Raw genomic sequence first — 288358 nt, 5'->3', positions numbered from 1 at the left:
GGAGCTGGCTCTCTAAATATCCACTTATTCGTTAGGCCTTTTCTATTGCTTACTACACTAAGAAACAGGATTTCAGCCATGAACTGGAAAACAATTTTCACAGGATTATCATGTAACTCTTTGTAGAGCTATTTCATAATTCATAAAGGGGGGGGGTGAGAGACCTCATTTACCTTTCCTTTTTTTATACTTTTCTGCCATCTTTATATAATGATACCACTAGATAATGAAGCTTGTATGAAGACTGGGGCAATATAGCAGCATTTTCTAACAGCTACTTATATTACAGTCATGAGAGGAAAATACATCAGTAGCTACAGCTACTAGAGTTCACCTTGATTGCTACATAACCACCATAAAAGGTCTTCTTGCAACAGTCAATACTCAAATATTTTAAGTATTCCAACAATCTGACGTATATGACATATTTTATTTTATATTGTAAATATTTGAGGATCTTGTGGGGAGGATAGAATCTTGCATAATCTTTTAAAAATGCTACCTGTGGTAATAATGCAGTGGTTTGTAAAGTGTTGTGTTAAACAAAATAGACTACATGCTTTTGAATTATTCTCTGAAATAACAAAATTTAGAGAGAGAGAGAAATGAAGACATAACCTTTTACAGTGGGTCCACAGGCACCTTAGTTTCTGGTTTTGTCACACTGTGTTGGAGGTGACTGAATGACATATAACAATAAAAAAAGTACATGCCTTTGATTCCAACAGAGGCTGTGCTTGATGTCTCAAAAAAGACAAAGTACGACATACCAGATCACACAGAGGGAGGAAACATGTCCCCCAATACACTGTATCAGTTTTAGGCATTTTGATATTTCAGACAAGACTAAGATGCACCCTCCTGCACAGTCAATATAGATATACCCACTCTTGGCAATACATCCTCTGTACTCTTGCTTGGCATTGCAGCTTGTTTTAAGCTAAAGAATCACTCTACTGCCAAGCTTACATTAGATCTTATCTCTAAAAAGCTGCCATTTCCAGTAGGCCATGACAAAGAGCTGATTCCTGAGATGCAACCTGCACTCTGCGTTCTGCCCCACAACTATTCCAGTCATGATACTACCTTCACATTCATGGATCTTCTCAGCAGAAATTCATTCCAAGGGTGCACTGGAAACTTGGAACAGTTTACAACAAAACCTCTTTTCTATACAAAGTGCTGCTGTAGGCAGCAGCAATAATTGGATTCCTGTTGCCCTGAGCCTGGGAAGGAACGTGAGTCAGAGAACATCTGGATTCTCTGATTCTTTCAGCTTTTTTAGTCTCAATTGCTGCCCACTTTCCCATCTGGTGCTATGATTTCCTCCCTTCTTCAGCTTCAGTGACATCCCAACTAATCTAGTGTTTGTCTTCCTCCACCAAGGGAAAATCCTCATTTGAGATCCTTTTAAGAATCTCAGCAATTTATCTTCATCTTATTTCTCCTTTTCCACTTTCCATTTTGTCAGTGCAGGGTGTTCATCTGATTCTTTTCTTCTTTGGCTCTACACCTCTTGCTACATTAAATACTGTAGCTCTGTTAGGTACATATAGCATCTTTATGCAAAATGAGACCACTGATACTGTGCCCAGTAATAGATTAATAAATGTTTCCTAAGATTCTATGTACAAATCATCCTAGTCTTATTAATATTTATGATATAGCAACATCCTTTTTACATGGCATTCCGGCTTGGCTGCTTATGCTCTCAGACACAAATTTCTGCATAGAAACCAGCGGTATGTAACCAGTGAGCCTTCCCCCCCCACCACCTGCGTATGTCCAGAATCAAAGTACTGTATGGTGGTACCTCGCTAGACAACGACCCCACTAAACAACGAATCTGCATAATGGTGACTATAGTGATTCACAAAACAGTTATTCCAATGGGCTATTTTCACTTGACGTCGATGTGGTCCGTGTTTCGTGAACCGTTTGTTAACAACACGACGATTTTTACAGCTGATCGGCACTCCGCAAAATCGCTGCCCTATGGGCGATGTTCGCAAAACAATGAGGGATTTTCCCCACTGGAATGCATTAAACAGGTTTCAATGTATTCCAATGGGGAAATGGTTTTCACATGATGCTGATTTAGCTAAACAGGGATTTTCACGGAATAAATTATTGTCGTGATGCGGGGCACCACTGTATAACTAACTTCCTGAATCTTACATTTTAAAGGATTACTTGCCCAAATTAGCAAAGCTGTCACTAGGGCAGGGAAACCGGGTGTTGACTAAAGGAGCTAAAATGTGTTGCTAGATAGGCAGGACCCCATTCACCTTGAGTGGGCATGCCACCTCAAGACTTTCCTGTTGGGGCAGATGGAAACATAAAGAAGATTGGCTCAGCAGGGAACCATTTTGACTCTCACACGCTCAGATCCAGATGTTACTTCCCATTCCTTCATACTTTCCACACATATACCAAGTTCATATGACCCAATCTTAACTAAATGGACATCAATGTTGTTGGTTGCAGCTCTGTAACTGAAAGGCACAGCTACTTGTGCAAGAAGGAGAGCCAGTTCCACCAATTCCCTTCTTGCCACTTCTCCTGCTTTTCAGAGAATGCTTCTTATTCTCATAATTGCATTTTAAGGGCCTGAAACGACTGCAGCAGGAAGTACAAAGGAGAAAGTCCCCAGGAATGAGAAGAACTAGGCTTATATTTCTCTAGATCCAAATAATTACACTGTACCTCAATTCCTTGTGGACACCTATGTGACAACATCAACATGCTATGGATACATTGTCTAAGCATCTGATCATATTTTTAAAGGTAAAAACACAGTGCTTTATCTCTTTCATACAAGCTACTTTGCAAGAACAGCCACCATTGTGGCACAGATAAATATTATGACAAAATAGAGAATGCAGGATTACTTCTCACAATTTTAAGCATCCATATGGATCAAACTTTCCCACTTTGGTGTAGATGATGGTGGGGGTAAATAGTAAAAACACTCCTTAAATACCTCGCTTATCTTAAAAGCCCAATAGGGTCATTGCAAGTCAGTTTATATTTAGATCTCATACCAAGATCATGTTGCAAATATCTGCCTGCTACTAGAGCACACCAAAGAATTTCAGAATATCAGCCTACCCTTTATAGACTATAGCAAAGCCTTTTACTGTGTGGATCATGAGAAACTATAGGTTGTTCTGAAAGAAATGGGTGTCCTGATGTCCTAATGGGTGTCACTTGATTATCTTGATACATAATTTGTATCGTGGACAAGAAGCTACTGTTAGAAAAGAATACAGAGATACAGAATGGTTTCCTATGGGCAAAGATGTCAAACATGGATGCATTTTATCCTCATATCTGTCAAACTGTATGCAGAACATATCATACTGAAAACCAGACTAGGTTCAGATGAAGGAATAGTGAAAATTGGTAGAAGAAACGCCAATAATTTAAGATATGCAGACGATACCATCCTACTGACAGAAAGCAGCAATGACTTGAATCAATGGTTAGAGAAAGTGAAAGAAGAAAGTGCCAAAGCAGGACTGAAGTTGAATGTTAAGAAGACAAAAATCATGATTACCAAAGAACTACATAACTTTATTGTTGACAATGAAGAAATTGAAACAGAGATTTTGTACATCTTGCTTCAATCATCAATCCAAAGGGAAACTGCAGCCAAGAAGTCAGAAGATGACTGACGCTATGAGCGGCAGTAATAGAGGAACTAGTAAAGTTCATCAAACGTAAGGCTGTGTCACTGCAGACTAAGACCAAGATCATCCACACTTTTGTATTTCCAATCACCATGTATAAGTGTGAAAGCTGACAGAGAAAAAAATTGATTCTTTTGAAATATGGTGCTGGAGGAGAGCTTTGTGAATACCCTGGATTGCCAGAAAGGCAAACAAGTCAGTCCTAGATCAAATCCAGCCCTAACTACCTCTGGAGGCAAAAAGGTTGAAAAATGAGGCTGTCCTAGTTTGGGTACATCATGAGAAGGCAGGATTCTCTGGAAAAAATACAATAAATGCTGGGAAAGGTCAAAGGCAGCAGAAAAAGAGGAAGAACTCAAACAAAAGGAAACCACAACCTTGCATTTACAAGTGCTGAGCAGGGCAGTTCAGGACAGGATAGTTTGGAGATCACTCATTCATAGGGCCACCATACGTCGGAGGTGACTTGACAGCACATAGCAACAAGTCAGTTCTGACTTAACAGCATAAGTATAATATGGATCCATCTAGACATCAAGGAACATGTTTTCCATCTAACAGGATTTCTTCAGAGATGCATGCCGCAGCAATTGTACTTCAAATGAGCCCTGTGTTAACTTTCCAATAACCAGTAAAAAGAAAAGCATGTTAAATTCAAAATACACAGTTGAGGAAAATCCCATACTATGACAAACAGACATACATAAGTATTTGGAAAACACCTTTGCAAAAAACTGAAACAAAACAAAAACACCATGATGTATAGTCTACTTTGAGCCTACATAGGGGGAGGGCATGACCACCAGATAAGTAGCTACTCCATAACTAAGTTGTATTTAATTATGCTTCTTTTGCCATCTATAATCTAAGAAGCCAGCACCAACACATGTTTCTATTCATTTCCTTCATCAGCTGTTTTTGGTACCCCCCCCCAATTTTTCTTCCATTCTTTTCCCCCCATTTTTTTTACCAGACCTTTTGGTAAGGGCCTGTTGTAGAGCTCCTAGTAAACATTTGGACACCGTATTCATAATAATGTTAATAATAATAAGTGTATTATTTAATTGTAACAGAGTTTTGTTCTGTGGTGCTTGAAATACAGCAGAGCTAAAATGAAGTCAATTTTTGGATTATGTAACAAGCTGAAATAAACACTATATGTTCTTTCTAAATAATATGATTTTCAGAAAATAGGATTTAAACCACAGGAAGCTTGGTTTTAGGATTTTCCAGGCCAGAAGCAACTGTAATTAACTTGTTATCTCTTCAGCAAAATAAGTGCTTCATAGTAACCAATATAAACATGACCGATTTATTAAAAAGAAAACATGTACTCAAGATTTCTGAGATCACATGCATTCTCCAAGCCTCTCCATCACTTATGACTCAGGAGAGATCATGTTCATCAATTCTATCTCCGGCTGGATCTTAAAAGTGGGTGTTGTGTGTGCTTTACAGTTATAATATATTGATATTTTAAATATATCATGCTACATGGTAATAACTACCTCAACAGTGAATCAGCTTTAAAAAGCCTCATCACACTGTTATATGAATGCTAACAAAATAAACAGAGACATTTTGAACAGCAGAGGTTGTGTTTATCCACATGTGCCATTTTTCTTCATATTTCCTGCATGGCCAGCAGCCCTCACAAAGGGCTTCTCTGCTCTTTGGTGTTCAGCAGTTGGACTTGTTCGGTCTTGGCAGATTTAGACCTAAAACCACCAATGTCATTTAGGATCGTATCCAAAGTTAAGTGGAAGACTGAACATTAAACTTAAATGACTCAAAATATATGATAAAACTATAGCATTATGCTGTGATCTAAAAGAAGGTATATGAGTAGTTTTAGCAAGAGATTTTCTTTCCTATTCCATTTAATGGTCATTTTGATATGGCACCTAGAATTATTTAAAATTCTGAAGAAGCTACCTTCTGCTTCTTGTTCAGTATCGATGAACAGATGATTTCATGCTTTCTATACTTAATATTTTTCTTATTTGGAGCCAAAGCACCTCACATTTTTTATTTATTTTGATATAACAGACAATAAAATGGTCATTGCTTCAGATTAATGGCCATTCTTATTTTGTAAAGTCTTGAGTTGAATTTATGAATAATAATTTGTTATAAACCTCAGCCCTTGATACTTTCAGAACTGGACAAAACTACATTATGTTTCTTCAGTATATATTTCTGGATCAAGACAAAGATGTTTAAATCTTATATAAAGACTGCATATTAAAACTATTTTGAAATACATGGATTAGTAAAACAAACCTATTGTTCTTGACTTTTGATACATATTTCCTAGATATTGTCAAAGAATACTACAAAATACAGGGATTACTACAATATACAAACACAACATAAGAAAAAAAGTCTCTTTTTAAGCTCTAGAATGTTTCAAGGAGTTTTGCACAGGTGTAGAAATACCCATGTGTGATTCACAGAAACCACAAAGAAGAACTATGAGATCCTGTCAAATTTTGGACAGCATACTTCATTGGTGAATCACATCTGGGAAGCTTGTTTCTTGCAAAAAATCAGGCAAAACAGTGGCATATTTTTCTTTACATTTCTAGTTCTGTAAGTGAAATGTTACAAGCAAGAAAGATCTTGGAATCGCCATACAGCACAATCTGAATATGAGTGTGATGTAGCTACAAAAAAGGCAAATACTATTTTCGGATGCATTAAAAGAAGTGTCCTTTCCAAATTCCATGAGATACTAGTTCTCCTCTATTTGGCATTGGCTAGGCCTCATCTCGAGTACTGTGTCCACTTCTAGACAACATACTTGTAAGCCGCCCAGAGACCTTTGGGTAGTGCGGGCGGCATATAAATAAATAAATAAATAAATAAATAAATAAATAAATAAATAAATAAATAAATAAATAAATAAATAAATAAATAATACTTTAAGAAGGATGCTGACAAATTGGAACAAGTTCAGAGGACAGCAACAAGGACAATTAGGGAGCTGGAAATCTAACCCTATGAGGAAAGACTGAAAGGCTGTCATACAGAGCATGGCAGGATCTGTTCTTGATCATCTCAGAGTGCAGGACACACAACAATGGGCTCAAGTTACAGGAAGCCAGATTTCGGTTGAATATCAGGAAAAACTTCCTAACTGTTAGGGCAGTATGGCAATGGAACCAATTACCTCGAGAAGTGATGAATAGTCTAACACTGGGGGCATTCAAGAGAAATTTAGACAACCACTTGGCAGATACCAACCACTTCTTTTGCAATCCTGCATTAAGCATGGAATTGGACCTGATGGCCTTATAGGCCCCTTCTAATTTTATTATTCTATGATTCTATTCTATGATTTTATGATAGAGATTGACTTAAAATGAATAAATGAATAAAAAAAGCTTAGAATCCAGGTCAGCTGGTAAACTAAATGAAAACCTAGTGGCATGTCTAAAATCTTCCTAAAGCAAACCAGGTAATATTTTCCTGATACTTGGACTGATTGTTGACATTATTCACAGCCTAATAGCCTATTCCTTTCCTAACGAAAAGTTGTCAGCTTGTCCATTATCTACATCCTCACCTGGTCATGGGGCCAGTCATATAGTCTCACTCTTATATCTGAGGACATGGATTTGATCCATGAAAGTTCACATTAAAATATAGCAGTTGGTCTTTAAGGTGCTACAATGTTTTTGTCTCTTGGGGTTTTTTTTCATTATTTTTCTTTTGTTTTGTTTGTCTTCATAGTTCCTCCTCTATGAACTCCTCTTACAAAGGGCAGTCCTTCAATGGAAGACATGTCCTCCTTTTGGGTGATGCATCACCTCCTTTCTGGTGATATATAAATGGTAGTAAAGTTTAGTTGTGATGGTATTTGCATATATTTGTTTAAATTAACATATGCAAATTTGATTGAAAATGTAATCATTTTTCTGAAGAATATCCTTCTTTTTGATGTTTTTGGATGTTCCTTACTCTCCCTGTCTTCCTGTTTGGTTATTTCTGTTTAGTGATGGGGCAGTGGCCACCCTAATTCCCCTTGCTTCCTTTTTAGTAGTTTTATAGCATTATGTTGTTACTAGAGCTGAAAGTATACATTTGTTTTGTTTTAAAACTTCAATTTCTTTGCTTAATTATTCTTTAAGCCGATTAATTTCAGTCAAGCTATTTGTTGTATCAATCAAGTCATTTATTGTTACTATTTAAGAAAGGGACGTGGTGGCGCTGTGGGCTAAACCGCAGAAGCCTGTGCTGCAGGGTCAGAAGACCAAGCAGTCGTAAGATCGAATCCAAGCGACGGAGTGAGCTCCCGTCGCCTGTCCCAGCTCCCGCCAACCTAGCGGTTCGAAAGCATGCAAATGCGAGTAGATAAATAGGTACCATCTTGGTGGGAAGGTAAACAGCGTTCCGTGTCTAAATCACACTGGCCATGTGACCACGGAAAGATTGTCTTCAGACAAACGCTGGCTCTATGGGTTGAAGAGCAGGATGAGCGCCGCCCCCTAGAGTCGGACACGACTGGACAAAAATTGTCAAGGGGAACCTTTACCTTTTAAGATAGCATAGGCACTCTACACACCATACTTCTGTTCCTTGTGAAGTCTTCTTGGACTGTAAACCAAAGTTCTTTTAACATGAAAAATGTTCTAGGGTGGCAAGACTGTGTCCTCTGAGTTCTTCATGGAGGTCTACAGAAGAGAAGTTTTGGAAAAGCCTCCCTGTTTGGCTTTTCCAAAATCAGTGAACTGTTGGCTCCTGCTAGAAACACAATACAACAGTGGGATGGGGAATCCCTTCTTTCATCTTGATGTTTCATGACCATGGAGAAATTGAAATGGAAGGAAATTTTTTCCTTTCCTGCTTTTAATAAATAGGAATTTAAACTGAACTTTGGGAAAAAAATTATTATTAAAATGTGTTTTTAAAAAAAGCTCTGATTTTTCTGTTTAAAATTAACATTAATTTAAAATGAATTATAGCTCAAAGATACAATAATGGAATAGGGATTACAAATTCTAATTCTATATTGTGAGAAGTTGGCCAAAGTCCTGTTGATTCAATTACACCAGTGTAAGAACAATGACAACACTGGCAGCAGGAGATTGCCATTTTTCAGCTCTAACCAATATTATTCCTGGACCTTTTTTCTTCTCTCAGCATAATACAGTACTGGAAGTTCTTGGGAGCCATATTCAGTTCTCCAGGATTGCTTTCAATAATACAGTATTGAATGTTTCAGTAATATTTTTCCCTTGGAGTAGTAACACTAATCGATCCTCTGCAAGTGTGTGAAAGCAGAATCAAGTCTTCCTCTCTCACTCTGAAAAATGTGTACTTTCAGACACTGGGTATGTTTAATGAACAAAGGATTAGTGAAGGTAAAGTCAATGCAGGCAAGAAGACTGTAGAAATATTTATTGTAAAAATGTGTGTCAAAGTAATAAACAAGAAGCACTTTCTGGGAGAAAAATAACTGCAAACTTAAATTAAACTGACTAGTGATTTAAATCATGAATTGATTTTCGATTCAACTTCAGAGAAATCCACTCTGCTTCCTAATACAAAAGCACTGCACAAAGACAGAAAACCCTCCTCTCTTCTCACAGGTTTTCTGCATATATTGCAGGATAGGGATGTGTGTCAACCATGACAACTAGCTGGTTATCAATGCCATGGGGGGGGGGGATATCCAATGTTCAAAACATAGTTTGAAACCAGTTACATGGTAAACGAAGAAAAGGGAAACAGGAAAAAGTGAACCCATGAACTCCTGCAGGTCATTACATCCGCACTAGGCCTACTTGAACTGAAACATAATTGGAAGAACACAGTCTTTGGATATCATATTTAAGAGAGAAAATGATATGTGCATTAAAACCAAAGCATTGTATGATTTCTAGTTAATGTCTAATCGCTTATGTCAATTTTATACATAGATAAAATCTTTCAAGTAATAAAATCAATCACTCTTTGTATACATACAAAGAAAATACTTCATGATGTGCCTAATAGCAAGCATCTGCAAAGACACTGTATCACACAATGTAAATATGAAGTGGAAGTACAGAGCTGAGAGTCTTAGAAACGTAGTTTCCCTTTGTGCTATGAAAATTTGGGAGAAAAGATCCATTTCAGTTGCATAAAAAATAAGAATTTCTACTTATGCTTAGTATAAAATATTTATTTTAATAACTACTGGAAACAATGTCCATCTATTCCTGTTTGTTTTTAAACATTCACACGCAACATGATACTATTCTATGCCTCTTGTTCGTGAAGGTGGAACTATAGGCAGGTCAGAATTTTCCAACAGCACTGTTCAGTGAACCTATTAGTGATCTAATTAGGTTATCAACTTTGCTGCCAGAATCTTAATACCATTATGTGCAATAATTTACTCAATTTCAGATGAACTTTATAATCATATCAGGACAAGCACACAATGTTTCTATCAGCAGAAAACACGGTTTTGTTTTACTTACAGTGGGACAGCAGAAAGGATATTTATAGCACAAGTTTATGCATGTTTACTCAAAGGTAAGTCCCAGTTCCATGTGGCTTTCTTTAAGTGTGTAGACAACTGCAGCCTTAGCTGATTTTAATCTTTTTAAAATGTTTCACTGTTTCAAATACAGCCTCAGATTATAAAGACATTGGTGAGGAAACATCTTGATTAAAATACCTCTTCCCTACTGTGATCTGGAAAGATGTGCAGTAACTGTATCTATCTGTCCAGAAAGGTTTGTCCCTAGGGACTGAGTTAATGAGATCTTGGAAGTGCATTCAGTCTAGTAGATGCAAAAATCATCCAATATTGTTCAGGTAGAACAATTTTACTGACATGCGATTCCATTCAGTATCTCAAGCTTTATTACTTTTCAATGCAGAACTAGGAATACAGCCAACTTTATATTGCTGAAATTGTTGTTCCTTTGCCTAGAAAGCACTTAAACATCCCTGTATTTCTGGCATTAAATGAAAGCACCAACAATTACTGAGAAATCTTACGATTAGTTTGCTTCCTAACAACCTAAAAGTCAGCAAACTATGGAACTGAATAGTTTCTGTGAGCACAGTCCAGGCATTTTCTTAAAATCTGGTATGTTTTACATTTAAAAAGTAAACTCTGACTGTCATTAGGATGTGAGGGATATGGTCAGTTCACCTGGGTTTGTGGCAAAGTAGTCATGAGACTCCCTCACTATGTATCAACTTCACCTTGCTATATAAAGTTTCTACATAAAAAGGAATGTCCAAAGCTGCTCCTTTACTTCTGTAGATATTCTTCTGCTTCTCACGTGCATGTGCTTGGCACGTTTATTCACAAAAATCGAGAATGATTTTTACAATGTACTGGTATTTTCAGTGGCAACTAACCCGACAGTGCTCATGACCCCACCAAAAAGCACATATACCTCTCAAAGCTATATAAAACAGTTCCGAGTAAATCTTGTGCATTGCATGGTTATTATATATACACAACTGACAGCTGAAGTATTTAGTTTCTACTTTGTTTCCATCTGGCAGTTTAACAGTAATATTCTCCAACATGTTGCCTGACCAGGCCACTCAACCATAAAAGTGATTGTATGGTTGTCCACAGCATGAAGAAGTTACTTTGAGGACTGTAATTCCCAGAATCCCTCCCAACCAGGGGAATTCTGGGAATCATAGTCCAAAAAGAAAGAAAGAAAGAAAGAAAGAAAGAAAGAAAGAAAGAAAGAAAGAAAGAAAGAAACACAAAACAACTTTTCTGTGCTTTCCAGTTTTCTCACTGAAAGTGGAAGTTAACAGATTTTCATAATATCCCTATAAATGGATTCTCCTAGCTGCGCTACTCCTTCACCACAAGGTAAAAGGCAACATAAATATGTATACTTGGCTCATTTGTCATAAGCAGCTGTCTTCAGGCTTCACTGATTCAGTGGAAATTTGAAATATCTATCATCTGGCCACAATGGAAAACTAAATGAATGAGTCTTGGAGTTGCCAGCAGAAGCCTTAGGGTCTGTATGCTTCCCTTCCTCTCTCTTGCTCTTTCATACAGCAGACTGAAATTTTCCAATGCCATTTTTTAAATTAGCCACCATTTTAATGAGTAGACCTGGTCTAGATGGGCGGGGTATGAATTTAATAAATAAATAAATAAATAAAATTAACTTTGGACACTACAGTTAATAAAAAATAAGCCGGGATACCATGGGAATCTGTGGTGAGTTTAATGTTGCCTTTGGCTCTGCCTCTGGCAAACGAAAAAGAAGAAGCAGAGGGCATGTGATCTCAAGGTTCTGCAGGTTAGTTCACATAGTAGAAAACCATGGTTTCGTGTTATATCTGAAGCGGAGACAACTGTGCAAAATCCAGCAGTTTACATGAACAGGTACAAAATTGTAAACATGCCTTTATCTAGTGTGGACCTTATAAAATAGAACTCCTAAACTGTCTTGAATATCAGCATACTAAATACAAAATATATCAGCCCTAAAGCAAACTCTGATTAAATCAGATTGAATCTGATTTAATTAGGCCCCCGTTCTCATATAAAAACCCTCTTCTCCACATGAAGCAAATCCAGGATTCAAGTTGTATCAATATCCGAACCCCAAACTATGCTGCAGCAGCACAAAGGTTTCTATGGATATAGCTGAATGTGGAGGAGGATTTTTCCTATCTTTCCAACCTACACAGTAAGCTTTCACATATTTCTGCTGAGTGTGACAAAAATTTGGAGGCCCAAACTACTCTTTTGCTCACTGTTCTAACAACACATCATAAGGCTTGGGGGGTGGGGGGAAACACAACTGCCTTCACATTCTCTTCAGTATCTATGAAGGGCTCTCTGCCTGGTTGGCTTCTATACCCACTTCTGATTGGCTGCTGGATACATGACAGGTTGTGTCTTCCTGCCCACCACAGTCTTCTTTCCACAGACAGCAAGGTCTGACATGGACAGTTCTCTTCTTTGGCTCCCCATTCTTTGCTCAAGTCTCTATTTTACCCAGGGCCTCCATCAGAAGCTGATGTCCGAAACATTCAGGACTATGGATCTACAACTGAAAACAGGGTTGTGACTAATCTAAGGCTGGCAATGTGTGTGGACATCACTCTGTCATACAAATAAGTAGTAGCTAGTAAATGGTTGTTGTGGGTTTTTCAGGCTTCTTGGCCGTGTTCTGAAAGTGGTTCTTCCTAACGTTTCGCCAGTCTCTGTGGCCGGCATCTTCAGAGGACAGCAAACTGTGCTCTGGGTAGGTTTGAGAGTGGGTGGAGTGTTTATGGCTGTGAGAAGGCTAGTTTGTGAGATAGGCTATTGTCCTGATCAGGAGATGGTTGATTAGTGTGTTTTGTTGTGGCTGTATTGTTTTGATAAGGAGGGGAGATTATCTGTCCCTGTGGTTGATGGGTGTCATTAGCTGGTTTTTTGTGTGCAGTAATCCCTTGACCCTGTGGCTGGGTGGAGTTCCTTGACCTTTTGCACTCTGTGTTTTTGAGAGCTGGGAGCCAGGTTTTGTTGAGTTTCAGACATTCCTCCTTCCGGCTGAAGTTTTGTTGATGCTTGTGGATGTAGCTAGCTAGTAAACATTTGCTTTTAAAAGTGGCCATACTGTAACCGCTAATTATTTAGTTCTGTCACTTATCACTCCATGGTTTATAAGGTACTGTATTCCTTATTTCAGAAACTTCCACGGGATAGTCATGTTCATGTACAGTCTATTATAGCAAAAACAATAAAGAATCTGGTGACATCTAAAAGACTAACAAGTTTATGGCACATGGGCTTTTTGGAGTCCTATCTCACTTCCTTAGATGCATCTGTAGGCATGGGCTACTGTCCACAAAGGCTTATATGCCAAATATAACTTGTTGGTCCTTGAAGTGCGACAAGACTTTCTGCTGTCCTTATTTCAAGAGCTTAAATCCTTATGGAACAGGAATCCTTTATTTAAGAATGAAGTAACAGCTGAATCACTTTGTTTAAACATTTTAAATTCTATTTTTAAAATTCAGACTTGGCAATCCTATCTGTAAACATGTCACTGCAGTCAAAAAAGCCAATGCAATAAGTTGCTGCTGCTTTGGATCGCTTCTAAAGACAGTAGTACACATGTTCACTAAAAATCATTTCCCTTAATAAAAGCAGTTAAGTGTTCTACAAATGACAGCACTTTAGAGATATCCAAAATTGAGCAACTCATCTTGGCAGTAATTTCTGCTACAAATGGAACTAGAAATTTCTCTAAATATTATCATTGTTTGGCCAATTTAATGTTATTGTGACAAATCTGGAAAAGAAAAAAATAAATGTAGCATGGATGGGAGAGTTCAGCAAACTCATCTTGGGTATACTGAACTGAAATGAAAATAGCTGGAATAGCTTGGAAGACAGGAACAGACTTAAGCATTGGGCTGAAAACAACTGAAAGAATTGGAACAGAGATAAGTGCAAAATTCTATACCTGGGGGAAAAAACACCAAATGCACAGTTACAAGATGGCAGATACTTGACTCAGTAATTCAAGTGAGAAGGATTTTAGAACTGTAGATCAAAAGCTGAGTATGAGCCAACAGTGTGATGTAGCTGGAAAAAAAAAGGCAAATATGATTTTAGGATACATTAACAAAAGTATAGTCTCCAGATCCTATGAGGTATTAGTCCCCCTCTATTAAACACTGGTTAGGCCTCATCTAAAGGTCTGTGTCCAGTTCTAGACCCCACACTTTAAGAAGGATGCCAACAAACTGGAGCAAGTTCAGAGGAGGGCAACAAGGATGATAAGGGGATTGGAAACAAAGTCCCAAGGACAAATTGGAAGAATTGGGCAGAGAAAAAGGGACTGAGAAAAAAAGACTGAGGGGTAGGGCTGGATTAAGACCTTTAGATGCTCTAAACACTAAAAAGATTATAGTGCCCCCTACGATTATAACACATACCATGTTCCATGGCTTTTAAAAGGCCATATAATGTGCACATTATATGCATGAAAATACAGTAATTTAATTGTACAGTAGGACCTCCATATCCCCTGGAAATTGGTTGCAAGCCCCTCTGTGGACACTGAAAACCATGAATAATAGCAATCTCTCTCTCTCTTTCTGTGTATGTGTGTGTGTGTGTGTAAACTGATAGATAGATAGATAGATAGATAGATAGATAGATAGATAGATAGATAGATAGATAGATAGATAGATAGATAGATAGATAGATAGATAGATAGATAGATAGATAGATAGATAGATAGATAGATAGATAGTAAAAGGGAAAAAAACAGAAAAGGTTTTCACATGCATTATCAGAACTTGCCACTAGAAGCAACAGCGACTATGCAATGCATTCATCACTAACAAGTATTCATGGCATGGTCACTGGCTCCCTCTAGTGGCCGTTTCTCATAATACATGTGAGAACAGTTTTTTTCTGGATTTTTTCTTTTAATACAGTACTGTATTTTCAGATTGTGGATAAATGAAACTGTGGTTCCTACTATATAGCATGTACAAAAAAGAACCATGTATTATATCCAGAACCATGTGTACAATCAAATTACCGGTTTCCAGCCAAATCTTGTATTTTCACATTTTCATTAATGTAGACTGATTTTATCAGAATCTGTAAACTGAAAAGCTGAAACAAGAGCTTAAAACCCCCTTGGAGGTGTTATTAAAAGTGGCAATTATTTCTTTGGCTTACACGTATAGTGCAGAGGCCATAGGTCTAAAAGAACAGCAGCTTTTTATTGTTATCCCACACAACTTCCCAAAATGCAGAAGTAAACATTAAAAAAACCACCAAGCCATGATGATGATTGATCATTCCCCTCAAAACATGGGTTTTCTCGCTAGATGAGTCTTCATACTTTTTAGTTTTTACTGGTTCGTACTCAATTGTTTTAAGTATTGAGGTAGTTTTCTAGGGACTCTTGAGGGAGGGAGGGAGGGAGGGAGGAAGCCAAAGGATTTGGATAGATAGAAGTGGTTTGTTAGGAGGGTGCACTATTTGCACCATGGTAAATTCAGCACTGGGGAAAAAAACTCTGTGGTGCTCCCTTCCTTTGTTGAGGCCCTAAACACACATTTCCTTTGCTTAATGATTACCGTAATCTGGGGCTGCTGAGGGGAGCTATGATAGGATTTTTTGAATACTTAAAAGATAGTCATACGGAGGAGGGACAGGATCTGTTCTTGATCATCCCAGAGTGTATGACACATAATAATGGGCTCAAGCTATAGGAAGCCAGATTTAGGCTGAATATAAAGAAAAACCTCTTAACTGTTAGAGCAGTACAACAACGGAACCAATTATCTCAGGAGGTGGTGAGCACTCCAACACTGGAGGTATTCAAGAGAAAATTGGGTGACCATCTGCCAGATCTGCTTTGATTTGCATTCCTGCATTCACCTGGGGTTAGCCTTGATGGACTTATAGACCCCTTCTAACTCAATTATTCTATGATTCTATGAGACGAAGAAATAGTGGCCTTAGATGTGGTCAACATACTGAAGAGTTATATAACCACATTGCAAGAACTTATGCAATCCTCTAACAAAACTCTATATCCAGAACCTTGAGGTAAATCAGAACAGTCAGATTAAACAGTTACAGTAAATTATACTACAGAAACTCTACAGAGAGCACTGTACTTTTTCCATAGGTAGCTAGTATAGGGGGAAAATAATGTGCCAACTGAACACAAGAGAGTGGAAAGATAAAAACAGAATAATAGTATGGGAGCAATCCTTTGGACAGGGAGTACGTGGCTATAGATCTGAGTCATAATGACCATAGATTATGTATTTCTGGATAGCTTGCAGTATTTCAATTATAAGCAGATGTCTGTGGAATAAATCTTTTTTTTTCACATGCAATGTATTAATCAGTGCACCCTAAAATAAACTGCAAAGATAACATCTTGCTGAGCTTTTTGTATTCCACCATTTTTTTCACTTCTGCATCATTCTTTGTCAGTGTGAATCAGGAATAAAAACAAAAGAAGATTTCAAGGGACTACTTTTAAAACATTGGCGCTGTAGCTCCACTCTGACATCATCCATTTGCACAGCTTCCATGGTCTTAATGTTTGAGTTAGACACAAATCAGCATCGACAATCTCCTTGCTGCTTACCAGGCAGAGGAGTGGTTGTTGGAGAACAAACTGAAAGGTCAAAGATCACGTTGTACCAGATGTAGTTACTGCTCTCAAAACTTCTCTAGTAATGAAAAAAAAAACTAATACTAAAATATGAAGTATGAAGATTTGCTGAAATAAATCTTCAGCAGTGTCTATGCTTAAAGATCACAATTGAGTTAAAGAAAATACAGATGTTGTCATTCTGCCATAATGTTTCTTCTTACACTTTTTTAAACTAATCAATTACAGTTATAGTTCAAAAGCTAGTAAAAGGCAGTTACCATTAGTTACATTATTAAAAAACAACTAATTTCCATTTCTCAAAAATATCTCTTATTGTTACATTTGATTAGTGTTAGAACAGGACAAATGAATGCTACAAGCCACTTGTCCTTTATACCAAAGGCATCCCTTTCCCATCTACTGTATCTTGTTAGCACCTCAGCACTGACAACAGAGCCCAAGCATGAGCCAACCAAGTTATATTCCTCCTTCACAATGTAATGAGTCCACATTCTCATCAATTTAATGAAAACACTGACAATGTACCACAGAAGGAGCAAAATTAAGTCACAGGTAATGTATTAATTTATTTGGGGGTGGGGAAATGGATTAATTATACTAACCAGACATCTTTAACTAGTTCTGTCGAAGCTCTTTGTAATCCTAACTTACAAAAATCAAAACCAATATGATTAACATTATAATCTATACTAGAGAATGGAATAAGAAAGAAGAAAACAATTCATGTTCCTGAGAGGGACCCCAATTTCCAAGTCATGTTTATGGAAGCACACCTTAGATGTGTAGACATAGGTGGGTACAAATCACTTCTCCTATGTTCAGGGTAATATACTCAGGCAAGTTATTCTGGACTCCCTATGCCTAGTTAAATAGAACTCATTACAAAGACCTGGGGAGATTAAACAAATTAAAACAGATACTTCCTTCATTGGTCATTTCCTGAGCCTGTAAAGTAAATAACTATCATACTTTAAACTTGACTGGCTAATGGTTGTTTTGGGTTTTTCAGGCTTCTTGGCCGTGTTCTGAAGGTGGTTTTTCCTAATGTTTCGCCAGTCTCTGTGGCCGGCATCTTCAGAGGATAGCAAACTGTCCTCTGAAGATGCCGGCCACAGAGACTGGTGAAACGTTAGGAAAAACCACCTTCAGAACATGGCCAAGAAGCCCGAAAAACCCACAACAACCATTAGATCCCGGCCGTGAAAGCCTTCGCGAATACATTGACTGGCTAAATTTACATTCTACTTACGTGAAAGCCACCATTTGTCCTGGCCATTTGCATCATCTTGCAAATGAAAGAGCAAATTATGTTAGCTGTAAAGCCACTATTACAGAATGGTTTGAAAGTAAAGTTAATTTAGGACAAATACTGGTTGATTTATATGTTTCTCTTTTACATTAGACACTGGTGAATGCCCATGGAAAAAATAATAATTTTGAAGCCAAAATAAAGTTCACCTTTGGAAATCACAACATGATTTGGGGAAAAGCCTTTTCTCATTCGTCTGACATTTGTTAGAATTCATTATATTCATGAATAAATATGCTTATTTGCTTACTATATGCTGTTATTGAGAACATTCAGCTAATAAGCTCAGGGAAATTGGTTATATAGCTGTTATTATTAAAAAAGCAATCAGTTTTCAGTGTAGAATAACGCTTTAATCTTGATTTCAACTGTCTGATTATGCTGATTTATTATAAGACTGGAGCTAATTAAAGGAAAATATTTAATTCCATAGAGCCCTGTATTTGCACACTATCATTTATACAGAATGTCAAAGTTAGAAAGGTCACTAGAGTATATATTTTTGTTGGTATTTGTATTGCTTGATTGCAATTGGTCAAGCATTTCAGCAGTACACCAGACTTTTTCCTCAAATGATTCTGAAAAACTCAAGAGGAAAAAAATCCTACCCAAAATGATACTGAACCAAGAAAGGAATGAGCAATGGCAAACAGGTTTGAGCCACTGCATTATCTCACACATAACATATTTCATTCCTGTACCGCTTCCTTCTTGCAGGAGCTGGAAACAAGCTGTGCTGAACTATTCTGGTACACAAACTGGTCTTCTTGGGATGTGAACATAGGCATAAAGGATTCTGTCCCCAGGCAATGGTTGGACTAAATGGCTACACCAAAACTCACAGTTCTGGCTCTTTGATGCATCAGTAAAGACTAGATGTGTTTTTTAAAACTTCTGCTCAGGATTGTCCAAGTAAAAGATATCGCCAAACTACACTGTAAACTACAAATTTCAATGAAAGAGTTCTTTCACGGGATTAATCTACTAAACCAAAACAACCCTCTTTATGATAAGGCAGCTATGCATTCAGGTTCCAATACAAAACACTGTAAAGGACAACTTACCGCTGACTCCAGACTAATGCCTGTTATCCCAAGTGTACAGTAAGTCAGGAAGTCTGTTTAGGTCCTTTGACATAATGTTGGTATGTCAGCTAATTGCAAAATGCAAACAGCTGGATCATATTTTAAAATCTGATTTGGAAAATATAGCAAACCAGCTGCACTTGGTAAATTTAGTCTGCAAATACTGTCTTTTAAAAATATTTTCCACCCATAATTTACAGCTTCTGTGGTCTCCTGGCAAGCTCTTTAAAAGAAAGAGAGAAGAGAGAGAGAGAGAGAGAGAGAGAGAGTCCAGTGCTGAGTAGTTAGTTTGGCCTCGGACCAGAAGAGGCTAACCTTTTGTGCCAACTATGGCTCTGCTCTGTAAAATAAGTCAGAAGTTTTGAAACACAGCAGTGTAGAAACAGACTTGATTTGTTTTATACCCCCCAAATAATCATGTCAGCAAGTAAGTTGCTTCTTCTTCCCTTGAACCACCCATAAATTAAGCAATGATAACTGTCCTGCAGTCTTCCCTGGATGCATTCAAGATGTACTTTATTCCATGCTACTTTGTAGGGGAGGGTTGGGGAAACTGCCTTCCAAAAGTTGAACTACTACTACTTCTATGCTACTTCACCATTATCCAAATTGGCTAGGACTGATGGCAAGTATTGTTGAACATCAGAAGGGCCATAGGTTCCCTACTCCAATGCAGAAGAAAGCAACATGCTTGCTATGGTAAGCTGTGAGAACTAAGAGTATCTATACAACAGGGGGGGATTTTTAATCTACTTTTGAGTTTTTCAAGTTAAGTCCCTGCTAGTTTTCTTAGGTGAACACTCTAGCCATCCAGAAAAGTACAAGGAATTACAGTATTGTGTTTCAAAAGTCAGCACTGCTAAAGGTAGAGAAAGTTATGAATGTGTTTTCACATAGCTCCAACAGTGGGAGATACCACTGATCTGACAAGGTGCCAATTGGCAGTTTGAACTGGGATCACTCCTTCCTTTCACCTCTTATTCTTTCTTTTCCCCAAAAAAATGATTTAGCGCTAATGTGTCGCAGCACTGACTTTGGAAAAGATTAAAAACGACCATTGCCAAACCCATGATCTTCTCTTTCCAGTAGATCAGGCAATCACACAGGGCAGAAAGTGGAGAAAAGTGATGCCAGCAAATTGCAGCAAACTTAAAACACCCCTGCCACCTAGGGAAAAAAGAAGAGATGATTGCCACTGAAGAGGGACAATAGCACACCAGGACTCCTTGCGCTGAGCTTTCTGTGATGCCGTTATTGTTTAGTCATGCAGTAACCAGTTTTTCATTCAGTGTCACCTATGCTAAATCAATGCAAACTGTGGGATATATGGGCAATGTAGTAATCCCCTAGATTAGGACAAACCACTAGTTCTGTAAAAGCAACTGTGTAAATGCAGCTTTATATTTCACAGTTTCGTTTCACGGTTTGATGAGAAATATCAATCACTGCAGGTACTGCAAATGTGGGACTGGTTAAACATAGCAGCATTTCAGCTTCAAGCAACCACCATGTTGTTGTTTACAGATGTAAATTGGGCCTCAATGTACATGTTCCTATTATATAAAAAGAAACAAAGATGTAGTAAAGATCATGGGCTAGATCCAAACTTAGATATGCCAAGAGTAGATCCACTGAAACCAGTAATATTTAACTTGGTCTCAATACTATAAAGTCCGGATTCAATGCAACACTCTAGCTATCATGTGGCAAGCTGTATCAGATAATATATTTTAAAAAGGATGTACATAAATATTGGAATATTTGCTAGATTGGAGGCTTTATGAGGGATCTTTGTTTTTATATGTTATCTTAATTTATGTTGTATAGTTATATTGTTATCTTGGAAGCTACTCAGAGTAGTGGCTTGTCTACTAGATGGGTAGGATATAAGTTTAAATAAATAAATACTGATCACAGTATTGTGTCAGATAGTAAAACTATGAATCATCAGTAGTCCATTCTTAATTTTCTTTGAAGAGATCAAAGTAGAAATTTAAATTGATTCAGCGTAATTCTTGGTTTGTGTTAGACAACAAGGAACCATAGTTTGTTCTACCCATGCTTAGTGAATAAAAAATGACAATAAGATAAAAAATGCCAAATGTGTCCTGCTAATGAAGAACTTCATCTGAAACTGTTCTCTGCACCCACCACCTGAGGTAGGGAAGGATTGACCAGCCTTTTCAGTGGTTGTGTCATGTTTACAGAATGCCAACTTTAAAGAAGCTCATTTTGATACTCTTTATTGCCACTTGGGTGTCAAACAAAGGGATCTTTATTTTGTAAACAATTTTGAACCTTTTAAACTATTTTTTAAAAATAAATTCTGACCAGGCATTAGTTCAGTATCTCATGTTTTGTTCCTGTGATATACTGAGTTTAACTGGATTACTATTTTTTATTTTAGGGTTATGTTTGATTATCCATTATAAGCCACCTTGAAAGTACGGTATTAAGTACAGTGGTGCCTCGCTTAACAAGCGCACCGTTTAACGACAAATCCGCATAGCGATGTCGCTTTTGCGATCGCAAAAGTGATTGCATTGCGACGTTTAGATAGGCAAAAACTCGCATTGCGATGATTGGTAAGCGTTTCGCTTACCGATCTTCGCATTGCGATGTTTTTACAACAGCTGATCGGCGGTTCCAAAATGGCCACCGAGTGCCCAAAATGGCCACCACAAGTGTTTTCACGCCCTGCCCTCGCTTACCGAGGGCGCGAAAATGGCGGCGCTATGGAGGAACTTCACTGAACGGTGAGTGTGGGCCCCATAGGAACGCATTAAACTTAGTTTAATGCGTTCCTATGGGTTTTTTCGATCCGTTTAGCGATGTTTTTGCATAGCGATGATTAATCCGGAACGGATTAACGTTGCTATGCGGGGCACCACTGTAATAATGAAAATTGGGAAATAAATCACAGAAATGATTATGCACACAGATGCACAAATAAAGTTACCACAACGAAGAAGATGCATTAAAAAACCCAGCTTCCTTAAGAAACCACTTTCAAGCATACGTCAACCTCTAGAGCATAGGTTCCCAAAGTGGTCTATATGGACCCCCAGGGGTCGATTTTGACTTGCAGGTGGTCCACATCAGAAAGGAAAAAAATGAGGGTTCATGAGATGTAAATGGGGGTCTATGTGAGCAGATTCCATTAGGCAGATCATAATAAATATTTAGGCGATCCATAATTACACCAAACACAGATTCTGTGTACATAATATTTCGTAATTAGGTACTATGTACTATCTGTATTGTGGTGTGCTACATTCATATGTAAGTTTGTAAAATTATTGGTAAATTTTTATGGTAAATGCCGGTGTGTTGTAAATGGGATCAATGACATTTTCTCATTTCTCATTACTGAGCTATATGGGCACACACATCGCGCGTGTACGTACTTGTTTAGACTTGTATCAGAGCTTTGCAGGGACTTCTTTGATTCATAATTGATAAATAGGGGTGTCAGAGACGTTCAGTTGCTTTCTGAGTTTTGAGAAGAAAAGTGGCTTAAAAATACATTCAAAAATAGAGAATGGGTAAAAGTGAAGTGAATCAAAATCAAGTTCTTTAGGAGTGCTTAAGAAAACTAAAACCTTGACAGCATCTTAAAAATCAGAGACATCACCTTGCCAACAAAAGTCCAAATAGTGAAAGCTATGGTTTTTCCTGTAGTGATGTATGGAAGTGAGAGCTGGACCATAAAGAAAGCTGGCCGCCGAAGAATTGATGCCTTTGAATTGTGGTGCTGGAGGAGGCTCTTGAGAGTCCCCTGGACTGCAAGGAGATCAAACCTATCAATTCTAAAGGAAATCAAACACTGGAAGGACAGATCCTGAAGCTGAGGCTCCAATACTTTGGCCATCTCATGAGAAGAGAAGACTCCTTGGAAAAGACCTTGATGTTGGGAAAGTGTGAAGGCAAGAGAAGGGGATGACAGAGGATGAGATGGTTGGACAGTGTCACCGAAGCAACCAGCATGAATTTGACACAACTCCTGCAGGCAGTGGAAGATAGGAGGGCCTGGCATGCTCTGGTCCATGGGGTCATGAAGAGTCGGACACGACTAAACAACAAAACAACGAAACGAAGAAAAGTAAGTACAAAATTGTATAGATATTTTGTTGTCGTTATGATTGCATAGGGGGCCTTTGGAAAACAAATAATTTGGCAAGTGGTCTATGGGGCAAGAAAGTTTGGGAACCTATGCTCTAGAGAATTAAAATAAATTGCAGAAAGTATTTGATTTTCTATATAGCTGGCAATGTAAGAGAAATAATGGAAGTAATAATGGACAGGACAACAGAGATATTCACAAGTTTGATCATTGTTCTTTATTTCATAACTAGCAGGCAACTATTTGTATAAGGTGTAATTTAAGTTTAATGTCTAGATGATACTCGAATTGTAGGCTTACGGGTGCTGGGTCATTAAAATGATCACCAGCGCAGTCTTCATACCTATTCTCCAGCAGGATTAACAGGAACATTTTTTAACAAAAACCAGTGGGGGAAAAATTGAATCTTAAAAATGTATGGCTCTACCATAGTCCCTCTCTAAATCTGATCTTAACGAGTACTGAAGGTATTTTAATAAATATTTAATTTCTACAATTGAGTACGAACCAGTAAAAACTATTTCTAGCAAAATATATTATTTTTAAAACTTTGTTTTTCTGAACAGATGCAAAATAGCATTTCAGTTTTCATATGCAAGATGCTCTGGAAGACACTGATTAAGGAAAAATTTAACATCACAGACAAAGAAATTATAATGTAAAGAGGAGATCTGACTAGTACTCTCTGATTAACTTTTTAAAATAATACCTTGGTTTTTCCAGATTTTGCTTTGCCAAGTACTTCCATATGTTCCCTACACTTAATTACTTGTTTTCTTATTGAAATCGAGATTGTGTGCGCGCGTGTGCGTGCGCATACACACACACACACACACAGAGAGAGAGAGAGAGAGAGAGAGAGAGAGAGTGCACATCTGTGTGTATAGTGAGCTAAACAGAACTCACGTTACAGTTAGCACTGGCAATGGGAATACAATAATAATTCCAGTGTTACCTACCAGTCATAAAATAGATTTAAGCAATTAAGTGAGATTTCTGTTGTTATTTCCAAAACATATAAACTGAAACATAGTAAACTACATTCCCAAAAATGAAACACAACGAAGTTATATAATACAGTTAGGTAGGGCAATTTTGTACTAATACTGTCTGGGAATAAAAAAAATTATTTTCCTCTGATGGAACCAATGAAATTATTCTAACAGGTGAATGGAAAACTTGGGATTACAATGATATTAAGGTAGCAGATTCCAAAACAATATCTGCTTCATATTAGTTTTAGATCACTTAGAATTTAAGTGAATCACTTCATCTTTCATGTTTTTTCAAGTAGAGGCTACTGAAAATGGTGAGAGAAGAGAATGTAAATGTACCTGATGCAGAAATTACACCACCTGTATTATAACTCGATTTAAGAAACTGAGAACCATACATGGGTTTAGATGCTCTAGCATTTCCTTTCTAGTTTAAACTCCTGATTTCTTCTTCAATTATTTCTGGGGTTTCATTACATCTGTACTACCATGTTCAGGGCTGACCTCCTCCTATCTGCAATAGAGTTCAAAAACCATCTTCAAACTCTGGTTTCTAATCACTGAGAAAGATAGGAACACTAAAGTTACATCTTATTTCCCAACTATGGTTAGCAAATCAACAGTATTATGGCTACAACAATCTTACACGACTCTCTGATTTTCAGGGTCCTCCCATAACAGCTCACTACCCTGTTTCCCCAAAATAAGACCTAACCTGAAAGCTCTAGTATGATTTTTCAGGATACTCATAAGCCCTGCCCCAAAGAAACCGCACCCTCCACCATTGTGCAGCAACCAGAAGATGATGACAGGATTGTATTTGAATCAATGTAGATTGCTGTACATGAAAAAAAAATAAGACATCCCCTGAAAATAAGCCCTAAGGTGTTTTTGGGAGCAAAAATTAATATAAGACCCTGTCTTATTTTCAGTGTCTTATAAACGTAAAAATACGGTAATATAAAAGGGTTATATTCATTGCTTCATATTCTTGGGGTCCAGAGACACCAACAAATACAAAGCAACGAATATAACCCTTTTATATTACCATATTTTTATGTTTATAAGACACCCCCTGTTTATAAGACCCCCTTTTCTATCCCCAAAATTAAGAAAATTTAGCTTTGAGGATTCAGCCTAAGGGCTCAGAACAGTCTGACATTTTGGTCCCTATTGAATCTGAGCCTACAGGCTCCACCTCCAGTGAAGTATGTTCCAATTGGTTTGTTCAGCATCAGCTGACATCAGTTCCATAAGGCTTGTGATTGGAGAAAGCTAAGTCTCCTTACTGTAGGAAGCCAAGCCTCCTGATTGGAGGCAGCAGCTAAGCCTCGTGATTGAAGGAAGCCTGTTTACAGTGGCAAGGTACAGCTGTTTTGTTCTCTGCATATTCTCAGCTTATTTCCATATAAGGCGTCCCTCAATTTTTAGTGTAATGGTTTTAGGAAAAAGCAGCATCTTATACACAGAAAAATATGGTAGTCCCCTCATCTATCCCTATCTGCTTATACCCCCACGGGTCAGCTGTTCCTCAGGGGCATAAGCAGAGAGGGGTTTTCCCTTTGGGTGCCTTGGGAAAGCCTGCCTGAACGGAATCCCACCCCGTTTTAAAAATGGGGGGACTGCTTTGCTCAGGCTTCCCCTGTTTTTCTATGCCCCTGCGGCATACACAGGGGAAGCCTGAGCAAATGAATTCTCCCTGATGTCTTTGCAAAGATCACTTTGTGAGATCATTTTGATCCTGCTTTGATCCCACTTCCCCCATCTTTTTATGCCTGCTCGGGAATAGGAAGAAGAGGGAAGGGGGACCCAAGCAATCCACCACCACCACTATCTTTGCAAAGACAGTGGAGGTGGGGGATCACTTAGCTAAGGCTCTGTTTCTGCAGAAGCTGCCATGGAGCAGGAGGAGGCAGCTGGGAAGGTAAGTGTCAGTGGGAATGGGGTGGGGGCAGGCAGTTGCTGGGGCTTTCTAAAAAAACCCATGGGCTATCTAAAAAAAAAAAACACCAATAAACCGATGAACTGATTCATGGTTCATTGGGCCACTGGGGGCAATTTGTGGGTCGTCAAATTATAACTTTTGAAATTTGATGACCCACAAAGAAAAAGGCCCATTTTGGCATTTTGTCCCCATCTCTACTCGTGGGCTTTTAAATTGAACAATTTCATATAAATGCACCAGGATGTTTTATTTATTAAGTGGAATCATTAGATACCATATGTGTGCCTACTATAGACTTGATCTTGGCTTCAGTGTGGGTGTTAAATGAAGTGTCAGTTACCCACATTTGTACCATGTAGCAGATACAATGATGACTACAGTTTATTTTCCAGGATTTCAGATCTAATCTCCTTTACAGTTGTGCATAAATCACAGTGATTATAAATGCAGAAGTAAGGACTGATGTGTGGATTTTTAAGAACTGTCAAGAATATTATGGATGCCAAATACTGCCAAGGAATAAATCAGTCAAATGATTAAATTCATCTTGCAGTTCAAGAATCAAATGATCTTTTCTCAGCCAAGTAATCCTCCAACAGACTTATTAGAAAAAGGACATGCCATCATTTCAAAGATTGCCAGGTGACTAAATTTAATCTAACTCTACTTTTTCAAAAGTTATAATTGCATAATTTTCTTTTCCAAATAGGGCTGTTACTATTCGTATTTGGTTACTTAACAGTGGACAATTTTAAGTCATCCGAGATGAAATTATACTAATGTGTACAATGAACAGTCTTTAGCCTGGTTCTTTACCCATGCGGCAATTTCATCCACTGTACCAGTCTACAACTTCATATTCCCTCACACCCTTACATCATTCCAAGCTCCTCCAGTTCCAAAATAGCCTCTCCTACAACAGGAATGGGAGAACTTCAGTTGGGATCTAATCATAGGGTTAAGAAAAATACATGAATCTCCAGGCTTGCCATCTCTTCTGTTAATTTCCATGCTCAATTCAAGATGCTGGTCATCACCTATAACGCTCTAAATGATTGAGGACCTCAATACGTGTCAGAATGTCTCTCCTAAAGAGCAGCTACCTGTCTCACCCGCTCTTCAAAGTCCAGGATGCTAAAAATAGTACCACCAAAGGAGGTTCAAAAGAGTGAACATCAGGAACTGGGTTGCAGCCCCACAACTCTGGAATAAGCTTCCAACAGACGTTTGCCAGGCACCTTCCCTCTCAGTTTTTAAGATGTTAGTTCAAACATAATTGTTTAAAGCTGCATTTTATTAGTGGTAGCTACCTGTGATGTCTAATGTCATTCTGAATTATTATTTACCTGCAGATGAGTTTGGGTGCTTCAAGGCTTTTGATCACTGACTGAATTTATTGATTTATGATATCTGTGTCTATCTATTGTGCTATGTTTGTTTGTTTGTTTGTTTGTTTAATAGACTTCTACCCTGCCCATCTAGACCAAAGGTCTACTTTGGGCGGCAGAGTATTCTATTGCTGTATTCTAATGTTGTATTCTATTGCTGTATGCCTATACTAGAAACTGCTCACTTCTGGACAGTACATAAGGCTATCGGGCAGTATATAAGTTGAATATATATATGGGGAAATGTATATTTCCTGCTCTTACAACAATATCATTCTAGCAACTATACTCCTTTGTGATGCATATCTCTGCAAACAGACATACAAAGGAAGCAGTGGTCATATTACAACAATCATGCATCTACTTTTAATGTGCTTTCACAATCATTCCATGTCTATGTATTCAAATACTTCAAGATTTGCTCTGCTTATAAAACAAGTCAATTCAAATTATTTTTTTACTGATCACATGATGCAGAGGCTAATACAAATCAGTCCAGCCGTTTTTTGCTCCCAAAGTGTTTTTTTTCTCTGCCACTGGGGGGCTTCAAACCAAGACAATTCAAATGGGCTTAATTTTGATGTTCTCATAAAGACAGGGGACATGTCTACATGTCTGTAGATGGTGTTTCTGTGACACAGGGAGTTGGGGGTCCTGTGTGAGCATACTATGATTTCAAACATAATGCAGGCTACAAATCAAAATGCAGGGAAACCAAATCACTCCAATTCAGTTTTCCAGTATAGTTATACCCTCAGACATCTTTTGCCACTTCAGAAAACACATTTTCAAGATATGGAATAAATCTCTCCTCTCATGAAGCTATTTGATCTCTGTGTAATTCCAAGATCAGCAATGCTTTCAAACTCCTATTTTTTTAGCAACAGCAAAACCAAGAGGGTATTGTCCTCCATAAATTAGGCTACTAACATACAGAACACTTGGGGAAATGGCAATCTGTGTGTGGCAGTATTATTCTTAGATTGAATATGCCCAATTCATGGACTGCAATAAGTAACTGGCTCTGCCTCTCAAGTCATCGTTCTGCATCTGGCTCTCCACTCCTTTTCAAGCTGCTCTTCAACTCCTTTCAATCAGATTGAAAACTCCAACTCACAAAAGAAATAAGGCAAATGGGTTTTTCCATCAACGTTCTCTTAGCGATGTGGCATGTCGGTGCTAAAGCAGCACTCAAACAAAGAACCTGGGACATAGAACTTCAAAAGCATGTGAGCCAGTTAGGCAAATACAGTGTTGTTGCCTTTACAATATCTTCATATTTGACTAGAACAATGACAACAGAGACTAGAAGAGCCTTCACATTAGCGAGACTTAATGTTTTACCCTCTAAGCTCAGGGAGGGAAGATTTCAACATATACCTATCTCGGATTGCCTGTGTCCATGTAATGATGGCCAAGTGAAAACTGTACGCCATGTTTTACTGTACTGTCTTTTCTATAGAGATCTACACATCAACCTCCTGAGCCCAATCATTCTCAGATATCCAGGGAGACCTGATGAATTTTACATCAACCTACTTCTTTCCAGTCAAGACTCCCTTATTACACGCTCTGCAGCAAAATTTTGTGCAGCAGCAATGGCACAGCACTCCCTTATAGTCCCCAAGTTTACAGGTTGACTGGTTTTAGCATGAGGGTGGTTTACTGTCAAGCGTAGAGAAATGTTGTGGTGCCAAAGGAAAGGAGGAAATGTTTACAAATGTTTACAAATATGTAGGAAGGACTCCCAATAACCCAAAGACCCTGTCCAAACCAGTTTGCCCTAGACGACCCAATGGTTCAAAGGATAGCTATAAAAATGCTGTATTTGATTCTCCTCATATATTACAACTAGTACAAAATTAATTATCTTTTGTACACTTTTTAATTGCATTTTGTATATTTTAGCCATATAATATGTCCTATTCTATACAACTATTACATGTACAGGAGCACTTATCAGGATGGCATCTACAACTTTACAAGAAATAACATTTGTGCTGAGTGGAATGGTAACTACCCATATATATACTGTACAATTTAATTTTCAGCAACTATTTATCTGCTCGCATTTTTAAAAACCGTAAGTCAGGATGTACAATAGGTACAACAAAAAGATGGCTAAATCTGCCAAAGACCAAATGTTACACATATATTTGGCCTCTTCATCCTGAAATGTGACATTTAGTGACATCAGGCATACTAGAAAATACACTGAGCATTTTCTTACTGTGCCAGCGATTTCACAAATTGTCATGTAAGTTCCTTATCCTCCCTTTACAATAACTGTTTTCCTCAGTTGCTAAAGGATACATTAAAATACAACAAATAACATAGTTCTTTCAGAGGTGAAGGGAATCCTAATGAAAAACTCAATCTGACAAGTCAGAAATAATAATATGATATGCTACATTACAGTTGCTGTAATGGAAAACATTTTACTGTCTACTGCTTTTGCTCAGTTTGTAAGACAGATCAAAATGGATACACTGTAAAAATCAGCATTTACTCCTACTGTGCATCTTTTCCTTAACTATGACCCACTCTTCCATTACAACAAATGGTTTTCATGAGGTGCTTTACCACATCAGTTTCACAAAGTGAATACTTTGTTCCCATGCAAAAGACAAAGTCCCATGGAATCTGAGACATTAACAACCTTTATAGCTTGAGTCTTCATAAACAGCCTACTTTATCAGCTGGAAGAAATGGAAAGAGAGAGATTGTTGCAATTCCAGGAGCACAAAGGGCTAGTTTTCTAAAACCGTCCCCTGTGGATGTCAGTTTAACAGATATCTAGTTTAAACTGGAACTTCTATTCTTATACCCTTGGGTTTAATTATGATTTCTCACCGTACCGTGATGTCTAATTTGCAGTAGATACGAATGTACTCTTCCCAATGGTGACTACAAATACTGGAGTTACCTGCCAGAGAATTTTCATGAGCAAGATCCATAATACCAAAAGTAACCATGACTCTAGAACTGGCCAAGATCTGATTGCGCGAAGCACTTTAGAATTTAATACCATGAAGAGGTTGCTAGTGAAGCTACTGTGCAGCCCAACCATGCTGTTGGGGGGAAAAACAATGATATGGGCATTTCTGCTGTAGAAATAAGGCCCATGTAGTTCTGACATGATGCTATAGTGAGATGTGCTTCAGAGACACTTTCCTACTTTTGCATAGATCAGCCAGTGCCATGTCATCCTTTGTTTATAATTTGTTTAAGAAGCAAATTGACAAATCTGAGTTTAATCTGCACACTAATCTACATTACATGATCTCCTGCACAGAAAACCAACATATTGGCCTTCAATCACAAGTCATAAAGCTGAAGGAATATGGGTTTGTGCCAGAGACAGACTCATAATGTCAGCACAACTAAAGTCTGAACACTTACGCCAGATGTAAAACTAGGGTGTGAAAAAGTAATAATGAAATACAGTAATTCAAAAATAGTAATGTAGGTTCACTGGAGCAGGACTATGGGATAGGCATTCATGGTCTCATAGTGCATCTGAGAGGTAAAATCTATGTTATGCACAGCCATATGCATCTTTCATCAACAATTAATTTAATGCAGTAAAAAGGTAAAGGTAAAGGTTCCCCTTGACAATTTTTGTCCAGTCGTGTTCGACTCTAGGGGGCGGTGCTCATCCCCATTTCCAAGCCATAGAGCCAGTGTTTGTCCGAAGACAATCTTCCGTGGTCACATGGCCAGTGCGACTTAGACACGGAACGCAGTTACCTTTCCACCAAGGAGGTCCACTGCCTACAAATTAAAATACAAGATCTGCTGGATCAGACCAAAGACCCATCTAGTTCATCCTTCTATTCTCACTGCATGGAATTCTGTTGCGACCAAACATCTATGAAATGGCCTACATATCAGATGTGAGCATGATGGGGCCCTCATGCTTGTATTCCCCAGCAACTGATATTGAGAGGTATAGTGCCATCATCATCTTGACTGATAGTGCCTGACAGTCAAGTCTTCCATGGCATACTTAAGTTTAAATCTTGTCATAAAGTATCAGCTAGAAGGAACATCTACATAGTTCATAAGTGTCCTCTACATACAAAAACAAAGATATATCAGCCATGACTTTCTTCGGGTCATTATCCCAAAGAGTTTTTTTAAAATTACATTTACTGAAAATGTGAAATGTTCCTTATTTGTTCATTTAGTATTTAACAGGCAGGCCTCTAAGCCCTGTAGCAATGAAATTTACCAAGAAGGCTGCCTCATGTCATACTGGTTTCCTTCAACGGAAATGATCCATAGGCTCTTTTCCAGCTCTGCAATCCTAAGGTAAGTACTACTATGCTATTATTCTTACTATTATTTTTATTAACAAATAAGTTCAAATACAGATGATTTTCATCAAATTTTAAAGAACTGCTAAAGAAGGAAAACATGAACCGCTTTTCACTTAGTTCGTCTCACACACACACACATGCCAAATACAGTGACATCAAGAGGCATTCTACAAATTGCTACACAGTTGAAACCAGTTACCGGAAAGTCACAGCTTGCATGAATTCATCTAGAAGGTCATCATAAGCTTGGCCTCTGACTCGCTTATGTCTAAGCCCAATATACAAAGGATCTTTTAGCAACTCCTGTTTAAAAAGAAAGAAAGAAAGCAGAAGACAGAGTTAGGTCAACATGTTGAATAAGTTACCATTTTACTCACTTGAATCCAAATGCTAACTGTGTACATTTATTTATTTATTTATTTATTTATTTATTTGATTTATATCCCGCTCATCTGGTAAATCTATACCACTCTGAGCGGCTAACAAGAACATATATACAATTATAATAAAATAAATTAAAAATCAATTAACAGAAAATGACAAAAATCATAGATAATTGCAAATAATAAATAGATAAAGGAGAGAAAAATAAATTAAGTTAGATTAGGTGCTGGCAGGAGGGAAGGCCTTGACATACAGCCATGTTTTCAGTTGAGTTTTGAATGTACCCAGCGTAGGGGCCGCGCGAATCTCAGGAGGGAGATTGTTCCAAAGGCGAATTTATCTGTTCTGGAGATTTGTGCTAGTTTAAGCTGAAAAGCAGGGAAACAGCAGCGAAGAAGGCGGATCACCACGATACCATACTTTACAGCCACACTGAAAGGAATCCTCAACTTTGGATCTTGGATCTCTAAGTGAAAATTGACAGTGTGTACATCAAACTACAGTTCCGACTATCCTTGTGGGAAGGCTTGGCAAGTCAACTAGAATAAAAGTAATATATGTATGTGGTGTAGATAGGCCTGGAGAATAAGAAGAAATGATGATAATTTTAAGCATAAAAAGGATGTGATATACATAAATATATTTACTGGTTTATAAAGATAAAAGCAGTGAAAAAGTTTTGTACAGATCCCTTTCTATTATTCCTAATTGAACATGTAGAATATGAATATACAAAGACATAAAGTTAAATCTCATAGAACAAAAACCATTTTTAATCCTAGTGTAGAAGAAATAAATCAAGATGCAATTACAGAGTAAATATTACATTCTTTTTTTAACGTAAGTGTTGGCTTTGAATTTCAGATGTCAAATCATAGCTTATAATTTAAAAATCCAAATACACACAGTACTCATTGCCAAAACAATTTTAAAAGCACAACTCTACCCACATAAAAATGTAATGAGCTTTCTGTTTCAGAATGCTCAAAGAAAAGCATGCAGCATACATACAAGGCTTGTCTCTTCTTCCTGAGTAAGCCTGAACTTTCACTACTGCTGAGATCTCAGTCTAGGAATAGGAGTTCCAACGGGGATCTCTGGGCTTATCAATATAGGATTCCCCTGTGGAATATCATCTGGGGAAGTAGCCTTTGGTTGTGTTTCAAGTGTCCTTATTTCTGTCAGAATCATACTCTTATTCCTCTTGAGAGGAAATGTCATTGGGGGTAAGGTCTGACACTTTTGATGATTTCTTGATAGCCTGTATTATTTACCCTCCTGAGCCCCCGGCTTGGGTCCCAAAGTTCCTAGCATAAGCCAGAGGATACTTCTGCTCATAGGCATGATTGTACATTTTCTACATAATTTATGGATTCTGATTCATATATGAACCACTACTCAGAGTTCTCAAGGTCTAACTCCCTTTTTGTAAAAATGGGAAGTACATTATATGAAAATAGTTTTTTCACATTATGATTGTTTATCGAACAAGGAAAATACAGTTGTTCACACTATGGTTGCTCTATCAAACAACAATCTTGGTCTGGACAATTATACAGTGATGCATAAGCTTCATAATGTCATTTTTCATTAACTTAGCTAAACTACTGTCAAGCAGTATTAAAATAAATATTGCAAAACACTTCACAACCACACTATACATACTGACATTTTTTAGAAAATTAGCCTACAAAACTGGTCACATTATAAGCTCATAAAATTGAGACTTGCCATGAATAAACCAACATTTAAGTATGCAGATTAACTGCAGATACTACCTTCTGCTATCATATTATTGAAGAATCTAAGACAGAAGATCTTTTTAAATATCAACCTAACCGGACAGTCACTGAACACATAGGTCTTGTTCACACATAATGCCAAAAACGGTTTTGCATTAGAAAGAGCATTAAATATGGTTTAGACCTCCACACTTCTCCTTCCCTATTCCTTTCCCTCATGCACATAGAAAGAAACTTCTGCTCTCAGTTTGCAGCAAACCACAGTTTGCTTTTTTTTTCATCCAACGATATTATGGTTTGGACACACCACAATATGCCCATAAATCTGAACACTGTTTGCAGATCTGATTGGTGAGGAAGCTATGGTCCCTGCACAAACTAAACAGAGCAAATTATGGTTGTAAACTGGAAGTTTCATATTTCACCTTCCTGAATGTTGCCAACACCAATGGCAGAAGTCAGGATGATCTAGAGGATGTCATCTTGTGCCCCCTGTCATTCACACTTATTGAAAAACAGCCCTGACAATTGCTTTGTGTTTGGGTGAGAAGTGGTTAACTGGCCAAAAAAAAAAAAAAAAAAAAGCCCCTGGGATTTTCACTTCTGTGGTGTCACTTTGTGAATGGAAGTTTAAATATATATACACTATACAGTACATAAATTCCAACAGAAACCTCACTCATGTAGAATCGCCCAGTGCTAGAGAAGCCCAGAAAATGAGCACGTTATCTGTATTATGGTTGCTGGGAGAGGACTGAAGCTGGGGTGTGGCTGTAGTTCCTCTGTGTCAAAATATTTTCAATGGCTGTTCAGACTTAATGAAATGGGAAAGTAAAGATGTGAATTAAGTGCAATATATACAGTGAAGAAACATAAACGCTCTTTAATCTCTCAAGGAAACGAATGTTTCCATGCCCACTCTGCAGAATCCAGACTAGAAAGCTAACTTCCAATTTCCAAACCTTCTCCTTGAGATAGGCAAGCTGAAGGAAAAAAAATGTGTATCAAACCAAAAGCTCTACAAACATGCTTTGCACATGTTTTCCAAAATATGTCCCCTTGCCTTTTGAAATTAAATAAACAAAGAGCTGGAAGTTAGTAAAGATAGTAGTAAAGACTTTGCAAACCAGTCAGAATCATCCATACAATGTGAAAGACAGTGAAGAAAGAAAAGGACAAAGATTAACTCTGGAAATGTGGTGCTGGAGGAGATATCACAGTTTTAACAAAAGCATAATTCGAAAACCGTTTGCTCAAACTTCCAGAACAATAGCAGACTGCTACACCTGTGCAAAATCTGGCACTGATCTGAAATCCAGTTTTAAATTTGTTGGGTTTTTTTTTGTTTCAGCTGCCCTCCTTTTTTAGAATTGCCATGTTGATTGGCACTGCTGAACAATAATATAGCTGCACCACCATGTTGCTATAACAGATCCACAAATCTGTTCTCTTGACTTGCATTTCAGTCTAATCTTTTGGATAAATGGAAGACCACTTTCAAATCTGGGAGCCAAACAGGATAGAAAGATAGGAAGATAGAAATGCATTAACTCTGACACACTAAATGAGAAAAGTCTCCCCAAAATGACTTCATGGTGGGAAGGTGAGTTTTTGTTTGAGGAGGAATGTGTGCATCTGCAAGACTGATTTTGTGGAATTGCACAAAACGTAATGATAAATGTTCAATTTTTCTTGTATGGATTTTTTTAAAAGTGGAAGCATCAAATGGGTTGCTTAGATTTTCATAGCAATCAATTTGTTATTTTGTGCCTGTTATATGTGCATGGTTAGGAAAATATGTTAGGGAATTTTTGCCAAGTGAACAAACTGCACACACAAAAATCAAAAGTATTTCATGCCTCACTGAAAGTGAGATCTCTGCCTAGGACCCGAGAATTCTTTAAAAAGCTGTCTTGCTATGTTAAGGCAGTTGTCTCAACCCTAAACAAAACACTGGTGAGATTTTTTTTTTCTCATTCCTAGCAAGCTAAATCGAGAAGCCCTTCCACAGACTAGACTCTATCCCTACTCAACTCATGCAATTATATACACAGTCCAACTCAGGTTCAGTTTTTAAAACCATGGTTAGTTAGACTCATATATGTATATCAGAAAGCTGCTCATAGCCATTCACTGGAGCTCTGCACCAATAGATCACGCAGTACATAAACCTATCCCCCCAAACACTTATTGTTGTGTCTTATTTTTTTAAGGTATCAAGATTACTGTTTTATTTTATGAAACATTGAAGCCACTAGAGTCAGCACTATTACCAAAAAGTGACAGATAAAGATGAGGAAAACCTCCATACATGTGCATTCTTCTTCAGTTACACATTCAAAAAGAACGTAACATAACATTAAATACTACACATATTCCTAAACAGTATCATATTTTCTTCTGCTTAGTGTTTTTTTTACAAACCCATCATTCTTCAAAAAAACAACAACAATGAGAATATTACTTATACATTTGTTGCAGGATTTATTATGGCTAACATAACATTTTATAACAGAAGATACCACAATATTAAGCAAATCCCTCTCTTGTGTGCTCATGTGTAAACATGCACATCACGAACTTTAGCTGCTAATAATCCCTATTTGAAATTTAAAGGAAGATAAAATAAATCGCTGGTAAAATCAGTGCTAGGTAAATGAGAAATAAACATGCTTGTTACAGTTATTAATACTTGGGCTGATGTGCTGAGGCCGAAGCCATTTTTAAAACACAATCCTCATTTCAGAATACAAAAATTGTTCCAAAACCACATTCTAAAAACAGTCTTTATAATAGTAGGATAAAACCAGCTGGAGCTGGCAAGCTGCTAAACTTGCTTTCTGTGAATATCATGAAAAATTATCCATTTCTTTGTTCTCAAATAGCACAGTGGTCAACTTTCCAGACACAGGCACACAGGCCTTTCCTCTTCTGCATCATGCTGAGAATTCACTACAAGATTACTATTACTGTATTTTGAAACATATTATCTGGTGGAAGTAGGGTCAGTCCTCCCTTCAGCCCTAACACAATTATTAGCCAACATCACAAGAACCGGAGGAATAGAATTCCTTGTCTCAACTTTCCTACTTAAAAGTATGTAGCACAGAAACATGTTTACTTCTGTATAGCTTTAGGTGGCTCATGCTTCATATTTTTTCCCACCACCTAATTTTTGTACGCCACACTTGCCTTCTGATTTCCAAGAAAATACTAAATCTTGCACTGACTGGGTTCTAGTATGTTATTTAGCGCTGTGTCTTGATAAAATATCAAGTCAAAGAAAGTGTAGGGAATACCTATAATTATTTACATTATTTTATGTTTTCCTAACGATTATTTCTCCTTCTAATTCATACTGTTTAAATACAAGCCATCATTTTCTCAGCTACATCTAAGCATGTTGCATACTTCTTTGGGATTTAAATTTTTGTACATTACCACATGGCTACACAGAAACTGATGGCCTAGAACAAGGGTCTCCACACTATAGCCTGCCTTGCCCTTTTATCCGGCTCAGCAAACGTCGGAGGCTCAAGTCCGCAGGCTCAGGTCTGTTCCCTTCAGCCCATATGTGCATGCCTGAGTGCATCCGTGCATGGTGGTCAGGTGGGCGTACACACATACGTGTTCCTTTCACCCCTCAAAAATGTGGAAAATATATGATGCAGCCCTCATGCTGAAAAGTTTGGAGACCCCTGGCCTAGAAGAAGTCAAACAGCCTCATCCTTAGGGGAATTCTATGAAATTGTATTTCCCTAGTGAAGAGTTAGCTCTGTTGCATATTTCTACATATCTGTGTCATAAAGATTTTGAATATAAAGAGTTCTCTCATAACTGCCGAAAAAGCTAATAGACAATGGCCAAAATCCCGTTGCTTAGCATAGCAAATCATACTACTGTACATTCATGCATGTTAAGGAAGGTCTATTTGAATCAATGGAACATATGGAGGAGTTGACTCACTAAATTACAATTGATTCTATAGTCCTAGTCTAGTGCAATTTACTTCTCTAAGAAACAGGATTTTGTCAATTTTGCTGCAATTCTGAAAGCTGCTAGAATAAGCTCAATTAAATCATCCTACTCCCTTAAATTTCATTATTTCTACTTCTTTTACATACTTAGACCGGCTCTTGAAGAACAGAATTACTACTAATTAGGCAAACTGCTTGCCTTACACACTTAAACCAGTGGGAAAATTGCTATGAGCCCAAGGGCTTACAATTAGTTCTGAGACTTGGTTAATCTTATCAGAATCTTCAATTGTGCATTTTCTCTGCTCTAGAAAATTGTCTAGCATATAATTTTTAAAAAGTATAAACACTCTTATCTCATCATCCTTTACTAGCAGATACACCAAGAGGGCATAAGCAGTGCATTCTGTCCCAGTTCACAGCCTTGAAGTTCATGGTGATATCAACCCAGGATATCTGGTACAGGAGTAGGTTTTTAAATTCTGAATCTTCCGTGGCTTACCCCTTATAAATCTGCTTGCCAACTAGCTAAAGTTGAGTCTAGCCAGAATGAGACTCAGATTTCAGGTTAGCTGAAACAAAGACTCCATCTATTGCTCTTGCCTAAAGTAGAGTAATTGAAAATGTATGGTGTGCTTTGAACTGAAACAAGCAGGCAGTTTGGCCAATGAATCTTGACAGTAAAAACCAGAGCCAAGAACTGTCAAAATATTCTTTCTCTTCTGAATCAAAGGGTGCTTGCTCACTCGCCCTCTCTTTCCTTTTCCATAGTCTTGGGGAAAGGATGGCTAGAAATATTCAACTACCAATCAATTTGAAATCATTGTCTCTGTAAAGCAAAGGAGAAAATAATCCCTGGGAATTCTGGCAGAATTATAATGAAACTTGATGGATTTATAAAGACACAGAACTTTAATATGTAATCCTAATACAATAATATCAGAAAGATCCTCCTTAACATTTTATTCATGATTCCCATGTATGCATTTTTATTTCAGTATAGTATTTTCAATCAGTAAGAACTATCTAAGACCTCCCCCCCCTGAAATTTTGCCCTTCAGTGGCAGACACAGTCACTTAATAAACTGCAGGCCTACCTAGATCCCATTTCCTTCCTACTTGTGTTCATCAGCAGCAATAATGAAAACTGAGATGGCAATGTTAAATAGAGGATCTAGCCCAGAGATGGTTTATTACAGAGTATGGGATGCCTCAACCTGCAATTCTAGAATGAGATACTCCTCTACTCCAACCACAAAACACCTGTAATCACGCCCTAGATTTCAAGCATTCCTGCATGGCAGGAAAGTCTCTGCACCAATGTTCCTGCCATCCAGAACAGGTGTTCAATAAGTCTCTTACCCAGTGGTGGCCATGGTAACCACACTGTAGAATGGACTTACATAGTCCACTTACATTCCTGCAAGTTCTCCATCTTCTAGTTCCCTCCTGCTAACAACAATAAGGATGCCTGGGCTGACAAAAACACTCCCAGATGTTCCTGTCACTGAGCTCTTTACTGTTCATCCAATTTGATTCTAATGGGAAAATAATGGGATGCTGCTTATTAATAAATATATATAAGGAGTCCAGCCAATATTTCTCAATATCATTAATCGTTAATATATCTGAACAGAAGCATATTTCAAATGTTGCATGTCCATATCTATATACCAAACTCTACTCTATGAAATTTGACCAAACTCTAGGAGGTAGTGGAAGACAGGAGGGCCTGGCGTGCTCTGGTCCATGGGGTCATGAAGAACTGGATACGACTTAACGACTAAATAAAAACAACAACACTATATAAAATTCACCTCTGTCATCTTAAACAGCAATTGCTGAAGTATTGCTGTAAAGAACGAAAACAACTTGCTTACTTATATACTATTTTTTCTTTCTTAGAAACCTTTTGATGAACATTTCATTTTGCCCTAAGCTGCCATTTGGCCAACACAAATAACTTTCTGAATGCTACAAGGGTCATGAATTGACAGACACCAGTAAATTGCTTGGAACAAGTAAGATCAGGGTCAAAGTCAGATGAGATGGATAAAGATGGAGCTACTAGGTGGAGTATTAGAGGAGGAACAAGACTTTATCCACCAATTTATTGTTCTACAATGGGCAGCATCTGCACTGCCTCCCTTCATTTTACCAAAGTATGCTTTCAGAGAAATATAGAAGGACTATCCTTCAAACACATTACATGTCACAAGATGTAAAGCAGTCAAAACACTGTGATAAAAGGATTGGCTGAAATGGGGAAAAGTGCAATAAGGGTAGGTTACGCAGCCTTTTAAAGAGTTTTTTATATACTTCATTTATTTGCTAAAGAGTATGCTGGAAATAACTAACCCAAAGAGAAAAGACATTAAAGCCATGTTTCATAAATGTCCAGAAAAGCATTGAGGAAATGTACTCATTTAATCACTGAAGTGTTGACAACTTTCTGCTTTCCGATTCTAAGAAACTTGACCTAAAACATTCAGTGCATAGGAGTCTCATTGATTTTAGTGGTCCGAATTCTAAATGACTTCTGTAATCAATAGGTTTGTGTGTATTTTAGGATGGAGAACTTACAGTACAGCCCAGACTTCTGCCAGGTACAAATACTTTGATAAATACTTGGTCTTGGCTATAGTAGCAGCAATTTACAACATTAACTGTATATTGCCTATATAGTACTGCCAAAGTAACTGAAGCAACATGAGTACCCTTGCTGTTTCTGTAAAACACCTGAGAACACAAGTTCCCTTTTAATCTTCTCATGAAATCTGCCAACATGTTTTGGTGTTGGGTTGACGTAAAGCTCTGTCCAACATCCACTTCCAAGGTGCAGCTCAAAACACACACAGGTTCCAAAACCTTATACTGTACATTGATCTGCACATAACCAACACTTATACATTTATAAGTTCAGTATCTAAAGGGTTTTTGCTTACCTATGGTTGCTTTATGACTCAGCTTACCAAAATCTATACATTCTACTGAATAAGTGTTCATTGTGTGCAGTTCAATGACCCTGTTCATGCACAGTCTTCTTGCAAATATGAAAACAATGAAACATACATGTGTTGGATTGCCCAGAGGCTAACGTTGAGGTCCCTGTACAAGCTATACTTTATGCGGGGCAGGCTGTGGTACGAGCCACTAGGTACAATTCAGCTTACATTAAAAAAAGATGGAGATGAGCAGAGAGAAAAAATGACATCTTCAGGTTTCCTAGACTGTCCTTTATCTATTCTTGACCTACACACTAACATCATTCAACTTAAAATATTCTTAGGACTGATGTCACTCCCATCCCTCTTACATTTCCTTCTTAAATCTCTTGTGCCTTTGTTTCTTGATGGGGCAGCCATCTCCAACTTACTTAATAAGAACCTAGATTCCCATTACTACTTTGGATCCTTTTTAAAGAGAAAAGGCAGAGATACAGAGAGAGCGAAATAAATATTTTCTATCTCATTAATGTTCTCAATTTCTTGGACCAAGAAGTGTGAATATAATTTCTTTCCAGAGTTCTGGGGCTCTTTAGTCTAGAGAAAAGGCACCTGAAGGGGGACATGATAGACACATATAAAATTACACAGTGGATGGATGAAGTGGATAGAGGGAAGCTCTTTTTCCTCTCACACAATACTAGAACCAGGGGACATCCACTCCAATTGAGTGTTGGGAGAGTGAAAACAGAAAAAGAAAAAAAATTACCCAGCGTGTTGTTAGTCTGTGGAACTTCTTGCCACAGGATGTGGTGATGATATTTGGTCTAGATGCCTTTAAAAGGGAATTGGCCAGATTTCTGGAGGAAATGTTCATTACAAGTTATAAGCCATGATGGGGATGTATAATCTCCAAGCTTAAAAGGAAGGTACCTCAAAATGTCAGATGCAGGGGAGGGGTATCAGGAGACAGCTATCTAGTTGTTTCATGTGCTCCCAGAGGCATCTGATGAGGCCACTGTGAGATACAGAGAGCTGCATTAGATGGGCCCTTGTCTAAAGCATGGATTGTGTGAATTCAGAGATGACTGCTCCAGGTAAGCAACAGAGTCTTCTTCATGATCCTTGTAATTCCATTCATGTGGGTGACTGACTAAGGATATTTATAAGAGAAGGAAAGACATCAAGAAAGAACAGACGTGTTCTGCCAAATGAAGCATCTACCATACCATGAGCATGCAATCTGTAATGGACAACAAATGTAGAGGTTGTGACCATGTAGCTGCATAGAAAAAATATCGCACAGAGGAAGGCCATCAATGATTCCATGATCCCTATGCAGTGACTGTCAAGATGAAGGCACAGAAAAACCAACAAGATAGTCACTACCGCCCTTTTAAAACACTGCAAAACAACTGCAGTTTTGCTTTCGTTAGCCATACAGTGGTGCCTCGACTTACGAACGCCCCTACCTACGACCATTTCGAGTGACGACCAACTCCGGCCGCAAAATTTTGCTTCTACTTGCGACCAAAGTTTCCACTTACAAGCAGAAAAAGGCAGGAAAAAAGGCAGAAAATTCAAATTTGTAACTGTAGGTGGCGATGAAGCTGCTTCTTTATAGCTCTTTCACCCCAGCAGTTAGAGAGTGTGCAGCGGCGGCAGAGGCTTTGGACTGATTCCTTCTGCTTATGAGAGCGTGTGCGTGTGTTTGCAGGGAGGCTTCGGGCTGCCTTGTAAGGTAAGGTGCTGTTTTCTGCTTTTTAAAAAAACTGTTCTGGGTGTTTTTGCAACATGGTTTTGAGCTGGGGGGGTTATGTTTCTGGGGGGAAGAGTTCCTTGCTTTGGGATTTTTTCCCCATTTCTGATGGGGCCTGGGGAGTTTGTGTGCTTTTTAGGTTTTTCCCCCCATTTCCGATCTTGCACTATCGGCTTGATTGCTTTTTGCTTTCTCTTGTTTGCATTTGCAATGGGTCTTGCATGGTTGATTGAGATTTGCCTTCTCTTGTTTGAATTTGCAATGGGTGTTGCACAGTTGATTGCTTTTCTCCCCCCCCCCCTTTGGCTGGAAGGGATTATAGTAATTGCATTTCCAACCAGTCTTGCAGTGATTTTTTTGGTGTTTTTTTCTTCTGCTGGAACGGATTAATTGCATTTCAATGCATTCCTATAGGAAATGGTGCTTCGACTTACAACCATTTTGAGTTACAACCATCTTCTGGAACTAAGTTGAGGCACCACTATACATAGCAAATCATCCCTATAGAGCAGTGTGATTCACATGCACTACAAATACTCTCTGAACAACTAGTCGTCTAAAGGCAACTCCAGTGGTGTAGAAGGAGCTAGAAATAAAATAGGAAGGATTGTATTTTGGCTCAAATGAAATGGTGACAGCACCTTAGGGAGAAAGGAGGTATTAGGTCAGATACATCCACTCAAATGATGCACAGCTCACTGGGCATATGCAACTGCAATTAGAAAGGCCATCTGATTACAAGTGGAAAGTCTGTAGTTGCTAATGGCTTGTATAGTATATGTATACATTCTGATAGTACCACAGAAAGAAACAAAAGGGGCAGAGGTGAGTACAAAGTATTCAATCCATTTGAAAAAACTGTGATGGAAGAGTAAGGATATAAAAACCCACACTCCTGCCATATAACTGATTTGCTGAAATTGCAGTTAAATAGACTTTGAACAAGGAACGTGAAAGCCCTCTTTTCTTCAGGTATAGAGGGAAACACAGTGATAACAGCATTGGTGCCTCAAGGTGTAGAGAACCAGTTCAGGCTTCAAAGGCACTCCATTTTCATGTGCACAAGGTAACTGTGAAGTTTTCATGGGGCATCTAGAGCCTTCTAAATCACTGTGGGAAGGCTGACCAAGGAAAAATTCTCCACCCTATCAAGTGAAGAGTATCTAGCTACAGATGCCAAACCTCTTCTTTTTTTCTGGACAGAAAGTCAAGGTGCATTTGAAGTTTGATGACTCCATTGCAAGACAGAAGCAATAGAGTGGTGATTCCTGGTTTGATGAGAATTGCATTGGCATTGTCCTCACAAATGTTCACCCTCAGTTTTGCAATCAGAGGAGGAGGAGGAAAGGGGGATGTGGAAGATCCCCCCATTCAGTTCCAGGGAAAGATATCTTCTAGAGCAGTGGTTGCCAACCTTGGGCTCCCAGATGGTCTTGGTCTACAGCTTCCAGAAATACTGGCCAGCACAGCTGGAAGTTTTAGGTCTAGAACATCTGGGGATCCAAGGTTGGGAACCACTGTACTAAAGATTGTCAGTCTGCACCTTGACTCTACTGCAATACGGAGGACACTTTTTATGGCTGACAGAAGAAGACAGATCTTTGGGAAACCAGCCCTAGCACTCAAACAAGACATGGAAAACCTTTGCTAAGACCTCCCATTCATGAGTTACTAGAAAGATGTGCCTCTGGAGGCACCATGCCCCTAATCGACAGATTAGACGAACAAGCATGAGTGAATGTATGACATCTTCTTTCACTAGTACAGTACATGATGATCATGTTGTCCATTGCTATTTGAACTATTCTGACACACAACAGTATGTCTAATGCATGAGGACCCCTAAAAATTGTCAAAAATTTGAAAACACTGATATATAAGTAATATTTTATCACAGTTTAGCATGAACTCAAAGTCAATTTCTCAAAGAGTTATCCATTTGAATGCTGGGGAAGTGAGCAGAATTCCCCCACCAGTGTTGTGAAGCATGGCTCTAATAACAATAGTTGTACAGGAGAAGTTGAAGAAAGCTGATAAGGAATGACTTGATTCTTTTTCTTTGATATCAGTGGAAAACATATTCCCTTAATGCTGTGGCATTGGAATTTGACACCTGTCTGATTTATTACAGTTTATGCTACAACTTCAATGTTAGTAGAAGTCTCTTCTGTATTTAGATACTTGCCTAACTATTCTAGTGTTAAATAAATTTCAAGAGAAGGCTTTCGAGGCAATCTGTGTGGGGTCCTACTCTGAAAAAAAATCAGAAGATAAAACATCAGTCCTGAGTTCCACACAAAAAGCTTCCTATGGGGAATGTGAGACCCACCCAGCCTGATGAGGTATGTCAGATAACCCTGAGAGTTATAACTGAGAACCAGCTTGGAAGAAACTTAAGCATCAAAGACACTCAAGATTCTCTTCTTACTGGGACTAAAGATCCCCAACAGATGACAGTTGGTTATCTGTAATAACACCACTATTATTCCTACCAGGCAGAAAACAGGCCAAAACTCAAATACTGTAGAAGCATGGATGAGTTCTCGTTTGAGACACCATGCTACCTCTGTTACAGAGCCAAACCTAAGGAGGTCTATATTTTTCTACTAAATATTACACCCGCTGATCTATTTTTGCATGTCCAAACACACACATGTTATTTTGAGTAGGCAAATAGATAGAGAAATGTTGATATCCTGCCAGGCCCACAGCCCTCTTCCACTTCAGGGTAGGAATGATAGTGACAGCTTTCACACTATGCCTGTTTTCCTGTTTTCATCAGATACATTAACCTTTATTACTATGCTTGTCTTCCCATTATATGCTAGCAGATTTCACAAAGTGATTCTAAGAGAACTTAAGTGATCCATAAAACAACCAGAATCCTCATGTTGCTTCAATTACAGCAAGATGAAGAAAAATATCAGAAACATATTCTTGGATACATTCCACCTGAGGTAACAATAAAGTAAATGGTGAGTTACTTAAAATGAAAATAAATATAAATAAAATAATTTTAAATTGGCCAATATATAAGAGCAGTCTAGGAAGCGCATTTGGACTTCATATTAAGATAGCACTGAGTTAAGAAGTCTCTCTGCCTTTCTACTGCTTAATTTTGCACTTATTTAGCTGATCTGGCATTAAAATAAAACCATCTGCAAAAGTCACGGGCAACTTTGTGCAATACCATGTCTGAGCCTCAACTCGCACCAGTTAAACACATCCCTCCCTTCCAGGGAATGCTACTGTTAGATACTCAGGAGCATAAGAAGCTGAATGCTGAGGACAGGCAAAGAAAGCGAACCTTAGCTCTAAACCAGGGGTGGGCAAAGTGCAACCTTCAGGGGATGCTGGATTGTAAAATTTAATAAGACTCCTGAGCTAGTGTAAACAACGGTAGGGAAATTTTCTGCTTGTAGCACAGTATCATCTGTGGGGGTGCACTTGACCCACCCCTCTCCAAAAAATACTTTATTACACATTGGGAAGCTGAAAACATAGCCTGAGTTCTAAACTAGACAACAAAGTTTGGATTTAGAGTTGAATGTGCCTAAAATCTGATGCTTGGGAAACCCAGCAAAGGCTACTTTAAATAAAAGTAAAAGGTATTTATTATAGGAAATAGATATAGCTGGGATGATATGGCAGCCATATTCCTGGGAAAGAAAGAGTTGACGACTGAGAGTGGAAAGAAATTAAATCAATCTAACACTATCAGTTTATAGGCAAGGAAAAGAGATTAGACAAGACAAAGAAGGAAATGTTTCAGGAGATGCTAATTTAATTGCCCCTCTACAAGAAAACAATACATACTACAGCGGTGCTCGACTTACAAACATTCCGACTTACGACCAATTCGAGTTACAACCAGCTCTGGCCACAAAATTTTGCTTCGACTTGCAAACGGAGCTTTGAGTTACGATCAGAAAAAAGGTGGGGGAAATTTAAATTACTAATTGTTGGTCAGGGAAGAGGCTGCTTCTTTGTAGCTCTTTCGTCCCAATGTGTGCATTTGCAGAGAGGCTCCAGACTGCCTGGTGCTGCTTCTGCTTCTGCGTGAGTACATACAGGGTTTAGCAGCGAGGATTTGGGCTGGGGGGTTAAGTTTCTGTGCTGTGATTGTGTGTGTGTGTGTGTGTGTGTGTGTGTGTGTGTGTGTGTGTGTGTGTGTGTGTGTGTGTGTGTGTGTGTGTGTGTGTGTGTGTGTGTTTTATTCTGCCCCAGCGCATTCCAATGGGGCTTGCTGTGTTGTTTTGTTTTTTGGTGATTTTTTTTCAGCCCCAGGACATTCCAATGGGGCTTGCTTTGGTGGTGGGTTTTTTGTGTGTGTTTTTCCAGCCCCAGCGCATTCCAATATGGCTTGCAGTGGGGGGGGTTGGTGATTCCTTCCCCGACCAGAACGGATTAATTGGGTTTCAAAACATTCCTACGGGAAATGGTGCTTCGACTTATGACCAATTCGAGTTACAGCCATCTTCTGGAATGGATTAAGTTCGTAAGTGGAGGCACCACTGTATATGCGTGCTTCCACATATTATTCCAGCATTTACACCACAGTTATACCACCCATCCCTATTGTCTCCTATAACATACCCTCTTCATGCACACCAACCCCCTAGATTATGGCTAAAACTGAGGAACGGTTTTCTGTAATCATCTCAAACTCTAGATATTAAGCCAGAAGAGTCTAGGCTAAATCTATGGAGAGCAAAAACACACCATGCCGAATGGATGGATGCTGAAGGGTGTCACTCACCAGAACAAGCTCGTGGCTGGACTAGTGAGTTCTTTCAAATAGTTTGAAGAAAAGCAAGAAATTCAAAGAAAAATTAGAAAACTGGGATTATTTGGATGCAGGACAAATTTTCTGTGAATGTGGAGAAATTCAACCAATACAGCAGTTACAAACATGCAATTTATTCCCCACTACATGTATAAAAGAAGATCTAGCAAATGGCTAAGAGAATGCTATTGAAGTACCATGCTTCTGGTCAAAAAACATCTTAACATTTAAATTTGTTTTTAATTTTACCTATACGTCCATAATTTTAAATTATGTAACTCTGATATGAATAAAGGAAAAAAGAATGTTCCTATAATTGCCACTTGTAGTTTACCTGTGGTTTTTTTTACTTCTAGTTTTTTCCCCAAACAGTCCAAGAACTCTCCACAACTATAAAAGTGTCAATTGTCTCTCCTCACAAAAATGACAACTGACCTTCCGATCCTCCTATACCTTAGTGCTGCTTCAGAGAGCAGTGCGGTATCCATCAAAAATTATTTCATTAAGGCAGAGGCATCCTGTGAGAACTACATAATTCAGTACCTTGGGAGAGGCTTATAATTTTGATATCTGGAAAAAACATATCTTACATCCCATGATTTATGCATGTTCTCCTCCTTGAAAGTATATAGCTCTTTGCTTTAAAACTGAGGAAATGGTACTGAGTCAAATCTTCCATCCTGGAGTTTATAATAATTTCAGTTATTTTCCCTTTTCCATTAGATTACTATTTACATGCTTCAGCAATAGTACCATCTAAGTTATATTAGGTTTACAGGAGTTAAAAAGCTGAAAGCTGTAGATGTATACAATATATTTTGATGCCTTTAAAAAAGAAAGAAAGAAAAGAAACAGAGCTTGGTCAAAGACGCATAAAGAACTGGCTGTTCAAGTAAAGTTAAAATGGAATTGGCATATTCTTGTGTTGTTTAATGTAGATTTACCACTAAGATTTAACTGCATTACAGTTGTGATGTGAATGTCTGAGTGTTGTTATACAGAAACCACAATTTTGCATTAAATAAGAGATTAATAAACATTAGGAAGAATTTGTAAAATCTGTCAGTTTATTGAAAATAATCTATTGCCAAATCACCAAGGAAAGCCAGCAGAAGATCTTCCATGTTACAACAGATTGCTTAAGTACAATGTAATCAGTACCACTGGAAGTCATGAAACTCTCATCAATTTCTGTTAATTTTTCTGAGTTGCCGTAATTATAGATATCTGCAGAAGAATAGACATAGTCTACATATTTGGATATTGTTTATTATATTATTTATGATATTATTTATTTTGAAGCTGAAAAATAAGGTGCTAGAAGGAGCTATACAATTTCAGATTTTAAACTGCTATGGAAGATTTCTGTCTGATAGGCTTCTGTACACACATAGCATGTTTCATGTCCAGTGGATAAAAAACACACCACATACCCTGTTTTCCTGAAAATAACACTTAACCTGAAAATAAGCATAGTATGATTTTTCAGGAGGCTCGTAATATAAGTCCTACCACTAAAATAAGCCCTAGTTAAGTGAAACTCTGCCCTCCACCATTGTGCAGCATTGTGCAGCAACCAGAAGATGACAGGACTATAAAATAAAACATCCCCTGAAAATAAACCCTAAGGTGTTTTTTGGAGCAAAAATTAATGTAAGACCCTATTTTTCAGGGAAACACGGTACTTTGTTCTAGAAAGATCCAAGAACAACAGGCTTGAAATCTGCCATGAATGAGAAGCAGGGATCAGTACCTAATTACATAAATCAGCAAGAGTATCACCCATCAAACTACAGATACCTACAAATGACAACTTGACTTCCAGGTCACCTACATAAGCCTCGATGAAACCCTTAAACCTAGCAGTCCCAAGTCTTCATGGTACACATGGCTAAGTCACAAAACATTCCCTCCACACAACAGATCAGAAAGTTAAAGTATAATCTCAGCACCCCTCATGTTGCCTATTGTACTTTATTTCCTGACATCTAAACTGACTATTATATATTTTGGGGAGTGAAATATATAACATAGTATATATTATAAAGTTTCAATTAAGTAGTATGTTTTTAATTTACTGTGCATTTTAAATATTTTTGTAAGCCACCTTGGATTCCTTCAGGGGAAACAAAGGTGGGATGGATATAAGAAAGCCAGATAGATAGCTTAGATGTCATGGTATAAAGTACAGGTACAATAGACATCATGAGGGGTGGCTGGATGATACCTATTCTAAAACTACCTCTTCAGAGAGGCTTTTGGGGAGTGAGCAAGCAATTACATGTATTTCATTTGAAGTGAATAATATTTTTGATGAGAAATTGCAATGTGGCTACATGAACTAAGATACACTTTGCAAATGCTGAAAAAATACTGAAAAATAATATTTGGAAAATACTGGAATTGAAACAATTTTGTTGCCTATGGATATGAGCAGTTTAATTTGAAATGTAATGAATGACATTATTTCATTTTCATGCATGTTAGTATTTGCCTTTTGATAAAAGGGTTCTGTTTTGTCTCCTATGTTATTTACGTAACATTTACATGCAACTGCTGGGAGAAATTGTCCAGAGTTTTGGGATGATGTGTCACCAGTATGCCAATGACGCCTAATTCTATCTCCCCTCTTATAGCAGCTCCACCGGCTGCCAACCAGTTTCTGGGCAGAATTCAAAGTGCTGGTTTTAGCCTATAACACACTAAATGGCCTGGGTCCAAGCTGTCTCAAAAACTATGTCCCCCACTATGATCTGGCTCAGGTGTTAAGATAATCAGGTGAGACCTTTCTCTCAGTCCTGTCACCTTCACAGGTGCACCTGAAGGGGACACAGGAGAGAGCCTTCTCTATTTTTGCTTCCAGACCTGGGAATCACCTCTTACAGGAGGTCAAACTAGCTCCGTCTTTGCTGTCCTTCCGAAAGCAGGCAAAGAACTTTCTCTTCAGGCAAACTTTCTCTCAGTGATTACCTACATGAATGATTGGCCACACGGCTGGCTACATGAATGACCTTTAGATTGATTGTGATGCATTACTGATCTGACTGGGCCTTTAGTACTACTTACGTTTACCATCTCTCAGGGTGGTGTCTGTTAGAACTTTTTCAGTATTGCATACTTAATTGTTTTAGCTTTAATACTGTCTTTTAATTATGTAAGCTGCTTCTTTATACTCACTATTCTTAGCTTTGAATATATAGTCGTGCCCCGCTTTACAATTACCCCGTTTAATGATGAATCCGCTTGACGGTGAGGTTTTTGCGATCGCAAAACGATGGTTTGAAAGGGTTTTTCCGCTTTGCGATGATAGGTTCCCTGCTTCAGAAACTGATTTTTGCTTTACGCCGATCAAAAACAGCTGAGCATCGGGTTTCAAATTGGCCACCGGCTGAAGAAAATGGTCCCCCGCTGTGCTTAGGGACAGATTCCTCGCTGCACAGGCATGGAAAATGGCTGCCCCTATGGAGGATCTTCGCTGGACAGTGAGTTTTCAGCCCATTGGAACGCATTGAACAGGTTTCAATGCATTTCAATGGGCTTTTTTATTTCGCTTTACGACGTTTCACTCTACAGCAATTTTGCTGGAACGAATTAACATCGTCAAGCGAGGCACCACTGTAATCTTTTAATGTGTAAACCACCATTGTATAATCACTGTTTTATTATTATTACTATTATTTATTTGGTTTATATACCGCCCATCTGGCAGCCAAGGCCACTTTGAGTGGTTTATAGCAGATAAAACAGGTTTAAATATTGTATTTCACGGATGTAAGCCTTTTTAAGGGGAAAGGCAGGATAAAAATATTTTAAATAAATAAATAACGCAAATACCACTGTTTCAAATATATTTAAAATGGGAGTGGCTATATCATTTTAATTAAATTTTTTACAGATACATGTGGTTTTATACTGTGTTATGATTCCAAATTACAATATTTAAATCTATTCTGAACAGTATGTGGGCACTGTAATTTCTCTATAAATAAAACCATAAGATATTAACATTGACAACTAAAGGGGGAACAGTGAGTGTCTTAAAGAAAATACTAGATCTTGTCTGTATCTGGTTCTCTGCTTTGGAGGCCAGGTAACAAGCTTGTGCTCCCTATCCTCAGAAAACCACAGGGCACTTGCATGGATTTGGTCCAATGACACCTCATACTACAGCAGTCTTCTGCTATTTATCATTTCAGTGCCTTAGACAATTGCTTCCAATCAAACATTTAAACAATTAAATATTATGTTTCTAGCTCATCAGCAGACCAGTCATCTTGCTCTACATATAAATGCCTGGCAAGTGGCATGCTAATCCTGAGGCACACCAATACTACCTCAGTCATGCATATGGCCACAAATATCGGCATCAAGGTGCAAATCCTATAATGAAAAAGAAAAAAAAAGTAGAGACCCTGCATCAGCTTGGCAATATTTAACTGTGCTACATTTGTCTCACTTAGACTTTTTAATACATAAAGCAGACAATAAGCTCTTGTAGATGCTTTATATATTTATATTCTCTTGAATAAATAATTGCATAAACAGCATGCCAGAAGGAAAATAAATACAAAAGAATGGGCTAGGGGGGTATGCAGGAAGCATTCAAAGTCTAAATTTTCCTGCTGGACAGATGTGTAATAAAACACCTTCCAGCTGACATGTGGACTGCTCTTTCCATGTGCTATTGTACTCAGTGCATTCACAACTGGATTACACCCATCATATTTCATAACCTTTGAAAAGTACTTCTTTTTTGCCAGAAAGGTTTGCTGTTAGCTTTACTAACACTATGATTGAACCTAATGGGAAAATAATTCCTGGCAGACAGGGTTGTGAAATCTGTACTTCATTGCCATGTTCTGAAACATAGAAGCTCAATTTAAATAATTAATTAAATAAATACATCTTATGAAGAAAACAATAGCAACCTAGAACAGGTGTATTTATTTGTTAACAAGCCCAAAGTATTATGGTCTTTCTTTTTTACTTACAGGAAAGCAGCTTTTGAAGAAGGGGCTTTTGAAGAGGAAAAGCAAGGGACAAGGGTCATCATCACATACAGTCCAACAACAACCTGGTTACTAATGGGATGGGCTGAGAGGCTAAGGGGTCCAGTGGCGTTAACTGGGAAACTATCAAGGGTATGATAACACAGGGAAATACATCACAATTTGGACTGCTTGTGGAGGTGTCCAGTACAAGCTATTTCCTGGCAATCACACAATACATGGGGAAATGCACTCCAGCCGACACCCAACCCATGTCCAAGCTGGACCTTTTTGGTCTGGCGATGGGTCTTCTGGGTTATGAAGCTGGTATGGAGCAATTCCCCAGAATACAGAAGGGTTGCTCTGAGGGAGATGGCTCCCATGAAAGTGACCCTTTCCACTGCAATCAGCAGTGCACCTTTACAGGCATCTCAGATCTGGCTAAATGATACAGGCTAGTGACTGCCTAGATTCTCTCTCTAGAACTAGAAGTGGGAAACCCTTGTAATCAATATACTGTCCTAAACTTAAGACTCCAGAAGCTGGACCATAGTTTGCAATTTCCAAGCTCAGGATCAGCAACAGAGTGACATATTCACCTCTATCAGCCTGACAATTCATGAAGCCAGTGTGTTAATACAAGCAGCACACCCAAGCAAAGTTCTTGGGAAAACAGAGAGTTTCCAGAGACCTGTATCTTTAAAGCCACATGTAGCCACCCACATACTGGTGGATGACATTGCCCATTAACCCTCACAACTGGCCTTGCTGGCTACGGCTAAAGGAAGCTGCAATCCAACAACATCAGGAGGGACATAATATGCTCACTCCTGCTAAAAAAGATTTCAAACAGGGTTTGAATCTCCAAAGGATTTCTGGTGGCCTTTATCCTAGCCTCTTCAGGGCATCTTTGATGTTGGGATGCCAAGCTTGCTTTTCTGCATTTGTCTTTCTTTTCTGTAAGCATCCTTCAGTCTCGAGAGACTATGGTAATGTGCTCTGAATAGAGGTCTTGGAACAGCATCTAGTGTGGCTGAGAAGGCCATTTTGACAAATACAGTGGTGCCCCGCATAGCGATGTTAATCCGTTCCAGGATTAACGTCGCTATCCGGAAACATCACTAAACGAAACGTAAAACCCCATAGGAATGCATTAAACCCTGTTTAATGCGTTCCTATGGGGCAAAAACTCACCATTCAGCGAGGATCCTCCATAGGGGCGGCCATTTTCGCCGCCTCGGTAAGCGAGGAATCCGTCCAGGAAACAGCCATTTTGGAACCACTAATCAGCTGGCTTTTCCCCCCAGCTGGCCGGCGGGTGCTTGGAAGGAGCCTCGGGAGGAAGAGGAGGAGGTGAAGGGGGAGTCGAGGAGCCAGGCGCCCGGCTGCAGCAGGGCTCTTTCCCTTCCCCCTCTGCCGCCCCGGGAGGATCAAGCCGGCCGGCGGCCGGCCTTTGGAGGAAGAGGAGGAGGTGAAGGGGAGTCCGGGAGCCAGGCGCCTGGCTGCGCCAGGGCTCGTTCGCTTCCCCCTTCCCCCTCTGCCGCCCCGGGAAGATCAAGCCGGCCAGCGGCCGGCCTTTGGAGGAAGAGGAGGAGGTGAAGAGGGAGTCAGGGGGCCAGGCGCCCAGCCATTTCCCTTCGCCCGCCGCCTCCCCGGGAGGAGCGAGCCAGCCAAAGCGCCGCTCGCCGCCGGCCCTGGGGTGAACGCCCGCCGCCGCCTCCTCAGAGGAAGAGGAGGAGGTGAAGGGGGAGTCGGGGGGCCAGGTGCCCGGCCCTCTCCCTTCACCCGCCGCCCCGGGAGGAGCCAGCCAGCCAAAGCGCCGCTCGCCGCCAGCCCTGGCCTGAGCGCCCACTGCCGCCTCCTCGGAGGAAGAGGAGGAGGTGAAGGGGGAGTCGGGGGGCCAGGCACTCGGCCGCGCCAGGGCCAATTCCCTTCCCCCTTCCCCCCCGCCGCCCCAGGAAGATCAAGCCAGCCGCCGGCCGGCCTTTGGAGGAAGAGGAGGAGGTGAAGGGGGAGTCGGGGGCCCAGGCGCCCAGCCCTTTCCCTTCGCCCGCCGCCTCCGCAGCCCCGGGAGGAGCGAGCCGGCCAAAGCGCTGCTCGCTGACAGCCCTGGGCTGAGCACCCACCTCCTCCTCCTCGGATGAAGAGGAGGAGGTGGAGCGGGAGAAGGGGAGCCAGGCGCCCGGCCCTTTCCCTTCGCCCGCCACCTCCGCGGCGCGGATCCCGGCGGCGGGGGCAGGATGGGAGGGATCCGGATGCCTTTCAGGCATCCCAGGCTTGGATCCCCCCACGCCCGGACCCCCACCACCACCCTGCCGCCGCTGCTTGAAGCCGCCCCGTGCCGCCTAACCCAGCCATGGTCAGACTCCCGGGAGTCTGACCATGGCTGGGGTAGCCGGGCACGGTGCGGATCCCGGCGGTGGGGGCAGGGTGGGAGGGATCCAGATGGCTTCCAGGCAAAGCACTGGAAGCCTTCTGGACCCCCACCCACCCTGCCGCCGCCACTTGAAGCCCTGCGCCGCCTAACCCAACCATGGTTGGACTCCCAGATCCACCCTACCCTGCCCCCACCGCCGCTGAGAGCTTTCCGAGCTCTCAAAGGGCTTTCTCCAATGTCGGAGGGGGGCCCTTTGAGAGCTCAGAAGGCAAATGTCGGCGGTGGCTTCGGGGTCCTTCCGAGGCCGCCGCCCACCAGTGACATTTTCCCGGTCAGCTCTGGGAAAATGCCCCCTCCGAAGGGGAATGCCTGCGGTGGCCTCGGAAGGACCCTTCGGAAGGGTCCTTCCAAGGCCACCGCCGGCATTTTCCCCCAGCTGAGCGGCGGAAGCGGTCCTTTGGAGGCTCCCGCCGCTCAGCTGTGGGAAAATGGGGCCTATGGGGAAAAATCGCAAAGCAATTTTTCCCCATAGGCAACATCGCAATGCGATCGCAAAAGCAATGGCAAAAAAGCCATCGCTATGCGGATTCGTCGTTAAACGGGGCACTCGTTATACGAGGCACCACTGTACCTTCCACACTGAAGTCAAATACAATTTGTCCCCTGTCCAGCTCCCTGATTTTGCTGGTTTTGGGACTGCATCTTTGCCTCGGTCTGCTGAACAAGGGTCTCTTCAAATTGGGAGAGGCCATGTTGCACCACCTGCCTTCAGGCTGAATGCTCAGATGTCAATGTTTCCCGTCTGTTGAGGTCCCTTCCTAAGGACTTCAGATCTCGCTTGCAGATAGCCTTCTATTGCAGCTGTGGTCTCCCTCTGGGGTACTTCCCTGCACTAATTCTCCATAGAGGAGATCTTTTGGAATCCGACCGTCAGCCATTCTCATGACATGCACAAGCCAATGTAGACGTCACTGTTTCAGTAATGTATACATGCTAAAAATTCCAGCTCATTTTAGGACTACTCTACAGTATTTGGAACTTTGTCCTGCCAGGTGATACCAAAAATGCGTTGGGGACAATGCATATGGAACGTGTTCAGCTTCCTCCCCTGCCATACACAAAGGCTCCAGGACTCACTGCAGTACAGGAGTGTATTCAGGACACAAGCTATATAGACCTGGATCTTCGTATACTGTATGTTGTAAGCTTCTTGTTTAGTTTAGCCATACTCTCTTTGTGAGTCCAGAGAACATGGTAGCTCTTTTGCCAATGCATTTATCCAGCTCAACATCTAGAGACAGAGTGTCAGAGATCGTTGAGCCTCGGTACACAAAGTCATGAACAAGCCACAATTCTTCTGTGGAGATGGTAATAGAGGGAGGTGAGTCCATGCCCTGGCTCATAACTTGTGTTTTCTTCAGGCTGATTGTTAATCCAAAATCTTGGCAGGCCTTGCTAAAATGATTCATAAGTTATTGGAGGTCTTTGGTAGAATAGGCGACAACAGCTGCATCATCAGTAAAGAGGATGTCACGCATGCATTTCAGCTGGACTTTGGTATTTGCTCTCAATCTGGAGAGATTAAAGGTATTTCCATCTGATTTAGTCCGGAGATAGACATCTTCTGTTGCAGTTCCAAAAGTGTGCTTCAGCATGACAGCAAAAAAAGATCCCAAACAGAGTTGACATGAGGACACAGCCCTGTTTCACTCCACTTCGAATGTCAAAGGGATCTGATGTTGAGCCATCAAAAACTACAGTGCCTTTCATTTCCTCATGAAAGGACCTGATGATGTTAAGGAGTCGAGGTGGACATCCAGTCTTGAGAAGTATTTTAAAACACTGGTTCTCAACCTTGGCTTACTCAGGAGTTGTGGACTGCAACTCCCAGAAGCCTTCACCACCAACTGTGCTGGCTGGGGTTTCTGGGAGTTGCAGTTCAAAAACATCCGAGTAACAAAGGTTGGGAACGTAGGTTTTAAAAGACCATCCCTGCTAACCAAATTAAAGGCCTTTGTAAGATCTATGAAGGCCACAAAGAGTGGCTGTCGTTGTTCCCTACATTTCTCCTGCAACTGTCTGAGGGAAAATACCATGTCAATGGTGGATCTATTAGCTCGAAATCCACACTGTGATTCTGGATAGACTCTGTCTGCAAGCACCTGGAGCCTCTTCAGCACAACACGGGCAAGCAGTTTCCCTACAATGCTGAGAAGAGAGATGCCATGGTAGTTATTTCAGTCACCCCGTTGCCTTTGTTCTTATACAATGTGACAATGTTTGCATCCTTCATGTCCTGTGCTACTCCACCTTCCTTCCAACAAAGATGAAAGATTTCATACAGCTCAGTGGTGGTGATCTCTTTATAGCACTTTCAGCACTTCAACAGGGATGTTTTCTTTCTCAGGTGCCTTGCTGGAGGCGAGGGAATCCAAGGTAAAAGTAAAGGTAAAGGTTCCCCTTGACAATTTTTGTCCAGTCGTGTTCGACTCTAGGGGGCGGTACTCATCCCCGTTTCCAAGCCATAGAGCCAGCGTTTTTGTCCATAGACAATCTTCCGTGGTCACATGGCCAGTGCGACTTAGACACAGAACGCTGTTACCTTCCCACCAAGGTGGTCCCTATTAATCTACTTGTATTTGCATGCTTTCGAACCACTAGGTTGGCGGGAGCTGGGACAAGTGACGGGCGCTCACTTCGTCACATGGATTTAATCTTACGACGGCTTGGTCTTCTGACCATGCAGCACAGGCTTCTGCGGTTTAGCCCGCAGAGCCACCACATCCCTTGAGGGAATCCAAGGCCACTTTTATTTCCACTAAAGTTGGTTTGCTGTCCAATTCTTCCAAGATAGGGAGGCACTCAATGTTATTTAATGCCTCTTCGGTTACTACATTCTCTCTAGAATATAGCTCAGAGTAGTGCTGCACCCTGCGTTCCATCTGCTGTGCTCGGTCCTGGATGATCACGCCTGTAGCAGACTTCTGTATTGGACCTAAAGCCTGCTTGATACCGTCATACATGCCCTTGATGTTACGTGTGCCTGCTGCTATCTGTATCTGAGAGCAGAGCTGAAGCCAATAATCGTTAGAACATCTCCTGGCAGTCTGTTGGACTTTGCTACGAGAACCTGCAAGTTGTACTCATTAGGTCAGGCTTTGTATGCTGCTAGAGCTCTCGTTTTTTCCTCGATGGCTGGCATCAACTCCTCCAAATGGGCTTCAAACCAGTCTGCCGTCTTTTTGGTCTTCTTGCCAAATATGGACAAGGCGGTGTTATAAACAGCATTCTTGAAATGTTCCCATTCTTCAGGTGCCTTTGCAACAGCTGGGCCTGGAAGAGTTTCCTCAAGCACTTGAGCAAATTCCTCCACTTTTCTCTGATCGCGAGTCTTGCTGATGTCAACATGTGGTCTTCCTTCCTTTTTCATGCAATACAATTTCTTTATTTGCGGTTTTACTCTGCTACACACCAGGGAGTGATCGGTACCGCAATCAGCACCCTGATAACTGTGTGTGATCATAATACTAGGAAGGCTAGAGCGTCTAATGAGGATCAAATCCAGCTGATACCAATGCTTCGATCTTGGATGTCTCCAAGAGACTTTAAGTCAAAGCTTCGTATTAAAGAACATGTTGCTGACACAAAGACCATAATAACAGCAAAACCCCAGCAAGCGTTGGCCATTTTCATTCATCCTCCCAATGCCAAAACAGCCTAGACAAGTGGCCAAGAATTGTGATCAGCACCAACTCCAGCGTTAAAGTCTCCGAGAATGAACAGTGGCTCTCTCTCCGGGATTTTTCTGATAGTAGCTGCCAGATCATCATGGAATTTGTCTTTCACTTTTGTTGTAGACAACAGTGTTGGTGCATATGCACTAATGAGGGTGACCGGTTCTGCTGATGAGTGGAGCTGCAGAGACAGGATTCTTTCACTCCCCACAGAAGGTGGAACAATGGATCTCAGCAAAGTATTTCTAACCGCAAAGCTAATACCATACACCCCCTTGTCTTTCTTTGCCCCACAGATTCCTCTAGAGGAAAAGAATAGGGCCAGGCACTGTCTCCTGTCTGCTCTTGCCCTGTTCTATATCATAGCTGTGTTCAGCTGTATTAAAATTACTGAGAAGGAGGATCAGATCACATTTTAAAGCACCAGCTTATTTCTTCCCCTTACAATGTAATTCTTGAAGGCAAAGCAAAGCCCGTTTATGCACAAGTATTTCTGATCACAAATCTTAAGCTGCTTCTCTACCAAAATACTCCTGATTGGGTGTTTGAAATCCAAACTCAAATGTTCAGAAAGAAGGGCTGGCTTGGCTTTCACTGTCCCATAACTCGCAACCACATAGAAGCTGAGAATTAAGGCAGATAAATGATGCCCCATGTACAATTTACCATCTGAAACACTTAATGGTATGTCCAAACCTGTGCAGAAGCTGTTCTGTCTCTTCTAACTGAATAAAGCCAAGGGAATAATGCAGACTTGTCCATGCTTGGGAAGATCAAATAAAAAGCAACCTGAACTGTGTAAAGGGACTGTGAAGTCACAGCCTTAGAGATTGCTATCCCTTGCCTAGAAACTGAAACAGCTCCATCTGGCTCCAAAAATCCCATCTGGCAGTTGGAACGATCACAGCGTTCCAGTTTCAATGAAAAGCGGTATTTTTAAAAATCAAAATAGTTTCCATCAGGAAATTCCCAAATAGCCTTAATAAGTTTACTTTCTACCAAGACTATCTGCTTCAGCTTACAGCATGCCAACATACTGTATCGATCTGTTCTTTTTTTAAAATTTGGATATCAAGATTCCCTCCGTCCTCAGGGATGATAAATCCACTCTGTAATTTTATCCTGTTTCTGAATTTCTGGAACAAGGACAATAAACAGTCAGAGGCATTTACCAAGGCATGTTATATACTTTTCATTACAACATTATTTTCATTACAACATAGTTTTAAACCATCCAAAATATTTTCATCATATCCCCTTTTCATTACATTTTTCCTATGCAACTAAGTGTATTCAAATAACCTTATGTAAATCATTTACACAACTTATTATTTCTAATAAAATACATTCTCTATCCCCCTCATCACCTATATTTCAGAGGACCTCCCATGTGCTCATGCATTCCTAATCATGGCACACAACGATGTTTCACATTCACTTGATTTCACAGAGACATAGAAGCATGTACTGTATATGCACATATGCACACCCTATTCCCTCTAGCCAAACAGAAACACGTAGTTTCAGAGAAAGGCCAGATAGGAAGGTGTTTGCACAGGCATGCACATCTTTGTTTTAAGAACTAATGTGTGATATCCAACCCAGTGCTTCCTTAGCTGTAACTTTAAAACCACAACTTCAATGCAGCCTGCAACTTTCCTTACTTACATCTAAGAAAAATGGCTGGCAAAATCCACCTTGCCATGAATTTTTGGGATTTTAAGTTCTTTACACTGGTACCATACTGACACAGTGAAAGGTCATGATCAAGAAAAGCTAGCAGACTATATTTTTAGTGGTCTATAAAGGTATCTCCTACTCCTGCATTTCTACTATGTGCAAATGTTAATGTTGGAGTCTATTTAAGATTTGTAATCTTTGAACAGGACGAAATCTATATCTATAGCTATCTATAGATCTATTGTTACATATCTATATACAGCGGTGCCTCGCAAAACAAAAGTAATTCTTTCCGCGTGTAGTGCTGTCTTGCGAAATTTTCGTCTTATGAAAAGCAGTTTCCCATAGGAATGCATCGCAAGACGAATGAATTATTTTCATCTTGCAAGGCATTGGTCTTGCGAAGAAAAGTCATCTTGCGAAGCACGGCCATAGAAGAAGCCGTCTTGCCGAGGCACCACAGCGATCGCAAAAAACATTCGTCTTGTGGGTTTTTCATCCCAGAAGGCGTTCGTCTTGCGAGGCACCAGTCGAATCTAATTGTGAATTGTTGTTCTGCTTGAAAGAGGATCACTGGTTTCTACCAATATCTTCAGGCTACAACAACTGTACACAACTTCTAGTGACACTGAATGGCATTATGGAGAGTCTTCTAGCCTTCAGGTAGAGCTTTTAGAGTGCACAAAAGAATTCCATTTGCGGTTTCTTAAGATGCAAGCCAACATTTCCTAATGGGTACTCATGAAGTTATGTTTTCAACAATAATTTCAACAATGGCAAATCTTATTTTCAGTGTAGGAACCCAATTCTATAATGTCAGAATAAGGGGTTAGACTATGGCACTGCTGTTTATTTATTTTTTATTTATGTATTTATTTAACTTATATGCCACCCACACTACTCAAAGGTCTCTGGGCGGCTTACAGCATTTAAAATACAAAAAAAGGCAAAATAAAAGGGCAAAATAATTAAAATGCAATTAAAATATATATTCTAAAAATTGCCATCAGACCCACAGCTGTTCTAGAACTTGAAGGAAATACTGCTTGAACCCTTGTTCCAATGCTAGAAGCCCAGTATACTCCATAGACGAATGCAAAGAAGTAGAAAAAAAACACTAGCAAGAACAGCACTGTGCAAAGAATGTTGTACAAGCAGGCCACCACCAGCTACAGTACGTCATGCCAGAGGCAACTTAACCATAGCAAAAGGTTGCACCCATGAATCTTCACTTGCATCCTGCTTTGTGTCTCAGAAATTTTTGCAGCACAACCCTTTGAGGTTGCATTAACATTAGCTTCTGTACGGAAAGATTGATGCGAATTATTTAGTGGCAAAACACAATTTGTTTCTTTAGAAATACACATCTGAGATGTAATCATGAAGTGATTTATTCCTGGAAGAGTGGTGAGCGCACCTTTTAGTTTAACAAGCAAATTGCACTACACAGTTCTGTTGACTTGACTGTTGAAAAATGTAAAATGTTCATGACAGCATGGAAAAAAAACATTTACCTCATTGTCAGTTCCCACATCAAGCATAACAGGCAGACATTCCTGGGGCTTCACTCCTCCACATGCGGTGTACAGTGCTAGTTTACCCACTGGGATGCCCATTCCATAGCAACCAAGGTCTCCAAGGCCAAGAATACGTTCTCCATCAGTCACCACAATAGCCTAGCAAGAAAGTATTGCCAATACTGTAAAACTGTATACAATTGCTAAATCCTTCTGCAATCATTCTATAACAAGTTGATGTAAATTATTTTGTGGCAAAACATTCCACTATGGGTTTAGTCACCAGAGCTACGCCTAAATATATATAGGCTTATTTGATTAACATAAAAGCTATAGTTGACTAAAGGACCATGTTTGCATATTACAAATAAACAGCCTGAAAGAAAAAAAAACTGTATCTGATTACTCCCTTCTATTTTTATTATAAGAAAATTAGTGGAGGTTTTCACTAATAGGACCAGTTATCAGTTTTCCTCCTCCTTGCAGATCTTACTTCAGCCACTTCTCATTTTGCCTCAGAAACTTCCCTCCTTCTCAACATGAGATGCTGGGAGACAGAAGAGGCATCAGGGCAGCTGGTGAATCTTGCCTCCCCCTTCCATTTATGAAAGCATTTATCAAAGGCTCTTTGTTGAAAGGGAGAACATGTCTGGATACAATCTCTTTCTTTGATATTAAGTGATGCAACTTCATATAGCAGCAGATATCATATTAGAAGAGGCATGCTCTGAATTCTTTCACACAGGATGGTATTTTTAAATGGCATTTCTCATCTGCAGCTTTCATAAGTATTTCTATATAAAATATTATTTTTAATCAGCTGCCCAGTTACCTAGAGCATTACTTCTGGGAAAATGTTTTTTAGAATCACACAACTGAACTCACTGTATAAAAATGGCAGGTATAAACACGAGTAATTTTACTAGAATTGTTTCCATGACTTAAAGAATGAAAGTCGGGAAACCTGACCTTTGCATCAACGTAACTTACAATTCTGCTACTACCTGGCAGACAACTTCTTAACAAATATTTAGCACATCAGAAGTTGCTACTCGCATAACAGAAATAATGCATACAGAGCAAGGCTCAGAAAGCTCAAGCTCCTGCCTCAGTTAGTTTTCCTTACAGTTTTATGCTTTTATATATTACAGTTTCCATTTCTTTTAACTGACTTTTTCTCTGTTAATTCTATGGGAAGGAACACTTGCTTGTTAGGAATGCTTTAATGCTGTGTCTTCTGCCTTTTGCATGCATAACAACACAACAGAATTTCAGCTACTATTTAGAAGGATACTGATGAGAAACATAACAGATAAACAAATACTATACTTCTTTGAAGCTCTTTCTGTATTTACTTTTGAAGAAAAAGATTTTAATGTTGTTATAAAAGTGCACTATAAAAACATAAATGTAAGCAAAAATGTACAAGTATCATTTTCAATACCCAAGCAGAAGATACAGAACCAGTAAATTAAGATGCAGAATCAGAAAATTAAAGATTTAAATCATTAAAAAAAATCTAATCACAATGATTATTGTGGTAACAAATAGCATTCACAAATCTGTAATTAAAATGGACTCTATATGAAACATAGTTCATTGCCATTAATGTGATAATGAACAGCATGAACAAATCAGTAACTGAAGTGACCACTGTTCTGATAAACTGTTTGGGTAGAATAGTAAGGAACTTCTCAATCTTAAAGTCTAGTGAATGGCAGACCATTCTCTCACTTCTCCTGTAAATACGGTACAATTATATTATGAATCTTGTTTTTCTTCACTCATAGGCACTTCTGACTTAGCAGGGAGTCTTCCTCCTGAAATTCTGGGGTGAGTCTGTCCCAGTCCAGGAAATAATGCAACTCCTTTGGCTAGCCAAATTCCTTTTAGGATCCTAAAGAGATAGATTTTCTATAGGCCTACTGCACTCTGACTCCTCCTCCACTCCTATGCCATGCTTTGCTACACCACAACAGAATCACATGGTGGAGCTCTTGCTGAATTATATTTTTTTGAGAATGTAGGTGGAGGACCACATATCTGAATGTTCTTATGAAAGCAAACCTTCTACATAAAAGAAAGTATTATGCTTGAGACAGGAGTTCCAGCGTATACTTCTATCAAGCACATTAGTTTTCTATGTTTAAGGAATATTTTTTTCTACACAGGACAGAGGAGCATTTAACTAAACAAACAGCCAGTCCACATCTTAGTCGAAATCTGATCATCCTGCTCATCATTCAAAATGCTCAGATTGTATGCTTGATATCCTCATTTTAATCACACACAGAGATGACAATAAGTCTGTAGTGCTATGCCCATAACGAGTTACCTACCTTGATAACAGGTTCAGGCCATGATTTAAGCAACGTTGCAATGTGTCCTCGGTCATGGGGAGTGATGAAAAGTCCTCTAGAAGAAATTAATTACAAATTTGAATTGGCTTTTTAGGCATGAAACTTTTTAAGAGTCAGTTAAAGACTTGGCTCTTTAGGCAGGCCTTCCCTCGAGCCAACATTTGATTTTTTTTTTCTCTTTAGCTTTCCTTTCCCCATCATGAACTTTAAAATTTGTTGATTTAATTATGTGATTGCTTTGATGATTTTTAATGATGTTTTATAACTGCTTGTAAGCCACCCCGAGTAGACTCTGTCTAGAGGGGCGGGGTAGAAATCGAATAATAAATACCTCTAGTGATACACAGGGAAGACACTCATGTATGTTTATACTGAAAGCAGTAACACTGATTGTCAAAAGTGTCACTGAAAATAACCTGAGTTTGAGAGGACATTTAGACTCACATCCCAAAACTGTGTGGCTATTTGCACCACTTTCATTTCTCCCATTTAAGGGAATAGTTGCTGTTTTAAGTAAATGGTAGTTCCCCACTACTAACCCAGGAAAGTCCAGCCCAATACCCAAGACAGTAGGGACCATTCACATCGTCACAACTCACTGCAATGTTCAAGTTCTCCTTTTACCTAAATGCACCTTAACATCTCTTCTCAGCATTCTAAGAAAACAAAACCTAGGATGGTGTCATGCAGAACTGGGCTGGCATGGCTATCTTGGTTGCTATTCCAGTGTACAGGACAGCATAAAACTGGGATAGGCAGTGGGATTTATTGAAGGAGGAAGTAGGCTTATCGCTGTTTAAAACATGTGCCCGATTCAACCATTTAACTTGGTCTTATGAATGGCTGGACAGTAGGGTACTTGGAGACAATATGCAGTTAGAGCAAGCCTGTCCACAAGCTCATGGAGCACCTCTGGAAAGCAATACTTCTCTTCCAGGAAAGAACAAATATTTCTCATCTCTCTCCCTTTCTCTCTGGCTGAAATCTTGTTGCTCAGCATACTAAATCACAACTGGAGTAGGGGCATTTGAACAAATGATACTTTTAAAGGAATTGACTCACCAAATCTAAACTGTAGAGTACTTGGGCCTACTCTAACACAATGTACTACACCATGCAATGGAATTTTAGCCTATTTCGCATATACACATGGAAAACTGGGTTTTAAACAACATTTAAAAACATGCAGAGATTGTTGATGTAGAAATAGAACTCTCAAAAATGAACTCCTCTTACATTATATTGTTATTGAATCATGTGAATCAAACTAAATAATTGCTTAACGTATTATTAAAGTTTAGCTGTACTCAAGTCTGATTCAAGCAAACCAGAACAGCAAGAGTTCCAAATTTGGAGACATTCTGCCAACATTAAAAACTGACTAAAGTCAGACAGCCTTGTAAATCTAGCATGCAAAATCCAATTCATTTAATCCTTCCAGAAGGCAGAAGGGACAGGCTGTATTACAAGAGAAGAAAAGTCATGACTTTAGTTAACCTAGTGTTCTAAGAAAGAACTTAGTTCAATTGCTAAATATATCATAGGATTTATACTGATGAGAAAAGAATGGATTTCCTCCATATATGAGACTGTGATTGGGTTGTTTCTCAAGGTCTGACAGTTCTTTGTTTTTGGCGGGAAACGACAAGAGGAGATTTTTTGAATAAACGTTTATTAACAAAGTCAACAGGGTTTTCGATCACAACTTCTACAGGATCTGTAGATTCATTATTATTTATTTTATTTATTTATTTATTTGATTTTTACCCCGCCCCTCTAGACCATGTCTACTCGGGGCGGCTAAAAACATGCAGTTGGCAAGTCCACCCACAATAAAGGTAATGTGTTTTCATAAGTGCTTCTCTTTAATAGAATGACTGACCGAAACACTCCTGATCCATCAGTCTTCTCAGACATCCACTCCTTACTGCACAGATTGTCCTGCAGCAAGGATGATGTGACCACTCCCCCTTGGGGGATTTCTCGTGAGGCTGGACTGACGCCGGACGAATCACGCTCTTCCAGGGACCTTGTCCTCGCGGGTATACCAAGACAGTCCATTCCTCCGGCCCCAGTCCCTCAATTATCGGTTTGCCTTCTTTCACCTTCTTCTCGGTCTCCTTCACATCACGGTTCTCAGCACCTATCCTTTCTGTGGGATCTGGAATACACACAGTTCGCTTTCCCCTTCTATCCATTCTTCCTCTAATACTTTCACCTTCCTTGTCTCCCCTGAGCCTTCTTCCCTCTCTGTTGTCAGGAAAACATCCACCTCCCTCCTTTCTCCTTTTTCCGACTCCTCTTCCTCTTTTCCCGCCTTTAACCCTTTCATCTTCATTATGAGTCCTTCTATCTCCCTTCCTCCAACTTCTCTCTCTTTCTCCTCCTCTAAAGACGTTTGAGGGTACGGCTCACTGTTACTCTTCTCCTCTTTTACATCTTCTTTCTCACAGAGACATCCGTTGCACTTACATGGCACAAAGCAGAAAAACTGGCTCATTAAACCACAATTCAGTACATGTTCCTGCTCTCCTACTCCCATCCACAGAAGTGAGTAGACCAACTACACATTATAACCTATTTTAAGACTGTAGTATCCAAGGTCAGGATTATGGTGTATTATTCCAAAGTAAGCCAAGATTTAGAAACAACTTAGAAACAGTTTTGGTTAGCAGTGCAAGCACATACATGTCTAGACTGGATTAAATAAAACTTACTCTTGAGTTGTTTTGTTGTTTGTTGTTTAGTTGTTAAGTTGTGTCTGACTTTTTGTGACCCCATGGACCAGAGCATGCCAGGCCCTCTTGTCTTCCACTGCCTCCTGGAGTTGGGTCAAATTCATGTTGGTAGCTTCGATGACACTGTCCAGCCATCTCATCCTCTGTCGTCCACTTCTCCTCTTGCCTTCACACTTTCCAAACATCAGGGTCTTTTCCAGCAACCACATTATCTGGGCTGTCCAACATATCCAAATCTTTCTGGTATAATTCCTCTGTATATTCTTGCCACCTCTTCTTGGTGTCTTCTGCTTCTGTTAGGTCCCTACCATTTTTGTCCTTTATCATGTCCATCTTTGCACAAAATGTTCCTCTAGTATCTCCAAATTTCCTGAACAGATCTCTGGTTTTTCCTTTTCTATTATTTTCCTCTATTCCTTTACATTGTTCATTTAAGAAGGCCCTTTTGTCTCTCCTTGCTATTCTTTGGAAGTCAGCATTCAATTTTCTGTAACTTTCCCTATCTCCCTTGCACTTTGTTTCCTTTCTCTTCTATTTGTAAGGCCTCACTGGACAGCCACTTTGCTTTCTTGCATTTCCTTTTCTTTGGGATGGTTTTTGTTGCTGCTTCCTGTACAATGTTATGAGCCTCCATCCATAGTTCTTCAGGCACTCTGTCCACCAAATTGAGTTCCTTAAATCTCTTCTTCACTTCCACTGTGTATTCATAAGGGATTTGGTTTAGATTATACCTGACTAGCCCAGTGGTTTTTCCTACTTTCTTCAGAATTTTGCTATAAGAAACTGATGATCAGAGCCACAATCAGCTCCAGGTCTTGTTTTTGCTGAGTGTATAGAGCATCTCCATCTTTGACTGCAGAGAACATAATCAATCTGATTTTGGTATTGCCCATCTGGTAATGTCCATGTGTAGAGTCACCTCTTGTGTTGTTGGAAAAGAGTGTTTGTGATGACCAGCTTGTTTTCTTGAAAAAACTCCATTAGAAGAGTTAGTAGCCTTTGCCCTGCTTCGTTTTGAACTCCAAGACCAAACTTACCTGTTGTTCCTTTTATCTTTTGACTCCCTATTTTAGCATTCCAGTCCCCTATAATGACAAGAAGATCTTTCTTTGGTGTCAGTTCTAGAAGGTGTTGTAAGTCTTCATAGAATTGGTCAATTTCAGCCTCCTCAGCATCAGTGGTTGGTGCATAGACTTGAATTACTGTGATGTTGAAAGACCTGCCTTGGATTCGTATCAAAATCATTCTATCATTTTTGAGATTGTATCACAGTACAGCTTTTCCCATTCTTTTCTTGACTATGAGGGCCACTCCATTTCTTTTATGGGATTCTTGCCCACAATAGTAGATATAATAATCGTCTGAATTGAATTCACCCATTCCCATCCATTTTAGTTCACTGATGCCCAGGATGTCAATGTTGATTCTTACCATCTCCTTTTTGACCACATCCAGCTTACCAAGGTTCATAGATCTTACATTCCAGGTTCCTATGCAGTATTCTTCTTTGCAGCATCAGATTTTTCTTTCACTTCCAGGCATGTCCAGAGCTGAGCATCCTTTCGGCTTTAGCCCGACCACTTCCTTAGCTCTGGAACTACTTGTACTTGTCCTCCGCTCTTCCTCAGTGGCATATTGGACACCTTCCAACCTGAGGGGCTCATCTTCCAGCGTCTTAGCCTTTTGTTTCTGTTCATGGGGTATTCTTGGCAAAGATACTGGAGTGGCTTGCCAGTTCCTGCTCCAGGTGGATTGCGTTTAGTCAGAACTCTCCACTATGACCTGTTCGTCTTCGGTGTCCCTGCATGGCATAGCCCATAGCTTCTCTGAATTACTCAAGCCCCTTCGCCACAACAAGGCAGCAATCCATGAAGGTGATTGGGTAGGCCAAAATAAAACTGCAGTTAAAATATGTTTTTATCACTGCCTTCATTATTTTGCACTCTATAGATACTTATTGCCTGCCGGAGTTTGACCTAATTACATGGTGTAAAATCATGCAAGCACTTTATTATTATGTGTTAATCACCATTTTGCAGAAAATACCCATATGATGTGACCACATGAAAATCTACTGGGAATAATATTAGTTTAGTTCAGGATTGCTTAAAATATTCAAAATAGTAACTCACATGCAGATAATACGCTGTCTTTTTAAAACATGAGATTTTAACAAAAGACACTCCATCATGCAAATATCCATTTACATATACTTCCCTACTAGACATTACTGCAAGACACCATATCAAAGAATGTGGCTCGATGATGAAGATGGCTAACTGAATAACTTTTCTCTGTCTAACTATGGTTCACTGGCTATGCATTTCTTTTACTGAAGCTGTCTAAGATAAAGAACAGTAATCCCCTATATTGCAACTTCTAAACAAAAGTCTATTGTTACTGTTATGAGTAGAGCATGAACATGAAGATTAAACACATTTGGTAGCTTTTGGTCCAAACACTGCTTCAAATTACATGCCATTACCATGCCAAGTAAATGTCAAACTTGGATGCCATACAAATACAAACAACACTTTTGTGCCTAATTAATTTGCTTAATTACTTTCTAGAATATCTGAGAGACAACTATGAGGAAAGTACTTCTCTTATGTTTGCTCATTAGTTACAACGGCCAAGATGGACTTAAGAGACCTAGTACTTGAAGCCCTAAGACCAAAACTGGGAAGAAACTGTTTGAAAATGTTAAGTCAGTATTAGGAAATGCACCAAAATAAAAGCTTATGTGAAAAACATTAATTCTATCTTGACTGTGCTAGTCCTTCAACATTGTACTAAGGATAAAAATCTACAGAAGGCAAGGATAAAGACCTCCAAAATAATTCTCCCTGCTCTTGTATTTTGTGGTAATTTCAAAAAGCTAACAGAGAAGTAACTATTATTTGCACTAATTAACCAAAAACTATGCAAATCATGTATATACCAAATTGACAGCGGACTGCTGCTTTTGTTGCACGGATTTTTAAAAATTAGAAGAATGGTATAGATTATTTGTGTCTTTGTAAAATTAATTTTTTGTGACTGCTGTGTGGTAATCTCACATTAGACATTAGTTTTGCACAGAGACAGTTCACACAAATTACAAAGTCCTTGATGAGGAAAAAAAAACTAGTGCTCTTTGTCTATGTCTCATCTGAAGGTGAGAAATCATAGGGTTTCGATTTCATTATCAAGATATTTTGCTGAGGTGGATGAGTGACTATTCTTCACATTTCTAATGCAGACCCAGATACCTTGATACTAGGAGACAGATACTAAAATCTGGACCAAGAAGAAAAGGAAAGATGACTAAAAATGAAGTAACCCAGAGACAGAACATGGGCTTTTTTGGGTCATATTCACTGAAGGAAATAAACTAATGTGTATCCAAAAGGACACCAATTGCTTATCTTCCCATGAAGAAGGACTAAAGTTATTAAAAGAGGCTTCAGGAATTAGTGCTGACAAAACTTGGAGGCTTTCCCAGAGTATGATGGCCTTTTTTCTACTACAGAAATCTTTCAAGTTGCTGGGATCCTGGAGCAACTGAGACTTGAGTGAGGGCCTGAGAAATGTGCTGACAGCAGGATTCAGGACACTGTGTACTCTTGAGAGCTTATGTGAATCTTGGAAGCTAGGATACAACTGGGAGTCTGAGCAACGTAAACAGAAGGATCTCAAAGGTGAAAGAAAAAGTAGCAGGTAAATGACTCGAGAAACACATTCTCTTGAATTGGCTCTAACTTTCAGTGGGTGTGTGACCACTGAAATAATTGGGACATTCCCCCTGTTTTTCTCACTGCCAACAGTGGATTTTCTTTATCCACAATAAAGAATGAGCTTTAGTCAAACACTTGTCAAGCTGCTGCCAACAGAACTTATTTATTGAATTGTATTAACTTTAATCAGAATCACAGTTGTTATTTATTCAATGCATATAATAAATCATTCAAATATCATGTATCTTGCCACCTTCACCACCTTTATTTTTCTTTACCAGCTTATTGTCTCTATTATTAGTTTTTCTCACTATCTCCCTGACTATCTCTCTCTGCTTCTTTCTCTGTCTTCTCTCTCTTCTGCCAAAACCCCCTTATGTCCCCCGACTCCGCCCCTCCACTCCTCTCATAGGCTCATGCAAGTGAGAACCAGACTGTGAGTGACAAGGAGTGACATGGGGCAACTGTCAAAACTACAAATGGCATTGCTTCCAATCTATCACAGCTTCCAAAGGTTGTTCACTCTGCAATCAAGCTTTGCATCTTGTTCTTAGTTTTTTACTGCACCTAAAGCAACATGGTCTCTCTTCCTCCTCTCCTAAGGTGTACCTCTCAGCTATTGTTTCACACCAGCCCAAGGGATCTCTAGAGTCTTTGTTATTCAGACATCCTCATCTGAAACATTTCCTCAGAGGTCTTAAACATACTTTTCCTGACCTCCACCTCAATGGTCTTTACAGGTGGTCCTTACTACTTTAATGAGACCCCTCTTTGAGCCTATGGCAACATGTGATTTATGCCTGCTCACCTTCAAGACTGACTTCCTTCTTGCTGTGGCGTCTGCTCAGCGAGCTAGTGAGCTGCGTGCCCTCTAGCATGACCCTCCATACTTACAATTTTTCAAAGATAACTTCATGGCATACCCTGATGTCTCCTTTCTCCCTAAAGTGGTCTCTCACTTTCAACTGTCTCAACCTATAGTCTTCCCGACTTTCTTCCCCAACCCATCTTCCACGTTGGAGAGGGATCTCCACATATTGAACATTCGAAGGGCATTGGCCTTTTATGTTTCTCAGACTGCTTCGTTCCATTCTTCTCAGAGGTTTTATCTGTTACAAAAGCTCTTTAAAGGGTTCTCTCGTCTCCTCTCAGCTGTTTTCTTGCTGATTTGTTTCTACCATAATTCTAGTTTACCAGTTTGCTAAGGTTCTGTTGCCACAATCTGTTAAGGCTCATTCAAGTAGAGCTGTCTCTGCGTCAACTGCCTTCCTACGAGATGTCGCTCTCCAGGTTTGCGAAGCTGTCACATGGTCCCAGCCTTTGACCTTCGTTCATCACTACAGATTGGACGTTCATGATAAAGTGTCTGTGGCCTTTGGAAAAGCTGTATTCTCAGCTTCTGTGGAGTGACATTCCACCTGCTAATAAGTCAGTTTGCTACTCACCCATATGTGTGGTTCACAGAGGCCACAAAGAAGAACAGGTTACTCACCTGTAAATATGGTTCTTTGAGTGGTCCTCCATGAAGTCACACAACCCACCCTCCTCCCCCTGGCCATCACACCATCCTTCCTTCTCAATCATGGGACAGCAGCGGCCATGGGGAACTGGCAGGGTGGCACACTGGGAGGGGGGGGAGACTAATGGTTTATTCTTTAATCCCTAGAATGTTCCAAAGCTCACTGCATGGATGCTACGAAATCCATATGTGTGACTTCACAGAGACCCACTCAAAGAACCACATTTACAGGTGAGTAACCTGTTCATCTGAAACCCAATCTTCACCAAACTTGGAGAGACTGTAGAGGAGAGTCAACAGAAGCTTCTCTGCAGAAGAACTTTCATGTGGGAAGGGGACTTTCCTAGGGGGGCTCCTTGTGGGTGTATAACTCAGATGTCCGAAACCCAAACTTCACCAAAACCGGACTTCAAGAGGAGAGTCAGGGGAAGCTTCCCTGTGAATTTGGTGTCTCTAGGTGCTCAGGGACCACTTTATATAATTTTGCAGCAGAGATGAATGGGACAGATTTTGTAGTCTTATTCCAGTTCCTCCCACAGAATCCCCCTCATCTTCCTAACACTCATCGGGAAAGGAAGAAGAGAACCTTAAAACCAGCACCTGTTATGATACCTGATAACATAGATAAGTCAAAGGAACATATAGTTATATATATTGTTACTGCAGCAAGAATTCTCTATGTCAAAAATTGGAAGAGGCCGACGATACCGAAACAAGAAGATCTTATTGAGAAGATCCAGGAAATAGCGGAAATGGACATTTTATCAGAAGTAATGAAGGACTGTCCTTTACAAAAGGCAACAGAAAGATGGGACTCATTTTATAAGTGGACTAAATCAACAGGCAACGTATGAATAGCATATATTGAAATGTGAACTTAATCCTAGAAAGCAGAAAAGAGTAAATAGAGTAATGTGGAATTTTGATATGGCAATAGGTATAGAATGGATGTTCGCATGTGATTATTTCTCTTTTCCTCCTTTAACCTCAACTCCCCTTTTCCTTTCTGTCACCCCTCTTGTTAAAAAATAAAAAATTAAAAAAACCAGCATCTGTTAACTTTTCTGTTAGCTACTATGCAGACTTAATTAAAATATACAGTGGTGCCCCGCATAGCGAGGTTAATCCGTTCCGGATTAACCGTCGCTATGGGGAAACATCGCTAAACGGAATGGAAAATGCCATTGGAACGTATTAAACTTAGTTTAATGTGTTCCAATGGCTTCTGTACTCACCGTTTAGCGAAGTTTCCCCCATCCGGCAGCCATTTTCGCACCCTCGGTAAACGAGGGCAGGGCGCGAAAACGCTGCACGTGGCCATTTTGGGTCACGCGGCGGCCATTTTGGAGACACTGATCAGCTGATTTCCCGATATCGCAATGCGAAGATCGGTAAGCGAAACGCTTACCGATCTTCGCAATGCGAGTTTTGCCCATTGGGGCTGCCGGTATGCCTTCACATTAGCGATCCCAAAAAAGGGATCGCTATGCGAATTCGTCGTTGTACGGTGTGCTCGTTATGCAAGGCACCACTGTATTAGTAAAATATTGACATAACAAAGAACTTATAAATGTGTCATGGACATGTTTACAAAAATGGATAAAATCCTTAGGTAACATTGGAAAGAACCAAACATCCACACTTTATCTGGCCCAATTTAAAAACAACTATAAATCCTTAGAGAAAATAATATTCTCACACTTTCACACTTTTACTAATGTATCAGGTAACATATCTTATTTGTGACTTATCACAAATAAAAACATCACGTGTGATACTGACTGCATAGAAAAAGAAAACCAATTTTTCCCCTGTATTTTAATTATATTTTAAGAGTAGTCCTGTGTAGCTTACAGAAATCCTACTGAGTTCAGTGGGACTTACTCATCAGGACGTGAACACAGGAGTGAAGCTTAAAGGGATGCTACCACTTTGGAGGACATATAATCAGAATGGTGATACCCTCAATCACATGAGTCAAACTGCTGTATAATAAAGGATACTGCATACATTAGACAAGACAACATAGGCAATATCTCACAATTATTGCACTCTTCTATCCCAGATCCAATCCTCCTTACCTTTATATGAGGCAAGATCAGGAAAGGATACTGTAACAGGCTAGCATGTGCATACCACTGCAGCTTATGCAAAGGCATGTCAAAATGAGGAGATAACTACATTTATTTCAACACAGGATCACCTCCTACCTTACAAACCCTCCTCCCAGAAGAGGTATGCAAACTAGGCATCAGCTAATGAGCATAGGACTTCTCAACCTGATGTCCTTCATATGTAATCAGTTATAGTTCCCAACCTATCCAGCCAACTGACCATGTGAGCTTAGTATAATGGAAGAGAGCAGCTGACTGGGAAAGGTTAATCTGCAGATTCATACTCAGCAAATACACAGTAGTAAGTATAAATAAGTATAAAATCAAATAATTATTCTGAGATTGAATATATCTTCTTCAGCAGTTTCATATCCATATTATTACCAGTTTTTCTGATGGTTTCATTTAAATCTCTATGCTTGGTCCTTGAAAATTGTTTGACCTTGATTTCCATACAGTAAATGGAAATGTAATCCTACTACTTTAGCCTCTTGACTTTTCAGCACTTTCCAAAAAATTAGCAATGGAATATTTGGCAATGATTTTTCCTCATTTTCTGTACATTGAGCCTGCTAATAAACTTGAAACACCTGGGTGTTCCACTGACTGGGCGAAGAAGTTTTTTTTGGCACCCTATCTGAATATTTCCATTGCACTTTCCCACACCTAAACGTGCAGCTTACAAATGAAGCTGGGCCATGGGAAAAAAGATTACCTGATAAAAAAATTAAGGTATGACCAAAAAAAAACCTACATAAGAAGGCAACATAAATGGACCAACAACTATTTAAAAACTTTGCAAATCTTGGTAATTGTGAGTATTTTTGCATGATTCAGAACAAACACATGATTAAAACACAATCCCTTTTTCATACTACTACTCTGAACTACACCAACATGAACTACATTGATTCTGCAGCCATTGTGCTGCACATTTTTAAAAAGAATTTTGTGACTCATTACAGAGGTGAAAAGAATCTGTTACTATCATCACTGCCAAACAAGCTGTAGTAGCATACTCGGATCTGTTTCCTTTCTTTTTACCTACAGCCTACTACTTCTTGTTAGCCTCATTGTTGCTGTTCTGAGGGGGAAAGTCTTATGTTCCATAAATGAGTGTCATTAAATCTTACACTTTCACTCTAAATGTCTTTAAATGCCTTAAAAAGTAATGAAACAGCTATGACAGTTTATTTTTATCATTCTCACTCTTACTTTTGATTAATATTGCTAAGCCCATATTAAAAAAAACTAATGAGAGTTGCAGGTAACAACACTAGTTGTAATAAATTAAATCTAAGCTCTGAACTATTATCCTCTTCATTTCCAGGAGCAATATTCTTCACATGGAGCAGATTGCGGCACTCAACACATTTTAAGAAGGCCACCACCAAATCAATAGGTGTGGGAACATTGGGGGAAATCCTCAAAACGTAAAAACTCAGTAGAACTTGAGTTGATTTTAATAACTTTCTTCAGGTTAGCTGTGATACTCCAAAAGGATAGCACAGTGGTATACCCCAGGAGAATGCTTCCTCTGTTGCTCCTATTGTTATGTGCCATTAAATCATTTCTGATTTATAGCTACTCTATGAATCAATGCACTCCAAAACATGATTTCCTTTACTGAGTCCATCTATTGCTAGGTCTTCCTTTTTTCTTACTGCCTTCTACTTTTCTTGATACTACTGTCTTTTCTTGTGACTACTGTCTTCTTGTGATACTGTATGTACAATAGTCTCAGTTCTATCACCCCAGTTTTTATTATGTCAGATTTGCTTTGACTTAGAACCCACTTGCTTTTCTTTCTGGCAGTCCATGGCATCTGTCACAGTGTACTCCAACAATACATTTCAAATGAATCAACCTTTTCTCTCTGCCAGCTTTTTCCACTGTCCTGTTTTCACAACCATACATAGAAATGGGAAGTGCCATAGCATTAATAATCTGGGCCTTAGTGTCCTATGATATATTCTTAGCCTTATAGATATTTTACTTCACAGGTGCCCTTCTTCTGATTTCTTAGCTGCAGTGTCCCTTTTGGTAGATGACTGAACCAAGATATTAAAAATCTCAACAGGTTGAATTTCTTCTTTACCAATCCATAATTTATGTAGTTCTGTTGTCATTTTTGTCTTAATGTTCATCTGTAATTCTATTCCCTCTTCTGCCATTTTTAGTTACCTTTTTCTCCCTGCCTCATCAAACTGTTGGTCAATACTCCATGGCCTGTTTTAAAGTTCCTTCTTAGGGTTTTGTTTTTTTAATCATACAATTGAAAATCACTAGTTTCTATCAATGCTGCCGCTGCCTCCGATTTATATGTGTCAGGTAGTGCTCTCTTGACTGCTAAGAATTCACAATCAATTAAATTAGTTTTCTCCTAGAATATCACATTCTAGTAAGAATTCCACAGGACCTGTACATTCATTCAGAAGGCATAACATAAGGAGTGCCACTCTGGACCTACAGGAGCTCATTTGTCCCAGCTATTTCTACTTATGTGCAAACAAAAGTTGAGGTAAGACACAGAGATGTTCACTTTCTCCATCATACTAATGTTAATCTGATAGAGCCCCTGGTAGTTGAAGCAGTTTACCATACCAAAACCATGCTGTCCCATTCACAGGAATATTAATTGGCAGAATTCACAGGAATACTGCCATATTCCTCAGGCAGAATTTCTGCAGTTCCATGTAAATCAAAGATTACTGCAAAGTTTGAGGTTTCACTTTCTCCAGAAAGAATTTTTATTTCCAAAGTATTCAGACTGGTTTTTTCATAAATCCTCAAAACATCCCCCTAAGAATGCTATGAAAAATGCAGTAAGCTTTCCTCTTGGCTTCTCTCAACAAAAATCTTCTCTACATAATTCTAAAATTATGTAGTTACTTGAACTTTCATAGTATCAGTAAAATCATCACACCATCATTCTCCATAAACTCCAGGCTCAGGTATTACATCATGTGAACATGCACTCACAAAAGCAAGAAAAAGACAAAGCGAAATAAGTAACATCTGAACTGCCTCTGACCCCTAGCTTTTAACTACACAAAACACTTAGCATAAATTCATTCATATAAGGGAGACCACTGGCAGAAGTTCACTCATGTTGAAATATAACAGTCACTCAACTACTATGATTTAACTTTGAAAAGGAGAATGCTCTGCTCTTTTATTACTCTTCTAAGAATGCTGCTGGCATGGAGGTAAGGGCATAAATTATCAGAAAATATATTAATTTGTTTAAACAACAAAAATGTGACTTGTATTACTCAGGATCAACAAACTTAATTTTAACTCAGTTGACCTTTCTCTTTTTCTTTTATACCACTGAGGTTAGAAAGCAGAGAGAGGTTCCTATCAGATTAGCATCAAATTAGAGACACAAAGGATATGTTGTTTGACAGGTGCTTACTGACACTTTGCTGATGTAGCTGACTTTAATCTTCTCTACATTAATCATGTAGAACTTTCTGTAGAAGGAAAACAGGTATTTATTTTGAATAACACCTAGATTGTTCTATGAAAGATCAAGTTTCCAGGTGATAAATAGTCTACTTGATTTCATGAAGGAGCAGAGCAGTTTGTAACAAGATAACTGTTCTGTAGGGTTTTTTAATCATGGTATTACTGACAATCAAGATGCCGAGATCAACACCTGTGGGAAATCTATACTATAGTAGACCACACACAGAAAGAGGCAGCTCATTGTATGCTAGAGGGAGAAACAGTACATTCTGTTCAGTTTGTGTGTTACTATAAATTTTTAGAGTTACTGATCTGTTATGTATCATGTAATACCTACCTAGCAATCAATGACAGCATTCATACAAAAAAGGCTTCCACAATGAAAGAGTTATGGTAACAACATGCAAAACATATCACACAATAAATATTTGAGGCGTGAGGAAAAAAAGATATTTAGCTCATGTGGGTCTTCAGCCTGTAGATATACGTTAACGATACACAGGCTTAAATCCTGTTGCTTAGAGCAGTAACTCACATGAGAGTAGGCCCATTGAATCACCAGGACTTTAGTGAATCAACTCCTCCATAAGTTCAAGTGATTCAAATGGGCCTGGTAACTCACAATTAGAGTTGCCCATTTGAAACAATGGAAGTTACAGAGAAGTGACTCACCAACTCCCATTGACTCAATGGACCTACTCTAGTGCAAGTCACTATGCTAAGCAACAGAATTTCAGGCACAGAATACTAGAATTTGGTATCTCCTTCACAGACCATGAAAACAAAGATGTTGGGAGAAGAAGGGAATGCATTTGCACCTATCACCACAATGAATCCTTTATTTGCAGAAACACATAATCTCAGCTGTGCTGCACAGGTTATTCAACTATACGGACACAAATACTTTATACATATTGACAGTCAAGGGATAATCAAGTTAAATCTATTAATAGTTACTGACATGCAGGCACAGCTAAATTGTATGAATGGTTGTGGAACTGCTCACATGGCCAAAATATCTGGAAAGATTTGCCTGACCTATCTTTAGTATTTTAGAATCCTGAAGAACTGCAGTAAGAAGTGGAAGTCCCTGATTTTATTTCCTTGCTTACAAACATAAGAAGAAAGGAGTGTGGGGGACACAACATGACCTGCTAATCTCTTATATATTTATAGGCTGGCATTCAGCAAAGCTACCTTACACTGATATAAAGCATTGGTCAATGGTAGTTTAATACTGCCGAATTTAACTTGCAGCAACTTTTCAGTATTTCAGTCAGGAGTAGTTCATTGTATATTCACTCGTGGTGAAGCAAATAAAGGAAAAAGCATTCAGGCACCACTAGCTCATCTATTTCTATAAGCTTTATTCATGCATATTTCTTCTATGCACAAAAATCCAGAAGAGATTCAAGATTAAATTGTAGTATTTATGTGTATGTTTATGTCAGAGTCCAGCTCTAACATCAGTAAACGGGAGAGTACTCTGAAGAAAAACAATGGAGACTGCAGTCAGGGATTCAAAAACTAAGCATGCTCGGTCATGCCTGTAGGAAAAGCAAAACCCCCTTTGGCCACGCCCGGCACCTCCTTTTATTCAAAACTCAGGTTACACAGGAATATTACAACCAATGAGGCATCAAATATGTTCTGCCTAGCAAGAAATGACACATACATAAATTAACTATATTAAAGAGCTAGGCATTCGGCTGATGTATTCTTCTGCCTACGTGACCTCCTTGCTCAGCTGTAATGGTCAGCAGACTCCCACATGTTTATGTTATTTTGCTTATTTGTTATTGTTTGTGGTAAATTTGATTTTGACTTGATTTTGATTTTGTATCACCATTATGTTCGATAGATAGTTTTTTAAATGAGTTATTGTTTTATTGTTGCAAAGCGCCCAGAATGGCCTTGTAGCCAGATGGGCAGTATAGACGTTAAATAAATAAATAAATTTTGGGGAAATCAAAAACACATGACCTCAAAATATCATTCTTACAGCTATGAGTAAACTGTAAGTACAAAGGCTTAGAAATACATTGTATATACAATATATACAAATATATTGTAAGCATATATTAAAGTCAAATAAATACTGTATATTAATTGCAATATTTCAGCTTAAAAATTATAGAAAAGAATTTAATTCTTATTTCAATCAAAAAATACAGGATCTAGCCTTTAAAAGCACATCTTGTTAAAAAAAAGTAAAATCAGCAAGAGTAGAAATACATTTTTTAGTCTTTTAGCATAATTGAACACACTTGGAAAAACAATATATATTTTTAAGTGCTCACTCAGCCTTCTGCAGATATAGGGAGGAAAATCCATGATTGCTGTGTGTTGTCTCTGTGCTTCTGCTACTGTTTCACTAGCTGTTTCTTTCTCTGGCTTCTTGGTTCAGCTCACCTTGGCTCCACTGTGGCTCAGCTAGCTTTGTTAACTCTGTGCTGGCTGACACCTTGCTTATACTATACTAGTTCCTTTATAGGCAAAAGGTGTTTATATCTTATCACCGTTTACTCATTTCTCATCTAAGTTGCAGATTCCATTGCTAGCAAGCTGTTGCAAAATCTCATAGACTCTGCTAGAAAAGTGAACATTACCTGGTAAGAGACAGTGTCAAAAATTTCTCTTACATACTTTTTTCCCTACCCTAACAGATTCAATATATTTTTACATAGAGTCTGGAACTGCTACATTTGAAGACCTAATATACTTTTACAGTACATCTACTCTGCTACACAGGCAGATTATATGAGACTGAATGGAAGTTTCTTAACTACTCACCAGTGACCTCTAAAGGACATTTCGTACACTGAAGTCAACACCTGCTTTGAAGGTTACAGATGTTCATCCTGAAGTCATTTCATGATTTTAGGGTTACATTTCTTATATCATCTTTACACATTTAATACTTTATTTCAAACTTTATAGAACATTTCAAACTTTGACAGCTCCCCAAAAACTACAGTCACGTGAGTGTGGAGAATTCTTGCTTGTAGATTTTCCCTGTTCTTCAACAGCCCAATTTTGCAATCTTAACACTAGTTTGATTTAGAACTACTTTTCTAGACCTACCCAGATATTGGGAATTAAAACATAGTAGTTTGGTATGCAAAGCAGATGCTCTGTCGTTGCGCTATAGCTCTATCACATAAGGGACTTTCCCTTCCCTTGTGCCAGGGGAGGCCTCTGTATTCTTCTCATATTCCAATTCCAATCACCCTTTCTGCTTGATTAAGAAATGCAAGCTTGCAGCCGGCCTCCCATCCTGCAATGTTTTATCATGCTGAGGAGGGAGGGGGGAACAGGTCCCTAGTTCATCCTATGAGAGTTGTATGGAGGTGCTCCGCTTGCAGTGGAAAAATGATACCATATAATTTGTTTCGTTTTGTTTCAACTGATATTTCTCTCTTAACCTACTGACTATTTCATTACAACTACTGTAAGTCTTAGATTAACTACAGCTATCAGCATTATAAAAGTTCAGTGGAAACATTTTTTAAAAAATATGCTGCTAGTAATAGAAGCATGACATAATATTACACCTACTGCTAAGTTCTGTTGTCATATGGAAAAATTGTTTCCAAACAGTGCATGTTATGTAGTATTTCATTATCTGCAATTATGTACAGATGAAAAAATACCATTGCTTATTAGAAATCTATAATATAATCACTTTTAAATGAAGCACAGGGGAGGAATTAACCTAGCTATCAGATATGCTACCAATACAAAGATATGTAAACTTTATGGATCCATGGAGATATAATACCAGAAATACACTAGCAATCATGACATTATTTAGCAGAAATAATTCCATATAGGAATGTTATTCCATCATTTTTTATAACACACTTTGGAAAAAAGGAAAGGAAATGGCTTGTATTTCAATGTTAACAATGCTGGGACAGGAATGGGGAAGATCTAAAAAGGTTTTATAAAATGGAACTACAGGAAAAATTAAGATGACCTATTACATCAATGCTGTAATCTCAATTTTTCCTTCTCTCTGGTTTTTCAGCAACTCTAAGAGAAAGGCTTTATCTTTATGATATACGATACAGATGGATGACATGAAGAACAATTTAAATAACCTTTTTTAATTGTATGTGTGGGGTGAAAGCTGAAAGCAGATAAAGATGAAAACATATTTTACTAAGTAAAAAGTTCTGAGTAAAAGTTCTGAGCTAAAACATCATTTTGAGCTAAAACATCATAATGGGAAAACCATTATTGGTTTTATTGTTTTTAAACTTTGTTATGCCAGCCAGAGTAGACTATCTGTCTAGATGGATGGGGTATAAATCTACTAAAATAAATAAATAAATAATTGTAACTAACATATATTTTCATATGAGTACTACATATGGAATTTCATCCACATATTTTATCTATCTCTCCCAACCCTTTGCTCACATTCCTGAACATATTTTGCTACTTCTCTTGTGGTCCTGAATCCTATACAAGTGAAAGAATAGATGTTTCACCTTTTTATATTTGACAGCAAGTCAAAACAATGGTGAATACTGTACATTACAAGGTTCAAACCAAGGTTCCTTCTAAGCTGTGTGGCTGAATGGGCATACAGCATAGCACCCCCCTCCCTACAGTGTTCCTCCTCCTCCATACACCCACAGCTACTGTTTTGCAGCAGAGCCCGTGGGGGGGGGCAGAGCCATGGGGGTAGAGTTGCTCATGCCAGGGCAGAGCCCTGATCAGCAAGGCTGAAAATTAGCGGGAACATCAAATAGTGATTTCTTTATCTCAAAACATTATAGAAAGCATGTGCATCAAATATAAAGCAGGAAAAAGAAGAAGCACATAAATGTGTGATTCTAACAATTATCATCCTTAACTGGGCTGGTCACAAAGAACATATAACCCACCCACCCCCCATTACAGCAGCTCTACTGGCTGTCTATCCATTTCCAGGCAGAATTCAAAGTGCTGGTTCTAACCTACAAATTCCTAAACTCTGGGCAGGCTCTCCCTTTATGAGCTTGCCCGGGGATTAAGATAATCACAAGAGGTTGTTCTCTTGATCCTGCCATCTCCACATGCATGTTTGGTGAGGACACAAGAGAGGTCCTTCTCCTTGCTGCTTCCAGACTTTGGAACTCTCTCCCACAAGAGGCCAGGTATGCCACATCTTTGCTGCCGTTCCATAAGCAGGCAAAGATATTTCTCTTCGAGCAACCTTTCCCTTAGTGACTGGCTGCGTGAGTGGAGTTTTTAAATGGATTGTTGTGCATTACTCTTTTGAATGCAATTTTGGTGTTGTTTTTATTTACCCATTTTTAGTGTGGTATTTGTTTGATTCTTTTTAACATTTGTATAGTTACACAAAAGACCCTGATGTTGGGAAAGTGTGAAGGCAAGAGGAGAAGGGGACGACAGAGGACGAGATGGTTGGACAGTGTCATCGAAGCTACCAACATGAATTTGACCCAACTCTGGGAGGCAGTGGAAGACAGGAGGGCCTGGTGTGCTCTGGTCCATGGGGTCATGAAGAGTCGGACATGACTTAACAACTAAACAAAAACAATAGTTACACATTTTTGCTTTAAATACTATCTTTTAATGATGTACTATAAGCTGTCTTCAGTCCTTTTTAGGGAAAAAAGGCAAAGTAAAAATATTTTAAACAAACAAACAAAACAAATGTCTTATTGTGCAGAGCAACTGATGTAGAAACTAACTAAAACAACAATCATGCTGGTTCTTTTAAGGCAGCATGACATTCCCCTTCCCCAAGTACCACATATATATATGTATGTATATGTATATGTATATGTGTGTGTGTATATATATATATATATATATATATATATATATATATATATATATATATATATATATATATATATATATATATATGTATATTTGAAAGAGATAAAAGGTGACCTTAAGGTTTGGTTTTATTAAGTCTTCATTGTGCACCTGCCACTGCCAAATTCCCACTAGCGTTACATTCTTAATAAGACCACACATTTTTTCAGCAGAAACAAAATTGCACAAAATCAAATATAAATGTTTTCTCGAAGGCTTTCACAGCTGGGATCCAATGGTGGTTGTGGGTTTTCCAGGCTTTTTGGCCGTGTTCTTAAGGTTTTTCTTCCTAACGTTTCGCCAGTCTCTGTGGCCAGCATCTTCAGAGGATAGGAGGACTCCATCTGTGCACTGCATTAATGTTTTCTTTAAAGGGGATCAATAGAATTGAACAATTTCGGACTGCTAAACAAATTTTTAAAAATGAAAGGGTACAACAGCTGAAATCCTGTTGCCAGAAGTTATGCTGCATAAAGCTGATGATGTCAGCATTAGCAGCAATTTTAAAAAAAATCCTAGTCATCACCAGGAAGCCATTGGGGTTAGGATTTTACAAGTGGTGGTGATTTTAGACACCCCACTCCCAACAACTCTGCTATGATGAAAAAGATTGTTCCAAGGGGGCTTAGAAATGTTTTATTTTCCAAAAAATCACTGCAACTGATGACATCATTCGCCTTACACACTGTAAATTGCAAAAAAAAAAAAAAAAAAGGATTTCAGCCTCTGTCAGGTTATTTCAGAGTTTTAAAAAGCTATTTTTTATTCCCAGAAGTTCATCTAGGCACTGACCATGTTGGTTGGGGGAATCTGAGAACAACAGTCCAAAAAGGAAATTTTCCAAACTCTTCGTTTCCCACTCCCTCATTTCATTTAAGTACGTTAATACAGTAATGGGAAATAGAGTTCAGAACAAAGACTTTTAAAACAGCTCTGATGTCTTCTGGCCAAAATTCCTACTGAATTAGCTGAAGTCACAGTTAACTGCTGGTTTACAAACAGTAGCAGATCCTTCCATTTAGCTAACATGTAAAAATATTAATTAATTAATTAATTAATTCTGCTGTTCCAGCATTTCAATAATGAACTTTATAGACTCTTAAAAGAGAATCAAGGGAATCACTGTAAGAACTGATTCTGTACAAATATACTGTAAGAAAGGTCTGATAACAAGAAAAAAAAAGTTGGCTATTATCATAACTGGAAGGAAAATAACTGTGAACCACAGAGGCTGTCTGATGTTGCCAAGGGTATTAATAACATCTAAACATGATTTTAAAAGTTTTTGGTTCAATACTTTCACAAAAAAATTACATGGTATCCTTTTGACATTCTTTTTTGTAAATAAAATCTAATACTGTCATTTACAATGTTAATATTTTTTGAGCTTTTAAATTAAAGTTGTATTTTTTGTTTCTATTATTATTATCATTTTTGCTAGTATGCAGCACTGGTTCTTCAGAAGCCCAACTGAATCAAAGAGAATTTTTTAAATGTATTTGCCTGAAAACACTGAAATAATGGTTTATTTTTCCAATGCAACACAAATTACAGTGCAGCTAGACTAAAAGTGTACTTAATGAAGTCTGAATTATCCTAATGATCCCAGTTTTTGATTCCATTCAACATTGTAGAGAGAAAAAGAAACAGAAACCTGCCAAAGGGAAGAAAGCTATTGTTACTTGAATGTGAAGTATAATCTTACGTACCTTGGCCTCCGAAATGCTATACCATATTGTTGGCATGCCAGACCGACAGTGGGAGTATAAACAATAGGCATGAATCTTTCAATGTCAGAAGTCAGCACTTTATAGAATAGCTTTTCATTTCTATCCTGAAGGCCCATAAGTAGAATATACCTGTGAAAAATGAAGGATAAATGAGTCTCCAATATATGGGGACTTGAAATGAATAAGATATAAAATAAAATTCCCACCACCCATCCCATAAACCTATTTTTATTCTCAGCAAAATGTCTCCTCCTGGTCTAGGTCTTTTCACCAAATCACCACCAAACTTGAAATAAAAACAGAATAAAATAAAAATCACAGCAAAGGTAACACTATTTGCTGTACATATTATTATTATAAGACTATTCCTCTAGTATCTATAATGGTGGTATTGCTGGAGAAAAGAATATAAATTGTCTTTAAAAATATGAAACAACATTGTGTTACTTTACATGCAAATAATAATGAAATTCTGGACTTAAAACTGTCCCTGCTTACTGCTATATTCACAGTAGGAAAGCCACCAGGGCTCCAATCCTATACAGACTTGCATGAAAGTAGAACTTACTGAAATACAGGATTGCACTGTACATGGTACGCTTAAAAAGCAAAACATCTGTGGCATACACATGAAAATACATCTGCGCCTGTACTGAAGCTTGTACAACATTTTTTTGTTGGTGCTGTTTGTTTCTGCCAAAGTTCTTTCTTCAAGAGAAGGTGAACCCAAAAGAACCCAAGAGCTTTGGAAACGTGCTGGCAGCGCTTCACTACTCATTCATTCCAACTTTCTTTACCTGAAGTCAAGGTGGTGTACAAAGCCTTCCCAAGTGGTTTACTTCTAGGCAATGACTAGATCCAAACATGTTTTAGTTCAACAAGGATTTTGTTGCATCATTGTCCTTCAAACCACAACCCCAGCCAATTCCACATGCACAAGCTCTCCAGTCAATAACTTGGATCATGACCAAAGTACTACTTAATAAAAAATATATCACTAGAGTATCTAATTTCAGATTAAAACACTTTTGTCTGTCAAATGGGAAAAATACCAGTTTTGCATATCAGTTTTACTGTCATAGAATTGTTTGCCAGATGTGCATTATATCATGTCCAAAGAGTAGCTTAACTTCCCCTCTATTCCATCTTGGTCTTAGACAATCTTGAATTCCACTCTGTCTCTGTCTCTAAAGTAACCAAGTTCATAATTCTGCTTTGAATGATATACAGTTTACTGGGTGAACCTTTTCAAGAAGCATATTTGATTTCCATAGGAAAGTGGCAGGTGGAAAATGTATTATGCATAACCTAAAATACGTTATGCCAGACGGCTCAGGCATGCATGGCAGCCAGAGGACTGAAACACAGTCTTTTTCTGAACAGTTGCCCATTCTCTTTTCATTTCTTCATTCTCCAGAACCAGCTGCTTCTATTTAAACCCTAAATGATCTTTCATTCTTCTATACATTTCTCTGCAGCAGACCTGCATTGTAGACTCTGCGAAAGTGATATTCTGGATCAGATATTGGGAAAAAGACTGCTGTGAGATTCTAGGGAGGCCCCTTTTTTAAAAACTGCCAACATAAAATGCAAAAAAGCTTGGAATATTTTCTCACCTCTTAATTGCAAAAAATAAGAGCAATTCCTTAAAAAAATAAGAAAATATGGCCATAATGCAAATTATTCATCTTTTTAAATTGTAAAACAATCACACACATGCATGGGCACACGAACATGCTATTGCTTAATCACGGCTGCTGCAGTTCCTTCTTGAATTTTCTGGTGCATCCCAAACCAGTGGGTGAGTGGTGCTCTAATTTTTAAGCCAAGACTTGTTAACTGCTGGTAAGAAGCTGCTGCTCTTTACACGGTTTGCCTTCCCTATGCTTAACTATGTAACAGGATTTTGACCACTTGCTAATTTAAAAGGTGTAAAGTAGGACCACCTTACACCTTAGGCAAACCATCTATATAAAAAAAGCACACACACACAAACAATAGTTGGATAAATGCTGGTGGTGTAAATCACAACATGCAGATATGCTAAATGTGTTTGGTTCTGCTTGAAAATAAATTTTTTTCATATGGTGATTGAGTTTACTAATGATATTTTTGGTATGTATAATTGCATCCTACTGTAATTCTGCTGAGTTATGCAAAAGGACCTGTAACAAATCAGATACCAAATCAGGGCTCGATACTGTCCCCCATGCTGTTTAACATCTACATGAAACCGCTGGGAGAGGTCATCAGGAGGTTTGGGCTGAGGAGTTAGCAATATGCTGACGACACTCAGCTCTACCTCTCGTTTTCCACCAATCCAGGTGAGGTGGTTTCTGTGCTTAACTCGTGTCTGGACCTGATAATGGACTGGATGAGGAGTAATAAATTGAAACTCAATCCAGACAAGACGGAAATGCTGTTAGTGAGTGCTTCGCCGGACAGGTTGGAGGGCCATTTCCATGCCCTGAATGGGGTTACATTCCCCCTAAGGGACAGGGTCCGCAGCCTGGGGGTGCTCCTGGACACCAGTCTAACTCTGGAAGCTCAGGTGGACTCAGTGGCCAGAGGCGCCTTCCTTCAGCTGCGGAAATTATACCAGCTACGGCCCTACCTGGACGAGCGGAGTCTCATGACAGTTACACATGCACTGGTAACATCTCGTATAGATTATTGCAATGTGCTCTACGTGGGGCTGCCTTTGAAGACGGTCCGGCGACTGCAACTGGTCCAGAATCGAGCTGTGCAGCTGGTAAGTGGTGGGGCCGCTAGAGAACACATCAAGCCAATTCTGTTTAATTTACGTTGGTTACCAGTTGCTGCCCGGGCCCTATTCAAAGTGCTTGTTTTGACATATAAAGCCCTAAACGGCTTGGGCCCTGGATACTTGAAGGACCACCTCCTTCCATATGAGCCTACCCGGCAGTTAAGATCTAGCCAGGGGGTCCTTTTGAAAGAGCCATCCCTCAAGGAGGTAAGAGGGATGGCTTGTAGGCAAAGGGCCTTTTCGGCAGCTGCCCCCAAACTATGGAATGCCCTCCAGACTGAAATTCGTCTGGCGCCGACGTTGATGACATTTCGGTGCCAGGTCAAAAGCTTCCTGTTCCAGAAGGCTTTTAATTGAAATAACATCAACTGTGGGTCCTGATGGCAATTTTAATTGTTTTTAATTGTATTTTAATCATGTTATCTTTTATTGTATCTTAACTGAATTTTAATTGTTGTAAGCCGCCCAGAGACTTTTGGTTAGAGTGGGCGGCATATAAATTAAATAAATAAATAAAAATAAATAAAATAAACTAGTCTAACTCTAGCTACCAAGGTAGATATAGCAACAAGCAGGAAGAAGAAAAAAGAGCTTGCTTTGCTAATTTATTGGTTTAATTGTATCTGGGACAGTGCCTTGTTAACTAAATGGACATATTATCTAAAGATGGAAATAAATCACTTGTATCACACATAATTTTTGCATCACACATTTGATATCACACATAATTGCATACATATAAATTTTATGAGTGATGGGCAATATTTTTATATTGGCTGCATAGCTCAGCAAGATGGGCAGCTGGGTGAGGAGCCAGTGGTCAGGAGTTCAATTTCCTATTGTGCCTTGTAGGAGAAGAGCCAACCAGTGCTGTCTTAGGCAAGCTACACGGCTCCATAGTACCCAAGAAAAAGGAAATGGTAAACCACATCTGGGTACTCAATACCTAGGAAACCCCAGAAAATGGTACTATAAATTAGAATTGACTTAACAGCATGCACTTATTAATTCATGGAATTAGAAATTAAGAAATAGAATGTACACTTTCAGTTTTTATTAACTATTATAATTACATCCCAAAATATACTTCACCTGTCCAAGTCAGATGTTTGTCTTTCAAAATTTCTTAGAACTCTTAAAACCTGGGCTTCTTGACTGAGGAAACAAGGAGGTAGTAACCCATGAATATTCAGTTGTTGTCTCTCTTCTAAGGTGAATGCCAAGCCCTGTAGAAGGGTGGAAAAGTAAGTTCGGTAAAAAGAATGTTTGTTTTAAAATGTTATTGCAACCAGTTTGCTGAAAGTAGTAGTACCTTGGTTTATCTACGCCTTGGTTTACGTAATTTTCAGTTTACAAATGGAAATCTGTTGAAAATAATGCCTCGGTTTATTTTATTTATTTATTTTTTTGAGGGGGTCAGTTTGCGAAGAAAGTTTCCCCAGGATGCATTACCTGGAGGTTTGTAGCGCCGCTCCCATTCCTATGGTAAACCGCGTTTCGGTTTATGAAATTTTCGCTTTACATAATGTCCATTGAACGGATTAAATTCATAAACTGAGGTACTACTGTACATACTACATACATGTCTAAATACAAACTCCCATATTTTAAAATATTAAGCTTTACAATACTCAAAATATTGGCTGAAATCCTGTTGCTTAGCATAGTAGGTTACACTAGAGAAGGACCATTTAATCAATGGGAGTTTGGAGTCAGCTCCTCCATAATTTGCACTGATTTATTGGGCCTACTCTAGTTGCAATGTACTATGCTAAGCCACAGTATTTCAGCCAGTGTTATCTTTACTTCATATAGACATGGAACATATACTTCTAAAAGTATCCATTTTATTTTTCCCACATCATGTATAAAATTGTTTCTTCATGCTCCTAATGCAGTGGTACCTCGACTTACGAACGTCCCTACTTGAGAACGATCTGAGTTACGAACGGCTCCATTCGCAAAAAGTTGCTTCGACCTGTGAACGGCACCTCGATTTATGAACCAAAAAACCCGAGAAAAAACCTTTCCTGTCCTTTTTGACCTAAGTTCATCTTAGGTCAAAAGAAGAAAAAAATTTAAAAATTCACCCCCTAGTGGTAGAGTACGGATTAACCGGCTTTGCATTCATTCCTATGGGAACGAATGCCTCTACCTATGAACAGCGCTTCGACATACGAACGAAAAACAGCAGGTTTCAATGCACTCCTATGGAAAAGTTTGCCTCAACTTACGAACTTTTCAAGGTACAAACGCCATCCCATTACGGATTAAGTTTGTAAATTGAGGTACCACTGTAATTAATCCTAGTTTACAGTCCAAATGTCCACATAATACAACTTGGAAGCTCTACTACAATACATACGAACATTCTGGAAAGTAACCAGAATTCATCTTCTAATCTAACAAGTCTATAAATCCTACAAATCTATTTCTACCAGTTTGTGAACACTGATAATCTAGACTACTAATGTAATTTTCAGCATAATTACCTTTTTGATTCTATGGTAGATGGCTATTGTGCACTACATAATGTTTAGCTCAAATTTTAGCAGGATTTGCTGTTGCGTAGCGATGCTTAAGACTGTGCTTTTTGTTGCTTGTGGTTCTAATTGAAACCCGTATGTCCAACTGATTGCAGTGGGATCTAACTACAACTTAGGGCATGACAAGACAGAGGAAGTTGGAGCAATTCCATTCATGTTTAAAAGGTTCTAACTTTGGTGCCATTTTATCTCATACTTCAGTGATCGTTTCATTCACATGGGACACTCCTGTGAAAAGGATTCAGACAGCTCTTCAGATTACTCCACTTTGTTTCCCTTTCTATTACTAATGTCCCAACCTGTGTCCCTATCATTCTGCAGACCACAGTGACTTCCTCTCCCTTTTTGTTAAATAAAGAAAGTGATATAGCACTACAGCAATGCAGTGGCCTAGCATGGTATATATATTATATTGTACTGAAAAACATCTGCAATATATTAGAATTGTATAGTGTTTGTTAGGGAAATATTAAAAATATAATAATAAAATACTGTAGAGGAGGAGAATTCGCAATTGTTTCTTTTAATTGTACAACCCAATGAACAGGGTTGTCACCTCAGATAACACTGCCCACGACTCTATTTGGGTGCAAATTAAACAACTGCACAGGCTGCATAACAAGAGAATCAAGAGCACTCCCAAATGAACTAAATAAACTGCAGCTCTAGCAGTGTTCCAGAAAACAGTGAGACAGCTTGAAAAAAGGGCAGGATGGATTGTTCCCACTGAAAATACATGTGGTTGCCAGAAAACAGGTCAAACTAAACCACATCAAAAGCGAATCAAACAGTGTGCTATATGCCAGTCTGATCACCTTCTGAGTCTGAATCCAAAGTTGCATCTCCTAGGTCTCTAGAAGAAGCAGTAAACCTTTCACGTGACCTGTGACTTCTTATTTTAGAAACATTCGTTAAATAAATATTAAAACAGATATATATTTCCTTAGGTCTGTTCCTGTCATCAGGAAAAGTGAGGGGGTTGCTTCTGGCAACCAATTTTAGGTATCATGAAAGAAGGGTACATTGTTATTTAATTTATAAGTGTTATATTGTTACTGCCAAAGAGGAGGAAAATGCTTGTGGAATTCTCTGCTTCAGGTGCCAAAATGACTTGATTGATCTTAGGTATGATGCTTCTTAAGTTGGATAGGTGAGGAGCATCATTTATTGATCTACTTGATGCAACAAAATGTTTTAAGTCTGCCCTTGCCTCTCCTTTCTTTTGAGTACACAGAGGATTTCTGGTTCAAGGAGCAGAACTTCAGGGTCAGGAGGAAAACTAAAAGAATCACTTAAACACCCTTTTTAAAAGGCTCTTTTAAAGAGATTTTTAAAAACGTGTGTTAGCAACAATGGCATCGTTCTAATCGAATGTCTATATGCATTAATTTTTAATGGGTTATTTCCACTTCCATGCATAAATAATAGAACACATGGCAAAGAAAATGAAAAAGGGAGGGTGTTAGCAAAATATGAGGAAAAGTCCTTAGATATTCCAAAAATAGCAATACTTAAACTTGCTATCACTATCATTATTCTCAAAGTAAAGTTATAAGGTAAAATGTATTCTCGAAGGCTTTCACAGGATCCAATGGTTGTTGTAGGTTTTTGGGACTGTTTGGCCGTGTTCTGGTTGTTGTTCTTCCTAACATTTTGCCAGTCTTTGTGGCCGGCATCTTCAGACGACAGGAATCAGAACTCTGTCTGTGCTCTGGTGCAGTTTGTTGGATGATTGAGTATTTATAGCTGTGGGATCAGCTTTTGTCCTTTTCAGGAGATGGGTGATTATGGTGATCAGCATGTTTTTTTGTTGTGGGTGTATTGTTGTGATAAGGGGGAGAGATTATTTGTCACTGTGACTGATGGGTTTTGTTAGCTGATCTTTTGTGCGCAGTGATCACCAGTCCACCTTACTTTATAAGTTAAAAATATAAGTAAGTGTAGCTCAAGGGATATCTATATCTTTTAAGGGGTATCCTTATTAAACATCAGTATATTAAAACAAGCAAAAATCAAAGAAAATGTGTATAATTGCTTTTTTGGGGGGGAAGTTCTAATTACAAACAATTTTGCGTTTTAGAAGATATCACTTGTTCGCCAAACTACATTTGAATTCCTAAACTTGGTTCCCACAAGAATAGTTTTGCTCTCGGAAGGGATTCCTTTCAAAACTAATTGTTCTATTCACGGGACAAACCCTTGGAGCCAACCCAGTAATGTTCTATTGAGAGGTCAGAGGAAAAGTGTATTTTGCTAATTGCAATCTGACTTGAACTAAATGTAAAACTTCCAATATTTCTTGCTCTTCCAATACAGTATTTCTTGCTCTGCCACTCAAACAAGACTTACAAGTTAGCTACAGATGACACAAAGCATTTTATAATTTAGCTTTATGTCACAAAGGCAGATGGGACGGAGAAAGATGTACGTTATCTCTGGAGAACCAAAACTTTCCTACAATTCCAACTCTCTCCACTTTCAACTGTAATTCTAGATTATACAAAAGACTTGCAGATTTGTTAATGACAAACTGTCATGGATCTGGACATCCACAAACTTTGAAAATGGCAACCAAGTTTTATAATTTAAGATTACAGCTTACTGCAAACAAAGTACTATAACACAAATTTAGAAGCATATGCGAGAAGTAACATTAACTGGATACAACTTCACATATAAGCATTTTAAACCATTGAAAAATTAATCATTCTGTCATATAAAACTGCATTCACTATAACAATGTTTACAAACAGCTTTTACCTGTCAAAATTTCCTATTTGATATAGATGAAGGGTTGAAATAATTAAGGATCATATCAGTTACAGAAAATGTTGTGATCTGAAAATATAGGTTTGTAATACATTTTATGAGAACAATGTACTGAATATTAGAGGTCACTGCAAACCAATCAGCCATACCTGGCAAAAAATTTTAAGTATATACAGGTATTATGCTTTCAGAAATGACAACACCTGTGATGAGGCTGTTACAAAACCACAGACTGAACGAACATGAAGATGGACAGATTTACGTTTGTCTATCTCATTTTTAACACTTTTAATCATAATTCCACTTTCTTGCAGAAGCGGCATCAATTATATCTTTATGTTGTCATTTATTTTTTCTGAAAAATAGTCCTGATGATCCATACTCAGAAAGTAGAGACTTATTTCTCTCCCGAAGGGCTTGTTTTTCATAACTTTAATATCCAACTCCAAAAGATCAAGGAAGAAATTATTTAACAAGGACTGCAATACATATAAGGTGACCCAGGACACTTCAAAAACACACTGCAAATCCCTTGGGGGTCATGACCCTCAGGTTGGGAAACACTGAGTTATAGGTTAAAGGTTATGGAGAATATACACATAACTCATTTAAACAGTTTGCTTAGAAGCAGCAATAGCCTAGACTAGAGTATATAAGCAAAGAAAGGAAAATAAGTTTCTGCTAATGAAAGAATAAAGCTGTAAGATATCTGGGCTTTTGCAATAATTATTGGAAAACATAATGGAAATAGTTACATGACCACAAATCTCCTTCCATCTAGTGTTCTTTATCATCTAGTGTCAATCATTATTTCAAAACTTCAGCTATTTTCAATAGCTCCTTTAGAAATAGAAAAGGAGAAGCAAATGTTGAATTTTAGAATAATATTTCAACAGTGCTCTTTAGTTACAATTGTGGGGAAGAATGAAGACCATAGTCACCCAGTTTTTGAAAGATGCATTGGAAGAGTAAGAGAAGCCTTGCTTTTGTCAACACTTCAACAATATTCCTTGGACTGCTGAGTAACAAAACAAAACAAACAAACTCAAGAAGGTTATTCCTATTCATTTGTTCTAGCTCCTTTAGCTGTTACACTCATTAGTGAAGCATATTTCCATCGCATATCTGTCATCTGCTTTAGATAGAAAGCTCCCATCACCACCACAATGAAGCAGGATGAAAACCATGAAAACCATATAATCCCTACCAGCATCTCAATCTGGATGCGGAGAGGTGTTGCTATTTACTTTTTAAACATTTAGAATTACAGCTTGGATTTTAGATCACCTAAAGTTTTTGTGGATTAGAGCCCACTTTTGAGATGAAATAGCTATATTCACCTATTTATAGGCCAAAATCATGTTGCTTGGCATCCTGTATTACACTAGAGTATGCTTACTGAATCAATGGGGATTTGGTGAGCCAACTCCTCTGAAAGTTCCATTGATTTAGATGGGCCTACTCTAACTGTGACTTATTTTAGCAAAGCAAATTGCAGTTAAATCAATGCAATTTACTGAGGAGCTTACTCACTAAATCTCCGTTGATTCAGTGAGCCTAATCCAGAGCAATTTACTACATTAAGCAACAGGATTTTGGCCGCAATCCACTAGGGATACCATCTACAGAGAGTTTGAGTTTCTGCAAAAAATTATATGACTGATGGTTGCTGTGGTTTTTCCGGGCTGTCTGGCTGTGTTCTTAAGGTATTTCTTCCTAATGTTTTTTCCAGTATATTCGCGAAAGCTTTCACAGCCGGGATCTAATGGTTGTTGTGGGTTTTTCGGGCTCTTTGGCCGTGTTCTGAAGGTTGTTCTATCTAACGTTTTGCCAGTCTCTGTGACCGGCATCTTCAGAGGACAGCACTCTGTGCTGTCCTCTGAAGATGCCGGCCACAGAGACTGGCGAAACGTTAGGAAGAATAACCTTCAGAACACGGCTAAAGAGCCCAAAAAACCCACAACAACCACATTTTTTCCAGTCTCTGTGGCCAGCATCATCAGAGGACAGGAGTCAGAACTCTGTGCTTTGGTGCAGTTTGTTGGATAATTGAGTATTTATAGCTTTTGTCCTTTTCAGGAGATGGGTGATTATGGTGATCAGCGTGTTTTTTGTTGTGGGTATATTGTTGTGATAAGGGGGAGAGATGATCTGTCACTGTGATTGATGGGTGTCATGAGCTGGTCTTTTGTGCACAGTGATCACCAGTCCTTGTGGCTGGGTAGAGTTCATTGACCTTTTGCAGGCTGTATTTTTCAGTGCTGGGAGCCAGGCTTTGTTGAGTTTTAAACTTTATTCTTTTTTATTGAAGCTCTGCTGGTGTTTGTGAATTTCAATGGCTTCCCTGTGCAGTCTAACATAATGATTGTTGGTGTTGTCCAGTATTTCAGTGTTTTAAAATAGAATTTCATGTCCAGCTTGTTTTAGGGTGTGTTCAGCTACTGCAGATTTTTCCGGTTGTTTTAGTCTGCAGTGTCTCTCATGTTCTTTGATTCTGGTGTGGATGCTGCGTTTTGTGGTTCTAAGATATACCTGGCCACAACTGCAAGGTATCCGGTATACTCCTGTAGTGGTGAGGGGTTCCCTTTTGTCCTTTGCTTACCATAACATTTATTGTATTTTTGTGGTAGGTGTGAATACTGTTTGTAGGTTGTGTTTTTTCAAAAATTTCCCCATGCAGTTTGTGACCCCTTTGATGTATGGCACAAATAATTTATTTGTGGGTGACTGTTTTTCCTCTTCAGTGTGGTGTTGTTTCCTTGGTTTGATGGCTCTTGTGATTTCATTTTTGGAGTAGCCATTTGCCTGTACTGCCCAATTCAAATGGTTGAGTTCAGTGCTGAGAAATTGAGCTTCACAGTTCCAATTTGCACAGTCTACCAGTGTTTTGATTATGCCTCTTTTTTTGCTGTGGGTGGTGGTTGGAGTCTTTGTGTATGTACCGGTCTGTGTGGGTGGGTTTTCTGTAGACCTTGTGTCCCAATAGGAGGTCAGTTTTGTGTATGACTATGATATCTAAGAAAGAGAGTTGGCCCTCATTTCTTTTCCATGGTGAATTGTATATTTGGGTGGATGCTGTTGAGATGGTTTAGAAATTCTTCCAGTTTTTCTTCACTGTAGTTCCAAATTGCGAAGGTGTCATCCACGTATCAGAATCAGACTGTGGGTGCAAAGGGCGCCAAAGCCAGGGCCTGTTTTTCGAAATGTTCCATATAGAAGTTTGCTATAACCGGGCTGAGGGGGATCCCCATTGCCACTCCATCTGTTTGTTCATAGAATTCATTATCCCACTGAAAATAGCTGGTTGTTAGGCAGTGTTGGAAAAGGGCCTTGATGTCTTCTGGAAAGATCTGCTGGATGAGTGTCAGTGTCCTTTATCAGCACCTTGGTGAATAGGGATACTATGTGAAAGCTGACCAGTCTGTCTCCAGGGGTGAGTTTTAGGGTTCTGATCCTACTTATGAAATGTCCTGAGTCTTTGATGTAGAATGAGGTTTGTTCAATGTACGTCTGTAGGAGGGTGGCTAGGCATTTTGCTAAACTCTTTAATCTCTCTAGATTGAGAGCGAAGACCAAAGTCCAGTTGAAATGCGTGCGGGACTTCCTCTTCGCCGCTGATGCAGCTGTTGTTGCCCATTCTGCTGAAGACCTCCAACAACTCATGAATCATTCTACCAAGGCCTGCCAAGACTATGGATTAACAATCAGCCTGAAGAAAACACAAGTCATAGGCCAGGGCGTGGAGTCATCTCCCTCTATTACCATCTCCACACAAGAACTGGAGGTTGTTCATAACTTTGTGTACCATGGCTCAATGATCTCTGGCACTCTCTCCCTACGTGTCGAGCTGGATAAACGTATTGGCAAAGCACTTACCATGTTCTCTAGACTCACAAAGAGAGTATGGCTTAATAAGAAGCTGACGGCATATACCAAGATCAAGGTCTATACAGCCTGTGTCCTGAGTACACTCCTGTAGTACAGTGAGTCCTGGACCCTCTGTGCACGGCAGGAGAGGAAGCTGAACATGTTCCATATGGGTTGTCTCTGACGCATTTTTGTATCACCTGGCAGGACAAACTTCCAGAGCAGTCCTAGAACAAGCTGGAATTTTTAGCATGTATACATTACTGAAACAGCAACATCTACGTTGGCTCAGGCATGTCATGAGAATGGCTGACAGTTGGATTCCAAAAGATCTCCTGTATGGAGAATTAGTGCAGGGAAAGCGCCCCAGAGGGACACCACAGTGGCGGTACAAGGATATCTGCAAGCGGGATTTGAAGCCTTAGGAATGGACTTCAACAGATGGGAAACTTTGACATCTGAATGTTCAGCCTGGAAGCAGATGGTGCAGCATGACCTCTCCCATTTTGAAGAGACACTTGTTCAGCAGGTGGAGGCGAAGAGGCAATCCCGAAACCAGCAAAATCAGGAAGATGGACAGGGGACAGATTGTACTTGTCTTCAGTGTGGAAGGGATTGTCACTCTCATATTGGCTTTCTCAGCCACACTAGACGCTGTTCCAAGACCTCTATTCAGAGCATGTTACCATAGTCTCTCGAGATGCCAGCCACAGCATGCCTAAAGGATGCCTAATCTAATCTAAGATTTTGGGGAAAATTCTGGACCTCTACTATTTGTAACAATGGTGAAACAGGTGGACTCAATATATACTGTACCTATAATTTCTCCAGCATTCTGATATGTTTATCAGAAAAGGATTAGTTATTCCCTTAATTTATTCTTCTTTTTTGTTTGTTTGTTTAAAGAAGAAGCCCTCCATTCTATCAGGGTGTTCTGGCATTTCCAGTTTCCCGCATATTAGGTTTCTATTTTGTACTATAATATCTGGTATATGCCTAAATTGATTTGCGATGTAATATAACTTAATATTAGGTAGTCCAAGCCCTCCTTCTTTTTGTGAAATATACTATAGCCTCTTATTGATCCTTGTTTGCTTATTTCCATTACAATAATTATTTATTAACTTCTGCCGATCTTTCAAATATATTTCTCCAATCTCTATTGGGAGCATCCAAAATACAAATACAAAGTTAAGTTTAGGGATAATCTTCATTTTACATAGCACTATTCTACCAAACCAAGACAATTTTAATTTTTGGTACTGTTCATTAACTCCTTTCTTCAATTCGTTGATATTTAATTTAATTGTATCTTGTAAATTCCATGTAATATGAATTCCTAAATATTTAATTACACTCTCTATTCTTCCCTAATTTCTTTTTTTCAGTTTCTTTTTGTCTACTTCTGAATGATTTAATAAAATACATTCAGATTTGTGGTGATCCCCTCTGAAGCCCCTATTCCCCCAGGCCTTCACGAGGTTCTCGCTCTTCTTCCTTCTTCGCTGCCAGTATTGCTGTTTCAGTACCATTCACTCAAGGAGACATGTGTACTTTTGAAACTTAACTTATTTATTTGATCAGGGAGGATAACATCTGATTAATATACAGTAGGTAAATCACAGGTTGCTAATCACTTTAATCTGAATCAGTACTACTTTTACTTTAAAGCTCTATCCACTCTCTGTACCATTCAGCGTTCTCACAGATCTCTCAATCACCCTTAGTTCACTCTTAAGTTTCACACAGTCTCTCACTACCAGAATCTCTCTCACTCACAGAACCTCTCTCACTCACTGAATCTCCCTCATGGTCCATACATCAGCCTTTATATCCAAACCCCTCCCCCCTTGGCACCGCCTTCCATCCACTCATTGGCTCCTTCTCCACTGCTCAGCTGTGACGGACAGGTGAGGGCAGGGCTGTTCGCTACAAGATTTTTCCCAGTTCACTTTCAAACCAGTTATTTCTTCAAATAAATTTAAATGTATTCTGATTTTCTGCAATGTGTCTTTTGGATTTTTAATTATTAATAATGTATAATCTGCAAATAGCTTTATTTTATCCTCCTTTATGGTATCTATGCCTTTAATTGAACTAGCCGCCTAGAGTGGTCCTGACCCGACCAGATAGGCGGGATATAAATGAAATAAATAAAAATAAATAAAAATATATTGTTTCTAATTACTTGTGCCAGCACTTCTATTACCATTGTAATCAGAACTGGAGATAAGGGGCAACCTTGTCTCATTCCTCGACCTAGGAATATTGATTCAGTCATTTCATCATTTATTATTATTTTCGCAGAGTTCTGTGAATATAGTGGTTGCATTATTTGTCCAAACTGAGTGCCAAATCCTATCTGTTTAATCAAGATCTTTAATGGATCCCATTCAACTGAATCAAAGGCTTTGAAAATGTCTATGGATACCACTCCTACTTTACATTTAGATTCTTTCACCAGGTGCATTAAATTATGAGAATCTTATAGCACCTTAAAAACGAGTAAGTTTTAGTCAGCATAAGCAGCCCATTTCTCAGATATATATCTTCATGAACATTAGGGTCACCATAAGCTGAAAGAGATTTGATAGCACATAACATATATTCCGGAACAGACCATTTTTCAAATTCTTGGTTCCTATCAGAACGCATCACAAAAACATCTGGTCTCATGCCAACCCTAAACATTACATCGAACATGTTAGAAAGGATGTAATCCCAACAAGAACTTTCGCCAGTGAAAATGCCAGGCAGAGATCCACATACTTTGCCTCTGCTTACTAGCCTGCCATTTGCTGTGGTTGCAACCAACTGGTCCCCTGCAGTAGCAACATAATCCAGGGAAGGAGAGGTAAAACTGCCTAACTTCATGCTGGCTTTACTAACAACCACAAGAAGTCAAGGGCAATGTTAGAAAAACTAGATTAAGATAGGAAATATAAAGAGGGGAAAAAAACAGACTTGGCTGTTCTTCCATATTCTGTACATTCTTCACAGTATAAAGAAGAGAGCACTTGTCTAAGAAGGAGGTGGGTGTAGAGAAAGAGAGAGACTACTGCCAACTGCAACAGGACAAGGGGAACTGTGGAATCCTAGCATGCTCACAGAAGTGAAGCTAGCACCTGAGGAATTATTTCAGATCGTACCATAAAACATGTCTTGCTCTGAAAAAAGAAAAGTTTCAATTATAACACATCAAATTTTATTGAAGGAACAAGAAAAACTCTGTCAAAACCATATATCCATTCTTCTCTTTCCCAGCATGTCATAAATTTACAGTGTTCCCATATTATGTCAGTTTGCACTGTTCTATCCAGAAAATTATATCCAACAAGTAATACTTCTCATGTTAGGCCATTGTAAAAATCACAAAAATGAGAACATCATGCTTTGGCTAACATTACACTTGTGATTACTACCTTTAGGTATGGAACCAACTTCCAGATGTGAAATAGAAATGCAGTGCAAAGTTTGTACTATTATCAGATTAATATGGGAAAAGGACTATGTTCCTTGGATGAAAAATGTACTTTTTACATCTAACAAGTAGCAAAAGTTTACTGTACTCTGGTGGCCAAAATATGTCTAAATTACTCCCAGTAGCAAGAATTTATAAATGAATATAATGCTCCTAGATCTATCATAAATCAATAGCCACATTTCTGCTTCATAATTATGTTTTATATGTCTCCCACTACCAAGGCCACTAATGAATGCTCTAAGTAATTATGTAGACTCTGGAACACATATATACTAATTACATAATGCAAACAGTGAGACTGGGGGCTTGTTCTAATAACAACCTTAAAATATTAGGCTACATAGAAGCGGCAGATGCTTATCCTTGTATCTTTATTGACAGAGCTACCCTTCATCAGAGAAGGCTCTGTGGAATACAGAACATATAGCTCTACAGTAACAGGATAAATGTTCTAGACAGAAAATATTAACAAGCTTACTGAATACTCATTCACAAAAATGAGTATTCGTCAAGCATTTTAGCTAGTTACATTAATATGGTAAAAAAAATCTTACATTTTTAAAAGGCAAAAGCACATGCCTAAAAACTACAGTGAAGGTAACAAAAGACATTAAAATTCTCCCCTCTTCTATTTCTCGGATCTCCTCCAGCTAGTAAACATCTTATCCAACACATGTGGTGAGAGAAAGGTTTATCTCTGGATGTCCCTCAGGAACTGCTCATGGACCAGCCGCAGACATTTTTTAAAAACCAAATCTGCTTTATGTTCACATTAATAACCTCCATGTGTAGTGCTTTTGTGCTGAAATAAAATCTGCTGATTCAGTAACTGGAATATATCTGCTTCTTTATAACTATTGTCTGGAATTTTCTTCTTCTATTATGATCACTAGATTAGAAACCAATCACTTTAATAAACACATCAATAGTGAACTTTGGAATTAACAGTAAGGAACTCTTCACTGCAGTGTTTTGAATTTCTGGTAAAATTCCTTTTGCTATGCAGTGGAAGTACAGAGACTCACAGAAGAGAATAGCTAGAAGTTCCCTCAAATCCACCCTTTTCTCATTAACTGGCACTTATAATTTCAATAACTCACTCTGAAACATTTGCAACAGAAAGTGTAAAAAAAAGCTTATTTACTTTTAAGTTACTTCAAATTACAAAGTTGTGTATGTTGCTTTCTGCACACATACCTAGCAACCAACTGAACAGATCAACAGCAAACTAATAACTGCCACAAACAGACTAAAGGGGAGGGGACACAGCAGAGAGGCGAAGCTCTCTTTGAAATCAAGAGGCAGAAGAAACTGTTAGTTACTGCTAGATAGACAGACAATCACCTGAATACAGAGAAGTCCCTCCCACAGACAGCATGTGAGGTTATAAAGAAAACTCCAACACTCTCTACCATTAATTTCCAAAAATCTTGTAAATTTAACTGGAATGCATAGTAATGACATTGATGTTTATCAACTGTCAATAGGGTTTAATGTCTCTATCTCAGCAAAACTTGGGAGAATAAATTAAGTGTAACCTTCTAGCTTATGATCCATAATTCTGCTTCTAGCAAGATGGAGCCAAAATCCACAAAAATATTTCCACTCCTTTCTTGACAGTGCCTAATAGAGGCTGTTTGATCTCTCTCTCTTGCTCTCTTTTTAAGTCCTACAAAAGCTACAGCTTGTGCATAACCCTGAAATTACATGGGTGTACCAATCACAAATCTCTTAGAGATATGGCTGCACTACAGGAGTTTCATAACCCTGTCATCTCCATTCCACAGTTGGATTTTTGTCACATCTGATTCAACTGGAACTTAATTGAGAGCAGGGATGGAGATTGTTGCCCTAATGACTAAGAATGCACTGAAACCGTGGTTAAAAGTTGTATCTCTTTTAACTAAAACAGTAGTTAAGGCGGTTTGCTCTCCTCTCCAGGCTCTCAGCTTTCAAGGTGGATGCTATTGGAATCTCCTTGCACATATCCTCTATTGGTAGTGTTTAATGCAGTAATCTTAATCACAGTGTCACTATTTACTTGCTATCCTAAACAGGGTAGAATAAAGAAACCATTTCAGGTTAACCACAGTTAAGCATTGTCAATACCAAGACACTGTTAAGTTGTCCTTTCTGTTTAACACCAGGACCACTGCTGTTGGCTTCTGAAGTATAGAAGACCTTCCGTTTAATGAATTAAACACAAAATACCTAGAGGCAAATAATGGCAAATATTAGTTCCTATTCTGATGTTTTGAAAAGGTAAAATAGAAAAAATTTAAAGGAAAGCATAAATAATTCACAGATAGGAAAAGTATTTGCAATCATGTAGCATTATTTATGTATTTGAAATATTGAATGAATGAATAGTTTATTACGGTCAAAGACCAGTAAATATTTGAAATATTTTTACACTGCTTTTCTCCTTTAAAATGACCCAGGATGGCTTAATCATTAAAAGACAATCTTTAAAGCTAAAAACAATAAATACACAAATTACTAAAAAGGAGCAAAAAGAAACCACACTTAAAAAATGGTAAGGGGGGAGACCGACTTCACGCCGCGACAAGACAGCAGGAGGACAGAGCTCTGTCCCCTGGGCTGAATTCTGACCTGTTTGGGACACCTCAGGGTGTCGAAACCACTCCGAAGAGGTGGTGAACTGGGGGGGAAGGCGGTCATCCCCGTTTAATCCAGGAAACTCCTCAATCAGCCAACAGGCAGAAACAAGCAGCTAGGAAGCTTGCTTGCAAGTCATCGGCAGCCGGCAATAAGAGAAACAGCAATCAGCTATTCAACATCGGTGTTATTATCGGGTGAGATATATTTTTACAACTAACTGCTTATGATTACCCCTGGAGAAGACAATTCCTATATATAAAGATTCTATCAATCTCATCATTTGTAGAGCGGCAGAAAATCTGGAGAGAGGGATAGTGGATGCAAAGAAAATAATTTAAAGATTAATGGGACTAACTACTCATTTAAATACATTTAAAATATATTTTAAGAATATTATAATTTGGCATTATAATTCTTAAGAAACTTTTCTCATAAGCTATTATCAGTCAAGCAGACAAATTAACCCTAAAGTGTATCTTTTTAACCTGTACTTTGGGAATCAGTATATTGGGCCAGAGTGAACTTTTTAGAACCACCTCCAGGAGCTTGGAATTTCAGTTTTGGCCAATGCAGAATTGCGGGAACTAGGATACCAGGACATGGATACAAACACTGAATTTAACTGTGAAATTTGGGGGTTTTGAGTCTCGGGTTAAGCCTATTTGGCCAAAGTAGGTCCAATGAAACTGCCCCGGGAGCTGGAAGTGTTTCTGTTTGACTAGCCAGCATAAACCTGTGGGAATTAGGCCATCAGGCCAGAGATATAACCATTGCATTGTACCTTGGTATTTTGGGGGTTTAAATTTTGGTTCAGGTCTATTTGAACTGATTCTGGAGACTTGGAATACAGTGGGGTCTCTACTTAAGAACTTAATCCATATTGGAAGGTGGTTCTCAAGTTGAAAAGTTCTTATGTTGAATCTGCATTTCCCATAGGAATGCATTGAAAACCATTTAATCCGTATCTGCTCTTTTCCGTCCATAGAAACTACAGTGGAACCTCTACTTAAGAACTTAATCCGTTTTGGAATGGTGTTCTTAAGTTGAAACGTTCTTAAGTTGAAGCAAAATTTCCCATAGGAATGGACTGAAAACCAATTAATCGTTCTGGCTGTTTTTTTGTTATGTAGAGGTGTGTTCGTACATTGAAGCATTAGTTCCCATAGGAACTAATGCAAAGCTGGTTAATACGTACCCTACCACTAGGGGGAGAATTTTTTTTTACCCTAAGATGACCTAAGGTTAAAAAAAGAGCAGGAAAGGTTTTTTTTTCCTGTTCTTATCTTGAATTTCTGTTCTCAAGTAGAAGCAAAATTTAGCAAATGGAGCTGTTCTTAAGTTGGATTGTTATTAAGTAGGGACGTTCTTAAGTAGAGACCCCACTGTATCTGTTCGGCTGGCATCAATTTGCCAGGGATCAATTAGGCCACAGATACAATCATCGAACTGGACTGTGATACTTGGGGGTTACGAATCTAGGCTTAAGCCCTTGGGCAGCTGGAACAGAATGGCACAACAAGGACAATTTTGGAACGAAACAAAGTCAACCCTTCAAACAATCCTAGAAATAGTGAGATACCACTACCAAAAGGCAAAATTATTTAACGAATACCTGAAGAAGAATTATAGTCAACAAGAGACAGGGAAAAACGAAAAAAGAAATGAGAGTGTGCCGGATGATGTATGCCAATCAAAAGAGGAGCTGGAGGAAATTAATGGGGAAAACCTAAGAGAAACAACATCAATCTTGGATCTGAGGAGAGTATTAAGGGAAGACAAGGGGAGAAAATCAGCAAAATTGATTTTAAAAAGTCCGGAAGATCAATTGAAGATAGACCAAGTGCATAAAGATCTAGTGGAGATAAATCAGATGCACAAAATGGTTTCAGAGGGCATGAAAGATGGCAGAATGCTTAGAGAGTCAGAAACAAAAAGTGAAAAAAGATAAATAAGAGAGGGAATTACGTAGAAAGATGAAAAGGGGGGAAAATAGGAAGGGGGCCCTTAATGTTGAAAAGCATGTATATATCTAACTTCGAGAATTGTAAAGGAGCATATCTTTTATATTAAAAAGGAGAATTAAATTGAAATAAGGGAGCACTAACCAGGGTAAAGACGTAATATGGTGAGTTTTCTTTTTGGGTAAATTAAACTAGGTATAAGGTTGGGGCATGGATCTGGAACTACTTTTATTAAGTATGTTACTAGAAGATCTTGAGAATATTGTACACTATGAAAGTAATATTATGATAGTAGCCAATATTATATACTAAAGTAAGTACATTAATGGTTTGAATGTTTGAAAGATGTCTGGAATTTGGGGGGGACAATTGGGAAGACATTGAGATGTAAAAAACAAATAACTGTAAGCAGATCATGCAACACAACGTTTGACAAACACAAATTAAATGTAGATAGAGTGAAAAACTAATAAAATGTATTTTTTTAAAAAAATGGTAAGCAAAAGCAATACTAAGAACACATTCAAAGAAATAAGGCACAACAATCCCTTCAGAAACCCCACTTAGGCAATCATTCAGGGAAAGCTTGCCTGAAGAGGCAGGTATTCACCTGCTTGTGGAAGGACAGCAAAGATGGGCCATCCTGGCCTCCTAATTGGATTTGGCATCTCTTCTTTGAGATCAGATTAAAACCTTACTTAACAGCATTGTCACAGTATGCCTTCTATTCAGTCTTAGGACGTAAGGTACTGAACAGATATTTAAAGCATCATCACCCAAAGTTTAATCTCTCATTCAGAGTTTTTACATGTGTCAGTATGCAAATACCACTAGGGGAAAATGCAGGAAATACTAAGGGTTTGAGGTGGACTGATTCAATCTTTTTAACACTGATCACATGATGCAAAGGACAATGCAAATTAGCCCAGTGTCCCCCTCCCCCAAATCCATAGTTTCCCCCCTCTGCTTCTGGGGCTTCTACTTTTTTAAAAAATGAATCCTTTTGCATTGGTTCAAAGATGCGATCAGTTAAACTGCTTCAGAGGATGGGAGGTTATTGATAGTAGAAATCTCTAATGAGGGAGAAAAAATATTACTGGTGAATATATATGCACCAAATGAATCGCAACAAAAAAATTATCATCAATTGAAGAATCAGCTAATACAAAGGCCAGAACAGAAAATGTGTATCATGGGAGATTTTAATTCAATAATTGATAAAGAAAAGGATATGTCAATGGCGAATGGAAATGGGAGGAAGAGAACAAGAAATGTGATACCCAAGGTGTTTTTTTGGAAATGGCAGAAGAATCAAATCTAATCGACATATGGAGAACCAGGTATCCTAAGAGAAGAGACTATACATTTTATTCAAATGGACACAACTCATGGTCGAGAATAGATAACTGTTGGATCTCAGCGGAAATCACACATCAAGTGGAAGAAACTGAAATTCTACCAAATACATATGCAGACCATAACCCAATATCAATGACATTAGGGCAAGAAACAAGAAGAAGGTCTTGGGGATTAAATAGTTACCTATTGAGAGAGGAGACCTTCCTGAATAAAATTTAAAATGTATTAAAATTCTTCTTTCAAATTAACAAATCCCAGGACACATGGATGACAGTGTTATGGGATGCTGCCAAAGCTTATTTCCACGGTTTTGCAATAGAATTTAATGCACAAAGAAAAAAGGTGATAAATAAACAATATCAAACATTAACAACATCCCTAAAAAGAGAGGAAATGGAACTAAAGAAGACTCCGACAGATAAGGACCTGTTAAACAAGATAAATATTCTACACCATAAAATTAACTTACTAGAACAAGAAGAGATGGAGAAAAAATTAAATTTGCCATGCAAATTTTTTTTGAAAATGCAAATAAACCAGGAAGATGGTTAGTACATAGAATTAAAAAAAAGAGAAAACAATGATTACTGCAATACTGGATAAGCAAGGAAAGGAAGTATATAAACAAAAGTAGATCGAAAAAGAAATTCAAAATTTCTATGCAGGACTCTACAAAAAGAGAGAATTGGAACAAGAGAGACAAGTGAATTACCTAAATAAACTTCCAGCATGGAGATTTAATCTCAACAACTGGAGAAATTAAACAAATCAATCACAATGAGTGAGATTGGGGAAGCGTGGAAAAAACAGAAAAGTGGGAAAACCTCCAGCCCAGATGAACTTCCAGATAAAAACTACAAAGCATTTGAAGAAATTATATCCTCACACTTCAAGAAGTTAATTGAAGATATTGAGATTAGAGGTAAAATCCCAAACTCATGGAAAGAGGCATATATATACTTAATACTTAAGGAGGGGACGGGGAAAAATCTAATCAAGAATTATAGACCAATATCTTTCTTAAATGTTGATTATAAGATATTTGCAACCATCTGGGCAACAAGACTAAGGGAGGTACTTGAAGAAATAATACATAAAGATCAAACAGGTTTCATTGCTAAAAGGAAATTATCATCAAACATAAGGACAATAATAGATACTCTGGAATATTATAAAATACATCCAGAAAAGCACATGATGTTAATCTTCTTAGATGCAGAGAAAGCCTTTGATAATGTCAACTGGGAGTTTATGTTGCTACAATTAAAGGAGATGGGAGTGGAGGGAACTTTTCTACAAACATTCAAAGTAATATATAGCAAACAGAAAGCCAGGATTAAAGTTAATGGCAATTTAACTGGAAATACTGTATACACATTGAACAAGGCACAAGACAGGGATGTCCACTATCCCCGTTATTATTTATTTTAACATTGGAAATTCTGAACAGATAAATAAGGGAGAATGAGGGAATTAGAGGACTTAAAATTAGAGGAGGAGAATTTAAGGTGCAAGCATACACGGATGACCTTGCAATAATAGTATTTATTTATTTTTATTTATTTATTTTATTTATATCCCGCCTATCTGGTCGGTTAAGACCACTCTAGGCGGCTAACAGCATAAAATAGTATAAAAAATTTAAATAGAAGAAACATTAGGAGAGGGAGGAAACAATAGGAGAGGGAGAGGAGAAGGCATCAGGAATTGTCTGGAGGGAAGGCCTGCTGAAACATCCATGTTTTTAGTTGATTTTTAAAGATACCCAGCGAGGGTGCCACGCGAATCTCAGGAGGTAGGTTGTTCCAAAGGCGAGGAGCCACCGCCAAGAAGGCCCGATTTCTTGTCTTTACCTTCCGGGCCTCCCTCGGTGTTAGGCTCCTCAGCCTCACCTCCTGGCTCGCACGAGTGACACGGGTAGTACTAGAAAATCCTCTAAAATTTGGACTGGTGGCAGGTCTTAAAATAAATTATCAAAAAACAAAATTTATGACTAAAAACATAAAGAAAGAAGATGTGGATAAATTGGTAAGGAAGACTAACTTTGAGGAGGTAGAGAAGTCCAAATATTTAGGAGTCACCATCACAAAAAAACCAAGTAATTTAATGAAAGAGAATTATCTTACAATATAGAAGGAAATCCAGAAAGATTTGGAAGAATGGAATAAGCTGCAACTTTCTTTGATGGGAAGAATCTCTACAATAAAAATGATGATATTACCAAAATTATTATTTTCATTTCGAATCTTACCAGTTCTATTAAATTATAAATATTTTAAGGACTTGGACAGTTTGACATTGAAATTTATATGGAAGACAAAGAAACCAAGAATAAAACTTAGATTATTGCAAGACCTAAAAGAAAGAGGGGGTTCAGGACTACCGAATTGGCCATTATATTATAAGGCTTTCTTTGTTGAAAGTCCCAAGCCAGGTGTATACAGTGGTGCCTCACATAGCGAGGTTAATCCGTTCCGGATTAACCTTCGCTATAGCGAAACATCGCTGAACGGGACAGGGAAAGCCACTGGAACGCATTAAACATCGTTTAATGTGTTCCAAAAGGCTCCTTTACTCACCGTTCAGCGAAGTTTCCTATGGTCGGCAGCCATTTTCGCGCCCTCGGTAAGCGAGGGGAGGGCGCGAAAACGCTGCGTGCGGCCATTTTGGGGCTTCCGGCGGCCATTTTGTCTGCCGAACAGCTGATCGTCGGGGCTTCGATTTGCGAAGATCGGTAAGCGAAACGCTTACCGATCTTCGCAATGCGAGTTTCGCCCTATCTAAAAGTCGTTGAGCGATCGCATTAGCGATCCCAAAAAAGGGATCGCTATGCGATTTCGTCGTTGTACGATGCGCTCGTTAAGCGAGGCACCACTGTATATATAATTTTTTAAAAAGAAAATGTGAATGATTCAATATTTAATGTGTGGCTTTGTGTTATGCTCAGCTCCTGAAGAAGGGTTTGCCAAAACGCATTGAGCCAGAGCTTTTTAACGGCTCATTTAAAGAAATTCAGAATAAAGAGCTTGTTTCTACTTTCTACACCCTGTAAACCTAAGACTGCAAACCACGATTTGATGCTGGTTCGTAGATAAGCCCAAACAGTAGTTTTCAAAATCAGCTGTAGCAATTTTGTCACAAGCCAGAAAGGAAGGGAATTGTCACATACAATAGAAAGATAGATGGAGAAAGCAGGACAACCAGACCTTAAGGTTCATTCCAAACTTGTTCACACTGGGCTAAATCTAATTCAGCAGATCCACTAAATCAATGGGGCTATATTACTATTGAATTAACAAGATTGCTCTAATTGAAAGAAAGAACTGAATTTATTGTATAATGTCAAACTATATTCAAACATAGTATATCTTGACTTCAGCAAAGCTTTTGACAAAGTGCCCTAAAGCTACTGTGCTTCCCTGAAACTAAGACAAGGTCTTATATTAATTTTTGCTCCAAAAATTCATTAGGGCTTATTTTCAGGGGATGTTTTATTTTTTTCATGTACAACAATCTATGTTTATTCAAATACAGTCATGTTGTCTTCTTCTGGTTGCTGCACAATGGTGGAGGGCAGGCTTTCACTTAACTAGGGCTTATTTTGGGGGTAGGGCTTATATTACAAGCATCCTGAAAATCATACTAGGGCTTATTTTCAGGTTAAGTCTTATTTTCAGGGAAACAGGGTAACTAGGTGTGGGCTGGACATAACAACTGTCAGGTGGATACACAGTTAGCTACATAATCATACTTAGAGGGTGCTGATTAATGGGTCCTTCTCAAACTGGGTGGAGGTAACAAGTGGGGCAACTCAGGGCTCAATCCTGAGCCCAGTGCTATTCAATATTGGGATACAGGGAATGCTAATCAGATTTGTTAATGACACAAAATTGGGAGGAAGATAGAAACAAAATTCAGAATGATCTTGATAGGCTGAAGCACTGGACTGAAAACAACAGAACGAAATTCATCAGGAATAAGTGCAAAGTACTGCACTTTGGAAAAAGAAGCCAAACACATAGTTACAAGATGGGTGGTACTGTATTTTTCCGTGTATAAGATACCCCCATGTATAAGACGTCCCCCACTTTTCCAACCCAAAATTTCTTTGTTCACAAGAAAGTGGAGGGGGATGGCAGGGATCAAAGCACTTTGATTCCTGCTTTCCCCCTCCGCTTTCTATGAAAAAAGTGGAGAAGGAAAGCAGCAATCTCCCCCTCCTTACTTCTGTGTAATTTTAATCTAAATATTTTAGAGAAAAGTATCATCTTATACACGGAAAAATACGTATTCCTGCACTGAGCAGGAGGTTGGCCTCAGTGGCCTTACAAGCCCCCTTCCAACTTCATGATTCTATTATTATATGAAACCATGGTTTGAATTTACAAGGGAATGCAGCCAACATATTCATACATTTGAACCTCAGACCTAAATTCCATACTATAAACATTGTACTGAAATGAACAGAGTGTCCCATCTTTTAATCTTTTTCTGTCTGACACCCCTTCTAGTCCTGTTAACAGATTTTGAAGGCAGACACAAAACAGGCCGTGTATAAACCAACATCTCCAAGGAAAACAGAAGTGACATCACTTCAACAGCATTTTATTAAAATGGTATCATCGTGCTTTCCTTTTACTGTCATTAAGGAAACAAAAATTAACCTTAGATACATTCTGTTTTTAAAAACTACTGATGGTCAGACTTTCTGCCTCTTTTAATCTGACTGCCTTAACTTAGTCAACATATGTAAAATTTAGGTTTGCTCTGAAAAACAGGCATGTTATAAAGAGGTTAAGAAACTTAGGTCCTATTCTGAGAACTTTCAGTTTACATATTAACATTCAGTCTAGACCTGGGATTGTCAGACTGTAAGCCTTCACAGAGCTGGAAAAAAAAACTCTGACCATGCCTCCTTTCAAGTTCAACCTAGGGCTGAAGGGTTACTTTTAGGTGAACAGATTCATGGAACAGATTCAGCTCTGTGCAAACATGATGAAGGTAGATCTTTTTATCTTTCATATGAGCAAATTATAACATATGAAAATCAACTTTAAAAATGATAAGATTGGAAGCAATTAGACAAAACTTAGAGGAAGTTTGTCTCATGCCTGTTCTCAGCATAGTATCATCAACAGTTCTCGCAGTACTGTACATACTTCTTTTCTCTAACTATTTCATTACCACCTTCTCTACCAATTTTCTTAATCAACTCTATCTCTCAGTATCTGATCTCTCTCTCTCTATCTGGATCTCAACCCAATCTCTATCTGACTCCTCCTTCTCCTGCCAAGCCTCATGTAGCTGCTGACTCCGCCTCTCCAGTCTTCTCATAGGCTCATACAACTCAGCTCATGACTATGAATGTCATGAATGACGTGAGAGGATCGTCACTGATACTATATAATTAAAAAAATGCTTATGTGTCTGACTGAAAATTAGTACAGTAAATGCAATCTCATCAGATTTCTGATACGTTTTCGGCAAAATCTCTCTGGACATCATCAACACCTCCCATTTCCAAAGGATTGGCAGAGTTCTCAAGACCTTTAGAATCATTATACTTTCCCACTCGCGTTATCATTATTCACTGATTATTGGCCTTTTCTGCATAAGAGTTCCAATCTTGTGCAACACAAAAGCTTCCATTTTGACAGACACTGCTGTAATATGCTATTTTATATTTTCATAGCTTAAATGTCTATTTTTTCTTCCTGAACAGCAGAAGAGGTAAATAATTTCCTAATTTTGACACACCTGATGTCTAATAAAATTGATTTTTTTGAGATGCATCATACAAATGATTTCTACAGATAAAATATGGACCACAACATTCAACAAACATCTTCCTCTTGGAATGATGTGTAAAAGCTCTGAATTAATTACCGTGTACAGCAAAACATTTTTCATGGGAAGCACCAGGTAGTATTACATTTCATTTTCATTATTCTAGTTTTAAAAGGTATCCAAATCCTCTTAGCTTCATGGGAGGATCTACAGATTTTACCAGCACATACAGCAAAGTAATCTACCTCCAGCTATGAGGAATCTCTATCAAATACAGTGGCTGAAATCCTGCTGCACAGTTTTGCAAATGACATAACTTTTGGAAGTGAACTGCCTTAAGTTGAGAAATCTCTGTACAGTATTAGACATTATCTGTTGCATACTAACGTCTACAGAAACAATGTCTGCGGAGATTTCTTAATATATAGCAGTTAGTGTCTAAAAGTTACACCATAACAAAACTGCACTGCAGTATTTAAGCCAGTGTGACTTACTTCCAAGTAAACTTGTGTAGTATGGTGCCACTGCACAATGCATTTCTGTCTGCTACATTCATTCTGTTCCTCCATTCCACATATACTCCATGCAGACTTCAGGACTTCAACCTCAAATCAGCCTTTTTCCCCCCTTTGACACATTCTGATTTCTATATCTTACCTGATGAATAGTTCTGGATATCTTGAAAGGCTGCTGTAATTAGGGGCATACTTCATTTATCATAAAGGTATTGCCTGACAGTGGATTTTGGAAACATTTGTAAAGATATCTCTTTTTCCTCTACCCACCTATTATGCCCCATTATGATATTTAATTTTATGTAAGTAACTTTCCCAAACGATATCTCAAAGTGCATTATGAAGTCATAACAGACTGTTCACTCCAACCTGCCCCCATATTAGAATATCAAACTAGTTCAACATGCTCTTTCTTTAGTGAAATCACACCACCTCCCACTCCATATATTTTTTCAACCACTACTACTGCCTTTCATATTTGCTCTGTTTGCAGACTTACCCGCCAAGTATGACCATTCATATCCAGTGAACAGGTGAAGCTAAGACCACAACAGAGAAAGCTGTCCAGCAGGTAGCAGATGATAGACAGAAAAGGCACCCTGCTTCTAAATCAGTGTCTGTTAAATAACCTCCCCTCTGCTCTGACTCTGAGAAGACTGTGGTACCACTGGATCACGAGAGATGCATCATCTGATGCTGTTGAAAAAGACTGATTTTCTTGCCAACATAGTAGATCTGACCTGAGCTGAGCTGTCCCTCACCATGAGCATATCACGTTATGATCACAGGGGCCCTAAAAAGAAGCAGGAGGCTGGGTGGACCGCCCATGGGGTGAGGAGGGGTTGCTAAGGTTGTCTGGCATAACTAATATTTTAACTGGCCCCCACCGCTATCCCTTCCGCAACCCTTTCACTCTTCCACTGCAATTTTAACCCGTGATCAAGCAGGGCCGGGAAAAGTTTCAGCGGCAAACTTCGGCGTTACAACTTCTGCTAAGCTCCACAGGAAAAGCCGGCCGGGCCGCTTCACTTCTAACCGGCTAGCAAGCCGATTACGTGTCTTGTGTGTGGCTGCATTCCCATGGATATCTACGTCTCGCTCCCAGTGTTTTGCCCGGACCTAAACACACACGTCCAATGTCGTGTCTGAAAAACGGCGGGACGAGTTCGGGGATAAAACAGGACGCCCTTGCCGAGAAACCCTTCCCAAGGAATTCCGAGTTTCCGTCGCCTCAGAGGGCGGAGGTGGCGGCGGCCCGGACAGGCCCTTTGGGCTGTCAAGTTCGTGGGTGGCTTTGCCCTCCCACTTTCTTCCCCGGCCGCTGACAGGGAAGGCGAGGCCTGGGGCGGAGCTAAGGCAGAAAAAGGCCACCCGGCTCCGTTTCAGACGGAGAACGCCGGGGGGGGGGGAAGGGGGAGGAGAGGGAGAGGGGGAGAGAGAGAGAGAGATGCCTGCTTGTTGCCAAAACCCAAAAGCGCGCTTGCCTCAGAAGTCCGTCCTGAAGAACCGAAAGAGAGCTCATTTCCTAATTGAGGAAAGAGGGGCAGGCTGAGGGATAATAATAATTTAATAATTATAATAATATATTGTTTTAATGTGTTTTAATTTTTGTAAGCCGCCCCAGTAGACCTTGTCTAGAGGGGCGGGGTAGAAATTGAATAAATAAATAAATAAAATAAATAAATAGTTAAAGGGTGCGAGCCGTTGACCCGCCAGCCTCGAGGGAGTGCTTGCCTGGCCCCTCAGCCGCCGCCCCCCACGCCGCCCGCCCAACCAGGGTTTCCCCTCGTTCCCTCCCGCTGGCTCCACCACCGACCCACCCACCCACCGGGCTCACCTTATTGAGGGATGGGTAGCGCATCACGTCGTAGCCCCTCTTCATGGTGTGGAGGGGCAGCGAGGGGGTCTCGTTCCCGCCATGAGGGGGTCGCCTACTAGCAGTGCCTTCCATGGCTCCGGGAGGTCAAACGCCGGTTGGAGTCGGGGCTCGAGTCCGTTGATGACGCCTGTGGGGTGTTCGTTGTTGTGGCTCCTGCTGCCGCTGCCTCTTCAGAGGCCACTGTGGGGAGGAAGAGGAGGAGGAGGAGGAAGGAGAAGCGTCTTGACAAGTCACCTCCTCGCCCGGGTCAAAAGGGCGCGGGAGCCGTTGAGTCTTTCCGGGGAAGGCGTCGGAGCAGGGATAGGAGGGTGGTGGTGGTATTTCTGACAGGTTGGTCAAGCCAGCCTCCGAGCCCGTACACACGATCATATTACCACACGCATCAGACTGAAGCCTTATAGTGAACGGCTCCTCACCCGTTTAAGCAGGGCAGGACAAGACACATTCACTTTGACCCCGTTTAGACTTTCACAGGATCAAGTGCCCTGAGACTATTTCGGCTCCGGCGAGATAAACGGGATTTGTATTTGGATGCTGCCAGATAAGAAATGTCTTGTATACTGGGGTGGGAGGCAGGCATGCCAAGGAGAAATGCAGGCTATGCATTGCATGTAGATGTTCCCAGTTCAATCCGGAGCAACCTGCAGGAAGCACCATCCTGTGCTGCTCCGTATCTGCAAAGTACTCTCTCCTTCATTCACCAAAATGAAGGGTGCCGCCACCACGGTTTTAGGAATAGCGGGGGGAAAAAAGAATTGCAAGGAACCTTGAACAGCTGGTAGAAACGGATGATTATGTGAGACTTTGAAGTGGGAATATTGGTGCGACAGCCATAAACAACTGTTTGGCCTTGGGGATATTATTTGTGGGTTTTAAAAAAAAATAGGAGAAGGACAAACGCAATAACTAGGATTACCTCACCTTTTTTTAACTGACAAAAGTGTTGTAGGATGGCAGGGATAAACTAAACAATCACAGTATCCCTCATCTACTTGCAGTTGAATTGCTGTATTTTATAGAGCTCAGCAAAAAACGGGGAAAATAACAGGAAAGCCAAAGGGGAAATGTATTTGTTGTTGTCCAGGGTGTTTTTGCCCTGATTGTCCTCTGTCATGGAAATAAAATTTAAAAACAACCGTGAGTGTGCTGCCTCTTCAACTTCCTATATTGGGGGAGGCAGCCCATTTTATTTTAACTTTTAATATTGCTTGTAAAGGTAGAAGTCTTCCATCAGGAAAAAAAGGCTGGAACAGATTTGAAAAGAATTAGGATTGCCACCTTTCTCACCAGTCCATGCCTTTAACAGCAGACTAACAGGCAAACAATAAACCAATTCAGCTTGTCCTGGCCTTGAGATTAAAGGGTAAAAATGAAGTACATTTTAAATTGCTTCACATAGAAATTTTGACCCACTTCAGGTAATGCACATTGCCACCAAACACAAGTTATACTTCTGTAGATTTAAATGACACCACACCAGCAGGTTGGAAGCAGATAGTCTGCAATCAGATTCAGATACAATCCTTTAGGTGTTTTTCTAGTTCCTTTCCTCCACTGTTTCCTTCTTTGCAATAAAAAATGAAAAGGTGGCCGGTGGTGGGGAGACTCTTTTCTTCATATTTATTTTTAAAATAAATATTACTGAGATCAGAAAAATATTGCAAAAGGGGAAAGCTGGAGTAGTCTCTTGTTTCAGGTAGTGCCACTTCTGCAGCGCCACAATCCGTTGCTTGGACCAGTGAGATCAGTTCTATGTGTAGTGGGGCTTGCACAGAAAATACCCTCTGGTTCAAGCAGTAACAAGGGGAAAGATTTCTTGTGCCCTCTGACAAAAGAGTTTCATGATTTCACACCACCTCTGCTGTGCTGCTCATATGGTATTACCTAAGAGGTTATCAACTGATAGCCTAACTAGGTATTGCTGGGTGGGGCAAAATACTTGGAGCGGATTAAGTTCAAAGGTATAATGGATATATTACTTCACTGGAGTTACCATGTCTAATTTGATAAGAGAGTACAACTCAGTTCATATAGGTGCGTGCATTTGCCATTTTGAGTTCAATTGTGTCATTCTATTACTGTATTTCATTAACTAGTTGCCACTTCCCATAAAGCTAGATAGCCAACTGCTTGCATAGGCAATACTCAAAGAAAATGCTTCACACACCTAAATCAGTGTCATGTGGTTGGCCCTATCAGGTCTGTTTCTCTGCCTTTAGTGCAGAATTAAGTATTTTACAGCTACCCACTGCATTCTATTTCCTTTTACACACACAAAAATGATTTACTTTTTACATGTCAGGCAATTGTTAATGTTGCCAGAACACAGAAACAAAAATCGAAAACCCTCATAATAAACATTTAGTAACACAATTCAACCATAATATTGAGTCGTACTCAATCTCAGGATTAGACCACTGTAACGCTCTCTATGTGGGGCTGCCTTTGAGGCTGATGCGAAAACTTCAAGTGGTGCAGAATGCAGCGGCCAGACTCCTTACTGGAGTGAGAATACACCAACATACTGTATTTCTCCTGTTCTGTCCATGCTGCACTGGCTGCCCATCCATTTCCGCATTGAATTCAAAGTTCTAATGCTTACCTATAAGGCCCTAAACGGTTTAGGACCTCGACACTTGGCGGAGTGCCTGCTCCCACCAAGATCTACTCGGATCACCCGCACGAGTCAGGAGGTGAGGTTGAGGAGCCTGACACGGAAGGAGGCCCGGAGGGAAAAGACTCGAAACCGGGCCTTCTCGGTGGTGGCTCCTCGCCTTTGGAACAACCTTCCTCCGGAGATTCGCGAGGCCCCTACGCTGGGTACTTTCAAATGCCAGCTGAAAACATGGATGTACATCCAGGCCTTCCCTCCTGTCAACTACTGGTTTCTTTTGCTTTGCTATTTATTATTTATTTATTCCTGCACTATTTGTTATTGTTGTATGCTAATGTTTTTATGTTTTTTAATTGTTTTGATATACTGTAAGCCACCCAGAGTGGTAGAATATACCAGATGGGCGGGATATAAATCGAACAAATAAAATAAATAAATAAATAAATAAATAAATAAATAAATATGCATATTTGGCATACTCATTTAGTTGCACACAATGCATGGCTTCACTTGTTTTTCCTTTTCTCTGATCCCCCACTTTGTCCTCCTAGTCTCCTCAAGTCTCAAGACTTTCTGTACTTCCTTTACTGTGGACATATTGTTGTAAATCATGCAGAGTGGCCTTGGCTAGTATATAAATCAAATAAATAAAATAAAAATAATAAGATATCATCTGCATATTTTAATTATTGATTTTCTTTATCAAATATTCAGTTCTCCTTTATCTAAATCCTGTTTTCTGTGTATGTTTTGTATATCATGAACAGATAGTGAGATATTGCCTTTGCCAATAACAAAACATTATTTGATACGCTGCAGTAGCCAAGTTATATCTGCAATATGATCTTAGGTGCCACTTTCTGTTCTGAATCCAGCATGAATATCTGGCATTTCTTGTTCCATCGATCATAAACATTTTCAAAAATTTTAAAGATCGCTTTGCTTACATGGGATTTAAATGCAATAGATACAATGTGTGACCTCTCCTTTCTTTGGCAGTAGAATGTACATTTAACATTTTCAGTCTATGGGCCATCCCTCTCTTGGATGTACACTTCAACATGGTAAGAGGATTTGAATGTGTCAGGGAAGCTGAGAGCAATGCCACCAGAAGGCTGAACTCTGTTACATCTCTAAACCCCTAGCAGGGTCACCAAAAGCAGAATGGTCAAAGTTCAAACAGAAGACTAAGATGTGTTCATCCTCTCTTGGAGTTAACAGTCACATCACCCTAAGAGAACTGATAGTTCCAATGGGGTTGATGGCAGAGAGAAAATATATCAGTACCATGGTGTAGCCAGCCATAATGATTCAAATAGAAGAAAATGAATTGGTAACATAAAAACACATTGACACATTTACCACAACATATATACCACCTGACTGCAATTTGGTACAACAGAAGTATGGAAAGTATCATTAGAAGTATAGAACATTTGCCTCGTGTGACCACACCCTAACTTTTTAAAAGTATTTCATTTTTATTTATAAAAAATATTCAAACTATGTTAGAAGTTTGCTGGATATGCATTGTGTAGAAAATTGAATGGAAATTCTTTCCATTATGGAACTTCTGATCACAAAATGAAATGTATCAACAGATTTAGGATGGATAAGAGAAAGTTTTTTTGACACAACAAAAAATAGGTCTGTGTAAATGTTCTCTACAAAATATAGGGATTATTCCTGGCTTACCCAGCTTTATAAGGAGATGAGACATTAAAAGTGAACAATTATCTCTCAGATTAAACATTGTTATATACGGTTGTGACTGTTCTTATATACCTATTTATACAAGGCAAGCTCTTTTATATAGAGACTAGTCAAAAAGACAGGTTTCAATTTTTATCTTCTTAGGTGGGTTCCCTCCACCCAACGTTTTACTGTATGTAAGTGGTTTATGAGGAAATTTAGACTTCATAATGCATTTGACTGTTACACAATTAGGTGAGACCCCATAAACCTTTCACTTCACAGGAAACCGGCTTCACATTAAGAGTAAATTACACAGTACTGTGCAGCTCTCCTGGTGGACATATGTTTTTATTGCTGTTATATAATACAATAGAATTGACACAGCAGGATTAATAATTTAAATGCCAGTTCTTCATATGAAGGCTATTCAGGCAAATTTCTGAATATGGTAAGAATCCAGATGAATACAAAGGAAGCTACAGTTCTCTCGCCTTATAAAAGTATATGTGTAGGACTGAGTGATGCCATCTGAAAATATTACTATAAAAAGGATGAGAAGACATTTTATGTTACAGCATTTTACTTTATTATATTGGAAAATTAAAGTCTGTCTAGCATGCTGATGCAGGGAAGGCTTGTTAATATTTGCACAAACTGCACAGCTACTCAGTGGGGTCTGCTGCCTTTGATTTCCATGGCTCAAAGCATGGAGCACTTTAATCTTTTTAGGTCAAGAGGCAAGAGTTCTACATACAAGGTAGAATGAGCTAAAGGAGCCTTCCCCAATGGATGTGCAACTCTCTGGCATTAAAATTCCTAGAATGTGTTTCCATTAAGCATACTGGCTGGGTCTGATAGGAATTCTAGTCCAAAACATCTGGAAGACTGTCTTAAGGAAGGGTGATCAGATCTGTATAATTGGTAAGGATGCTGTGAAGGAGGTCCGAAGGAGAGTGTGCCGTTTCACAAGACAGAGGGTGTAGTGGGAGGATCGGAACAGGAGATTATTGGTGTAGAGTCGGACTCAAGGGAAAACATGACTAAGGAAGAAGAGAGAGAGGGAGTCGAAAGAAAGGGGAAGGTGGAAATATGTCTGGTAGAGGAGAGCGGGAGTCGGAAGGGGAGGAGCAAGAACTGTCAGTTTGGGAGGAGAGTATAAGTAGTCAAGGCGAGTGGCGGTTTGGGGTGTAATTGGACATGTGGAGGCGCAAAAGAAATGTGGAGAGACTGCAAGAGTATGAGGGAGTGAAAACCCAGGAGTTGTTGAGGGTCTTTCCAAACCTGAAGCTAGGGGGTTTTCTTCCGGATCCCCCACTTATAGAATCAGGAGAAGTGAAATATGAAACCTTACAGTGGTCGGTGATCGTGTTCCACAAGAGAAAAGGGAGAGGATGACATGTGATAAGACCAGATTCAAGATTTAATAGTCCTCCACCTGAAGGGGATTGGGCCCAGCACCCATGCTGCGGCACCATTTGCGCAGTGAGGAGTGCACCCCTCCTGAAACCCACCGACGTGGAGAAGTTTGGTGCAGCACCCCTGAGAGTTTAACTGACTTTGGGCAGGAGTTCGCAACAGACAGTTATGGCCTATTGCCTGAGTTAAGTTGCTTTGACCCAATTATGAACAGTGTTGATCCTTCTATGAGCAATAAAGACAAAAATGTTAAAGTTAAGAAGACGTCTTCTGTGATATGTCCTGCGCAAAATGAGGAGCTGTCAAAATTTGAAACCGAACCTGATCACAGATGCTTATAGCTGTCTACAGCTTCCTGACTTCTTTCACTTAAGGCCAGGCTGGAAAAGACTAGCTGGCCATCAGTGGTGGGATCCTTCTGCTTTGCGCACTGGCCCTTCCAGCCTCATAGTCTAGAGGGAGAGGGGCTGGCTTTGCTTCCTGTACGTCTGGCAGACCATCAGCTGCTGATTACCAGGAGGGGGAGAAGTTTTCAGCCCCCTCCACCCTGCCCCCCATTCAAGGCACTAGCAAGCCAATTAAGCCTTCCTTGGCATCCATACCAGACAGCCAGGCCACCCTTCCCTCAACTGCGGTTCCATCCCAGGAATATGTTGCTGTTGCCACCACCACCACCACCACCACACCACCATCCCTCCTTCCACCCTAGCATGCTGGATTTGTTCCAGCATAGCTGACAAGAACAAGCAGTTACATTTGCTCACAAGTGTGGCACAGAGGGAGGTTTCGCTTCCCTCTGTGCCCAATTTCCCTCTGACTTCAAGGGCACTGATCTGTTCCAAGGGTTCAAGCTTTAAGGCTCAGCTTCGGCTCATCCTGAGCCCAACCCTCCCCCCACCTTGCCTTTCTATGGAAACATGTCAAGTGAAGTTTACCTATTTATTAACATACTTGCAGCAAAAAAAAAGTTTACAAAATTGTACCAGTACAGTTGTGCAGCAGTAATGGCGTCCACCAGTGATTTGACTTTGGAAAAGAATCAGTAGGGTTGTGTATGGATCTTATACCACTACAGAATATATTGATATGCCATTGGAACAACAAGAAACCAGAACCAGCAAGTAAGAAATAAACAACAGTTACACCATTGGCCTGGTAAATTCTTTGATAATAGCCCTGCATCATGTGACCAGAAATTTCTACAATGATCTAACAGAGGTATAACTAGGGAACATTTGCCTCGTTTGATCACACTCCTATCTGGAAGTTTCTTAATGGCACTTGTTTCAACCCAGGGTAACCATGATATCTTTTTCATTATGGTATCATAGATCAACTTACAGTCAATACATGACAATACATGACAATACATGACAATACAATGTTAGAAATCAAAACAGATATGATGTCAATAAACAATATCCCGAAATATCCTCTAATGGTGCTGCATTAAACTGTCATATGGCATAGAATTATGAGAACATAGGATAGGATGGTCCCGAGAATGGAGATTGCTAACCTAATAAAGATAAGGCAGTCACACACAATTTATTTATTAGTGACAGTTGTATCTTGACTTTCTTCCCAGTGTACTCAAGGCAGAATACATGTTTTCCCCCCACTTTATCGTCACAACTACCTTGTAAGAGGGACGTGGTGGCACTGCAGGTTAAATCGCAAAGCCTCTGGGCTGCAAGGTCGGAAGACCAACAGTCGTAAGATCGAATCCACACAACAGAGTGAGCTCCCATCGCTTGTCCCAGCTCCTGCCAACCTAGCAGTTCGAAAGCATGTAAATGTGAGTAGATAAATAGGTATCACCATGGTGGGAAGGAAATGGCATTCCGTGTCTAGTTGCACTGGCCATGTGATCACGGAAACTGTCTATGGACAAACGCTGGCTCTAAGGCTTGGAAAAGGGAATGAGCACCACGCCCTAGAGTTGGACATGACTGGACAATTTGTCAAGGGGAACCTTTTACCTTACTTATAAGACAGGCCAGGTCAAAGGTCACCCAGTGAATTTCATGGCTGAGGGGAAACCAGATCCTGTCCCAAGCCCTACTCTGTGTTTTAACCACCATGAAAATGACTAGCACTGCTTTTGCTACCATACACTTAGATTACTTTGCAAATTCATGCACATCTGAATTTTTTTAGTTGTCTTGTGTCATAAGATTACATTTGGCAATCATGATTGATGTGCCAAAATGTCAAGTACAGGAAATTGTTATAGCTATATCTTATCTTCTGCAAGTTGTTGAAAGCTTTTGTGGCAAGGAAGACAGATGTTCCATACACTTGTTCCTACACTTTAGGAAAATTTCATTTCCTAGCACTTAAACCAGACTTCTCCAGTAACTACTAGAGATGGGAGTATTCGTATACAAATACGAATACCCCTGCACAGCTGGACTTAACTGTCCGGCGGTGGCAGCAGCCCCTCTCTTCCTCCCAATCTCTCCCAGAGACCTACTTGGCTAGCAACTCAGCAGCCTTGTAGAGAGACTCATCCTCCCTCCCATTGCCAGGAATGGGTAGTTGAGTGGGGCTCTGGGAACGATTGGAAGGAAGAGAGGGGCCGCTGCCACTGCTGAACGCATGAGTAGACAGTCCAGCCCCAGGGGTCAGACCCTCATTAAATCCAGCTGTGTGGGGGTATTTGCATACAAATACGAATACCCCCATCTCCAGTAACTACATATAATGTTCCAGGAAGATTTAATTATGACTCTTTTCTAATTTGTCCTTTCCCACAAAGAAAAATTTGGCTATTCCATGCAATTTTGACCTATGTATTTTTAAGGCTGTAGGTTCCTGAATGAGTTTCCTGGACAGCCATATGTTGTAGAATAGACCTTCCTTTAAGTGCCTTAGCTTTCAGAGGTAACAGCACTGTCAAGTCACACCCAACAGTTCCAAGTGTTCTGTATCACCATTAACAGGGACTCTAGAAATTATTGTGAAGCTCATAATAGAGCCTTACCAACCAATTATACAGCAGGTCTTTTTCAAAAGTAACATCCTCCTATTCCTTTACTTACCATATTAAGAGTGGCTGAAATCCTGTTGCCATAAGTTATGCCATGTAAGGCTGATGACATTATCATCAGTGGCAAATTTTCAGGAATAAAACATTTCTGATCCTTCCCCAAAGGTCCCAAGGTTCCCTGGAGATCCCCTTCGCCATGGGGGAGCTGTTTGGGGCCATGGGAGAAGGGGGGATGTCTTTAATTTCTAAAAATCACTGCAACCAGGAAACTGATCCCACCAGCGGTGATTTTCAGGAATTACAATAGCCCAGCCCATCCTGAAGCTTTCAACACCTTCCCCTGGCAAAAGGGATCCCAACAGAATCTTTGAACCTTTTGGTGGGCGGCCGGGGTGGGGTGGGGGGGAAGAAACATACATATTTAATTTTCAAAAAACTACAGCAGCTGGAGACCTCAGCAGCCTTATGTGCACAGGGTAACCTGCAGGATTTCAGCCAATATGACATAAGCATTTTTTTTCTCAGCATTAACAAAATGGAGAAAGGAGATTGATCTTCTTGGAGCTGCCTGTGATCAGGCAGGAAAAAACAACAACCCAAAAATGGCATAACCTGGATTTCTCAGACTGATAGATGTCATGTCATGTTTGCAGTACACCTGTTACTTCTTATTTGAAAAGGCTGGGTAAAGAGAGATACTTTAAAGAATACAACAATAATTTTACATCACCACTTCTCATTAAACATTTCCAGAAAGGCAGCAGATAGATGTTTCAAGGGTTAAATTAGAAGTGGCTCTTTTAGGAGAAAAATATGTTTATCTTTCATCACTCAAATGCAGGATGTTTGCAGCCCAAGGCCTTTGTCTAAAATGAATTGTGCTAAATGCCTTCTATCATTCTCAGTTGATCTCATTACATGAATAAAACCAAAACTGTATACTTACTAAAATATAAACTCTGAGAATGAAGCAAATCAATCACTGAAAAATATACTGGAAATACATAATTAGCATTTGTTTATATAAATAATGTAAAATGAAAATAAATTAAAAAACTTCAATGGGACATAAGACCACATACATATTCTTTGCCTGTTTTGATAATTTTTAAAATCTTAAATATTATTTTTTTTAAAGGGTTCATTTAGGTTTACTTTCAAGGTGGGTGATCTTAGAGATAGAGATTTAAGATGAAATCTGGTGTCTTCTGCATGGACTTTCACCTGCATGGTCTTTCTCTCCCCTGCCCAGCACTTGCAGTCCTCAAAAAGCTGCAGGGACAATCCCCCCTCCCATTCTACTGATGTTAAAGGAGTGGGGATGTTTAAATAGACACAACAATCCTTAGCTTTATCCAGTGTCTTTATATTTAGTTTGTGTCACACTTGGTTTTTGTATAAATTGGATCGAGATATGATCACATTTTCATAGCAAACTGAAAGTCATTCTTATGCCATCCAGAGCCTGATCAGTCAAGATTTTGACCCCCTTTCCTGTCAAACAACTAGGCTAGTTCATCTTGTTCATCTTGTTTTGAAGTTCCAGTTCGTAGCTACCTTTTGTTAGAGCCAGATGACTTAGGAAAAAAATATGGCCTGGCCTACTTCTCTGTCAATATAATTCCTATGTAGATTACAGAACAAAGTTTAAATTAGACCTTTGCTTCAGTATATATATATCTTATTACTTCTTTTTCCAATCCATATTTAATTGTTAAATTGTAAACAGTAGAAATTAATTACACCATGGCCATTTACTAGTTTCCTGTGAGGTTTCCAGAGGTTGTGAACTAACTACTACTCCCATTATGCCTCATCATTACATAGGTTAACTGGGGCTAATGGGAGTTGGGGTTCTATATCATCTGGAGGCCCACAGGTTCCCCAGCCCTGCCTTAGAGTTGCCTTGAACCAGTAGTGCCAGCCTTTAACACACAGGCAAATTCATTATTTGACACCTTAATTTTCTGTGCAAAAGTTCAGTATCTGGTTGTTCTGGTTCAATTTTTGATGCAGATGAAATTTGTTTGCTGATGTGTAAAACAAATGAGCACTCACTGGGAAATATCTTTCCCAATAATTGTTTTCAAGTTACTTTTGACTTAACAGCAATCCTTTTGAGAGTTTACTAGTTACAGAGTTGTGATTGCGTTCTTCTTCTGTCACGAGCGATCCCCAAGTTTGCGCGGGAAAGAGAGCCAGAGGCTGGTTTAAAACTTTTACAGTGTCTCTTTTATTCTTTAACACATTTAACTCTACAGCTTCAAAATCTCTGGCTCCACAGCCAGATAACTAACTCACTGATCTATCCAGGCAGCTCTAATTTATCTAATACATCTATACAAATTGGTAACTCTTTATGGTCTTCTTTCATATTTCTTTTCCTTTTTTCCTGTAAGGCTTCCTGTTCGTAGTATGCACTGTAGTTCTAGAGTTGGAATTGTTTATTCTGCTGAGCCCCTTGTTCCAGAATTTGCAGCTCACAAAACAAGATTATCATTTCCTTTACTTCTTTTTCTTGGTGAATATCCACCTGAAATGCTTAGTCAGTGGGATATAAATATCAGGCTTGTTCTGCTACACAGATAAGACAGAGGGGAATTTTACCTAGATTGCTTCATTTGGGTCTCATAATACTTTCCAAGAAATTCAGGCATACTGAATAAATATGCAAGCTGCAGAGGATCTAGCAATACAAAGATCAAGGTGAAAAGAGTCTAAAAGAATAAGCAGACTTAACAGAGAAACTGCAAGAAAGCAGAAGGAAGGATCCCCATCTGCTATGCACCAGTTGAAACTTGAAACCTATCATGGTGAAGGTTGACAAATGTAGAATAAAGGTTAATGGAATAATTAATTATGACATTGTGGAGGATCTCAAGCATATAAATATGACTCTGAGAGAGGAATGCAGAATCAGGTGTAACAAGCCATGGGAGGAGAGAACCCTTTGAATGATAACTGCCTCCATTGAAGCTTTTCTGAGTTCTACTGTCTTTCTAAACAGTGACCAATTCAGGGAGAAGGTCCAGCAGCGTCATGTCAATAGTTGAATAGTGAGGTTTGATTTGATATATGCTAGCTTCCAATGATCTATGCAACCTCCATTTCTTTTGCTAGATATCCTTTAGGACTTGGCTTAAGGCAATCATACTTTATTATTCTGTTAATGCAGGGAGAATTTGAAAACACCATCAGATGTGAAAACAACAGCCTTTGGTACCTTAAGGTAACAAAATTATTATGACACAAACTTTAGGAGATGCAATCACCATGGCACTAGTGCATCTTCTTTTGCCTAGTGCTATGAAAGATGTTCTGTTCTAGCAACAGTGATTGTGAAGGGCCAGCATTAAGAATATTAATATTATCAACACTTTCTGCATTTAATTCCCTTCTGTCCCCAGTGTCTATAGTCTCACCCCACTATGTGTCTACCTCCAATTCTGGAGGGTACTTCATGCATTTCATGAAGTGGTCTGTCATTCGTGTATGCTTATGCCATAATAAACTGATCAATCTTCAACTTGTCATGGAACTCATGATCAAACTGTTGCAATAGAATAATGTGGCTGTTCCTCTCAACATTGTTAAAAATGTAAACTTTGGCCAATATAAATATGAGTTTCATTTTTGTATTTAGACAAATTCCAAACACCATTGATTTAAGTCTTACATATGAAAGCTGTGTGAAATGTTCCCTGGTATAAATATTGGAATATACTGCTGATTTCTCTCTCACACCTGAGTTCCACTGAAAAAGTTTGAGGCACAGGAAAAAATGTTCTTTCCCTCCCCCCAAATAAGAAAAGCTTGCATGAAATTGAATGCAACCTGCCTAGTTTTCACTAATAAAAGAACAGTAGGGATTATGGATGGAGGTTATCTTCTGCTCTCTAAATATTGTGGGGTCAAAATATCAATTTTAAGTTGAATTTGTTTAAAAACTATTCCTTCTGTTTCTCTTGTTTCTTTCTCTTTGTTTCTTCCCATTTCTTTTTTTCTTTAACTCTTAATTTTATCTTAATTGAGCCTCCTGGCACAACTAGTTAGATTTCAGTACTGCAGTCAAGACTCTGCTCACAATCTGAGTTTAATCCCAACAGGCTCAGTCTGCTTGAGCTGACTCAGCCTTCTATTGTGCCGAGCTCATCTGTGTGTGTGTGTGTGTGTGGGGGAAATGTATAGCCTGCAAAATTAAATTGTAAACAACCCAGAGACAGCTTTAAGCACTATGGGGTGGTATATACGCAGCATACTTTGCTTTGCTTTATCTTAATATGCATTTAAAAACCCAACCCATGTTTTTCTATGGATCTTTACTGAAACATAAGTTCCAGTGAGCTCACTGTGATTTGCTACTGTATGATTTCAGCCATAGATTCCTAGCAGTTCATATAGTTGCCAATCTTTTTTAAAATAAATCAAATTTTGCTCTTTTGCCTTTAATTGCAGCTTGATTTGCTGACAGTAGCTCATAATAAGTCTTTTTAGTATTGTGAAAAGCTTCTCTTAGCAACTGAATCAAACTCAAAGCACCTGTTCTGTTGTAATATCAAGCTGTACAGATCTAATAATAACAGGCCTTATCTATACTTAAGAATTTGCTCTTGCATCTTGCCTAATATAGTTCCTTTTTCCAGTATGTCACAAGAATTTCACAACCATTAATTCCATAGTGAATAGGGATTAAGGAAATAAGAAGGACCAGTCCCACAACTTGCTAGTCATGTTTATCTTGTCCTTACTGATCTCCCCATTGGAATCAACACCCATGAATACAGATAAACTAATTTTTAGTTGCTGAGGGCAATCCTCATGTGTGTGTTGGTTTCTCAGATACATACGTTACTCAGCCTAAATCTAATGTGATGCTGGTGCTGCAATGCCATAGAATGTTCCCCACTACACCCCTTGGAGCTGCCCGAAAACTAGTTCTGGAGAGCTTCACAGCACCCTCACACTTGTACTTCTTCTGGATTCTGTGATATCACTCATGGATCCTGAGTCCCAAAGGAGACCCCCCAAATCTGGTCTGGGTGTTCCTGATAAGGAAACAGCCTCTGGATTCACTAGCATTTTATTAGCACACTTTCCTATCCTGACAATTCTTGGGTCCAAATACCAAAAATGTCTTACGTGCAAAAGAGTCTGAGGATTCCTGCCAAAAGGAGGGTGTTGGAAGATTATAGCTAGAGCAGTGGTGCCCAACCTTGGGTCTCCAGATGTTCTTGGACTACAACTCCCAGAAACCTTGGCTAGCAAGGTTGGAAACTACTGAGCTAGAGCATTCTATGCCTACCCCTAACACCCCATGCACTTAGGACTTGTTTTGGTAGGCAGTCTGCATTACACGTGAGCTTCCATGCCTTGTCCTCTGCCGCTTCTCCATCCACAGTCACAGAAGGAATTACTGTGAAATAGACTGTATAGGAGTCAAGCAACCATTTCCACCACTGCTACAGCCCCCTTTCTATTGTGGCAGTCACTACTCTTACATCCATATGGAGTTTTTCAGTGCATCCCACAAAAATGATAGAAATTTGTGGCTAGCGTTGGGTTGCATGAACTAGTGACTGGACATGAACCATGTATTCCTGATACAAAAATACGAGTGAAAGCATTTGAAATTAGTTTCCTTTCAATGGAACTTCAGATCCCCCAAATACACATTTTGAAGTATGACAGCCCAAGGCCCCGATCCAAAGAATATATTAACCCTGGTGTAGATCGCTCCAGCTCTCTTTAGGAAGCCCAGGAAAAACAATGAAAGAGACTGTATAGGAAACAGAGCAGAGGTCGGCCAAGATACATGGTGTGGCAGCCCAGCATTTGAAGTATATTAAACCACATTAAACATCCAAGTAAATCAGTGTGGGAAAGCACTGTTAGTGCTGCACAACTTCCACTTGTTTAAAACTTTAAAGTTCAATTATCCAGTTTCTCAACCAACATACTTCATGGAGGAATGTGTGCAGTTTGAGCACCCTTTATTAGGTGAAAGTATTTGAGTAAATCAAATGCATTCAGCTCTTGAGTGGAAGTGATTATTTTCTCTGTTACTGCATTTTTCATAATATTTAAAAACTGTTACAGTTTCTGGTAATGCTGTCCTATTGAAGTTCTAACAAACAATAAGCAAGAGAAAAAAATAAATTCTCTGCCCAGTCTCAGAATACAAATGTCACCCCCTCACACACACGATTCTGAATCTTCATGCTGGTGGAACAAGGTGCATGAAATCCAGGAAAGCTTCTAAGTTTGCATGCCATGACATTTGACAATGAAAACATCATTAATTTCTTCTGTATTGGGTTTATAGGAGAAGGAAAACTCCAATTTCAAACCTCCACTGCCTTGTGGCTATATCCACTCATGGAAAAGGCTTCAGGAGTTAACCTCGAGGCAAAATCCGGAGCTGGAGTCCCAAAGGCAGCATGTGTCGTTCTGCCAACTCCTGCGACATTGCTGGAATCAGTTGTATTGGCTCTTGCCTTTCCATTGGACCATTTCAGCAATGTGGAGAGGGGGATCTGCTGCTTGGGTAACAGCCTATCCTCCATATTACCTTACCCGGGCTTCATGCTCTGGAGAGGACACTCCTCGATTCAGAGCATGTTACCATAGTCTCCCGAGACTGAAGGATGCCTATGCATTGGGTTTATTTACATTTGCCATAATTTCCTGTTACATGACGCACCATTTATTATATCCAATCATGTTTGGGCAAACGGTTTTTGAGTTCTTCATTTCTTTTGTACATTTTGTAAAATGTAATTGAATTGTATCCAAGCTGTCCTGATAATATTTTCAGGGCTTAAAACCAGGATTGAATATCTCTCTGAATGAATCATAAATTGATAGATAAACTTAATCCAGAGACTTAAGTGCCTCTAAGTCCTGTCTGCCATAGTATTTCCACTATACATCACAACCCAATGACACTGACAAGATGTTTACATCTATGCTTCTAGTATCTTTTCTTTCTGTCCCAGAGAACAGGATACCAGTCTGGAAATCTTCATGGGTTCACAGTTCACAGGAGCAGCTGCCAAATGCCAACCCATGTAAATGTTTCTTACTCTTACGTTCTGTTGTCGGCTGGCCAGGGGAAATACAAACTCACCCTAGCTGTGTCCTGTGTTTTTAACATAGAAATCAACAGTTGAAACTCTTCAATATGCAGATAAATATTCTTTGTTTAAAGCATTTAAATATTGTTTATTTAAAACTATATGCTGCCTTTGAGCCTATTGGATTTCAGGGCAGGTTAAAAAGGCAAAAAAAAGAAAAGAAAGAAAAAAGAAGGAGAAGAAGAAGAAGAAGCAGTAAATAACAAGGCACTATCTGTTCATCAGGCTGCTGTTAAAGTCACAAGGCTGACAACCCTGTTGTTCATCCGTTTAGAATTCAGGTGTGGGTTTCTTAAGCATAAAAATAATATTCTGGAGGTCTTAAGGGTAAAGAAATTATGTACAAAAGAAACTCAACAAAAAATATCTCACAGCTCACAAAAATCAAAGCTACAAATTTCCTAGAAGTTTTTTTTTCAAGCTACCATTTCATAGCCAAGTTTAGTCACATACAATAAATCATTGCTCCCACATAGAGCAGTAGCTTTAGTGAGTTCAAAATGAACTAGAAAGCATGGAGTTCTTGGTTCATGGCCCACAGGTGGCATAACCAGCCCCCGTTACAGCAGCCCTCAACAAAACCAATAACACTATTTGTGTGTTGTGCGCAATCATGTCAGAACTGACCTATATCAGCACTAACAGGATTTTCAAGGTACAGTAGTTTAATCAGTTCTACACTCCCAGTGATTTTCCATGAAATTTCTTTGGATAACATGAGACTGAGAAACCACTTAGTAATTTTTTTTCCTGAAGTTCATATTTTCAGTACCTCTTCAAAATAAAAAGAAAGGTGGTTCTCATTATTCTGTATATTTTAAATATATTAAGATAGGAAATATTTACTGTCTACCATTGGTTCTCAGCTAAAAATATCTATCTGAGCAGTTGCCTCCCAAAATATTTGGCCTTTATCAAATTGGCCCAGTAGCAATCCCCTATTTACAAGTGGATACTGTACTAAAAAAAGAAAGAAAAAAAGATACCAATACCCAGTGCTGTGTAGTGGATAGTGATGGACTAGGGCTCAAGAGACCTGAGTTCAAATCCCTACTCAGCCATGGAAACTCATTGGGTGAGAGAACGGAACTGGTAAAACCTTAAATATTTCATTTACCTTGAAAGCCCTATTAGGGTCACTATAACTTGGTTCCAACTTGATGGCACATAACAACAACAAAACACAACCTTTTAAAATACAATGGAATGCCATGAAGCATAAAAATTTAACCTTAACTGGAGGTCCCAACATAAGAATGTGTTATTTCTTCCATGTTAAAATGACTCTGAGATTCACTAGTCATAGTAGGGTAGGGACGTAACGTGGCCTATGTCAGGTAAAAGAATGAAAAGCCATATAACTGGAAATATTTTCATTTTAAGAAATTTTTCTAGTCCAAGCGCAAATGAAATGATTTCCAAATGCTTCATCTGTATAAGCAGACAATATCAAAGGCTATTGGATACAGACACTATTGGAAAGTACTGGTATAGCCAACGTTTATGCAATATAGTGGTTTTTCAAGTTAACTATGTGTGCAATAGTTTATGCAGCTTATGAAAGCAGAAAGCCTTAGTTACTGGTTTTGGCTACATCACATAGCAGAACGTTTTCCACAAAAGGTGCACAATAAAGCTTTTTAAAGCCAATGTGCTTGTAGTCTGCAGTATTCACAATGTTTTGTTAGTCAGAGGCAATCATACATATGAACACACACTCTCACACGTTGGCTGAATAGCATGGACTGAATAGAATCTTCAAATGTACACTCTGCTTACTGCTTCAAAATTGTTTTGATAAACTGGAAGCATGAAATTGTGTTTCGCTTTTTTGGTCCCCTCCAGTTCCATGCTCTCTGGTTTACCTGGAGACAAGATATAGTACCGGTGGACAGGCACCCTAGCTTTTTCTTCTAAACTATGTCTACCATAAAATGTAACTCTAAGCCATCCAGAAACCCAGTTGGTTTTTGGTGACAGCAAGCCTTATAGGGGAGAAAATTAAGAAGTGTTTTATTAAAAGGATGAACCTGGGATTCCTTTCAATGTTGTAGTCAAGCTGGAACAATGTTTTTGGCCTACTTATTACCAAGCACAGAGCTGTGATTAGAGTGGAGCAGCCGGGGCTTTAACCCCTGACACCAGAATTTAGAGGCTGAAAAAATGCAACAGCAGAAGCTACCAGTTTAAATGCTAAAAAAGCAAAGCAAAGGTATATGAATTAACTCAGAGACACTAAGACAAAGAAAAGAGATGAATAAAAGAGAAAGGAGCAGAAGCAAAGGAAAATGAAAATGCTTTTGCTAATGCCAAACAGAAATATAGTGAAGGGGGTTACAAAGATGAAGCACAAGTAGCAGGTGAGAGAGAAAGAGAATTTATTATTTTATTTATATAAATGAAGCAAAGGTCAAACACAGGCGCCGGTATTTGTTGGTGGCTGCCCCAAACATGTATGCCACCTCCAATGACATGCCCCTAGGTAGAATTCCTTATATTGCAAACCCAGCAAAGTTTCCTCAGACAGAGTCTTATTGAAATCAGTGGGGCTCACTTCCATGTAAATATGCTTTGGAAATCTTATAGCAGTATCTTAAGCCTAGCACTTCAAGCTGGTATCATGTTTTAAATATACAACACATCACTACAAATAAAGTTTATTCCAGTTTGAGTCTCACTTGCCTTGTTTTAAACAAGGCACTACAAATTGCTATGACATACATTGTTTCCCAGCTGTGACATAATAGCTTTTTAGAGTTTAGAATTTAAAAATAGCTTTTATTTCATACATTCGCCAATAAATCTGGCATACATTCTGTGATGACTGTTTGCTTATCACAGTTCTTGAGTTGGAACTAGATTCTAAAGAACTGATGTACAGTATGTATTAATTAGAAAATAGATGGTGGGTTTGATTCAAGATGATAACTGGGCAAGTCAGCCTTCGGCATTAATTCTCACAAAATGCTCAGATTTTCCCCTTTTACTATGGGCATTTATATTTTCTGGTACTAATCCTTATCAGTTATGCTTAGTTACTTCCCATATTTTTGTACAGAGAATTCCTTGCTCAAATGTTTAATGTTAATTACTGGAGCTCTCATTAACATTTTTTCTGCTTTTTTCCCTCCACTTTCTATTTTTGGACCTTCTAACCTGATTAAAAGAGACAAAGAATTTACAATTGTGCGCAATCTTTTATAGCCATTTTGCCGGTCCCAAAGTAGGTGTTGCTCAGCCCTGGATTTTGTTGTTTGCCTCATGGATGGATTTTTCCCTTCACACATCAGCACTGCTATCTTTTGCAGGGGGGAGTATTGTTTGTTTCTTTGTTTTGCAGAGAAAGGGTATATTCTTCATTGGTTCCCCTACATTTTTAGACATTAACATCAACATCCTATAGCATTCTTGTCAGAAGTCCCATTGAGTTCAGTGGGAGTTATTCCCACAGAACAGCAGCCCAGATCTCTGACTAGGAAATGTATGCATCTTGATGTACACAGTATAGCTGCACCAACAGGATTTCAGCCTGTATACTTTAAGTTGTTTTATCTTTGGGATGTTTCTAGCACTATAGCTTTTCCAAGAAACACTTGCCAATAGTTTGATTTCCTAATTATTTTACTTTATCAACAAATTTTCCAGTTATGATGTGTTACACTCTGACTATAATGACATGTATTGTTCCAGCAATTAAAAGCAGTCAGTGGTCTAATTACATAGAATTATGCCTTGGTATTTTAGCTTTGCAGAAACCTGATCTCCTAGATAGTCTGAATGTTTTGATGTGTTCTTGTATTCCAGCCCCATTAAATACTTCACACATAGTTTTCACTTACAGAGTTAAAGAAGTCCCAGCTCTTATACTTGTTTTGGCAGCCCTGGACAATTTAATGAAGCGTCTATATTTTATGAAGGGGCTGCTTGGCTGGTTAACAAAGCAAACTGAAAAGAAATTCACAGTCTTTCAACACGAGGGTATGTTGATGCTTCCACTTAAACTAATCTGAGTTTTCTGACTGATTTCTACAAAAGGGCACATGAGATCCATTTCATTTGGCATACAGCTGAGAAATACTTTGTAGTATGCAGGAAAGCCCTGCAGAATTTGACACTTAATTAAAGTTCGCAGAATTCAGCTATCTGTCATGAAATATAGACACTTCACTAAACTGTTCAGGGCTGCCAGGGCCTGTTAGGCATTATCTGCAGTGTCAAACCTGCGCTGTGCTGGGCCTCTGGGGGGCACTGCCATACTGCACAGCACCACTCTCGCTGATGGCAATGTCCAAACCAACCTTATCAAGCACAGCACCTTAGAGATTTGAGAGCAATGGAGCTTCTCGAGATAGGAAGGAATCTGGCAACCTTCACACAGGATAAATAGACATCATTTTTATGCAGGAACTGAAAGCAAACCCAATCTTTGTTCAGAAAGAAAACTGGAGCGGTGGAGACCAACATACAGATGCTGAATGGTGGGTAGAATCATGGAGTGTGCTTTCCTGGGACATACAAGCCAATGCTAGGTGTGACATTCCTTTCATTTTTGTCTTAAGCATGCACATTTTGTCAAATGATTTGAAAGACCCCAGGAGAGGTCATTGTTTCTATTTTATTAGGGAATCCAAATAGTTATCTTTTTATGTTGTATTTTCTCCCATTTGGCCTCCTTATTGGTACAGTAGGACCCCCATATCCATAGTGGATTGGTTCTATGGTTGGCAGTGGATGCCTGAAACCACAGATACAGTGGGGTCTCTACTTAAGAACTTAATCCGTATTGGAAGGTGGTTCTCAAGTTGAAAAGTTCTTATGTTGAATCTGCATTTCCCATAGGAATGCATTGAAAACCATTTAATCCGTATCTGCTCTTTTCCGTCCATAAAAACTACAGTGGAACCTCTACTTAAGAACTTAATCCGTTTTGGAATGGTGTTCTTAAGTTGAAACGTTCTTAAGTTGAAGCAAAATTTCCCATAGGAATGGACTGAAAACCAATTAATCCGTTCTGGCTGTTTTTTTGTTATGTAGAGGTGCGTTCGTACATTGAAGCATTAGTTCCCATAGGAACTAATGCAAAGCTGGTTAATACGTACTCTACCACTAGGGGGAGATTTTTTTTTTAACCTAAGATGACCTAAGGTTAAAAAAAGAGCAGGAAAGGTTTTTTTTCCTGTTCTTATCTTGGATTTCTGTTCTCAAGTAGAAGCAAAATTTAGCAAATGGAGCTGTTCTTAAGTTGGATTGTTCTTAAGTAGAGATGTTCTTAAGTAGAGACCCCACTGTATGAGGGAACCCTATACACAATATACAAGGCAGCCACAAGGGGGTGATGTTGTATGTTGCATATAGGTCTACGGCAAACCATACGTGAAACCATGGATATTATTCCCCTAGATATGGGGGTCCCACTGTACTCCCCACTAGCTTCTGTTTGGGCTGCAGTAAATGCCAGAAATACTAACAGAAATGCAGGTTACAATAGAATGAAAACCTGTGCCCATCACTTCCCTGTTTGGTCACAAATTAAAAACAAATCCAATGCTGCCTTGCAACTTTCCTCAACTGATACCTAAGCACATTGTGAAAGTAGTATTTTACAAGCCACATTTCTGTCTAATTACAGATCTCATAGGTTTTCTTGCAGCCTGGAAAACCATCAGTTGTTCATGCAATTTCACAACTGTTACATTCAAATAAGCTATGCAACATGAGAATGATAAAACATCTAACTGTATGTCCTGTCTGTAAGCCAGCCAGGAGTATGATTTTAAAAACCATGTTTCCCCTCATTGTCACTGGTGGAACCACGAGGGTCTTCTTGACTGCTGCTCCAAGGCTACTGAGCTTCTTGCCAAATAGATTCAGACTATCTCAATCTGTTGCCCTTCTCCTGGAAAGCAGAGCTCGAGATGTTACTTTTAAGAAGAGTGAATACAACATGTAATGACATGTTGGCAAGAGGACTGTATACCCGCATAGTCATAGAATATCCTCCTCCCACTACATAGCAATACGTCTTCACTATATCATTCTATTACTGCTTCTAAACAGTAACTTTCTAACCTCTGGTTTTTCTGGATTACTTACCTACTGATGCAGATTTCAATCTGGTGAGGGGTTTCTCTCTTCTTTCTTATTGATGAATTGATTAATGCAGTGGTCCCCAACCTCTTCCCAACTGCAGACCGGTTGGGGTGCTGTGGTCCATGTGCATGGGGGCGTGGTCCATGAGTGCAGGAGCGTGGCATGCTAACATGGGAGTTTGGCATGCTTGCATGGGGGTTGGTGCACTCACAGATGGGCATGGTGCACTCACACGCATGCATGTGGGGGCGTGGCATGCTCGCACAGGGGCGTGGTGCATAGGGAAGCAGGAAATGTGTCCATGCCCACTCCTGCCTAGGCCATGGACTGGTGCCGGGTCGCGGACCGGGGGTTGGGAACCCCTGGATTAATGTACTCTATATATTTGATTTATTTTATGGGAGAGTTTTTAATTCCCTAAATTGCAGCTTTGCTATTTTAATTTTATTGTTAGCCAGCTTGAGCACTATTATTAGCGGAGCTGTGGGAGATAAATACAATTTTAAAAAAATTAAAAATTGAATCCTTTTGTGGGGTGGGCAATAATATCAAGACTGGACCAGACTGATAGGAGATGTTTAATAACTTCCTTCTCTGCTATAGTCCCGAGACAAACAATTGGTTTAAAGATGCTACTTCTATTGGAGAGGGGTGGGATTTGGCATTCTGCATGCTCCAGTGCCTACATTTTTCATACACAGCAAGTACTATTTGAGGTTTATTATTAAATACATTTTGGTTTTTTTAGAACAGAGGTGAGAAAAACTGTGAGCTGTTTCACACAGTTGGAGCAGTTTGAAACTTCAAACCTGTAAATTTGAGAGTTTCTTTTCTTCTTCTTTTCTTCAGAAAAGAAACTGCATATACAAAATCCCAAAAAGAGGAACACCCAATATACATCGGAAGCCCAGAGCTTCAACCACTAGATAGGTGTTCTTCCCCCTCTAGCCACTATGTGGCTCCACCTGCCCATGGGAAAGAATTCTCTCAGTGCATTTCCTTGGAGCTGCTGGAGTCCAGTCAGGGACCAATCCCCAAACCTCTAGGCCACAAGCCTTTGCTGGTTTCTTGGCTGCTGGCTAAAGAATTAGGCCTCTAATTTTACACAACAGAACAAAATCACACTGTCAGCAAACATTCATCATACATGCTTCAAAGATACTTGAAGTAAAAGTTACATGTAGGCCTTAAGACCATTACTTATTTTCCATTTCTTGTATAACAGTACATATAAGTGGTCGTAACAGGGACATCCTACCTAGAATCTTCCTTTGAGAAGAGGATTGCAATAAGATATTCCTCTTATCCCCAAGTCTAAATACAAATTAGGGACAGTCTCTGTTGATGAAGGCCAAGCCACCGATTGTCTTGAGAGCTCTCCTACCAGCTTTCAATGCTGTGTGGAATCTGCCTCCTTCGGACGATGAGGTGAATACAGTTTCAACACTGCACGTGTTCCCTTGCATTATTGTTCCTGTGTACAAGTGGAATGCAGTCATATTGTTCCCATAAGATTGTGGAATAAAATGAGAAGATAATGGACGGATTAACTTCATAAATGTGTACTGAATAAGTTAGCACAGTCATGCACTTGACATTACTAAATGCTATACACAGATTCAGAAATAAGACAATCTCTAAGCACATGCTCACAAGCTAAAAGATATAACCCAAAAGGAACAGAAGAAGCAATTAGGGTTTTTTAAAAAAAGACCGCAAAGGGGAGAAGCCCAGCAGCCACTACAAGTAGTCTCTCAGGTAGTCTCTCCATCCGTCAGGCAAAGATAAAAACCTTTAAAATGTCAGGGTTTTGTATATTTTATGTTATAATTTTGGATGGGAGGGGGAGAGGTGGAAAGACCGCCCTTTCCCTGTCTTTCCCCACCCCCACCTACTGTACCTGCCTGCCCCGTTGCCTGCCACTGGCGCTGTAGCGCAGCCCTTGCCCCCCTCCTACCGCAGCTGCAGCTGCTTGGTGATCTGCCATGCCCGCCCAGCCCACCTGGAGCCCAGAAAGTCAGCGCAAGCGGAGCATCACCCACCAAGCCAGGCAGGAGCAAGCAGCGCCCCAGCGCATCGATGGGAAGGCGAGCACCCAGACTGTGTGTGTTCAAAGTCCCTTTCAGGGACTCCAGCTCCCACACTCCCCAGCCTTCAACTTATGACCCTTGGGGGAGGGGAGGATGCCTCGTTTGGCTTTGCCCGGCGCTACTTTCCCCCTGCCTGCGCTGGAGCCTTGTTTGGGCATCCAAATTAGCAAGGTTGCCTCTGAGCCTGTGCAGAGTGCGAGCAGCCGGGGGATCCTACGGACGGGCCAGGGTGGGTTCAGGTGCAATTGGTTGTTTAAATAATGTTTTTTGATATTTTGAAAAAAAGCCTCCATTGAATTTATTTTTATTTTTCAACATGACTGTTTCTTGGTCAGTTCATTTACTGGCAGCTATTGTAATAAAATTGTATTGATTGCGGGTTTAATCCGGAACAATTCAAACGAAACATTCAATACGTCCTCCTCTGTCCTCTTTTTTGTCTTTCTATGTCCTCCTTTTGATACCCATGTATCTGGCAACCCTACTCTCGGAGCACTGCTTTCTCTCCCTTTGCTGCAACCCCAGCTTAGCCTACTATAAGACTGAAGAAATGACCAAATGCAAGCCAGTGCTCCTCTGTGTGGCATCAGGCACTAACACAGGCATTCTAGACATTGCTTAGACTAGAACGTGGGTTCCCAGCCTAGAGGTTGGGACCCCCCAAGTGGGTTGTGAGGTGTTTGCTGGAGGGTTGCCACAGTTATTTTTAGTTGCAATTTTTTAAAATAATTACAGTATATTAAATATGGTATACACAGGTCTGTTTTATTTCAATCCTCTTGGCCCACAGATAGATAATTTTAATCTGAACTGGAATTGTAGGCAACCTCAAGTTCTTAGTTATTTCTGTACCTCTTTGGACACCCTTTCCTTTTATGAATGCGCATCACTCCTACCCCCTCTGAAACAGCCACTCTTGGTCGATTCTCTCTGCTCCTCTGCATCCAAATTTGTAGGACTTACATCAGCCCTCTGGACCAGAGTGATAGCCCAGCTCAAAGAGGCCTGAATGAGGCAAGCGTATGGTGCACACTGGGAACGCTGACACCCAAGATGGCAGCAGGATTGAAAGGTTGTTGCCAAAGTGCCAGTGGTGCCTTTTGCTCTACCTGAGTCTCCGATTCTTCCAGGTGGTGCAGTGATGGTGGCACACTGAAGGAAGAGGGATTCTGAACAGGGAGATGCCTTTGGGCCCTATCTGAGCCATGGAGGAGGAAGGCAAGAGGGGCCAAAAGATGAGAGGGTGAGGCACAGGGCTGGTTCCATGGGGGAGGTGCTTATTTGGGCTTGAGGGGAAAGGTAGAGGTTTTCTGGGGGCACAGACATGAAGGAATTGTCATTTCCACACCCCAAAAAAGTAAATTAAAGTCAAGGTGTATTAGCATTTTCCCCTTCTCATCTTCTGTCTGCTAGAGGCAGATTTATACCCCTCACAATTATGTATTATTACATTAATATTAATATATGTGTAAAATTATACTCTGAAAAATTAATTTAATGTGTTTTTTATCCCACTAAAATGCCTTTTTGTTGCAGGTTACTTAGCTACTACAAAAGGGTGGTCATGAAACAAAAAAAAAAGATTGGGAAACACTGGATTGGACAATCACAGAAGAGTGATGTCTTTAACAAACTGGTGGCAATCAATTTTTGTCTGGTTTTGAATATGGAAAACAGCACTACACAAAACTGACATAAATTTATAAAAGCCTCCCCTGGAACACAGGGCATGATCTAAGAAACATCATACCATAACCGAGATAAGCCTACAATCGTGCTGGACGAGGTGTGTCAGCCCTTAACTGCTCCTAGTAACTTCTGCCCCCAAATGAAAGCATTTCTTCCTAATATTCCCACATGGCTTTCTACCTCTAAGGCCCTGTCTCTTAAAGAGTAAAGTGATTGATTTAATGGTAGTATCTGAGGGCATGCTGACATTGCCTATAAATTAAGCACTTTTTTATTTTTAAGTTCTTATTTGTATAAAGGAATTGGATAGCTTTCTTATAAATATACGGTAGTAACCAAAAATTTTAAAGAAAGATTCCAGTGCCCTTAATAACTGGCATGGGCAGTCAATATATATAAGCAAGTTGTAATGCTATATGTAGCTGATTAGCTGATATAAATCATATAAGCAGTGAACTAAACCATTCTATTTTGTATATATTTACATACAGCACCCTTTTCTGAGGATTCTGGGGATTCTAAAATGTATGTCACAATGCGGTTTCCGTAACTAAGAACTAAAGAGGACTTTCAGAAGAAAGGAAACCATTGTTTTTAATATATGCATTCAGCTAATAATAATCTGCTGCTCTGTGGCTCCACAGTTCTAAGGGGTGATTTTGAGGCAATAATTCTATGGCTCCATCCCTAGCACTGTTTGGTCACTGTGTTAAATTTACATACCTATTAATTTGCTCTGAGACCAAAGGGACAGGTACACCCATTCTCTGTTCACAATAGCTGCCTACAGTTATGGTGGTTACATGTTACTGATCTCAGAGACTGAAGCAGTCAGGATTACAGTATAACCGCTATCAGCAGTGCTCAACATCATAGCACATAGGGTTTTCTTTCTCTGTTTCCTGTTTCAATAAGTTTGGTCAAGAACAAATAAATAGAACTTGTTCCGGAAGGCAAGAAATGTTTCTGCGCCATTTCCCCCAGGTGCAATAGTTCAATTAAACACACATGGTGTGCAGCCCTTGTGCATTGGTTTCTAACCTTGGCTGAGCAGGAATTTGGTGTGTTTTTTGTATGGTATTTTGTTATCCTTCTTAATATTTGTATGCTCACTGGTGTTAACTTTTATATTGTCTTTTAATGATGTAACCCACCTTGGGTCCTTTTAAGGAGAAAGGTGAGATTTACATACATACTAGATACATTTTCAATAGTTTTGTTTATACTTCGGTAACTGAGTAGTTTACGTATCTGGTTATGGTGCCAGAGGTTGGAATTTCAGTCCCGCACTGTGATTACAGAAAGGGCCAGCCTGTGTGGACTTGGGCAAGCTGCACAGTTCCAAGATGCCCCACGAAAAAGGAAATGGTAAGCCCCTTCTGAATATTCTCCCTTGAAAACCCTCTAAAGCAGCAGTCCACAACCTTTTTGGGACTGCCGAGCGTGGGGGGTGCGGGCTCCGTGCGCATGGGGGCATGGGCACCCCCGTGCCTGCGGATGGACATGTCACACTCGCGGGTGGCCGTGTCACACTTGTGGGTGGGTGTGTCATGCTTGCGGGTGGCCGTGTTGCACTCACAGAGGGGTATGTCACACTCGCAGGTGGGCATTTCATACTCATGGAAGGGTGTGTCACGCTTGCGGAGGGTGTGTTATGCTCATGGGTGGGCGTGTCGCACTCACAGGTGGGCATGTGCTCGCGAAGGGGTGTGTCATGCTTGCAGAGGGGTGTGTAACACTCGCTGGTGGGTGTGTTGCACTCACGGGTGGGCATGTCATGCTCACAGAGGGGCGTGTCACTTATGACACGCCCGATGTGCATGCATGTATGTGTGCAGAGATCCATGTCTGTGGCCCAGTTCAAGGAAGCCCACAGACCGGCATCGAACCACGGACCAGGGGTTGGGGACCCTTTCTCTAAAGGGTCACCATGAGTCAGAATTGACTTGATGGCACATGATGATTGTTCTTATATGTACTGAACCAATTACTTAAGCATTTAGCTTGTGCATGCTGCCAATAAGACCAAGATTATTGATAATACTTCCTAAATTCTGCAGTCATTTAAAACTACCACTAATTGAGATGTATACAAAAGAGAGCAGAGCTCCTGTATCTTAACCTGCAGAGTAGAAATACTGTAAACCCCAGATTTAGGAAGAAGCTGTCCGCTGACAAACATTTTTCTTCTACTCAGTTAGTAAAGGTTCATATATTTATATATGCCTTCTATATTTAACTTCCTGCCATCAATTAAGGCTGATGGATATAGTAAGGATATAACTAACTGCAAGATGGCCAGCTGGAAAGCGCAGGAGGGCAGGAGTTAAGGGACATGGTAGTTATATGATTGCACAATCTCTGGAACAGAGAATTGCACAGAAACATTTTTCCCTGCAACTCCAGAATGCCAGTGTTGGAAAATTTAATGAGAGCTTTTATACTAGAGATGTCTAACTTGTATTAAGGAGGTGAGATGTGATGTGATAATTTTCTGAACATACTTTATTTGTTAGCACAGTTATGACTCAGCTCTTCTGGCTAAACAACAAAGGACGAACTCTTCTTGATATTCATGTCCAGCTGTTTGTCTCCACGGTCTAGGCTTTAATGAAGAAACTTATGATGCTAAAATGAGGCATATCTGAAATTCTTTGTAGAGCAAGGCCATCGTTTCTACAGATTCTGAAGAAACTAGGACATCTACCTTTGATAAGCCTATGCTTGAGGAGAGCCACATAGCACACCAATCCTGGGCAGGGGGGCAGAGGTCACAATGTGACATGGCTGGGCATCCATCTCCACCCATTCTCAGCTGGTACCAGTATTCACTGGCTCAACATGAACATGTTTGTATATGTGTTATGTTTGCATAATGCCAGCAATATAGGAAAAAAACGAAGAGAAGGCTGCTGGATGTGCATTCTTAGGGCCATTGTGCCATCTAGAGCAAGGCAGGGTGCATGATGTCCATCTGCAACTACAAGGCTTGGGGGGGAAATGTCCCATGAGGTAGGTAGGAGTGAGCTTTCCATAAGTTTCAGCAGCTGTACTGTACAACCTGAAAGACTCCCCCCATGTGTCCTGTGCACTCTAGGGAAGACCACACAGGTTGTGAGCCCTGGTGGAAATGGCAACAACGGTCTGTCTGCTGGGGACATTTAGCTGCCTGCCAATCCACCAAGAAATGTGCCCCCTAGTAGGAGAGTGGAGGGTATGCTGCCTGAGCTGTTCTCAGATTCTTGTAGTCCACAAAAGTAACATTTCCCATCTCTGAGGTAGACACTTCTAAAATCTCAATGTAAGTACCCTTTTTGCCTTCTCTCCCTTCATTAGGTTGGTGCTATGAGAAATTCCTTACACAGAAAACTGCCAGTATTTGGGGGTGGGGGAAGTCAACATGTCAAACAACTTCATAATTGAGCCGGTTCATGGCTTCATATGGTTTATATTTTATTTCTGTTATTGTTGCATATGGTTTTGAACATTCTTCTGGATAAGTGAATGTGTAAACAAAAAATAAATAACACAAATAATAGTGTAGCCTATTATTAATGGCATGCGGCTGTTTTAGTTTTGTTGTACTCAGTTAAAGCTGACGTGTTCAGCCTGAAAATGATGTTGCCCACAAGCCTGTTAAGCTGTTTGATTCATGTTGCTTTGATTTTAATAAACTTAGCCTTTCTTCTAGCTCTGATAAAAACTAGAGTATGACATTCTTTAGAATGCAGAGTTGGGATATTCTTTATTTCTTCACAACACACGTGGGAGAGAAAGGAATGTCTGTAAACAACCTACTATTATGCACTGGAATTCATTTAATCTGGGACTGCCTCCTAATTTACAGCTATAAAGGAATTATAAGGGAAATTTTAAAACGCTAACAAACCTCACAGGAAGCATGGATTTTACACGGGGTGGTCCATTCATGTGTTTTTGAGATCTCTACCTTGGAACTATAAAGCTGCACTCCTATACACACCTGGCACTGAGTCCCACTGAACTTGTGGTCAACTTCTGGATCAGGACAGGAGGTTCTGAGTCCCATCAAACTCATGGACAGCTCATGGACTCTGTTGCAGACACCCACTTCTCCCTCATAACTTCTTCCTCCACCATCAGTTATTTTTCTCACTGTTCTTGTTGTCCTACAACGCCTTTCCGTCTCTCTCCTGTACTCCTTCCTTTCCCTCTTCCAGCCCTTTCATTCCTTCTTCCCCTTCTGGCTCCATCTCCTCTGCTCTTTGCTCTTTTCCTGGGGTTTCTAGTGTATGGGGGCATTCAGGAGAGTCCATTCCCACCTTTTGTTCTCTCATGGGAAAGCTGCAAGTGATAAATCCCTTCATTTTGGCCGGGAGAGGAAATGGCACTTCAAGGGTGTTAGAGATCATCATGTGTTGTGACCAATTATCCTCAATGAGCTAAATTAAGTACAGAGTCAAAAACATGGAGTTAACTTGTAATAATTTTAGAAAATTAGAATAACCCTCTAAAGCTGGATGGCATGGATGTAAGTGTGGCTGGAGAGTGAACCATTATAGCATGCACTCAGGCAATCTCCGTCTTGGAAAAGGGCCCTTCTCCAAGGAAGAAGGCACACAAGAGGATGGGCAGGAAGTGACCAATGCACAATAGCGCCGCAATACCAGGGTAGAACTGAGTGCTTGGCAGAATCATCCACTGCATCCTGGGACACAATTGAGCCGCATACTCCAACAGATGGGAGGGTCTCCCTCCACATCTCTTTTTTTGCACAATCTAAAAAAAAGATTAAAAAATGGATTTGTAGTTTGGCATCCATCACAATGCTATGTGTTGTCTTGTGACAGATTCACATTCCCCATAGTAAATACCCACACAATGTCAAATCCCACTCTCTCAGAAGTATGTATGTCAATTCGAAATGTATTTGTCTATGTACAGAATGCATACTCTGAACTTTTGTTGTTGTTGAAAAAGCTACCCTTCCCCCCGAAAAAACAAGACCTAACCTGAAAATAAGCCCTAGTATGATTTTTCAGGATGTTCATAATACAAGCCCTATCCCCCAAAATAAGCCCCAGTTAAGTAAAACCCCGCCCTCCACCATTGTGCAGCAACCAGAAGAAGATGACGACTGTATTTGAATAAATGTAGATTGTTGTACGTGAAAAAAATAAAACATCCCCTGAAAATAAGCCCTAATGTGTTTTTTGGAGCAAAAATTACGGTAATATAAAACTCTGTCTTATTTTTGGGAAAACACGGTAGATCTCCTAAAAACTAAAATAAAACCAGAACCACCACTGCAAAAATGCAAGATGGCAATGATAGAGTAACAGTGTAAGGATGTCCTATGAAAAGTAAGTGAACTAGAAAGCATACCCAGCTAAATACTTAGGACTGAATCAAACTACAGTGGTCTTATAGTATTATATCAATAAGAAGATGATTAAGTCAATGCTTGCCTGAGTTTAATTTATTTAATGGGCCTATAATAGTCTAAACTGGCTGCATAGCTCAGTGGTTGAGGTATCTGGCTGTGGAACCAGAGACTGAGAGTTTGATTCCTCTTTGTGCCTCTTCCAAGTACTGTAGAGCCAGCCTGTGTGGCCTTGGGCAAGCTGCACAGTCCCAGGGTGCCCCAGAAAGGAAATGGTAAAGTACTTATGTGTATTCTCTACCTGGAAAACCCTGAAAAAAGGTTACCATAAATCAGAATTGACTTGATGGAATATGACTCTTATAGTTGTTGTTGTTTAGTCGTTGTGTCCTACTCTTCGTGACCCCATGGACCAGAGCACGCCAAGCCCTCCTGTCTTGGACTCTTATAGTAGTCTAAACTAAAACTTGATTTAGGGCTTAGGCCCTAGCGCAGAAGTACACTTAGCTGGCTGACGTTCTTTTAACATGTCATAAAACCCACTGTCAGATTAGCAGTCATTTGACTAAATGGAAACATGGCCTCAGTCAGCCTTACAGATGTTTTATGCAATACTGGAGCCTTTGTGTGATCCCATTAGAACAAGGTAGAAGACAACATGCAACTGCTTTTTTTAAAATAGAAGAAAAGACATTAACTCATTACTTTGAGGAGACCACAATGTGGTCTGGTGGTATTTTATCCTTTTTTTCTTTTGCAAAAAGGAATAACATGTTGTGCAGTATATTGTTACCAGAAAATTACAGGGATATTCTTTAGTGGCCGTTCTTGATATAGTGCCTAGAAAAATACTTTTTACAGAAATATCATCATGTCCTGTGAGGTTGATTCCAACATGACTCTTCCCAGAGTTTCCTACATATGAAGTACGCAGAAATGATTTACCGTTCCCTTCTTCTGAGACCACTCTGGGGCCGTGCAGCTTGCCCATGGCTACAAAGGTTGGCTCTTCTCCTATAGGGCACAGTGGGGAGCTTTGGCCCCCAGGTGCTCCATGTTGTTGAGCTTTTTTAGCCAGTGTTTACGAAAGCACAAAAAGATGAAATAAAACGATGCTGCTCTTGCTATTTAGGGTTGATAAGAGAATGGCTTAAAACCTGGAAAATTCCCCTGGAAAATCAGGCTTCTGACCCACACAGAGAACCCTCACAAACCTTCCTCAGACGTGTTGCCTTCCACATACAGGAAGGTGATGAAACGAGGGGTGGCACACCGACTGTGGCTATGAATAGAGGTAACTCCCTCCCCCCCCCTCCAGGAGGTTGGCTGGGAGAGAAGGCAAGACCGCTTCAGCTCCCATGAAGGAAACTCAGGGGAACCATCATTCAGTGGTGACTTGCGCACAATCACCGGTGACAATTTTAACACTCCCTTTCACAAACGCAAGTTCGCCAATCTGAACCTGTCCAATAAGTGAGCACTACCTTTTTTTAAAAAAAAAAGTACTAAGTCTCATGTTGTGCTAACTACGCCTCACGCAGGCGACTTTGCTTGTAAAACTTGGGCACGGTCTGGTTAACGAGGTTGCCAACGGCTAATCAGCCCCTCCTCCTGTTCCTTTAGCCCCAACTTTGTTGTTCAAATTGACAGATGGCAAATCTCTCTCCAGGTCTTGATCGGCTAATTTTAGTTCCTGCAGACCAAGCTTCTGTCAGACTGAGCCAGGATCCACGCCGCCGCCCAACGAGCGAGGGTTCCTGGCTCTACCGAGTCTGGAGTTTCTATAATCAAGGCAGCTTTGTTGGCTTGCTTGCTTTTTAAAATTGCCACGCTCTTAAACCAGTTGAGGTGGGTGGGCTATAACTCTTCCATGCAGTCAAGTCGATGAGTCTTCCCCCCTACCTACCTCTCGCCCCCTTGTTCCCCCCAGGCTTCGGTGCACTTCAGGGCTTTGCTAAGAAAAGCCCAGAAAAGGTTATCCAACAGTTGGAGCCCTGACGATCAAGGCGGGAATCGGACAAGTGTCGATTCCGAAAAGAAAAGGGGCTGCAATAAGAATCTGAAAGAAATCGTGAATGAGGTGGCTGTCGTCTGTGGGGGGGGAGAGAGAGAGAGAGAATCTCGTGCCCGGCTTAAAAGGGCGCCCCCTTTCCCTCTGGCGAAACAGACGCGGAGCCCAGGGTCTCCCTCCCCCGTGGGCGACGCCCCTCCGCGGGGAAGCCCTTCCCCTCCTCCTCCTCCCGCTGGGCCAGCGGGTGCCCTCTCCTCCTCCGCTCTTTTCCCCTCCCGCCCCGCTTGCCCTCCCTCCGCCGGGCGCCTTCTCTGCCCTTCCCCTCCTTTGGCGCGTCCCTTCCCCGCCCACCCGGCCGGGAAAGACCCGGGCGACTCCCGCTCCGCCTGCAGCAGTCGCCGCGGCCGGAGCTCCGAGGGTGCTGCTGCTCGCTGCCGCCGCCCTCCCTGCCTCCCTCTTTTTTGTCGCCCCCCTCCTCACGACTGTCCCTGTGAAGGGAGTGTGACCCTTTCTTCCTCGGGGGACCTCAGGCTCTTCTGCGCTTGATGGTGCCCGTTAAAAAAAAATTATAAAATAAATAAAAGGTGGGCTTCTCCCCAGAGACCCCCTTCAGGGCACCCTCGAAGCGAGAGGCTGGGCGAGCGCTGGAGTCGTGCCATTCAGGTAGGAGGGGGACCTGGAGCTTGACCGGGGGGGGGGCTGGGTGCGCGCGCTCTGGGGCACCTCAATTATGGAGGGAGCTGAGGGCTAATTTGGATGCCTCTGCTTTGCCTGGTGCCCCCCGCCCCACAAGGCTTCGATTCCCCCCCCCATATACTAGGAAGAAGACGCCGGGGAGCTAAACGGGGTGTTTAAAACGGGTTGAGAATGGCACCACTACTTATGTGTGCTCTCTGTGCTCTCTGTGTGTGTGTGTGTGTGTGTGTGTGTGTGTGTGTGTGTGTGTGTGTGTGTGTGTGTGTGTGTGTGTGTGTGTGTGTGTGTTGCTTCCCCTGGTAGCAATAAAATCTGGATTTTTATTTATTTTTATTTTTATTTTTTGTAATTGGCAAAACAGATATTAATGTGGGAGAAAGAAAGGGTGTGGATCACAAAGATGTACCCCGGGAAGTGGCAGTACAGTACTTCCATGCACGCTGACTTTGGATCTTGTGCTGTGGAGCTGAAGCGACATGCACAGAATCAAGTTGTTGAACCAAATTCTGGATTAATAGGAGTGTCAATAAAATACTTTGAAAGATTCAGCCAAACTTGTCACATTATGAAAATGGGATGACCATTTCAAGTTTGACATTTCTATCTGTGCGGAGATGCTGGACAGCATTCTAGGACCAGAGCATCTTCTTGATGCCTAAGAGGGGCAGCAGTGAGGAAAAGAGAGACCGAGCCACTAAAATGTTTGTTTTTGTGCTTTAGGAAAGGGAAGCCTGGGAATGGGAGTGAATATGCTACATATGCATGACGAAGGTGGCTTTTTAAAAGTATTTGGTCTTGCATGGCATGGTACATAAAGTCTTGACGGGAGAGTCATGCTAACATTCTATATAAATTTGTCAGTGCAAGAGATTTTGCTGCTCTGGAGCAGTCAGCTCTTAAATTCAGAGCCAGCTGTGCCTTTCCTTTTTGGAAAACTGACACTAATTTTATCCAGATTGCCTTCTTCGTGCTCTGATAAACCATGTGCTGGGATCACAAAAGTCTCTTTACAAAGATTGCTTACTTGATTTTCATCCTCAGAAGCCTTGTTTAAATAAATGAAGTGAGCTTTATAGAAAGAGAAGAGAGAGTTGAAAGAGGGGGAGTAAACCCCTAGAGAATGGCTACATTTAAATAAAAATGACAAAGAGATTTAGGTTAGTCTGTGATGGAGAATTTATTTGTGGCTATGGGTCTCCTTCAAGCCCTTGGGCTTTGATTTCTGTGGCTTCCTCATAGCTCAGAGAACATTTAGCAGAACAAATATATGAAATGTTAAATCCCCTTTCCAACTACTTTGGATGCCCTGCTAGGTAATTTTTATAATAGGAGAAAGATTGTCATAATTATCTGCAAATAAGTCAGTACACTCAGATCCTTATACTGTACAGTCAGCCCTGTACATCCTTCTCTCTCTCTCTCTCTCTCTCTCTCTCTCTCTCTCTCTCTCTCTCTCTGTGTGTGTGTGTGTGTGTGTGTGTGTGTGTGTGTGTTGTGTGTTTAAAGAAACTTCCATTGTGGAGTGATTTGAAGACAAAATGACCCAGCAACTTCTGAAGGGTGTTCCTTAGAGACCTCATAGGTCTTCTTACATTGGGAAGTGTAAGGGGATTGGTGCTGACAGCACTAGCCTTAAGAATTCAATCAAGCCGTCACCAGCCACAGAGAGAAAAAAGAACCGTTTATTTGTGGAAAATAAATCTTTCTTTCCTTACAGTGGTTTCAATCATTTTTTTTCCAGACCGACTAGTGGAAATCTGTCTTCCTTTGGGAGCCACCACCTGTCATTTGCATTGTGGGAGTCCGGTCACAATTAATTCCCTTTTAACCTATGGGTAGCATTCTCCCACACTTGTAAGGGACATACTGATGATTCAAATGGAAAGCTGCCATGACTCATGAGCAGCTTGTGAGCCACAATTTGAGAAACACCCCCCTCTGTTGTATTTACAGTGAAAGTGTAGGTGGAGGGAGATGCTGAACTTGTACATAAGATGGTGATATTTTCCTCCAAAGAGCCTTGCAAACTAACAGATACACCTTTAGCTTTAGACTGCAACATTTAATGTTTCCCAAACATGTACTGAAATTTAATTTAGCAGCACTTTATGCATTTGGCTGCCCAGAGAGTAGCAGTACTGCGTTGGCTTTCCATTTTGACAGTTGTCTAAAAATGTCTCCATGTGATGGACTGCCATTCTGGTGCATTAAGCCAGAGTTCTTCATGTTGACCTATGGCCTTTGGTAGGCAGTTGGAGGATGGCACCAAAGTTAATTTGCAGAAAGAATATATGGTACAGGTCTCGTCCCTTTCATGAATATGTGCCTAACTATACATTCTCCGTTTTGCGTAGTTTGTGTAGTTTTTCCCATAAACTACACAAAATACTATTTTGGGATAATTGAGCAGAATGATTAATTAGAAAATGTCAGGATGGATGAGAATGAGCAATTAAGAAACTGCTTAATTTTTACAGTTCTGTGAGAAGAGTCAGATAGGGTTCAAGCAGTAGTTCCCAGCCTTAGGTCCCCAAATGTTCTTGGGCTAAAACTCCCAGAAGCTTTTACCACTAGCTGTGCTGGCCAGGATTTCTGGAAGTTGTAGTCTAAGAACACCTGGGGAGCTAAGTTTGGTGATCACTGGGTTAAAGTATGGTAGTGAATAAAAAGCACAAGTGGGGAATAATGTTCCCTCTAACTTTCTGGAGCACTGGGCAGGATTTCTGGCCGCAACCAGAAGCAAATGGGCGGCAACACTGGCTTAGCTGCTCAGCCTGAATGCTGCACAGCTTAGAGGGAACACTGGTGAGGAAACTTTGACTTTTCCCAATGCTTTAGGTTGTATCACCACAATTCCCCTTAATATTAGTCATGCAAGGTTGGAATGATGGGAGTGGGAAGCCAAAGTGTCTGTAAAAATGCACATTCCACAGCCTTCTTTATAAAGAAATTATAGCTTTCAGATATTAGGTCTAAATGTAAATCAAACTACTACATTTGTGTTCTTCCTGTACAAGCAAATCAGTATAACGAAATCTGCCATAAGTTCATGGGATAGAGCAGAGGATAAACCTCAGTGTTAAAAAGAACCACCACTTCCTGTATGTTCTGTAGCACTCTTTTAAGACCCCCAAATTGAGGGTTTCCTAGGGAATATTTGTGTCCATGAAACCAAAGCATCAAGGGTATATGATAGCAGCACTCATACAAGTGTTTTTATCTCCTTAAAAGCTGAAGCATTCCTTTATTCTGGAACAAAAAATATACATTGAATGAATGAATGAATGAATGAATGAATGAATGAATGAATGAATGAATGAATGGAGAGTGGTCTGGTTTGTAGTGTTTTATTTAATCCTACTTTCCTCATTTAGCGTACCTCTTCTTGATTTTGAGTAGATTGCTTCTAGCCATATTCCTCCCACACAAATGGGAGGAAGATGGGGTCACATTGAATATAGCTTAAAATCAAAAGGGTTGATGGGCATAGAAAAGTGCACAGAACTTCAGAATTGAAGTCTCTACAATCATGAAACTCCCATGGCTGCAGGAGTCCTGACAATCTGGTTAGCAAGTAGGCTGAAGAGGAAGTGAGTGACTTGACGGTAGGGGCAAGACTGGATGAGAATGGCAGTATTGCTTGCAGCATGGTGGGTTTTTTTAAAAAAAAAAATTGGATGAGAACTGCATGTCCAGGTCAAGGTATGGATGGATGGAGGGATTTCCCTGCTTCCCAGTCTGAGCAGTTCCTGCAGTCCCCTTGTGATTAGGCAGAACTGCCCAAGGGACTCGCTTCTGCGTGTTGATTGTTTTCCCTTGGTAAACAATGAACATTAAAATTAAAAATTAATGTGGAGGAGGATGTCATCCTATAGTATCATTATTAGGGCCTGCTTCTGAAATACAAGATAGCAATTTAAAACAGAATGTTTGTATTGTGCTCCGATTGTGTGTTCAGCAATTTACGAAAAGGTAAAGTGAGTTCTCAGCTCAGACTTACAGCCTGAAAATAAAGAAGAGACAAAACAAATGCCTAGGTATGTGAAATGAGAGTATATGAGAACATTACTGGTCTGTTGAGTTCAGTACTGTATTATTTATTTAGCAGGATAGCCATTGTCCCATGTTAGAGAGGACAGCCCTATATTTGAAGGCATCCTCTGTTCAAGCAGCTGTCCATTCCAAATCTGATTCAGAAATAAAGAACTGTAAGGAGGAAGACCAAAGACTCTCAATTTGCCCAGTCAGGCAACACAAGGGATCAGCCATTTCTGTGGACACAAAGCTCACCTGGTCACAGCATTTCTCCCAATGACACTACAAATAGTAATTCTGTTTAAATTATGGATTCCCTTCCCCAGGTTTATACCTATATCTGTATATTACCATATGGAAATATGCAGTTTTTCCCCTTTTTCCTTGCATGTCATTTTTTAAAAAGTGATCACCCTGCAATTCCACTGCTAGCAGATCTCTAAACCCCCAGGGAAGAGAATTGCCTTGCTTTGCAGAGGTCTTGAGATTGAATCATGCATGTACAGCAAATATTCTGTCACTGATTTGTGGCTGCACACCATATGGGACTGGGCAGGATACTTATTTTAAACACAATTTAAATTACACGGAGAGAGGGAGAGAGCCAGAGAGCGTGTGCAACCTTGGCTGATGTATCGGTCAATATATTTCTGCCCCCTAGTGGCAGCATCACTGAAACATATTTACATGATGTTTAAGATGAATGAAAGGTAAATGAAGAAAAGATATATTCAAGCTTGACTTTCATTGCTTGAAATCCTCTTGATTAATGTTGTGTAGACTCATTTGCATCAACAGAACTTACAAGGAGTTGATTCACCAAATTCCCACTGATTCAATAGACGTCTAGTGCAACTTACTATGGTAAGTTACAGGTATCAGCCAATAATTGTAAAACCCAGCCTTCAGAATGGATCATACCTAGAAAAATTGCATTGAAAAATAAATAGAACAATATATACGGTTAAATTTATAACCAGGTTAAACAGCTTAAATGAAATACTAGTTGTCTGCTGTCCAACCCATCTAAAATTCAGCTTTTGGGGGTTGCAGTGTTTTAACATGTTGCTTAGATTTCATCCACAGAGGAAAATAAGTTCAGTAACACTTAGTACAGTAATTGTGAACCACTAAATATGTATTAGTTCCGGGAACAAACCACCCTTTGAGTTGGTTTAAATGGATAACCTCTGACAGGGCAGATTCTGGTTTCCATTCAGATTGTTCCATTACTGCCTATGTGATTGAAAAGGCCAACCCAGACACTGTTTTATGATTCCCCTTTGCTCACCATCATGGTTAGTGAGGGGAACAAAACAGAGTAGGTCTGGAAACCCTTGCCCTCTTAGAGCAAACTTCTCAGGTGGGGTACCTTCCAATTGTTTTGGGCTGCAGCTCCCATCAACCCAGGCAATGTAACCTGTCATTAGTTTTCTGAAGGGTAGTTTTGGAGAAGTTTGGTCTACAGCAACAGTTCCCAACCTTGGCTCCCCAGATATTCTTGAACTACAACTCCCAGAAATCCTGGCCAGCAGAGCTAGTGGTATAGGCATCTGTGGGCCCAAGGTTGGGAGCCACTGGTCTACAGCAACAAGTAAGTAACGAGTATGGGCTGCAGTTCTGTGGCTGGGGGGGGGGACTGTAGTGGAACCTTACCTACTAGAAGTCTAGGAAGTTTTGTAAGAAGCCAGGGGAAAAGACCCTGATGTTGGGAAAGTGTGAAGGCAAGAGGAGAAGGGGACGACCGAGGATGAGATGGCTGGACAGTGTCTGCGAAGCAACCAAGATGAATTTGACACAACTACGTGAGGCAGCGGAAGATAGGAGGGCCTGGCATGCTCTGGTCCATGGGGTCACGAAGAGTCGGACAGGACTTAACGACTAAACAACAACAAGGGGTTCTAAACACACCCATGTGGCAAAGAGACAAGTGAAGACACCTCAGGACCAAACAATACTTTAGAACAAAGTCAAAATAAATTTTAAAAATGTACCTTTTAATATATAATACATTATTAGATGTAACCTATCATTAGAGATAAAATTGTGTTAGTGTTCAAGAGCACAGTTGTAACTAGGGTAAAGTAACTATCGCTTTACCCCTTTGCACCAACATTTGGAGGGCATCAAAACAGAGGTCAGTCTACAGAGGGGCCTTAAGAAAACCTTTCTTTTCGGGTGGGTATTACTGTATTTTGTTCACATGTTCCTGGCGGAGCTTGTGCCAATGTCTCAGGGCCAAATGAGTGTGACACGGTGCCATTTGCCCGGGATGCAAGAATGTTCTAGCGGCATATTTAAGGCACATTTTGTGTCTGAGAAATCAGACTTATGGAGAAGAACAATCCATATGGTCTAAAGATCAATCACAAAACAAAGCAAGCTCATTTGGAAATTGGAAGCTCCTCCTATGACAATCATATGAATCTGCCTTATAAGGATTTCCCTCTTTTAGGGGCTGATTATCTGTAACATACGTATGATTGGACCATTAAGGCTTTAATTCACATACAGAAAACAGGAGGTGAAGGAGGGTGTTTATTGACACATTCCCTCTATTTCTGAAATCAAGAAAAGAAGGACCAAGAAGGCCAAACAAGGACAGAGGCATGTTCATGTTTAAATCTTCCTACTGTGGCTAGAGGAGCCCTATAGCCCTGCATTACATCACACGTGCTAAGTGCTTTGAAATTAATTATAAACTACCTTTCTGAGTTTGCTGTAGCAGGGAACATTTAACAGACCAAAAAGTAATGCCAGAAGCTGGTGTGGTCTTTGCAGTAGTGTTAGGGCTTGTTTCGACACTAGTCTGCTCGTTATCCTGTAGAAACCTTCTTAGGGAAAGAAAACCTATTAATACATCTAATCAAAAGGGACTGTTCGGAAGTCTGAAATATTCTGTGCAGTACAGTTCTGGAAGCTCTTCCAGGTGAATGGAGGAAGTAACATCCCACCTTATATTATTCTCTAGGTTCTGTGGCTGCTTCTGAAGGCTGGAGGTTTTCCTAAGTACAATAGCACATGTATAAACCACTGTGCTTAAGTGAATAGCTACCACCAAACGGCAGCTATATCCATAGATATGTCAATATAAGTCATAAACAGATACTAAAGAAAAACAGAACTGAAAGACAGTAGCGTTGGAGAGATGAGATGGAGCTAGTCTTTCCTGTTTGAGAAATCAAAGGAACACTATGCTTAGGTCCTGAAGAACAGTCATGAAAGAAAGAAAGCGAATTTGCAAAATCCATGCCATAAGAAATCTTCTGCTGTGCACTCAGATGCTTTCAGCAATTGATGAATTCCATCTTCAGATCACATGGCATATGTAATATCTGTTTCTGCTCTTGGGTAATTACTTTCTTTCCGTAGCAGAAAGAGTTGTGCCCCAGATCAACTGGGTCAGTCCATAGGCTGCAGTTTGTATCTCCCTCAACATGTCCATAAAATTGGAGAAAAACAACTAGAGTAGATTTGGTACAGAGAAAGAAATAATTTATTGGACTGAATTTGGGGGGAAGCCACCCGTCCAACTTGGTTCACAAACTTCCTTTGCTGATCGGTCTTATCACAGAGAGACAGATCAAATTCTCTCAACATGCTCTCCTCTAAGCCCTTTCAATTCTCTACTGTATAATACTCTCTAACCCTATAAAAGCTTTGTTGCTTTTCTGTGAGGGAATATGCCTAGCTTCTCAGCATAGTTCTTGAAATGTGGGAAGAAAACTGTACAGAGGAAAAGGCCTTAATGGTTTTGACCAATGTGGAAGAAGTCATCACCATATCTATTTCTGATTTTTCTTTATACATGAAGCACTTACTAGTGTACAAATGACAACGGAGTCACCTCTGATTCTTTTTTAGTCCCTTATTGGCAAGAAAGCAAAGCAAAAAAGCGTGCTGCTTATATACTGCCCCATAGTGCTTCAAGCACTCTCTGAGCGGTTTACAAGTTAATTGTGCAGGCTACACATTGCACACCCCCCCCCCCAGCAAGCTGGGAACTCATTTTACCGACTTCGGAAGGATAGAAGGCTGAGTCAACCTTGATCCGGCTACCTGGGATTGAACCCCAGGTCGTGAGCACAGTTTTAGCTGTGGTACAGCGGTTTAACCACTGCGCCACGAGGCAGTAGGAGAAACTGGCTTCCTGGACTCAGATCAGGGTTTTTCAAAGCTAAGCTGGTTTCCTTTTAACTCGCATCTTCTCCTTTGCCATCATGAGGAATTTCAGACTTCTGGGTGAGGTTTGTTTCTCTTTATGTGCACAGTTGTTATTCCACAAGAGTTATTCTCCCTGAAAAGACCTATCTGGTTCTGTTGTGGGTCACTGCTGAAATAAAGGCACTGGAGGTCATTCACGAAACGAATAAACAATAGTCTGCGGATCAAATGAGACCCTATAGTTAGCATGTTATTGTCAGAAGAAAAACACTTCCAGTGTTTTATCTAGGCAGTTCTCTCCTGGTTGATCAGAATGAACTAGTTTGGCCCAGAAGTTTCCTGCACTAAGAAGATTTAGGTTTCTGGAACTACAACAAAGCATGGCTCTACTGCAGAATCACAAGCCAGTCTGAAATAGAGCTGGTGCCCCAGGTCCATCTGGTTTAAAACACATAGAGTTGAACTATTGTGAGATCACACACTCCAGTCTAATGATAGCAAAGGAGAAAATGTTAAGTTAAAAGGACTGGCCATTATTCCCCGCCCCAGCCCCCTTTTAAGAATTTGAGCCACGTGCTGTTGGGCAGCTTTTCCTTAGCCTTTAATTCTGCCTTGGTATTAGAATTTTACTTTAATGTAAACTTCAGCTCTTTCCAACATCAAAATATAATGTTAAAAACAGAGATCTCTTTATTCTGATGTGCACTTTAATTACAATATCTAATCTGTTGAGTCTAACCAGATGCATGTCCTTAAATGCCTAGTTTTGAAAATATAATTAGAAGCATGCACTGCTCTTTCCATATGTGTCTGAGGTTTACATGCTGCTGAATTTACGAAGTAGAAAGGGAGAGCAAACTCCCTATTCCGAATGGCAGCAACCAGTCAGATTTGTAATTATTTTAAAGCATTCAGTTCCACTCGCAAGAGAAGCAATACTTTCCCATTTACACATTTTATTGACCTTTGGAAGGCTTGAGTTCACATCCTGGGCCAAGATGTAGATTTGCTGTACGATGCTGAAAATGTCTGGAAGCCGCCCTCTCTCGTTTCCCACCTACCCTTGGATGGCTAATCCAGGCTTGCAAACATCTCCTCGCTTGACCACTTGTGCTTTTTTCCCACAAAGGAAAAGATAAATGGGCTTGATACCTTTCTCCATTTTTGGAAATCTGCCGGAGCATAACTACTTGTGCAAGGGACATGCCATGGACAAGTTTGGGGCAGCTAGAGGCCACAGTGCATCTAGAAAAAAGCCCAGCCAAAAACCCATGTTACCACCTTGGAGAAGCAGATGGGGGCAGGCAGGAAAGGTAAATGGAAGAAGATGGATGCCCTGCTCCTTGCTTTTCTTGCAACTGGCTTTAGAAAGCAAAGACAAAACAACCAGAATGCATGAATATCTGCAGTATCTCATTGAGAAAACTGTAACAGGAGCGTTAATCTGTCTTTTCTAAAGTTATGCTCAAAGTCCTATTTCATCCACCCCTGTGGCTACTCTGGAATGAAATTTAAAAAATATAGAAGATATAGTGACAGCCATCCAAGCAGTATCACATCTACTTGAGTTTTAGGGAGGTGGAAATCCACTGCAGTGTTTTGTGCAGCTGTATATATTTTATCATAAATCTGTCATTTTCAAGCAAAATGCAGGGTGTTTTCTTTAGTTCTGTACCTTAGATAACTATGACACAGAAGCCTGAATCAAATAGTTATGTTAATCCTCATAAAATAAACTTCCAAAGGCATCAGTTTTCCCACTGAAGTGTTTACACAGTATTTCTTAAATTCGTTAGTTCATTCCCATGCATGTGCATATCAGTGGATTTGGAATGCAGCATGGATTCCACCTAATGCTAGACTTGCTTTCGTTCCAAAGTTTAGGCCACCGTGAGAGTAAAAGTAGAGTGAACTGGAAAAAATATATATTCATGAGTTTTTCTGGCTTTTCACGGCCAAATGACTTACGTGCTTAAATATTTACATAATTAAATGCACTACAAAATCACAAAGATCTAAAAGTCAATATACAGTAGTTACTGACGTGTTCATAAATACCTTATTCTTAGGAAAGTGCCAGTCTTTTTTCTTTCTTTTTTTCTTTTTTCTTTCTTTTTCAGTACAAATCCCAAAATACTCCATTTCAGGAGTCCCATCAGGCAGACAGACAGACACCTAAATGTGGCTCACCTTGGAGAAATGCCTAAGCTGGAAAAAGTGCTCACCCGGAACTTCCCTTTTGAACAGGAGGAGCTAGGCCAATGCCAGACCTAGAGGCCTTCCAGCTTTGGCTTTTCATCCAGATGAGCAACATTCAAGTGTCTGTCATGTGTAGGGTTGCCAGATACATTGGTACCAAAAGGAGGACATAGAAAGACAAAAAGGAGGACAAAGGAGGACATATTGAATGTTTCATTTGAATCCACATTAAACCCGCAATTAATACAATTTTATTACAATTCCTGCCAATAAACGTCTCTTAGTGAACTGACCAAGAACCAGTCATGTTAAAAAAATAAAAATAAATTCAATGGAGGCTTTTTTCAAAATACCAAAGAACATTACTTAAACAGCTAATTGTACAATTACTACCTTGAAATATTTGCTGTTCTCAGAAGAGCTAAATGCAATGGAGATTAAATTTTGCAATGTTCCTTTTTTCATGGTTTTATGGAAAAGTCAAGTCTCTGTGTGTGAGAGTCTCCCTCTCCCTCTCCCTCCCTCTCTCTCTGACACACAAACCCTTCCTCAATGTTCAAACAATCAGTTGCTTCAGTTCACTATGTCCATTTCCTTTCATGTCCATTTCTACCCATCCCTCCCTCGCACCTTTGAGCCGTCTCTCCCTTGCAGTCACAACCTTTTTTTCATGATTTTATAAAACTAAGTCTCTTTCTCACTCACATACATCCTCCCTCCCTCCCTAAATTTTCCCCAATCTTACTTTTAAACAAGCCTCTGTCAAGCTCTCTCGCACCTTTCTTCCCTCCTTGATTGAAGTTTCCCTCGTGCTCTCAGTCACCTCCCCCGGAAGCAGTCACTGATTGCCCTGGCTCTGTTGCACAGCGGTGGACCAATTAAACTGGCTTATCTCCGATCAGAACCATCAGAACGGAGGATTTACAAGCCACTGCTGGGAGGATTTACAAATGCCTTACAACCAAGGAGGGGGGGAGAGGTGATTTACATTTTCAGGTAGAAATGCCAGACATTTTAAAGCTTTTTAGCTTTGCCTGCCGGATGCAGGATTTTCACTTAAAAAGCAGGACAGGTCCTCCCTTTTCCGGACGTCTGGCAACCCTAGTCAGGTGGGATTCTCTGAAAGGAGAATTCTGGGATATATAATTTAAAAACATGAATGGCACATGTCTGCTTACCCATTCTGTTTATAATTTTTGTAGAAACATTGCTGATATTTGTTACTGTATTTAAATAAACACTTTTCACGCATGTGTTTTTTTTTCCAAACAGAAAACAAAGACAAGATGGCCACCTTCAAGCTGTTACTGCTATTTTCTATGTCTTCCTTGAGCTTCGTTGGTGGAATAGATACAGACCAGGATTTTAGCTGGCAGTTAAAAAAAGTACCTCAGCTTGTGAAGGAAAAGACTTTCTCTCTTGACACTCCTAAATTTGAAGCAAATCCACAATTAGAGCTGAGTGGCGTGTGTGGGATTGAATGCCAAAGGACACTGCCGGTGCCCCACCTGTCTGACTTGAAGGATCTGCTGTCATATGAGACGGTTTTTGACAATGGCACAAGGACCTTGACGGTTGTGAATGTTCTGGGGGCGGAGCTTGACTCCCCTGCAAACGCCACCACTGCCAAAGTGCCGTCAAGAATGAAGAGGCAGGTGTACGGCACAGATAGCAGGTTCAGCATCTCAGACACACGCTTTCTGACCAACTACCCCTTCAACACAGCCGTAAAGATCTCCACAGGCTGCAGTGGCGTCCTCGTCTCGCCGAAGCATGTGCTGACCGCTGCTCATTGTGTGCACGATGGCAAAGATTACATCAAAGGCAGCAAGAAGCTGAGAGTGGGCCTACTCAGACTGAAATCCAAAGGCAATGGCAAGAGGCGCAGGGGAGCCAGGAGGAGCAAGAGGGAAGAGTCAGGGGCAGAGGAGTACAGTGCTGATGCCAAGCAACCAAAGCAGCGATCTAGCAGGAGAGCTGGCAGAAGGCAAAAAGCATCTGGGCTGAATGAGGGAAAACCTGAGGGAAAGCCTTCCTTCCAGTGGACCAGAGTGAAAAGTACTCACATCCCCAAAGGCTGGTTGAGAGGCGTCGCTGGAGATGTTGCAGTGGATTATGACTATGCTGTCCTGGAGCTCAAGCGTCCCCACAAGAAGAAATACATGGATCTGGGCATCAGCCCAGCGAGCAAAGGGTCGCCTGGGAGCATGATCCACTTTTCTGGATATGACGCTGACCGACCAGGCCAGCTGGTCTATCGGTTCTGCAGTATCTCAGACGAATCCAGCGATCTCTTCTACCAGTATTGCGATGCTGAGTCTGGCTCTACTGGATCAGGAATCTACCTGCGCCTTAAAGAGCCAAGCAATAATAAATGGAAGCGCAAAATTATTGCCGTGTATTCCGGTCATCAGTGGGTGGATGTTAATGGAGAACAGCAGGATTACAATGTGGGTGTTCGAATCACTCCCCTCAAATATGCCCAGATATGTCTCTGGATACATGGGAACAATGCGGACTGTGCTCAGGGCTGATGCCACCTAAAATCCTCTAATATCGGTGGTGCTATATAAAGAAGGCCTACAACAGTAAATGCAGAACACACATTTAGTTGGGTCTGATTATTTTATCTGAACTTGAAACCAGCCGGTCCTTTCTGATATACTGAGGAACTGGAAACATTTACATAGGACTTAGCAGTCATTTCCCACCCCCGCCCCCCAATTGTTTAAATTGACCGCAGACCATCGGTGAAGGTGCACTTAAAACCTCAAATTGTATTACTGTATTTATTTTTGTTTCTTTCTTTTGGTGCGTTTATTTTTTGTGGTACGGTAAATTTGAGTCATTACTATTTGACAACATAAATGAATGGCTCCTTTGCTGGTTTGCATTTTTCAAGAGAAGCATCTCCTCTTGTAACTGGTACTATTATAATCTATGATTGTTTTGTTTTCAGCTTGTTTAGTTGTCTCAGGTTACTGCTGCAGTAAGCATTTTCCTGTGATGCAGGCTGCCTGTTCATTATTGTACAGTACCAAGTTGTGAAACACTGGGATGAGACAAGAAACAAGCTCTCCCTTAGGACTTACTGTAGGGGATACCTCCTTGGGCTGGCCTGCCTCTGCCAGAAGCAGAGCTTGGAGACGTTCCTTTTCTTGCACTACAGCATTGTAGTCCGACGAAATGATGTTTCTAAGCTTTACTGTCAAGTTAGTTTATCCTTGATCGTATGAAAGACACACAAATACCATTTTTGGGGTGGAGCTTGATGACTGTACATGCCCTCTGTTTTGGGGGAAAATTAGGAAAGGGGGGACTAATTTAATACTTATAAATCAAGTTTTAGAAGAGGTGCAAAAATGGGAAGTGTGACATATGCACTTGTTTCAGCCATTGACTGTCCAGAACACATCACTGGCTATCATTAACTGTCACCAGTGACATCATTTTTCACAAGAGCCTAGAGGGACAACTGCTCATGCTAGTTTGGAAAACGATACAGATTTAAGCATGCTAAAGATCTGTAGGATTGTTTCAATCATTCTGCCTGCAGAGTTCATAAGAGTTATCCCTTCAGGGATCGTTGCAGTCCCAGTGGAGGCCATGTACTGTACACTCTTGATGGTGAGGACAGCCTTGCAGAGGGGAGGGGAGCTCCATTCTCTTGTTAGGAAACAAATAGAGCTGGGCCTTGATGGGAATGGGAAAGCCTGTATAATCAGGGGAACAAATCACTAATAGATGACGACTTTGGTGCTAGGATGTAATAGTTTACAAAAGTCTAGTCCATCTTTCCTCGGTTAGAATAATGGCAGGAGTGGGCACATTATGGGCACTCACCACCACCACCCCTGTTTCTGTAATGGATTCCCCCAACTTTGATTTATGGAAGGGTCAGTTGTGGTGACAGTCCTCAGATAAATCAAAAATTACCACAGCAAACATGTTTCAGTGTGTACAGAATATGTAGCTTAACTAATGTGTACAGAATATGTAGCTTAACTCTTATGTAAATATATTAAATGCCTTATTAATGTAGCAATAAGCCTATTGGGTTCATGTCAGTTTTGAACCTCAGATTTTTATTAGAAAAGCATTTTAAATGAGTTTAAATATTGAACATTTACACCTTTCTGTCATTTAAAAAAATTGTATCAACCGAGCTTCCTTCTTCAAATATATGTACATGAAAGCTATCTGTGACAAAATTGTCAGATAACAATAAGATGCATATTCCAGGTCATATGTGCTTCGATTTACATAATGTAGATTTTACTTGCAATGATCACAAAACTGTGGAGGAAAAAGCAAAGATTTTAAACTATATATCTATATATGTGGATCGTTATGTCTTTGAAAGCACCTCCTTGCCATATGTAAATGAAGTATTCTTAAAACATAATGTTGCATGGGATTGTTTGTGAGTCAATGGTAAATTTAATACCTTCAAAGACATTTTTCTTATTTCTGTTATTGCGACTTGTGCTTTTGAAAGCATCCTAAACAAAATTGAAATCTGTAATGAAAGTTCAGAGCACTTATCCAAAAATACTCTCGTTTTAAATTGTTGTTGTTTTTTTAAGCCCTCATTTTGAAAGACATCAAATATACAAAGTTGTTCTCAAAAGCAGGACATCAGTAAGAGAAATATAAAGCCACATTCAAAGGTAGACCAGATAAAAATGTTTTTTTTCCTATTGCTTCAGTAGGAAAATAACATAAAATAATTTAGAACAACCTCTTTTCAGTTCATTAATCTAAAATGTTTTCCTTTTATTGAGGAATGAAAGCAGTGGGGGAAAATTTGTGGTATACTTGATATTGCTGAACTCCAGTGCCCATCAGACCTAGTCAGCATAGCAAATCATTGAGTGATGGGAATTATAGTCTACTGACATTTGAAGGTCCACAGTATTCTCATCTCCTCCCTAAAATATTCCTAATGAAAATAATTACAATATAAATATGAGCTTTAAAAAAAATTAAAAGCTGCACAGATTTAAATTTGAGTATAGCTATATGGCTTGGGAAGCCAACATGATATATATGTGTTGAAATGAAGACGTGGTTTGGTTTATCTTCTATATAGTGAGATTGTTTATTTTGTGCCTGATGTAAAATCAGGGGTGAACAATTATGGCTTTCCAGATGATTTTGGACTGCAGCCCCTTGTATACCTCATCTCCAGGTTTGTTGGTTAGGACTAATGGGAGTTGCAGTCCAAGATCATCTTGGAAAGAGTTACAATTGCCCACCCCTTGTGCCAATTAATATCCATATTTACCTTCATAACATTTATAATCTTCATATTTATATTCACAACATTCAAGCCATATAAAGAAGAACTGGAAACAGTTTTATAGTATAGGCTTCATATACGTAAGAATAAGTGCCATTTTATCTATCCATGAAGGACTTCTGCTGTAAATGCCATCCGCCTGCAATAAAGAATGAGCCATGCGTTCCAGGTGGGGAATGAGGTTCGTGGCACTGGTTCCTGTGTCTTGCATTACAGGCGAAGCCAGGACAGTGAACAAGCAAAACATGTTGTGATGTGGCTGACAATTATCTTGGGTAAAGATTTAGGTTTAATGTTTACAGGCCACAAATTAGTGACAGTGCATCCTGCTGAGGCTGATACTAACTGGTTTCCAGATTCGTTGGCAGACAAAGGAGCAGCAGCAAGCAAGAGCCAAGTTAACTTAAATGCGCCTTAAAATTTAGCATAGTTAGCCAAGCATGTTTTCCCTTTGAAAAGAAATCAAACCCACACCTCTTAGTCAATGATGTTTTCAGGCTTTTCTAGGTAGAAAATGAGTTATCATTCCCTTCCTCTGGGGGTGCCCTGGGACTGTGCAGCTTGCCCAAAGCCATAAAGACAAGCAATTCTGGGATACAGAGTAGGGAACTGAACCCCGAACCTTTGGCTCAGCACTGAGTTATCCAGCCAGCTAGGAAAGATAATAGGATTCCTTATTGCAGCTAGCTAAAGGTTGAAATATTGGGAGCCATGGCTTACCCCTCAGTTCTTGAGAACAAAAGTAAGATGTTAAGAAGCGAACCATTGTTTTGAAGATCTTTTTCGCAACAAACCAACAAGCAAAAGGGACTTGATAAGTTGAGAATTCCAGAGCATCCATGCAAAGCAGATCCATGCAAAGCAGATAGATAAACAGACCTGGGTTTCTAGCTCTTAATTATTTTGGAGACCATTCCTGACAAATTCTCAAGCAAAGCTTTCAGAAATATTTATAAGGTAACTACTTGGTTCAGAGTCAGAAAGAAAGGATCTCTGGGTTGAAGTTTACCTCACATGCTTTAGAGCAGTGGTTCTTAACCTTTGTTACTCGGATGTTTTTGAACTGCAACTCCCAGAAACCCCAGCCAGCACAGTTGGTGGTGAAGGCTTCTGGGAGTTGCAGTCCAAAACTCCTGAGTAACCCAAGGTTAAGAACCAGTGCTTTAGAGTCAAGTCTAGCAAATGCTTCTGATCAAGCACTATCGGTCTCATTCAAGGGTCTCACTTGAGGCTCTGGGGGAACCTATACTGAGAAATAGTTATTTCCATTGGGAATCTGCAATAGCTGTCTGAGATGTTTATTGGGCTAGGAACAGATGATGAAAGAAAATTATATTTTCTGCTGTTACACAGTAGTGTTATCCTCTTTCTGGCTGTGCGTGGGCATCCAGACGTACAAAAGAAACCTGTGTTTGAGATCTCAATGATCCATTCCCTGCGTGATGGTGCAGCTTCCCTGATTTTAACCCATGATTCATTGGCTAACATCCAGTTGCTTTGTTACTTAGGCAAAAGGCAATAGGGTTATTTTGCCTGAAATGGCACCACTCCACAATGCTAGATTTTGAAATACATTCGGTTTCACGCAGAGGTGGCGGAAGATGGCATGGAGTCAGCCCACAAGGCATGTGCAGATCATTATCTTAATGTTAGAAGTATATTTATTTCATAGACAAAAATTGTATTAATGCTGCCTAGACCTTTTTAAAAACTATCCAGTTTCCTTGCATGAACTGGCAAGAAGTTCCAGTCATCCAAATGAATAAACATCAAAACGCATGTTCAAACACTGTACATGTCAAGAATAATAATTTTCCATTGGAAGAGGGGTTTGTGTATAATTTTACTAGTATTTTTACAATACTGTTTCAATTTTGCACAGAAGTGATTGTTTTGGTTATCTTGGAAGACAGACTGCACAGCTACACAATACATGCATCCCAACTACACAGTTGGACACATCAGTGGGGAATATCTCTGTCATGGGAAAAACTGTTTTGCAGCTCTTAAATGTGCAGCAAAAAAGAACATCAACCTTCTGTTGTTAACCAGCTTTTAATCAACTTCCTTGAAGCTTGATAGTTGGAGCAAAAGGAAACAGGAGCAGAACTCTTAAGTGAACCAGTTTTGTACGGCTGAATAGTAGGGCTCAGAAAGTCTATTCTGATCTTATAAATGTTCAGAAGGAGAAATTGTAAACCAGCTAGTTTATTTTTTCTAGATTTATGTAAATCTTTGGAAAACTTTAGTGGAAGGCATTTGCCAAGGCAGCTCTGGATTATGAAGCCTAATCCCCATCTGGAGTTGGTTTTGAGGATTGGTTCTGTTTTGTTTGTCTTTTTTAAAAAAAAAAGGAAATGTAAAATAAACTTGGCATATATAGAAGAAGTAGTTAACCTGTTCCAGAATGTGCCCTGAATGGCAGTCTTAATTTTGGTAGACAGAATCCTGTTTGTTCCTTCTGCGGGAGCAACGATCCCGTGTGCAAGGGGTGGGCCTGTTTCCAAGCTTGTGAGGAGAAATGCGAGTGGATAACTTCTTATGCAAATCTGAAAGCTGTCCAACCACACACACACACAATGAACCATTGCATGAGTGGAAAGAATGAAGAGGCTCCATTGATCCTATGTTCCCAGAGTGCGATCTGAGAAAGCATGTGATACAACCACTTTGCCGAAGCTAAGGCAGGTTTGGGGCTGATCAGTGATTGGATGGAAGCCTATCTGTGAATGCATTGGGCATCCCATGCTTCAAGAAAGACCAGGTTAGAAATGCACAAAGGAATAGGCACAAAATAATGGAATAAAATATAAAATAAAACCAAGCAAACTTGTGTTTCTAACTCTTACTGTTTTAGAGATTTTTCAGGAAGAAACACATGAGCCAACTCAGAAAGATTTATAACATAACAACTGAGTTTATCGCCAGAGAGAATGGATCTTAAAGCTGAAGCCTATCTCAATAGTAAAAACAAAAAACTCCTGCAATGGAGTCAAAGCCAGTCCTCACCATGACATTGCAACAACTGGTGGCATGATGTACAGTAAGCCATCTTGGGTTCCTTTAAGGAGAAAGGCAGGGTAAAATATTTTAAGTAAATAAAGGGTAGATTATTTAGTCCTCACAGCCACAGAGAGTCCAAAGATACAGGCAGCTGTACTAGTCCCTATTAACTGATGTGGAAGAGGTATTTTGTAAAATTAATGGCTTTTAAATATGCATTCATGGTCAAATTACATTGAAAAAATTTGAATTTACAAGAATGACCACTTGCAACAACATGAAGTACTATTCACTATATTGCACAAGATTAGAACAGCATTGAGAGATATATGGGACAAGAACCAAATAAATCAGGCACAGGGTTTAATACCTCTCTGAAATGCCCTGCGACTTGTATTTTCTGCAGCTTACTGAAAATGAATATAGACAGAAAGAAAATAGAGATTTCTGTAGTATTTTTCAAATATCTAGCTAGGCAACTATCAGTTATTTCAGAGGAACAATCTGAACAGTGTCTACTCCTGGGACTGACCTCACATCTGACATTCATACACAAATGATATGCCATGCCATATCCCTCCTGCCATTCATCAACATTTATATGACTGTGTAGGGTTTGCTTCTTATGAGATTACCTCTCCCCAAACCATTTTGCTCAAAAAATGATAGAGGGCGGATAAGATATACAGTGGTGCCTCGCTTAACGAGCGCACCATATAACGACGAAATTGCATAGCAATTTGTTTTTTTGGATCGCTAATGCGATCGCTCAACGAGCTTTAGATAGGGAGAAATTCGCTTTGCGAAGATCGGTAAGCGTTTCGCTTACCGATCTTCGCAAAACGAAGCTCCGACGATCAGCTGTTTGGCAGACAAAATGGCCGCCGGAAGCCCCAAAATGGCCGTGCAGCGTTTTTGCGCCCTCCCCTCGCTTAACGAGGGCGCGAAAATGGCTGCCGGCTGAACGGTGAGTAAAGGAGCCTTTTGGAACGCATTAAACGATGTTTAATGCATTCCAATGGCTTTCCCTGTCCCGTTCAGCGATGTTTCGCTATAGCGAAGGTTAATCCGGAACGGATTAACCTCGCTATGCGAGGCACCACTGTATTTACTAATCAAAGCCTCCCTTCCTAACCAGAGGACTCACTTATACATACTGAGAAAGGAAGATATGCATTGCCAGCAGGAAGGATAGCTCATCAAAATGGGGGAATATCCTTAATTTTTTTAACAAAAAGAACATATGGCCATCCTACCTTTAGATTAGGCATCCTTCAGTCTTGAGAGACTATGGTAACGTGCTCTGAATAGAGGTCTTGGAACAGCGTCTAGTGTGGCTGAGAAGGCCAATTCAAGAGCGACAATCCCACACTGAAGGCAAATACAATCTGTCCCCTGTCCAGCTCCCTGGTTTTGCTGGGTTTGGGACTGCGTCTTTGCCTGGCCTGCTGGTCAAGAGTCTCTTCAAAATGGGAGAGGCCATCCTACCAAACACACCAGAAATCACAAGAAGAGTAGATCTCACACTTTGTACTGTCCTTGGACACTGAGACATGATATTCCACAATCTCCAACACACACAACCTGTGGTTCCCAGACAATGAGAGGAATCATTTTCAAAATGGCTACTCCCTTATCCTCAGTAAGCCTCAGGAATTGGAATAGCTAGCAGAGAGGCCTGTTGGAGCCTGTTCTTCTTTCAGTGACACATGTGGGGATGAGGCAAAACTCACTCTACTCATCACAAGAAAATGTCCAGGCATCACCTTCTATTAAATGGAACCAGATGTACAGTATATATTTCTCCCTTAGATAACAAATAAACAGCTGACTTGACTCTTACTGTTTATTTTACAGTCAGAAATTGAACTGGGCTAATTTTCATGCTCATTTCAGCACTTCCCATCTCAGTTTGGCTATTTTTTTTTCATGGAATCATAAAGTCTCTTTAAACTATTCCCAGGTTGCGTCAGGTATAAGAGGCTATCTCCTTTCTCCCTTATTCACAACCTTGCGTAACAATAAAGCTTCTGCAAAGGAGTGTGGTGAAACAGAGAATGTGCCATGGTTGCTCAGACAACTGGATGCTACTTCTGTCCCTTTGGGTCTCAGGGCTGTTGAATGGTGTAAGGTGGCCCTGTGATCAATTTAAAAACCTCAATGTCCAGAAATGGCATTTTGCCTTCCCGCTCCCACAGAAAATGAGAGTTCCACGGGCTGGGGGCTGGAGAAACAACTATAATTTGCCCACCCCTGACATAAAGTAGGCTGAGCAGGCTGGGTGACAAGATAAATCTCACTGTCTCCTAACATCTGCTGCTCGAGGCAGGCAGCCAGTTCATGGTAGTAACTGGGCCAACCAGGGGACGTGTCGTAGCCTCCAAACACTTGGCTTTCATGCTAAATGTTAGGGTTTGTAGTGTTCAGGGCAGCCCTCCTCAGGCACGAGTTCCCACGTACAAACTGGAACATATGAAACTGCTCTGAGAGCCTCAAACAAACTGAGAGACACACCAGGACTCACAGCTTGCAGTTCTCAGGCAATGGCAGGAATCATGGTCAGGGGTCTGAGATTTTTAATGGCAGATATTGTAAAAACAAACAAACAAACATGCAAAACAAGGCACTGGGATCAATTCATTCTAGCTTTCGTCTGTGCATTAATATAATCAAGTTTTACTTTCATGTTTATGAGATGCACATTGCCTAAAATTAAATGAATAATGTGTAAACTCAGCAGAAAGCACTTGTGCTCCCTTGTAGACAATACCCTTGAGCTATTACTAAGAGCAAATACCGGAAAGGAAGAAAGCACTCAAGATGAACATTTCCAGTTCATGATATGTCGGTGTATTTTGGAATTGCCTTTTACAATCAAGGATCTGCCAGATAACTGTGCAAGACAATAAGGAAAGTTTTGCAAAGAATTTTGGATTTATGTGTTTGTCGCTCACGTAGGAATATATTTAACTTGGGTCAATGTGCCCATTCTGTTGCCTGCATTCACTAGTTGCCATTTTGCAAGACTTTAAATGAAAACAGAGACTGCCTATTCACAAAATGGCTGGCCATGAGTTTACAGTAAAACCCTGGGCTGCACGAACCTGTCTTTTAAAAAATTTCTCAGTAGCACCTACACCAAGACTTTTATCATAAGGATAGAGAGGAGGGAGGAATACGTACAGCAGAGTCCTGTACAAGAAGTGTGTGATGAAAATCAAGTAAACATCAACACACCTCTAAATCAAAAACAGTATTAAAACATTCAGGCATATATAGTTGATGGTTAAATTCAAGTAAATTGTTGAAGCTGTTTCTTCTTCGTGCTCTCTGTGAATGCACGCTAATGGGTTTTAGAGCGCTTGCTCAGAGAACATCGGAAACTTCTAGGGCTTTAACAGCTGCCCATGAACATCAGCGCTGTCGGCAAATATTTAAGGCAGTTGGATGGTGGCAAAAACCACTCTTGCCCCAATTGCAGTTTGGTGGAGTCAGTTTTGTGTAGACACGGCCCAAGATGGGAAGGGAATCTCTTTCAATATGTTCTATGATGGAATTAGAGTTCAGTTGTGTGAGACACATGTTCAGCTTTCTGTATGCATCAACCCAAAGCTTGCTAAAGGTTTTCCTTTTCATTCATACTGTCCACACTCACTAGTTAGCAATCAAAACTATGTACATGAACTGTGTGTGTCTTTTCAGTTGATCTAATTCATCTCCTTTGTACAAAGGGGGTCTGTGGCAGATACAGGGTGATTTAGAAGCACAGAGAGTCACTTAATTAAATTTAAGCTCACACAGTATAAACATAATCTGAAACATCCTGCAGCTTAGTTAGGCAGAGAGAAAGGGGCAGCGAGAGAGAGGGAATGCATCACCAAAAAAGTGGGGGGAGGAGGAGGAGGAGGAGGATGACAAAAGGGAGCACTGTGACGAACTGGGTAAACTTCATGACCGAGGGTGAGTCGGAGAAACCGACAATAGTGCTAGCAGATAGAGATAAGGAAGTACTGTAAACATCTTTGGAAGCTGTGGAAGAATGTTGGCAAGGGTAACCATTTGTGACGTTTTCACTTGAGTGAAAGCACTGACAGATTGAAGATCAAGGATTGGGCAAAAGGTACTAGAGATGATTGATGGGGTGCACGTGAAGGAAAATAATTCTATCACATAGCTTTGGACCACAATGGAGAGGACCCAGGAATCTGAAGTACTGAGGTACTGGATGTTGGTGTGAAGCATGAGATTAAAGGGTAGAAGATGTAGGTGTGGGACAATGTAGGTTCCATGTGGGATACAATCAAAGAGATAGTTTGGAATCTTTGGGCGGTTTCCTTCAAGAAGAGGATGGTGCGTATTTGGTGTGGTGTGGTTGTCTGTAGCATCTATGGCCAGCTCTGGAAAGCAACCTGATCTTTGTGAATGAGTAGGGACATTTCCAGCCTGGTTTATACTGTTTCAGCTGCTTCTGAGAAGGATAGGTGTTGAGACCCATTATGAAGAGGAACCAGTCAGAACGGTTAAAGCTAGAAGTGAGCCACCCCCTCAATAATCTTGGGCAAAAGGAGTCAACACCACCTTGACTGCACTATCTGCAATTCGAAGTTGATGAAGGAACCCAAGTGACACAGTAGACACAGTGAGATATACAGTACTTATGTTGCTCTAGTCCATAGACTAGGTGCTAATCATCTATGCTGTTAATCACCTTCTAGGTTTTATATTTATGGTCCAAAGGGTATGGAGAAGAACTCAAACACTTTCTGTCACTAGTTAACAGCTTTCGAGCATGCGTGTCCACATCAGCTCTTGTGTATTTATAGGTAAAGGTAAAGGTTCCCCTTGACATTTAGTCCAGTCGTGTTCAACTCTAAGGGGTGGTGCTCATCCCCGTTTCCAAACCATAGAGCCAGTGTTTGTCCAAAGACCGTTTCCGTGGTCACGTGGCCAGCGTGACTAGACACAGAACGCCGTTACCTTCCCACTGATGTGGTACCTATTTATCTACTCGCATTTTTACATGCTTTCGAACTGCTAGCTTGGCAGGAGCTGGGACAAGCGATGGGAGCTCACTCCGTCACGTGGATTGGATCTTATGACTGCTGGTCTTCTGACCATGCAGCACAGAGGCTTCTGCAGTTTAACCCAGAGCACCACCACATCCCTGTGTATTTACACCAAGATATATACTTCTAGGGGAAGATTAGAAAGCAGAGAAAGACGGGAAGAAAAGGAACAGCCAATAGTTGAGGTTTTCTTAATAACAGAGGAGGAGGGGAGGGTAAGCAACATGCGGGACAGAGGAGAAAGGAATAAGAGGAGTGGGACACTCCAAAGATAGAGGGGAAGAAGGAAGAAGGGCTGCTGTCAGAGGGAGAGGAGGGGCCCTATGTGTTCTCCTTTCCTCATAAGGGAGAGACAAAATGTGAGAGAGGAAAGGGCACCTTGTGAGGACATGGCAGCGTGGGGATTGAGATTCAGTTGGGTGAAGCAGAGCCATTGGAATGGACTGTTTACATCTATCCGTTTACATCTATTCCGGGTTCCCTGGAAGAAGGTGTGAGTCTGGATCCTATCCCCACAGCTCTGACACCTCTTGAGGGAGACTGAGCTCAACACCCTTCTTGCGGGACTCTTTGTGCGATGAAGCGTCAACCACTAAAAAGACCTACTGACTGCGAAAGATTTGGAACGTCCCCCCCATTGAAAGACCCATTAGTTATGACAGGCTTACAAGGAATGTGGCCTGAAATGTCTGTGGTTGCTGGTCCCATTGGACCCACTGAAGTTGGACATCCCTCCCCATACACTTGGCTGTGGTGCATTTCTTGTGGAGTTCATACCTAGCCTTGTCAGTTTTGGTGTGGAACAGCCCATTGTCGTCAAATGGGAGGTCCTTCATCCCTGCCTTGGTGTTGCCTGAGGGGTTGACATACCCAAGTCATGCTTGTTGGCTAGGAGCTATTGCAGCTGACATAACTGTAGAAGAAAAATGGGCAACATGACAGCCTGGCTGGATTTGGTGTTCTGCAAGGGTATGGGTATCCTGTATAAAGGACCGTGCTGCAATGTGGTAAGTGGTTTAGCAAGGGCTCCAGCTTTGCCCAGATGAAATGCTGGATGCAGCCATAGCTGCTTGGTCATTAGTCATTCTGATGCCAAGTGCCAGGGATGATTAAAATGGCAGCCCATGATATCCTGTCCCCTTCCCTCTTCGTTGATGAGGTGGAATTGACTTCCCCTTCCCCATTTGCTTATGCCATTTCATCAGTTATCATATCAGGAGAAGAATAATGAAGGAGAAAGCTGCATCATCAAGAACTGGTGAAGGTATGGTGTGCTCTTGCCATGGCTCTCAACTGCTAGGTTCCATCTTTTGTACAACAACAGCAATGGAAGCTAGTCCTATTAAAGAAATGCCAGTCTTGCAAGGCAGCTATTTTTTAATTTTGCTTTTTGCCCAAGAGGAGAGCAAGGAGTGTACAATCCCACAAGGATCTCCCTCTTTGCCAAACAAATGGCTTGGTGACCTGGCAGCGGGACATCTGCATTGAGTCTCCGATGACCACATACTGGAGCACCCATCCCACACCAGAGAAGCCGGCCTTTAATTTTAACATGGAAGGTGGAGACAATATTGTAAGCACATGACGATCAGCAAAGTCTAAATGGTCCCTGTGTCTACTTCTTTAACCACATCAACAACAGAGGGCTACTGTGGACCAAAATGACATGGCTTTCTAACAGCTGGGTGCAGCCATGTATTTTTTGCTTGTGTCAGGACCACAGCGGATACTCTTTTCAGCAGCTGGAAGCTGGTAAAGACATCTGCAGAGCTTAGGGCCAGCTTCATTTTGGAGCCTACTGTTTCTGCTAAATTTGGATCTGCAGCTGCAGACTGGAACCAGGGACATTCTGATAGACAATGTAATTTCATAAAGAATATGTTACATGATATGAGATAGTTCACAACAAGCATCTTCTTGAAAGCAACAGTCAGTTACGAGGCATTTGGCCACAGACGCCTTTCCTGTGAAAAGAATCTGTTTAGATCTAGAAAGTACTTTAAAGGCTGGAGCAATCGACTTTGTTCATAAACAGTCATCACCCCAAAAATATTTTCACCAAAAGAGGGACTGAAGCATTCATTTCAGTGACATACAATGGCATTGCATCAACACCCAGATAAACAATATTACACCTGCCAGGGTTGGACCAGCGAGAGAAATGCTTGCAGATATTATTGACACAATGCTGGTGAGAACCGATGCAAGGCAACAGTGTAGTGCATTAAGCAGAGTATTTTGAAGTCCCATTATTAACTAGGTGGCTGAAAGCAAAAGATATATAAATTTGAAAATGTATTCAAATTGTTTTGGACAAGAACAGCTTCCTTTCTGGAGGGTGGCGGCGGCAGCAGCAGTGGTGTTGAAGCTTTCCTCTGAAGTGTTATCATTTCCTTTTGATCTTCTCTTCTGCCTTTCCAAATCTTGCTGAGTTGGCAAAACTTTGTTACACACTTTGGTACAAATACTATTTTTCAGCCATTTTACTGTACTATTTATTAATGTATCATATTAAAGAAATGCAACACTTTATTTTCTCCTTTGTGGTCTTTACTGTGATGTAAAGAAAATGTAAACTGGAACTATAAAACCTGAGAGGCTGTCTTTTTGTAACTATATCCATCTAGTTAAATATTTGGCCATCGTTTCGAATTCTGAGAATGTTCATAACACTTTCCTGATTCAATTTAAGCCTCTTTTGGTACCAGGTTTTGTACTTTTATCACAGTCTCCACACTTCTGCCTTTTATTATGCTTTGGCAAAGGATTGGAGCATACTTAAAGTTATTAAAATACTGTTTTATCACACACACTCTCAGGATCCTGCATGATTTTATTAATCTTGCATGTCCCACTCATTTAAATAGAACCTTGGAGCAAGCCTTACTTTACCTTTAAAACGATTGACCTAACTGCATGGCTACCTCCCACTTTATTATCATACTGCCATATGCAATGCACCTGTCTGCATAGTTTTAATTTCATTTTCCACCTATATTTGCTTATCAGTACAAATACTACAGTTCTACATTAGAGAAGTTAAAAAGGTCAGTGTTGCCACATGGTCCAGGGTGGTCCTAGACAAAACTGCACAGCCTAACCCCATGAAAACATTTATGAAAAAAAATCCACATATATTAATCACTAATATCTCCCTTTTGACTTGTCTAAAAAGTTCTTGGTGCTATATATCTGAGCTACATATGTCTGGCATCCAATTCTCTTGTAATTGTATATCAGTCAAAAAGTTATATTCAGCACTCCACATTTCAGCAGCCATGCCCCTTTCCAGAAAAAGATGGACAATTCTAACCTTTCAAGTAAAATGTTGGCAAACTCCATGTGTTCTTTAACAGTTTTTAAAAATACCTCGAAACAAGCCGGATCCATCTTTTAGCTGCTGGCAAAGTTAAAATAAAAAATTGAACATTAAAACCTCACTAAAATAACAGGGTAGGCTAAAAGAAAGCCATAATATTAACTTATACAGCAGAATACCCACAAGATCCAAAATTTTCTAAGTTGCACACAAGTGGCTAAGCCGCATGAACTCATGCCACAGCATTTAAACCATTTTGAAGCCACGTGGTGAAAAATCCAGGATGCAGTCTCCTGGGGGAGGGAAGCTTTGGTTGCACTCATTTCTATTTATTTATTTGTTTGTTTTAAGAAGGCACAGCAGCTCTTATTGTGTATATCAAGTTGAAGAAGTCCTGAATTTTCCACTGGAAAACAAGAAGGAAAATCTTGTTTGAAACTGGTTATCTCACAAGACATTCATGGCAGGGATCACAATTAAATGCTGCTCTTTGATTATCATAAGATCCTTGGAATGTCTCTTGTTGAATGTTACAACTGCATCTTGTTGATTTTAACCCATATGAATCTTCTGCTGATTGTGGGCAGTAGCAGAAGGGAGAGACTTGATCCAGATGGTGACATATTCATTGAATGTAGGGAAGAAAACTTATTCAATGCTACAACCCAGGTGGGAGGTAAGGCCCAGTCTCCCTTACCTCACCAGTTACTGTTACAGAAATATAATTGCTAATTTCAGCAATCAAGAATAAAGTCCTAAAGGAAAATGTCATTCCCCCAAGATACTCATATCTCTCCAGGACGGGCAACCTCCCATTTTAGCCATTTATTGATTCACATAAATATATTTGACACACTTCCTAAGGAACAGACATCATCAATTGTTATGACTGTTTACAAGAAAGGAAAATGAAGTGATTCTGCCATTTACAGGCCCATAGGTTGACTTGATGTTACAGACAAGCTCTATGCAAAACATCTCCTCCAGACATTAGAGGAATGGGTTAATGAAAATAATGTATTAGCTCCTGAACAGTAGAGCAGGACATTCTACTTTGGGTTATGTATTCCTGTTACAATATCTAATCTATAATAAACTTGTGAGGAGGATACTCTGGCTTTCCCAAAGGGCTGACTGGCCCAGGCCCACAGCAGGCTACATGGAGACCCTGGTAGAAGGGAAGCCTGAGGGTGCAGAAGGTGAAAGTGGGGCCCCAGATGAGAGGGAGAAGGCCGATGAATCACACTTGGGGGATGAGGGACACCTTGGTGGGACCTGGGCCTAAAGGAGGAGGAGGAGGAAAATGAGGGGGAATCACCACCTACGACAAACTCCAAGAGGGAGGATTGGGCAGAAGCCTCAAAGGAGCTCCATCATCTCCTGAGCCCTCAGCAAGGGACAGCCACAGATGCTGAAGGACCTCTGGACTGCTGAATGGGTCCACTTCTCTGAGAGAAGAGCATCACTGGTCATCCACTGGGATCTCCACAACAATGGCACAGGACCTCAGACCAGCCCCAATCCACTGGCCTCACGCAGGGTCCGCATGGGCCCAGCACTATTGCCCTTCCCTGAAGGGTGTTCACTGGCTGAGGTCAGTGTTGTGAACTGGATCCCAGCTCCAAATTGGTGACCCCAGGGGCCAGTGAATAGAACATGGGCCCAGCTGGGGACTGAGAACAAATGGCAGACTAGTGGTGCTAAGAGAGCCCTGCCCCCCCCCGGACTGTTGGGATGAGGAGAGCTGGGTGCCCCGCCAATGACTGTAACCCATTCCCCTACTTTAATAAAGCCCAGCTCCAGCAGCAGAACAGCATTGAGTCCATGGTTGGGGACCCCCTCCAGTCAGCTCCACCTTGGGCAGTGGTGACACGGATCACGGTAATAAAGGAGTATCTGGGCAGTTTTATGTTACTTCCATTTATCTTTAAGAGGAAGATGTTGACAAATGTTAACAAATATGTAGGAAGGACTCCCTATACCCAAAAGAACCTGTCCAAACCAGTTTGCCCTAGACCAGCGATGGCGAACCTATGGCATGTGTGCCACAGCTGGCACACAGAGCCGTCTTTGTGGGCACGTGAGCCATAAGTCGCTGGATCGCTACCCTTGGTACCCAAACCTGAGGAGGAGGCCAAACCAGGATCCGGAGCATCTGGCGCTGGCGGGCTGGTCGAGCTATAGGCAGTGGTGGGGTTGGGCATGGCTGGAGGTGGATCCGGAGTGGGGTCTGGAGGGACCTCCATACCTGGGATTCCCCCGTCCACTGCCACTTCTGCCACCGCCACTTCCGCTGCTGCCACCTTCTGAGTTGAGTCCCCCCCCCCTCAGTTTAGGCACTTGGGCTCAAAAAGGTTCCCCATCACTGCCCTAGACGATCCAATGGTTCAAAGGAGAGCCGTAAAAATGCTGTAACTGATTCTCCCCATAATTTATAACTAATATTTAATTAATTATGTTGTACCCTTTTTAAATTGCATGTTGTATATTTTAGCCATATAATATGTTTTATGAGGTGGTCACCCGACCGTAATAAATAAATTCATTTTTAAGAGGCATTTGATTCTATTCTAACATAAAATTTGCAAGAAAAATGATAACCCTTCATATTGATCTCAAGTTACTAGAGATAATTAAAGTTCTCCATACCACTACTTCCTTAAAGGTCAGAGTTGGCATTTTATGCCAATTCTCTAACATAGTTATAATGTCTAAAAGGATGCACCAAGGTTGTATCGTGGCCCCACTGCTCTGTAGCTTATGCATAAATTATATGGTGGATTATTTAACAGGATTGCAATTTTCCCAGTGAGATTAGGTAGAAAGGCCATTTCAATATGTCCATTTTCCATAAACAAAAAATGTATGGGGGAATATTAGAACAGGCATTTCACTTTAAGTATCTAAAGCTGGTGTTGGGCTCCTGCACATCTCATACTGAGCTTGCTAAGCAGACATTTCAAAAAGCCTTATTTGGCATACTCAGATTCTATAGAACTAGAGGGGTGTGTTTGGGTCCTCCCATTTGTAACATTTTAAAAACAAAATTATTCCTTCAGATACTGTACAGTAGGATGCCTGTATTGGTATCACTGATTCATTTATCCATGGTCTGAAAATACAAAAAATATATTTTTTTTAAAAAAATATGATAAATATATATTTCTAAAGATGAAGTTACCACAACTGACCACAAGACACAGCCAGAGACCATGCTATGTATAGCATTCGCTATTTAAATAGCGTTCACTATAATCTGCATTTTTCAGCATCTGCAATGGGGGCTTGGAATCAATTCCCCACAGATATAGCAGTCCTCCTGCAAGGAACAGCAATTTGGAGGCTTGGAAATTTTTACAACCAGTAAAAGTCATGCAAAATGATTTGCCCCACTACTGTAAGTGTCCCCTCACCACTCCCACAGCTCTTGATAAACTGAAATTGGCTCCAATACAAATAGTGATCTTACCCTGTTTCCCCAAAAATAAGACCTAACCTGAAAAATGAGCCCTAGTAGGATTTTTCAGGATGCTCATCATATAAGCCCTACCCAAAAATTAAGCCCTAGTTAAGTGAAACTCTGCCCTACACCATGATACAGCAACAAGAAGATGACATGACTGTAAAATACAACATCCTCCCAAAATAAGCCCGAATGCGTTTTTGGAGCAAAAATTAATATCAGACCCTGTCTTATTTTCAGGGAAACACGGTTGATTATAAAGCAGTCTTAACCTATTGGCTGACCATTCTATTTTGTGTCCTCTCAGGCTTTCCAACATTAACATGCAGTGAGATGAAATCTGGCTCGTAGAAAACGTTTGTATTAAACCTTGCTGATCAGCTTGGATTTTCAGAAGAATATTATGCAGCACCTCAGCTCCTCTGCAGGAAAACACTTTTTTAAAGGAAAGATCTCTGTGTCCAAACAGATGCAGGTTTATTAGGCACCTCAAGACTTGCATGTACTGTATTTATAAAAAGATCTGCCATCTTACTTCACTGATGTTGTGAATTTTGATTATGGAAATGACTTTACTAAGGCACCTTTATAGATAGGCTGCCACGTGTTGTTTTAAAAGGCTGCTGCAAAGGGACTCTGTACAATGAAAGTGCCTGCTTCTGTGATCCTAAATCAGTTAAGGGTGTTATACTTCACTGTCCCTTGTCAGAAGCAGATTGTGCAAAACCACTGGGGTCCATTCTGGAACAACTCCCTGGAAGATCTGACCAAGGTACTACTCTCAGTTAAGTATACTGTACCTTCATCACATTTAGAATGGCAAGCTTTGTTTCCATACTCATGTTCTGCTGCTAACCAAGCTGAGTGTTAGATTATTTGGCTTATTCAGGGTCCTTCAACACTGAATTGCTACTTTATGGCAATTAGGTCTATTAATTATTATTAATGTTTTATGCTTAGATATTATAAAACTCTAAAACATATTTTAAACCTGCATAGAATCCCAACTGAAAATTGTACTGTACAGTGGTGCCTCGCACAACGAGTGCCTCACACAACGATGAATTCACACAACGATGCCTTTTTCTGTTAAATTTGCTGCCTCACACAGCGATGTTTCCTATGGGGGATTTTCACACAACGATCTCCCTTTTCGCTCCTGTAAAAGTGTCTTACAATGTTTGGACGCTCTTTTAAATGATTGCAATGGTTAGTCCACCTCCTGAAACCTATGCAAACTGATTTTGGTGTTGTTCTGACACTTCGTTAATTTATGATGATTTTTTGTTTTTTCCATTGGAAACCATTAGACAGACCATCCAATGGTTTCCAATGGAGAAAATTCAAAAAATCATCATAAATTAACGAAGTGTCAGAACAACACCAAAATCAGTTTGCATAGGTTTCAGGAGGTGGACTAACCATTGCAATCATTTAAAACAGCTTCCAAACATTGTAAGACACTTTTACAGGAGCGAAAAAGGACTTCGCAAAGGCATTGAAATGTATTGAGTCGGCTTCAATACATTCCAATATAGGAAACATTGTTTCACTCAATGATGTTTCCTATGGGGATTTTCACTGAACGATGGCAATCCGTTCCAATTGAAACGGATTAACCGGTTTTCAATGCATTCCTATGGGAAATGGTGTTTCACAGAACGATGTTTCACACAACGTTGATTTTTTTGGAACCAATTAACATCGTTGTGTGAGGCACCACTGTATTGCTTTCTTGTTGAACACCCTAAGTTGCTTCTTGTTGATTTTAATCCATTTGAATTGAAAAACGACTGTGTGGCACGAACCTGCATCTAAAGTTATTTGTATACATCTCTCTGAATTGCGACTCATGGAGCTTTCTGAAATTATTCTGTTTTGAGCTGACATTACCTTTCAATGAAAGGGAGATACTCTGCATACTTCTCTTACCTTAAAACAAGAGCAGATGTTTGCAAGATAACTGGATTCTTTTTATCATCACATTCCATGGAGCGACATAGTTGATTCTAGCAGGCAAAAACTAAAGCCATACTTCTATCAACATTTACTTAGGAGGCAGTCTGAATGTACTCAAGGAGTATTACATCTGATGCAATGTATACATACGGTTGAGTAGTTGCGCTGTGTCTATACAACTTAGAAGTTCCAGACTGCCACCTGCTGGCTCCATGATTCCTTGTCAGCATAAAACATTTTCTACATACATACTAAGACCAGCAAAACTAAAGCACACCAAACAGAGAAGATTCATCCCCCTCATCGTCATCTTAGAACTGCAGAGCTGGAAGGGAACCTACGTATTATCAAGTCCAGCTCCTGTCAAGGAGGTCCTGTGGGGAATTGAACTCCCAAACCTCTGGCTCTGGAGGCATAACAACTGTATGTTAAGCAATGTATGTACTAACCATGTTAGTACATTGTTATTATAAAACCAGGAGAGGGCAGTCTTAGATTCAAAATTTGTCTTCTAGCTCAGTGTTTTTCAAATGTTTTGATTGCCATCTTTGAACCCCCATTTTTTCCCTCTGCACAAACAAAAACAAAACAATAAAATTTGCCCAAAGTGACGGTTACATCCATGGTCAACAACGAGCAAGTAAATTTTAAAAAGAGTTCAAGTATGACATAGACGTGAGGGACCTAACACATCTCTTTAATCAGATTATGTCGCTCACAATGAAAGCTCATAAAAATGAAACTAAACGGGCTGATGAAAGCTTGTAACAAAGAGAGAAAAAGTCATCCTTGTCATACCACCCATGAAGAACAAACGTGGATTTAGAAATTAAGAAAGGTTTCTCAAGCTGCTTTTCCAAAACATTTCACCTTTGAAAGAAGGGGTGCCAAAAGGCTTCTCTCAGACCTTTGCTCTATTTCCAGACAATGCAGCCTGGACATGTCCAGACTTGATCAAGGAGATTAAACCAAAGCCTCCTCTACATATTTTTTATCCTTTTTTTGTTTGGTGTTCCTTTTTAAATAGCTCAGCAATAGTAGAGTGATTTAGAAATGTCAGGATTAAAGTTTCAGTCATAATCACATATACATGGAAACTAAGCTTCACTGAATTAAAGTGACTTTCTTCTGAAACAGACCTACTTATCTTGGATTGTACTGATATATAGGTTAATATAAAAAGTGAAAATCTGTTGAGGCTAGAAAACTAAGAGCCTGGTTCCTAAGTCAGTCATTTGCTTAAAAACAGTAGCAGGCTGATTTCAGGTTAGTCGTGAATGTCTTCTCTAATAACTATGCCTAGTATTCTGTTGGAACCTGGTATGTTGAGCAAAATACTATGGTTTTCTTGGATACTTGGACGGGCTCAAAACTGTGCTATGATTTGACTTCAATCAGCAGAAACATTTGCAGCATTATGGTGATGAATCGCTGATCTAATCATACTAACAGGATACTCAATGGGACCATATTTTGGCACATTTTTTTCCGGGAATAGGTTCATACAGAGCTGAATCCTTTGTCTTCACAAGAAGGACACTCAACGTTAATGCAAAGACCCTGATTCCTAGGATTTTAGGACAACACCAAGTCAGACGATTTGTCTGTCCAGTCAAGCATTATCTGTCTGGACCAGTAGCAGCTCTTTGTGGGCTCAAGCCAAAGTTTTTTTGGGTAACTTTGCTACCTCTTTTTAATGGGATATTGCTGGGAACTGGGCCTGGGACTTTCTGCATGGAAATGCCATGAAAGCCATTTAACAGTAAGTGGATTAAAGGTTTCTTCCTTTCTGTTACTCTACATTATAAACTTCAAATATAAAATGCCATGAACACCAACATTTCCTCCCAAACTGGCATTTTTACTGATACGTCAAAAGAAAGAAAGAAAGAAAGAAAGAAAAGTTCTGACTACAGTTTCTTTTATGTAAAGGACAAGGCATGGTTCAGTGTTAGGTGCCATGTTGTAAACCTATAAAATATCTTATCCAATCTCAGAATTTCACGATAAAGATCTCAGTGTTTAGGGAGACATTTGCATGAGACCCTAAGAAAGCCTGTCAAAAGAGACACTCCGCTTGACATGTGGCAGTTGCTTATACCAATGTTAGCATTACTAATCATGGCCCACTGTAGTCTCAAAGCTAAACTTGGCAGATAAACAAATGGGAGAAAATAGGAAGAGCTCTGCGACATCAGACCGGAGGCCTACCTACTCCAGCAATACTGATTTCCATCTGTATTTCTGCAAGGCCTGATCTGGCAATTCAGAGGGATGTTGCCTCTAATCCTGGAAGCAGCATATAGTTATCCTGGATGCAGGCACTGACAGCTTTATCCTCAATTTATTTGTCTAATCACCTTTGAAAATGGTTTCAGCTGGTGGCCACTGCCACATCCTGTGGTTTTTTTTTAAAAAACTCCACAGTTTAACTATGTTTTAAAAAGTATTCCTTTTTTGAAGTCTTGAATTTTCTACCTTTCAGCTTCTTTGGATGACTCTCAGTTCTAACGTTGTAAGACAAAAAGAAGAACTCCTCTATTTACCTTCTCAATACAATGAGTCATTTTATTAATCTCTATTATATTGTCTCTTGTGTCTTGCTTCATTTTTAATGGGATTTCGGTCCAGCTCATTCACTATTTGGGTTGCCCTTTTCTGCACTCTTTCCAGCTATATGATATCCCACTTAAAATTAAATATGACTTTTTTAAACTTTCAGAAATACTGTATATTGTAATGCAAGAGAAACCAACAGATTTCTCAGCTTCCCAATTTATTTATCACATTGTTGGCCTTATGTACAATCCTATGCACACTTTCCTGGGACCAAATGCCATAGAACACAGTAACTGGTCTTGTATTGCTAGTCTCAAGCAGAAAGAAGACTCAAATTGCTCAATGGTTAAACAATCCCAATGTATATCCCATTGAATCAATTGGTGTGCTCAAGTGAGGACTACCAGTACAATACTGGCCAGAGGGACTTATTTTTGAATAAACATCATCCTTATCTTCGAAATACAGAGCTGGAAGGGACCCTCTGGATCATCAAGTCCAGCTCCTGTTGAGGAGGCACAGTGGGGAATTGAACTTCCAACCTCCGGAAACCTAAGCCACTAAGCTATCATGGACAGTAGTGGGGTTTCCTACAACTAAAAACATTCTCTAAGTGAAACTGAAAATGCCACCATGTTCACCACTGACATAACGATTCAGTTTAAAAACAAAATAGCAAGATATTCCCAACTTTTAACAAGTATACCAAAAACTCTACCATACTCTAGCTAGTGTGTCCTTATTAGGAACACAAAACAGCCACTTCTGGGCAAATGCTTATGAAATTAAAAGAGACAACTTTGGTGTCTGAATTTACTTTGATCAAGGTGTTTTATTGCATCTCAGAGGGTATACATGCGCTGGGTTTTTCTCAAACCAAAATACAAAGAAAAACTGTTTTGAAATTCTCTCTCTAACTCTCTGTCATTACAATGTATGTTACCTCCACAATAAGTTCAGGTACAACCACTTTTTAAAAATGGTACCATATACTGATTAAATAGTTAATTTGAAAGATTCCAGTGAACATCTTTCCAACCTAATATGCTTTCACAAAGAGCTGCCAAGCCACTCATAACACTGATCAACAGTGACCTTATTAAGGAGTCAAAAATCTTAAGCCAAGCCATCAGCATAAACAGTATGAGAGAACGAACTAAAACATTAAAAGAACACTTTTGTCGGTTTGTTTATTTGTTTACAGTAAAGGGTGCAGTTCTCCAGTTCAGTGTGACTTCTAATCACAGACAGTACGGAAAATACATAGTGCTGTATGGGAATGGTAAAACACTAGTCTATGGCGTATATAGAGAAGCACCGAACTAGCAGATGCATGTAAAAGCTAAATAAAAAATATTTATAAATCAGTTTTTTTCACAATTTATCAGTAGATACACTGACCAGTCTAATCAATCTGATAAGTTTTGAGACGGTTGCCTCACTGTGATTGAGCTTCCCTCAACTTCATGGCAAGAAACTTACCCTTTACTTATGTTCAGTGCATTTAAAAGTGGAGCTGATAAATAAGCTGTTTTTTTAAAAACAACAACAGGAGACCCTTAAGTATTTTAAAACAGCTATAACAAGGTAATTCCTCTTAATTTTTCACAAAGTCACTTAATAGTAGGTGGGTTAAATGTGTGTTTTCCTTTATATTACTTTAAATTATAAACTTAACATGTACAATGCCACAAAAATAAAACATATCCCACAACAAACTGAGAATCCTGCATTTGGGGAAAGATGTATTCCACACAATAAAGAGTCTGTAGGATTGAGAGTGCTTTTCTTGCTACCCGGTATCATTATCACGCTACTGTTTTGGATAACAGATGTACAAGAGAAACTGGACCTCAAAGGGGAAAATTCAGAGGGTTTGCCCAAGGTATTTACATTGAGACTTTCAGAAACACAGACACATCGCTCCAAATGGCTCACCACACAACAGCTGCATAATCTGTCCCTACCGAATAGGTTCAGAAAAGCACTAAGAAGGCATCAGAAACATACATCCATTGTTTAAGTTGTAAAACACACAAATTATAACCCAAGTACACAAACCGAGAAAGAGAGAGAGAGAGAGAGAAAGAGAGAGAAGGGATAACAACTAATATAGTACACATTCCTAGTGTTCACTTTCACGGCTGTGCTACACGTTTTGGAAGTAGGAGAGAAGTCTGAGTAAGCACTGGATTTGGTAGTGGTGGCTCACTTGGAGACTCTGAGCAACAAAATTCTTGTTTGTTGATTTCAAACTTGCATCTTCTGTCATCCTGTCAGAAAACTATATTTGTGAAGGGACAAAAAAAAGAGTTGGAAATATTCAGTAACATACTGAGATATAAATATATACTGTCTTTTAAAAAGGCTATCTAAAGGGTTGATTTATGCAGACAATATGGTCCTATCATGTTTAAGTCGTGAAGACAAATCCTCCAAAATAGTGTACCTAAAAAATAACTTTTCTAAAATGCTGGTGTTACTCCACCAATTTGGATGGGATTTAACATTTCTGAAGAAACTAATCTGATATTGGTAGGTCAGGTTAACATTCAATGGCTAGAATCCTGTTGCACAAGTTATACTGCTGCAGGTTCTGGGACAGCCACTGGGCTGTGGATAGTGATGGTGAGAACCCAGCAATACTGAGGCAACCATGCTAAAGACAATGCGATATGGAGAGACATGATCCACATAAAAGTACTTCCAGTAGGATGCACACTTAGACTCCCGTCCCACTGCAAGAATCAGGGCATATTTCCTCTCTGCCACCTCTGCTCTTCCTACCACATGCAGCAGACCTGAGAACAATGGCTGCCAACAGGTATAGAGAGAAGTGTGAAAAGAGAAAGAAGATAGAGTTTATTTAGATGAAACGTAAATTGACTTTTGGATATAAATTCAAGGCTCAAGGAGGTTCAACTGAGAACTAAAATCATACAAGCTGAAATGCCCTCTTAGAGTCCTATGTGAAATCCCAGCAAGGAATACAATGAAGTGCTGGACTGTATTCCAGTAACCGAGGAAAAATGGATGATTTCTTACCTTGAATAGTTCATAAGAAATCTTTGATGTTAAGATCTGCTAATGGGTCCTTTGTTGGAGGTTTCTTGGGACTCTGAGTAACAGGCGAGGGACTTGGAGAGAGCTTGAGGGGTTTCCCATTAGTCAGGAAAGGCAATGAACAGAGATAACAACAAAAGAAAAAAAAACAGGAGCATAAGAACAATGGCAAAGTACAGTAATTATTAAGATCCTATGACAATCAAAACTTAGATGCAGTGAATGTTGTGTGAACGAGTGTCGTTCCTATTTTACACCATCCCGCATATGTCGGCATTATTATTTTTGATACATTTTGAGTTAAACATATCCAGGAACTGCAAAAGTTTAGTGATACAGTAGCAAGTCCAGTTAAAAGATTACCAAGGTAATCACTGATCATAGAGAGGGCTGTCTGCCGCTAGCAAGGGGGAAAGCTAAACCAGTTTGCGTTGTGTATTATTTTTTCCCCCAAGAGCCATATACTGTAGATATTGTTGATGCTGACCTGGGTACCAGGTCCTGCAGCTGCTCCAAATGGTGGCCTCATCATGGGCTGTCCATACAGACCTGGCTGTTGTGGCATCATGGGAACACCTGGTCCAGGAGGCTGCTGGGAAGGATTTGAGAACAATTAATGGTGCTTACAATACAAATAAGTCAAGCCCATGGTTGAGCTTCTTATGGCTCTAACAAGACGCTGGCAAAACAGGTATTGCTATGCTTCATCCTTTTTAGTCATGTTATCCAGAGCCTGCTGAGATTGGTCAAACTGGAAAAAGATTAATTTTATCACTATTTGTATTCCCTCTTCTTTACACTATACTTGTACTATGTTGGGTTGGGAAACCTGTGATCCTCCTGATCTTGTTGGACAGTAATTCCTTTAAGATCGGCTAGATTCCCCAATATGCCCTATGTTTTCCTCTCTGCAAACTTCACCAGCTGCCTTGTGTATTCTGCAAATACATTAAAAGAAAAATTAGTGCTTGACGCATTATTCAGTATCTAAATAATTTCTTCTGTAAAATAACATCTTTGTTGCTAAGCTTCAAAGTATGAAGTGGGGCCAAGTGTCCAGTTCAGTAGTATGTGGACCTTTTTGTCCCTTACAGATGTATGCAAATTGCAAATTTCCAAGCTTAAGTAAACAAACCTTTATTTAAGTAACATGGCGTGATTTCTGCTTTTCTCAGTCCACATTGCAGCATGTTGACTTCTTTCTTTGGAAGAACAGTCTCTCAGTCATAAGTAACTCGGAAAGGAAGTAAAGGTCAATGGGAGAAGCAACACACGGTGGCAACCCTTCCTTTGGTTTTGCTGGATCAGTTCTTTTCTCTTAAATATGCTAATTCATAAACTTTCACTCACCATTCCAAATCCTGGCCCAGGCTGTGCAGGAGGAGCACCTGAGGGAGGAGCGCCTGCAGGAGGCACAGTTCCTGTCTGGAAACAGGAAGAAAATAGTTACATGGCTCACTAATCAAGAGTTTCTAAAAACAAAAGTCCCAACTAGTCAAAAAAGAAAAAGGTACACAGTATCAAAGGTTGTTCTGTCATTTATTTACGGTATTGTAGTAAGTCTAATATGATCTAGAACGGAAAGCTTGTATTAAATACTATTATGGTGCAAGCTAATTCAATTTACTATACAGTATAGCAAAATGCTAGGCTTGTTTTGTGCACTAACACACATATCCAAAAATATTTATCATCACTAATTATTCTTAAACTAGACAAGATGCTTAGATTAATTTAGAAGGCGAGAGCTTGTTTTAGCTCCTACTGTGCAATTTCTTCAGAGATAATACTTGTAAATTAAGTTGTGTTGAGCTGTGTTTACTTTCTAATGACTAAATCACAAAACAAAGATCACTAGAATGTAAGACACAGACTGAGTCTGTATTCTTATGCTATGATAGACACCTTTCAGCAGTAATCACTTCTAAAGACCTGATAACTACATAATCTTGTATGACCACTACAAACACATGAGTCAATCTTCTCATGGCCTGATCCTAACACAATTACTCAGGGCCCAATTTCCATTGTATTTTAAACAATGGAACCAATTTGAAAACATTTGCTAAGTCAAACACTATGCAATGTGTCAAGACCCATAGTGTTCTACCAAAAGCATTCTGCCCCATTCATTTCAAAGGAAGATCCACAGGGACTTTGCGTGGAAGTTCCCTAACAAGACAGTAATTAGGTGACCTCATTCACATAGAGCTTTTGGTACTCATCAGAGCTCTCTCAAATATGTGTATTAGGCCCACCAGATCCAAACCTTCTTCAGTCAGAGCATTAGCAAGAGAAATTGAAAGCCAAACTGTGTGAAACTCTGAGCTTATAATTAGAAAGTAATAGTACATTTGCTGTCCACCAGTGTGATTTCTTCACAGCAATCAGCTTTGCCAGTGACAAATTGCCAAATAACATAAGCTGGTTTATAAAATGCTGAAGGAGAAATGTAAGTGCCAGACCAGTGGTTCTTAACCTTTGTTACTCGGATGCTTTTGAACTGCAACTCCCAGAAACCCCAGTCAGGACAGCTGGTGGTGAAGGCTTCTGGGAGTTGCAGTCCAAAACTCCTGAGTAACCCAAGGTTAAGAACCAGTGTGCTAGACCAGTGGTTCTTAACCTTTGTTACTCGGATGCTTTTGAACTGCAACTCCCAGAAACCCCAGTCAGGACAGCTGGTGGTGAAGGCTTCTGGGAGTTGCACTCCAAAACTCCTGAGTAACCCAAGGTTAAGAACCAGTGTGCTAGCCCAATCAAACATCTGTTACAATTCCAGGGAGCACTGCTTCTAAATGCAAAGCTCTTAGTCTCATCTGATTCGACCCTAAGATGGAAGCACAAGCAGATTACATGAGACAACGGGTACTTCTCATAGGATGACAAATTCACTGGGTTGGGAAGTACCAGAAGTATGCTTGCTATGTTTGCTCCCAGACTCCACGCATTCACCCGAATGTCTAAGCAGAGCCTGTGCACATTCAGCTGAATGCATGAAGGGACTTCTATGCCTTGCACGTCACTATGTGAAGAGCAGCTGTGAGTTTCCAGTCAATGTAACGATGGGGATCAGATAGGCTGAAAGTTTCAATTAAACATCAAATTAGACTTTCAGATTGACTTCCCAGCTGCATCGATTATTTGTCTAATGTACGCATACACACAAAAAAGTGGTCTGATTAAAAAATAAATAAATATTTTCAGCTCAAAATAAATGATGTTATTCTGAAAACTTATTTTTATAACACAACAGGAAGGAAAAAATGGTGAGTTGGATGCAACAAAAATTTTTCTATGAATAGAAGAATTTGTGTCAATTTGAGGGTTGTGGTCCATTGGAAATTTTCTGCTGGCTGAAAAGAGAAGACGACCTTCCACACAGTCCTTCATGCCTACTGATGGCTAAAGAAGTGTCAGTGGAGAATGGGAAAGCAAGGGAAGGAACACCCAATCTCTCCCTTTTTGCCAAATCGGGGCATCCTGGACAGAATTCCATTATTAGAAGGAACACTCTGGCTCCCTCCACGTTTACATTATCTTAAAATTCATGAGTAAGAACAAACAACATTAAAACATGGAAGAGAAAACCAGAAGTTTTACATTGGCATTAAATTTGTTTTTCCAAACCATTGCATTTGTTATTAAAAAAAACAAAAAACAAAGAGGGAAACATTATTTCCATACAACTTGTTTCAGGAACTACAGTCAACTAAGTCTGAATAAACAAAACACTTTTTCTTGCCTGTACAGTTTAATACTGCACAACCATATCCATGTGTTTTTTTCAGAAAAATACCCTACTGTACACAATTAGACATACTCCCATGTAAGTGGGTATAAGATTAGATCCAAATTCATTTTGGGAAGAGCTTAAAAAGAGTTTTTATTGTATTTTATTACTCATGTAAGCCACCCCGAGTAGACTTTGTCTAGAGGGGCGGGGTATAAGTCCAAATAAAGTAAAAGTAAAGTTTTTTAAAAAAAGTTAAGAAAAGAGATTATTTAAGCCACTGACTTTTACTACAGTAAAAGCAAGGATAGCTTTGAACAGCATTTGAGACTAGATTGAAAAGGGAATTATAAAGTAAATCTGGCCCAATATGCGTTAGAAGCAACAACACTAAAATTCATCAACCCAACGCAGAAAATTTAAAATATATATTTAGCAGTCAAAACTGTGAGATTTTTCAATGAAAGGCTACTTATTTAAAATGCAATTGTACAACCTTTTTAATAAGGAAAAAAACGCTGTGACAAGGAATGCTTTCAGCATATGGTTCTTTTGCAAGGCGGAACATTCATGTGCAAAAAAAGCTTGCAATAGTTAATTATATAATATATTCAGTCAAACCAATATTGCCTTTTCCTTTAAAAAAACAGTACATTTGCTAAGATACAAAAGTAGTACAGAGTTAATAGCTTTACTGTTTTCACTAATTTGCTCTACTTAATTATCATGTTTTAAATTAAAATGTTTTAAATTAAGACTGTGCTGGGCATAAATTCAAAATATACTGCCACTTTAGCCCTGAGGAAATGTTATGTTACTAGAACAAGTGATAATGGTGTCACTTGGACAATAGCAGGATGGGATATGCATTTCCCCCCAAAATGGAAATGTTATAACATTAATGGAAACAGACTTTAGGTTTTGGAGCAGTGATGCTGATTTTCTGGAAGGGCAGTACTCCTCCTCACATGCAAGAGTTTTCTAGTATAACAATAGTGCCTTGGTACTTCACCAACTGTACATTGTTCAAGGCCAGAATATCTGAATCCTGCCTCCTTCATATAAGAGCCTGCCTGATGAAATATGAGACTTTCAGTGAAGGCCCTGCTCTCTATCCCACCACCCACGTAGGTTAGGCTGGTGTGTACACGGCTGAGGACTTTTTCTGTAACAGCACCCTGCATGTGAAATTTGCTCCCGCTGTGGGTCTAACTGGCTCCCATCCTTTACTGATGCCCAATTCCAGTCAGAACACTGTTATTCTGCTTGAACACTTTTAAGATTTTTATATTGCTTCTGGTCTTATTTTAAATGTTTTGTTTCTGTTTTTCCAGATTATATGTGATTTTATTGCACCTCACTTTAGGAACCCTGGTGCGCAGAAAAGCAACTTGTAAATGCCTTTAATATTTTTTTTAAAAAATATACTTCATATGCAATTCTCTACAAGTATGAGACATCCCCTGGAACACTGTATACCAATGGGCCACTTGGAGGAACTCCAGTTGACCACGTGGCAGGTGCTACTTTGGGTTGCCAGTTAGCTCCTCCTGTTAACTTCTTTTCTCCTGCATTCCACTGTAGATCTCCCCTAAGACAGACAATGATACAGAATGCTGTTATTCATGAGCAGAGCAAGGTTTGAAGCTGCAATCTGATCAGCATGCTTAATGTTCTTTCCTAGTGATTATTACAGGTGAAACAATTGAAAAAAAAACACAAAGCATCCATTACAGTCAACCCTCGACTTACGAACGTCCTTAGATATGAACTTTTTGATTTACAAACGGCTCCGTTGGCAAAAACTGGCATCGACGTGCGAACGGAGCTCGACATACAAATGAGGTCGAGGCTCCGTTCGCAAGTCAATGCCATTTTTTGCGAACGGAGCAGTTCGTAAATGGCTCCCTTCAAAAAGGCAGGGAGAAAGGGCTTGAAATTCGAATTTCCCACCCTTTCTCCCTGCCTTTTTGGCTTCAGAACTCTCAAAGGTCTTCCTCCAATGTTGGGGGGAAAGCCCTTTGAGAGCTCCAAAGCCGCCGATCACGGTGGCAGAGACCCCTGGGGGGGGTCTCCCAGGGCTTGCCCGCCACCATAGGAGACCTCCCTGGGGGTCCCTGCTGCCGCGATCGGCACTTTCGGAGCTCTCAAAGGGCTTTCCACCCGACACAGGAAGAAGCCCTTTGAGAGCTCTGAAGGCGCCAATCGCGGCGGCGAGGACCCCCAGGGAGATCTCCCATGGTGATGGGCAAGCCCTGGGAGACCTCCCTTGGGGCCCCCGCTGCCACGATCAGCACCTTCGGAGGTCTCAAAGGGCTTTCCCCCTGACATCGGAGGAAGCCATTTGAGAGATCCGAAGCCAAAAAGGCAGGGAGAAAGGGCGGGAAATTGGAATTTCCAGCCCTTTCCCCCTGACCTTTTGCCTTTTGAAATGCTAGAACAGATTAATTCCATTCCCATGCATTTCAATGGGAAATGGTACTTCGACTTATGAACTTTTCGACATACGAACGTCGTTCCAAAATGGATTAATTTCGCAAGTTCAGGTACCACTGTATCTTTATTATCCAGGAGAGAAACAAGGTCATTCATAAAGCTTTCTTGTGCCTGAAAAAGCACATCATTTGGTTGTATTGCACTGACCACCATAAATACAAATTTTCAATATTTAGAGTTGTGCTGGTGAAACCATTCTAATTTTTCAAGTTGTGGATTTTAAGTGACCCTTTAAGAACTACAGAGAAGCAGAACTTCATAAAAGTGCTAACAGAAATATCCAGCTTTACACAGCTTCATACTCATCCCAGTATCCTTTAGGGATTTTATAAAGGTAAACAGCACTGGGGTCTAGTATTTTTTAAACTATATATCTGGCCCTAATTAAGCTGTCTAGAGGCCCTTTAGAGAAATAAATATGCCAGGTTTCGCTGCAGCTACCTCTGCATTGGTTAAGCAATTCTGACACATAGTGACTAAAGGTCGTAATACCACCTCCAAATGTTTAAAAACCAAATGAACCTGAAATGCACAGTCTATGATCACCTTAGCATACATGCCAAGCTTTCGCTATTAAAGGTTTCACATGAAAATGATGTTTTGGAGACCTGACATACATGCTCCTTCCTTTATTAGTATAGACTGACTACAATCTCATGCTAGATTTTTAAATGGAAGGTAGGCTAATTAAAAAGTCTTTGAGAATTAATAGCACATTAACATGTGACATGGGGAAGGTCTGGGGGGAAAAACTGAAAAATTGGGGGGGGGGAACAGTTTTTCTCCATTTCCCTCCAGATTTCTTCCCCCAAATAAATGTCACTAGCTACTTACTTCTTTGATGCAGTAGCAGAAATTCCAAGATCTGCAAAGATGAATAAATAATTAGAATTTTTAAAATATGATCAAATATATTACTAGTTGTCCATTTTACATATAAACATACACTATCAACACTTGTTTTATTTCATCAAGTCTTAAGGATTTACCTTAGCATCCCTGATAGTCAATCAAACTTCCTACTAACTAATGTGGTTTTGAGCCCAGTGAATCACTAGAACTCAAGACTGAGTTAGCTAGCATTTATTCAGCTATGAAAAACAATGAAAGAACTGAGAATGATGCACCATCAACCCTATGTTAGAAAGATTTCCTACACTACTCAGTATGGGTGCAAAATAAAGGTGCAATTTCATAATCCTATCTTATTGGGCATGTTATTTACAAACTCATGACCCTGATTACTTTGAAGTCTCTTACATCTGCAGTGCACAGAGTACAGTCACAAAGCAAAGCTTATTTTAAGGTATTTTAATTGAAAAGGGCATTGAACCACAAGCTTAATTTTCTGGATTTCTCACTTTAAATACAACCCTTAAGTATGTAAGACATTTTATTTGGACTTTTATTCCACCCATTTACTATCTAATTCCATTACACAACAAGCTAGCTCAGCAAGACAAAAAATACAGCAGCTGAATGTTAAAGGTCAGGATGAGAACAGGAATTTCCTGTCACATAATAAATGAAAACCTAACCACTTTGTCTTCCTTCTGCAATAGCTATGAAAGAAACAACAGATATCTGACAAGCTGCACACTGAGTGAAGTTCTTAGAGTTTGGCGTCTACTGAATAGTACAATGTGTCACAGCAGGTCCTTAGAAAGCATTTTAAAGCCCAGCACCTATTTCTCTCCTACTTACTTCCTACTAAGTTTGCAAGAGAGGAATCAAGATCACTTCCAATGCCTTTGGTTGCAGCTGAAGCAGGAGGAGCAGCTGTGCCTGCAGCAGGTAGAGGTTGACCTGATGGCATCATAGTTGGCATAAGAAGGTCACCTAAGCCATCAAACACTGAAGATTTAAGGAAAGGATGGTAGTTTAGGAAAGTCTCATAAGTAGCACTGAAGCAACAGCTAACTAAATGACAAAACCATGAACTCTGTAGCAGATATGAGTTGCTACAGATTTGAGTACCATCACAAGGAACTGATGTCAGAATATTATCAATGGAAGGCATGCATACTTTCTGGCTAACCCGCTGAAATATATATATTATATCCTGAGCACAATATACTCTAATGAATACTGCAACAAGACGCAGGCCTAAACAACCGCTAACTTGGGTTTTTTTTTTTACCTTAAAAACTCTTTAAAACATTGCATAGCTAGCATTTTCAATATCAGTATCTAACTGGGTTCCCAAACCATTACCATGAACATAATGAAGTACACATGAAGTTGTGTGTGCACTTAAAGCAACAACATTCAGACAAGATGAGGGACATTTCATGTAATATATGGCAAGAAAACTTCTCATGAATTTTGATACAGTACTTTCCAAAATGTCAAAGAAAGGGTCTGTCTGGACATCAGAGATTTAGAACAGGTCTTAGGTTTACACTTTCATATCAGTCCTACCCTCTCATCAGAATGACTAAAATAAATAATATGAAGTATGATATCTAAACTTGCTATTTATATTCAATAAATCAAATAATTTAAGCCTGAGGATTCCACTAGCTACAGCCTGATCCTTATCTCACCCTCCCACCCCCAGGATAACAACATCTCAACAAAGGCAAAACGACATCTCAGCAGTGTCATGGCTATCTGTTTTCATATAAGGAAGTTCAACTTGTTGTTTGGCTTGTAAATACAGGAAGTTTCTCCCTTAACTTTTTGCCTACTGAGCATCTATGCCATGCAGTTCGCAACAGAAGTGCATCAGTGCACTTTACAGACTGTTCTTCTTGAGACTGTTTAAGATAGTTCCCTGCAGTAGGATGCATTATTGCTCGCTCTCTCGCTCTCTCTCTCTCTCTCTGTGTGTGTGTGTGTGTGTGTGTGTGTGTGTAAAAGTGCAGAGAATATTTTCCACAGCTGGAAAATATAACAATATGTCCAACACAAGCAAGGGCAAGAAAGCCAAGAGATATAGTAAGAATTCCTAGAAAAGTACAAATAAACTCATAACCTATGATAATATTGATGCATTCATTTTCCTTGCTAGATATATACTTTTAGAAAAGATACTAGAGCTTAAAGGATTATTACTCCCTATACTTGACTAGTCAGCACTTTCTAACCCAGAATAACATCACATGGTAAATACAACTATTCACACCAGAAGTGCATGCTAAATTTAATAAGCAGAGTTGTACTATGCTCTGGCAAGCAATCAGATAAAGCAAAGCAACACTAAAATACTTGGTTTTTTTTTTAACTTATTCTGTTGCAGAACTCACCCAAATTGCAAATTTGAAGCAAGGCCCCAGCATGGAAGTACAGAATGAAAGAGATACAAACAGAAACGACAGAGCAGTGATGAAAAGTTAAGCTTTGCGTTGAGGGAAGAATACCCTGTAACTTTATTGTATTTAATTTTTTTTGTGCCATGCATGCTTGGGAAAGCCTCAGCAACAATAGCAAAACCACGCATCCATATACTGAGTATACAGTAGAAAGAGTTTGTCATCTTAGGAGTTTCTTTTAATGAACATGCATATCAAGCACATGCAGAAAGAGAGAAGGTGCACTTGGCTGGATCAGTGCTGAAATCCTACAGAAGTCATCAGATAGGAAGGAACTATCTTTCAAATTATATTCATTAGAACTAGGGCACTAAACCCATTTCAAAGGAACACAAAATATGAAGTTATACCTTCCACACTTAATTCCTGAATACCCTTTGCACATCAGGGAGAATTATACTAGCATTAAATTTCTGAAATGAAGGGAATGTTTTGTTCTGGAAATACACAAGAATTCTTCACTCACCTGAGGGATCGAAGGAAGTACTGGCAGGGGAAGGAGAAGGCGATGCTCCAAATGCTGCTTCAAAATTAGGCTGTAGTATATTAGCCTGAGCTGGTGTAACAGGGGAAGGTGATGGCGATGGAGCAATGAAAGAACCTCCAAAGCCTTTGATAAGTGAAAGAAATGTGGAAATCATTACATGAACATTGAAAGCTCACTAACTCTACACACAGGCTGCTCTGAAAAGCACTATAACTAGCTAGCAAAAAAACATACTCTCTTCCTTCCTGTCTCAATCAGATCTATGAATATCACCATCTTGGCTAGATGTGCCTACTAACCTTCCTTTCTACCATCATCCAACCCTCACCTAATAGTCAGCCTTAGCACTTGCACAGCTTTCAGGAGGAGACATTGCTGGGGCTGCCCCCACAATTCATTTCACTGGCTGAAATCTAGGAGAAATTCACAATTAGAGTAGGCCCACTGATTCAGTAGGGACTAGGTAAGTCAACTCTTTGATATATTCCATTGATTTCATCAACCTACTCAACTTGTGACTTACTACTGGACTTTAGCCAGAGTTTGAATCATAGAGACTCTAAATTATATCTATGAACATCCACATCTTAAGAATGCCAAACTTAATTATCTGGGGCAGAATTCTCTTCATTGGTTCTGCTCCTGTAACAGCCCATTGCAGACACGGCTGGACTCTTTTGGACCTTGTGCAAGGGTGTATTCACTACCCTTCTGTGCAAATTGGCACTCTGCTGCTTAAACAAGGCAGTATCTGCTTGTGCTCTGGCACTCTTGACCATCTACCAGCCACTGCTGTACAGTTCAGCCAACAGGACCATACCCTGGTCAGAAGGTGAACTGCCAATGTTGAGAAAACAGTTTTGAACCCATGAAATTGTTAGAGCAATAGTGTCAGCCAGACCTTAGAAAATTAATTTTTGGATTACAGTTCCCAGAGTTTCCTAGGCCCCGTGGCTCTGGTGGCAGTTTTGAATCTTAGAATGCTTCTAGATGGAAGGCTTCTGCCCTTAAACACTCAAAAGTCATTGTGCATCTATCTTGTCCTTCTTGTTGTTAATGTGCCATTTTGAGAAAGAAAATAAATCGAAGGAGTGCTGGAGAAAACAAAGGAAACTACAGACTGAAAACAGTATAAACTACAAATTCAAGACTGTCATCTGGACATCTTGTTCAACTAAGCTATTAGAACACTAAAAGCCTCATCTTGACAAACACCCCAGAGTGTTCAGTCTTCAACAGTACAGTGGTGCCTCGCTAGATGATGTTAAACCATTCCATTGAAATAGCTGTCTTGTGAAAACATTGTCTAGCGAAAAGCGTTTTCCCACTGGAATGCACTGAAACTTGTTTAATGCGTTCCAATGGGGGAAATAGTCATCATCCAGCGAAAATCGCCCATAGGGAAGCCATTTTGTGAAGCACCGATCAGCTGTTTAAATCACTGTCTTGCGAAGCATCAGTCCCGAAAACACCCGTTTTGTGAAGATTGCCCATAGGGAAGCCATTTTGCGAAGCTGCCGATCAGCCGTAAAAATTGCCGTCTTGTGAAAAAACGGTCTGCGAAGCATGGACCAAATCATCATCCAGCGAAATCTCCCATAGGAAAAACCATTTTGTGAATCGCTATAGTGATCACAAAAAGTTAACGTCTAGCAAAAAAACGTTTTGTGGGGTAATCGTCTTGTGAGGTACCACTGTATAGTACAGTAGTCTCTTAAGGTCTCTTGTTGGTTTCAAAAAATCATATGGAGAAATTTGCATGTACTGTATTCACATATGGCACTCCTAGTTTCTCATAATAAAGAAAATTGCATCTGATTTCCTGAACAATAAATTAAAATAATGTTTTAAAATCTGCTTTTCTAAATTAGGGTTTGCTAATTAGTATTTCCTACTCCTGCTTTTTTCGGGGGCTGTCACACAGAAAATCCGAAGGGTGAGCATCAGCTGACCCACAAAAGCACTTATAAATATTTTAATTCAACAAAAACTATTGCTGATCTACTATTTGATCAAGAGGGTGCCAATGGTACTACAGTAGTGCCTCGCTTAACGCAACTGCGATCGCAAAAAGATCATCGTAATGTGGGGCAATCGTAAAGCGAGGCACCACTGTACATGAGATATTCACCTTAGGTGACATCAGTTCCTAAATATTTTCCCCACTGAATTTCTTTCCACTCTGTTCTTCCTCCAGGGAAGAAGGCCAACACAGAAGCTCATACACACATGCATATTTAAGTATGTCATTAGAACAGGATTCCAATTATACATGCAAACACTATAAAGTTTCTTAGCAACATATTAAGGCTAAAGAAATTTGACAGACCCATTGTCATTTTGCAATGCTACCCCATTCATTGCAGAAATATGCAAATGGCTGAAGGAAACTAGTAACATTAGAAATGTATTTTTTTTCTTTTTAAAAATATTTTTAACATAAAGAAAACTATATAAACATTATATAAACAATTAAAAGTGTTTACTAAACAGCATTTCCCCCCACTGGGACCAACTGGGAGTTACAACAATGGAGCCCTGTTTCCCTTCCAAAATTATAATGACTCTTGTGAGGGGGCCTGCTCTTTTCCCTTTATTAAGACAAAATCAGTAAATTTTCCCCATAAATTAATACATTCATCTTTATTTAGGACCCCCTTCTTAACTTTAATATAACATGTTAGCTTATCATTAATAGCTATATTCTAAACTTCCTTATACCAATCATTTAACTGGAAATTAGAAATGTGTTTCTAATGAAGGAAAACAGTAAGGCCTGTTAGGCTTCTGTACATAGCTGTTCATTATCTGTGTCAGAGTACAGAAATATTGGTTTAAAGGATGAGAAGCAACATAAAATAACCCCCAATCCACCCTTATTAGGAAGGGCACATAGTTATTTTTCATTACCAGCCAACAAGTCAGCAGCAGCGGAGGAGCTAGAAGCAGCTTGGGTTGTAGTTTGGGGTTCAGGAGCGCTACTTCCAAAAGCATCTACAGGTTTTTTTCCAAGAGGCAGCAATAAAAGGTGAGAGGATTTGAACAATGAATATATTAATTTATTCTGAGAGGAAAACAACACCATGAACTATCAATAAGACAAACATCACCGATGGCAATAACCATCAACAAAACCAGAAAGGACAGGCTCAGGCACTATATCAGCTTTGATCGCAAGCAGCCCTCCAAGAAGAAAACAAAGGAGAGCCATGCTGACCATTTCATAAAGTGGTAAAATGGCCCTGTCATGGTATATGAGTAAGTTCCTTGATAAGCCACTTATTTATATGGTTCTGCTGAAAGCAGAATATTTCTGCAGTTCTGCATGTGATTAAAAATCTAGAAAAGTGATAAGAGTCTTATCAAGACTTGCAAGGCAACAGTGATAGGAAGCTTACAATGGCCTAAAGCTAATTGCTCATCTCAACTAGCAGGTCCATTGAATCAATGGAACCTTCATGAAAGTGTTGGCATACCAAATCCTCAAGGATGCATTGAGCTTAATCTAACTGGAACTAAGAACAAGACTTCAGCCATTGTAAATGGCCATCTGCATTACTCTAAAACAGATCAAGAAACACGAAACACTGCACATGCATTATTCTGCTAAGTACAACAGTAAAAAAAAAACCCTCCACTGTATTAAATGGGACTTAGTCCAGTCCCAGAAAGTGTACAACTGTAATCTTTCATAGCCACAGAACAGAAGCTTAGTTCCTTCTCCTATTGAAATTATGAGGTTTTAGCTGCTGATCTGAAACATGTTACAGTGTAGATCAGGGATGGGTTATCATTCTGAGGGCCACATTTCCTTGACAAAATTAGCATACAGTGAGGCAATAAGATTTGATATTTGGGTTTTAGAATGTAAAAGCAGTACAGTATATGCATTCAGTTTTTACAGGTAGCCCATAAGTAACCAATTGCTACTCAAAATTTTTAGCTTTCTGCATTCGGCTGTTATTGCTAAGTGCCATTAAGTTGTCCCTGGCTTATGATGACCCCAGAAGGACTTTTAAGAAATGTGAGCTTTGTTAAGATTCTCAGGAAGTGGCATAACATTGCTACTCCAGTCCGTTTCTGTGGCTCAGCAGAGGTCTGAACCAAGGTGTTCTGAGTACAGCACTCTATCCACTACACTGCATAGGCTCTCAGCTAATGCAAAGAAAAATGGAATTAAACCCTAATATCCTTACCATGTGGAACAAATCTATAAAACTTTCCCAATCACATTCCTTATCAACTACTTAGATATCAAGCATCTGGCCAGAGAAATGAACATGACTTGTAGAAGCATCATTGCAAGGCATTCTAATGCAAAAATGAAGTAATTGTTCACTTCATTTGAGCAAGAAAGCAACTGCACATGCAGAATGTAAACAAAAATGAGGACAGATGACAATGTTTTTAAAAAATATGACTTTTAATTTTATAATGAATAATTGAAATGTATATGCAGTTCGAACACCGCAGGCACAAAATTGTTTATAATTTTTCAATTGCCAGCAAATGAACCATGACATGGAAACGAAATGAAATGTGAAATTCTGTAATGGTGAGGAGGAGCAATACCCACCACCAAACAGGTCTATCACACCTGAAGAGTCCATTTTGGCTGGGGACGCAGTGGGCAGGGGCGATGGTGCTGCAAATGCATCCACTGCAGTAAGCAGGATAATGTTTAGTGTCAACAAATCAGGAGTGGTAAGAGACAAGTATATTGAATCCGTGACAACTCAGTAAATATATACTGACTTCTGTGTTACTGGTACATGCAAGTTCCTTTTATATACTGTATGTCACATAATATCAGAGTGCAGTGAACCATATTTTTCAGGGGCACATTAACAAGCAAACTGCAGCTTGTGGAACTGCATAGTTTTCTAATCATTGCTACCTATCTTGCATAACTCTGAACCTTCCACAACATTAAGTGAAGATGTCTGTTGAAGCACTAGACCTGCACACTCTTTTTGGTGTTTTTTTTTAAATTATTTTTTAGTTTTAACCTTTGTGATATGGTGCAAAAAATGTTAACATAAAAAAATTCAAAGCAGAATGCTGGAAGTGTCAATATCCTCCTTGTCTTCTCCTCTCCCGCTTCACTTTCCCTCCCTTCCCTCCTTGTTTTAATCCATCCACCACACTCAAACCTTCAACTTTTAATTACAGTACTTTCAAATATTTTTTTTATTTTTTATTTTTAATGTTCATGTTTGCACTTTTTCATTTGCTGGAGAGGGAAAAGGCAGAATGCTACAACAGCTTATCCCAAGAAAACAGAAAAGGGGCTAATAGTAAAGTACAGAGGGGTGGAGATGGACCAGCAGAAGCACACACCCATAAGGAAACATCGTCAAATGAAAAGCATTTGCACAAAGTGCACTTATCAGCAATCATCAATGAGGTAGTGGGGTCCACATGAGAAGATTATGCACTGGAGCAAACAAAATGCACCATCATCCAGTGGTGGTGTGAAAAAACCCAGAAGGCAAGGATTTTTATCCACCCGTGATTCTGTTGACACTAGTTTTAGCCTTGTGTCATTTGGACACCAGGATGCAGTGCTGATATCACTGGTGCAAGGGAAGTTGGGGGGAAATGCTCCTACTGGACCAGTCCTATGTAGCTTTAAACTATGGCTTAACTTTACATCAGAACTGGCTAAATATGTTTGTCAAAGTTCAGGGCATGACAAGATTCTAATACACATGAAGGGACTCCATATAATTAAATGAAAGGAGCCCCAACACCATGCCTCTCATTCTGTCTCCAAAGCAAATTTCAACAAAATGAGTAAATGATGGAAGAATTCACTCTCTGCACTCACACCTACACTTCCACCTCTTCCTCTTGAGGAAGCACATGTGGAGAAGCCTCCACAAGTTCAAGTAAGGGCCAAAAACAGAGGGAGAAGGAAGGTCATGATATCAAGAGTGAGGGCAGGGGTACAGTCTTATTCCTCTTTAATCATATGTTGCACCTTCATATAAATGATGAAAGAAAGGTTTCTCAGTCAAGTAGTTTCACTTAATATTACCCAGTGCCAAAGTCAATTTGCAATATTTCCCTGGCATGATAGATAGCTGCACCCTCTTTACCCAGGTGGTGTGGGAACAGAAACTCTTTCCCCTTTTTTACAGGCTGGCCGTTCTCATCATATCAGTTACTCAGATAGAGAGCACCTTTCCCCAAACTACATATTTTCCAGGGGAATTGCCAAGATTCAACTACAATGGGACCTACTGGGAAATAATTTTCAGAGTCCTCTCAGAAACTTAGATGTCCAAGGCCTGTCCTTGGTATTGAGAGGTGGTGTTAACTGGCTGGGAAATAACTGAGAGAACGGATCTTCGAGGGTCTTAGCAGCAATGTCAGTTTGAAGTGCCTCCATATGGGTTGTCTGGGCATGTGTGTTTACAAATGGAGATGTTGCTAACCAAAACGGCTTCTTTTCGACTGCACTGACTAAGGACTTGTTCCACAAATACAATTTCAAGCGGGATTGCTGGTTCTTAATAGCAACCTTTCTAAATTTGCAGCAGATCAAATAACTGTGCACTGGATGCCCCTCAACAAAACAGTATAGGCACTTGGAGTGGCTGTCAGTGAGGGAGATTTTGTTGTTACAGTGTACACATTTTTTGAATGGCCTACCGGGGCCATAAAAAGGCAGGAAGAGTTATTAATGGACAACAATGACTAAAAGAATTAAAGAACTATATAGGGACTTTAGAGAACTGAGGAAAACGCAACGGCTCTAAGAAAGCTCTCGGATGTTTTCTCGGCAGTGGCAAAAAGAGAACTGAGAACTGCAGGGTGGGGAACACAGGCAGTGGAGAGGGTGTGTCTCAACATTTTCCATAGGCTCTGGAAGCTTCCAAGGTAATTTGTGAAGACGCAAAAGGAACCCATACGTCTGATTTCACAGAAACCACAAATAACTTTTTTTGTGTGCGAGTGAACCGGCTGAAATCTCCAAGAATATGACAGGGGAGAAATGTATTTCAGATATTACTTTGATAATAAGATATTTAAATCTTCACTAATTTTAAACTGAGGAGCATTTAAAAATATGTCTCAGGAGAGTTATAATAAGTCACACAGAGGGAAAAAAAATTATGATCAAGGAATAAGGACTCACCAGATAAGAGATCGCCGGTGAGAGAACTCTCAGGCACAGGAGAAGCTCCAGTTGGTGGAGAAGAAAAAGCTTCTTCCAGAAGTCAAGGAAAAATGAAGCAGAAAATAAGTGAAGACTGGAAATACAGAGAGAGGCTCACAAAAGTAACAATCATATAGAGAAGCAACTGAGATAGGAAGGAGTTTGGGTTATTATGGGAAAGGATAATGCTCTTTTTTTTTTTACCTGTACTGAACAGGTCTATGCTAGAAGTAGCATCTGTCTTAGGTGCTGCAGGGGCATCAGGAGGTGGAGACTCAAACAGATCTAAGATCAAGAACACACATGTCTTTAACTCATTTCTAGGAGACAAGCCTTTTCAGTTTTCGCAGGTCCAACCTGGAAAGTTTTGTTTCTTTCCCAAAGTAATTGTCACATACAGTATACATGCAAATTATTATTTTTTTGCAGATGCTGTACATCTGAGATCAATTAATCCAGGGATGTTAAAAAAGAGTTAAAAACAAATTACCACCAAAGATATCTAGAGCAGGAGGAGGAGCAGAGGTGGTAGTAGTGGTAGTAGTAGCAGATGTGGTAGCAGTAGTGGTAGTGGTAGTAGTAGTAGCAGTTGTAGCAGGGGCTGGAGGGGCCACGGCAACAGCTGGAGCAGGAGTACTTGCGGGAACTGGAGCAGCTGCACTAGTTGTAGGGGTAACTACAGGAACGCTGGTCTCAGTTGGCTTCATAGCAAAGAGGTCGAGCTCTTGAGCAGCCTCTGCACTGCCTTCAGATGGGGCAAAGGGGTCTTGTAGAAAGGAAAGGGCAGAATATATATATATATATAGGATCAGTAGGGAAGGAGATTGGGAAAAACCACACAGAGTGTGGATTAAAAACCACATGTACATATTAGTGCATTGTTCACACACAAAACAGAAAAACATAGATTGAAGCTAATCTCATTCGCCTGCATCTTAAATATGCAAGATTTTTTAATTTCCCCCTAAAATAAAGTGTTTTGCTAGACTAAGGCAACAGTTCCTGAAGTTTTATAACCTTATTAGAGAAGGAAGCAGAGCAATCATAGAACGTTCCCACAGCTGAACATGCATGGTTCACGTTTTTTATTAAAGAAGTGGAAAAAAATAACACTGTTTTGTTGATGCAAGATCTAAAATTTGGAGGTATGCTGGACAGATCAGAATGAATGCCTGAATATCCATAGGAAATATTGTCAGGGCAGGGCATGTAGGAAGGAGACAAAATATACTGCCATGTAGTTTATTTTAATACGTACAACACACACGACAATGACAGACTAGCTAACAAGATGGGACCCACCATTTCCTGAACATGCATCAAGAGCTGCTGCTACAGGGGTTGGGGTAGCTGGTGCTGCCGCCCCTTCAGGTGCTGCAGGGGCTTCACCAGGAGAAGCTGCAAAGGCATCTTGAGTGCAGTTTGAGGAACAGAAATTAAGAAGAATTAAAAAGAAGAAAAATATAGTAAAAGCACCAGGTTAAATCGCATACAAGATTTCCCTTATACAAATAGAAATGTAGTGCGTTCTCGGATTCATTCAATTAATTTATTGTGTGTGGGCTCCCCAACCCCCAAACACTTACAGTTTCTGTAAGCCATCCTGTTTGCTCAAGCAACATATTTATATTAAGTGACATATCAGTGACAGCCTGCATTTGCAGGCCAAGTACGTAGGTTTGCAAAAAGTAGTAAGATGTTTATTGTATAAGGGTTCTAAATAGCATGCTCATGTAACATCCACAGAAAAAAAAAGGAGAAAAATACCAACAAATTCTATGAAATCATGAAGTTAAATTAATGGCAATTAAGAAATCAAGATTTTCCTGTTTGGTGAAAACTCTCTTACATATACAGTATTTCAACAGCAGGTGTAAGACTGGCATTTCCTAAGATTTTGGAACCAAATTATTCCAAAAAAACCCACATTGTGGCACCATAAAGATTGTCATATTTCTAAGTGACCTTGTGGTTACATTCATTTCTATTGACATGAAAAGTCACTCTGAAATATAACCATTAATCTTAAAGGTGCAACAACGTTTTTGATTTTTATTTTACGTATTTTATTATTTTTGTCTTGCTAAGCTTGCCCAGACTAATACAGTTATTTCTTTGAAAACAACAACTATCTATATTGCTAACGAGAACCCTTCCTTATTTATAGCAATAAGAATATATCTTGCTGCAACAAGATCTCTAGGACGAGTACTGGAGAACCAGTACACAAAGCTTCTAATTATATAATGCTATTAACATTTTCGATTTATTCGTTCTTGATTTACCAAAACACTTAGGAAGTGAGCGTCTAAACGCTTAGGAAGTGAGCATCTAACTCCTCCGTTCTCCATCACTATTTTCACTAGGTGAAGGCACTGCGTCTGCAGAGAAAAGGTTTCTACTCACAGGTAGGCTTTGCATGTGAGCAAAAACCCTGATTTTCCAGCATGATCCTCTCCTCTGGAGAGACACTGCTCTCCACATGGAGAAAGGAATGATGGAGAGGGGAGGAGGCAGGCACTTTGCTGAAGAAAACTGGGTAAATAATGAATGAATTGGACTTTGGAATGAGTAGGTTTGCATTATCCAACCCTTACCAGTGACCACTTTTTGTCTCGCACTGCTATCCCTGACCCTGAATACAGGATACCTGGCAGGAGTGCTTCTGTACAATAACCATGATTATTCTGCCTAAATGTTTCCACAATCATGCCCTCAGCATCATCTAGAAGGAGCATAGACTGACTTCCATTAGTAAGATTAAGGCAGCAGGTGTACTTTGTATTAATGCGATCTCACAGTAGGTGTTTGGTTGAGTTTCCAAAATATTGCTATACCTCCTGCTTTGCAGGACACAATCCTTCATATTAAATTCAAGCAAGCTGCTGGTGGGACAAATGTTGAGGCATCTGCAGGCAATGCATCTTAGGTTACAGAAATGCTTTGTTTAAAGGAGTGTTCCTTCCTCCCCATGTGATGCCCTTCCGTAGTCCTACTCTTCTTCTCCTTAGCCAAAAGGCCTGACTTCCTACCAATTGGAGATAAGCTTTTTTTCCTTGCCCAGCACTGAAAAAGGAAGAATTTGGGCTCTTCCAGATAGAAGATTTGTTCTCCTTAATGTACTCAGTTTTTAACTGGTGATACTGAAGGTTTTCCAGCCCTTCAAAGGACTTAAGTCTTGATTTGGTATTTTTTGTGATGGAATTCATGACTTTTAGGTATACATTATATGTCCTCCCTCAAAGTATGGTTTATTGTGGTTCAGCTTGTTCAGAATGGCAGGGGATTAGAGGTTTGTTTGTTTTTTACCAATTTATTAAAACCAAATTAAAAGTCCTTCCTTCTCCTCCATTTGGCTACTCACCTATGGCTGAGAGCCCAAGTAGCCAACTCACACCGTCTCTTCATACTTTGTACAGAGCACACAGCCCAACTACAGCACTGACAGAGGCAGAATGCCGGCCAGAAGCCAGGTGAGGTTCAGCTGAAAAAGAACCTCAGATGCCTCTACTGCCAACGGTGGCTTTTCCTCAGCTTTGCTCCTTCAGTGCTGTCCACCCAGCCCTCCTGTTTTGCTTTTTGAGGTAGGACATATATATTTTTGCTCCAAGGTGATTAACAACCAATCAGATTATTTATTTATAATATTTCTATCCCACCTTTCTCCCCCAAAGGAACCCAATATAAAACTAATAAGACCTTTGAAAAGAAACAACCGGGGGGGGGGGAAGGTGAGGAGAATCTTTCCCCCATCTGAAAGGGTCTTCTCTCAGTGCTAGACAGGGAAAAACTGAGAAGGTGTGGGTTGGAAGGGTGGGTGGAGGTGTGCGTGCATGTGGAGAAAAAGGGAGGGAAGTGACTTTGCCCACTTTGGATATTGGTCAGATCCTCTGCTTATTATCTGGGCCATGGGAGGGTTCCCAAGTTGCAATCCAGCCCTCAGGTCAGAAAAGATTTCTTGCCTTTGCCCTGTGATCATGAAGGAGTCCAACAGCTGAAGCTTTTTCTATTTCTCTCTCATGATACACACAACCCAGACTGCTTTGCTGAAGTATTAATCCTGCTCACTCCAGCAACTCTGAGAGGATGTGGGTCAAGAAAGAGAAGAGGAGAAGCTGTTGGACTTTTAAAGAGGAAAGAAGAAAGTTCTGATGGTTGTTCAGAAAGTTCTGAGTTGCAACCTGGAAACCCTACCCTCTCAATGCTCGGCAGCCATAGGAAAACCCAAGAAAAATGTTTTAAATTACTTTTTCTCCAAACACAGAAAGTTTCACATGCTGTTAAGATAATGATAATTTAATGCTGAAACTGTATATCTAAACATACAAAAATACTGATGCCAGCTATTCTAAAAAGCTCACGGAGACATGCATCTGAACTGCAACAGAACAGGTTAAAGCTGGTTTTAGATCTACTGAAGAGCAAAAAAAAAAAAAACAAGAGAAGAGCAACAGGAAATGGAGTCTGCCAAGATCCCATTGTGTAAAACTCATAAATGAAGCACTTCAGGTTGCTGCTGTTTACTTAATAAAATTCAGCAAACTGTATGGCAGTTGTCCAACCACTGGATTGAGAACATTTTGGTTCCAAAATTTTCTCCTCTGGTAACATAAACCATAATCTTTATCTGAAAGCCACATTAAAATACTGAAAGCAACTTCATCGCTGTACTACAGAACACACTTTGTTTACCTGAGCTGCATTTTCAATTTACAGTATGCTTTCTAAAAGTTACCTTTTCCTAAAAAGCTTATTTTTAGTAAAGTCCTGCTATCCTATGAAATACACTTACCAAAAGAAGATGAAGAATATTTGAGTCTCCTTCGCTCTCTTGCTTCACTAGGCTTGCACTGATATCACACTGCAGCTAACTACAAACTAACTACTATATCTCTACTGCATGCGCGCACATTCACATCAAACATACAAGGTTTTATATCTGGACCAGGGTTGATCATAGCCATTCGTCTGCAGCAGCAGCTGTGTCAGCAATGAGCCTTTACTAGAGGAGTCTGTGACTATGTCTGTGACTCCTCTCATGCATGTTCACTGTTGACACAGCAGCCTGTGCACTATTCACAATTGACAATGCATTTTGTTAACAGTTTCAGTCTAGATATCCCAAGTCCACTTTTCCTGCCTAAGCTTCAGAACTACACCCTATGGCACATTTGGACTGCTCGGGATCCCCTTATGTCAAATCACATATTCAAAAACAGGGTGAGTTTCATCAGATCTCAACATAGGTCAAAATCCTCATCACCTTTGGCCCTTAGCCTCCACTTCTGATGTACAGGTAGTGTTTCATGCTATTTAATATAGTTCTTTCATTGGCATGTAGTTTGGCTTATGCAGTGTTTCCATGGACACTACTACCAAGATGAACCCCACCTTTGCAAAATTCAGCATTCCAGATCTCATAAGAATTACATTTTGCCAATTCTACCAGCGATACAAAAATATACTGGTTTTTAGCACTGTTTTTCCCCCTCCAACTCTTTGTTGAGGAACTAGAGAAGGGAAAGTGGGGGCAGACAGATACTATGCGGCTAAACTAACCTCCAAAGAGATCCACTTCTGCAGCAGCAGCAGTAGTAGCAGTAGCAGCTGTATTTGTAGTAGATGCAGTTATTTCAGTAGATGTAGCAGTAGAAGCTGGGGTGGCCTCTGTTGCGAATGGATCTGAAATCTGTGGCTCAGAGGTAACACCGGAAAGCGCAGCCAAACTGTCTACATGTGTCCATATGTGAAGATCAAATGGAAAGAGTGAGCAGAACATAGGGAAGGGAGGAACCAAACTAATACTATATTGCAAAAAAGAGAGAGGAGCAAAAAGATGCAGGACTAGGCTAGTTTTACATTAAAAAAAGAATAATTGGAATAACTGGTTAGAAATCAAGCATTACTCACCCTCTCCCAAGAGGTCTGCAACATTGTCCATTAGAAGATAGCAATGTAAAGAAATAAGAGAGTTAACAGAACTGCCAGAGTCAACATGCACGCTATCCAGAAGTCATTCTCTCCCAATGTAGGACTATTTCAACTCAAGAGGATGCTGCTCTATTTTCCAGATATGCCAGTCGTACTTTGCATATGGTTTTATATGGTGCAGTCTCTTTTCCTTTTCCAAAGCTCCTAAAAACAAAGACTTCTTAAGTAATGGAGGCCTCCCTAAATCTACTTTATCCAACCCACAATTAATAATCAAGATTAATGTGGTGCATCTCCTTAGCAAAGTATGTGCCATTTTATTTTTCATCACCACTGAGAAGAGGAAGTTAACGCACACAGTCATAAGTCCACTGACAGCAAACGTTACTGAACTCTGAAAATAACAATCAGAATGGAGCTAGCCATGTGCAACATAATAAACAAGATTACTGATAGAATATCATTTTGATCTTCTCTTTCCACACCCCAGCCCTTGAACAAAGTATCTTTCCACTCCTGAAAATACCTATTTTTAATCCTGTAATCTGCAAAAACATGGAAGCGGAGCCATTCAAAAGGCTCAAACTGGATACGCAACCCATTTTAATGCAAGCTGGAAGCTACCATTGCAGAGTTATGATTTAACACCAAGTGTGTAACAACTTCAGATTCCATAGTCCTCTGCTCTCGAGATTTCTACTGCCAATAACCTTGAAAAAGCCTCAGTACATTTTTGATTGCCTTAGTAACTGCAATTAGTGACCAGCCTTTCTTTAGCATTTGAAGCTCTTGCAGTGGGCAGAGATTGTCCCAGGAACTGCTCAACAGTCTCTCTGCATCTTTCTCAGCGTCAAAGTTATAAGGGCTACAAGCATGGCTGGGGTTTGCTTGGCCGCTTGAAGGAGAGATGTCCAGCATTTCCTCTCTCTATGTGGGTAAGTGGCTGGAGTAAAAAATTCCCCAATCGGTTTTCTTGGAGGTAGGGCCTCCAGGGCATTATTGCCTTCACTGTTCAGAAACAAGGCTTTCAGCAGCTGTTATCTCCAAAGAGCAAACTATTTAGAAGACATCACCAACGGTATTTATTTGGTAGCAAAACAACCTATACAGTCTGTCTGAAAACCTGTCAAGCTGTCAGACTCCTCACTTTTGATTTCCACTTAAAAAAACAAGCAAGCAACCAACTCACCTGCTCACTCCTAGAGAGATGCATCGTTAGCAAGGGTAGATTTGGGTAACCACAATTTTTGCTTAGCTAGTAAGGCCAGCCAGCCATAAAACTAAAGACTAATACCGTCAAACAAAGCAAATGTTGCTTATGAGTTTCTTATAGATTTACATAATCTACCTAAACATTTTTCTTTTGCATTTTCTGAGAAGCCCCTGAAATCTGTTCATACTTAGATACAGTATTTTGGTCACTCTACAAATCACTGTCTAGTGTAGTTTCTCTCTCTACATGCCATTTAAAACAAGAGAGTGAGAAAAAAGGAGCAATTGCACAAGACAAACACTCGACCCCATTCCACTAACTGATCCATGGACTATGCAAACAGTGCACCAGAAGTTGAGAAACTAAACCGCTATTGTTGAAATTACAACTTTATGGAAAATGTTCAATACAGCTTTACTACCATCATGGACCTTCTTCTACATGAAACAAAGCTGACAGTTAGTCTCTACTCAGGCATTATGAAACATGGTGGCTTTATCATGCAAGTAAAAGAAATAATAACTCCACCCACTCCTTATGTGCTTAAATTAATAATTATAAAGTACCGTATTTTTCGCACCATAAGACACACTTTTCCCCCACAAAACAGGGGGGTGGAAAGTCTGTGCGTCTTATGGAGTGAAGAAAACAGATTATATTTTCCTGTTTTCTTCGCCTAAAAAATTGGTGCGTCTTATGGAAAGGTGCGTCTTATGTAGCGAAAAATACGGTAAGCACCTGCAACCATGTATATATCTAAGCAGCCAGCCCAACCAGTTGCTTTTAAAAAATTCAACAAAACATTTTTATCCCGCCTTTCTCCTTAAAAGGAGCCCAAGGCAGCTTACACCATTAAAAAGATAATATTTAAATGCTAAAAACACTAGGTATTAAAAAAGAATATAAAAGAATATAAAAGAATATAAAAAAGAATTAAGCAAGTATTATATTAAAAATTGTAATAAAATCAATACTAAAACACATTTGAAACAGCAGTGCACAACAATCCATTCAAAAAACCCCTCACAGACCAACAGTTATTAAAGGAAAGCCTGCCCAAAGAGAAAGGTCTTTGCCTGCTTGCGGATGGAGCCAATCTAGTTTCCCTTGGGAGGGTGTTTTTTTTTAAAAAAAAATCAGAACAAATGCTGCAGCAACCAGGAAGTGTCTGACAAATGTTGGTAGAACTTCAGATATCCCTGTCAGTGCAGGTGCTAAAAAGCCAGACCTTTTTTTTGCTACTGTCACCTCCGTCTGTTGTTTTCTAGGGAATGCTACATTTCTATTTCAAGGCCCAGATCTAGCTGCACCACTGAAGACAGCAGGAGAGGAAAGCCTCTCTAAGAAAGGATAAAAGACTTGTTTGTTCCATCCCCATCTCCTACTTTCCCATGCAGCTGATTCCTTTGACATTTAGAGCAGATTTGAAACTGATGCAAGTACAGTACAGTATTACCTTGGTTTACGAAAGCCTTGGTTAATGTAATTTTCAGTTTACGAATGGAAATCCATAGAAAATAATGCCTTGGTTTACGCGTTTGTTTCCCCAGGATGCATTGTGCCTGGAGGTTTATAATGCCGCCCCCATTCCCTATGGCAAGCTGCATTTTGGTTTATGAATTTTTTGTATTACATAAGTTCCGTAGAACGCATTAAATCCGTAAACTGAGGTACTACTGTAGATCATGTGATCACTATCTGAGTACATAAGTATCTACATTCAACACACTTTTATGGTGGTTTGAAATTTCTCAAAAAGTGTCTGGGACAGAAGGAGATGGCACACCATTATTTGATATTCAGTGGCCCTTGTGGCTCTAGTGGTCTGCTCACACTGCTATTATTCAGCTGCCCCTTATCTCTCAGACACAATCTGAAATGCTGTCGGAAAAGTGCAGAATACATTTGATCACAGATGCATAATGTAGGACAAAACATGAACACTTGTTGCCTTGCTGTTCTTTTTCACTCAGATATTAAGCACAAAGATGACAGATATGAATAGTAGTGAAGTGAATGGAACAAAAATTAAAATAAAAGCATATGCTTAATATCAATTCGATCTCTTATGGATGGCAAAATAAACCCACAATTTGACTGGAAACAAAATTAAGATACACATGTATAACCTTAAGCTTTGCGTTCTTATAGGTGGCAACACCAAGGCCTCCAAACATCACACCTACCTCAGGTGCCATTAAACCCTCCAGGTGGCCCTGAAAAACTGGCTGTGGTGGTGCCAAATGCATTCCTTCACCAGTGCCCTATTTAACCTCAGCTCTAACTATCATTATAGTCTGGAGGACTTCATGGGTTATAGTTATGGAAATTTTATTTAACGACTGATACAGTATCTCTGACAACAGTGATCATCAACAGCCATCTTCTTCCCTCATCTTAAAGGATTTTGAATGCACTTTCAGAAGCAAACATATCCTGCAGGAACCCTCCATGCAGAAATGACATCTCAGCCTTTATAAAGAGAAAAACCACACTTTCAGCACATCCCATTCACCCTCCACAGGGAGCGCATGAACAGAAAAATACACTACTCCCCCACCCCTTATCCAAGAAACATGTCTGGCAGATGCGCTGAAATGGAGAAGAAGAACTCCTGCACAGATTGCAGATGTGGCACCTAAAAGCAAGCGATCATTGATCGTTCTCAATGCCTTCTTCTCTTCTAACCATTTCCAAAATGCCCAGCAATGCAAGATAATTAAGATCTCACAATAGTGGGTGCCCCACTGCCATAGTTCTGAAAAAGTTTACTAGGCATAATGTTATGTTGCCTTAAACTCATCAAATAGAACACGACCCAAAAGCCATGTACCACTCTGTCAGGTACATTCTGTTTTTGCAATACCAGGCAGGCAGGAAAAAAAGAGAGGATAATAAAAATTTGGTTGTTCACAATACTATATATCTTCTGAGCTGTACTAGGCATGGTGGGCCATGAGCTATGATGCCCTGATGAGTATAAAGTTTCAGGATTAACTGTGGTGAAATTATTTCTCTTTTGGGGGTCCCGGAGAACTTTGTAAACTTTGGGGCAGGAAACTGGCCTCTTCTACCTTGTAAAACAACACACATCCTGACTTTGCTACTATAGTTACTGCCATTACCACTACTATGAAGAGAAATTATCATAACGTAGAAGCTGCATTTTAATTCTGAGCAAACAAAAGTAGTCACTTCAGTATTTTGAAATCCGAATTCCTCTTTGAATTAAAATACAGCTAAGAATTCTGCAGCACCTTAAAGACTAACATACTTATTTACATCACATGCTTTTATGGACTGGCTGATCATTAGGTGTATCAGATCGATGGATTTCGCCTTCATGTGGCTAAATTTTGTGTGTTCCATGGTAATAACTTCCAGTAGCTATGACAGCCATGGCAGACATGACAGTCTGAAGTGGGCCCTAATTCTTAAAACCTACCCCATAATGCATGCATTTTTAACCTTTAAAAATGTGATTCAAGATTTTAATGTTTTCTTACAAGTGAACACAGCTACCCCACCAGAAGTTGTTCGAAGCAACTTGAATATGTTTATGTGATTAAGCAGTTAAAACACCATCAGTTAAAACACCCCACGTCCCACAAACCTGTATTGTATTATAAATTTCTACCCACAAATACTATGTTTAGATTGTACCTAAAATTTACATCTCCTTAATGTGTTTTAAGTTCCCATATATTCCAGGCTTTAATGTTCTGAGTAGGTGCTAAAAAGCTTTTTGTGTTCTGGCAGCCTCCACCGTGCTTCCAAAGTTCTGCATATTTAATGACAATTTAAGGCACTTGAGTTTTAAGTGTCACATTCCTTCTACAGAAGAAGAGACTTAAAGCACAACAGTTAAAGATTCAGCCTTTTTGTTAGAGGCAAATCAAATGTAAAATGAGAAAGCATTTCAGGATCTGAGCTTTACTTTTCTAGTGGTATGCTGATTAGCAGAAATGGAGAGCCATTTTCGATATAGCCAGAGATGGTAGACTTGCCAGAACAATAACAAAAATAAATTTCACAACATGACGACACATGAAACAGGATTCACAATGAAGTAAATGAACACAATCAGGTGCTGAATTGGAATTGTTTTTCTTAATGTTTGTTGTGGACATGGTAAGTTTCAATGCTTCCTAAAGATTATGCTATTGAGGGATGGTAGATCTAACCCTCCCTCCCTCCCTCCCTCCCTCCCTTCCTTCCTTCCTTGAAACTCTACTTATCTCAGATCATAACACTGTTCAAATAAATTTCCAGACAGCTTAACTCTATAAGGCTCTATAAGTTGCAGTGAAAGCTTCCAGCATTATACTATATAATTCTTTTTTTCGCCCAGGCACTCCCTTCTTCGAAATACAAGAAAAAAAATCTAATTTTGTGTGGCTTTTTCTTAAGGGATACCTGAAACATGCCTCCCAAGAGTGGCTGATGAGCTAGAAGTAAATAACTACTACCACTAAAAACAGAGAAGCTCTCCTGGATGAAGGATGCATCATCCTACCAGTGAGGATTGTATACTGAAAATAGGAAAGATGGTTGCAGTATACTAATCTTATTACAGCCTTTGGAGAATGAAGCCTGCTTCTCTGGTCACTAGGAGTAACATTAGTTTTTTTCGCCCTGCAGTCACCCCACTGGCCATTCCTGGTATTTCCATATAGCACAAGATCAACCTAGAACTGATCAAACACAAAAGCTTTGAGAACAATTTTTTCATGTAATTTCAAACTAGCTAAACTGCAAAAGTAAAAAATAATAATAATGCTAATTTCTAAAAACTAGTTCTACTTCAAGCTTGCTTTGATTGTTGCAGTACAGTACTTTACTTTAAACCAGGGGTGTCCAACCTTTCACCTTCCCTGGGCCACATCAGAAGATGAAAATTTGGTTTGGGCCGCACATGAATTTGGTTTGGGCCACATGGGGGGCAGCTCCAGCCATCCTCCGCAGCCCTGCTCCAAGCGCCCTTACCGGCAGCTGTGATCTCAGACAGCAGAGGCTGCCAGCTTTGACTCCGGCGGCTTTATAGGGCCGGGAGGGGGGTCCACCTATTGACGGGGATGACGCAATGCAGTCACGCAGCCCCCCTCTCCCCTCCCGTTCCTTCCTTCCTTCCCTCTCCCCCCCACTGTTGTGACGTGCCACAGCCGCATTCCGGCCGCAAGCGCCGGCAGTGTAACTTGAAACTTTGGAATTTCTTTAAAAATAAAAAATTGCACTGGGCCGCATTACGAGCCAACCTGGGCCACATGCAGCCCACGGGCTGCAGGTTGGACAAGCCTGCTTTAAACCAACTCTACCAGAAGTTCCTGGGTCGGTTGGTTCCAACAGTGGTTGTGATACACATAGGAGAAATATAGGCTTTCTAAGATATTCCTAATAAAAAGTTTCCTATTATTTTTCAGCAGCAGCTTTGCCTGTTTAATACAACAGTTCTAACACACGTTATGAAAGATGAACTGATTCACAAAGCCTGTGGTGAGGCCACCACTGGGGGTGGAGGGAAGGAAGTCAAGTAGCAGCCAAGTAGTACAGTGAGGCAGACTGGAAAAAAAATAATGTTACCAATATGCAGGACTGGCATTCCTCTGAAAGATACTTAAGAGTTCTGAGTTTAGAAGGTTTACCTCCCCAGGACGTTGCCCCACCAGGTGCCGCTGAAGCTGCTTGTGCTGTAGTAGATGTGAAGTCTGGCTGGAGATCCAGTAGATCACTGGAGGGTTTGGAAGCACTATTGTGGAAATAAGACAGAAAAACCTCTGTGATAAAACCTACAACTGTAATTGTTAAATTCTGTACAGGGTGGAAACTAGTCTGCAAATGTTAACAATCAACAGTGAAGGGGCATTCAGGTGAATGACCCCGAGGCCAACTACAAGTATTTATGGTGGTACAGCTGTAAATCTGTTTCCTATAGTTGATTCATCTGCACCACGGCTGCTACAGGCAGCAGAGGCAGATAGACTTTGTGGTACACCTAGGTGAGGAACAGGCCTGATACTTCCCTTTCCTTCTTGCTTCTCCTGCCTCATAAAACTAAAAGCTAGAGTTGCATCAGTGCATGGCAGGACTGTGTAGGCCACATAGAAACCTTCAAGTTGTCCCCACTCATGCTTTACATTTAGCTGATTGAATCTGCAGCAGTTTCACCAAAGTTGTTCATCAAACCCTCAAAACTATGTGACAGAGGGAGAAACAACCCAAGATATCTGTAAAAGTGGCAAATTCCCCTTTATTATTTCTCTTTAAACCCAGCATTTTATTTTATGTACTGCCAAACTAACCTGACTGGAGCTGCTGTAGAAGATGTTGCAAAGAGATCAAGTGGAGGAGAAGTATCAACAGTTTTTGCCGGGGTAGAATTAGGAGATGTAACAGTTGTCGCTGGAGAAGACTGGACAAGAAAAAGTCATAAACACACAATGAAAAAAGGAATATCTTAAATTTTTCAGTAGCTGTTGCCTTAACAATTTCTTGTATTTTCCCCACAAACAAGAGATGAAAAGACCAAAAATCTAACCATCATAAAAATATTTTTCCCTGAAAGATCTGCCCTGCAACCTTAGCAGGACTCCTCCATTCTGAAACTATGAACATTACATATCATGAATCTTATTTAATTGAAGGGTATGTTTTCTGTATGAACTGCTATATTTAAACGAGGGTAAATATGGTTGAGGTACAAACATGATGTGGCTTGCAAAATAATAATAATAAAATAAATACTCCTCGGAATACTTAAGCACTTTTTTTTAAAATAAGGAATTGTGTTTAAGGGTAAACGAGATGTGAGGTGCAGGCCTGTATGTGATTGCCATTTCACTTGCCAAATCAAGTGATTGCCATTTCTTTCAGAGTTCGGAAAAGTCCTATTTAAAATGCAGCATAATCAAGCAGAATTAATAAGTGTCGGGGGGCACAAGAAGATGTTCAGGACCTTGTCTCAAAAGCCCATGGTGTACTTAAAGATCACCTGCAGCCCCTCCTTGTAGCCACTTTTAACACAATCTACATATTGCTACATAGTCATGACATGTTTTAACATCATGTCTCCCCCTCTCTACTGGAGACCCTGCCCTTCTTTCATACAAATTTTAGAAATAAGGGAAGCTGCTTCAGCTCTCAGCAGAGGTGGTGATGGTGGTAAAAGCACATCTTCCCCCATGACAGGATTCCAATCCGGAGCAAAAGAAAAAAATAATATAAAGAAGAGAAAAAATGCTGTTGAGCCTTGAAGATTAACTGCTACATTTTAATGTGATTTTTTGTGGATAAGACCACTTTCTCAGACATGAGAAAGTGGACTTGTCCAGTCTTTCAAAAGCTCACATTAAAATATAGCAATTAATTTGTAAGATGCTACAATATTTTTATCTTCTTTATTTTTTAAATTTCTTATTTTGTTTTGGCCCGACACAGTTACCTCTTCTAAAACTACAATTTGGAGCAAGACTCCAGAAGTCGCTATTTCTGAAAGAAAACCCACACTCTCTAAGCGCTTTAAGTCAAAGCAGGTGGTTTATATAGAAGTCTGACTTAAAAGTATTTCACAATCCCCTAAGCTGCTGAAAAACACTGCAGGTTTAAATTGCTTAATTATTTTGGCTAGTTAGTAGGAAGGGACTAAATCAGGGTGATAAAGCCATTACTGTATTAACAGCAATTCAGAAGGCTGCTCTCAACTTGTCCCTTGAATTTTAGGTCTCTAGTTCACAACAACTAAATATAATTAGGGGATCAGCAGCTTTGCAAGATCTCAGATTTCCATGTCATAACAGATACTGGCATCCAGCCAACATCCACCTCAGAAAAGATCCCCTCAGCATATCTGAGGAGTCAAGGGAGCTCCTTTGTTATAGGAGGCTAGTGATAAAGGCATTCCCTCACCTTGTCAAGTTGTCAACTTTGTACAAGCTACAGAAGACTTGTCCTCTGAATACTAGATACCCCATTTAAAGGCTTAAAAACTGAATATATTTTTGCAGCCATTAACTTCATAATAGACAGAAGAAACTAAATCCTCCTTTGGACCCTTGAAAGAAAAATATCATTCCATGTTCACTTTCAGAATTTCACAGTCTGACACTTTAATACAGAAGTGTCCAAGGCAAATATTTCTGCACAAAGCTCTTTAGTTTCTCTCTCTGCCTGATTAGACATACTGTATGGTTTCAAACAAGAAAATACTGGGACTCTTGGTACAGAAGTATTAAAAATAATAAGTAAAGGGTGTCCTTATGTAATCCATGAAATCGATCTTTATCTATAACTGTAATTATGTTTGTTCAGGCTGTGAAAATAGCATTTCTGGATCTGATAAATGTCTTTATCGTGAAACAGTCCCAGACCCAAATCCTTTTGCCTAGTTAAGCTGGATGTTGTAAAGGAGGCCAATTGCACTGTGTTAAGAAATGACCACAGATGTTATCTTTTGCATACTGGGCTGTTTGGCTCAATATGCAACCGATAATGTCTAGAATGATTTCTTAATTTGGTGCTATTTGCTTCCAAAATCACATCACTTTCATAGTAAAGCAAGAAGATTTTAGCCATAATCTACTAGAGAGGTTAAGGTTAAGGTTACCCTTGACAATTTTTGTCCAGTCATGTTCGACTCTAGGGGGCGGTGCTCATCCCCGTTTCCAAGCCATAGAGCCAGCGTTTGTCCAAAGACAATCTTCCGTGGTCACATGGCCAGTGCGACTTAGACACGGAATGCTGTTACCTTCCCACTGAGGTGGTCCCTATTTATCTATTCGCATTTACATGCTTTCGAACTGCTAGGTTGGCGAGGAGCTGGGACAAAGCGATGGGAGCTCACTCCATCGCGTGGATTCGATCTTACGACTGCTGGTCTTCCGACCCTGCAGCACAGGCTTCTACGGTTTAGCCCGCTGCGCCACCACATCCCTAGAGAGGACATTTTTTTAATTTAACATTGCCTAGAGAGGAGGCAACTTTAAATTTAACCGCTGAAAAGGCCAATATAAAATATATGTGTTCTCAAAGCATTTGGAATAGTGACAGTGCTCAAGAATTCTGTGTGTTCAAACTGGAAAGTAATCTCAGGAAAGGAATAGTTAAAATAGAGTGCTAGGAAGTTTAATATTTTCTGAATGTTTAGAACCTACTTTCAATCATGACAATTGAAACTTATGTAGACCATATATTGTAAGTTAGGAGAGGTACAAATATCAATAAGCAAGAGTCCTCATAATTTAAGAAAGCAGCCAGTGGAGTGCCCTGGGATCTATACTGGGATTAGTAGTATTAAATATATTCACAAATGACTTAAAATCAGTGATGAGGATCCGTAACAGGGTTGGCAACTCTGGCACATCTAGCCACCTCTCTCCTTGTGATATTATTAAGTATATATTAAAATTTTTAGTTGTTGGGCAAACAAGCATTTACGATGAAGCTTTTAGTAAGCAGCCAAAGATGTGTGAATGAATATGATATTTTTTTTCCATATGAAAATACTTCCCGCCCATAGAAAATGAATCTGTCAACAAAGACAACTGAGGGCATCAAGAGATTCATTATTACAGTATTAGCAAAATAAAACATTCAATATTTACCTTGCTCAGAGGTGAAGGGGCACCAGAGCTAAAAGAATTAATGTAAAAAAATTCAAATGAAAAATTTTAGGAATATGTTAAGTACGCTTGAGTATAAGATCATAGTAGACAATGAACAACAACTGAGATTTGTGCATTTCTGAACTTATGCTCCCAAAGCCTGGAATATGAACTGTTAGGTCTTATAAAAGTGGAGTTGAACACTACAACATCTATAAGATAATTTATAATTTAATTTTAAAGGGCTGCTTATTCTACTAAAAGGAGGATACAATATTATATTTTTCCATGCCAAGTACAAAAAAATCCAGATCAAAACGGTTCCATAAAATAAGTCTCATCTATTAATGATTTCTCTCCCTAAATAACATTTAACCCACACTAACCAAACCAGAGTATTGATCAGTGCTTCTTTGACACTGACTAAAGGCTTTTTGTTCCAGAACATTTACAGTGGCCCTTCTGCATACTGCTACAAAAGAGTGTTCTTCAGTGGTAAATAGAGACCTATCTATTAAGCTAGAGAGCACAATTAGCTCAGAATGCATTAGAACTGTAACTATTTTTTTAAAGAAAAAACAAGGACAGCTATGCTGATCTCTAATTTTTTTAAAATTAAAATCCTGAATTGACCACAAGACAATGCTTTTATTGGGATCAACCATTTTAAAATGTTTCGATTTCCTTTTACCTGAATAATTCATAGACATTTCATTTTGTGAAGAAATAACCAGGTCTGACTGTATATTATGGGCAAAAGTGGCATTCAGGAAACTAGGTAACCTTATCCATTTACTAGAAGATATGTTAAAATATATTCGTGCATTACCATGAGTGTTTTTATTTACTTACCCCTCACTAAGTTGCAGAACAGCCATGTGCATAAACAAAAGGGAGGCACATACAAAGAAAGATTTGTTACTGCCAGTTTATGTTTATTTCTTCCTAAAGTAATAAACAAGGTACTTAAATATTTATCTATGCAAGAGTAGTACACATAGCATACAAAAAGTCTAGAAATAATTTATCAGCCAATTAATGCAGGACAAAAGAAGCCTGAATTTCCCAAAACAAATAATGTCCACACGAATGTGAGATCACAATAATGTCTTATTTAGTAAAAATGGACTTGTTTTGAAGTTTATTATATTTGATTACTATAATCTTGAATTGGATTACACTGTGACATTACAAATGCATGCAATGTCACAGCTTTTGGAGTCACCAGCAGAAAAAAGATGCCAAAAGGAAGACAAAAACAGTTACATTTATGATGCTCATTTTAATTCCCGTGATAAAATGACTGCAATATTTAAACAAATATAATACTGAATCATGAATGCAAATAAATTGAGTAAGATGAATGTCTGGAACCGTATGGTTCAAGAAAATGGCAACTCAGAAGTTGGGTCAACCAGTAACTTGTTTGTGGTCTCGTGAGTCCCAAGATGTGGGTATCCTGCTGCCAGGTTACCTGCCTTGCATCTGGGCATCAGGAGTACAGATAATAGGAAAAAGGCTAGCTGAGCTAGAGGATGTAGGGCCTTCTCTAGCGAACCAGGAATAGTTTTCATAGATGTAAGAGAAGGCTATAAGAGAAGCTTCAATCTGTGCTCCAGGAGCCTTCACTTCAACTTCACTCACCCACCACACCCTTGCACATACATAGCCATGTTGTTAAAAGTGCTGGACAGATCGATGGAGAGGAGAAAGACAATGTTGTTCACTATGTTTTGTAGTACCCAGATCTTGGGCACGGGAGGTGGGCGTTTTGCCATATCCCAGGCAAGAGATCTCCTCCAATGGGGATTGAGGGGTGGGGGACTGGGAGAGCTGCCACAGTTTTCCATAACTAGTGATGGTGGGTCTTCCCTTTAGTGGTCTTGTGCCCAGGGAGGTCTATACGAACAGCAGGTCACCAATCCTTTGCTGCCCAGAGTAGGGGGCTGGGAGAATGGCATCAGGTGGTAGACAGGTCACCCAGTGCTAGGATATTCTCCTTATACTGTACCAATAACGTTTTGCTCCATCCAGTCCAAGATGTGGCCTTTTATTACCCATCTACAAATTATTCTTCAACAAAATTGTTTAACTATGTATATTGGTGTGTGTCACTGGCAGATGGAAAGTGCACCAGGTGATCTTGCCTAGGCTTTCCTCCTCAAAGGCCACTGACAACAAGTGACAGAGCACACCATTTTATACACACCTTTGGTAGGCACTGTGGAAAGGGCAACTCACTAGTATAGATATCAGAAGTGCTTTACACTTGCTTAACACTTTTAATGGTGTTTATAACTACCACTATATATAGTAAAATGGAGTAGACGTACCTCTTGCTAGCATTTTGTCACATACATGCAATACCTAGTTTGAAAGGGACATTCTGAAACACAGTAGACTTCATTAAGGCTAGCCAACCTTCATGCATTTGTATGTACACAGAGGGACCTGGTGTAATTTTATGCTGTTATTACATCTGCTGGAAACAGGAAGTAGTTAGACTCTCTCAAGACATTATCCCTACATTAAAATGTCTGGGCAAGAATGAGGGAAAGTATCACAGGAGAAGCAATGGGAAGGCCAGCAATTTATGGGAATGGGGATTAATTATTACCCTGAACGTGCCGTTCATTTCTTGCTAGGCTATGACAAGTACTTCTTATGGGAAGAAGATATATATATTCAGTTAAATGCCATTCTTCTGTGTGAAGACACTCAGAACAGTGCACACCACAATATTATTGCATATATAATGAATGCAACAATCATATAATAAAACTTTGCATAAATGTAAAAAAATGCAAATACAGCTAGCAACCTAAAGCCTACCAGACATCTGTTGATTTTACTACAGTCTGAATGCTATAGAGCTTGTTTAGCTGCAAGCCTCAAAGTATAGCAAGTTGACGTGTAAATCCATATACCTGTTTCCAGGTTTCTTTCCTTCCAAACTGTTCAAATGCTGTTCAAGTGTCTCCATAAGACTACTTGGAGCCTAAGACAGATAAGGGAAAGAAACACTTGAAATGAAGGAAGAGGCAGGAAGGCTACCACTTTGGAACTTCAATATGAATCCCATATCATCTTCTCTGGGTTATTCATAATCATGCTCATGCCATACCCACAATTGTAAGAAAGAATGTTACTTCCCTGCTGTTACTGAAACCATATCCTGTTTCCCCCAAAATAAGACCTAACTTGAAAATAAGCTTTAGTATGATTTTTCAGGGTGCTCATAATATAAGCCCCACCCCCAAAATAATTTTTATTTATTTTTATTTATTTATTGTATTTATACCCTGACTATCTAGTCATTTCGACCACTCTAGGCACCAGTTAAGTGAAACCCCGCCTTCCACCATTGTGCAGCATTGTGTAGCAATCAGATGATGACGTGACTGTTAAATTAAACATCCCCTGAAAGTAAGCCTTAATGCATTTTTGGAGCAAAAATTAATATAAGACCGTGTCTTATTTTCAGGGAAACACGGTAGTTTTTAGCAAAAGTACAATAACCCTTTTGGTATATTTCAGAAAATACTGGCTGGACACCATGCTTTTAAAGAGACTGTGAATATATTATAAATTAACAACAACACAGGCAATCACAGGTCAACGTAATCAATAACACTAAAATATGTATTTGCATGCAGAATTTGTGCATTCAACCTAATTAGCTTAGTCATTTTTCACCCTTCTGTGTAGAAACAGAATTTCAATAGAGGGCAGAGTGAAGCTGCTACTTCCCTTTTTTGATCTCTCACCTCCATTACCAGAATTGTAATTGAACACCTCTGGAGGCTACACTGAATTAACACAAGGCATACTAAATTGTAATCACAACATGTCCACTCACACATACTGACCAATAGTATGAGGGGGGATCAGACAGAAATATGGTTCAATTATATGTTTTGTGCTGTACTAGACATCACAGGTCTATGAGTGCTGAAGAGGGTGGCAGAAGCTCTGTCTTTCTTACAATATCTTATTCAATATCAAATACCAGATTTATCCTACAGGTTTGAATCTTCCATAGAATTTCATAGAATTAATGGCCCACTTATTCTTTGGGCACCCAGGTTTTTTTTAAGGGTCAGAAGAAAGTATTTTACTTTCAAAACTGTAGTTTCAAAATTAAATTAAAGTCTGGACACGCAATATTAATACTGCTGGTACAGTTCAGTGCAATTTAATTGACCCCACCCAGATTTATCCAGGTTTTATAGTAACTTCCTGTTGTTGTTTAGTTTTTAAGTCATGTCTGACTCTTCGTGACCCCATGGACCAGATGACACTGTCCAACCATATTGTCCTCTGTCATCCCCTTCTCCTCTTGCCTTCACACTTTCCCAACATCAAGGTCTTTTCCAGGGAGTCTTCTCTTCTCATGAGATGGTCAAAGTATTGGAGCCTCAGCTTCAGGATCTGTCCTTCCAGTGAGCACTCAGGGTTGATCTCCTTCAGAACTGATAGGTTTGTTCTCCTTGCAGTCCAGGGGACTCTCAAGAGTCTCCTCCAGCACCACAATTCAAAAGCATCAATTTTTCGGCAGTTAGCCTTCGGTATGGTCCAGCTCTCACTTCCATACATAGCTACTGGAAAAACCATAGCTTTGACTATTCGGACTTTTGTTGGCAAGGTGATGTCTCTGCTTTTTAAGATGCTGTCAAGGTTTGTCATCGCTTTCCTCCCAAGAAGCAGGAGTCCTTTAATTTCATGGCTGCTGTCACCATCTGCAGTGATCATGGAGCCCAAGAAAGTGAAATCTGTCACTGCCTCCATATCTTCTCCTTCTATTTGCCAGGAGGCGATGGGACCAGTGGCCATGATCTTAGTGTTTTTTTTAATGTTGAGCTTCAGACCATTTTTGTGCTCTCCTCTTTCACCCTAAGTAACTTCCTACACCCTTTAAATATGCTCTTACTGTTGTTACAATGAGAAAAGAAAGTGAGTTCAGTAAGAACAATTAAGAGTGTCCTTAGCTACCCCAGAATAAAAATAGTGCCTAGATAAGGAGATTTCCATGAACTCAGTCACCAAGGAGAAAACCTCCAGAGGTAAAAAAAAAAAAAAAAGACACGAACTATATTTTATTCAAATTTACCAGTTCATCAATTGTATAGTCTTTAAAAGGAGACTCGCCATTATTATAATCACATTTCGGATCACAAAGAACACTGATCAACAATACCTAAGGTTTTTCTCATACATAAAATAGATTTACTCTGTGATTAAACAGTTCATATGTAACTATGTGCAAAGCTTGCAGTCAAAAGTGAACTAGCAACACAAAGCTCTAAATCCTTGGAGATTCCCTTCTACACCAATAGTCCCAAACCCAAACAAAGAATTCTAGAGTGTTCAGTTAAACTACTGTATTTCATAGGACAGTATGTTAGTTCAGAAACAGTGGGCTGTGAAATTGTGAAAGTGGAAATAATCCATGTGTACTTGCTTCTAACCTGTATCATTTACAGACACACTCCTGGTCTTGCTTCCTGGAGGTCTTCCTGGGATGTAGACAATGTTTTCCATTATTTTGTTTTGAAGAGGGATAAAGGTACCTTATGAATGGTAATGAGGTCCAACTTTACTCTTGAAAAAATGCAATTCATGTCCACTATTAGGTGGGAAGATTTTTAAGAGTTCTACTAAGGAAATATATATTTAATGGCACTAGCACTCAAACTACAACCTCCAGCTTTGACTGCCAAAATCTTGATAGCAGCACTAAGGCCTCTGCCAGAGTCCTTGGATAACCACTCTTAAAACAGCATGGCGGGGCTAGAGAGACCATGATCATGACTCACTGACTCACTGGTCAGAGTCTAAGTGAATATTTATACTTGCATCTGTGAACTGGCATAGGACGAGTGGCCAACAGCTGCTAATTATTTAGTCCCCAGATGTATGACTGGGCATGCAGCTAGGAATTTTATGGGAAAACATGTTAATTAATAACTATTTGCTGCTCTGAATGACACCAATGCATTTATGTAAATGTTCACTTTGCTTATTTACATACTGTATATCTATCCATACATTTTCTTTACTTTCTGAAAGTTTCTACATGTGTTTAAGCCTTACAAGAATTTGAAGTTAGGTGAAGACTTAGAAACTGCTTTCTCCCAGAATTCCAAGAACAAAGATAATGAGACAAAAAGATGTAAACAAAAAAAACCCATAAATATGTTGCCAAAAACTGAATTCTGCTAATTATTAGGATCCTATACCAGCAGCTGAATGAAAATGGGAATCTCTGTAAATCAAGACTATAAATCAAAATCACTCAATACTTGTGAGTACAAAATACTAGCATATTACACCCAGGCTTATCAAGATGATTCAGGGAGAGTAGTTAAATAGCATTCCATTATCACAAGGTGATACGTAACTACAACTGGGAGCCAAACAATATAATCTGTGCTGTCAACTAACCTGCCATGGGACTACAGTACATATTTATGTCAATCAAGTTCACCACATTATACAATGGTCAAAAAAGAAAACATGAAGGCATAGGACCTATAGCTAGTTTACTGAGAAGGCACCAGATTTAGCATGATTGGAAAGTACACACCTTCCAAGAGGAAGGGGTTTGGGGGTGGGGGTGGTGATGCATCTCAATTAAGCTGCCACCACCAGATCTCAATTTGATCCTCAACTGGATAGCTGCATCAGCTTTAAAGTCAGTCACAAAATCCTTAACAAAATATTGCAAAGATGAGGAGACAATTCAACATAAATAAAAGACCTTCAGAGGCGCTCTCCAATCTGACAAATTATTACTTTCACAAAGATTCAGTATTAATTCGTGTAAGGCATATAATCCTACTCAGATATACCTGGGAATTAAATTCCACCAAATTCTACTTCTGACTAGACATGCCCAGATTGCAATGTGTGCATGCATTTTTCACTTCACATTACTGATGGTGTTACTTGTGTAGGTAAAATATGTCAACAGACAAATAGAGGAACTCAGAAGTAAGAATTAGAATTAAGAATTATTACAAACCAACAATTTATTTATTTTGCTAGCTCTCTTATGATTAAAAATGAACAGTGAAATCTGATTGGTGAAACTACTCATTAGATTGCACATATTAATAGAATAATTATGGAGTTGGAAGGGGCCTCTAAGGCCAATGAGTCCAACCATTTGCTTAATGAAGGAAACTAAATCAGAGTAAAACTAACAAATGGCTGTCTAACTTTCTTTCGAATGCATCCAGTGTTGGAGCGGTCACCACCTTCTGAGATAACTGGTTCCACTGTCATACTGCTCTTGCCATTAGGAAGTTTTTCTTGATATTAAACCAAAATCTGTCTTCCTAAAACTTGAACCCATTAAGTAATAAAAAAAGAGGAGGGGCAGATTGAAATCTGTTCTCAATCATCCCAGGGTACAGGACCTGTAATAATGGGCTCAAGTTATAGGAAGCCAGATTTCAGTTGAATATCAGGGAAAACTTTCTAGCTGTTAGAATAATATGACAATGGAACCTTGGGAGGTGGTGAGCACTGCAACATTGGAGGCATTCAAGAGAAAATTAAACAACTGTCAGGTATGATTCAATTCCTACATTGAGCAGGGAGTTAGACTCAATGGCCTGAGAGGCTCCTTCCAACTCCATTATTCTATTATCAATATCTTAAAAAACCAATATAGTTTCTCAGTGGATAAGTATATGGGTCTGTCCTAATGGTTGCTCACTTGAGTGAGTCATAATATGAAAATGCTGTGCACAGACAAAAGGAAAACCAAGAAACAGTCGCATGCAGATTCCTAATCTACAGTTGATAGACTAAATGTGCATCTCAAAAGCAAGGCATCCACAAGAAGTGACAACTGATTCTCACATACCATAGGGCAGAGGTCGTCAACCCCCAGTCCGCGGCCTGGTGAAAGTCTGTGGCCTGAGCCAGACTGGGGTGCAGAGACAAACCTCCCCCCACGCATGCACTCCCCTCCCCACAGCTGCTTTGCACAAACACACATGTGCCAGTACTGGTGTGAGCACTCCCCCATCCTTTCACGCAAATGCCTGTGTGGGCATGCGTGCAGGTGCTCCTGCGCATGCGTGAGGGGTGGGGGAGCACTCACACTGCCACTGAAGGGCACTCCCCCACTGCTTTATGTATGCGCCCGAGAGTGTCCGCGCATTCCTGCGCAAGCATGGGGGGTGCCCCACCTTCCTCAGAGGCTCAGCCTGTCTGCGGTCCCAAAAAGGTTGGGGACCACTGTCATAGGGTACATAGATAAGTTTTAAAAATACTGTAAATAAATCCAAGCCTACAATGAATTCTGAGTGTGTTTCAGAACAAATACCTTACGCAAAATATTAAATCAGAATAAGCCGTTTCAGGGCTTAGTTTTCACTTGTGGACGTACTGTCAAAAATATTTGTTATTAAGAATAGTTGCTAAGCAAAGAATCTTTAGTATCAAGAAGGCCAATACCAAGGTATTTCCAGTACTGAAGTACATTTGAGCTTCCCCATCTACCACAAAAATACAATGGGGAAAAAATAAGATGGAACACTTGCAGTGTTTCCTATAAATAATTTTTTAAATTGTAACAGTAGTGAAAACCCAAGCACAGCTTGATAGCACTTTGTAGGTCTGTTCTAGATGCCATGGATATATTTATGCAGTCTCCAAACTATTACAAGAGTTGGTGGAGGCAACAAACAGCTTACTGAACAGAAATAAAATAGGAACACTGCAAGAACAAAACCAATAAAAGAATCTAGATATTCCTATGAAGAACGTGATGAGACATCTTTGACAATGACTCCTTTGGACTAACAAAAGGAAGTACAATATATTTCTTTCAGTGATTATTTCTAGTTTTACAATTTTGCACAGCTCTTTAATTCACTAACTTGTTAAGTACTTTCCAAAAAGAGATGTAAAAGTGCCATACAAATGCTTAGCTGAAAAGTACGAAGTAGGACTTCACTTCAGTAAGACTTAATCTAAAAAAATTTAAGAATACAGTGATGTCCCGCATGACGATAATCCATTCCGGGAAAATTGCTGGTAAGCGAAATCATTGTCATGTGAAAAGCCTTTCCCCACTGGAATGCATTGAAACTTGTTTAACGCGTTCCAACAGGGAAATTACCTCGTCATCCAGCGAAGATCGCCCATAGGGGAAGACATTTTCTGAGCGCCAATCAGCTGTTAAAATGGCTGCCCTGCGAAGCATGGTTCCGGAAAACACAGGGCAGCCGTTTTGCGGAGCTGGAAAAATTGTCGTCTTGCGAACAAACGGTTCGCAAAGCGTGGACCTAATCGATGTCCAGTGGAATTTCCCCATAGGAATGACTGTTTTGCGAATTGCTATAGCAATTGCAAAAAGTCACCGTCCTGGGGATTCGTCGTACAGCAGGGTCATCATCTAGCGAGGTACCACTGTAGTTGAGAAATGCTGGAAAGACTTCATGTGCAAGAATCAGGCTTAATGAAGGAGGATGAGAATGCCACAATAATATTTTTAAAGTGCTTTTTCCCTAGATTAGATTTTTGTGAAACCATTTAGTATTTTTTTATGCAGCTGCACATTCAAAATGCAGTTCATATATATTATCATATAGACAAAAGCAATCCCTTGAATTAGGACAATATAACCCCATATTAATAGAAATAAGAACCAAGAGGCAGCAACTTGCTTAAAGTCATCCTGGGAACAGATTTGAAGTGGGGGCTTTTCTGCTCAAGTTCTTGATTGCCAAGCTACACCAACTCTGTCCTGATAATGTACCCTCTTGCTCAGATTTTCTTCGTATTATGGCAGCCCTAAACCAGTCTCTTATCTGGAGAGAAAAGTAACCCAGCAAAAGTGTTGCTCTGAACTAGATTACAGCATGGAATCAGAACTTTAAAGACATCCTCTCCCAGATGCACTACTCACACTTTCAACTTTAAAAATCAGTCTGCACCTCTGAAAGGGAGAGGAAACTGGCAGCCTTTTCATTATATATTTCTAAATTAAATATGACCTTAAAAATTACATTTCTCTTCTTGGAATTAAAAAAAAAAGAAATAGATCAACAATTAACATGGCTGATTTCCTGACTTTGAAAAGTAACGCCATTAGGTTGCATGCTAAATTTTGCTACCATTTCCACCCATGAGGTCAAATAAATCGGTAGAACCTACTTGTGTGAGATCCGGAATGTCTCCTTTGTCGATTCCAACTTGCTGTGGATAAAGAAAAACAAAAAAGTTTCAGAATGGGTTTTTATGTCATATAAATCTTAAAAAGTTGACAGGCTTAATTTGATTGCTGCACCTAAGAAATAATTATCTCATTTATGGGCTATGACAAGGTCTATTTGTAATTATTACTTCTTTCTTCACATGTAGATGTTCTTTAAGAGCTGTGTATTTCTAGGACACATAGGCTGAAATTCTGTTACAGTGGACCCTCTACTTAAGGAATTAATCTGTATTGGAATGGTGGCTGCAAGTCGAAAAGTCTGTAAGTCGAATCTCCATTGACCTACAATGCACTGAAAACCGATTAATCCCATAACCAGTGGTTTTTATTCTATTTTTATTCCATTTTTTTTCTGGTCTGTAAGTCGATTCTCTGGCTGCAAGTCGAATCTAAATTTTGCAGCCAGAGAAGTCTGTAACTCGAAAAGCCTGTAAGTCGAGCCGTCTGTAAGTCGAGGGTCCACTGTACATAGTTATGCACAAGTCATAAATTTTCAAAGCAAAATGCAGTAAATTAAGAAATCTCCATAGACATCATCTGTTGTGCACGAAGTAGTGTGACTCAGCATGCAATGGATAATGCCTATAAAAATTTCTTAACATGGCAGATTTCTTCCAAAAATCATGCCTTTTGCATAACCACCCAGCAGGATTTCAGCCACAGTATAATATGGAGCATTGTTCATTTAGAAGAGCTACTGTGAAAATTTATAAGTCCACCCCAAACACACTAATGATGATCTCAGAATTGCAGAGCTAGAAGGGACCCCTATGGATCATCAACTCCAGCCCCTGTCAAAGAGGCACAGTGGGGAATTGAACTCCCAGCCTCTGGCTCCACGCATGCACACATGAATGTGCACACACTCTTTTATGCATAGAGCATGTCTCATACTTTGCACACTTCCTGACTAATCCATGCAAAAGAATTCCTTAGATAAGAAATCTCGCATTTACTTAACATGGAGCGTTCCCTAATTCCCTGAATACTGAAACTGCATTTCTATCAGAAAGGAGAAATGGGACAAAAGCATATGTATATTGTATTTCAACTTATGGGAAGGGAAGAGGAACAAAGATTCACTAAACACTCTGCTCAAGCTAGATGATGTTGCCAGCTTCCCATCCAAAGACTAGAGTGAATCTCCTCCACCTGAGATTCCATCTTAATTCTCTGTCCCCATTCCGCATACAGAGGGAAGGGGGAGGAAGAACAAAGGGTTCTCAACCAGTTCCTGCAGGTGCTGGCTGAGAGTGATCAGCTTCAGCATCCATCCTGAGGAGAGGAGCAGTGAAAGATTCTTACAAGACAGCTTGCCCCTGCATCACAGAGCTTAAATTCCCCACTGCAGTACATAGACTTAATCACTGATGTCAGAAGCAGACTTTACAGATAGACTGGAAGAGGGAAATTCTTCATTAATGTAAATGACTGTTACAGTATGAACTTTTCTGTCATTAGTCAAATGAGCTTCTTTCTTTAGTGACTGACATCAGAGCATAAGCATGGAACTCCTCTGAAGTCTCATTTCACAAAAGACATCCTCAGTCAATCTGAAACGTCAGTGTGCTTTCAGCTCTAATTATGGGCTATCTCCAACATCTGTTTCTTACCTGACATAAGTCTGTTACATCCTGTTATAGATTGCATGTACTGTATACTATGATCTTTAAAATGCTTGCGCTACCAGTGCTTTCTCCACATAGTCTAGGGATCTCCACTTGTGAAAATGCATTTCTAGAAACAAGATGCCTCTCTCCTTCCCCCTCTCTTCCTCTCTCTCTCTTTTAAAAGTCTGCACAATTTAACTATATGCAACGTGGTCTCTGTGTCTTCAGCCGAGGAAGTAACTGAGGAATAAAAATCTCAGTGTGCACAGTTAGTTGGCAATAAGTTTCAGCAACTGTTTCCTTTAGGAACACAATCCATTTTAAGGTGGATTATGAATACAAAAAGCAAACACACAACACTTCAAGTTATGTCTTTCACATTCGAATGAAATTCTGACTGGCTAACTTCTTCGATTAAACTCAGCAAGTAGCAGAATAATTATAGTTCATTTATGTATTCTGTATACGAATTGGACACACACACACACACACTCAACAGTTAGTATTTGATAGAAAGATTATACTTTTAAAGCACGAAGAAATAAGTTACTTAGGCCACTGTGGAAGTTTCATTTACCTCTGCTACTTTCAGGAATTCTGAAACTCTTGTCATTCTCGTCAGAAACCTTTTGTAGATTTCAAGGGCATCTTTGCATTGTCCCTTCTTCATTTCAAAAAACTTCTCTGAAAGAAATGTGATAATTTTTAACCTTCAAAAGCATTACTGTCATTTATAAATCAATCTTCATTCAAAATGAAATGTCAAAAATGAATTTTAAAAAAGGAGAAGAGACTCCAATACTCGAATTCTTAATGCCAGAATCTTGTTGGGAAGCTATCATGCTTATACCTAAAGTTGTAGAAATGGCTGTGGTACCTGCTGTACAACCTGACAGCTTGCCAAATAGCTGCAACTACTTCCAGAACCTTACTTCCATGAATGGTAAAGCTCAACAAAATGCCAAACGTAAAGTGTAGTAGTGACTTCATATCACCAAGCCTGCTTTTTCTCTATCACCCTAGGGCAGACCTGGGCAAAGTGTGGCCCGAGGGCCACATACGGCCCGCGAGCTGCTCCTGTCCGGCCTGTGGACATTTTTGAACATCAAAACCATTTATAGTTTTTTGTCTAAAGTTGATCATTTGCTTATCTTTAACATACCGCAAAAAACTCTTTAGTATTCATGAAGATTAACAAGTTTAAAATAAAAACAATCATAACATCACTTTCATTTTATTTTTATGTAAAATTGGTTCGGCCCCCGAACACAGTCCAGATTTTTCATGTGCCCCCCTATAGAAATTAATTGCCCACCCCTGCCCTAGGAAGTTCTGTGGAGGCCACCATTTTCTGTCTGAACCCATACGAAGTATGCAAGCAGAAAATGGGATTGTTAATGTACTGTGTTTTTTTCTGTTACATTCTTTTTCCTCTTTTCTCTTGCCTGAACTGAAAACCCTGGAAAATGCATCTAGAAGATTAATGATAAAAATAAAACTTCACAAAAGTTTGGCCAACTCAGTAAGTTTTGGGCTCCCTCGCTGGCAGTATTCCTTCTAGTCTTATTGAGGTAAAGGGACAGGCACGACAATAAGTAACTACACATAAGTTGTAAGGATCAGTATTAACCCAGAGACTTATGTATCAAACAGTTTACTTTAAAAATATATATATATTGTCAAAGCTGGGCTTCAAACCTTGAACAAGTGGATGGATCACAAAGTCATAAAGGAATACTGAATAATTTCTAGTCATGCAAATAATGGCTGCTATTAGTTCTGATCAGTAACTGGAGGCAATAATAGGGACTTCCTATTTGTCCTAGCCTGCTGATGGTATGGCTTGCCAAACAGCCTCCGTGGGCCATAGGTTCCCCTCCTTGCTTTATATCCAAAACAGGGATGCTAATCTGTGTCAGTGATTATCAGAATACATGTAAACATCATGAAGAAGCAACCACATATACATGGTTAATTTTCATAACACAGCACACCTCGGACAGGCTAGAAGGTACCCTGCAGTACATTGTTCATTATATTCTGCATCAGGCAGAATCTATATATACTTGAAGTTAAGGCTTCTCAAAGGACATCCACACATGCCTGATTTGTAAGCTAAATTCTTCCTAATACAGCTAACACAGCTCACAACTCATTTTGTATATGGGTAACATAGTGATGGATTTAAGAGAGTGTCATGTTAGTCTATACTAGGTTTAAAAATCAACACTGTCCCTTCTTCACAAACAAGATTGATTTTCAGAATTATTGTTCTGTCAGCAGCCATGTAATTTTTAAAATATGCCTCACTAAGTTACTTACCTAATAAGTTAATAACCCCATCATTGTAACAAGCAAACAGCTTGATGAGATCTTTGAATAGAAGCATAAATGCAGCATTTATAACCCCATTTGTCAATTCATTTGGATGAACCTACACAAAAATAAGAACCCATAGTTTATTTGCTGTCACTTACAACATTTGGTGCAAGGTTTTCTTTCAACATAATACAGAATGCTAACAATCACATACATTGTTCAGACACACTTAGGACTGAAAGTTTACACCTGTTTTAATGAAGTGACAAATTATGCCCCCGAAGATGAAAAAAGGTCTGCAATAAATGTTAACTACAAAGACCTCAGCTCATTACACTTGGGACAGAACAGAGAAAGGAACTTCATCTTTGGTTTCTAGCAACAGCAAAGTCCTGTCTCTTTCTCTCCTGTGAAAAAAATAAGAGATTGGAAAAAGGAAACCAGATGTAGTCTGCAGTTTCCTGCAGAATATAATAATATGTGTAATAATATGTGTAATGCACACTACACTGATAGTTGCATGCTGCTAAAGTTTAACATGGACTTATGGTGGGCCAAAAAGTATTGACCAAAAGCTTTTCTGTGTAATTCAACACACCGTTGTAAACTACTTATTCTTTCTGTAGCCTGGAGAAGCCTATCAAAGAAACAAAAACAAAAAAAACACCCAGCCAGCCAACCAAGAAAGAGCAAGAGAGACAGAGAGGAACTTGGTGTAAGCCCAGTGGCCTGAAGTGAGGTTTTATTTTTTCCTATATCAGAGATCCCAGGTGAAAACTTATTTTGCTTTTATCACAGATATAAAGAAATATTAAATACCTACATCAAATTCAAGAAGAGCATCTATTTGTCCCTGTAATATAGGCATGCTCTTCAGTAATTTTTCTGGCACCATTGTCCTCATCACACCATCAGCCCTGCAGAGACACAAAAAACAAAAATTACACCAAAAACAACCACACAGGCATTGTTTAGTAATCAGGAAAGAAATTAAAGCATCGAAGTTAGGTTTTACATTACCATTATTCAAAACTTCATTCTTGAAAAGAATTATTAAGTGTCTCACTACTCAATAACAAAAACCTATGGTTTCAGGGGAAAGATGGCCAAGTTCACTGACATCAGCAAAATCAAGAGCTGTCAACAACCAGAACACTTCTTCATGTCACCATGTCTCCATGTCCTGCTCGCACTCCAATCAGATGCAGTTATATGTGTATATTTTTTTGCCTCTATTTAGTTACGTAACATACACAGAGCATATAAATTGAAATTTTCAAACTAGTTTCTTCTTAGATTCTTTGATTATTCCACTTGCTTATCAGCAACTAATAAGCAAAGACTAATCAATGATCTTACTGCACTCCTACATGCACATTTTCTTTCTGTTACCTATATTTTATTCAAAATTAAATTCAATTTTATCAAAGGCTGCAATCCAGTGTATACTTGAATTTAGTCATCTAAATAGAAGACTCCACTGAATGGAACAATTTTATTTATTAACTACACCTTCATAGGATGAGGTTATAAAACTAGGTTTAAACATCAGCTGATGAGTTTTTAAAGTTGCTGTGGTTGCTTCACAAGCCCACAGCAAATGAGAAACAAATAATACACAGTTTCTGTTTAATAGAAAACATGGCATCTATCATATGCTGCAAACTTTAATAATGGCATGCAAAAAGCTATCTGGGCTGGGGAAGGTCAGATACTTGCAATCTTTACACAATACTTGGAGCATTGTAGTTACTAACATGGCACTTGGGATAGCATCTATATCTACTATTCTTGGGGTTAGAACAGATCATGTCTCAACCTAGCATGCTGGAAATAGGAAGCACACAATAAATGTAAGCCTCAAAGTTTTGCTCTCTTTTCCTATTTCAACTGATAATCAGGTTTTGATCAACCCTTCAAAAATGTTGGGAATTCAATCTCAATTGAAAAATCCATTACAAGATAAGGATGCATTATTTGATGACTTGGTCATCAAATTGTGCATGGTCTTCAGGAGCAGTTTCTCAAGATAAGATATTTATTTATTTATTTATTTATTTTATTTATATCCCGCCTATCTGGTCGTGTGAGGAGATAGGCATCCTAAATGGCTACAGGGGAATTGTAATAAAACAGGGGCTCCCACTTTGCATAAGCTTCCTTCATTCTATTACAACATATGGTGAGATGCCGATGTGTTGCAAATTTCCATCCTGAAAAGCAGCCACTAATGCAGTGAAGTGAGGACAGGTGAATTCAACAGCATTTTATTACACGAAACATTACCAGGGAAAAGGAGAGACATGGGGGCTGCTACATTCAGTCACAACCATATGCTTCCATTGAGCAACTGATTGTAGAGACGGGCATGGTCTGCCAGTTTGGCAGTTCACAATGTTTTGTTCTTTGGAGACAAAGGGGTTCCACAGGCAGCCTGGCTTCTTTCCCCTGCCTCCTCCATTGGGTGCCTACTCAGAGGAAGAAGTGGGGCAAGGAAGCCCAGGACGCAGACTCTGACTGAGCAGCTGCCAGAGGAAGTGGGAGAGAGAAGCCAGGGTGCCCATGGAACACCTCTGTGTCCAAAGAATGAACCATTACAAACTGTGATAGACAGTTCATGCCTATCTCTAATCACATGTCTTTTATTATTTGTCTCCACTCCAGTTGCTTCTTAGGGTTATTGTTGTTTGACCGTTAAATATAAGATCTTGAAACAGATATAGACACTGCCTTTATAACCAGTTTTTAGCTCTAAGGTAGAGTTTGTTTTTTTAAAAAAGAAGAAGAATACTGTACAGATGGCTTTGCCCTGTCAGCTTATAAAGTCTTTGTAGACACAGGATTGGGAAAACAATGTAAGCAGTTCAGTTTAACAGACCCACTTTTAGCTCAGATTTTTATTCAGAATTTAACACAGAACAATCTATGTACAGAATAGGACACACATTAGTATCTTCCTAATGCCTAGCAACACTTAGAATTTAAACAACTATAGCATTGTTCACTATAAAAAGGTAAAGGTTAAGGTTCCCCTTGACAATTTTTGTCCAGTCGTGTTCAACTCTAGGGGGCGGTGCTCATCACCGTTTCTAAGCCATAGAGCCAGCGTTTTGCCCGAAGACAATCTTCCGTGGTCACATGGCCAGTGCGACTTAGACACGGAACGCTGTTACCTTCCCACCAAGGTGGTCCCTATTAATCTACTCGCATTTGCATGCTTTCGAACCTCTAGGTTGGCGGGAGCTGGGACAAGTGACGGGTGCTCACTCCGTCACATGGATTCGATCTTACGACTGCTTGGTCTTCTGACCCTGCAGCACAGGCTTCTGCGGTTTAGCCCACAGCACCACCATGTCCCTCATTGTTCACTATACAATTATACAATTTATACCGTTTTCCTTTCTTTTCAAATAATTTAATACTATTTATGTGAAAGGCAAACAAACGTTATGGGTCCACTCCACATTGTACTATATTGTGAGTAAACCCACTGAACTCAATAACTACTATAAGACAAAATCTAATGTTACGACAAACCCATTGATATGGGACTCAAGTAAGTGGTAACGGACAAGTCCTATCCATTTCAAGGGGTTTACCCTGGCTGGGACTAATATTTGATTTAACTCAATGAAAGAACAAATTAAACTTCCATTTATTAAAGTGAGTCTGCTTCAGGCCTGACTCAGCCTGGTTCCAAGGCTCTGCCTGTTTTTTGATTAAGATCTTACAGAAGATTTGTGAAAGCTCACAAGCTTTAATGCTGGTACATTTGCATTCTATAATTCCATTCTTAATAACCTTCATAAATTGAATAACAGGGCAGTGTTAGTAATAATTACAACAAAATGTAGGCTATCACATTAGCACCAATAGTATTTTATTCTATAAGGACTGCTTACCCTTTCTTCACTCTTGCAAAATCAAATGCCATTTGTCTGTAGGAAAATGCTTTTTCATTCAAGTATCTACTGTAGCGCCTGATAAAGGTGGACATGTCATATCCTAGAAAAAGATGCCATAATCTGTTGAACAATTTTTAACCCATTAATCTTTAACAACGGAATGAAAGAATTGCAGCGTTCCAGATTTCAGCAATATTTTCTAAAACCATTTCTCCTATTCTACGAAGAGCAAGTAAAAAACAAATCATCTACATATACCAGTCTATGGACAGACTGAAAAAATTATTTGTGAGTCATATTACAGAGTTACAAAAAGAAAATAATGAGCCTGTTTCATTTTGGGTGACTTAGCACTATATTAAAGTTACTGTCAAACTAATATTTTGCTAATTACGTATAGTGGGTTATACTGGTAAGCCCCTGTGGGGAATAACTGTCCTGCTCATCTTAACAGCCACAAGTCACTCTATGTTACTCTGCTGAATGTGTGCTGATGATCTGTTATCAAATTTCATTACCTCATTATCCAGTTCTGTTCTCAGTATCCAACCACTGTACAACAAATTAACAGATTCTAGGCACTTTATACATCAGCATACAGAGAACATGCATTCAAGCCATTTTGGTTCTTTGGATGTCAACAAGACTGAGTTAATTTACTTGCTTTATGGAGCTATACTGGAAAGTAATTAATATTCAAAGATGGGGCGGACACATTCTGATCCTCCTTATATTGTTAGGTTGAAGTTGCTGTCACTTGTTAGTGCTCAAGGGAGTTGCATTCCAACATGCAGTCAGTCAAGACATGCTCACTGAACTTGCTAAATACTATTTCAGGCGAGACATGAAGAAATTGTACTAGCAGACCCAGAAAAAAGCCAAATAAACATGCAATGGAAGCTGAAGTATATCTGTCCATTCTGTTCTTAAAAGCCTCTAGTGTCCTTTGTATCCAATACCTTTCTTTGACGTCTAGGTATACCAAGAATTAAGTCATAAAACTTATGTTGTTGTCATTCTTGTTGTTTTAACTTATATACTGCCCCACAGTGCTGGAGCACTCTCTGAGTGGTTTACAATATAATTATGCAAACAACAACTTGCCCCCTCAGTGAGTTGGGTACTTGTTCTACCAACCTCAGAAGGATGGAAGGCCAAGTCAACCTTGAGCCGGCGACCTGATCCATCAAGATCAAACTCAGGCCAAGATCAGAGGCTTGACTGCAGTACTATAGTTTAACCACTGCACCACAGGACTCCTACACATGAAGGCTCTGTCATTATCATACAACATTTGAAAGTTTCTATTATAGAAATGTTATTATTTATTTGTAGGTGTGAGCAAAATGCAGCTCTCTAAATGCTGTTGGAATCCAACTCCCAGAAAGCCCAATCACTGACAATGCTGGCTAGCGTGGGTGGGATTTTGCAGCCCGGCAGTGTCACAAGAACTTTTGCCTTTCCCTGATTTATATGATGCCATCAAAGTTCACACGGCTTAGTAAGTTCCCAGAGAAGAGAAAACAGTTCCCTGCTCCCAAGGAGATCACAATATGTAATAGCCAAGGGTGAAGACAACAAAAGGAATGATATACAGACAATGCCAGACAAATGTCCTTAATACACTTACTACATATGTTTGTTCTAAAAATAATGTATTAAAAATCATGTAAGGCTACAACTGAAATAAAAGGATTAGGAAGAAAGGAATAGTTTGGATTTAGAGATGGGCACGAAAAGGTTCATCCCCGTTTGTAAAGGTAACAGCGTTGGTGTTGCTGCTCCTTTCCCCTGACTCCTCAGTCAATCAGCCACTCACCAGGCTCAGCTTGCTTGCTTTTTCCAACTCATCAGCTAGTCTCCCAATGAGGAGGAAATGCACAGACTTCTCTGCCCCACTCTTTTGTCTGAGTGGGAAATCAGCGGGGGGGGGGGGCGCACAGAAGCCTGAACTGTTGCTGGGACTGGAAGATGAGTTGAAGAGGTGCAGGAAGCTATCAGCATGCTGGGCCTGGTGAGCGGTGGATGGAGCCAGAGAAGGAGGGGGGAAGGAAACAGCAGCCCCTGTGCTGCCACCACCCTGACAAACAGGGATGAACCACTTTGGGCCCATGTCTATTTGGATTTCAAGTTCCCTTGAAATTCCACTATAAAGCTTTCCAATAATTTCTTTCCCAAACTTAAGACTTCAGTGTGAAAAGCTGTTACCGTCGAAACAGCTTAACATGAACGCTCATCAACAACCAGGGAAAAGGATCCATTGTTGAAAGGGGGGGGCAAGACTGGGTAGGGAGGATCTTGTTTTACTAAAGTAACCTACAAACTCTGGATAAAAACTGATACTGGACAGAAGACAGACCACAGATAGCATTGCCCCTCCAGCTGTTCCTATGTCTCTAGATCCATCACAGCTGGGTACTCATGCAGCATAGATGCAATGGGGTTTGACTCAAGGTGATAAAGGAAATCAGAGAGGGGCCCTATAAAGCGGTAGCCTTTTAGGATTCAGCGACTAAGCACATAGTTCCACGCTTTAGTAACCATCATCTCTGTATGGGGTTCCTTGTTAACACCTTTGGAGAAAAGGATAGAATGCTGCTATTTTACAAAGACTAGGGGAAAAAAATCCAGCTTAGAAAGTTCTCCTTTTCTCTTTCCTTTTGCATTACTAGGAAGGGGATCATCAAGTAGTACCGTTACTTCTTTCCTCCTTTCTTATATATTACAGCTGTCTCCTAAGGGGGGGGGGACCCACAGCCCCTACAATTGCCCAATTCACACACTGAACAGACCCACAAACGCAGGATGAGCAAATGGCAAACAATGTTATGAAAGTCTCGAGAGATGCAGGACAGCCTACCAATTTTTTTTTAAATGATCTGAAATTTAATTTACTAAATTAAATTTCAAATGATAGCAGAATGTTATGAGAATCATTTTAGAGATATTGACGTGAGCAAAGTGCAGAGTCCAAAATACTGCAGTTTTATTCAAGATCTCACCTCCACTTACTGAATCTGCTTATCAACTACTTTACCTTCTAATTTTTTTCTGAAATGTGTTGAAGAGACTAATTAGGGCTTGAGCACACAAGCCAAAATAATCATTTTATTTTCACTCCAGTTTGGAATCGATGCATTTTAAAAGGCGGTCATGTGTTGTATATATTGGTGAATCCATTCGCATTGTTGTGAAAAGAATAGCTTCATTTCCAATTATTTGAACTATTTTAGCAGACTATGCTGGGCAAGTATCTGAAATAGATTCCTTTATCTTGATGATTCTGGGGCAATCCTGGCCCCACCACTCCCTTAAAAAAAGAAATTAAACTTTATTGATATATTGATAAAGTGTTACAAGTTTAAAGCCCAAATTACAGCCCTAAAGTGCTTTATCAATATACCTGTTGAGAATTTTTTAAAATAATAATAATAATATTAGGACAGTGGCCATCCAGAGAAGGGAGATGAGGTAAGGCTGTCTTTTTTGTGGGCAATGTATTCCTGTTGTTTTTGTGGCAGCTGCTGCTATGATAAGAGATTCACTAAAATGCCTTTTTAAAAAAATTACCTTTGCAAGGTAAATTAATCGACATTCACACATGCAGAATTGAAATAAATTGAATCAATACATGATTGAACCCTAAATTGAAATTCTTGCAGATCTGAATCAAAAGGACTAGCAAAACCTTCATAGTTTCTTTCTCCTACTGAGGGAGGGATACATACAGAGGAAAATAAGTTTCTTCAGAAAGTGTCTGACATCATTTACAAATATTTAAAACTGGTTAATTTTCAGGCGCATTACCTAATTGTTTTAGACATCTCCATTTTAAAGGAGGGCTAACAAAGTGAGTCTACACTCTCTTTTAAAATTGTAGCAAGTGCAGAAGGCATTACTTGTTTATTTATCAGTTGAATTTCTATATCACCTGATTAGTGAAAAATACCACTCCAGGCACTGTACATGATAAAACAACACTTTAGGCTCCTTAGTGCAATTTTCTACTGTGGAAAAGCTCTGCACTAGCTGCCAATTAGATCATGATGTTACTTTTCATTTATTGCAACCATAAACATTTCAAAAACAGCTGAGAGAGACCACCTTAGCTTACCCTGGTCTCGCTATTGTGTGACAGAGGTCCTGCTTCCTGTACTGCAGACTGATGAAGTTTCTTTTGTTGTGGCCCAGTGCAGGACCTTCTGTATTTTGTTGAATAATCTCTGTACAAAGAGTTTGAGGGTGTGTGTGGCATCTTGTGTGTTTCTGCCATCATTTGTCAGGGATTTTCTTGACTGCTACCCTAGTCAGTTGTCCCTAGGGCTTTTAATGATTTTAATGAAATATGGCAATTCTTTATTGTTATATCACTTGCTTTACTGTCTTATTACTGCACCTTCTTCATCTTCTGTTTTTTAAATTCTAAATCACTTTGAGATTTTTTTAAAATGAAAAGTGATATGAACTCTCTTAAATAATCATAATGTCAGTATGACTTATTACTTCAATACTGGGGACAGGGACACAAAGTACTGCAGGTGAAGAGCAGTGAATACATTTAAGCTTTATCACACAAGTTCTTCATAAATATTTGCATTCATCCAATTGATCCACTTCATAATCCATGGCGATAATATAAAACATTTCTACCCGAGAAAACTTTGAAAAACTTTGCACAGATACAACTAGAGCTTTATTGATGAACTAAACAAATCTTACCATGTGATCCACTTTTATCCAAAAAATTGCTGAGATTGAATAGTGTGTTTCTAGATGCCAAATACTGAATAAACCTCTAAGAGGGAGGGAAAGGGATAAGATTAGTTGTATTTTCTCATTGACACTGTCTTCTTGCAATTTCATTACAGACCACAAGCATGTTTCTTTCTAGGTGAAAACCATGACAACTCTAATTAATGCTATGGCTTACACATCTCTAGCCAGTTTGAATACTTCTTTCTGGAGTGGTTCATTTCACAAAACCAAAATCTGTACTGCATCCTTCTACACTGAAAAGGCATGAGACAATTCAGTTTTCTGCACAGCTGTTCAAGTGGAAGACAATATTTTGGAATATCCTAGAAACGACTTACATCAGATAGATTCCAATATGCATATAATTAATTGTACAATTTAGTGCAACACATATAGCAAAACATTACATTTTTCATATGGGCACTTTAATGAAAAGATTTAATAAGAATTATAAAAGTCCTTATAGATTAAAATAACCTTTTAAAATTAGAATTTCTGGGGGGAGAGGGGAACCAAAAGCATGTTTACACCTTTATCCTAAATATCTGACATAGCTTACCTATCTATGAAACAACAATGCTAATATTCCTAACATTTTCCAGTAAAATATCAATAAGTCTTGATACATCCTCCAGGGGCCTGTGGCCAAAACAGAGAGTGAGCATTTCATCTTACAGGTATGAGATAAGGCACCCTGCTCTGACCAGAGGCTACCCTTGGGTACATCTCATCCAAACTGCTTATGTAAAGCAAGACCTAGAATCAAGTATGACAAGTTAACTGGTAAGTAGGATGTTCAACAAAAATATTAATTAAGCTACAATGTCACAGAAAAAGAGCTTTCAAAATCTATAAATATACACCTGAAGTTCCAGAGGTACAAGTCGACTACCATATTGTAGAGAAATAGTGGCTTATACAAAATGCACTAAATATCACCACAATTTTCTACTTGAGAGAAGGAACTAATATATTTCAAATAGGTGGGGGCAGGAATTTGACTTCATTTTGAGAAGACACGTAGTATAAAAACAAAGTAATAAATGAAGTAAATAAACTGAGAACAGATTTTTAGCATGTGCAAGTAACTGTAAAAGGAAACAGGAAAACATCTGTCAGGCCCTGGATCAAATAACTTCAATACATGACAGTGATCCTTTCATTCAAATAACATGATAATCCAATTTATAGATTTCATTGTGTCAGATAAATTACTGGATAAAAGGTCACTGTGAATCTCTAAAACATTCTGAATGATAAATCCACCCAAAGTGATGTACAAGTGGCCAAACAATTTGGTTTAATTTCAGTATGAGATTGTTTTTTCATGCTAGTCCAAAATAAGAGTTTCTTTATTTCTGTACAGGTCAGGACACAGAACAGTGTCCTGAGATAGGAGATCTCATAAACTGTTAAATTTCCTATATCACACATACTTAAAAGAGAACGACCATAGCCAATGTTGTGCTGACAGAATGAACTCCACTTACTGAACATGCATTTTTCAAAGAATTAGTATAAACAGTAGAGTTGATGGGAAAGCACACATATGTCAGAATTGCTGGCCACAACATCCAAGTTTGTTTATCTCTGTCATGTCCACAGAATTATGTCCTATCATGAACTTTGATAACTATGAAGAGGCCAACCAGATTCCTTTACTGGTAACCAGCTGGGTCACTTCAATGGAATATTTATGGATCCTATTAGTTTTCTTTCTTGTGGGAAAAGAGTAGATACAATGGTTGTCCTGTATATATCCATATCTTAGTATCTCCATCCTGAAGTGCCTCCATCTGAGAAACTTAGTCACTTCAGCCACATTCTCCATTCATTTGGGGCCAAGAAAAGTACTAAGCCATTGCTCTCTCCTCTTCCCCAACTTAATTCTGCATATGTTTGGATTTGGACTGCCTGTGTATAAGGAGCCTCTGCACTCAGAGGCACCACTGGAGTTTTCATGCACTGAAGGAACTCCAGATAAGAGGGTGCTACTGCCAATGAAACCTGAGAGCTGAAATTCTAGAGAGCTAAAGCTGGTTAGCAGGCATCAAAGTCTCTGCCATGAAGCCTCATATCAACAGTGCTGCCAGCAGCTATTTCTAATCCATTTTTGACTAACCATTTTTTTAAAAAAACACCTATCCCAATGTATGCCACAAAAGGCTGGGAAACATTTGATTATTATGCAATCTTTCATGGCACATATTTGAGCAGGGTTCTTTTTACAAAAAAGCTAATCAAGAGCAGGTTAAAAGCAGCAGCTGCTGACATGTTTGATGCAGAGCTGTGTTGGCAAACACTCTGGTGCCTGACCATACTCTAGCTCTGCTAACCAAGCTCTCGAGAATAGTCAGAGAAACAGTATCTTGATCTCAATCCTATTCCTGAATCTTTAAAGAAATCCTTTTTCCTTTAGATTTTTTTTCCGGTTGAAAGAATTAAAAGAGAGAAAAGAAAAAAAATCAAAGAAGGAAAGTAAAATTGCAAAAGATGAGCTGTCTTTGATCTTAGCCAAAACCTACTTCCCTGACATTACAAAAAGCTGCTCTAGAAGGGTAGAGAAGCCCCTGTCTTAAGCAGGAGACAGCACAATAACTTGTTTGTGCCTGTTATCCAAGGGGAAGTACTATGCTGAAATAATACCATCTGGAAGTCAGAAAGAACTGCCAATTTTTTTAATAACTGGAAGGTTGGATTGTATTTAATATATTAAAAGGAAAGCCATATTTAATTTAAAGCTACATTTCTAATACTTGATTGAAAATAAGCTTTGAGAACACTCTGTACTTACCTCATTGCCATGAACCATTAGATGATGTGTTGTAACTAAGGCTTTGAACACAACTACCCAACTACTGTTTGTTGCTCTTTCAAAAAGTGTATCAGCCATTTGAGGAATGTTGACATTTGTTTCATTTGTAGCCTGGATCAGATCTGTTTTGGGAAATCGGAAATTGATTATAGTAAATAAAGGGATAATATATTTGTTAAAGACCATCTAGTCCACCAAAAACAAGAAATAATTTACAAACTAACATCATTATGGTATAAACTTTCATGGACCCTGTCCATCAATTGCAAGAAGTTTTACCTCGAATTAGAAATATACATGTGGATTGCAAACAGCAAGATCAGATGAAGTGAAATGCAAAAAGTACAGAAATATGTTAGTATTTAGAGCATCATGATACTTTTTGCTCTTAATATCATTACAGTCACTCTAGTTTATTGACTAATAGTACCACAGTATTTGGATTTTATTCTAAAAAGCGTACAGTAAGGCTTTTTTTTGGGGGGGGGGGTAATCAATTCATGGGAGACACAAGAAAAACATGTTTACATTCCAAAACAGAGCAGGTTGTGCTGGGCTGCCTGTAATTATTATCACTTATCAGAGGTTAGCAAATGAGTGCAAGCTTGAGCTTAGCCAGAAAAGGTACGGCATTCATATGCAACACAAATCATGTAACCAAATGATTGCTGGGACTTAAATGGACAAATTACCTTCCATTATTTTTTGCATTCTTAATATTTTTTTCTTTGTTCCTGATCTGCTTTGGAAGTTCACAGTAATTACTCTGCTTCAATAGCAGAAGCTTTCAGTCCAGTTTGCCACAAATAGGGAAAAACCCTAATCCCCTTTCAGTTCATCTCTTAAAAATGTGTTTCAAATATTACAGCTTAATACACCACAAAAATATTTACTCTTCCTCCAGCTTAAAGCATGCTTCTGCCTGTGCACAAACACACACAAGAAGCACAGTCATTATTTTAGTGCACAGTCATCACTTTTGTGCCATTTCCCTGTCTTCTCTGCCAGTGCTCTATCAGCAACCATCCGGGGTAGGGGGTGGGGAGACTGGGAAAGGCTTTCTACAACCTAAGAAAATTATGTCGATCTGTCAGGGAGAGAGCAAATACTTGGGTTTAGCCCAGCCTTAAATGGTTGAGAAATAACATTAAAAATGGGCTAGTCTATACTGAGTGCTCACTGGAAGGACAGATCCTGAAGCTGAGGCTCCAGTACTTTGGCCATCTGATGAGAAGAGAAGACTCTCTGGAAAAGACCCTGATGTTGGGAAAGTGTGATGGCAAGAGGAGAAGGGGACGACGGAGGACGAGATGGCTTTGACCCAACTCCGGGAGGCAGTGGAAGACAGGAGGGCCTGGCATGGTCTGGTCCATGGGGTCACAAAGAGTCAGACACGACTTAACGACTAAACAACAACAGTCTATACTTTTGAACTCTCTCCCAGCTCCTACTACTTGAGAAGGATAGCTGGACAAAAGAAATTACCTCTCTTAGCAGCTTCTGAAAGATGAGTGTTTCTGTGGTGTAGCCTGTAGTATGAGGTGGGCAGGTTTTAGGCACAGTTATTCTTTCCACAGTTACTCCCTTGCAGTGTTTATCAGTGCAAAAAGAGAATTCACTAATAGAGGTTTACTGCCCAACATATTCTTTGCCAATCTTTACTTGTTAGTAGCAAACGCAGTGTTGAACCTCTTTCTCACAGACAATTCAGTGACACCCAAAATTGTGTGCATGCACACCCTCATAGTGACTTCCAGTCAGATCTGGTTTTGAAGCGTGTGGTGCTGAGGCAGGTTGGGATGGGGGAGGAATGGCTGAAGTTGGTCAGCCTGGTCTGACCTGAGAGAGTGCATCTACCAAACGCTTTTATTGTACCTGTTAAAATAGTCTCTGTCAGATGTTCTCTGGATGCACAGCTTCCCAGATGGCTGTACAATTAGTATGGCCCAGCTACAAGGCAAGGGGCCTTCTCTGCATGCCCTCCTCCCTTTGAAAAATAACCTCATTACAGAAATCGACCTGGTTTCCTCACTATAATCATGTAAGCACTGGTATAAGATCTTCCCTTGCACCAATTAATATTTAATTGTTATTTTGTTATTTGTTCTATTAATAGATTTTAAGTACCTTATTTTAAGCTTTAGTGGTAGAGCTAGGAGCCAGGAGTATGAATCTTCACCATGCCTCTGAGAGAGGCACAGCCAAGATTTCCTGGAGCATTTGTGGTTGATGGGGTTAAATCCCCTGCAACCTGCGTGGCCTTCGGAAAGCTGTACAGTTCCAGAGCACCACCAGAAGAAGGTAGTAAAGTAGTAGTCTGCTTCTGAATACGTATAACTAGAAAACCTTAGGTGTGTAATCATAAACTGGAATCCACTTGATGGAATTTAATAACTATAGTATTATCATAATGTTTTAATATTGAAAGTGACTGAATCATTGTTTTGGTTTTTATTTTATGGATCATAAAATAATGTTTAATGTAACATTCATTTTTTTTCTTGTCAACTGCTCCACGTGCCTATGATAAGAGCAAAATAGAAATTACAAGATGTACTAGTGTAAAGCAATTTAAGCAACTGCTGATTTTCTGACTGTTGCACTTTAGAGCTGGAATTGGAAATGTGCCCCACCCCTACAGATATTTTATATGTACCACCTCCATCAGCCCTTTCCAGCAAAGCCAAAGGTGAAAGGACTTAGGAGAACTGTAAGCTTAAAATATTTAGAAGGCCTTAATTACTAACAAAGATAGGCATAAACCAGCAAAATGGTGGTTCATTTGATTTGTAGTTCATCAAAGTCCTTGAACCATGAACCACAAATTTCTGAACTTTTACCAAATGAACCACAAATCAGTTTGTCAGCTCCATAAAATCTCTCCCCCCCCCGGCCTCTAGAGATACAAAAATTGCACAGAGGCTTCCCCTGACTCTCCTCTACAATCCGTCCAAGTTAGATTAAGTTTGGGTTTCGGATGTCTGAGTTTTTTTTTTTTAATTTAATTGAGAGGCAGCCCGGCCAGCTCCCACAGCCTGGGCTGCCTCTGCACATGGGCCTGCCTAAACCAACCAGGAAGTTCGGGAAAATGCTACACAAGTTTGTGGTTTGAATCAGTTCAGGTTCTCTGATTTGAATGAACCCAAACTGACCCAAAACAACAAACCAGCAATTTTCCATGTATTTTCTGGTTTGTTTTTTGGTTCGTGCCCATCTCTAGTTATCAATTCTGCCCCAGAATCTATGAATTACCATGATTGCAGATTAGTTGGCAGTAATTCTTAGCCAATCCTCCTAACTGCAGAAATCACCTAGCCTAAAAACCGTCCAGGCTTCTACAGTAACATGGTGGCCGTGGGGATCAATATGGACTATGCAGTCCGCATAACTAAGCTATAATTTAAACCCATTTTTCTGCTATGAATAAGTAGAAACAGCTTTCTTACATGTTAGCAGCAAATTCAGTGCTTTTCTTATCATGCATGCAACTGTACAATTCTATTACCATAAAACTAGCTTTGTGTGACTTTCTCAGACACAGCTGTCTGAACTACAAGGTTACAAACACCATTAAAACCAGATGTATTTGCTGCAGTGTACAGTGATCTCTCCATAAGTTGTGAATGGTGTCTAAAACAGGACTTCAGACTGAGAGTAACATGTCTTCCACTTTGAAGTGTAATATTCCAAGAACAGTTCCTGTTATGAAATCAAGAGCAGGAACAGGAATAAATCTACTTTGCACCCTCCATCGTTTCTACAGGAGGGCCAGGCCAACACATTTTGCTGCCCGTGACAAAGAACAAAATGGGGTACTACTACCCCATCCTATGTATAGTAACTGATCAGAGTAGCAGCTGAATCTTACTTTAGTCAACCCTGGCAATAGGCCAGCATCCTCCATGGCACATGAGGGCAACAGATTAGCCCGGGGGGGGGGGGAGGTTGGGCAGGCTGTGTGACGTCTACAACTCTGTCGTCCAGCACCTCACCACAACTCACCCACTGCTCTATGTGGCATCTTCTTGCCGCTCTCCCAAACAAAAGCTGCAATGGTTGCATTATGTGAGCAGAAAAATGCAAACATCAAGTCATGGACAGAGGGTTGGAGTCCGTGGTTTAAACAAAATGACCAGAGGAGCTGTTACCTCACCTTTCAGCATGAGCTGCCTGAGGTGGCTGTCTCATTCTGCCAAGAACCACCCTGGCACAGAATCAAACTTATTTCCCTGTTATTCTTAGCAAAGCCACTGTGTTGCTGTCTGAATGGTTTCCATGGTGCAAGATGCAGAATAACAAGAGTGGTTTCAACAAGAGGAAAAATTACTACGGTTTGAAGAAAAAAACTAAAGCTTTTGCTCCATTTGGGCAGGCAGGTACCTGTCAGTGATTCTATTAAACCAGCATTTTCTCAATCACATTCATGTGGCAAACAGAAGTGGGGGAGGGAGAAAAAGAAAATTAAAAAAAGCTAAAATTCAAATAAGTACCTGTTTTGCAGGAAACCTATTTAGCTCAACTGCGTGATCATGCAAAGACAGTTATTAATCCTTAAATGCAAGAACTGTTAGGAGCTTTTGTTATCTGGAAATCTTAAGGCTGTAGCAATTACTACCTATAGAGAAACTAGTTGAGACAAAGAAAGCAAAACGTGATCAAATTAATAAAAACGCACTACCCAAACAACTTCTCCATGGGCAATTTTTACTTCATAAGTAAAAAGACAAAGGGAATGCTCAGCCCTTCAGCTGCAAGCAGAACTGTTGGCTAATTGTGACAGTGTGAGCGTGCCAGGTAGCCAACAAGCTCGTGGTAAGCTGTCGGGCTCCATTAAGATGGCTGAGAGAACTCAGCCTAGGGAAGAGGCTAAGGCACAGGCAAAGGGTTAGGGAAGACAACCGGGGAAGGCACAGCAGCTTAATCAAAGGACACCTGCTGTGAGCAAAAGGAGGAGAAAAAGGAAAGAAGTGAGAGTGAGCCATCCCCTCCCACATCTGAGAGGAAAGCAGAGGATGGAGGAATTGTGAGAGTTACCTGAAGTGGTTCATCAGATGAAAGGGCTGAAGGCGGGAGAAAAGGGGGAGGAGCAAGAGAAAGGCGTCCATAGGGAGGTGGATGTGTTCCTTACTTCAGAGGAAGGGGTGAAATCAGGAGAGATGGAAAAGTTGGTGATTCTGGAAGATTAGTGGATCGAAGGAGAACCTGAATCCAGGGGATTTAAAGTGCCACAAAAAGAGATAGAGGTGGAGGGTAAAGACTGCACCAGGAAGGATGAGAAAAGGATATAAAACCAACGATAGAGGGATTGTACCCCAAAGAATGGACGGTCCTAGTTTATCTGCAGGGTCAAGGTCCAGTGAAGAGAGTGACCAGGCCAGGACCACTTCAACGAGGAGAGAAACCTCCGGAGGGAAAGTGGGCACGACACCCCTGTTGCGGGACTATTTGTGCCATAAGGAGTGGATGGCAGAGGAAACCAACCGATCTGGAGCGCTTTCGTCAGTCCTATCGTTAGAAGAGGATTCCTATGAAAAGTCATTGCCCATGTTATGGAACAATTTACCGGTTAATGTGGACTTTTATGACCCCGTTGAAGTTATTGTAGAAAAAGACCCTCGTTGTGTTAATAAAGAGTTATTTAAAGAAACACCTCTCTTGATGTTTCCCGCGCAAATTCAGTGACTGCCAAAGACTAGTAATGAACCCAATCATACCTGCCTGAGGCAGCCAGGAGCCAGATAAAAGAGAATGAAGAGGGGGCTTTCTTTCCAAATGTAGTATGTATGCTGAGTGACAGAGAAGGCCTTCTCCCATGTCCCCATCAGATACACCTAGAAATGATAGCAGCAATAGCATTTTGAATTGTGGTCTCTTGCTGTAAGTGGAACAAGAACTGCCTAGAAGCAGCAGACTGGATACTAGAGGCAACCCCTCTGTAGTCTAGAACAGTGGTTCTTAACCTTTGTTACTCAGGTGTTTTTGAACTGCAACTCCCAGAAACCCCAGCCAGCAGAGCTGATGGTGAAGGCTTCTGGGAGTTGCAGTCCAAAAACATCTGAGTAACAAAGGTTAAGAACCAGTGGTCTAGAAGATAGAAAACTATAATGCCATCATGGCCTCTTGTCTCATTTATGAAGCAGAGCACATGCAGACATGGTAATCCTGCCACAGACTCTCTCCTTTCTTTCCTTGGACCATGGATATCTAGCATTTCAGCTTCAGAAAAGACCAGATAAGTCAGTTGCAGCCACCTCTCTGGCTTGTTTCCCCCTTAAAAAACACAAACCAGAATCCATTGTCTTTTTTATGCTTTCTTCCTCTGTTATGTACATGGAAAGGTAAATATGCCAGAGCACTGGCTATCGCCAGGCTTGAACGGCAAAACGAACAAGCAAGTTACATGGTCTGTTCAGCACCTCCCACTGTAAGTGGGAGCAACAGGGCAGTATGCACCAGCACATGGCTCGTACTCAGTAAAACAGGGCTCCTGCAATTCCTTGGTTTAGCATTATATTCAAATGCTAGCTTAGAGTGATTCCACCTGCAAAAATAACTCCACTATCAACCTACAACATCTGGCTGTTGAAGGGCAGATAAGTTTTTATTCATGTTCCTGTTCAGAAAAACTGAGACTCCTGGGCAAGTAGCTAGAACTTTGCTTTTAACAGATTTTCCTGAAATGTAGTCTTAGATTGAATTTTATGGTTTGATTCCTTGCTCTTGCTGTTAATAGATAAGGTGCTTTATCTTTAAATTCATAGACACAACATCGAGTGAAAAATTAGGATATAGGGAGCCCTTAATAAGATACAAAACAATTTGTGTTCTGCCTATTAGTGCCGGAAGCTAGAGTTTGGAAAATATTGCAACAATAACATTAACCTTACAAAAAAAAAAACCTCTTAATTTCTGGGATCAACATGATACTTTTTATCTACAGACAGAAAAAGAAAAGACATACATACACATAATTGAAACATAATGAATGTAAAGAAAATGACAATAGTGAAAGGAATTCAGACTATGCTTAAAGAAGACGCCAACACATTGTTCTAATTTTGTTTCCTCTTCCTTTGGATTTCCTTTCTAGCAAAGCAAGAGACAAGCAACATCAAGCCTCTAGCAGCTGACCAAGCATCTAAACATTTGAAATGCAGAAATGTAAGATTTGCCTCAAATGACCTCTGCAGAGTGTGGTTTATGATTCTGTTCTCTCATTTGTCCCTTTTTATGTTTGCTTTATGGATACTGGAAGCAGAAGTATTTTCTTGCTTTTTACCATGGCTTGAATTGTTGGGGATTTTTATTTGCTTCTTTGTTTGCTATTCTAGTCCTCTTTTCTCCCCCCAGTTTAGTGACAGAAGGTTGTTCTCAAGTACCACCTACCCAAACTCCTTGGTTGCATTATTCCAGAAATAGATATTCAGGACATTCCCAAAATCAGTTTTCCTGTATCCTTCCCATTGCACACAAAAATATGAAGCTGAGTCTTGTTACTATATAACACTGATCTGTTATATATGGCATGTCTTCTAAAACAAGATCTTTATATATTCCTTTGCTAATACATTCAATTGCTGTTGCAAAGCAAGTGCCATAAATGTGGGTGTCCTTATATTATAGCTTAACATTATGATTATATCATTCTTCATTGAAAACTGCACTGAGTATCTCTGTTTTGAAGTGGAAAAACAGGATATACAAACCCAACAATTAACAATTAAATATATTACAATTTGTGTCATATGGTCCTTCTGATATATTTATTAACACTACATATTTGCAAATACATTGAGAAATTCAGTATGCAGTATATCAAGACTTAAGGCAACAGATCAATCCATGTATGTTTCTGGGCCACAAGTGCTCCATTGAGCAAAGTCAGCCCTGAGCTGTCCACCTGAACCCATTGGGATCAAACTCAAGTCATGAGCAGTGCATTGACTGCAGTACTGCAGTTTTGACAACTGTCCCTTTATTGAGTTAATTCATCCTCTTTTCCTGTTGCCCTCAAGACATCTTTGTCAATAGAAAACCATTCTGTTTCTCCACATGCTTTTTTAAAGTTGCCTGTTGTCCAGAGTATATATTAATCATGAAGAAAATTCAAATGTTGAAATACATCAGTTCCATCATAGCTTTTCATGATCCACGCAGTCAAAGGCTTTGCTATAATCTATATAGCATAGACTAGTTTTTTTCCTGAAATTCTTTGGTATGTTCCATTTGCCAAAATATATTTGCAATGTGATCTCTAGTGTCTCTTCCTTTTCAGAATCCAGCTTGACCACCAGGCATTTCTCACTCTATATATGGCCATTCTTTGCAGTAAAATCTTGAGAACAACTTAGCTTGCATAGGAAATTAATGCAATAATTATACAGCTACTGCTATCTTTAATATCTTATTTCTTGGAGATCTAAATGTATACTGAACATTTCCAGTCTGTGGGCCATTGTCTTGTTTTCTATATTAGTTGGTATATTCTTGTTAGGATTTTTATTGATTCAACTTCTATAGCTTGGAGCAGACCTACTAGTGTCCCACTGAGCCCTGGTGATTTACTGCTTCCAAGTGCTTTGAGAGAGATTTTAATTCTGCCTTTTAAAATCACAGATTCTTTATCACAGATAAAGGAATCTCTCATCCTTGTGTCTCTTATTCACAGCTATTCAAGACACTGTTTCAATCTTCTCTTTATTTAACCCTGGTTATATAATATATTTCCCAGTTGACCTTTCAGCATCTCTAAGCTAGGTTTAAATTTTCCTTCACTCTTTCTATGTCTCTCTATGTCTCTATGCAACAATTGCTGAAAAATAGCATAAACATTCTAAACCTATTTCTGCCACTTCTTACTTTTGCCTCTTGACCATTGTGAACAATTTTAAGTGTTTCATTAGTCATCCATCTATGCTGTTTGTTTCTTTTGACTACAGAAATAAGAGAGGGAGCATTCCTTCCTAATAATGTGTCTGGTTTCAGACCACAGTTCTTCTGGTTTCTGGTCAGTTAAGTAATCAGATTTTCAATAAACAGGTTGCAGACTTCACAGAAGTCTATGAGTTATTCTTTTCCTTTATTTCTGACTCTTAGGCCATATTCTCCAACAATATTTGGTTCTACTTTATTTCTTACTTTTGCATTTCAGTCACTTGTGATTATCAACCCATCCTGTTTTGGTAAGTGATCAGTTTTTTCCTGGACACTCAAAAACTTTTACTTTCTTCTTAAGTATTGCACAAAGCATACTTGAATAATGTTTATACTAATTTTGCCAACATCTGCATCTCTGCAGCTTCCACCCACTGGTTCTAGTCTTGATTCTGGATCAACAGAGAACAGTTTTACTTCATTTTTACATGACAGTCTTCCAGATATTTTTATACAGATACAAGAACTTCTAGTTTTTCATCTGCTAATGTGATCTATGCCATCTTTTGCCAATAATGCCATTCTGCACTCTACATAGGACAAATGAAATAATCTTTATTCAAAAGAATTAATGGACATAAATTGGACATCAGGAATGACAATACACAGAAACCTGTTTCGAATCATTTCAGTCTATTAGGATCCTCTTCACAGGATTTGAAAGTTGCTATTCTGGAGAAGAAAAATCACAGAATAGGAATCCAGAAGGAAACAGCTGAGATTAAATATATACATATGATTAATACCCATCTCAATGGATTAAATATTAGCCAAAGGTTCTTAAGCCAATAATCATAATAATCATGTGCCATCAAGTTAACTCTGCCTCATAGTGACCCTTTTCAGAATTTTCCAGGTAGAGATTACTCAGAGGTAGTTTGTCATTCCCTTCTTCTGAGGGGCGCCCTGGGACTGTGTAGCTTGCCCAAGGTTACACAGGCTGGCTCTATTTGCAGGAGGCACAGTGGGAAATCAAACTCTTAACATCTGGCTCCGTAGATAGATACAGTACCTAACCCACAGCTATCTAGCCAACTCTCTTAAGCTGTTACAAAATGTGAAATACTATGATATTGTTACTTTCTGTCATTTTCCACAATTAGGTTCCTTCCCAACAGCCACCCTTACAGAATAAACTTCAAAGGTAAACTCAGTCATTTTTAACTCATGACCACACAGTATATTGTTTCTGCTGTTGTTTCTATAGACTAGAGTTTATTTAGCCACTAATCACTGTTGCTCTTTACAGGACAAAGCTTCAAAAGACAACTATATATACTAAATAGGGGTCTTAATCATGACTAGGTGTGGCATGCCACAGCTCTACCAAACACTGTCTCTTTGTCTTAGAGCCATATATGAATGTTTTGCTATGTAGTCTCTATATTCTCACTTTTATGTTTGAAGAAGCGGACTTGTTCGATGAAAACTCACATTAAAATGTAACATTTAGTTTTTAAGGTGCCACAACATCTTTGTCTTTTTTCTTTGGTTTGGTTTGGAGTTTCTTGTTGATATGCTTGCACAGACTAACAAGACTATCACTCCAAAAGTTCCAGATATTTGAAGACAGTATCTCCCTTTAATCTTCTCTTCTCCCAGGCTAAGCATACCACAGATCTTTTAACAGTTCCTCATAACACCTGGTTGCCATTCTTTAGACACATTCTAATTTGACAATGTTGTTAAAATAAGGCACTCAAAGATGGCCCCAATAAAGTAAATAGCCAGTGCAGAACAGAGCTGAAGTATTATTCCCTGTGAACTGGACACTCCACTTTGTTAATGTAGTCTACAGCAGCATTACCTTGTTCAGCACTTGCAGTTCAGCAAGTGTACTGCATTGCTGGCTCATATTTAGCCTATTATCTACTTTGATGCCCAAATCATTTTCACATGCACTACTGCCAAGCCAAAAGTCCTTCATTCTATACCTGTATCTTTCTTTCTTTCTTTCTTTCTTTCTTTCTTTCTTTCTTTCTTTCTTTCTTTCTTTCTTTCTTTCTTTGTATCTCAATAGCTGATAATACTGGCTAGATTTTCAAAACTGGAACTACACAATATGTTTTTCAATGAAATTCTCTCTACCTCCACAGTAAAATGGTGATCGGTTTAATTTCCACTAGTTACTTCTGTAACACTATAACTGTAACTTTGTATTTTTACTAGTTTAACGTTGTTGGTGAAGAGGAGGAGGAGGAGGGGAAGGAGGAAAAAATAATATTGTAGCACTAACAGTTTTATTTCCATGTGAGCTTTCATGGATCAAAATCCACTTCCTCATGCACAGGCCTGCAAATACCTGCCCTGTATCTTTGTACATATCCCCATGAACAGGTGAAGATCTACATAACAGACAAAAGTGCCTATGATTTGTGCACATAGGAATGGTACTTTCAAGCTATCAATTACTTCAATTAGCAGGTCCTAGCCCAATTAACAGTTGTCAGCCAAGTGGAATTGGCTATCACACAAATGCTAAGAGATGTTTCTGGGACAGGAATCAGAGTCTGTCAAGTCCATCAGAGTCTGTTTCATCTTGTTAATTTTGCTTCAATTGTCTATCCTGTCAAGATCCCTTTGAACCTTAATTCCATCTTTCATGGTGTTAACTATTTTTTCAGCTTTTGTGCCATTTAATGATCTGTGAATTCTCCTTCTTACAAGGGTCAATTGTACTGCAATGTTTCAAACCCTCCTGTATTACTGTGGGATTTATTTATATATTTTATTGTTTTCAGACACTCAACGTCCAATTTAAATTAATGTATTTCCAATATACAGCAAGTGAGGAGGTGTTTACGTAGCAGTAACTCATTTGCCATAACAACTACTGTACAGAGACACAAATGATAATAGTACTTTTTGTTATTCCCAAATTTATGAAATGTAGATAGTTAATGTTGGGGGGGGGTTATATGAAACCCCTATAGGAATAAACACAGTGCACTGTTTATCTCCAGAAGCAATCTCTGTAGAATTATACAAACCTGTATAATTATACAAAGCAAACCTCAATTTGTTGCTCTAATTTCTTGGGTCCTTTATTTATTTATTTATTTGTTTGTTCGATTTATATCCTGCCCATCTGGTATATTCTACCACTCTGGGCGGCTTACAGAATATCAAAACAATTAAAAAAACATAAAAACATTAGCATACAACAATAACAAATAGTGCAGGAATAAATAAATAATAAATAGCAAAGCAAAGAAATCAGTAGTTGACAGGAGGAAAGGCCTTGGGTCCTTTTAAAGGACAACGCTGGGATGAAAATATTTAAAATAAATAAAATAAATAAAACCCTGTTGCATAAAGTTTATTTATTTATTATTTGAATTTATATCCTGCACCATCTGGCAACCAGGCCACTCTGGGCGGCTAACAAGAATATAAAGGGAAAAAATTAAAAACATGATAAAAATAAATAAATAACAAATAGAGAAATTAAAACAGATGGCAGTAAAGGTGGTAAGAAGGGGTGATGGAGAAGATGGCAAAATGAATGGTAAAAAGGGAGGGGAAGATCCTAGAGCTCCAGGAAAGCCTGGTGGAAGAGCCAGGTCTTCAATGCTCTTTTGAATCCATCCAGCGAAGGTGCCAGATGGAACAATAGGCTGATTGTTCCATAGGTGGGGGGCAACCACCGAGAAGGCCCGGTTTCTTGTTCTTTCCCTCTGGGCCTCCTTTGGGGTCAAGGAGCTCAATATCTGGCACCAGAAATAACTGATGTAAACTGATATCCCCAGCCCTTTCAGATTCTGAGGCTCCCAGAGGCCTCCAGCCTCTGAGAGCCTCTGGATTGGGGGAGGGGAACATTTAATAGTAAAAAAATTCCATGAAGTCACTGCTCATGGTCCTGATCCCACTAGCAGTGATCTGGCAGTGATTTGTGACTAGTAAAGGCTTCACCACCGGCCTGAAGCTACCAAAGGCCTTCCTTAGGAAGCCTCAGAACTGGAAAGGGGTGGGGAGAAAATGAATCTTTCAATGAATTTACATTGGTAATTTCCAGGACTGGATCCCATTCACCCTGACATAACTTTTCACAATATTTTGCCCATTAAAATTAGTCCCTATCAAATATATTTTTGTTATTTTAAATAGAGCTGTATTTGACCACAGTATCTAGGCAACACACCTTTCTATAAAGGTATTGGAAGTGGGTTAAGTTGGATACTTATGTCCAATCACAATCAAAGATGTATTAAGATGAATGACAGAAAGAACAAGTAGAAATTAGCCAGATGGCAGTTTGTTATTAATAGTAGAGTCCATTTCAGTGCAAAGCATAGAATCAAACAGCCCTAATTTTGAAGACTGAGCTAACAGTTGACAGCTGTCATCCAGACCTTAAACTTCTTAGGGATCTTTTTTATATACAGTATTTTTTTCCAAAACAACTGGATTTATTACATCTGTATATAACCAACATTTTTGAAAGAAAAATACACATTTTATTTTTAGCTGATAGTTGCATATGCTGTAGTAGGAATTATTCTAAGGGTATGGTTTTCTTTTGAACAGAGATCAAATATTATGCCATGCAGACTAAATGGGACCAGTTTATCAGTTACTTAGGGTATTCATAAAGCTGAACAACAAAAGCAAAAGCTCTCTAATGCTTGCACTCATAATTCAGCAGCATTTGCAGTCTTTCAGATTGTGCTATTGTATTAAGTCACATGCAGGAGCTGTCCACTGTAGAAAGTTCTGATTCTTTTTTTTTAAGCCACTAAAGTGTTATCAGGCCAATTAGGAGGACAGATTCCCAATTAACCAAGAAATCACATCAAGGAGACCCAGTTACAAATGTTTGGTTTATTTCTATTAGAGGTGGGCATGCAGTCCCCACGTGCAAAAAACAGTATCATTTTGGGGAAGGGGAACATGAATTGCTTTTTCTGAAATCCTTCAGAAGAAACAATTTTTAAAAAAATAGTGCAGAAGAGACCATAATATGAAAAAGTACCCATTTTCCAAAACTGAGAGTGGAATTCTGACCACTGTTCCTTTTGTTGCTTCATGTTTTTGGCAGCCTGAGTGGCCCTCAGGCCCACCAAAATTGCTCACCCAGATTTACATAATCAAATTCTCTCTCTCTCTCTCTCTCTCTCTCTCTCTCTCTGTGTGTGTGTGTGTGTGTGTGTTGTGTGTTGCAGAGTCAGAATAAACCTATAACAACCCTAATAGGGCTTTCAAAGTAAGTGAGGTATTTAAGGATAACTCACCCCAGTGACTTTCCATGGCTGAGTGAGGATTCAAACTCTGTTCTCTGGAGTCCTAATCCATCACTCTATCCAATACACCACACTGGATATTCAAATTCTACATAAACAACAACCTGTGAGAGCACAGGTTGCTGTCCTCTGAAGATGCCGGCAACAGAGAGTGGCGAAAAGTTAGGAAGAACAACCTTCAGAACACGGCCAAAGAGCCTGAAAAACCTACAACAACCATTAGATCCTGGCCGTGAAAGCCTTCACGAATCTACATAAACACATTAAAGTCAGTAACGCTTTAGCTGTTGATATCCAGTGTGATGCAGTGGATAGAGTAATGGCCCTAATTCAGGAGATAAAAGTAAAGGTTCTCCTTGACATGTAGTGCAGTCATGTCAGACTCTAGGGCATGTTGCTCATCCCCGTTCCAAGCTGTAGAGCCAGCGTTTTGTCTGTAGACAGTTTCCATGGTCATGTGGCCAGCGCAACTAGACATGGAATGCCGTTACCTTCCCACTGACGTAGTACCTATTTATCTACTCACATTTTTAGATGCTTTCGAACTGCTAGGTTGGCAGGAGACCTAACTCAGGAGACCTGAGTTCAATTCCCTGGTTCTGCCATGGAACCTCTTTAAAATCACTCTTTAAAGTACCACCCTTACCTTAAAAACTCTATTAGAACTGCTATAATTCTGACTGGATAACATAATAGCAACTATGCCAAGGACATAGCCAAGATAAGTTAACTGTGAGTTTGAGCAGAAAGAAGGACAGATCCTTGAGAAACAGGTTCCTGCTTGTGGGGATGGAAATACTATTTTCTGTTTGCAATCAGCAGATGACTAAACACATACATGGGGAAAAACATTCATGAAGATTCCAATAAAAAATAAACAGTACCTACATTTTGAAGGAATGAACATTCTGTTAATAACCTTTCAGAACTGTATTTGTTCTAGCTATTTAGCAGTTTAAATATTCCCTTCAAGCACAGTTTAGATAAGTTCCTTAAAATAGTAGAGCATATTTATTCTAATGGCTCTCAACAAACATTTATTCCATTTACAATCTTGGCGTTTGTTTCCATTCTATTTTTGATCATGAAATTTAACACACTGCATATGTAGATATCAACTTTAGTTAAGATGGCTAATTTTTTAGATGAACTAACAGTCACATATAATGAAATATTACTTTCATTCAAAAATTTGTGCAGTGGAAATCATCTACGGTGGTGGTCCCCAACCTTGGGTCTTCAGATGTTCTTGAACCTCAGCTCCCAGAAATCCTGGCCAGCAGTGGTGGTGGTGAAGGCTTCTGGGAGTTGTAGTCCAAGAACCTCTGGAGGCTCAAGGTTGGGGACCACTGATCTATGGCGAGATTTAGGGGGTACATAAACAGCAAGCTATGCTTGGGGAAGGGCACAAGAAAGACACTGCAATGGCAGAACTCTTATGTTACCCACAAGTATCTGCTAATTGGCTCTCTCAAAATCATGCTTTACTATTATTTCATTGGTAGTTTTCAATGCAGTACAATACTGTCCTTCTTTGTATTCGTTCAGAAATTCCATGTAAAACATTCATAGTCAGTAGAAGAAGAGTCCACCTACAGAGAAGTGCCGTAGTTTTACTGTCAACCTAGTATTTTTCACTTCAGTCACCTCAGCTGTGAAAAATAATTTATATAATCAGCAGATCTGACAGACAAAACTTCTTCTGTGGTATCCAACCCTAGGATGCAAAGTGAGTAAGGACATAATTTCAGGAGTGAATGACATCTCCATGAGGAAAAACTACCTTGCTTGCAGAAAAGATAGATTTCAGTGGAAAGTTTCAGTACATCCTTCCTCCTGGTATAATATTGGCCTTACATTTATCTTCCTGTGGGGGAAGCATTCAAATATACAGTTCCAGGTTGCAGCTTGAAGGAGTACAGACCAGGAAAAGACTCCCCATCTGCTTCTGCTGATTGTATAAACTGTCCCTTTCTCAGTTGGCATGTATAGTATGCAGATGGTTAACATCAACATACCTTTGCAGATCTACTGCAATAATTACTGAGAAATTAAGTGAAGTGCTTTGAACATTTTTATCTATCCTGAATGTTCTCTGAGCACAAAGGGACCAAATTATCGGGTTGGAATTGAAATTCCTGTAAGTATAAGGCAAATAAATAAATAAATAAATAAATAAATAAATAAATAAATAAATAAATAAATAAATAAATAAATAAATAAATAAATAAATAAATAAATAAATAAATAAATAAATAAATAAAATAGAGAATACAGTGGTGCCTCACTTAATGAGCGCACCGTTTAACGACGAATCCACATAGCAATGCGTTTTTTGCGATAGTTTTTACGATCGCATTGTGATGTTTTCTATGGGCTTCGCATTGTGATGTTTGGCGGTTCCAAAATGGCCACCGGAAGAAGAAAATGGCCGCCTGCTCCATTTTTGCGCCCTGCCCTCGCATACCGAGGTGGCAAAAATGGCGGCCATATGGGGAATCTTCGCTTAACTGTGAGTTTATCCCCCATAGGAACGCATTAAACAGAGTTTAATGTGTTCCTATGGGGTTTTCAGTTCCGTTTAGCGATGTTTCCGGATAGCGACGTTAATCGTTGCTATGCGGGGCACCACTGTACTGAGTACTGTTTATTAGAAATAAAATTTTTGTTAAGGAGTCCCAGAAATGAGCCTATCACAAGTAAACATAATCACTATAGTGCATTTTAATTCACAGAAAGCTGTTCCCAAAGCTATACAATTAGCATCAAAGAGTAGAGTAGCTATTTCAATAGTTTATGACACCAGCAGCCCATTTATTTCTTCTAAATGATGATGGCATTCTAACATATTATAATGTGAGAAGTAAGGAAGGTCTTACAAATTATTAGGACCTCCATTCCATGAACAATCTGGTTCCTGTAGAAGCTTCGGGATCACTCCGAAGCATGACACTGATAAAATAGCACAAATGCATAAAATTATTTATAACTCGTATTTTCTCCAGGGAGTAGTGTAACAGCCTTCTAAAACTTTTAAGATTAACAAATTTATTCTGACTTGAGGTGTCATGGACTGAAGTCTACTTGATTAGATGTACAGATTACAACAATATACTGTATATGGTCAAGTGGACTCTAGTTCTTCTCACAGTGACTTCATCAAAGGGAACTGCTTTTTATGGACTGGGGGAAATGCTTATATGGGGATACACCACCACCACTCAAATAACACACAACTCAGCTTTCAGCTATGATTTTAACCATGGTTAGTTGTTGTCTTGATGAAGCCATAGACTCAAGTTTGCAAAAGGTGAGCTGACAGAACATTCTGGGAATCACTCATTCATAAGGTCACCATAACTTGGAGGTGACTTAATAAAGCTAGTGTACAGTCAACACTATGTATTAAGAAGTGTTTTCCTGAAGTATTTTCCTCAGTTAGGCCTAGAACATGGCAGCATTCTCAAATTTTTTTGGAAAAAAAAAGTACAGATGTTCAGCGCTGAGAGAAGAGAGAAACAGGGGATGTCATGTTTTCGGAATGACTCAAGGAACAATAAAAGTTACTTAAGGGTCACATGTATTCTATTTTTGCCATTTTGAAAGATCCAAATGATTGTGTAGTGTAAATTCACAGTGATAAATGATTTGGCCTGCCAAATTTATAACAGCTAACTTTTCTCTCATTCCACTGATTTTCAAGTATATTGGCTCCAGAGTCTCCTCTTAGAGTGACTGAAAAACTTGGAATCTTCCTACCCCCATCTTAGAAAATCTCTAGGTACCTTTATAGCTATTTCCACACTGAATTTTCCTCAAGGTTCATGTAAAATAATGAATTGCAAGCCATATACAAGATCCACAGTTAAACAGAATGAAGCAGTAATGTCATGCATTGCCTCAGTTTTTAATCCCTCCATTTCTAAAAGCTGCTTTGTGCACTGTGGAACCTAATACTAAACTCAAATACAGAACATGTTCCTTAAGAGCACGTGCTTGTTTTCTTCAAGTTTATGTTGTACAAAGCAGAAATCAATGGCTTTGTTTCAGTTACTGACAGGAACATGTTTTACAAAACCGTGATTTAAGAGCAACAAATAACCATTAACCATTAAGGTTCCATCTATTTAAACACATATTTGGGGCAGCTATTTCCATAATACATGCTTCCTCCATATCTTTCTCTGTTTCTGCTAAATTCATCAACCGTATGATGCCAAGGTAGGCTGATTTGGTGCGAAACGTAAGAAGGTCAGGAACACTTTGGACATTTCTGAAACTACCAAAAACTGCACTTCACTCTTCCTGCTGAATTTGCCACAACTGTGACAAATCTTCCACTTTTTCTTGCTTGTGAGAATGATCCATGAGGACAAAAAGCAATCTCTCTTCTAGACCATAAAATAGCATAGGCATATAATGAGATTCAGGCCGTTTGTTTGCTTGCTGGCTTGTTTTTTAACTACTAATCTCTGTGGGCTTATTTGTGAGATTCAATCATACACTGTTCAGGTCTCCTTCATACATTATTATTTTCAAATGAATGTGTTCACTTGTGCTGTATACTATTAATAGTTCACGTACACATTCTTACTCTTTGGAACCAACATAGAAACAACTTTGTGGCCACAATCTAGGAATGTCTTTATTTTATTAGTTTGGGCAAACTCAGTAGATTTTGGAAAGAGAACCACAAATCAGACTAATCAAATACTAATTTGAATACTTTATTGCTTCATAGCCAATCAGGCCATACACATAAACAGAGATTAAACCACTCTTAAAAGACAGTATTTGACATCTAATATAAGTACATCTAAGAAATCAAAAAACATAAAATAGAATAATAAAATAAACATTCTCAAACAACTATCAAGTTGTAAGATTGACTTGTAAAGATTGTGAAGCAGGCAGTGAGTCCATCTTTCCAATCTTAACAAATTCAGTGGTCTGATGGGATATACAATAGCCTCTGCTACCTAGAAAATATAAAACTGTACATAAAGAGGAGTTGTTCTTGATCCCAGTTGTGAAGGTTTAAGATACTGATCCCCAAAATCTACACAGAGAGCATTTTGTTAGAAAATGCACCATGTCCTCTATTTTAGAGCACCTTGCGGGGCAACATATGCTTGGACTATGTCGGTCCCTAAAATGTCCCTGAATCTCTTCCAATCTGCATTTAGTTAGCAACTGTCTCTTTATTAGTGTGAGCTAATAAGGGACAAATATGGGGGCACTTTTCTAAAAGGCCTTTGTAAGTCCTATTGGAGAGGCGGCTAACTACAGATGCCATGGTAGTCTAGATGTCAATTTTGTATAAACTTTTTACAATATCTTCTTGATCAGGCTTATATCCTCTCCTATGAAGATAGGCTGTGGAATAACCCCCTAGATAAAGTTGTGTATATCTTAGCTGCCCAAGAGGTCATTTCCATTTATGTTGGGCAGATTCATACAAATCAATTTAGTCAGAAATAGAGATGAGAAAAACAGAAGGTTCAAACTCCAGCACAAACAACTACTAATCTCAGTAACCAAATGCCAATATGAAGAGCAATGAAGACCTTGTGCCAGAGGATGACTCAACCTGAGTGCATTAGCAGGAAGGGCTCCTTGACGCAGGTCAGTACTCACTGAGATCTATATACATGCAAGACTATGTGGTACACTCTAATACTAATGATGGTATATAAGAAGGCAACTTCTTTTCCCCTCCAGCCACCAACTTGGTAGACACTTGTTTAGCAAGCTATTCCGACACCACCTCACCCTGACCCTTTTCTGCCTCTTTATCTACATTATTCATGCATCAATCCTATGTTGTTTTTTTCTGGCTAGTATGCTAGAGGCTTCTCCTTCAATTAGAGTGGATTCTCATATTACATCACATGCTTTTGGCATCAAGAGCTAATACTTTTAGGTCAGGTTTTGGTCACTTTTGCAAATTCATTGTTGTGTTCTTCATCTGGCCACAGGAAAACCAAAGCAAAATGTGGTCTTGAACATACTTTGAAGCAAACAAACTAACATATTCTAGTGAAACAGCCATCATTACAACAAATAGACAGGAAGAAAGCTAACAGGTTTCTTGTAAGTGCCTGTGGGTGTCTATAATGCATCTGCATGCCGCACCAAACGTAGGATCCATTTCTTCGCAGGGTCCCTATCATATCTGACCCAGGCCCAAGCTCAGATTACTCCTCCTTGAATGAAGACTCCTACGTCAGAGTTTGAAAAATGGCACTTCCAAAGAGGTGTTCTTATTGTAAAATTAAACCAGTTAGGGAGTACCATTTAAAATCACATCAAAATTTGCAGGTTTGGCTGCTCTGCATAATGTTCATAGCACATGTGCTGAAAACCTCAGATTACCTGTAGACAAAATTTTCAGCACTTGTCCAGCAGGCTGAAGCAAAGAGGCGGTCATGAAAACAGCAAAATCAGGGAGCTGGACAGGGGACAGATTGTGTTTGTCTTCCGTGTGGAAGGGATTGTCACTCCCAAATTGGCCTTCTCAACCACACTAGACGCTGTTCCAAGACTTCCATACAAAGCATGTTACCATAGTCTCTTGAGACTGAAGGATGCCTAATCAAGAATCTTACTAAGGAGCAAGATTCATTGAGAGAGCAATACCTAAACATGCTTAGTAATACATGTTAATTCATCAAGTTCAGAGAAGTCTGATTGCACACATATTTCCTGCATTATTATTTGGATTCACACATTCACTATGTTGAATATATTTGATTGGAGGCAGGAGGATTTCCACATTACCTCAGTTTCTGTAGTGTTGAAACATAATGACTTTTAGAATTCACCCTTATTTAACACTAACTGAGCACATCTCAAAATGGCACCCCTTTTTCCTTCACTCATACAGGGTACAGAGAAATAATGCAGATGATAATACTCAAATTGATATCCAAACAATTAATCTAATCTGCTCTAACAGTTCAGTGACCAATTTAATAATTTAAACCTTAGCCATATAGCCTACTAAGCAATGTGAATTCAAAATGATTGAAAATCCCATTACTACTGAGCATTATGCTATTATTATGAGGAAGCAAGAAAAAGGCTACTCCTCACTAGCAACGATTTTGAAAAAAAAAAGCAATTCATTGCATGGTATCTCCTTCTTTTGGAACTAAATCAGGACAAACATTCTTGCTCCTCCTTTGCACACCTGAGCCAAAATTACATTATTATCAAGATTTTCTATTCCAAGACAATCCATTCATAAAATGCCAGCTTTAGCGTCTTGATTATTTTCCTCTCAAGTCTTTCCTCCACAATAAAGAAGTTGGGTCTCTGGAGTATTTCTGTGTAAGTCTCAATAGTATACTTTCTATCCCATGTATAAGCCTTTTATTATGTATTTATATCCTACAGCATCAACAGTTACTTACAATAAACAGCTCTGTGTTATCTTCAGAGAAGTACTGTAAGTTCTAAACAATAGGCTGCAAATCCATAAACCACGAGAAACAAACAGGAAGTACAAGAAGTTGAAGTCATGCAAGTCTCAGGTTTTTTTTTCCTGACACTATATATACTTAAAAAAAATGTCTGCCCTTTCTCCTCATTGCTTCAGTACACGTCTGGAATACCACATATGGCCACTAACTGATTAGAAATATGAACAAAGATGCAATGTGAATGCTAGCTAATAAAAAATACAAATGCCTTTTTTAAAAAACAAACAAACAAATTTCTATCAATAGCAAAACACCTTGAACAGTTTCATCAACCATACTGTACAGGATGACTAGTGCTTTGACAACAAGAAATAAAAGACTCTACATTCCAACTATCAATACAGTATTTCCAAGTCCTTCGCTTCTCATCTGTAGCCCTTTGGGCTTCAGATGAGAAGCAAAGATGACCCCTCTCCTTCAGAGTGTGGCGCTTCTTAAGGTTCCCTTGTTTTGCCAGGGAAGCCTTTGGGAGCCTCAGGATGTGGGGAGGGGAGCCTTGAACCCTCAAAAATTCCCATCCATCACTTTTGACACTTCTAATCCTGTTGGCAGCATTCAGCGACTAATATTAAATCTTTCTCCTCCTGTCTTTAGAGTGCCTATAAAAAAGGCAAAGACAGCAGGTAACTTTCTTCCTCAGCCCTCTCACCACCAACCCTTTTCCAAGTAAGTGCTACAAGTGGCACATGTCCTAGAAGCATCTTGTTCTCTCACAAAATGTTCAGGGCCCCCAAGAGGAGTCAGCTATGGCCCCATTTTCTTAGATGTCCAAGAGCTATACAGTATAAGCCTTCTTACCCCTCTCTTACTCCTCACTGCCTTACTGGGCTTCCTGCCACTGTCCTGGCAGCAGTGGCAAGCTGATCCTCCAAATGTATAACCTGTTCCTTATTATTTAAGCAACAGGAACTTCTGCTGTCCTTCCCTGAAACAGGATATTCATGTCTGAGGGAGGAGACCGTGGGCACTATTCAATTTGTTCTCCTCACTACCTTTTCTCTATATCATTATAAACTACAACTGTTTTTGTAAGCCTATAGACACTTGATCATAACTGCAGTTGTCTTGTTTTTCTCACTTACAACTTGATCTCAATTCTATGAATGAATATTGCCCTCCCTCATTCAAAACCTGATGTTTAACAGCTACACTAGGACCCAATTATTTAATCTTCACTACATGATGTTCTTTAATGTGTACTAGCTAGAAAAATGCATGTAGCATCACCATTGCAGCTTTGAGCTACTACAATACATTTTAGCTATTATATAACCCATTGTTTATCCATCTTACTATTTCAGAATCAAGGCAAGAGTCCTCCAAATTTTCAGTCAAGTCACCATAATTTATTTCCAGAAAATATATCTGAGATCAGAGTGATGTTTTAATTCTTCAGAGCGCATGATTCATTGTTGTGGCAATTATGTTGCTAACCTATATGAAAATACACTGGTAAGGAACAACAGTTCAGATACTACCATATTTGCAACAACATATCCTTCCATGTGTGTTTTTGTGTGCTAGAAAGGGCACAAGACTTTGCATTTAACATACAGTAAAATTACCTTTTGGTTTCTCAGTATGAAACAGTTACCATAAAATGTGCTCCAAAGGTCAGACATTAGCAAGAAAATGTATTGGGGGGAAAAAAGCTACAACCGAAACCATCATTGTCTATTGTCAGCCTGCAACCTCAACATTTCCTCTGTCTCTAAACAGGCCTGCAGGAACAAATAAAGATGCATTCAGACACTGATTCTATCCCACTGCTTTCTAGTTTTAATATCTGAAGTTTCAAACAATTGGCTAATTATTAAACTGGGTGTTTTCCTATTCAAGTGATTATATCAAAAGAACTACACAAAACCTTGTCAAGCGCCACAAAACTTAAGCATGTAAGCCTCAACATCTGTCTACCAAGCAAGACAGGATTGCTACTTAATTGTGCTGCACCAGAAGAAGCTTGTGCCGTTCCACTATTACTTTACACTAGCCAGACACTGCCAGAGGAAGAAAAAAAAATTCAGACAGGGCTTAGCTCAGATCCTGTATTTGTCCAGGGTTAGTCTAATTCATAATGACTTCATAATGTTATGCCAAGAAATAGGTACCACCGGAGTCCAGAGAAACCTCTCCCAATGACTTATTTAAATCCCCACTTCACTCCTCATATCATATCACCACAAGCATATCAGGAGACAGGATTCTAATCACAAATGCCCAAATAACCTGTACATAAACATGAAATGGAGTTATGCCACTCTTGGGTAAAAAAAAAAAAAGAAGGGGGAAGGTTAACAAATAGGTTAACAAATAGGTTATTTGTCAAAATGGTTTTATAGAATGCCAGTGATAAGTAGGAAGGTCAGATTTATAACATTTCTTTCATCTCAGTGTCACACATTTTTCCTGGAATCCTTCTGGCTGTGATTTACTATCTGCTGGTCTTTGGAGTGTTCTGGCTGTGATTCGGAAGTTACACCCTCCTTCTCACCACCACATATCACCCCTGACCCATCCCTATCAAGGAACTTATTTGCAGTTTGCAGCCAAATACGTCTGAGCTACAGGGGATTTCAACTCCTTATTGAGAAGAAACTCAGATATTTCGGCTGCAGCTATCATCTAATAATTATTATTATGTGCCGTCAAATCAATTCTGACATGGTGACCCTTTTCAGGGTTTTCCGGATAGAGAATACTCAGAAGTGGTTTACCCTCCCCTTCTTCTGGGGGCACCCTGGGACCATGTAGCTTGCCCAAAGCTACATAGGCTGGCTCTACTCGGAGGAGTCACAGTGAGGAATCAAACTCCCAACCTCTGGGTCTGCAGCCAGATACCTAAACCACTAAGGTGTCCAGCCAGCTATCAGCTACTAGCCTCTTAATCTGTGGACCATGGCAGAGAGACTGGCAAGATGCTGTGGACACTTCCTGGGAATAGTTTGTGTGTAAAAAAAAAAGGGGGGGATGACATGTTTCCATGACATCACCACAGCACCATTATCAAATACTGACTAACGCCTGCAGTGTATGGACCCTTTGGGAGAGGTGATGTGCAACATTAGCTATAAGGTGTGAGGGCTGATTTACTAGGGTCTCTGTGCAAGTGGCTGTCTATATATTCTCCTGTTTCTACTGGTGTTGTTTCATTTTCACATTGTCGCTAGAGAGTTCACAGGATCATGACTAGAAATGGGCCCAAGAGGCTGGTTCAGTGGTTCATATCCTGACCAAACAGATGACTGGCAGTTTGGTGCCCAACCTCCTTTAGTGGGTGCCCACTCAGAGGCAGCATCCTGCCCCACCTCCTCTGGGCGGTTTGTGCTCATCTCTAATTATGACTCTACATTACACTTTGCATATGACAAATTACTGAAGAACAGAGTATTGAGTGATGGAGCCACACCTCTGCCTTCAGCCACCTTTGCTATCCCACATCTCCCCAAGATACAACTGTACCATATTAAGTTACAGTGAACGGGAATCATTCCATTTCACTGTAACCAGGTATCATTCAGTTTTGCCATGATCAAACCAATCTTTCCCTAAAATTAATCTTCATGTTATAGCCATTAAGGTCAAACATCAATTATGGTCTCAAGTCAGTGTCATTACTGTAACTACTAGTGTCCAAAGCCTGTCTAGAATATTTAATCACTCCTTACCATTCACAGACCTTCTAATCTGTCTGGCATATGCACCTACCCTGAAATCTGAAGGTCAACATGAGGAATGATAAACTGGTCGGAGCAATACTACATCCTCAGGAAATAAACAATTAAAAGTTCATCACTCTGAGCACATCACTAATCCTTATGATGATAGAAATCAGTAAGCCAGGAGACATAATAATCAAAGAGTACAGAGCCCTAGAGCGTTTTGTTCCAGACATGAACCATTTATATAAAGAGGTGCTTACAGTCCAAGTGTTTCTTCTTGGGCCCCATCACTTCATGTGTGGTTGCTTTGCAGACGGCTCTCGCTACAGCTGATCCTGTAACGCTGTACTGAGCAGCTGCGATGCGATCTGTCAGCGTCTGACCCGACATCTTCGGCTAATTCTAGGACTGCTGCCTCTTCTACAAGGGAGGGTAAAACAATTAAGGGGATATGTGTGTGTGTGTTTTTTAAATGTTATCTTTTGGAGAGCAAGAATAGTCTCCCCTGATTTAAACTGTGAAACCCGATGTCTGAATCCCGATTCTTCCCAAGTTCACTCCTCTCCCCCACCTCTGTTGTGTAAGCATTTGCATTGCAACAATCCCTGAGAGAAGGTGCTCCAGGCATATTACAGTACTGTATTTTCGAGATGGGAGCATGAATGAATATCCGCCACAACCTTCCCTCCTGGAAGGAAATAATAATCTGAATTCCTTGGGGAAGGTCCGTCTGTCCCTTCCCTTGCCTGAAAACTGCATCCTTGGATCAGAATGATGGCGCTCACTGCAAACCACCACCTATCTCATCTCCCTCGTTTGGGAGAACGGGGATGGGGGGGGAGGGAAAAGAGGAGTCGGCCTTCTCCCTCCCTTCCCCCACCCTGCCCCCCTCCCAGGATTTCCCAGCCGGGCCTTCCTGACAGAGCCTCCAGAGGGCTCCGAGAATGAATTAAATAGCGAGGCTCCAATACGGACCCATCAGGAAGGCTTCTTCCTCCGGCTTTCACTGCAGCAATGGGCTCCTCTCTCTCTCTCTAGTCTGGGGGGAGATTATCCTATCATTGCGCCATATTTCGCCCTCCTGACGCCTTTCCCCAGTCCCTCGCGAGCTCCTCCTGGAAGGCGACCGCAGGCCTCCCGCTTGCCTTAACCTAGCCAACCCCACCCCACTATCACACACCAGCCCCCCCCCAAAAAATTTGGGCCCCTACGCTCTGCCCCTCTCCCAGCCTCTCCTTTTTTTCCCCCCTCGCTCGCTGCAAAGGCGACTCCCTCCCCCTCCGCACCTTCCCGCGGGCAGGAAACCACACCAGAGCCTGCTGCGTCCGGCTACTCTTCCACCGAAGGGCCCCCCTCCCGCTCTGGATGCTGAGGATTAGCACGCGCCCAGCCAGGCCTTCTTCCCCCCCCCCCCCGCCGCCGCCCGGAACCCCAACCGTGCGAATTCCCGGGAACGTTCAAGCGCCCAAGGCGGCGGCGGCGGCGGCGGCGGCAGACCTGTCACTGCGTTCGCGTCCTTCTGGCGAGAGCCGCGCCTCTGCCTCTGCCTCTGCCTCTGCCTCTTCCCCGGCGCGGGGGCTTGGCGCTGCCTTCTGCTCGCGAGGGGGCCCGCGTCTTTCCTTCGCTTCCTCCCGTCTCAACCTCTTTGGCCCTCGCTCCCGCCCGCCCGCAACTACGCCGAGCCCCTCTCCCTCCGCGGGCGCCGGCCGCCCCTCACTCCGGTGCGCGGGAAGGCGCGCCGAGGGCGCACGCCGGGCTCCCCTCAGGTGCAGGGACGGGAGAGACCAGGCCGGCGAACGCGCGCGGGGAGGGGGGGGAGGAGGGCGTGCAGCGGAAGGGAAAAGCTGCGCTAAAGCTGCAGGGGCTCCCGAGGCGCTCTCCACGCCCAGGAGCTGCCGCTATTTCTAGCCTAATCCCCGCTTGCTTGCCCAGCAGACTAATCCAACCCCCAACCCCCCCAACCCCCCCCCGGGCGGCCGCCAGCCTTCCCTGGAGTATCCAGTGCTGGGAGCAGCGCGAGGAGGAGGAGGAGGAGGGTGGTGCGCGGAGAGACGGCCGAAGACCCCGCACGCACCTCGCTGCCTCTTTGGCTTGTCGGCGAGCTCGTCTTGCTCGCTGCTGCTCACGGGGGCCGCGCAGGTTTGTGGCTTCTTCCGAGTCAGGTGACTCGGAGCGCACGAACTGGACAGCCCTCTAGGGGGCCGCGAGGCTGGAGAGAGAGCCCCCCGTTCCTCTTAAAGGGGACACCCCGACCGAGAGCCCCGCGCGGGGTTTCCCACCGCTTGCCCGCCCGCCTTGGACAGCTCCGTGCGCGCAGCGGTCACCGCAGCCGAAGAAGCCCTGTCCCCTTTTGGCCTCTCTCTCTCTCTCTCTCTCTTTTGCCATCTGATTGGGCGGATTTTCATAATTTGTCTGAAACCCTTCGCTTTTGATGGGTTAACTGCATAAAACATGCCCTTCCCTTTGATGGGGGCTTCTAAAAACACGAGTTACAATATTACTAAACCGTTTTGTGAAAACTAATCTGATTTGCTTCATTTTAGTTGGCTCCTCTGTTACTCGTGGTTTGCCTCCTGCCTCTCTATATTATTCTTAATGTTGTTAGCTGTATAACTAGGTAGATGAACACCAACAATAAAGCTACAATCTTATGCATTTTTTAAGGAATGAAAGTGACTGAGATCACTGCCATTTCTGAATAAACATATTTGTGATTGCACTGCAGACTGTTCATAAATAGTTTTCCATTTCAACATCTCCAGATCTTTTTATTATCACTATATCTATAATTTTTTCAGCCATTCAAGATGTACTGTATATTGTATCATAAAGCACAGTGTTCATATTATTTATACCTCTGAATCTTTGTGTCATAAAGATTTCATTATACATGTAGTTTCCTTTTTAGTAATGAAGTGAATTTCAGTTAAACGTCCGAACTGTCATATTTTGAGAACTGAAAAACTGATAACACAGTTTTTTCTTTGCTGTTAACAATAAATCAAACTACATCGGGAGCTGATTAGTTGTGAGGAAAAGGTAGAGGGAAGGGGGCATGTTGGAAAGATGGTGATGCTTCTAATTAGTCACAGCATTAATTAGACTGAGTCACTCTGCTGCTCCTTGCCGTGGTTTATAATCCAGCTGATTATTTATGAGGGCTATTGTAAAACAACCATTTTCTTGGCTAGACTTCGAAAATCCAGAACTACTTTGCTAGTCAATAGTCCATTTCGAATTAATCCTGAAATGCCTTCCCAATTAAGTCCTGATCAAGAGCTTTCATGGTTTCAGGAATTATAGCCTGTATACTGTTTCAGATAGATTTATGTTCCTGTGAATTATGAATCATTGTACAGTGATGTGACTTTTAGCTTTTACAAGCTAGCCAAATGCCAGAAATTGTAATGGATATAAGGCCACGGCAAGAGAAATAATTTGTAACACATAGATAGGGTGGAACTCAGTTCTAAATACACATCTGATGCCCATCATGGACTGGATCAAAGTGAAGCTTAATCCAGACAAGACAGAGGTGCTCCTGGTCAGTTGAAGGGTAAATCAGTGAATAGGGATGCAGCTCGTGCTGAATGGGCCTACACTCCCAATGAAAACACAAATCCAGAGTTTGGGTGTGCTCCTAGATTTGTCCCTGAGCCTGGATGCTCATATCTTGGTCGTGGCCTGCAATGCAGTTGTACACTTAACACTAGTGTGCTAGCTGTACCCATTCCTGGTTGTGAAAGCTGGACAGTAAAGAAAGCTGTGCCAGAAGAGAGCTTTGTGGATACCCTGAACTGCCAGAAAGACCAGCGACTAGGTCCTAGATCTAATCATGCCTGAATGATCTCTGGAGATGAAAAGAATGCAAGCGAGGCTGTTCTGTTTTGGGCACATCATGAGAAGACAGGATTATCTGGAATACATGATAAGCAGGAGAAGAGGAAGACCGATATGAGATGGATCGACTACCAAAAGGAAGGGACAGGCTTGAGTTTACAAGAGCTGAGGAGGGCAGTTGAGGACAGGATATTCTGGGGATCACTAATTCATAGGGTTGCTATATGTCGGTGACTTTATGGCATGTAACAACAACAGCAACAACAAAGTTTTAACCTATAAATCTCTAAACAACTTGGGTCCAAGCTACCTAAAAGACCTTTTTTGAATCTGCCTGGATTTCAAAATCATAATCTCTTGGACCGACCAGACTCAAAGATGCATTTGTTGGGGACTTGAGAGAGGGTTTTCTCTGTCACTGCTGGTGGGAAGGGGATGAATTTATTCCCAATCACAAAATATTATGAGAAACTGACTGAAATAAACTTGTCAGGGACCTCCCTCAGCAACTTAACTTTTGGTTCCAAGAGGCCTCCATTCACACATTTGATTGACAAAGACGTGACATCCTCCTTTCTCACTGGAAAAGAGTGTGAGGATAAGGATGCAGTTCAGCTTTCAAAAGTATGGCTGCGTCCACAACACATTAATCAAATGTCATTCTGATCCATCAGTGACCATTGCAGTTATTGCGCTGGAAGTAAACAAACAAGAGAACAAAACAGAATGTCAAACGGATGAAATAAATAGAACAACATCTTTCGTTCTACTTGGCCATAGTTATCGTCTTCGTTAGTACGACAAAGCTGTATATTGTCCTCCTGCTTATTTAATTTATATGCAGAATACATCATGCGAAAGGCCGGACTGGAGGAATCTCAAGCCAGAATTAAGATTGCCGGAAGAAATATCAGCAACCTCAGATATGCAGATGATACCACTCTGATGGCAGAAAGTGTGTGTGTGGGGGGGAATTAAATAACCTTTTGATGAGGGTGAAAGAGGAGAACTCCAAAAATGGTCTGAAGCTCAACATCAAAAAAACTAAGATCATGGCCACTGGTCCCATCACCTCTTGGCAAATAGAAGGGGAAGATATGGAGGCAGTGACAGATTTTACTTTCTTGGGCTCCATGATCACTGCAGATGGTGACAGCAGCCACGAAATTAAAAGACACCTGCTTCTTGGGAGGAAAGCGATGACAAACCTTGACAGCATCTTAAAAAGCAGAGACATCACCTTGCCGACAAAGGTCTGCATATTCAAAGCAAATAACAACACTGACGTCACTCTCATTGGTCATTAACTGAATCATTGCATGCATTGCCATTGATCTAGTATCAAAGTAGTGATGTATGGAAGTGAGAGCTGGACCATAAAGAAGGCCGACCACCAAAGAATTGATGCTTTTGAATTGTGGTGCTGGAGGAGACTCTTGAGAGTCCCTTGGACTGCAAGGAGAACAAACCTATCAATTCTGAAGGAAATCAAACCTGAGTGCTCACTGGAAGGACAGATTCTGAAGCTGAGGCTCCAATATTATGGCCATCTCATGAGAAGAGAAGACTCCCTGGAAAAGACCCTGATGTTGGGAAAGTGTGAAGGCAAGAGGAGAAGGGGACGACAGAGGATGAGATGGTTGGACAGTGTCTGTGAAGCAACCAACATGAAATTCACACAACTCCGGGAGGCAGTGGAAGACAGGAGGGCCTGGCGTGCTCTGGTCCAAGGGGTCACGAAGAGTCGGACATGACTTAACAATTGAACAACAACAACAAAAATTGTCTTTGTTGCACACTGATATAGAAATGGTGGATATCTCAGTAGTTTAAGTCTCTGGCTGCGGAGCCAGAGGCTGGGAGTTTGATTCCCACTGTGTCTTCTTGACAGAGGCTAGACTCTATGATCCATAGGGTCCCTTCCACCTCTGCAGTTCTAAAATGATGTTATAATATTATAACCAAATAAGGAGACAATCCATGGTTTGTAGTGTAAAGATCAGAAGGCTTTAGGAAAAACAACCACTTGTGTACTATTTCTGTTTTAGCATGTGCAGAGCCCGACGCCTGATCTGTCTCTGTTAGGAATGGATCCCTTTGGGTAATTAGCATTATCAGATATTTATCCCTCCCACACTAAAAGAGAATTCACAGACTTTCCTCCTGTTTGTGTGACCTGTTAGAGTAACTGAGGTAGCTGCTGTTATATTGATGAACCTTTTTTTAAAAAGTATTTTAATTAGCTTTTGAGGATACAGTGAAGGCAAGGGCAGATCACCCACAGAGACTTTACAGAGGCGAGTATGGCAGGTTCGAAGTGCATAATTTGGCAGCAGTGGAGAAGTGATGTAGTGTGATGGGTAAGAGACTGAATCATGAAGTCCCTGAGTTTACTATAGTGGACTGTAACTCAGAGAAGTTATTTTTCTGGGCGAAAGCTCCCATAATCCACCAGCCTGCATAAGTTGGCCCAGCATCCAGAAAACAGACCTGGGAGCTCTGTTGTCATTTCATCTTATCAAAAATTAAACAAGACAATCTCTGTTTAAATTAGGTTAATATTTACCTAGAATGATTAGGCACTTCCTGAGCATATGAGAGGAATGTCATTTTGGAAACCATTTGATTTTGTGGAATGTGATGTTAAATTGCTACACTTTCCAACCACATCTTTCTGTCAAAATTATTTTATTTTCTGTTAAAAGATAGGTTTGTATGATTCAGTGTCATTGTGTGGGGATATAAAAAAAATGATGAGGTGACCCAAAAAAAGTTACAATTCGCTGTAGCTCCTCTATACCACACTGTATTAATCAGTATTACACTATACTGCTCTTTGTAATGTGGTGGAATATAACTCATGGTTACCATGCTAATTCACATAAAGGGAGAAAATTCAGTTCATAGTTATTTGGAAATGCAAGTGCTGCAAAAGTAGCTAAATTGTGGATGAGCTGGGTGAAGAGACTGGCAAAGACATAATTGCACTGTACTGTTAAACCCATCTGTCAGTGTAAAATGCTACCCCACTGTTCTGTCATACAAGAAATCTGACTTTGATACTAGATCAATGGCAATGCCTGCAATGATTCAGTTAATGACCAATGAGAGTGTTGTTATTTGCATTTATTTGGGTTTTAGTGGAGCAAGGGTCTCTTTCCTGGATGAACCGCACAACCTGTCTGGCAGATCTTGTGAGAGGTGCTTGTAAGAAGAAAGACTAGATGGAGGCATTGCTTTGTTCCACAGCAACAGATGCATTCTGTGTCTGAATCAACACGATCAAGCTGAATGTACAGAGAGATCCCATTGAAACCTAACCCCACCATTTAACTCCTCATCAGTGATGAAGACATTGACATTTATGCTTTCTAACAGCAAGATCGGGTAGTATGAGCTACCTCTAACCAAGGTGGGACAACTGAGAAGCAAGAGGCAAATAGGAATATACTTTAGACACCTCAAAAGTTGCAGAAGAAAACAAAAACATTTTAAAATTGGGAGGCTGACTAAAGAGGAATATGTGCTCGGTGACAGAAAAACATAAATATGTAGTGGAGGGAATGGAATGATCTGCTTCAGAGGAATGGGAGCCCCAAGCCAAAGCAACCCTTTTAGGAGGAGGTATGCGCTGCAGCATTGGCCACAGGTCTCCCACATTCATATAAAGGAAAGAAAGCAGATAGTTAAGAATTGTGCTTTGGGGGGGCAAGGGTCAGATTCTGAAAATGAGTTTATCTCAGGACAGCAGGGCACACTAAACAAAACAGAAAGGGAAAAAAAATGCTTGCACGGCTCTTGTGTAGGAAGCCGTTAATAAAAGTGGTATAATAATTAACAAGGACATCTCTGCAACTCAAACATTGCTCAAACACAACAGTTCAAAGCTCACATATGCTTACTATCGTTTTATGCTCCTTTAATGGATCCTTTCATAAATCTGGCAGTTTCTTACATGTGGATACATCTTGTATGACCAAAGAAACACTAATTTGGGTCTCAAGCTGTAGTAAATGAGCACCATTTTAATAAAGCTGGTAAGCACTGTTTACATTGTTTCAGCTGTGGGTTTGGGTTTGCCAGGGAGGGGCTGATTCGGGGGGGGGAGAGGGACAGACTAAATCATCCTGCACAGTAACACATTTTTTGCTTAATCTATATTGTAAGGGGAAGGGGCATAAATCACTAGTAGAGGACAGGTTTCTGCATGCAAAAAGTCCCAGGTTCAATCTTTGACATTTCTTCACAGGACTGCAATAAGGTTCTTGCCTGAACCCCTTGCAGATTCTCTGTCAATTAGAATAGACAAGGCCATCCTACACAAACATGATCTAGATGAAACTGTGTTCTTAGGTAAGTTCAAGTTCAGTACAATGCCATTCCATTGCAATCTAAGGTTTGGGGTGTCCTGCTAGAAGACTTTAATAATAATCATTGCATGCTGTCAAGTCAGTTCTGACATATGGCAACCCTTTCCAGGATTCCCTATGTAAAAGAACAGTCAGAAATGGTTTACCCTTCTCTTCTTCTGGGGACATCCTGGTACTGTGCAGTTTGTCTATGACTACACAGGCTGGTTCTTCTCCCAGGAGACACAGTAGGAAATTGAACTCTCAACTTCTAGCTCTGCAATGGATATGTAAACCATTGAGCTATTCAGCCAGCTAAAAGACTTAACTGGAGTGATGTTGCACAAAATAAAGTATTTGTCAGAAAAGCCACATAAAGTACAGTTAGATTCGGAAGCAAAAAGTTAATCCAGCAAGACATGCACATTCAGGACCATGGAAAGCTCAGAGTGCATTCCAGGAGCTGTAGCTCTCCTCTTGTTATAGCTAATGGCAGGAGGGTTGGATACTGCCCTAGAGAACTGAAGGATTATCAAAGGTGAAAGACCATGGTCTAAATCCAATTGCTAGTTCCAACTAAAGTAAAGCCATTGAATTAACTGCTGAATGGTGATTCAACATTTATATAAAGCTCAGTGAATCAATGGGTCTGTTCAGGAACAGATATCCAGACCACAAAAAGCTAGAAGATAAAATTCAATTTTATTGATTACAGGTACAGTGTTTTGATTCACAAGCCTGGATATCAATGCATTCTTCCCTAAGGCTACCATACAACAAAACTAGATTGCCTACGAGGCCAGAGTCACAACAGAAGACACAATTATGAAATGATGATATTTCACTGTAACCTAAATTGATGCTCTCCAATAAGGGGAAGGCTGGTCATCATGTTATGAATGTGAATAAATGCTGAAGCTTTTTGATTAGTTCGGGGTGAAACTTTGATGATAGAACAACACTATACTAGAATCCGTAGATAAAGGAGCCATTCTCTAAATCTTAACAGTCTTAACTGAACTAGAGCTAATTGCATTAGGTAGCTTTTTCTCACTTAATTCCCCAAACATTTTGCACCATTTCAGCAAAACCTGTAATTAAGAGATGAGCCACATCCTATCCTACCTGTAATCATGCAAACAGCCAAATTTAAAGTTGTGACCAAACTGTTATAGTAACTGGAGTACAACCATGCAAAGATAATCACTGATCAATATACAAGAGTTCAACAAAATAATTACCATATTTGCCATGTACAAGATGACTTTTTGGCCCTGAAAAACATGCCTCCAAGTGGGGGGGGTCATCTTATACACCAGGTGCACTTCAAGCAAACCCTCCCTCTGTCCCAGCGAAGTCACTTACCTGTTAGTAAGACTGAGTATACCTAGCCCACTCCTCCTTGGTAGCCTGGGAACAGCCTGACTCTAGTGCCGAACAGCTGACTGTCAGGAACCAGCAGAGAGGCGGCAGCCATTTTGAGATGACCACATGGCTGCTGCCTCTCAAAATGGCTGCCGCCTCTCTTCTGGTTCCCAACAGTCAGCTGTTCAGCGTCGATGCTGTCCTTCTTCCAGCAAACCCTCGCTCTCTCCCAGCGAAAGGAACCAAAAGCGGCAAAACAAACTCTCCCCATGATGCAGCCAAAGCAGAATCACGCATGCGGAAGAGGGGGTAGTCTTATACAGCAAGTATGTAACAAACTCTACATTTTGAGTGGAAATGTTGGGGGGGTCGTCTTATATGCCCAGTCGCCTTATACACCAGCAAATACGGTATATTTATACCTTTAACATCTTATGCCATTTTAAAACCCTCAGTAATGTCATGAAGGCAATATAATATGATTTGCATACTTTCATTCAGATCTACAGAACAAGGATCAGTCCTGAAATCTTGTCAAAAATGGCCATTATTATATTACCATAAAGAGAAAATGCCAAACCTTGCAGTGAATATAGAAAAATATACTTAAGTAGACATTTTCTTGATGACAACAAAAGGGAGAATTTATAAGATGTGTAAAGAAGGGGCAGAAGACACACAATTTAGATTTAGGGAAAATTTGGAATTAGGGATGCAGTATTCTTCATTGAAGTTCTTGGGGAGAGATGCTGAAAAATGAAAGTGAACATTTATTGTTGTCCTAGGTGGCTGTATAACTTCATAAGTTGAGTACCTGGCTGCAGAACCAGAGGTCTGGAGTTAAATTCCCCACTGCGACTAGAATCAGCATGTATAATGTCACATCTATAGGCCTATACAGTTCCAGAACCCCCTCCCCTCCCCTAGAGAAAGACATGGCAAGTCACTTCTAAGTACTCTGCACCTAGAAAACTCTCAGAAAGGTTGCCATAAGTTGGAAGTAACTTGACAACACATCATTATTAGTTTTATTATACAGTATAGTTGATTTAATGACTACAGGAGATGATTTGATAATGTCCAATGTGGCAAAATGATGGAGTAGTTGGTAAACAGAGATCTCAAATCATGAAATATTTATATAATTACTGTCAAGTTCCTGCACTGAGCAGAGGTTTGAACTCGATGGCCTTATAGGCCCCTTACAACTTCATGATTCCATGATTCTATGAGTGTGATTATAATAGTACTAACAACTAATCATGGCAGTTTTATTGTATTATATCTTTTTGTATTATGTAAGATTGGGTTAACAACTGTAAGTAAATACTTTGTTACTTTGTGATCATGGAAGTGCAAACTGAAGATCAGATGACAGCGGAGCTTAGCCCTATTCAGGCATGATTCAACTGGGCATTATGAACATGTTTAGAGGGAAATATCTAGCCCCACCAGCTGTACAATTTGGGTTGTTGCACACACGTAGGTCTTAAACACGAACAGATTGAGACTTGGCTTTCCCCTCTTGAGACTCAGCACTGAATGTTGTTAGCGCTTGACAGCTAGAATATGATGTCAAAGGTGGCAAGGCCATGTGTTCTCCTCTAATGATGTTCATAGAATCAGCATGCATAATGCCTAATTTATAAGACCATAGAGATACAAAGAGGGTACATGGATGCATACTCTTATCACTACTTTTCAATTTGTACTCCAAGGTAACACTTAGAGAAGCATTCACTGATACAAACAATTATAGTATATCATTGGCAGTGGAGCAGCTATCCACAACATCCAACACAAAAATGATAAAGATCAACAAGTGTTACTCTGTAAAGTTGGTGAGGTCAGTAAGGTAAAGGTTCCAACTCTAGGGGGTGGTGCTCATCCCTGTTTCCAAACCATAGAGCCAGCGCTTGTTCATAGACAGTTTCCGCGGTCATATGGCCAGTGTAACTGGACACAGAACACCATTACCTTTCCACCAAGGTGGTACCTATTTATCTACTCGCATTTACATGCTTTCAAACTACTAGGTTGGCAGGAGCTGGGACAAGTGATGGGACTCACTCTGTCATGTGGATCTGATCTTACGACTGCTGGTCTTCTGACCTTGCAGCACAGAGTCTTCTGTGGTTTAACCCGCGGTGCCACCACGTCCCTCTCAATGAGGTCAGCAATGAACATAATTTCAAATTGAATGTTAGGAAAACCAAGTTCATGGTAACTGGTAAAAAGGAAGCAGCTCAAGAAAAGCAGTGAATGTTCCAAACTTAAAGTATGGTAAAATATGGCGAATACAAGTGCCCTGGAAAGTGGCTGAATGAAAAGTGAGATCAAAACCATGCAATTAAAGTCCAAATGGGGATGGCCTGCATCAGCTTCTGTAAGATAAAGAATACAATATCAAGCAAAGGCTAGAATCTCCTTGGTGTTTGTGGTGGAATTATTTAACTTGTCATTGTTAATTATCGCTAATTGACAAAGTGCTGGCTGCTATCAGTCACATGCCTGGTCATGTACCCAATCATGTACCTGGTACATATTCTGGAAACGTATCAGTTGTCAACCATGTCAAATTATGCAATCCCTCTGAAAACACCAATAGGATTGCAGCCAATAATGTAAAATTGACTTTGAGAATGTACATTGCTTGCTGCTGTGTATTCTTAGTTCTACTGTATTATGGACTTCAGCGCAGGTATTTATTGCAGGATGCAAGAATGCATGGGATTTAGAAAATAACCAATGAAGTTGTCATAAAGTGAAGAAAAACAAGAACAAAAACCAAGAAATCATAAAATGTATAAAAAGGGATTAATCAAAGATGTAAAAGACAATGGGTGAATGAAGACACTTACAAGCCTTTTTGAGGGTTAGGATGTTCTAGTTCCCACACAGTTTTTGATACTTTGGTCACACATAAACATGGTATTAAAAAACCCTGAGGTCCTGATCACAATCTGTTGTTGCTGTTAGAATGGCTGGTGCCCATTATGGAAGATGGGTGGAAGCCATCAAAGTCAATAGTAGGAAGAAACAGGCAGAGCCAGAGGCTGTACAAAAGTAAGGATGCACACACATGAAGGGATCGTCGTTTAGTTGTTTAGTCGTGTCCGACTCTTCATGACCCCATGGACCAGAGCACGCCAGGCCCTCCTGTCTTCAACTGCCTCCCGGAGTTTGGTCAAATTCATGTTGGTCGCTTCGATGACACTGTCCAACCATCTCATCCTCTGTCGTCCCCTTCTCCTCTTCCCTTCACACTTTCCTAACATCAAGGTCTTTTCCAAGGAGTCTTCTCTTCTCATGAGATGGATAAAGTACTGGAGCCTCAGCTTCAGGATCTGTCCTTCCAGTGAGCACTCAGGTTTGATTTCCTTTAGAATTGATAGGTTTGTTCTCCTTGCAGTCCAGGGGACTCTCAAGAGCCTCCTCCAGCACCACAATGAAGGGATACTGTACATTTATTCAAGCCACTGCCTCACTGTCACCCATTCATTCACTCGACAGCTCAGCTGAGGAGCAGAAGAATGCAATTTGCTTCCCATTTTAGACATATTTCTACTTGTGGCTTCTTCTGTCTACACCCTGAATCCCCTCCTTCTCTCTCTCTCTCTCACACACAGAGTGTGTGACTGGAAATTCAGCCAGAACACAGGCCTTGACTCTCTGCTAGCTGGGCTTAGCCTGAGCCTGAGGTAGAACTATATCCCCGTCGCCTTAATGGACCAGTCATCCCTGTGGTATTGTTTTTGCTTCTAATATAGAGTTCTTAGTGATGCAAGCCCACACAGAACTGAATCCCCTTTTGATCTACCAGGAAAAGGTCAGGAACTTCTCTTTCTGAATGTGATTTTTCGAAAGAGATGTAGAGGCAGTGGCTGAATGTACAGCTGCATGGCTGAGCCCTTGATGTCTTTGACAAAAGGATGGAGCCTGATGAAGGTACTAGAGCTTTACTGGCAGAATTCAGTATTATGGAACAATAAAACATTTTGGAATGGGAAGGATTTGAAATATCATGGTAATGATGGTTTCTGAAGTCAGAACTACGGAGCCATGCTGCAGCACATCTGTGGTAGCCTGTTCTAATTATAGCATTTTTGTGACAAGTAACTCGGGAGTCCAGAATTTAAATCACTTCTGACTGTACAAGTCATGTGATGAAGATTAATGAATTTAATGCTCACACACACACACTATATTTCATACAAGTGGAATAACTAACATAAAAAAACGAAAATTATTTATTATTTTTGAAAGAAATGCTTACAGATCAGAAAGCCATTATCTGAGCGCTGCAGGAAAAAGCTCTCATCAGTGAAGACAAACAGGACTAATCAACTGGATAATTCCAGACTCCAGTTATAACTACAGCTTTGTCGAGGAGCCAAGTGAAATTATAGATCCTTTCACTTTGACACAGTTGCCTATTGCTTTACATTCAGATACAGGCACACTTGTAAAACTGAATTTAGATGCTTTGCCAGCAGAAACGCTGGTAGCTAATGATTTGTTGCTTTTAATAAAGTACTTTGATAATCTGCACCTATGTGTACAGCAGTAATAGGAGAAGCCACCTAAAGATCTGTCAAACATGCCTTCAGGCAAGGAAGAATGACAAGAGGAAAGCAATTTATTCGCTGCTATCTTTTTATTAGCCTTTACTATCAGGTGCATAATAAAAGCATCTAAAGAAATGATATCAGAGATCATAATGATAAGGACTAAACTAGAAGTTAAGGGGGAAATGAATGTTCCATGTCGTTTCTCCACTCACCACCCCCACCCCATGTTATCTCCTCTGCGATGTGAATCTGAGCAGCAGTCAGACTTACAAAGTAAGCCTGCATTTATTTTCCAGCATCCAAACACAAAGCAGATTTCACTAGTACGTAAAACAAAGAGTTCAGGAGAGGGATGTAGCAGGATAAACAGATATCACTCTTTCCACTGAAAGGAGCATCATATGGGCTAAGCTTGTTGTCTAGTCCAACCCAGAGTACAGAGCCAAGAAATCCATGATTCAGATCTTATTTCTGACAGTGATTCATTGGGTGACCTCATGCTGACTGCTATGTTGTAACCCACATGTTGCCTCCAGGAGAGCAAGGCAAGGCAAGGCAAGGCAATGTCTTCTAAGAGCACACTATGCTGCTCTTAGAAGACAAACACTGGAAAATTAAATTTACATTTGAGAAAGAGGGAATTATTGGCTTGTGTGGGGTAACCCAGTCTTGTAAAAGTGGAAAAGGGAGTGGAAAGGAGGGAGAGAGATAACCTTTAAAAAAACCTTGGGTTTTTTTTGGGGGGGGGCAAAACAGCCCAATGAGAATGGAGCAGGCTCAATAGAGACAGGCTGCAGAGCAACAGCGAGGAAAGAAAAATACCGAACACAGAAGAAGGGCAGTCAGAAGGTCCCGCATTAAAGAGAAGGACCAGATGCGACCCTCAACACAAGAATTCCTTTTGGAAGGGAGGATACACGACAACATTTTCTTGTAAATTCCACTTCTAATATGGATCTGGTAATAAATATAACCAACCTTATAGGACTGTTATATAGATTACTGAGGTACATAAAGTGTTTTGATTGCCAAGTGCTAAAGAAATGCTAATTGTTATTAAGGATATCAGGCTAATAATGCTTCTTATAGCTAATAATGTTTCATATAATGGAAGTTCTTCTAGCATATTTGTTAAAATCCAATTATTTCGCCTAACTAGAGTCCACAAGCTTACTCCCAGGTAAATGTCCAAGGACTGCATCCTAAAAGCCAGTTCTTCCAAATGCTACGTATCTCTAGTAAAAATGTCCTATGGGAGATTCAATACCAAGCCTGCAATCAAATATTTACTCAGTGGAATTTACTTCTGAATAAACTTATTGGACTGCTTTGCATTTATTTATCTAATATTTATGCATTCTGTAATTCAACTGCAGAATGCACATTGGTTAGAAAATAAAATGAAATTCAACTTGAGTGGTGTGTACAGTCTTTGTGGCTCCCCTTCCTTGGAATTCAATTTGCACCTGACCTGCTCCTCCAAATTCCTTTAGAACTTGGAAAGATGCAAAAATTACCCATGCTGCAGCTATGAAATCGTGGAAAATAAAGGAAGAATTTCAGTAGTAGTGGCCATGAAACTGCACCTTGCCCTTTACGCAAAAGACAGATGCCATGCCAGTGAACTACTGCCCCTTCTAGTGATGGTTGAGTAGCAGTAAAGACAGGATGTCTTGAATTACCATTGTAGTCTATGCTATTGATACGAGTTTTTGGAAGTCAACTCATAGACTCACCATTTTAAGTTCGAAGACATTTGACAGCAAATAACAACAAATTACCTCTGCATGGATTTTGGAATTGCTGCGCACACACCCCTCTTCTGTTTTCCTGTCCTCCTCTCACTCTCTTTCACACCCACACCTGGGTTTTCTCTTGCTTTCTCTAGCTTACCATCATTTTAAGCAATAACAATTCCTCAAATGCCCCAAACCTCAAGCATACTTGTTTAATCTGGTACATCAAGATGCATTTATATGGTAGGACACTCTATCATGAATCGCAGTCAATGCCATATTGATGCTTTTCAAGCTACCAAGATCTTCACCTGCTTAATTTGACAAAAAAAAGGGGGGGGAAGGACACTACCAGCAGTTGTATTATCTTCTTGCCTCTGTTGTGTGCTCACCTTGTTAACCTACATCAGTGCTTAAGTGGATGTAAATGCTTGATCTGGAATTTTGCCAACATTTCCTGCTGACAAGGGTATGGGAGGTACCCTATGACAACAACAAAGTAATAGGATCTTGTATCTATGTTTTCATTCATTTTAGTGTCCACAGGCATAGTACAAGGGTGTCCTTACGTGCTGTCAAGTTGCTTCTGACTTGTGGTGACCCTGGGAATTAGCAACCTCCAACAGGTCCTATCCTTAATAGCCCTGCTTAGATCTTGCAAAATCAGGTCTGCAGTTTCCTTTATTGAGTCAATCTGTCTCTTATGTAGTCTTCCTTTTCCCCCGATCCCTTCAACCCTTCCCGTATTATTTTCTTTT

General features: G+C 39.9%; 3 protein-coding genes and 1 long non-coding RNA gene across 9 annotated transcripts in view; 2 read left to right on the top strand and 2 right to left on the bottom strand.

Moving 5' to 3' along the window:
* The window catches only part of ME1 (malic enzyme 1), a 159843-nt gene extending 42640 nt beyond the window's left edge, over positions 1 to 117203 (bottom strand). Inside the window, exons 1-6 of one of the 4 annotated variants that reach the window (XM_072999154.2) lie at positions 114888 to 117203; positions 89233 to 89366; positions 85353 to 85502; positions 64227 to 64302; positions 61885 to 62046; positions 32198 to 32301 (exon numbers count right to left, since the gene is read on the bottom strand). In XM_072999154.2, coding sequence (XP_072855255.2) covers positions 32198 to 32301; positions 61885 to 62046; positions 64227 to 64302; positions 85353 to 85502; positions 89233 to 89366; positions 114888 to 115001 — 740 coding nt within the window. In that variant the 5' untranslated portion in view covers positions 115002 to 117203. Of the gene's footprint in view, positions 1 to 32197; positions 32302 to 61884; positions 62047 to 64226; positions 64303 to 85352; positions 85503 to 89232; positions 89367 to 90632; positions 95151 to 113192; positions 114199 to 114887 lie in introns of those variants that run through there. The other 3 variants (XM_078380506.1, XM_078380510.1, XM_078380514.1) reach the window with 3 other exon arrangements.
* On the top strand, positions 66097 to 83321 carry LOC144584425 (uncharacterized). Its single transcript, XR_013538658.1, has 2 exons — positions 66097 to 72451; positions 72760 to 83321. It is a non-coding gene; the product is annotated as an uncharacterized LOC144584425 (long non-coding RNA).
* A 31315-nt stretch (positions 117204 to 148518) lies between the features above and the next one.
* PRSS35 (serine protease 35) lies at positions 148519 to 163687 on the top strand. Its single transcript, XM_020794829.3, has 2 exons — positions 148519 to 148684; positions 160388 to 163687. The coding sequence occupies exon 2, from the start codon at positions 160402 to 160404 to the stop codon at positions 161647 to 161649; it is 1248 nt and encodes a 415-aa protein (XP_020650488.3). The 5' UTR covers positions 148519 to 148684; positions 160388 to 160401; the 3' UTR covers positions 161650 to 163687.
* Positions 163688 to 184598: 20911 nt separating this feature from the next.
* On the bottom strand, positions 184599 to 273950 carry SNAP91 (synaptosome associated protein 91). Of its 3 annotated transcripts, XM_020793423.3 has the most exons (30): positions 273814 to 273950; positions 272000 to 272159; positions 246399 to 246541; positions 243569 to 243644; positions 238847 to 238949; positions 235768 to 235861; positions 234948 to 235059; positions 233203 to 233309; positions 230955 to 230996; positions 223709 to 223779; positions 221634 to 221639; positions 220782 to 220809; positions 217485 to 217594; positions 216828 to 216931; positions 209952 to 209966; positions 209601 to 209771; positions 205344 to 205451; positions 204532 to 204807; positions 204246 to 204326; positions 204021 to 204092; positions 201453 to 201536; positions 199787 to 199870; positions 196856 to 196999; positions 194780 to 194929; positions 193910 to 193940; positions 192059 to 192170; positions 188200 to 188274; positions 187337 to 187441; positions 186832 to 186934; positions 184599 to 186070 (listed from the first exon to the last, which is right to left on the bottom strand). In XM_020793423.3, the coding sequence occupies exons 2-29, from the start codon at positions 272127 to 272129 to the stop codon at positions 186842 to 186844; spliced, it is 2727 nt and encodes a 908-aa protein (XP_020649082.3). In that variant the 5' UTR covers positions 272130 to 272159; positions 273814 to 273950; the 3' UTR covers positions 184599 to 186070; positions 186832 to 186841. The 3 variants fall into 3 exon arrangements, with proteins under 3 accessions (XP_020649082.3, XP_072855232.1, XP_072855235.1); XM_072999131.2 differs by lacking the exons at positions 184599 to 186070; positions 186832 to 186934; positions 187337 to 187441; ... (16 more) ...; positions 221634 to 221639; positions 273814 to 273950 and adding an exon at positions 273237 to 273316 and having other exon boundaries at positions 221696 to 223779; XM_072999134.2 differs by lacking the exons at positions 184599 to 186070; positions 186832 to 186934; positions 187337 to 187441; ... (16 more) ...; positions 221634 to 221639; positions 273814 to 273950 and adding an exon at positions 273026 to 273153 and having other exon boundaries at positions 221696 to 223779.
* Between the last annotated feature and the right edge of the window lie 14408 nt (positions 273951 to 288358).

The sequence above is a fragment of the Pogona vitticeps genome, chromosome 1 (genome assembly GCF_051106095.1).
Source record: "Pogona vitticeps strain Pit_001003342236 chromosome 1, PviZW2.1, whole genome shotgun sequence".
Classification (NCBI taxonomy): domain Eukaryota; kingdom Metazoa; phylum Chordata; class Lepidosauria; order Squamata; family Agamidae; genus Pogona; species Pogona vitticeps.
This window is presented reverse-complemented; position numbering and strand designations above follow the sequence as displayed.

What these genes read in the sequence shown, in the direction of transcription:
- SNAP91 (XM_020793423.3), bottom strand. Translation starts at nt 272,129, where the DNA reads ATGTCGGGTCAGACGCTGACAGATCGCATCGCAGCTGCTCAGTACAGC. An exon ending in TCTACAGCAGCTCCAGTCAG is followed by an intron (nt 216,932 to 217,484) that starts GTTAGTTTGGCA and finishes TTTCCACAATAG; the next exon opens with TGCTTCCAAACCCTCCAGTG. An exon ending in AGAAGTGGATCTCTTTGGAG is followed by an intron (nt 205,452 to 209,600) that starts GTTAGTTTAGCC and finishes ACTGCACTCAAG; the next exon opens with ATGCCTTTGCAGCTTCTCCT.
- PRSS35 (XM_020794829.3), top strand. Translation starts at nt 160,402, where the DNA reads ATGGCCACCTTCAAGCTGTTACTGCTATTTTCTATGTCTTCCTTGAGC.